The 288,358-nt window shown below is 37.5% G+C and overlaps 3 protein-coding genes across 4 annotated transcripts; all 3 read left to right on the top strand.

Moving 5' to 3' along the window:
- Positions 1-74,736: 74,736 nt before the first annotated feature.
- Positions 74,737-75,042, top strand: LOC131045084 (uncharacterized). Its single transcript, XM_057978604.2, has one exon. It carries the CDS (start codon positions 74,737-74,739, stop codon positions 75,040-75,042), a length of 306 nt encoding a protein of 101 aa, XP_057834587.2.
- Positions 75,043-75,369: 327 nt separating this feature from the next.
- On the top strand, positions 75,370-133,180 carry LOC131874050 (uncharacterized). The gene is made up of 3 exons (XM_059217266.1): positions 75,370-75,402; positions 111,736-113,178; positions 133,097-133,180. The coding sequence occupies exons 1-3, from the start codon at positions 75,370-75,372 to the stop codon at positions 133,178-133,180; spliced, it is 1,560 nt and encodes a 519-aa protein (XP_059073249.1).
- Positions 132,974-253,316, top strand: LOC131045088 (factor of DNA methylation 1). Of its 2 annotated transcripts, none has more exons than XM_057978611.2 (5): positions 132,974-133,133; positions 227,839-228,836; positions 251,739-251,920; positions 252,135-252,224; positions 252,394-253,316. In XM_057978611.2, exons 2-5 carry the CDS (start codon positions 227,912-227,914, stop codon positions 252,745-252,747), a joined length of 1,551 nt encoding a protein of 516 aa, XP_057834594.2. In that variant the 5' UTR covers positions 132,974-133,133; positions 227,839-227,911; the 3' UTR covers positions 252,748-253,316. The 2 variants fall into 2 exon arrangements, with proteins under 2 accessions (XP_057834594.2, XP_057834593.2); XM_057978610.2 differs by lacking the exon at positions 132,974-133,133 and adding an exon at positions 133,140-133,261.
- Positions 253,317-288,358: the final 35,042 nt, after the last annotated feature.

Raw genomic sequence — 288,358 nt, 5'->3', positions numbered from 1 at the left:
AAATTGATATACACAAATAAACTGTGATCGTGATCTCATCATCACGTGATTTATTATGTATATAAATTGTCAAAATGATATAATGAAAAACTTACCAATGGATGATAATCATGTCCACCTTCAATGTGACCATGCAGCCTACAATGTTTCTTCATTGTTTTGATTAGAAGTCTTCTAGTCTTTAACCCCTTACAAATTTTGCACAGACAATAACATTTTCCATCACCTTTTCTTTTCAAGTTAGACCACAATCTAGCAATTGTCTCCTTATTTTGTTGTTCGTTGATATTGTCTGACATGGTCTTTCTTCACATGCAAGAAAATAGAAATTATTGTCTGACATGGTCTTTCCCTCAGGAGCTGGTAGATCCTGCTTCCATACTTTAATTATATTTTCTCAAAGGACAATCCTAAAAATCCATGCATTTCAAACAACTTTTTACACCTTTGTTGGTTGTGGTGGCATCACAGAGAGTTTACATCAATAAATGAAGAACATGCCAATGCTTTTAATGCAGCAGTAGAAGTCTATCTCTTATTCAATATCTCTAGTGAAACCCCCATGATCCTTTGTTGGAGTAGAATTTGTTATATTCTAGAAAGGGTCTTGTCCTTTGTTGATGAATTATTCATCTACCTCAAGAAATAATTGTTCTTTTCTCCAACAAGAAGTGGAACTAAATGAAGATCTAGCACCATGAAATTAATCCTCAAAAGGATTACTATAGTTAGTTTTGGTAGATAATGATCTGGGTAAAATACTAATGTGGCTTTATGAAACATTATGTACTAGCTTAGCATACTCTAACAACTTTGGTGCGACATGCTACATCCAATTAAGTCTCCATCGGTATCTCTATTGTGTTTATGGATTGGGATTCAATGTACTCTTTTTATACACAGATTTTACTTTCAACTAAGGAGGTTTGTATGTACTTACTTGTCTTTCAATTGTATCCCTATTTCAAGAATTTCTTCTATCAACAAATCATTTGTTGTAAATTGTACAAGTGGAAGCTTGAACATGCCTTCCATGCTAGCCTTGTTGATACGTTCAACACCATCTTGTGCAACAAATCTTTAGAACTCCATTTTTCCAAATTGAAGAGTGAGTAGTAGGGACAATCTAGGACACTTACAGAGGTTTTGCAAGAGAGATAAATAGACCTAAATATTATGGCTTAATAATGATCAATAGGTAAACAAAGAAGAAACTCTCAATATCAAAATGACTTTCTCAATTGTCTTTACTAGAAATGGATAGATCTGCTAATAATGGCTTTATGACTGTATGTCAACTTTAGACTCAATCCAAGAAGAGCTATAACTAATATGCGATATCTAGATTTATGATCTCTATAATATAGCAATCCCATAATTATGTTTCCACGCATCTATACCACAACACAAACATCATGCTAGTGTTCAGCCATAGCAATTGATATCCTAATTATAGAATGTGAAATATGCACATAACTATGAATAAAGATTAAGAAAAACAAAGAAAGATGCTTATTGCAAACATAAATGACTAATGGACAAGAATTGAATTCATTGTAGATTGTTTTGAATATCAAATTCACTTATTTGTGTGCATTTAGTAACTCATGTACTTGTGGCCAACCATTTATCTCTTTCATAAATTAAACACTTATTAATAACATTAAATGGCTAAGTAATTATGTTTTAGTTGAAATTGAAAATAAAATATTTTATTTTAGGACAGCTCACACTATTACCCTATCATATTTTAGACTCTCAGTTTTGTTAGTAGTGGTTTGATGTCTTTGGAGCTGATCATTGCATTTCTTTAGTTACGTTTGCCAGCCTACTCCCAGCCTATGCCAAAATGGGAGCTTTGGAACAAGGTATGGACATCCATCGAAGCATAAAAGATAGAGGAATTTTGTCAGATGTAGTTACAACTGCACAAAATGGATTTGTTGAGAAGGCTTTAGAAACTTTCAAGCAAATGCAATCGGTAGCTATAAAGCCAAATTCCATGACCATTGCTACTATCCTCCCCGTCTGTGCCAAAATGGGAGATTTGGAACAGGGTATGGACATTCATCGAAGCATAAAGGATAGAGAAATTTTGTCAGATGTTGTAGTTGTAACTGCCTTGGTAGACATGTATGCAAAATGTGGAAGCATAGACAAGGCACGTGAACTATTTGATAGAATGCCTGAAAGAAATGTTGTCTCGTGGACTACAACGATTGTTGGATATGCACAAAATGGATTTGTCGAAAAGGCTTTAGACACTTTCAAGCAAATGAAATTGGAAGGCATAAAGCCAAATTCCACAACCTTTGCCAGCATCCTCCCTGCCTGTGCAAAAATGGGAGCTTTGGAACAGGGTATGGACATCCATCAAAGCATAACGGATAGAGGAATTTTGTTATGTGTTGTACTTGCAAATGCCTTGCTTTCATAAATGTAAAATGTGAAAGCATGGACAAGGCTCATGAATTGTTTGATACGATGCCGCAAAGAGATGTGATCTCATGTGAACAATCAACACGCGCGTATATGGGAGGAAGGGATTGCTAATACAAAATTGAACGCTCACTCCTCAATCACAGTTCTATGGTTTTACAAGATTAAACTAGGACAATTAACCACCACATGTATATTTTTTGCAACATGAAATTAAAAACTAGGGCAATTTGAATCTACCTCCTACGTGGGATTGCCTTCAACGCGGGTTTGATGTTCTTGGGGGTTGAAGTCGCCATGGACGCCTACACGAGATTGCAATTCATAAATGAATTCCACGCCTCTTTTTTTATTTTGTAATGGCCGTTGTCATCGGAATTATGACAAACTCGAGCACTTTTTTGAAAAAAAGAAAATTCTCATTGCTAATGCCTTCTTCGTCGAAACCAAATGGGTAATTGCCATCGGAATTACGACGAATGTGGGCATTTTTTCAAAAAAAAATCAAATTTGGCCACAATATACCTTCTCCGTCGAAAACCTCAGTTAGAAATCTAGTCCAAATGTATTAGTGGAGATTTATGCTCTGTTTGTTAGTCGAGTTTGGATCAGATTGCCTAAAGTGTATTGAATTGTAGATTTATATGGTTTCTTTATTATCATATGGTATTATCTCTATGTATTCATGTGTTTCTTTGAGCCTTATATGGTCCTATGTTGAGATATTGATTATAATATTATATGGATGCAATGACATTTTACATCTCTGTTGAGAGACTTATTTGAATCAAATTATGATGTTCTATTGTTGTTGATTCATTTTTCATCATATGCTTTGATTTGGGTTGAAGTAGGCATAGTGTCATAAGGGAGAGTGGCTCACCATGGGGGTCGGGATTCTAAGTGATTGCCATGATAACCCATTGGGGGAGTTGCTTAATAAGTGATAACCTTAATAGAAGAATTAGGGGGTTGGGTAGATAAACACATTAATCAAGATAATGTATTCCCCACTCATGGCTTGAGTGCTAGTTTAGGCTCAAGATGAGGTGGGAAGGCCTAGAAAGGCATTATCAACTACCTTGTCCTCTTGAAAGGTATGTTGGTTCTGCATGAGACTTGTATGGGGGTCAGGGGTCGAGAGAGGCTACCAAGATAACCCAAGATGAAGAAGAAGACCTCTGAAGACTTGCTAGGATAACCCATATCAATCTATGTGATGACACTCTCCCCTTGTGAGCACTAGTATCCAGCCCCCATGTTTGTATCCTCTGGTGGAGTATTCTTGTTATGAGATTCATCTATGTGTATCTTGTTTGTGACCTTACCCGGTGAAAGTGAGTTTAGACCCTGTATTGTTTATCCTTTGTTTGTTTTCTTGAGGGCCTCATGTCTATCTCCTAGCATGGGGAGGGGGGTGATCCTTTGAATTACACATGGTTGGGTGGTAGTTGCCTTCTTTCATTGGGGATTTTGAACTTGTGTGTGCATGGATTGGTTTCGTTCATTCTCCAGTTGCTTCTCTTGGATATGGTTAGCTCAATGAATTAGGTGGAGATTTCATCCACCTATCATTGTGTACTTATGTTTAAATAAGATGTGTAGACACCCAAATTTGTCCACTTAATTAAATGAATACTTAGTATTTATTTGATTATTTAACCATCGATCAACAATATTTAATTAATTCATCTTAACCCTCTTCTCCTATTAACTAAATAAATAATTCAATTTATTTGATTTAATTCACTTAAACCATATTCTGACTTTTAATTAAATAAATAAATCACATTTGTTTAATTAAATGCCCTCTCTCACATTTAAATAAATCAATGTTTATTTAAATCCCTAAAAACCTCACCCACTTGCACTTTCTAGAAAATGCAAGTTGCACCACTATTTTAAATAAGAAAATTATTTATTTAAAGTCATATTTATCCTTACCCACTTGAAACCTTTAATGGCTTCCCTTAAAGTCTTCAAACCTTTAAAGGTTTCCTTCTAGAGTCTTCTCAAGCCTTTAATGGCTTCCCTTAAAGTCTTTAAAACCTTTAATGGCTTCCTTCTAGAGTCTTCTTAAGCCTTTAATGGTTTCCCTCAAACTCTTCAAGCATTTAATGCTTTATCCCCCTTTCTCTCATTTAAATAAATTAATATTTATTTAAATAAAATCTAAAATTAACATTCACATTTAAATAAATTAATATTTATTTAAATATCTATCCAAATACAAATTGCACCATTTAATTGAAAAAAAATATTTTATTTTAATTGAAAATCCTAGAATTCCTCCCACTTGCATTCTCCTACAAAATCCACTTGCATGCCTAAAACCCTTCTAGATTCTTCTAATCACTTCCAATTTAGCCTAATCCTATCATAATCATTGTCACATTCCCAAATAAAAGGAAGTCACTTCTCAAAAACCTTCAAAGTCTTCAATAACCATTAAAGGCTTTATGTCTTGAAATGGTTAACCTCTAAAGTCTTCCAAACCATTAAAGGCTCTTACATAACCATTTATAGTTAACTCACCTTTGACATTTGGTTAGAGACTTTCCTCTAACTTAACCATCCTTTTGACTCATGGGTCTCTTCAAAGCATTTATTTCTTTGACTAAGGTAACCATTTAACACTTGCACATTCATTTATCCCTTGGATAAAAGAAATATCCATTAACCTAACCCTAACCCAACCTCCTAGGGTAACCATCATGTCCTGTCAAGCATTTAATGTTCCTTATCTCTCCTCTCAAGCCTCCTCATGGTGACACTTGTCAACATGGGATTGGGTTGAAAATCTCACATGGATTGAATATCTTTCAATCCTAACCCTTCATTTCCCCATTTCTTCTATAAATAGAACCCTTCTCCTCAAGCAAAGGAGAAAGCATTAGAGTATGTTTTCTATACTAGTATTAGCATAGAGCTTTCTCATAGCATCACTATCTACACTTGCAAGGCATTTGTTTATCGTATCCAACCATCTTGAACCTCCATATGGCATCTATGGCTAGTGCTAAAAGATGAGAGCTACAGTCATTTGGGACTTGGAGAAGGGTGAAATAAGGGAGAAGCATCAAAAGACATCATGGAAGTGTTGGAGTTGAGAAAATACAACACCACAGGAGCCCAAATGATCTCTGCAAGTTGAAAAACCTATTACAAGGAGAAGCAAGGAAGTAAATCACAGAAGAAAGAAATACACAGAAAATATGCTCAAAAAGAGAGAGCTCAATATTCAAAAAATGTAATGTAATAATCCTCCTTCTTGTTACAATCAAAAGAATGAACTCAACCTTTAATAGGTCAAGAAACCCTAAAAGGGAAAACCTAGGTTTGTACATAATAATAAAAGAATTAATTATTATGCACCTAAAGTTAGCTTAAGTGTAAAAGAGATAAAGGGAACTTAAATAATTAAACAAATATTGTTTAATTAATCAAGTAAATACCCGAATACTCTAACACCCCCCTTTAAGCTAGACTTGGGGAGAAGCTAAAACCTAGAACAGCTATTGAAAGCAATAAATATGGGTCCCAGCAATAAGGCCTAATCAGGTACCCAAATACAATGAAATCTCTATGAACTGGAGAAATAGAGAAAACCACATGGGAAAAACTCTACTCCAAAAAGAGATGGAAAACAACACCACTGAAGCATGAAGAACCTACAAACTCTGCCGAAGAATAACTGCTGATCTGAAAAAACCTCCACTGAAATAGAACATGACCAGGTAGAGAAGACTATAATCTGTATGAGTGCCCTCAAATGACACTACTCGAATCAGAAGGCAAACAAGGCAAACAACTGAAATCGAAGATACAGATGGCATGAAAAACACCAAAGCCTGAAGAGCTGATCAATCGAATAATGGAAGCATTAGAACCAACAGGACAAACCTCCCCATAATGCTAAAGAGGGAGAGGGACAAGAACACTGAAAAGAACAGCCAAGAAGAACTACATGATGAAGAACCAGGAACATCAAAGGTGCTAAGAAAAGTACATGGTGTCGTGGAAGGAACACTCACTTGACACACATCATGAAGTGAATGTTGTGGAAGGAACACTCACTGGACAAAGGAAGATGGCAAACAATAGGCAAACATCAACCCCCTCATGGCACTTTATAAGGAGTGCATGTACAACAAGACACACGATGTGCAAGATCCCAAGTAAACAATGCATTATGGCACTTTATCTCAGTGCATTTGCATAAGTACAATGCTACAATGATAAGAAGAATGGAAATAGAAACAAGAACCAAAATACAGACACCCTACTCAGAGAAGAGATCTCGGGACCTGAAACAACCAAGATATCCACCAGAGTGCTGAAAAGTAAAAAACTGAATAAAATATGCATGGAGCAGAATCTAGAAATAAAACTCATATGGCTAGAAATTACACAGCACACGCTTTCCAAAAATATAAACTTTTCAAAAAACGGAGGTCGAATGCTCATTCTATGGCTCCCGGAGTGCAAAAACAAGACCCCACTTTGACTAGAAAAAAACATAGTCAAACAGAAAAAATGGAAAAAATTACCAACATGACAAGGTCCGGCTCGGAACCAGCTTTTCGACGCCTATTCACTTTTGAAAAAATGACTCTGTATGCCCAAGATAGGACCAAAAAACCAAACCCCCATTCAAAACAAGAGGAAGGGGTAGTCTGGTGGCTTTGGCGAGCGGAGGTGGCCAGTGGGTGGCGCACAGGTGGCCGCCAGGTGGAGCTCCAGTGGTAAGGGGTTTGCAGCTGTGGCTAGGCGGTAGATTCTGGCAGGGCCAGAGGGAGGCCGACGGCGGCGGGGCTATAAGGAGGTCGGCGGCGGTAGAGTAGGGTCGGGCGGCAGGGGCCGCAGGGAGGCCGGCGACAACGGGACTGGGTCGGGCGGCGGTGGCCGCAGGGAGGCCGGTGGCGGCGAAGCATAATAATAAAAGAATTAATTATTATGTGCCTAAAGTTAGCTTAAGTGTAAAAGAGATAAAGGGAACTTAAATAATTAAACAAATATTGTTTAATTAATCAAGTAAATACTCGAATACTCTAGCAGGAAGCATCTGAGGGAGGCTCTTCTCCTTTCTTTTGTTTTGTTAAACTTTTCTCATGCTTTTGGAAATCTCTTTTGATATGTTTAGAATGGTTTTTAGTTCTTTGTTTTGGTTTCCTTGTTCCCATTTCCACAACATCATTTGGTGAGTCCGGTGTGAAACTCCTTGAAAATATAATAGTCATTTGAGCACTGGATGAATCAAACACTTTTGTAACCTCAAGGACATTTTTTTTAGGCTTGTGGGCCCACCATGTGCACTAACTTTTTGAATGTTTTAGTTACAGATTTTTTAATTTTTTTGTGTAGGTTTTGGAAGGAGTTGGTTTAAACCATTTTAATTTCTTTGGTTTAAAACAAATCTTTCTTGTTTTTCACAAAGGGATAAAAATAACTTGATATTTTCTATTTGGTGCAACTAAAACAAACTCAACTTTTCATTTGGTGCATAAAAAAGAACTTCATCTTTCTTGTTTTTCACAAAGGGATAAAAATAACTTCACATTTTCTATTTGGTGCAACTAAAACAAACTCAAGTTTTCATTTGGTGCATAAAAAGAACCTCACATTTACCTTTTTTCTACAAAGGCTACACAACTTTATCTTTGTTGACCAGGTTTGCTTTCCAAAATCTGTCAAGTGTCAAACATTTTAATGTCTTGGTTAAAAAGAACACTATATCTATTGGAGCAACATCTCCAAGTAACAAATAGATCACATTGTGATGATGAGTTAAAAAGAACAAGTGTATTTTGTATTTTGGCATGCTTGTGCAAATTTGTAAAGTGATTCCAATTCTAACACACACTATCCTCTCCCTTGGCTATCATGGTCCTAGGTGCAACTAACACTCTAAATTTTCAATTTTTAAGAGAGGCTTGCCAAGAGACACATCACTCTTGGGATGACCTTGAGCAATAAATCCTTTGAGCCGCTATAGAAATTAGGTGAGAGAAAAATTTAGCCTTGGTGTATCTGATCCTACAATGTAACTTGGCGAAAGGAAATATGGCCCCCACTGTGAGTTACAAGGCTCTTAAGCGAGTCACTACAGAATGAACTTACATATAAAGACATCAAACATTACTAGACACCTCTTATTTTAGAAGCCCACCCATTCTATTGATTGAGTATATTTATGAAAAGTTCAATGCAAGAGCATAGAAGGTTTTGCTCCCAAGATACTCACCATACATATTTCCTTGAGTAGAAACTGGACTTTCTGAAAGACTACTTGTAGCTTGATGAAAGTGGTGACTCCCCCATCATAGGGGCCATCTATCCATTATGCTCACACAAGACTTAGTATATCACATCTTTACCTGCCACGACAGGATATATAAGGTATGTAGTACCAATTGAATAAATATCAAGTTGTGGGCTGAAAATATCGCAACTCAACATTACCTTAGGGATAAAAAGTGTTTGAGTTGTCTTCATCTTGTTTCATACCAATATAAATTTGGGCCGAATTTAGACCTATGAACATACACGCATTATCAGGGTCAAAAAGTTCATGAATAGGTTTATTTAGACCCACACCTTTTGTGCCATTTTTGAAAAGGCAAGAATATGTGTTTGATGTGTTTTCTTGTCAAAGGATTCAAACAACTGAAACAAGTTACACCCCAAAAATGATCTCAACAAACAAAACAACATTCTTGAAAGAGCCATCAATGCTTCGTGTTAGGAAATCTCTCAAATATGCCAAGAAGTCAATTTATCGAAAAACCAAAAAGAATCAAAGTGAAAAGAAAACCCAAAAGAGAATAAGTTTCTTGTACAAAAACCATAAGTTGTTGTTGAAATATTGCACTTTCATTTACCAATATCATGATTTTACTGACAACTTTGAATTAGAACCACTTGCATCACAAGCTTTCTTTCAAAGAAGGGCTCTATCATATCATGATAATCACGGTCAACGCATTCCTCCATCATACATTCCATAGCCCACAATCACTTATTAGAGATTCCTAGGTGCACATAATCCTCCTACATTTTCTTCTATCTTTCTCAGTTCAAAATCATTTCCAAAATCAATCATCAAATTCATAGTCCCTTAGTTGAAATTTCAAGGTTCACACTCATTCCAAACGCATCACAAATTCATAACAATCTCAACACACCAAGGTTTTTTGTCCTTAGTTCTTTTAGGATATTGCTAATCACGACAAAACATACTTTCTATTGTGTCTCTACATCTAGGATCAATCATCCTAAGAGGCATTAATAAAAATATAGATAGGTTAAAACTAGCTTTTGGGTGCATCCTCTCATAACTAGGTGTCTTGTGCTTTGTAAAACATAAAACCTTGTTACACCTTATTTCACAATTATTTGAAACCAAGCGAGAAATCTCAAAAATAAACTTTGTTGATATACATTCTTTGGTAATAAGAGATCCCTCATCCATACACGTTTCAATGCATCTTCGTCACATTTTACCCAAACAAATTTTGGACCTATCAAAGGATCAACCACACACTTTTTCACCCACAAATGCATGCTTCAAACATAGTTAGGACTAGGTCTCAGAGTCATAGACAAACTCAAAATGAAATATAGGAAGAAGAAGAAGAGAACATTAACACCTTTTCCAGAAGAGGAGACCCAGATACCCCTACACAAGCACAAATAGAAGGCACACTTAACAAACCCAGATTTAATAGACTTTTTGAAGAAGTTCTCAAGGGAAGTGCTAATGCCCATTTTCTATAACTTTCTCAAGAAGGAGCCAAACTTCTTGCTGACTTTGATGTATTACAACTTAAGGATATACCAGAATAAGCCCAACATAGCCATTGAAAAGAACAAAATCATGGTGACAAGGGGGCAAGGAATCACATAATTGTGATGATAACTATCAACATGACAACATATTTAATGTGCCTCTTTCCCCAAAGTTTGGGAGCTCAACCATGCAATGGTTCTCATGCCTTCCCGGTGGGATCAAGACTTTTGAGGACCTCATACAAAATTTATCACTCATCATGCGCACAACATAGAACGAGATGTCTCCATGGCTGATCTATGCAATACAAAAAAAAAAGGCGAGTTATTTTCAACATTCTTACAAATATGGAGACATCTTTCTAGTAGAAATTCCTTTCCCATTCCAGAAGAGCAATTAGTTGAAATATTTATTTCAAACTTAAATGAGGAAATGAAATTTTACTTAGAAATATAATGTTCTGACAATTTCAAAGGCATCATAGTTCAAGGACTTAAAATAGAGAAAGCCCTTGTCAAAAAGGGACTTGTCAAAATATACAATGACAACAAGAAGGGTCTAAGACTAGCCTACAATAGTGACAAACCAAATTTTTGGGCTAAGAACAAAAATATTATTAACGATGGTGTTGTGGATGCACAAACTATCAAAATCGCCCAACCCATAGTCAAAATTATAGGGGTTTCAGATAATCGCAACAACCCCACTACCAATCAAGGTAATCCTCAAACCAGTCTAGGAAATCAACCTTCAAACACACATCAAGAAGAACTTAAAAACAGGTACCCGATCTACAAACCCAATCGCACCTACACACCCTTGGGAGAATCTCTTGAAGATATTTTACACCAGCTCATCTCTTGTGATCTTATCACATTACCTAAAACATTAAACTATGAACCACAAGTTAAACCTTCCTGGTGGAGAGATAATGAGTATTGTTAATTTCATAAAGCAAGAGGGCACAAAACAAACAATTGTCATCGATTAAAGGATATCATTCAAGACCTCATTGATCGCGGTGACATATAAGTGGATGGTCATAATGCAAAAACTTCCAATACTAATCATACCATGTTAAAAAATCCACTCCCATCATATGAGAAAGGAGGACCCTCCCATCAAGGTAAGAATCAAGATAACATGACAAATTATACATGCGCAACCTATACCTATACTGTCAATAATCTTTATGATGCCAATGAACAAGTTGCTACCATTACCATCAAAGGAAAAGCTCCCACATGCAATTTTGTTACCCATCGTAGCAAGCTTGTCTTACCAAGTGCACCATGAAGAGAGGCATTTGTGGGAACCCAAACATTATAACCTTGTGGACCAATTAGATAAGATGCCAACACTTATCTCCATACTAGAGCTTTTGCGTATATCACCCTCATATAAAACCATCTTAGATCAAGTTCTCCAAGAAGCGTCAGTTCCACTCGACCTCAATAGAAATCAATTTCAAGCCATGGTTGGTAGTCTCAAATCATCACCATGTCTCACTTTTGCAGAGAATGATGACGCATCCTTTCAACAATCGCATAACGCCCATCTCCACATTGAGGGATTCAAACATAAACAAAAAATCAAACGAGTCTTGATTGACAATGGAGTTGGCCTCAACATTTTTACATTACAGTTAATCACAACATTGGGATATGCAGAAGATGTAGTAGATGCCATAAAGAGGATCATAATCAAGGCCTATGATTATGCATAACGCTCCTCTAAAGGGTGTGTCACTCTTCCAGTCAGGGTAGGACCCATGGTGAATAATGTGGTTTGTCAAGTCCTAGATCTCCCTTTTCCATACAATCTCCTATTAGGCAAACCATGGATTCACATCATGCAAGAAGTACCATCTACTTACCGTAAATGCATAAAGTTTCCCTATAATAGAGTAGAGATTATTATCCTTGGTGATGCCAACCCATTCATTTTTTACAATAATATAAGGCATCAACTTGATATCACAGTCCCTCGAAAGAGAGAAGCCACTGCCTCATCATCTTACATTCACCCAACAAACCTCACTAGTCCATTGATCCCTACACCCAAACAATAAAAGATGAAAATGAAAGTACAAGATGAAGGCTCGGGAGAGTATAATATTAGTCAGCTTTTCTATGTTGGCCAACTATCCCTCTCACTTAGGACTTATGGAAAACCACAACAGTCACTCAAACCAAATGTTACACCCCATACTACTACACTTGATGGCTTCATCCCAAGTAGATCACAGGAGCAGGAAACTATTGATGAAGATTTGGGAGGATGGATCTATAAAGACCCTTCCGACACAACTAGACAATAGGTCAAGATCCCGATAGAGAGGTATGGTAAAGGTTTTACCCTAATGCAAAAGATGGGTTGTGATGACCATAATATATTGGGATTCCACAAGAAAGGTGTACAAGATCCATTGCAACCATTGTTACAACCACGAGATACAACTGGACTCGAATTCAACCCTAGTTTAGGTGGCTCTTCTAAGCTCAGGATTCCAAGTAAACATATGAGGACCACTTCTAAGATCACCCCTTATAGAAGTAGGACAATGTCTATTACAAATCAACCTACCAGGTCTAAATTTTCAAGTTACAAAAACACTTCTCAATTTATAGCAAGTAAGAAAAAGAGTTATGTTTCCCGCCAAACTATCACTCCTGGGATAAAACTCTTGTCTACTTCAGACACCCAAGCAACATCAACAACCACGTCAGATAAAACCCCTGCAGCAACTATTGATAAACCTTTCACATCAGTAGACATCCCTATAACATATAGTGACAGATTTCTACCAAGTGATTCTGAGATGGATTCTTCATTTTCACAATCATCTGATAGGGACACTTTTGAGGTTAAGAAAGTTGAAGGAGATGCATTTATTAAAAGATTTTGGGGCCCAATTGATGAGGATACTTCAATAACAGATAGGTCACCTCCCGAGCCTGATTACAAAGAGGATAGTACTAACGATGACCTTGGTTCCTCCATACTTATCATAACCAATGCATCCTATGAACTTAACCTGATCAATGAAGCAATTCTAGTTATTCACCCCAAACTCATTAAGTGGAACCAGCAAGATCATCCACACCTTGACACCTTCTAAAATGATGACGCGATCATAGACTTTCTTGAATTATGGGATGCCATACCAAGAGAGGATCACAAAGTTGGGTATGCTATTGAACTTAACAACACAACTTACTTTGGAGAGAATACCAAACCTTTCAGCCACAAAAATATTACAATCAAAACAAGATGCTCAAGTGAAAACCACACTGTGGCACTTGTGGAAATAAAAAGAGTAAAAACAAAGGACATATCCAATGGTGAAAACCTCTCCAGGACGCTTAAGGATGGAAGGTTTGACATTATCCCCTTTAGCACTAATCAGGAGAGATCATCTATTATCATAGAAGAAACAAAGGAAGTCAATCTGGGGGCACCGGAAAATCCACACATACTACATCTAGCAGAATCACTGACTCTAGCAAAAGATCTTGAGTTTATGAAATTCTTTCGCAAGAGACAAATCAATTTTCCGTGGTCCTATGCAGACATGCAAGGCCTCGATCTAGAACTAGTAATGCATCACTTAACAATAGCAGAAGGAGTCAAACTATTAAAACAAAATCTTAGAAAGATGCATCCTAAGATCACACTGTTAGTAAGCTAAACTCAAAAAGCTATTAGATGTGGGTTTCATAAGACCCATTGACTATGTAGAATGGATCTCCAACCTAGTACCAGTGGCAAAACCAACTAGGGGCATCTATATCTGTACATATTTTAGAGATCTCAACAAAGCATGTCCTAAGGATGACTTCCCTCTTCCAAATATTGATATGATCGTGGACCTCACAACTCGACATGCAATACTATCACTCATGGATGGCTTTTCAGGATACAACCAGATAAAGTTTGCTCCATAGGATCAACACAAAACAACTTTCACATGCCCATTGGGTACATATTATTGGAATGTAATGTCATTCGGTCTAAAGAAATCTAGCGCCACATATCAAAGGGCAATGACTACTATCTTCCATGATATGATGTATACATTGATGGAAGACTATGTGGATGATTTACTAGCTAAATCAATAACTAGAGAGGGTCACCTCTCTATACTGGTCCAAATATTCAACAAACTGGAGCAATATAATGTACACCTAAATACAAAGAAGTGTGTCTTTGGGGTAACCTCCGGGAATCTCCTAGGATACATTGTCTCAAAAAAAGGAATTGAGGTTGATCTCACAAAGGTCAAAGCAATTATGGAAATGCCACCTCATAGGAACATTAGTCAATTAAGAACATTACAAGGAAGGCTACAATCAATCTGGTTGTTCATTGCACAATCGGCCGACAAATATCATCCCTTCACACATTTGCTTCACAAGAATGTTTGTTTCAAATGGGAAGAGAATTGCCAGCAAGCATTCCAATAGTTAAAGGACTACCTAATGACACCACCATTACTACTGCCACCATCTCCAAATAGGCCTTTATTGTAATATATATCAGCTACAACTATGACCTTAGGCATCTTACTCACACAACATAATGCAAAAGGCAAAGAGTGTGTAGTATACTACATTTCTAGAACACTGGTAGGGTATGAACTCAATTATACCTCTATTGAATGAGCTTGTCTAGCAGTAATTTTGGTAGCCACCAAATTGAGGCACTACATGTTGACACACAAGATACAACTCATTTCCAATATAGATCCACTCAGGTATCTACTCAATAAAGAAACACTTACAGACCGTTTGGAAAAGTGGGTTATACTCGTCAGTGAATTTGACATAGAGTATGTGGGCCAAAAAATAAATTGAAGGGCAATTCATTGCAGATCAGTTGGTTGAAGCACCACTCATAGTAGACCATCCACTCATCTCAAATTTTCTAGATGAGTAAATCTTCACAGTCCTGCGAGCATGGAAATGGAAGTTATATTTTGATGTCTCATACACCAGACAAGGTTCAGGAGTTGGCATTCTCTTCATCACACCTCAAGGTGACAGCATTCCAAAATCATATCGGCTTACATTCCCGTGCACAAACAACATAGTAGAATATGAAGCGTTGATCACAGGACTACACATGGTCATGCAGTAGAACTTAAAAGAGCTATAGGTATATGGTGATTCGCAATTGGTAATCCAATAGGTCAATGATAAATACCAAACTAAGGATGATAAGCTCATGCCTTACAAGAAAATGGTTGATTTTCAACCCAAAAATAAGAATAATAACTCTAGTTAAAGTCTCAACCTGAAGTTTGGACATTCACTTTGTGAAGTTACTATCTCCATAGGTGGTGTTCATTTGATTTTCAACCCAGGGACGTAATACTTGAAATGGGTCTGCACTATAAATGCACTAAGTTCCTACGATAGCTACCCTGCAGTACTGCAACAACTATCTATGCGAGAAAGGTAAGCAAGAATACAGGAAAAACTCTGCATTAACATAAATTCATTCAAGAAATACTAGCTAAGTCTAATGATGCCAAACAAGAATTACTCTGTTTGATTTGGCTACAGGAATAGTCAATGGATCTGTTTCCAATGGCTGCAGGAATAGTCAATGCAAGAACATCTACTGCAGCTAAAGAAGAAAACTAATTTTAACAAAGGCATAGGAATAGTCACCAAGTGGGCCCCCTTGGATGAGTGCTTCTAGACTTCCAAAACAATTGTAAGTGCTCAGAATAACATATCTTTATTCATTGTTCCTCAAAAGTCATTACATGATTCAGAATCAAAAGAAACTCAAAACACTTGTAACTTTATTTCTAAAATCCTCTGCTTCATTTCTTCTCTTTTCTTTCTGACCTACGAAAATAGATAAAGACCCTTATTTAAAAGAAAAAAACTACTTCCTTCAACACAAATCACACCGATGAGAAGAGGCAGACAATTATTCAATAAAGAAAACAGTTGGAGTTAAGTCACTAATAATGTGGATCTAAACCGAACCACAGTCATAACATATCATGGCGGTATTTACAACACTAATGTCCACTTGAGTAAGACATCAGTAAGTATTGCATGCCTACTTTTCCTCTATTGTTCCTTATGCTTATCAATATTTCTGTTGATTCGATCTTTCAGTCGCCTCCTTGAATATCTCTTTCTATAATTGGCGTGACAGGAGACCTTTCACAACAACATCATTTTATTCCTACAATTCAAAAGAAAGAACATACAAGAACATACACATCTATTTTAATTAATCAAAACATCTATTAATTTCACACATGATATTGCCTAAGACAAACCGCATGGCAACATGAATGAATAACATGGCTACAGGAACAACTGACAATGACAAAACATGATTTAATAGGCTCAAATTAACATCTGAAATGCACATAGTCAACTTTTAATACATCATCACTATCCCATCATATAAATCAAAATATGAGAAAAAATTAAGAGTTATGGGGATAAAAATATGCTAATGTCTCAACTCATCATGCCCCCCAACTTAAGGTCTTGTTGATCCTCCAGCAAGAGGAAAATTCTTTATTCTAGCACTAACCCTTAAGTCACCAACGGTTCCTTGACTTGTTCCTCCTGAAGCTAAACTCCAATAAAACCCCTTCATATTTTCTAGTCTGGACCATCTAGCCTCTTCTATAACTACTTCATAGGGCTTATCTATAACCTTACATCCCAACAATGGCCACATAAGGATATGGGGCTAAAAGATCAAAGGTAACTAGTTATGGTTTTTCATCCTGCCCAGTTGGATATATTTAGGGGCTCTTTGTATAGCTGCTTGAAAATTTGGCAGTGAATGAGGTTCTCCATGTTTCAATTCCTCTGGCAAATTATTCCAACACTGAGTTAGGCAGTCAATTGTAGTTGTACTTACATTCTGAATTAAATGTTCATATTCTTGGAATATTTCTTCCCTCATTGGCAACACTTGATTCCTTACATATGGCCTTACCAATAGCTTCTGCCATTCATAATAAAGAACTCTTGGCTCTTTTTCTTCCTTCCTCAGTGGTAATGGACAATCAAATTCAATATTCTTGTGTGTTTTTTCTTGTGCTCCCATGCTGATCTCATTCTAAATCCATGACATTAAGGTTTTTATGTGGATATCACCAATGTATAGCAAGGGATTCCACTCACTGTCAGAAGTTACAGCATAGTTATGCAAGTAAAGTTCACGCAATAAATTTCTCACAGTTGCTAGGGAAGTTTGATAGGCATCATAAAATTCCTTAGGGGTTTCTAAAGAAGGGCTAAGGTCCCTGATAATACGATTTAATTTAAAATTTAAATACCGCTCCTTCAAATGCAGAGCATAAACTCTTGGTGGTGCCCTACATTGCATTAACTCAGGGACCATACTAGTGATTTCATCAACTTTGGCTTCTAATTATTCAATTTTATTATCCCTTTTTTCTATTTCCCTTTGTTTCTTTTCAATAATCCACTGTAATCTAGCCCTCTCTATCTCCCATTGCCTATAGAATGTTAATGCAATAGATAAATTAGTGAGAGATGATGGAGGTATAATAGTTGTTACCTTAGGATGTGGGATTTCTTCAACTGATTCCTCAAGTTTTACCGCCACATATGCCAGATTTGAAAGTCTATCAATATCATCCTCATGAATTTCAACCTCTCTTGGAATCTCTTATTTTGATGCTTCCACTGAAATAACCTTCATTGCATGACCTGTTGGACAAAATTTTTGGGTACTACTCTGAGTCCTTCTTGCATAAACCTTTGGAGTGGCTGCAGGAACGGTTTCTACCTGTGACTTTGTTGTAGGGGTATTTCTCTTTGGCCTATGCCTCTTGGCTACAGGGAAAACTTAAGTTGCCTACGGCTAAACCATAGGTTCATCGTCTTCATTAATTACTTCTAATTATTTCCCTTTTCTTTTAGAAGATGTCACTTATCTTTGAAAAGAAGTAGAGGGTTGCTCAATGTTTGTTTCAACAATCTCTTCCTCCATAATAGTCAAAGCTCCTTTGGCGATAAGAGATTCATTCCCTACAGAAATTATAGGAGAATAGGGTTCTCCCATATTCTCCTTTTCAACTGTTAACTCATCTGCAAAAGGAGCATCTTCAGCCCTAAACTACAGTATGTCTTCAAATACCCCCCATTCCATCTATGAAACATACCTAAGAGAATGTTCTACTAGCAATTTTATCAGACCATGATGGCTGATAGAATGATTTCCATTCTTTCGTCTTTCTTTGGCACTTGTAGAAATGAGGTGGTATAAAAAAATTGGAACATTCACCCTCCGGCCATGCCATAAATGACTAAGCAATTTGAAGTGGGTTGAATGTAAATTTGAATACCTCCCATCACAGGTAATATACTTCATTATAGACAAGGCCACCTAGGGCCAATCTGTTGGAAGAGATACCCTTCTGGTTCCTTGCTTGTCAACTATTAGAGGTACATTTGTGGGGCATGTAAATTCTTCTCTGGCGCTTCTAGCATCCTTTGATTTAGGAAACAATTCTCCCTCCTCGAGCAACCCCATAACCTCAGCTATTCGCTGCTCTGTAGCAATGACCATTAATCCTTTAACAGTATCCTCCCCTTGGTTGAATGAATGCATAAACTCAGAGGTAATTTCTTCATTATAATCTATTTTTTTCAGAAAGTAGACAATCCAACCATGTAGTCAGAAATAATGCTCACAAAGAGCATCCTATAGCAATGCATCATGGATTATTGGTTCATGGTGGATAGGATCTCCATCCATGTCTCACTCTGTTAATGTAACAATTTTTGCAGCTGAGAACAAACAACTGAAATACTCTTCAGATTGAAAAATATTTGATTGAAACTTCCTTACCTGCTTCAAGTTTTGGTGGCAGAATTCATTACTTTCTTATGCCAAAGAATATCTCATTAAAATAATGATGGCAAGCAATAAAATCAAGGTACCAAAAAGGACGAATAATTACTAATTTTGGAAATTAGACCATAAAACACCCACTCCAACTTATGTTGGCACGTGTCCACACATGCTGAAAGGATTTAGGGAAGTGTACGCAGATTTAGCAAAGGCAATAATCATAATGAAATCATAAATACCTAATTAAAAAAATAAAATATGTACATACCTGCAGTCGTGCGAAAAATAATGGTGAAATGAAATGATTTGACATGAATGAAATGACAGATAAAGAAATGAGATGGGATGACGTGGATGGAAAATTTATTTATGGAGAATAATATTTCCATAAGACATGGAAATATGATTATGAAATGATGCTTGGAGAATTATGAAGTGGCGGGTATGTTCTCTGCAGAGGCTACAGTAACCTTACCCCGAATACTTTCTTCTATTGCAGTAGGAACTTGCCCAGTTGCTGCAGGAACTTGGATTTGATCTTTCTTGGAAAATTGCTACAAGAACTACTCTTTGGTGGTAGGCTTATGATAAAGACACAATTTGTGACCATTTACTAGAAGATTAAACCGAACTGGGTCAATTATGGTCAAACGAATAGCTCCATTGTTGAAAACTTCCTCTATCTCATATGGCCCTAACCATCTGGTTTGTAGCTTTCCCATAGTATCTTTATATCTTGAGTCATATAACAATCCCCAGTCAACTACTTTGAACTTTTTCTCCATGATGTATTTATCATGCCACTTGGCTCTTTGTTTTTGAATCAGTTATGTATGTTGGACAACCATTTTTCTCCACTCATCCAAAGCATTCAATTGTTGAATACAGTCTCTTTGTGCTTCAGAAAGTGTCATATTTAATTGCAAAGCTATTCTTAGAGTTTTATGTTCAAACTCAATAGGCATCATTGTTACTTTTCCATACACCATCTCAAAAGTTGTAAAACCAATTGGTGTCTTCCAAATTGTTCTATATGTCCAAATTACTTCTGAAAGTCTGTGAGACCAATATTTTTTATGAACAACCATTGTCTTGGTAAGAATAGCCTCTAACTCCCTATTTGTGACCTCTACTTGTCCATTGTCTTGTGGATGATATGGGGTAGATTTTTTGTGCCTTATATTATATTCATTGACCAAGGCTACAATCAATGTAGAAGTAAATTGCGGTCCTTGGTCTGATACAATTTCCCTTGGTACTCCATATCTTGTAAATATTTCCTCATAAAGGAACTCAGCCACCTTATTATCTCTTGCATGTGTCATGGCTCGAGTTTCCACCCATTTGGTTACATAATCAATACATACCATAATATAAGATTTTCCATTAGAAGGGGGATCAATTGGACCAACAAAATCTAATCCCCGTTTATCAAATGGTGCAATTAACATTTGTGGGTATAATGGCATCTCATCAGATTTAGTAGGTCTCCCCATGCGCTGGCATCTGTCACATTTCCTTGTATACTATGTTGCATCTTTATATAATGTTGGCCAATAATAACTGGTGTTCAGTATTTTGAGTGTTGTTCTCTTAGCACCAAAATGTCCTCCACATGGCTCATCATGGCATGCATGCAAGATATCATATGTTTCATCTTCTCTTACACATCTTCTCATGACTTAGTCAGGTCTAGTATAAAACAAACAATTAGCAATCCATGAGAAGTTAAAGCTTTTCTCAACTAGCAACCTTCTTGTTGTAGGAGAGAAATGAATTGGCATTTTAGCAGCAGCTAAATAATTGGCAATATCAGCATACCAGGGAGTGTGGGCTTTTATAAGGAATAAATGTTCATCTAGAAAAGCATCATCTATGACTGTAGGATCTTCCTACAACTGAAGCCTTGAAAGATAATCTGCAACTACATTGGACTTTCCTGGTTTATCAATAACTATGATATCAAATTCCTACATCAACAGTAACCAGCTAGCTAATCTACCAGTAATTGAAGGCTTATTCATGAGATATCTAATTGCAGTATGATCATTGTGCACAAATATGGGATATCATGTTATATAGTGCTTGAATTTGTTGAGTGCATATATAACTGCTAACATTTCTTTTTTAGTGAGTGTGTAATTTAACTCAGGCCCCTGCAAGTTCTTGCTGATATAATATATTGCACTCTCCAAGTTATCAACCTTCTGTCATAAGACTGCTTCTATTGCACAATCAGATGCATCTGTATGAATTTGAAATGGCAAGGACTAGTTCAAACCTTTAAGAACTGGTGCTTGGTTCAAAGCTTGCTTGAGCTTTAAGAAAGCTTCATTGCATGAAGAAGTCCATTTAAATTCCATATCCTTGGTCAAAAGAGAATATAAGGGACTTGCAATTTTCCTGAAATCTTTGATAAACCTTCTATAATATCCAGCATGAGCAAGAAAACTTCTAGCATCTTTCTGCTTTACCGGTGCATTGATATTTTGAATAACTTTAATTTTTGTTGGGTCAACCTGTATTCCTTTTATAGAGATATGATGACCAAGGACTATACCTTCCTGCATCATCATGAAGCACTTTTAACTATTCAATGACAAATTATAGTCTTCACACCATTGTAAAACTTTCTTCAGGTTCTCTAATTCTTCCTCAAATTCTGAACCATAAGTTGTAAAATCATCCATATAAATTTCCATGTTGTCTTAGGAAATATTTCTGAAAATATGCTTATCACTGCTCTTTGAAAAGTAGCTGAAGCATTACATAATCCAAAAGGAAGAACATAATATGCATATGTTCCCTAAGGACAAGTAAATGTAGTCTTTTCTTGATCCCCTAGGACAATTTGAATCTAGTTGTAGCCACTGAATCCATCAAGAAATGAGAAGTATCTCTTGTTGGCCAAAGAGTCTAATACCTAATCCACAAATGGAAATGGAAAATGATATTTTTTGGTTGCTAAGTTCAAGGCTCTGTAATCAACACATACCCTCCATTTTCCTCCTTTCTTAGGAACTATTACCAAAGGTGATACCCATTGACTGTTAGAAATAGGATAGATAAATCTAGCATTCAACAACTTCTGCAATTCCTCCTTAACTATTTCTCTTAATGTAGGATTGATTCTTCTTTGTGACTATCTAAGTGGTCTACATTATTCTTTTATGTAGATACGGTGGGTACAAACTGTTGTATCAATTCCATGCATATCATTGTAATCCCATGCAAAAGCATTTATGACATTTGAGAAAATCCATAAGTGCCACTCTTTGAGCTTCCACAAGATTATTGTTGATATTCAAATATTTCTTTGAATCAACTTCTATTTTGATAGTAAGATCAATCTACACTATATCAGAAAAATGAGAAGTACAGACTTCCTGCGGCAACAGAGTATGCAATGTATCAGTGGCTGTAAGAAAGTCTAAGTCTGCAGTATTTGGTACTAACTCATGCAATTGTTGCTCTTGTCTTAACTCATTTGTCAGAATTTTATAAAGAATTGAGTCTTCATAATGAAATTGCATGAATGGTCCTCTATTAATCATCATAAGGTGATTGATAGATTCAACTCTTTCTTCAAATTCTTATCCCAAATTAGGCCAAATGGTCTGTTGTTGATCAAATTGGGGCAAAGCGGGAGAATACAAAGCTAATTTTTTGGTAAAGTTCCCATCTGAAATAGTCATATCCCTTGATCTACATCCAATATATGCATCATTCATAGCAAGCCAAGGCCTTCCCAAAATCACCGGATATCCTCCCAATGTGGCCTTTGGAGACATGATCATAAAGTCTATAGGGTATTCCCAAGAATCCAAATCAACAACCACATCTTCAATCATACCATCAGGTCGAAGTGTAGAACTATCAGCAAGCTGTAGGACTGTAGGTGTAGGTTTGAGACTAGTGATTTCAAGCTGCTGCATTATTTCCCTTGTCATAACATTAATGGTTGCCCCTAAAATGACCAAAAAATTCTTTATCTGAGTGCCATTAATGACTATATTCATAACAAGACTACCAGGATCAACATACTTAGGAATTGAAACTTTTCTTAGCATGATATCTGCCAGTTCATCCATTACATGCACTGTTTGTGGATCTTTCTTCTTTCTGCCAGGATTTTTTATACATGCTTCCCTAAGTGCCTTACTATATATAGGAACATCCTTTATTGCTTGTAACAAGGGGATTTTAACACATACATGTTTCAGTTGATCTATAATATCAAAACTTTTCTCCTATTCTATAAGAACCTCTTTTTCTTGTAACCTCTGGGGAAATGGGGTTAGTTGTTCTTTTAGAGGTATTGTGACTGTTGGACTAGAGATTTCTTGTTCTTTGGGTATTTCAGTTATAACTGGAGGGGATGGATTAGGCAGAGTTATCCTAGATCTGAGGTGAATATCACTTATAGATAAAGAATAAGTTGGGTATTGATTAGGATCAGCTGAATAAACTTGTTGTTGTTGCTGAGATTTACTATTGGGGTTCGACATTGGTTGAGTGGGAAACTATGTAGGTTTAGGGGGAACAGTAGTGGCTACAGAGGGAGGCATTATTGTAGGTGGTTGTGGCTATTGATTAGGCTGTTGATATCCAAAAGACTAATTAGTCCATGGTTGACTCCCCCTCCATTAAGGAGAAGGTTGCCAATTTCCTTGAAATTGCTGCCATTGTACCTGAGGTGGAGACCAATTTCCTTGTGGTTGCTGCCACTGTGGAGTTTGAATAGTAGAATCTTGGCCTTGGCCTTGAGGACCATACCAATTTGTATAGCTACCAAAATTTTGAGCATATGGAGATTGCCATTGATTATTTGGTGCATAAGAATTCCCACCATAACCAAAACAAGAAAGTGGATCTGGAGGCATACCTTGTCTTTGAAAATTTGGCCTTCTTTGAGAAACATAGAAAACTTGTTCATCATCACCTTGTATTGTCTTGAAGTCAAGAACCTCAAGATTTGCAACCAATTTACATCTGTAGTCCCTTTTCCTTTGTCTACAACAAGGGCAGAATTCTGCAAGAACTGCATCACCTTCCTCATGCTTCTTCTTAGCTGAGAGTGTATCCAATTGAGTAGCCATATTGTTTATGATATCCTCCTTAAAGTACTTCAACAAATGGCTAAATTTCATTCTAGAAACTCCAGTACTAGATGTTGATGAAGAAACTCCTGGCTTGAAACGCCTATTTTTTTTAGAAGCAGATCTGGAATAATTTTTACAAATTTTTCCTATGTCATTCCATGTGTATTTTGTAATGTCACCTCCTCCCATAAGATCCAAAGCATCAGTGCATTCATCACCAATTCCCCTTAAAAATACCATCTTGAGGGAATATTCATTTAAAGTACTATGCTTGGAATTTTTGACACTAAATAGAAACCTTTCCAAATAATCTTCAAGACTCTCATCTTCTTTCTGTGTCATTCTAAAAATGTCATCCCCATGGCGATCTGTGCCTCTAAAATAATCCTTGTACTTTGAAAGAAACAATTGTTTCATCTCTTCCCATGTAGTAATTGTGCTACTCCCCAAGCTCATAAACCATCTTAAAGATGATTCTTTCAAAGTGGCAGGAAATATTTTGAGTCTATGGGCATCTATAGTATAATCAAAACTCCTACAAAGAACATCAAACTCAAACATGAATGTGTCTGGGTCCTCTGTCACTAATCTATAGAATTTAAGGAGGGAAGAAGTCAAAATGTTCTTGAGATTAGTGTTATCATGTTGATCAGAGATAGGAAACTCAAATGTTGGATCCAAATGTGGGGGTGGATTATTTCCACCAGGAGGTGGATTTCCTTGCATTAGACTTGTAGGGGGGTGGTGCAGGAGCACCTAGTGAAGCTCATGAAGCACTTCATCAAATTTTGGTTTGAAATGGCCTATGTTGGTATCAATTGAATAATAGACTTGTTGTATGTCCAAAGTATGTGTTTAGTGTGTTTAAGTGTCCTTTGTGTCTTATTTTTGTTGTTTATTGAGTTTTTGGTCAATTTTTGACCTTTTATGCTTTGTAAGCCTAGAATGGGCAAAATATGGAAATATGGTCAAAAATCCTTATAAAGCCTTGATAGGAATTGAAACATGTTTTTATGGTCCTATAAAACCATTTCACATGGTAGAGTTAAGTCTATTTGTCTCACAAGTCAAAAATGCTCATTATACAAAAAATTGTTAATGTTGTCAAGCAACATTTTGATAATATTTGAAAAATTTGTAAAAACAATGCAAAAGGTGGTTATTGGTCTATACCTAGGCCTTATTTAGGTTGTGAGTGACTATTTAAATCCTTACACAACTTTTTATCAGGTTGGCATTCGAAGAAAAGAAGATTTCAATACAAAAACTCAAGATTTTGTCATTTTTCTCACACTTTTTGCTCCAAATGGTATAGCAATCCATACTTCCTGAGCATTTGGCCATACTATTTTCATTTGGGAAGTTTTTCCATGTTGTTTTGAATCTTTTTCACCTAGTTTTGTGTGCTGGTGTGATGTTTTAGCATTGTAGCAAAATTATTTTGTTTTACCCTATTCTCGGTTGAGTAAGGGTTTGGCTTCAATAACGGAAGCAACTTGATTTTCTTTGGCTCTTTCTCCATGGCCTCTGAGAGTCAAGTTTTTGTACATAGCCTTCTTGTACATACAAGTTTTTTTTATTGGCAATGGCAAAGAAAGTGGTTTTTGTTGCTAACTAGGCGAGCTCCTATAGCCCGGCTAGTGAACTTTCATGGTGAAAACAAAGTTGCTCTACAAACCCTTACCAAGTGAACCTTATTTTGGTTTCCCAAGGTAGAATATAGTTTTATTAGAGCTTGTAAGTCACATGGAAGAGTGTTCCAATGAATAATTAGTTGATAAATGCATTTTTAGTAGCCAAAGTATTGAAATATAATGGTTTTTTAGCACTTTTCCTCTTGAAACTTGGTTGCACATGAAGTGTTTGTATTTATGCTTGTAGGGAAGGAAGTTGGAAGGCTTCATAATGATTTTACAAACCTTATCAAGAGATTATGTGGTCTGAAGAAGTGTTTGGAATGGTGTTGGGGTGTTAGAAGACTTGAAACCCTTAAAAACCTTTATTTTTAGGCACATGTATAGGACAATCATTGTACGGCCCTGTTAGACCTCATAAAAAAAATGAAAAATATATCCATAAAGGGTATCTATAAATTCAAAGTTTTCATGAGGTGTTTTGGCAGTTTGTGAAGTTATAAGCTTTTTAGCAGTTTCGGAGGGCTAATTGGGGCTCTTTTCTTGTAGCCCTGTTTTGAGCTTTTCCTCAAATCGGGTAAGAAAACAAATTGAAAGACCATCAAACCAAGCTGAATTAAGCCTAAGAGGATGTTAGAAAAAAATTTAAACCTCCTGCAACTCTTGGTGTGTGATCTTGGTGTTTGGAGCAAAGAAGCAAAGTTTCACCTTTGTGAGACTTGAGAGCAAGTTTGAATGAAAACAAGAACTAACATGGTAGGAAGACCTCAGGGTTGGTTTGAAGCATAGATAAGGAAATACATCAAGGAACAATACCTAAATAAGTGACAAAACCTTCAGCAATTATCTTTGAGGGAATTTGCAATCCAAATTGATTAAAAACACACAATTTGAGCCAATTTTTGAGTATCTCCCTATCATAGTGGTATCAGAGAAAGATGTAAGTCTTGGGTATAAGTGAGTAGTTTCAAGATGGTGACCAATGTTGAGTTATCCAAGAAGGTAGAAGACCAAGAAGAGGAAAATACAGGACTAAGGGAAAGATTGGAGCAACTAGAGATAAAACTAGTTTCCGTAGAGGTTAGGACTGGAGAAGTGAGTGATAAGGTGGACGACAAGGGAAAATTGGTAGCAATAGAAGATGAGATCCCTATACCTGACCCTAGTCTTGAACAAGAACCTTTCTTGAAGGCCTTGAAGGCATTGAGTGGCAAAACCTTAGAAGGTGTAGCTCTTTTTAGTGGCAAGATGGATCCAAATTCAGTCATGGAGTGGATTGAAGGCCTCAAGAATCACTTTGAATGTGATGGGGTGACAGAGGCCCAGAAGGTGAAGGTATCTAAGTCTAGGTTGAGAGCGGTTTCCTTAACATGGTGGAAGTTCATTCAAACTGAGAGAGAAAAAGAAGGGAAACAACCTATAGCAACCTAGAAAGGAATGGTGTCTAAGGTCAAGGAAACTTACATACCAGATGATTATGAAATCCAACTCCATAAGAAGAGGCAGAATTTAAGACAAAGGGAGTTAGATGTGAGCAGCTATGTAGAGGAGTTTCAAAGATTATGTTTGAAGTGAAAGGTTGTGGAAGATTAGAACATAAAAGTTGCAAGATATCTCAATGGCTTGAGATGGAATATACAAGAAGAGTTGAGTTTGGTGTGTCCCAATACAGTGCAGAAGTGCTACCAACTAGCACTCAAAGTGGAAGAGAAAAGTAGGAAGCAGCAAGAACAAAGCAACAAAGGCAGAGGTAGGGGAAGAGAAGGTAGATGCCATAGAGGCAATTTTGATGGAAGAGGAGCTGATCAAAGGTCCCAAGGGGAGTCCAAACTTATAGAGCAAAGTGGGGATTATAATAGCAAGAGAATCTATAGAGGAAGGGGATCTAGTAACCCAGGTAGAGGTATATCTAGTGGACTAGGAAGAGGGTCCTACTTATCCACCATGAAGTGTTACAATTGCCAAAAGTTGGGTCATCCCGCCTATAGATGCACTGAGAAATATTCTTCATTTCAAGGAGGTGAAAGAAGAGTGACATATGTACAAGAATATGCTGCAAGCTATAAGACACAAGAAGTTAGCTTAGCTTTAGAAGATGGGGAAAGTTTAATGATGAGAAGAGTCTTGATTAAGGAGCCAAACAAAGAGGAACCAATTCAAAGAAGATCTTTATTTAGAATCAAGTGCAAGATCATGGATAAGGTTTGCAGAGTGGTGATAGATTCGGGGTCTACAGACAATATTGTGTCAAAGGAAGTAGAAAATAAACTTAAATTGGAGAGAGTTCCACATAGTAGTCCATATAAGGTCACTTGGCTCAACAAGGAGCAACATGTGGTGGTGAATGAACAAGCTTGGGTTGAGTTCACAATAGGGGGTTATAAGGATAAAATCTTGTGTGACATACTCCCAATGGATGTTTGCCACCTACTTCTGGGTAGGACATGGCAATTTGATAGGAAAGCCATTCATAATGGTGAGAAAAACTCTTTACTCTTTTCTAAAAGATGGAGTTACTTACAAAATTCAGTCCTTAAATGATGAAGGAGAGGGCAACAAATCCAAAAACCCAAATGCCTTGTTGGTGAGTGAAAAAGAGTTCATAAACACTCTTGAAGCGGGTGAAGGAGTGAAGTTTTCTCTCATAATGAAACCAAAGGAAGAAAAGAAAGAAAAGAAGGTTCAAATACCTCATGAAGTGCAGCAAATACTAGACAACTTTAAAGAAATCATAAGTGATGGAGCACCAACAACCCTACCACCTACTAGAGCCGTAAGCCATCAAATTGACTTCATTCCTGGAGCGTCATTCCTGCATAAGTCCTTGTATCGTACCTACAGTGTTAGCACCAAAGAAAGGAGGAACATGGAGACTATGCATAGATTCAAGAGCCATTAACAGAATCGCTATCAGATATAGATTCAATATCCCAAGGATTGAAGATTTGATGGATTGCTTGGGAGGTGCAAAGTTTTTCACAAAGATTGATCTCAAGAGTGGTTACCACCAGATCAGGATAAAAGAAGGTGATGAGTGGAAAACAACCTTCAAAACTAATGAACGACCTTATGAGTGGCTTGTTATTGTTGGAGTTGAGAAAATACAACACCACAGGAGCCCAAATGATCTCTGCAAGCTGAAAAACCTGTTACAAGGAGAAGCAAGGAAGCAAATCACAGAAGGAACAAAAACACAGGAAAAATATGCTCCAAAAGATGAGAGCTCAATAATCTCCAAAAATGTATTGTCAATAATAATCCTTCTTACAAAGAAAAGAATGAACTCAACCTTTAATAGGTCAAGAAACCCTAAAAGGGTAAACCTAGGTTTGCACATAATAATTAATAAAAGAATTAATAATTATGCATCTAAAGTTAGCTTAAGTGTAAAAGAGATAAAGGGAACTTAAATAATTAAACAAATATTGTTTAATTAATCAAGTAAATACCTGAATACTCTAACAAACCCCCCCCCCCCCCCCTTAAGCTAGACTTAGGGAGAAGCTAAAACCTAAAACAACTAATGAAAGCAATAAAGATGGGTCCTGACAACAAGGCCTAATCAGGTACCCAAATATAATAAAATCTCTATGAACTGGAGAAATAGAGAAAACCACATGGGAAAAAACTCTACTCCAAAAAGAGATTGAAAAGAACACCACTGAAGTATGAAGAACCTGCAAACTCTGTCGAAGAATAACTGCTGATCTGGATAACCTCCACTGAAATAGAACATGACCAGGTAGAGAAGACTGTAATCTGTATGAGTGCCCTCAAATGACACTACTCGAATCAGAAGGCAAACAAGGCAAACACTAATCTTGGAGATACAGATGGCATGAGAAACCAAGGCCTGAAGAGCTGATCAATTGAACCACAGAAGAATTAGAACCAATAGGACAAACCTCCCCATAATGTTGAAGAGGGAGAGGGACAGGTACACTGAAAAGAATGACCAACAAGAACTGCATGACGAAGAACCAGGAACATCAAAGGTGCTGAGAAAAGTACATGGTGTCATGGAAGGAACACTCACTTGACACACATCATGAGGTGAATATCGTGGAAGGAACACTCACTAGACAAAGGAAGATGGCAAACAATAGGAAAACATCAACCCCCTCATGGCACTTTATAAGGAGTGCATGTACAACAAGACACACGATGTGCAAGATCCCAAGTAAACAAAGCATGATGGCACTTTATCTCAGTCTGTTTGCATAATTACAATGCTACAATGATAAGAAGACTAGAAATAGAAACGAGAACCAAAAAAGAGACATCCTACCCGAGAAGAGATCCCAAGACCTGAAACAATCAAGATATCCACTAGAGTGCTGAAAAGAAAAAAACTAAATAAAGTATGCATGGAGCAAAATCTGGAAATAAAACTCATATGGCTAGAAAGTACATAGCACACGCTTTCCAAAAATATAAACTTTTCAAAAAATGGAGGTCGGATGCTCATTCTATGTCCCCTGGAGTGCAAAAAGGAGACCTCACTTTGACTGGAAAAAAACATAGTCAAACAGAAAAATTGAAAAAAATTACCAACATGACAAGGTCCGGCTTGGAACTATCTTTCCGATGCCTATTCATTTTTGAAAAAACGACTCCGTATGCCTAAGATATGACCCAAAAAACAAACCCCCCCCTGAAAGAGGCAAAAAAGGTAGTTTGGTGGCTGGACGGTGCTCCGGTGGTGGAGTGGTCACTGAGTGATGGAGCCAGGGTGGCCGGTGACCAGGCGGAGGTTCCCAACAGAGGATCAGCAGTGGCGGGGCTGCAGCGGCGACCGAGGTGGCGGGGAGGACGGGGGTCATCTGGCGAAGAGGACGCAACCATAGGGGAGCAGCGGTGGGCCAGGGACCAGCAAGCAGCGGGGAGTCCGGGGGCCAGCAGACGGCGGGAAGCAGCAGTGACTGAGGGAAGCACCAGTGGGGCTGAGAGAAGCACCAACGGTGGCCGGCGGCAAATCGAGGGACGCTCACGAGAGCTAGAAAATGGGGCCGGAAGGCAGCGCGGGGCTCGAGGGCAGGAAAAGGTTGCGGTAGCAACTTGCAGGGCCTACATGTTGGCAGGGGAGCCCATGGTACCTTGCGTACCGTGGGGATCCCCCCCCCCAAACTTTTGCCAAAACAAAAAAAAAAATTTAAACCCTATTCGCCTTTTTTTCTTTTGATTTTTTTGATAAAAAATCAAAATCTGGCCTGCATGTCGTAAAAAAGCAAAATATATTTTTTTTTTGAAATTTTTTTCTCTCAAACTGCATGTCAGGGCCGTATGACCTGGATCTGAGAAAAAAATGCTCCCAGAGGCTTAGGAACCAAAATAGTTCAAATTTTATATGACTATAGGGATTTTTAGGCCTTCTGAGCACGATGGTGAGGTCCGTTTAGGCCCAAAGTGCTCAGAAAAAAACTATCCCTAGGTACATAAAAAAAAATTTGAAACCCCAGATCTACTTCCAATGCAAAAATTCTCAAAACAAGAACAGATAGCTATAGATCTGAAGCTTTGATACCATGATGGAGTTGAGAAAATACAACACCATAGGAGCCCAAATGATCTCTGCAAGCTGAAAAACCTGTTACAAAGAGAAGAAAGGAAGCAAATCACAAAAGGAACAAAAACATAGGAAAAATATGCTCCAAAAGATGAGAGCTCAATAATCCCCAAAAATGTATTGTCAGTAATAATCCTTCTTACAAAGAAAAGAATGAACTCAACCTTTAATAGGTCAAGAAACCCTAAAAGGGTAAACCTAGGTTTGCACATAATAATTAATAAAAGAATTAATTATTATGCACCTAAAGTTAGCTTAAGTGTAAAAGAGATAAAGGGAACTTAAATAATTAAACAAATATTGTTTAATTAATCAAGTAAATACCCAAATACTCTAATAGTTATGTCATTTGGTCTCACTAATGCTCCTAGTACATTCATGAGACTCATGAATGAAGTGCTTAAAGAATTTATTGGTAAATTTGTTGTTGTATACTTAGATGATATCTTGATTTTCAATAGAATGAAAGATGAACATCTAAATCATCTTAAATTTGTATTGCAATAATTGTATGATGAGCAACTAAAAATAAACTTGGAGAAATGTGAGTTTATGAAGCAGGAACTAGTCTATCTTGATTTTGTAGTTTCAGGTGGAGACTTGAAAATGGACACATCAAAGGTGGAAGCCATCACCAATTGGCCTACACCAAGAACAACAAGTGAAGTGCGAAGCTTTCATGGTTTGGTACAGTTCTACAGGAAGTTTATAAGGGGATTCAGTGAGATTTGTGCACCTATGCTAGATACTATAAAGGTGGAGTCAAAACAAAGTTTCAGTGGACCAAGGAAGCTAATAAAGGGTTTGAACTCTTGAAACAAAAGGTAGCTACACAACCAGTACTCATTCTTCCTAGTTTTGATAAGTTGTTCACTATTGAATGTGATGCAAGTAACATTGCAGTTGGTGTTGTTTTGAGTCAAGATAATAGACCAGTGGCTTTCTTTAGTGAAAATCTCAATGATGCAAAAAAGAAGTATTCATCCTATGATCTTGAATTGTATGCTCTTGTCCAAGCTCTTCGAAAATGGAGGCACTATTTGTTGTCCAAAGAGTTTGTTGTTTACATAGATAATAAAGCTCTTAGTTTTTTTAATTCATAGGATAAGTTGAGTCATAGACATGTTAAATGGGTTGAGTACTTGCAATCATATACATTTTCCATTAAGCATAAGAAGGGACAATGTAATAAAGTAGCAGATGCTTTGAGTAGAAGGCTACTAATAGTGCAAGAAGTGCATATTCAGAGTATTGGAGTTGATTGCTTCAAGGATTTGTATCCAAATGATGAAGATTTTGTAGCCATTTACAAGATTTGTCAAGAATTTCAAAACCATTTTCATAGTGAATATGCTAACTTTACATTGCAAAATGGTTTATTGTTTAGAGGTGGACAATTGTGTGTTCCCAAAGGCTCAATGAGGGAAAATATGATCCAAGAGAAGCACAATGGGTGTTTGAGTGGTCATTTTGGTCTAAATAAGACATTGGAACTTGTGCAAAATTTCTACTATTGGCCAAGAATGCAAAGGGATATCAAGCGGTATGTTGAGCAGTTTATGATTTGTCAAAAGGCAAAAGGAACATCTACTAATGCTGGTCTTTATCAGCCATTACTCATTCCTACAAGGCCATGGGAGTGTGTGCGTATGGATTTTATGGCTGGTTTACCCAAAATAAAGCTTGGTTTTGATAGCATTTTTGTTGTTATTGATAGATTCAGTAAAATGGCACATTTTGTTCCTCACAAAACTACTCAAGATTCTAGTCACATTGCACATTTGTTTTTCAAAGAGGTTATTTGAATCCATGGTTTGCCTATTAGTATTGTTTCAGATAGAGATGTCAAATTCCCTGGACATTTTTGGAAAAATCTTTGGAAAAGATTGGGTACTAACTTGTCTTTTGGTTCAGCCTATCATCCCCAAATCGATGGCCAAATAGAGGTGGTCAATAGGTCACTTGGTAATCTCTTAAGGTATTTGACAAAAGAGTATGGACAGAGTTGGGATCAGATTCTTCACCAAGTAGAGTTTTCCTACAATGACAGTGTCAACGGGTCTACTGGCAAGAGTCCTTTTGAGATAGTGTATGGTATGCACCCAAGGGGTGTTATGGAGTTGAGAAACCTTGGTCATGTGTAGAAAATAAGTGGTCAAGTTGATGATGTAGCTCAGTCTATGAAGGGGGTTCATGATCAAGTAAAGCAAGCTCTCTAAGATGCCTCACAGAAGGTCAAAGCTCAAAATAGGGCTACAAGAAAAGAGCCCCAATTAGCTAAGTCCAATGCTGCCAAACATGAATTACTCTATTTGACTTGGCTACAGGAATAGTCAATGGATCTGTTTCCAATGGTTGTAGGAACAGTCAATGCAAGAACGTCTACTGCAGCTAAAGAAAAAAACTAATTTTGACAAAGGCACAAGAACACTCACCAAGTGGGCCCCCTTGAATGAGTGTTCTAGGCTTCCAAAACAATTCTAAGTGCTCAGAATAACATATCTTTACTCATTATTCCTCAAAAGTCATTACATGATTCAGAATCAAAAGAAACTCAAAACACTTGTAACTTTATTTCTAAAATCCTTTGCTCTGTTTCTTCTCTTTTCTTTCTAACCTACGAAAAGAGATAAATACCCTTATTTAAAACAAAACAACTACTTCCTTCAACGCTGATCACGCCAGTGAGAAGAGGCGGATAATTATTCAAGAAAGGAAACAACTGGAGTTAAGTCACTAATAATGTGGATCTAAACTGAACCACATTCATAACATATCATGGCGGTATTTACAACACTAATGCCCACTTGAGTAAGACATTAGTAAGTATTGTGCGCCTACTTTTCCTCTACCGTTCCTTATGCTCATCAACATTTCCATTGATTCGATCTTTCAGTCACCTCCTTGAATATCTCTTTCTGCAATTGGTGTGAAAAGAGAGCTTTCACAACAACATCATTTTATTCCTGAAATTCAAAAGAAAGAACATATACATCTATTTTAATTAATCAAAACATCTATTAATTTCACACATGACATTGCTTAAGACAATTCGCATGGCAACATGAATGAATAACATGGCTACAGGAACAACTGGCAATGACAAAACATGATTTAATAGGCTCGGGTTAACATCTGAAATGCACATAGTCAACTTTTAATACATCATCACTATCCCATCATATAAAGCAAAATATAAGAAAAACTTAAGAGTTTTGGGGATAAAAATATGCTAATGTCTGAACTCATCAGTTGATAGCTTCAAAGAACTATTCATAGATATCACTTTTGAGCAGATTCCTCGAGATCAGAACTGAGTTGGAGACACAATGGCTACAATAGCCCCTCTCCTTGATCTACCACAAAATTCAACGTGCTATGACTTCTTAGTTGAACATCTTTGGATCCTTGCTTATGATATCCTAAAATTTGAGATGGTATGTCAACTCATCGGTCTTGATTCCCCATGATATGGATAATTTCATGCTTACCTACGTAATCAAATCCTTCCACCTAACCAATCAAACAACCAACAAAATACCTTCATACACCAATCCGCTCGATACACCAGCATTGTTGAAACCCTATACCAACAAGGTCTCGATGGTACTCTCCTCTAATGTCTAGATCAAGGTGAGGTGACCACAACTTTAGAAGAAGTACATGAAGGTATCTATGGAGCCCATTCAAGTGGCCCTTCATTGGATAAAAAGATCATGCGGGCATGATACTATTGGTCCTCTATGGACAAAGACTCCTACTACTTTGTCATAAAGTGCAAGAAGTGCCAAGTTTACGGAGATCTGATACATGTCCCAATACAATAATTGCAACCCATCACAACACCATGGCCCTTTTGTGAGTGGGGACTTGACCTTGTGGGTAAAATCAATCCATCTTCATCCAACAATCACAAATTCATCATTATCATCACATAATACTTCACAAAGTGGATAAAAGTTGTTCTTCTTACCCAAGTCACCAGAAAGAAGATCGCCTTGTTCATCCTGATTTACATCATCTGTCGGTATGGTGTACCCATATTTATCATCATAGATAATGGAATTCCTTTCAAGAATCAAGATGTTCTTGAACTTTGTGAGAAGTTTCATATCCAACACCATTTCTCCACCCCATATCACCCACAAGGTAATGGTCAAGCAGAAGCCTCAAATAAAAACATATTGAGGATCCTCAAGAAGATAGTCAATTCTGTCGGTCATAAGTGGCATATTCATCTGAATCCTATACTATGGGCATATTGAACCACTATTTGAAACCCTACATGCGCAACCCCATACTCACTTGTATATGGAGTAGAGGCTATCTTGCCTATTCAGGTTGAATTACCATCTCTATGAGTTTCCTTGCACAATTTGATTATTGATGAAGAGTGTTGGGTCTCATGTCTTCAGAACTTGGAATTGCTTGATGAAAAGCGACAAGGTGTCTACAATCACCTAAAATCCTATCAGTAGTGCATGAGAAGAAGCTACAATCATAGGGTCAAACCTTGCACATTTGAGGTAGAAGATCTTGTTCTCAAAGAGAATCCTCGCAATCAACCAAATTAAGAACACCAAGGCAAATTTCAATCCAATTGGCTGGGTCCATATGTCATCATTGTAGTCTTTAGGTCTGGGGCATATCAGTTAGCAACTTCAGAAGGAGAACCACTGGCAGATCCAATCAATAGCATGTATCTCAAAAAGTTTCATACATAAGCTATGCAGAGCATCATGCTCATCAAATATCAGAAAATACCAAAAAAAATCCAGAAAAAGTCCTGAACAAAATACAAAAAAATAAAAAAAATCAAGAAAATAACAAAGAAAAATCATTCATCCAAATGGTGAAAACCACTAAGGTGGCACCTTAGGTAAGTATGGTGGTGAAAACCTGGTAAATAGGTGCCATTCATAAAGGCTATGTCTCAATTATCTTTCAGACTTGTTGCGATCACATCCATTGCATCCATTCATCCATCATTTATACCATGTCTTTTTATTGATCTACAATCAAGGTTATTGCATCATGTGTCCCATGTCATGTTTTCATACCAACACTTAATTGGGTGAAATGTTCTTAACCTAATGATGGGAGTGGATTCTCCATGCTTGTGATTCGTTGAGTTACTCATTCAAAACATCCTGAAATAATACCAAAAATATTCATAAAATCACAAAAAATACCAAAAATATTTGAAAAATGTCCTGAAGAAAACACAAAAAACATTCACAACATTCAAAAATCCAAAAACATGACAAAATCATCCAAAATAATAAAAAATATTGCAAAAAAATGTTCCTTGTACATAAACATCGCAAACGACACAAAACAACATTTTGAGCTACTCAAACAATGACAACCTATCAAATCAACCAACCAATCAAACATCTGAGCACAACCGTCTTAACAAGGATGCATCCTTCCTTACAAACAAGACATGGTAACATCTTTCTTTGACAAGAAAATTATGTTTGGCTGATAGGCACTTGGTCAATTTTTTTGCATTTATATCAAGTTCCTATGCTACTCTAGGATATCCATAAGTGATTAGAGTGGTCGAGATGTCATAGAGATGAATCAACCCTTTTCGGCATACATAAATTTTAGAGGATCGTGGTGCCACATCATGGTCCTAGATTTTTAGGATCTTTTTTGAGGCTCAGAACGTATTCAGCTTATACTTTTCAGATCCAAGTGCATGTGAAAATCTCACATCTGTAGCTCACTTTTTTTGCATGTTTTCCTTCATTTTTCAGCACTTTACCTATTTTGGCATTTCAAATTACAAAAGAGGAAAGTAAAACCAATTCAATTCATTATTCAGTCCTTATGTGATTTGTGACCGAATCTAGTGGATTCTCTTCCCTCTTTTGAATGTGAAGGTCCTAAATGAAATTTGATTTGGTGATTTCTCCCTTTTATGTTGCAAATTGCTAAATCAAATTTCCCTCTTTACATTTTGGTGAACTTGACGCCTTACACCTTTAATTTGTATTTATGTTCTCAGATTTCATTGTTTATGCAATTTAAAATTCAATTTTTCATTTACAAGTTTGATTTCCTAGCAAATTTTAAAACTTTAGAGGTTAATTTCACTAAAATCCTAATTTTTAATTTCAAAATTGAACTTGTGAATTGCATAATTTGGATTAATTGTTTAAGATCTAAGTACTCTTTCAATTTCAAAATTTAAATTTTCACTTGCAATTTCAAATTTTAATTTTAAAATTAATTGGTTAATTCAAAAATGCTAATTTTAATTTTATTATTTTTAAATTGATCTTGCGGGTTGTTTAAATCTTGAATTTATCATTTTAGAGTGGCTTCAAATTCAAATTTACAATCTTGGATCACATTTCAATTTCAAATTTAAATTTTAAAATTAAGTGGTTAATTAAAAGGACCCTAATTTTTTAATTTAAATTAACCTTGTGCATTTCCCAATTTTTTAATTTCTAAATTTCAATCCTAGATCTAATTTTAATTTTAAAATTAAGAGGTTCTTTTTACAAAGCTCTAATTTTAAATTTAAACTTTTATTGGGTAAATTCAAATCTTCTAGTGGGTAATTAAGAGGTTATTTTCAAAGACCTAATTTTAAATATAAATTTCCTAGGAGGTTGCATAATTTTTCAAAAATTAAAAATAAAAAAAATCACAAATCAATATGCTTATTTAATTAGATAATTATTTTTCTAAAATTTGGCATTAGTCAATTATTTTGCAAGTTTCAAATTTCAAATTATCATTTTTTTGAAAAGAAAGTCAATCAAATTTGTGAATCTTATCAATTTTCATAAATGAAGAGGTTTTGTTTATAAAATCCTAATTTTATTTGTGTGGATATGTTTAAATATTCATCATGGCAATCAATGGATTTGATTTATTTGCTATTCCACATATAATTACATTGCTTTTAATGTACATTTATTATAATCATGTGTTGGATAATGACTTCTTTCACTTCATGTTACTTCTTTTCTTTCATAGCACTTGGACATATTGTGTTTTAAGGATTTCCAAGTCGCTTCCTTTTCATCAATTAGATCTTAAAGCTTTCATGTATCATGTATGTTGTTTTATGGTGATGTTTTTGGCAAAATGTATTTCATGTGTAGATCACCTCAAAGATTTTGTAGATCCCAATCCTAGAGATGTTAATGGAAAATCTAACACTTGTACCTCTCCTAGGGTATCTAATGTGAATGATGAAAGAGATAATTCTCCTATCAATGATTTATCTAATGGAGATCAAGCATTTAAGAGAAACATGGCCTCATCTTCTTCTCATACACATACCCTTCGCAAGGGGGGCAAAATCAAAATATTGGTGTTTCCATCTCTCTAGATCCTCCTTATTCTCCTAGAGCCTATCTTAATCATCGAAATGTTTGTAGAGAACATGATTTCATGCATTTCATTCATGATCTCTCTCCCCACGTAACATTAAGAAAATATGAGGCCTTATATGATAAAGATCTTCCTTCCCAATCTACTAAAGAGGATATGCATGATGAAAGAAAGGAAAAACCTCCTCTATAAGATATTCCTTCTTCATCTACTAATCCTTTCATTCCTTCAAAACATCCTTACACTACAAATTTCAAATAAAATTATTATAATGTTCCTCCTCCTTATCAATTAAAGGATTCTTATAGGAGTGACTTTAACATAATATCAAAACAAGGTTTTAGAGGACGAGGACTTGGAAAATTTGAATAAGGAATTCGAGTCCCTATAAACCCTCCTACACAAATCACTACAGAAGGCCTAGGACATGATAAAAAATATCCTATGGATGACCTCCTCAGGATTCAAGACTTTAAAGATCATCTTGCAGGACAACAAGCCATTTGTTCTTATAAAAGTGCTTCTTCTTTAAAACATCCTTTTTGTTCATTTCATCAAATTCATGATCACCATAATGATGATTGTACTATTTTTAGAAATTCAATAAAAGAACTTATTGATAGTGGAAAAGTTAAAATCATTGATGACAATCCTTCTTCTTCTAAAAATAGCTCTTGTCCTCAATCTCAAAATAATAATCCTACACCTATTGATGATCAAGAAAAATTGGCACCTAGAATCTTTTGGAAATTGAAGTATGACAAGAATGTTGTTTTACCCTTTGTGAAATTTATCACTAAGCATAAACAAGGAAGTGGATATTGTCTTTTTCATTATGGTGGTTCTCATTCTCTTGGAATGTGTAAATAATTTAAGGAATTTCTTCAATAACAATATGATCGTGCTCATATATGTCTTTCAACAAATCTTGCTCTCTTTCTTGGTGAAAAAGTAGTGCCTTAGCACTCATTTCCTCTTCATGTTGCTCCTCACCCTATGACACATGTACTTAACTTAATTTAGGGATCTTTTTCATTAGAGGTGGTGCTTTTTCAATTTCAAATATTTTGGGGTAGCAACATGCTTATCTCTTATTGCTTATCTTAAGTTTTACCATCTCCTTTATGGATTGCATTGTTCATAACTTGATATCCTTTTTTGGATAGAATTTTCCTTCATGCCAGTACATATGCGTCCCTTGTTAGGACCTATTATTTGTTCAAAATGGTATGTCTCTTATGAATAATATTTTCTAAGGAAATGTGTGATTCATCCCCCTAATCTATCATTGTCCTCTTGCTTGGAGGTGGGGGGGGGGCAAAGATAGCTTCTTCCCTTTCTCTCTTTCTATCTAAAATATCACAATTCCCTTGGGGGCTTGTATTTTTCATATGTTATATCCTCTCTTGCATGAAAATACATCTCTATTATGACTAATCGCTCCATACAAGAATTTGTGATCTGTCTTTTCTCTCTCTTTGAAAAAAATTACCTCTTCTTTAGAGTTACATTTTACATATAGTAATGTCATTTATTGTATCAGATATTTATTTATGTGATTACATTGTACATTTTCTTATGTTTTATCTCTCTTTAGAATATGTGTAGTTCTTCTCATTGTCCTTACACTTGGGGGGAAATTATTTCTATCTTAATCACTCCTATCCCTCTCTAAGGATCTACTTTTATTTTTTTGAGTGGTGTTTGTTTCATGATTTGGTGTCATTTCCTTGTGTCAAATTGTTGTTTTCTCAATGATTCTCTCTTATGCAAGAGGTGTAATTCCTTGGCTACAACCTCTTTTTCACTTGGCAATGTATACCTACCATAAATTTATCCCCTCTCATTGGTTCAAAAGTATGTCATCCTTCATCAAGAATCTCTTTCACCTAGCAATAGGGGGAAGGCATGCATTCTTGTTACCTTTCCTTTCTTGTGGTAGAAGATTTTATATTTGTACAAGAAACTCCTCTTGGAGGTAGGTATCTTTTGAGAAAAGATCTCTTCTCCTCCAAGGATCTCCTTTACACTTGTTACAAGATATCTTTTTTTCAACTATCTTACCCTTTCTTATAAGAGTACTCCCTCTTTACCTTAGATTTATGACATTGTTGCATAAAGGATATCTCCTTGGTGTTGAAGTTTGGTATCCTTTTGTATAGATTCCTTAAGACATCAACATAGGGCTATGTTGACATCTTAAGGAGGTGGGGCACCCATATCGCTCCCTTTGTACCATATTGTACTAAAATTTGTATATCATTTTTGCATGTCTTAAATGGGTATTCATTCTCGAAACTAGAGGAAGCAAAATCTTATATGAGATGCTTCATGCCCAAAGCCAGATGCAAAATTTGATATATGTCTTAAACGGGGGTACATATCACAGAAACTAGAGAAAAAATCTCACACGAGATGTCCTTGAAAATAGGAATGTATCCATTTCAATCAAGATTACATATTATCGAAACTAGAGAAAAACTCTTAAATGAGATGATCCCAAAATTACACATTCGCCCCTTGGCATTAACACACACATTTACACACACTGTCACCCCTTGGCATTCACATTTACATTACATATCTTAAATAGGTTGAAGCACACTCAAAACCAAAGGAGACAAACTCTTATATGGGGTTCTATACACTTGAAACCGGGCATCACTTGCACACATGTATGATGATGAGTGGAACTAGTAGAATAGGGCTAGACTATTCCTACTCTCCTCCCTAACATAGATCACCTAGATGCAAACATCTAGAAGTGAGGTATCTATGTTCTCCTCTTTTTCATCATTCTTCTTATGGATCACTTGGATAAACACATCTAGCGTGTATTCATGTTCTCTCTCTTCTTCCTCTCATGAACTTATAGCTTTTCTATTGATATTTCATGGACGATGCTTGCTTTGCTCTTTCTTGTGATCACTTATGTTTGTGAGATGTCATTTTTCAAGAATGATATTAGTTGTTGAGACATTTTGATATTGAGGTCTCTTTGGCTAGCTGACTTTAGGTCTTGTTTTGGTCTTTAGCTTTTCTTGTGTGTCTCTTTGTATCTTTGCCTTTGTTTTCCTTTTTATTTGTCTTGTTCTTTGTGTTCCCTTGCATATGTTTGAGTAAGTTAAGATCCTAAGATTGGGGACTTGGTTCCTTAAAATTAGCGATGTCTTATACTCCTTATAATCTTGCTCCGCATTCCTCCTCTCTATCTCTCCTTCTTCTACTTTACTGTGAGTATTTGCATAAGCTCATACTCCCACTAAAGTGGGGGCTAAATGTAGCATTCTAAAATTGTACCCCTTTGCAATTTTGACCATATTTGGGGCCCTCACCTTAGTGTTTGTGTCTTCATGCTTGATCAGGACCCCTTTATTATTCTACCATGAAATAAATGTCATATTATCACATTCCACCTTGCATTGCACCTTAACCCTGGCCCAAATATGGGGTAGGACAAGGGCATGGCGCCTTCGTCCTCACTAGGACCATGACACCATGCCATGGTCCACCCTATTTGGAGCCCATTTCATACCCTTTTTGCCATCTCAAATTTGAGCGATAAATATTGCTTCATGTTGGCCTATGTCAAAAAATTAACGACAAACATGTATATAAGGAGGTCTTCCCCTCTCATTTGGATAATAAGAAGAGAATGCATTTATGATAGGTGAAATTGGAAGTACAAGCAATCAAGCATTGAAGTATTCATCATCAAGGATTTCTAGAGGTCTTCAAGGCTGCATAATATTCATTTATCCATTATGGAGCAACATTACATCAATCATTTGCAAGCATGTGTGTGTTATGGTTTTGTCATGTTTATTTCATTTCCTACAATATGTGTGACTACATTCAAGAAGCAAAGCATCATTATCAGTAATTATAGATCTGAGGTATACCTTTCCATCATTTATTTCAAGTATTTGTAATATTTCATTCAAGGTTGATTCCAAACCAAGGTTTGAATTAGGAAAACCCATATTCTCAACCTTCTTCCCCTTCTTTTTGTGTGCGGGAAATAGGTATGGAGTTGTACTCTTCTGAATAAGTTTTATTCATAGAGATGAATCAACCCTTTTTGGCATATGAAAAGTGCGAAGGAATTTGGTGCTGCATCATGGTCCCAAATTTTTTGGAGCATTTTCCAGGTTCAAATCTGATTTAGCTTATACTGTTAAGATCAAGGTGTACGTGAAAATCCCGCATCTATAGCTCACTTTTTTTTGCATATTTTCTTTCATTTTTCAACACTTTTCATATTTTAACATTTTAACTTACAAAAGAGTAATGGAAAACCAATTCAATCCATTTAGTATTCAGTCCTTATCTGATTTGTGACAGAATCTAGTGGATTTCCTTCCCTCTTTTGAATGTGAAGGTCCTAAGTGAAAATTGATTTGGTGATTTCTCCCTTCTATGTTACAAATCACTAAATCAAATTTCTTGCTTTACATATTCAAAGCAAAAACATATTTCTAATCATTAGGTGAATACCTTTCAGGTGGTTGTTTATGTCTTGTAGACCTTCAAACAAGCTTTTTTCCCGTCTTATGAATATTCAAAGCTAGATGAGCTCTCCTCAACTTTTTGTCTATCTCTGATTTTTTATTCAACTTTACTAGGTGTAGAAGGATGTTGAATAAAATCTTCCTATTTAGTTTATTATGGTTGCAATACAATAAAAGAAGAGCTATTTTCTCTAAAAATAACACTTCTACTATGTATCACCTTCTACCAAACAAGGTCCCAAAGCTTATATCCTTTCACGCCATAATTATATCCAATGAATATACATTTCTAATCCTTATTTTGCAACTTTGTTTACTTTTCCCTTGATAGATGTGTTGGCAGTGGGCCAATGTCCCTCATGGGGATTCGTGACATGGTTTAACAACCTCTTGTGGATTCTATAAGTCTAGTGCTTGTATCAAGCATTGAAAGGTCGATCTTTTGGTGCAACAACAACCCTAGCTTGTAACAAGTGGTATCAGAGCTTGGTCACAGGTTCGAATCACGCAGGCCATGATGAGTGACACTGGGAGGGGGATTGTTAGCAGTGGACTAGCGTCCCTCGTGGGGATTCACGACATGGTTTAACAACCTCCTGTGGATTATATAAGTCTAGTGGTTGTATCGGGCATTGATAGGTCAATCTTTTGGTGCAACGACAACCCTAGCTTGTAACAAGATATGCATATGTCATACAAAAGAAACTCTAGGATGTCCCAATGAAGGCTTATGGCCTGGTCATAGCTGTATAGGGATTTTATCAACAAGAGTTGATGTAGGAGACCTATTAAAGAGGTAGCAAGCAATGGCAACAACTTCAACCCAAAATATATGTTCTATACTAATACCACTCAACATACTCCTAGCATTCCCCATCAACATCTTATTCATCCTTTCTGTAACCCCATTCTACTATGGAGAATGTGGAGTTTTCTTCTTTCTATGAATGCCATGTCAATTTTTTTAGAATCTATTAAAATCATTAGAGAAAAATCCACCATCATTATCAATCCTCATAGGTTTTATTTTCTTTCTGATCTGCAACTCAACCATTGCTTTAAATCATTTAAATCATTTAAATCAATTGAAAACTTTATATTTATTCTTTAGAAAATATACCCATGTCTAGCTACTATAATCATCAAAAAAATAAAACATAATATGTGGATTTTGTAATGCGAGGAAATTCTATAGGACCAAACACACTATAATCAATAGCATCCAACACAGCAAATGATTTATGAGAACTTGAGTAAAACTGAACATGGTTTTGTTTTTCATAAATTCAATTTCATAGAAATTAAAATCAAGATTACAATCATTCAAACCTTCAACAAGGTTTTAATTTTATAAAAGTCCTTAGACCCTTTTTCCAATGTAGTCAATTCTTTGGTGCCATAAAATAGTCTTATTTGCATGTAACTTTTATTCAAAAAAAAAATCGTCAGGTACCCAAAATCTATGACCATTTACAGAAGCTGAAACCTTTGCCTCTTCTAATTAAATATTCATAGATTTACTTTTCATAAAATTACTATTACACTCAACAGTGTATACATCCAACTTATAATACAACGCTCCAAATATGACACCTCTAGTAATCACCATAACACCTTTTATTATTTTGTATTTTACATTAAAAAAGACTACTTGCACACTCACATCTATTAGTTTTCTCATAGACAACAGATTTTGAGCTAGACCAAGGATATGCAACACACCATTAATCCTTTTTATTCTACTATCAATAAATATGATTCTAACTTTATCATGGTCAACAATATCTAAATGAGAATCATTAATAAAGCACACCTTAGCTCCATTAAATTTTTCATATTTAGAAAACCAATCTCTATTAGAGGTCATATGAGAAGATGCACTTGAGTCAAAAACCAGGCATCATTACCTACATGAGTAGTCAAAGTTGCAATGAATGCATCACCATTTTTCTTCTTGAACTCAAATCAAAATCAAATTTATTCATTGTATTTCTTAAGGAAGTGTTTAGGCTTACTACAATTCCAACAAATAAATTTGGACTTTCTAGGAGATTTGGATCTTTCTTTAGACTTGGATTTATTTTTCTTCTTATTCTTCTTACCATTTTCCTTATTTATTCAATAAACACTTAGGGCCCCCTTGGCATTTATGGTTACCTTCCTCCTCATCTCTTCAAAAAGTAAAGAATCCACCACACCTTCAATATTCAAAATAATATAATTACTACCAATGGCCATAATAAGAGAATCTTGTGAATCAGGTTAAGAACAAAGCAAGATCTAGCATTTTTCATCATCCATCTTCAAACCAACAGATGCCAATTAAGCCACTGATATATTGAATCCTTCTAGGTGGTTTGTAATTCATCCACCCTCTTTCATTCTCAAGGAATACAATTTCTTCCTCAAGAAAATAATGTTCACTAAAGATTTTGCTTGACACGTCTCGCCAAGTTTATAGAGTCTACCAAGCACAATTTAATTACACCCTTGACTTTATGGTCCATAACTTTATACTAAGAAATTATGGTAGGATCTATAGGTTTGAAGATCTTCTCATCAATAGCATCCCACAAATCTGAATCTATTAATAGATCCCCCATATTTAGCTTCCACATCTCAAAATTATTTCTAAAAAAGTGTTTCACCTATATTCTCCTTGATGCTCTTCCCATCAAAAAAATTATTCAACAAGATCATAAGGTATCTTTTGCATAAGTTCCCACTCAAATCTAGATTAGTTCAAAAAAACTAACAACCCACAACTCAAACCAAAGGTGATCAACCTCTTATACTACTTGAAAGGAAGTTAAGGTGGCAGAACAAATTCATACACTAATCTTGAGAAATAACACAAATAGCATTTGTTGACTAGAAAATAGGCTACAAAAAACAATTCGGAGAAATAAGGGTGTAATTTGATAGCAAAGTTTTACAATAGATAGCTTAGGAAATAGATTAGTTTATAAAGCGATCGTCTAAGGCTTTTGTCCCTAATAGGAGATATAAGTATGGATAGGATATCTAGTCACTAAGTGACCAAGTAACTAGAAAAGAGGAATAGAATAGAGAAGTAGAGATAGAACATAAAGGACTATATGGAATGTATATTATATGTTAAGATATTATTATAAAGAGATGTGTTTTATTATCCCCATTATGTGTATGGTGATTTATTTCTTATTATATGCGTAGGATAGATCCAAAATACTTCTAACTGCCACCTCAACATGACCGAATTTAAACTGAAAGACTACAACTAGCAAAAATTCTTTGGGAATAAAACTCTTCTTTGTTTCCTTCTATTGGGACCCTGATTAGGCTATGTTAGGGTATTGCCAAGAATAAAATATTCAAAAATCAAGAAGTATTATATCAAAAGAAGAACAATCCTAGAATGTAGATAAAATAGTAAAAACTCTATCTTTTTTATGTCTACCTTGTGAGAGGGGGTCAAGCACCAAGAGGATGAAGGATGGAAAGGAGGAAAGATTCCATAAAAGCATGAAAAGATGTGACTGTCGAGAAAACCAATAGATAATTATCATGGGATGCAATATAGGAGTAATGAAAGACCATACCATAGACACCCATTGAAAAAGAGATAAAAAAAGTTCAAGAGAGATCAAGAAGGAAACAAAAACAAGGAGAATAGACACAATGGCTATCCCTAACGAAGAGGAAAGAATATTGTGACAAACAATGGAAAGAGAGGAAAGAAAAAGAAGAAGAGAAGAGAAGAGCATAACAATAAGGGTGCTACTGAGTGCACCAATGTGGTTTCTACCAAAGTAAGAAGAAAGAGAGAACAAAGATGAAAACAAAAATAAGATACTTCAGAAGATCTAGACTTAGAACTTGATGAGATGCAAGAAATGGTAATTGAGGTTCAGGCATCGATTAAAGGATTTGACAAAAGGAGGTTTTTTTTAAAGTGGTAAACCACTTATATATATTAATATAATAAGGATTACAAAAACCGATTCAAAGAGCATACCAGAAGGAAAGAACCAACAAGAAAACCTTTGGTTATAGCTCGATATGAATTACAAATGTTATTAAGATACAAATATATCTCAAAAATTTAATCATAAAACTATCACCTATCTAAGCTAGACATTGGCCGAAATCATAATACAAACAACAAGACCATATCAGCAGGAGTCATCTCGATGTTTACTATTCCAGGGCCAAAACAACTCGACCAACATTTATTGGCCAAGTCACATCGATGTACAACCAATTGGGTTCATCAGTCACACAACATCCATCAAAGTTAGAATCTGGAAGTTGTCCCGAAACATCATGTCACCCCGATGACCCCGACTCCACAAGTTCATCGGCTAGACTCTCACCGAACAAAACCCCATTGTCCAAACAATTAAAGTCAGACTCACATTCAATAGTTCATTCCAAAGATCAATGTCACCTCGAAGCTTCTATGTACTCAAATCATCGCCATGAGTTACACTAATAGCATTTCCAAAATTGCTCAAATAACATTGACCTGACTTACACCAAAGCAATCCCCATCGACCTAACTCTCCATATTACTAAGAATCTTACAGAGAGCCCGAGACACACCAAAGACTTCCAATATTGGTCAAAGTCACACTAATGGATAGCCAACACAACCTCATCGACAAGACTCCCACCGATAAGACTATTCTGACCCATCATCGGCAGACATACTCGGTCGATAGAATATATATCAATAACCCAAGTTATCCCAATAGTAAGATCTATTCGATCATCAACCAAAGTCACAGATCACACAGATAAAAGATAGTTCAAGATTACTATGCATGTTGACTAGAGTCACATCGATCAAGTCACCGAAGGGGACTTCTCCAACACTACTCATATTGGCTAGACATCTCAGGGGTCTCACCAATATTACTCTCTTAGAGATTCAAACCAATAAGGTTAGGACTCCCAATCTTACAGATTCCACAAATAGTACCCTCTGGCCAAACATTGGCTAGAGTCATCTTGACCACACACCATTAGCCAGAGACCCCAACTCGGTATGAGTCTTACCAAGGTTCAGTTTCATCCCAATAACACCCTCTAGCCACTCATCACCCAGAGTCACCCTGACCACACATCACCCCAACTCAGTATGAGTCTTGCGGAGGTCTAGTTTCAGCCCGATAGCCCTCTCTGGCCAGTCATCAACTAGAGTCACCCCAACCACACACCATCGGCCAGAGACACTATGTCGGTGAAACACCTATCAATATCCCAAGTCACCCAAAGATAATTATAAGCTACTCATCAGCCAGAGTTTGACCGATAGGATAGATTACATATATAGCACCTTTTGTCCAAACATCGACCAGAGTCACCTTGACCACACACCATTGGCCAGAGACCCCAACTCAGTATGAGTCTTTTCAAGGTCCAGTTTCATCCCAATATCACCCTCTAGCCACTCATCGACCAAAGTCACCCCGACCACACACCATCGACCAGAGACCCCAACTCGGCATGAGTCTTGTCGAGGTCCAGTTTTAGCTTGATAGCACCCTCTGGCCAGTCATCGACCAAAGTCACCTCGACCACACACCATCAGCTAGAGACACTATGTCGGTGAAACACTTACCAACATCCTAATTCACCCCAAAGATGATTCTAAGCTCCACATCAGACAGAGTCTGACCGATATGATCACAGAAAAAACTTCTAAGAGAATTTCCCAAATTGGTTAGTCTCATTGAACCAACTACCTAGAGAACTTAGAAGATAAAACTGAAAGCTCACAATAAAATCATCTTTTCATTTGAATTAGCCATTGATTATCCAATAACTCCTTTACTCTATCATGGACTAAGATCAAGGTTTGTTAACTGTCATGCATGTTGTGTATAGTATCTATCTTGGCTATGGATTCACTTAGGAATGCTACTTTCACTGCAAAAATACCCTTTATTTTTATATCTAAAGACTCTTTTAACTACATCCTAATGATCTCTACCAAAATTAGACATATAACTCGAAAGAACTTTGATTGTTTGGGCAATGTTTGTTGTAATATAGATCATGACATACATCAAACTTCTAATTGCAATCTGGTAAGGTACTTTGCTCACATCTTCCATCTCTAATGGGGATGTAGGACAATACAAAATAGATAACTGTGTTCCAATTATAAAAGAAAAATATAATGGTCTACAATTCTACATGTTGTACCTATGTAAAACTGAGTTCACATACTTACTTTGGCCTAGCATAACTTTCTATTCACTGTATCTCTTCTAATTTCCATCACAAAAATGTGGTTAGTTGCACCAAGGTCTTTCATTTCAAATTTTGTAATAATTTAAGACTTTAATTTTGAAATAACTCCTTTCCCTTTACCAATGAATAACATATCATCAATATATAATGGAATGCATAGGAAATGATCACCATCAGATTTATAATAAACATAACAATCTAATTTAGAATGCTCAAATTCCAAACTCAACACATATGCATCAAATTTATGGTGAGGCCATATTAATATTTCATTAATTTACAAACCAAATTACTTTTACCTTTTACCATATAGTGCTCTATCTATGAGGCCATGCTAGTATTTCATTAATTTTCACACCCATTTTCTCAAACTCTAAATCGTAAGCCACAATAATTGAATTGCAAAAATGTAATGGAGGTAAATTTTTCAATAGGAGAAAATATCTCACCGTAATAAACATCCCAACCTGAGAGTAGACTTACATAACCAACCTTGCTTTATACTTCTCAATACCACTAGCTAAACAATCCAAGTATCATTTTTTTAAAGTTGTAATTTTTTCATCTTTAGCAATCATCCAAGATTATACAGTATTCATACCTAATGTCTCTTCTACAAATATAAGTTCATAAATGTTAGTATTCAAAGGAAAAATACATCTCTAGTCATTAGGTGAATGCCTTTTAGGTGGTTGCCTATGTCTTGTAGACCTTTGAAAAAGTTGAGTTAGAGGTTCTTCATCATCTTCTAAAGATTTAGAGCTAAATGATCTCTCCTCAACCTATTGTCTATCTAGGGATCTCAATTTAACTCTATTGAGTGTAGAAGGAATTTGAATCCTATTTAATTTGTTCTAGCTATAATTTAACATAAGGAGAGTTAGTTTCTCTAAACATAACATTTTTACTATGTATCACCTTCTATACAATAGGGTCCCAAAGCTTGTATCCTTTCAAACCATAGTTATATCCAATGAATATATATGTCATAGCTTTGTTCTCCAACTTTGTTCATTTTCCCTTCAATACGTGTGTATATAACTCACAACCAAAAACTCTCATATATCTTAATGAAGGCTTAATACTACAACCATAATCCGATGAATCCTCAAAGAGATTGGACCATTTCATACATCAAGAGTAACACAATAGAAGCAACAACAACACATTGAAAAATTATAGAATCATATTTCCGCACCATCATATTTTCATTATAGATCATCTGGTAATCAACTGGTTACATGCAGGCTAACAAGTCAGAATACAATCCATCTAGATCTTTGAGAGACCTCTGAATTATCAATCCCATAACTAGGAACTCATAAACCTCTCACTGCCTCCAAGGATCTCATATAACCATATTTATACCCTCTGGAACATATCTGGGTCGTCTACGAAATATTACATTTATCAAGATAGAAAAATGAAATGTGTAAATAGGCCGACCCCAAGAATGAAAGGAAATTACTCCGGAGAAGAACAAACAAGGAGCATGGATCAACAGGAAAGTTGGCCAAGGACTTAGGATCATTGAGAAAGACCCCAAATAGATCCACATGCCAAGAGACTGCTCTGCATGAGAAGAAATCAACAATAAGCCATTAAGCTCAAAAACTACTTCGGGAACCAGAAGATTCAAACCGGAAGCAGTGTCTCTCTAGAAAAGAATCCAAATAGATGAACAATCTATAATTAAGCATAAGAACAAACCTATATCCCGAAAATTTGATCTGCAATGAAAAGCAACCAGCTACCCGAAGAACATCGAAACTAAAACACCGAACTTGAACAAAACAAAACTGAAAGGAAATATTTTTTATTGATGCAAGATTGCTCATTGACCGGGGATGCTCCTGCATCACTTATGACCTAATGATGCCTCAATAGGCATCTTATCATGTAGGAGACTTGTTAACCAAGTAGAAACAAGTGGCAACAAATTCATCCTTAAACATTTGTTTTTAGACCAACACCACTCAACATATTCCTAGACTTCCTCATTAGTGTCTTGTTCATCTTTCCTACAAATCTATTCTATTATGGAGAATATGGAGTTGTATTCTATCTATGAATTCTAAAATGTTTATAGAATATATCAAAAACATTAGAGAAAAATTAACTACCTGTAGCGTCATAAATTGTACGCACTTGCTAGGGTGGTACAATTTCACACTTAGTTTAGCACCCGCCTTGGCGCATTTTGCATTTTGCATTGCATTTCCCTTTAGCACTTAATTAATTAAATTAATTAGGTCTAGGGTTCTATTTTATCATTTCATCATCATTAAGTTGGGCCCTTTTCATTAAAGTGTGCCCCTTTCATTTTATTCTTCCAATACATCATTTAATCAAAAACCCTAATTAGGTCCTATTTTGAACTTGGGGGCTTGATTTCGGGGTCAAAACATCTCGAAATCACCTGTAACTTCGGGATTCTCTCTAAAATCATCATATCCGACAGTCCTAAAAATTTGGTGAAAAGTTGTCGGGACCATGGCGCCCGGAGTGCAACATGGTCCCGGACATTTTTCCCGAAATTTTAGGAGCGCGATCCAATCATAAAATAAAGCTTAACCCCAAGAAATTGGCGAGAGATTCAATCTCTAGGTCGGCCAAAAGTCGAAATTAAGACCTAGGGTTTCATACATAAGAGCTCTCTTTCTTCATTTGAAGGGATCCGATTTTGGTTTTCAGGACCTCATATGCAGCGAAAGAGCAGATCTTTGAAGACTTCAACAACATTCAACATCCTTCTATCAAGCATTTATCAATTTCATTCATCCATTTAGGGCTTTGAAGACATTGAAGAACAATAGGAGATTACCGACTGAAGATTGGCTTGTACTCCTCCCTTAAGGGTTGGGTATGATTTCATGTTGTTTTCATGTCTTTGCATAAGCTTCAATATATCCTTTATTCATGCTTTAGATCACTTTGCATCTTGATTTAGAGCATTTACATTATCATTTACAAGCAATTAGGGTTTACTTTCTAGGTTGCTCTAGTTTGCTTACTTGCATTTTAGATCTTGCACACACACAAGGTCTACACACACATTACTTTTACAATACAACTTGGCTATTCGTGGAGGTGGAAATCACCGAAGCGGGGGTTTGACTAAGGCAAAACCCTATATAGCCGCCCAAAACACCTTTTTCAAATATAAGTGCAGGTTTCATGATTCGGACGACGCCGCAAGTTGCAGATCCGAAAGAAGCAGACGGAGACGAGACCACACACCAAGTTTCAGAGCAGAAGACCAGGACAGGGGCATGGGGCGCCCTGGTCCAGCCAGGACAGGGGCACTGGGCGCCCTGGTCCTTGGGACAGGGGCGCTGGGTGCCCTGGTCCTCCTGACAGACAGCATTTTCAGCATTTTTGACAGCTTTTTCCAGAGTGCAAAACAACAGTTTCTGGAGCAGTTTCAGGGGCAGAATCAGGACAGTGGCGCCCGCGCCCCCGTCCCGAACATTTCCACTCAGATTTTGACTCCGGGTACGCATTTGCATTCTTGTCTTGTCCTTGTGTTTACAGCTTTCCATTATTTAAGTTCAATTCTGCAAATCTTGTTATTAGTTCATACTTGCACTTTGGGGTTTGGGATTGAACTTGCATCATTTTATCTTTCAATTACAACAAAGGAATAGAAATCCTAATAGGTAGCCCGTGGCTCTCTCTTCCACAAAAAGAAGTAGCCAATTGTGTGATACCTCTAGGCTCTTTCGTATTCCACAAGTGTGTGGTTGAAAGTGAGATTAGGGCATGTTTGCTTAGTGTCACTTTTTCTCCTACACACTACCATAATCAGTCCTCAAACATTTTATTTTCTTTGCTATCTACAACTCAACCATTGGTTTAATTTTTTTTATATCAACTAAAAACTTTATATTTATTCTTTAGCGAATATACATGTGTCAATCTGCTATAGTCATCAATAAATGAAACATAATACGTGGATTTTATAATGGAAGGGACATCTATAGGACCAAACACATTAGAATGAATAAATCCAACAGACCACATGATTTATGAGAACTCAAATAAAATTGAATGTGACAAGTAGGAGGTATTTTCCATAGCAAATCAAATTATGATATTGTTATTAGGGTCTAATTGTGTATTTTTTGAGTCAAACTCATTGAACCATGTTTCATGACTAGTGGTTCACAAGATCCCATCTCTCATGAGAATGAATGGTTCACTTAGCACTCATTGCATCCAGGTGATGCTCACATGGGTGAAGCATTGGGACTTCCCAGGAGGTCACCCATCCCAGTACTACTCCAAATCAAGCACGCTTAACCACAAAGTTCTCTCCAAGGTCAAACCCACTTTGCTTGCAACCCCATTTGCAAAACTTTCAGCAAGTTTTGTGTCTTATGAACCATTCATTATAGATCCCCTTTAGCTCATCAAGTTCATAAAGTTAAATGTGTTTTGTTTTTTAGAAATGCAATGCTAACAAAAATTAAAATAACCTTCAACAATGTTTTTACTTTTCAATGTCCTTTGATCCTTTTCTCCAATATGGTCATGTCTCTAGTTCCATAACATAGTCTTATATTTAGGTAACTTTGATTCAAAAGAAAAAACACCCTCATGTACCCAAAAGCCATGGCCATCTACCTAAGTTGAAACCTTCACCTATTCCAGTGAAGTATTCACAAATTTTCTTTTCACTGAAGCACTATTACACTCAATAATGTATGTATCCAACTCACATAGTGTGCCAAATCTGACACCTCTAACAATCACCATAGTACCTCTGATCATTTTGCATCCTTTATTATAAAATACTACCTCCACACCTACATCTATTAGTTTTCTCATAGATAATGAATTTCAAGCTATACCAAGGATATGCAACAAACTGGTTAATGCTTTTTATTCTACCATGATGAAACTTGATTCTTACTTTACCATGAAAAATGATATCTAAATGAGAATCATCCATCAAGTACACCTTACCTCCATCATTTATCATATTTTATAAAACCAATCTCCACTAAAGGTCATATGAAAAGATGCTCCTAAGTCAATTAACCATGCATCATTATATACACTAGTGACCAAAGTTACAATGAACACATCACCATCTTCCTTCTTAGAGTCAAAATCGAAATCAAATTTCTTCTTTTTCTTCTTCTTTACACTCCTTATGGTAGTGTCCAGGTTTATCGCAATTTCAACAAATAAGTTTGGTATTTCTAGGATATTTGGGTCTTCACCTTAGACTTTGATTTATTTCATTTCTCATTTTTATTTCTTTTTTCCTTAGGCCTTCCATGAACACTTATGGCCTCCTTGCCATTGATGGATACATTCCTCCTCATGTCTTTAGAAAGCAAAGAATCCACCACATCTTAGTCTTCAATTATCAAAAGTACTACTGATAGAAGAAACCCACAAATTAGGCAAATAACAAAGCAATATCTAACGTTTCTCCTCATCATCCATCTTGAAACCAATAGATGCCAATTGAGACACCAAATATTGAATTCTTTTATGTAGTCTGTAACTCATCCACCCTTTTCCATTCTCAAGGAATACAATTTATTCCTCAATAAAATCTCGATCACTAAAGATTTTGCTTGATACATGTCTTGTAGGCACCTAAAAATGTCTTATTAATTGCACACTAATTATTCGTCCTAATTAATTAAGTAATTATTTAATTAAGTTAATTATTCTTCCAAACTGACTCAATCATCACATTCAACATTTCTAATTATCGAATTTCTATTCTTTAATTAATTAATCATTTAACCCTCTTCCAAATATTAATTAAATATTAATTATTTAATTAATTATGGTTAATTTCCTTAATTAAATAATAAAATCTTTATTATTTAATTAATCTTATTTCTAATGTTTAAATAATTTTATTTAAATTAACTAATTATTCCTCCAATTCTCCAAATGTAGATTTCAATTAATTTCATCTAATTCTAAATCATCAAATTCACATTTCACCAAATCTGAATTTTAATGAATTTCAGTAAAATCTCATGTGCATTTCAATATTCGAAAACCCAAATTAAAATACAAATTGAAAATGAAAATCAAATTCAACTCCATTTTCCTACAACACATGTTGAAAATCATAATTGATTGATCAAATCAGTTAACTAATTAGTTAACTAAGTTAACTCCTCAATCATCCCTTTCACTCTAAATCACCTTTTCTGACTGATCAATCAATCCACTTATCTCTCCAATCCATTCAGTAATCTCCTCAATCTATTCAGTTCACTATCCAATGTATCTAGTTGACTACAATCAATCTGAGTTAACAAATCAATCAAATTTGTTAACTGATCAATCTAAATTAGTTCACTCCCAATCAAGACTTGAGTTCAAAATCCCTCCCCATCTCTCATGAAAATCTATATAAACAACATCAATTTCTAAAATCAAGCTAGATCACACTCTTCAAAATATTTTCATCTTATGTAGGAATCCCAGTGCAATATTTGAGAGCCACCATACACGCGATTTGGAGAAGAACAATGGAAGCACAAATCTGGAATAGGGAGTTTGAATTTGTTTAAATCTTTCGATTCTAACATTTATTCTATTGCTTTATGTTTTAAATCAACTTGATTAGTTAAGGATCTGTGGTCATCCTTATTCCCTAATTAGCTTATTAAATTTAATGATTTCAAGCATGGAAATAATGGTGAAATTGACGTGAAACTTACAGCTACTGATATGTCTTTCCTAATTTTTGTGATTTGCAGGGTCGTACAAAACAGAAACATGGAATGTGCACTTGCTACCACAGAAATTCGCAATTTCACATATCAATGTGCAATTGATATCATCCTAATTCACATTTGCTATTAGATTAATTCACAATTGCTTTAACTAATGCTTAATTATACATATGACCCAAAATTCTAATTTTTTTTGTCGTTTTGGCTTTAATGTATTTGCGATATTAACCCATCAAACTTTTTCAATTCTGGAAAATTTATCTTTTTGTGTATGAAATATCTGTAAGCCCATAGCAAGAAGGGTAATTTTCAAAATTTCAGGTGCCAAGAACAGAAGAGAGCATAGAATACAACAAAGAACCTATCAACGCCTTTTAAAAGCATAAGGAAACTTCGAGAACTAGAAGAAGAAGAAGCCATAGCCCAATACCACAACACTATACACTGATTCCTTGACAATTTTGACTTTTATGACGATATTGAAGTAGTGGCCCGCATCATTTGGAGTGATTTACTTGTGAATTGACCTCTCTCTTATGTCTATTTTTTTCTATCGAAGCCAATTTTTCAAGTTCAGTAAATGATTCGGAATTGCCTAGTCAGAAATTCACAATTGCCTAATAAGAAATTTGCAATTTCCAAGTTAATAGTTCACAATTGTCCTTATATCAGTTCACAATTGCTCAGTAGTTAATTCACAATTACTGGGAAAAATCAAAATATTTATGTCTTGTTTTCTCAGTCTCTTCCATCAATAATCAACTCTGTTTCTACAAACAGAGGTCAAATTTGTAACCAAGAGGAAAAATTAGGTTGGAAATCCCACCATATGCTAACATTTTTTTGATTTTCTTATAGGGGTAGCTTAGATAATCTTTCTTTTGGTGCTCTTAAAAAGAACAAACAAACAATCTTCTTTTTATTACCTTACCATTGCTATGATAGATAAAAAGAACACCATGTTTTTATGGAGCAACATCTCCATCTAAACAAAAAAAAATTGTGATGAAGGTTTAAAAAGAACTGTTTTCTATGTTTTCAAGGTGGTAGGCATATGCTCTCCCCTTAACTGGGTGACCAAAAATCCAGACCCACTTCTTTCATGCTTTCTGTCAATTCTGCATTAGGATTAAAACTTTAGAAGGCCTGCCTCCTGAGTAGCCCATAAAATCAAGTGAAAGGGAACAACCTAGGTGGTAACGGCTAATGCAAAGTATTCCAAACCACTATAAAATAAATGTGTTTGGAATGAAAATTGTAAGAAGCAGGTGATACATATTGTCATAATGACGTTATGCCTCCCTCAATGCCTATATGGTATGAGAAAACTTGAAGAGCGTAACCTCTTTAGACTAGGAGACCTTCTTAATAGAGCGTAACATGCTGCTGATTATGACCACCTAACTAGAAGTCTGATTAAATACCTTAGGATCTAGAGGCAAAATTGAGTCAATGACCAAACACTATGGTATCATAGTGCAGGAGTGGAGAAGAATCTACCCCCAAGTACTCACCATATATCTCCCAGGATAATGAGCCAATAGAGGAGAAATCTTCTTTGGTTTAATTTCTAGACAAACACAAAAAAAATGGGTGTACCCTAGGGTGTGATAGGGTTGTTTGAGCTGAAAGAGTATCAAGTTGTGGGCTATGATATCATTTGTGACCTTTTGACCTTAGGAGAGTCTACTTGATGTGCTATCGAATGACCAAAAATTTACTGAAAATAAAATGAGGTTTTGAAAAATATCTCAACATCCACAAGGGTTTGAAAAAATGCTTTAAAAAGTGCTCTCTTTTGGTTATGTTATTTTACATTTTTTTGCTACTATGTCTTTTTCTACATTTCACCAAGATCAAACATTTCAAAAAATACCAAAAACAAAGGGGAATATCAACCAAGTTTTGTCAAAAAACATCAACAAGAATCCCAAAGAAAAATTCAAGTGTCAACATCAACATCAAAATCTAAATAAAAAATTGCAACATCCAAGAAATGGAGAAAATTGTACTTTCAATGATCTTAGGTCCTAGGCATTTAGTCCATACATGGTATGTTTAGTATCCTCATAAAATCCTTGCATAAGTCCTTGCTTCATGTAGAAATAACTTCAATCTTTGTCAAAGATTGCATCTATTTAATCATTGCATTGTCATCATCTAAGTTCATCTTAGGATCCACCTTGGTCTTTTGTATCATAATAGAGTGTATTAGATTCCACATTTACCATCTTAGTTTCAAATTCAACAATTGCATAAGTCTGCATTTTGATTCATCACTCAATAGAAGTCTTAAGAGCATATCCTTTGCATGGGTTTAAAAGGAGACAGTGATTTTCCATTCGAACAACCCAATCTTGGACTAGACACTAATCAATTAGAGATAATTGATAGTTTGAATAATCTTGCTTGGGAAGTAAGAATTGATCTTCCCCAATATGAAAAATTCAAAGCTGTCATAGATAACAAAATTCAAAAATATGTCTGCCTTGATACAAAATTGATAGTTCTGATACTAAATATGATTAGTACAGATGCCAAGCTAACAATATGAGAGGGGGGGGGGGGTGAATCATTCAAACTTAATCTTCAATAAAAACAACAGATTCAACCTCGGTAACATATATATTAGTCATATATCCAAAACTGTCAAACATGCAAACTCAAAAGCATATGAACAATATAAACCTTATAACACCAGATTTAACGTGGAAACCCAAATAGGGAAAAACCACTGTGGGATTTCGGACCCACTAAGAAATATACTCTTCTAGAGTATGCTCGGTTAAAAGCAAATTCTATTAAAGATTACAAACACATTGCTAGATGTGACCCAGTTAAGGGATTTCCCTCAGATCTGTTAGGATATTCACTTTGTTAGAAGTGACCTTGTCAAAGGATTTCAAACACTCAATAAGAATGTCACCTTGCTAGAGGATTTTACAAATAAGACTGTTAAGTCCACTCGGTTAAGGGATTTTCTGCTACTTCTCAAAATAACAGTAATAAAAAATATGTCTGCAACTTCACATCTAAAAATGCTGAAGTAGATTCTTATTCGCTCAATACAATCAATTCATAGGACTTATCTTGTCCCTCTGCTGGGCTCTATACTCTGTTATCAAAACAGGTCTTCAAGCTTCTATGCTCGGTAATCACTATGTAGCATCCCTGTGCATACACTTTCCTGCATACATTGTTTATCAACGGTTTCCTATTTATAAACAATCTTCCAACCGCTTAATCTCCTTGATCACATTTCCCATGATCAATCATAGCCATCAGATCTTCAATCTTGTCCAGGTTTAATGTATCCTTCAATCTGAAAATGTTTTACCCCACCTTGGAACTTGCATTTTCACCTTGGAACTTATGTTAGGGTATTGCGGTTCAATCTGAGTTGTAGATCTTCCTACCGATCTTTCTTTACCATAGATTCTTTAACAATCTTCATACACGACTTACCAATCATATAATCCGCTCCAGCTCATCAACTTCCTTCATTAAATATCACATGTAAACATTTAATGCATTCTGTTATAGCTCGGTTGTAACTTGGTGAATAATAACTTCACTCAATAGACATTCCGCCTTCATTAACCGATAGCGATAACCTTAGGATTACCGACTAGGTTCCTTAGGGTTTACCGACTAGGTTCCTTAGGGTTTATCGACTAGGTTCTTTGCTTGATAACATAGTATAGTATTAACCTTTACATTTTACAATATATGTATGATGTTAAAACAATCTAAAACATCATGATCTCATCATTATCTGACTCAGTAGTAGTTGCCCATTGAATACCTTATCCATCCCTTTATTCATCATATTCTTTCCTGTGTCTTTTACCGACTTCTTTATAATCTTCATATCATACTTCTCAAGATATGGCAACATCATACTGAATTTGAAAATCAATTTCTTGACATCAATGACAAAATAATAATATCAAGATAGTAAAACATCTTTAATCGGTTATGTCCATGATCATCAACAACCTTCTCAATATCCTTATTGAAATGCCAACAATCTCTCATTGTAATTGGAATGCCAACCTTCTTCTTGTCTGTTATAATGCAATATTGCCAACAAAAACTAGCAAAAGAAATCAAGGAACAAAGAGAACAAGAAGAATTTTGACAATTTGTCAAAAAACTTATGGCAGACATCCCTCATCATTAATATTAGTAGAGTGTCATCATTCATAGATTGCATACATAATTAAGTCATAAGTCTTGTATCCATCTTAATCTACCATTTAGAGGGTAATAGTGAGTCATAGAGAGTCAAGATCACTTTTTACATTGATGCCATTAACAAGATCCCAAAAAGCTAAGATGGATCCAAACAACGACTCCTTGGTTAATCCCACTTGGAATATGGATTTATCTACAAACCAACAATCACAAGGTAGAAGACCTACAATGCTACCAATAAACAACAATATGATGCTTTCCATAGATGAAATTGAACATAATCTAATAGAAGAGGAATTGGAGGCATCCCAACAAGATCCAACGTTTCTTATGGTTTTGAATGCACTCATCCATAATGATAGAGATCGATATCTCGCACTTTTATTTCAAAATGGGGCCAAGTTGCCTCTGGGTGTGGAAATGGTCACAATCTTTCCGCCAAGGGTAATGTTGACCAAAACTATGAATCAAGCTCCTAGTGTGGCCCAAACTCAAGCTACAACAACTTCATCTCTATCAACAATGGCATCTTCAAGCACTAGTCTCACATCGCAAACCACACCAATTGTTACAATGAGAAGCATCTTGAATACTTCAACCCAAGCTGCGACAACCATGGCTCAAAACACTACTTCTGTAAGTGAATCTCAACCTAGAATATTAGTTACCATTGGATCCAAGTACAATGGTCAGAATGTGAACCAAGGATCAACAAGAATGAATAGCTCAATCTAGCCAAGTGTCAACACACAATTTGTATATTTTACACCACCTAGTGGAATCTAAGGCACACCATTATATGGTCAGTCAACATTTCAAGAAAAGCTCCAAGGAACTCAAACACTATTCTATTTGTGATAAATGCTTATAGAGTCAGCACACCCTTGACCCAAATAGAGATCTTGTCTCAAGTGGAAAATCTTCAAAAGCAGATGACCAACATGCAAACAGTTAATGACAAGAAGAGCTATACTATGGAGTATCTTCATCGCTATTCTTTTGAAAGGACTTTGTACATGCCACCTTTTTCACCATATTTTGAGAATGCAAGATTCTACAAGTATAGAGGGAAAGGTGATCCTAGGGGTCATGTCAAATAATTCTTCACACCATGTATAGAAATGGCCCAATGATGGGATGGGGTTTGGGATAGACTAGCCTAGTCTATGCTCTTGGATCCTTCCCTTGGATAACCTGGTGTTATCTTCACACCCTAGGGTCTCTAGGATTTCCCTTGCTTGAGGAATCCCCTGACCTTTCCCAATCCACCCACCAATGAGTTGCAATGCTGCACCTAAGGTCTCACCTACTCATGAGACTCAAAACCCCTTACTATGGCTAATAAGGGCTTGGCTTGTCCTACTACTTACTAGGTCCTAGCAAGTTTAGGACAGGTCTTAAACCATGTTTTACATCCATCCATGTGCCCCCAAGAAGTTGCAAGCTTTCAACCCCTTACCAATTTCACTGTTCAGTGTTTTTGCCTACAAAATAGGGCTACAAGGATTTTGACCAATTAGGCCTCCTACCCGGTCAATTTAGGGCTCCCTCTCACAAATGATGCACAAACTACCCAAACCCCCAAAATGGACTACCATTCATTTGGCAAGGGCTCAAGGATTTCTTTGGTTTTGGGCCTCCAAGTGGCCGTACAGTGCCTTGGGCGAATTTTGGGGTTTTTAAGGGTTTTATGAGGGTTTTTATGCCCTGCCTGGGTCACAGTGTATGTTTTGTATTTTAGCCACCTTGTCTAGATTTGTGGAGGCTCCTCCTTCACACAAATTATGCCTCACTCACCCCTCTACAACTCCTCCAAAGGGTTCCTTCTTCTCTGTCCTTCCTTGCTCTCCCAGACCTCTGCAACTTGACCCTTCCTAGACAGGCACTATCCAGTCTCGCCTAGGAGTGGGTCCTTATATGGCCTCCTTGCATTTTCAAGGGCCCTTCTTGCATTGAACTATAGTATAGGGTCTATACTCTCATTCCCCATGGTTTCATGGTGTTTCCACAATGGGGAATGGATTTATGAGCCCATTTATTCAAACCAGTCCAAAATTGGACAGAGAGAATGCAAATTACAAACTTTTTACCAACACACCTCACTTACAAACCAAAACCTGATCTAATTGCTCAAAATTAAATTTAACACACCATACAAGAAACTCCACATAATTTTGCATGAAAATCAACCCATTAATGATCTTTCTTTACTCCATTTGTGTCGACTGGCAACAAAAATTGCAGTCACAGTCAGTTAGTTTGCTTGGGTCGTACAACATCTGACATCCAACCCATTAACTTAGGGTTTGAAACTACTTATACTACCCTCTCCTCATTCTATGTTCCCATATTAGGGTTGTCTACGCCAAACTAAGAATTTTGGCCTCTAGGTGTAAAAGTTGCTTGACAACTTTTAAAAGTTGTCATGCGACTTTTGAGCAACTTTCTCAATGTTGCTTTTCTTGACCCCTAGACCCACATTGGACCAACCTAAGGACACTACCATGCTATGAAGGAACCCTAAACACCTCAAAGGCACACATACCCTCTATTTTCAAGAAAACCTCAATCTTGACTTATGACCCTAAGACCTCAACTAGGACCTTAACTATGACCAATGAGCACATGGCTCTTTATTTTATATACAATGGCTTCATAAAGAAGCAAGAACACAAAAAAAACAAATGGTGGGAGCCCTTTGAAGGGTGCTCCTACACCATACTCCCCCTCTGCAACAAGCTAAGGAATTAGAGGAGTGAGAAGAGCTAGATCAATGCCAAGCTTCTTGAACTTGCTTTCCTCCACCCAAGTTGCTTCAGATACAGGTTGGCCTGCCCATTTCATCAAGTGCTCCATGTAGACCTAGTGTCTAGTAGACTTCTTTACTCTTGACTCCAAAACCTCCTCTGCTATAGGCTGCTTCACTTGTGGTAAGGCATTCACATCCAAGTCTTGTAGTACCTTGGCTTGGTTCTCAGTCTGCCCTTCTATCTCACCCCTGTACATGATCATATCAACAACATTGAAGACTGGTGAAATGGCTAAGTCTGAAGGAACTTCAACCTTATAGGCATTCTCACCATATTTTGCCAGAATTCTACAAGGCCCTACCCTCTTCATTTGCAGTTTGGTAGGCTTACCACTTTGCATTCTAGCTTTGCTCAAATGGACCATCACAAAGTCACCCACCTTGAACTGAACCTCTCTCCTTTTCTCATCTATTTTTGCTTTCATTTTTTGAGTAGACTCAAGGATGGCTTTCTTGACTTGCTCTTGGACTTCCTTGATGGTTTGAGTGAAGTCCTCTGCTCATCCACTCTTCATCTCCAAAGTACCAAGGTCTCTCAACTCACATACTCCCCTTGGTTGTCTGCCCTACACAACCTCAAAAGGGCTTCTACCAATGGTCCTATTCACACTGTCATTATATGCATACTCTGCTTGAGGAATGATTAGGTCCCATGTCTGCCCATATTCCTTAGTTAAACACCTCAACAAGTTGCCTAACACCCTATTGATAACTTCAGTTTGACCACCAGTTTGAGGATGGTAAGCTGAGCTAAATGACAAGTTAGTTCCTAGTCTCCTCCATAATGTTTGCCAAAAATGGCCCATGAACTTGCTGTCCCTGTCTGAAACAATGCTTAAAGGGAATCCATGAATTCTAACAATCTCCTAATAGAAGAGATGTGCAACATAGCTAGCATCATGTGTAGTTCTACATGGAATGAAATGGCTCATCTTGGAAAATCTATCTACTACCACATAGATTCTGTCCATACCTGTCTTTGTCTTGGGAAGTCCTACTACAAATTCCATGCTTATACATTCCCAAGGCCTATTTGGGACCGGTAATGGTTGATAGAGACCAGCATTGCTTGATCCTCCTTTTGCTCTTTGGCATACACCACATTGCTCCACATACCTCTTCACATCTCTTGGCAACTTTGGCCAATAGTAGTACCTTTGTACTAAATCCAAGGTTTTGTTGACTCCAAAGTGTCCACTTAAACTACCATTGTGTTTCTCTTGGATGAGGTTTTCCCTCATGGATCCTCTTGGCACACACAACTAATTACCCTTGAACAAGAGTTCATTTTGGAGAGTGTAATCTGCATACTCACCATGGAAATGGTTCTCAAACTCCTTACAAACCTTGTAAGCTGATGAGAAGTCTTCATCTCCTTCATAGAGGTCCTTGAAACCTTCTATTCCCATGCTCTACAACTGTAGTTCTTGAACTGTCAACAACATCCTGCTTAAAGCATCTACCACCTTGTTGAGTTGCCCCTTCTTATGCTTGATGGTGAAGGTGAAGGATTGGAGGTATTCCATCCATTTCAAATGCCTGTTGCTAAGCTTCTCTTGAGTGTTAATGTAACTCAATGCCTGGTTGTCTGTGAACACCACAAATTCCTTTGGAAGTAGGTAATGCCTCCACTTCTTTAGAGACTGCACTAATGCATACAACTCTAGGTCATAGGTTGAGTACTTCTTCTTTGTTTCATTGAGCTTCTCACTAAAAAATGCCACAGGTCTTCCCTCTTGACTCAATACACCCCCTGCTACAATTCCACTTGCATCACACTCCAATGTGAATAGCTTATCAAAAGTAGGTAGGAGAAGGATAGGTTTTGTGGCTACTTCTTGCTTCAATAATTGAAATGCTTTGTCAACCTACTTAGTCCATTTAAACTTAGTTTTAAGGCCTCCTTTTATGGTGTCAAGGACTAGTGCACATATGCCACTGAAGTTCCTCACAAACTTTCTATAGAATTGGGCTAATCCATGGAAACTCCTAACTTTAGTCCCTATTCTAGGTGCAGGCCAATTTAAGATTGCCTCCACTTTGCTTGGATCCATCTTCAAGGTTCCCTTAGACACCACAAATCCTAAGTAGACCAGCTCTTGCTTCAAGAAGTCACACTTCTCTAGGTTGATGGATAACTTCTCCTCATGCAACCTCTCTAAGAATAACCTCAAATGCTCAAGGAGTTCCTCTTTGGTTCTGCTATAGATGAGAATGTCATCTAGGTACACCACCACAAACCTGCCTGTGAAATATTTTAACACCTCATTTATCAACCTCATGAAGGTGCTTGGAGCATTGGTGAGTCCAAATGGCATCACAAGCCATTCATACAATCCTTCTGTGGTCTTGAAAGCAGTCTTCCACTCATCTCCCTCCTTGATTCTAATCTGGTGATAACCACTTTTAAGGTCCAACTTGGTAAAATACATAGCACCTCCTAAACAGTCCATCAAATCCTCTATTCTAGGAATAGGAAACCTATACCTTATGGTGATCCTATTGATTTCCCTTGAATCAGTGCAAAGTCTCCACTTGGCTCCCTTCTTTGATGCTAGCACTACCGGGACTGCACATGGGCTGATGCTCTTCTTAATCAGTCCTTGTTCCAATAACTCCTGCACTTGCCTTGCTACCTCCTTGTTTTGATCAGGTGTGAGCTTGTATGCAGCTTTGTTAGGTAGGGATTCTACGGGAACAAAGTCTATTTGATGGCTTATAGACCTTCTTGGTGGGAGTGTTGCAGGTGCTCCATCACTCACTATGTCCTTATACTCTTGCAACATTTGCTTCACCTCCTTGGGTACCTCTGCCTGCAACTTGTCTTCCTCCTCTTTGGGCTTCACAAAGATGGCACACTTCACTATCTCCTCCTCATGTAGCAAGTTTAAGAACTCTTTACTAGTAGCCAATAAGACACTAGGTGTTCTTGAAGTTCCCCTTTCATTCTCTGTCAAAGACTGAATCTTAAAGGTCTTGTTGTCCTTCTTGAATGAAATGGAGTTCCCCTCTCTATCATAGATCAGCTTCCTATCAAATTGACAGGGTCTACTTAGTAATAGGTGACAGGCATCCATAGGTAACACATCACAAAGGATCTTATCCTTGTATCCTCCAATAGAAAACTCTACCCAAGTCTGTTCATTGACAAGCACACTCTGCTCATGATTCAACCATGTCACCTTATATGGGTTAGTGTGGGGTATCCTTGTGAGTTTCAACTTCTTGGTTGCCTCCTCTGATATTATGTTATCAGTTGAACCTGAATCAACTATCACCTTGCAAACTTTACCAAGGATCTTGCATCTCACCCTAAACAATGCTCTCCTATGTTTAGGTTCATTCTTGACTGGCTATCTTATCAAGACCCTATTGAACATCAGATTTTCTCCAGTCTCTGATTCAATATGGTCCACTTCAATTGTCTTGCTGCTTGATGTGTCTTCATGTGCATAAGCAACCCTCTTTCCACTGTTTGATGATGTAGGCTTGTCAGGCATCTATATGTCGGGTGTCCCAATTGTCCATAGTTGTAGCACTTCATAGTTGCAAAGTAGGAGTTACCCCTGCCGGTACCTCTACCCCTACTTGGTCCACCTTGTTCACCTCTTCCTCTAGAATGGCCCCCTCTGAGATTGGTTTCATTGCTATGTTCAGTCAACTTGGCTTCTCCTTGGTTCCTCTGCTCATTTGCCTTGCTTTGGTAACCACCTCGGTGATTCATTTGTTCTCTACCTCTACCTTTACCCCTGTTATTAGAGTCTCCTTTCCTTTTGTTCCTCTCTTCTACCTTGATAGCAAGTTGATGACATTTTTGAATAGTAGTAGGAGTCCATAGGCTTATCTCCTCTTGAATGTTCCACTTTAGGCCGCTTAGATACCTAGCCACCTTAATAGATTCATCTTCTTGGAGATCTAAGACACAGTTTTTGAAATTCTTCGGTGTAGGAGGTCACATCAAGGTCTTTTTTCTTCAAACCCTGTCTCTTCTTATGAAGTTGGACTTCATAATCCTCTGGTAAGTAGTTCTCTTTGATCTTACTCACCATGGCCTTCCAATTGGCAATAGGTAGCTTTGCCATGCTAACTCTTTCTTCTTGTAGGTACTTCCACCATGTTAAATTTGCTCCCCTTAATCTTGATTTGGCAACCTTAACCTTTTGAGCCTCTATCACTCCCTCACACTCAAAGTGGTTTTCCATGCCCTCAATCCATTCCATGACGGTATCAATGTCCATCCTTCCACTGAAATGTCGCAATCCTTCAAAAGCTTTGGTTTTCAAAGCCTTAATAGCCTTCACAAATGGTTCTTCATTAAACAAGGGATCTGGTTTAGGTATAATGTCATCTATGTCTATAGTTTTCTTGCCTTTATCCTTGGTGTCTTCTCCCCAAGGTCCTTGTGTCCTCTGATCCACCACTTCCTACAGATTATCCCTTATCTCGCTCATATCTTCTTCAAGGAGGCTATTCTTCTCATTCTTCTCTTCTACCTCCGTAGCCAGCTCTGCATTAGTGACCATTGTGCTTTCCCCTACTAATTCACCAGTATATAGAGACATACACAGTCCAACAAACCTTTAACCTGCTCTGATACCAATCTGATGGGATGGGGTTTGGGATAGACTAGCCTAGTCTATGCTCTTGGATCCTTCCCTTGGATCACCTAGTGTTCTCTTCACACCCTAAGGTCTCTAGGACTTCCCTTGCTTGAGGAATCCCCTGACCTTGCCCAATCCACCCACCAATGAGTTGCAGTGCTACACCTAAGGTCTCACCTACTCATGAGACTCAAAACCCCTAACTATGCTTAATAAGGGATTGGATTTTCCTACTACTTCCTAGGTCCTAGAAAGGTTAGGATAGGTCTTAAACCATATTTTACATCCATCCATGTGCCCCCAAGAAGTTGCAAACTTTCAACCCCTTACCGATTTCATTGTTCAGTGTTTTTGCCTACAAAATAGGGCTACAAGGATTTTGACCAATTAGGTCTCCTACCCGGTCCTTTTAGGGCTCCCTCTCACAGACGATGAACAAACTACCCAAAATCCCAAAATGTACTACCATTCACTTAGCAAGGGCTCAAGTATTTCTCTAGTTTTGGGGCTCCAAGTGGCCGTACAGTGCCTTCGGCGAATTTTGGGGTTTTTAAGGGTTTTATGAGGGTTTTTATGCCCTACCTGGGTCACAGTGTATGTTTTGTGTTTTAGCCACCTTGTCTGGATTGGTGGAGGCTCCTCCTTCACACTAATGATGCCTCACTCACCCCTCTACAACTCCTCCAAAGGGTGCCTTCTTCTCTGTCCTTCCTTGCTCTCCAAGACCTCTGCAACTTGACCCTTCCTACTCGGGCACTGTCCAGTCTCACCTAGGAGTGGGTCCTTATATGGACTCCTTGCATTTTCAAGGGCCCTAATTGCATTGAACTATAGTACAGGGTCTATACTCTCATTCCCCATGGTTTCATGGTGATTCCACAATGGGGAATGGAGTTATGAGCCCATTTATTCAAACCAATCCAAAACTGGACAGAGAGAATGCAAATTACAAACTTTTTACAAACACACCTCACTTACAAACCAAAACCTGATCTAATTGCTCAAAATTAAATTTAACACACCATACAAGACACTCCACATAGTTTTGCATGAAAATCAATACATTAATGATCTTTCTTTACTCCATTTGTGTCAACTGGCAACAAAAATTGCAGTCACAGTCAGTTAGTTTGCTTGGGCCATACAACATCTGACATCCAACCCATTAACTTAGGGTTTGAAACTACTTATACTACCCTCTCCTTGGTCTATGTGCCCATATTAGGGTTGTCCACGCCAAACTAAGAATTTTGGCCTCTAGGTGTAAAAGTTGCTTGACAACTTTTAAAAGTTGTCATGCAACTTTTGCAACTTTTGAGCAACTTTCTCAATGTTGCTTTTCTTGACTCCTAGACCCACATTGGACCAACCTAAGGACACTACCATGCCATGAAGGACCCCTAAACACCTCAAAGGCACACATACCCTCTATTTTCAAGAAAATCTCAATCTTGACTTATGACCCTAAGACCTCAACTCGGACCTTAACTATGACCAATGAGAACATGGCTCTTTATTTTATATACAATGGCTTCATAAAGAAGAAAGAACACAAACAAAACAAATGGTGGGAGCCCTTTGAAGGGTGCTCCTGCACCACCCAAGAAGACACATACTTAATGCACCTCTTCCCCAAAATTCTTGGAGGGATGAAATTAGAATGGTTGTCACATTTACCATCGATGAATGCTTCATGGGGTGAGTTGGCTAAGCTATTCATCAAAAATTTTTCATTCAACATAGACAATCCAATTACCCTAATGGATTTATGTGCAACTATACAAAGGGAAGGTGAAGAATTTGCTACATTCTTACAAAGATGGAGAGCTCTATACCGCATATGTCTCGGTCATATTCCCAAAGTTGAACAAGGTGACAATTTTTCTGAGAACCTTGTTCCTCAAGTAAAATATCCATTGCAAATGCAATGTATAATCACTTTCAAAGGAATCATAGAAAAAGCCATAAAGTGTGAGAAGGAATTGTTAGAACAAGGAATACTAAAACATTACAAAGATAATGGGCCAGCCATGAATACAAGCACTGAAAAGCCAAAGTTTTGGTCTAAGAACAAGAATGTTACAAATGATGGGGTTGTGGATGCCCGTGTTGTTAATAGAGCTCAACCCACAATATCATTACAAGGGCCAAACAATTTTCCTACAAAAAATGTGAATTAGTCACGAGCAAATAATGCAACTTCAACCAACACCAATACAGTGCAATCTAATGCAGTTAGACCACCAAGAAATATGGCACCAAGAAGAAATCTCCCACCTATTGATGTTTCTTTAAAGAAGTTGATAAAAACAAACATGATCACCTTTCTAGAAGAAAGACCTTATGAACTAGGTCCATTCAAACTGGCTTGGTGGAATGACAATGATTTATGTGACTTTCATCGTTCCAAAGGACACAAAAAATCTAGCTATTACAAGCTCAAAAATCTCATCAAGTACCTCATAGATCAAGGTGATATAATAATATATACAGATAAAGGATCAACAAACCAAGTGCATATCATATACAAAGATCCTTTTGTGAAGCATAATCAAGGACAAGCCTCTACATCAAAAGGACAAGACAATACAACCAACTACACCAAGGTTGCATATGCTTATACAATCAATGCAATTAGTGAAGGGGATGCAATGGTAGCAACCATCTCCATCAACCCTAGAAAAAAAGATTGTGCAGTGGTAACCCACATATCCAAAGTCACATTGCAAGGAGTACCTCCTGAAGCACCTCATCAAACCAGCAACTTTAATTTTGTGGATCAGCTAAAGAATACTCTCACTCAAATCTCACCCTTTGAGTTACTCAGAAATTCACCAATTCATAGAGAAATTCTGGACAAAGTATTGCAAGATTCAATAGTATCCAGAGACATGGATGCAAGTGTATTACAAGAAATGGTGGGTGTATGCGGGAAAAGCGGGTCGATGAAACTTAAAATGTGAAAAATAAAGCTCAAAGAGGCTTTCTCACACACCCACAGGACTTCTTGGTGCAAGTTATGGAGTCATGAAGAATGACTCAACTTCCCAAGGTTGGTTCCATGGTTCTCTCTCTCACAAGGTCCCTCAAGCCAATGCCTTTGCTCTCAGATCATTGAGAAAAGTGACTTAGGGATGACTAATGCAAGAACGAGGGATGCTTTTGATTGATTTTAACATGAATTCATCCTATCTATGCATGATTCTACAAATGCAATAAACTAGATTATAAGATGACAAGATTAGTAGCAATACTATCCTAACATGATATACTAGTTTATGAGTTAAGCTAATGATAAAGGAAATAGTCTAAAATGCTTATTAGATTAATTCCTATTGCAAAGAGAGACTAGATGTATTGATAAAATTGAGCATAAATGAGATACTAAAATCTTGCATGGATGGGTCCTCAAAATGAAGGAAGGAGAGCTCTATTTATAGTGAAAATAGGGCAATGGATGGTCGAGATTGAAAGAGTTAATCAAGGGTCAAGATTGAAAATTGTTAATCCATGTTTACAATTTTCACCAATGAAATGGTGACAATTGTCAACATAAGGCTGGTTGAGAGGAAAGATAGGAAGCATTAAATGCTTGAGAAGACATGATGGATACCTTAGGAGGTAAGGGTTAAGGTTAGGTTAGGGTTATCCAATGGATAAAGCTTTTACCCAAGGGGTAAACTCTTGTGCAAAGGTTAAAGGAATAAACATGGTCAAAGCAATAAATGCTTGATGAGACCCTTGGGTTAGATGGAGGTTGAGTTAGGTAAAAAGTCTCTAACCATGCCACTAAGGGTTAGTTAACCATTAATGGTTTGAAGACTTTGGGGATAAATTTGTAAGAGTCCTTCCAAATATGGGGGCATTCAACAAGTTAGCTTGTTGAATGGATAAAGGCTTTAATGCATTTTGAAGACTTTACTCCAAATTTGAGAAGTGACCTCCTCAAATTTAGGGAAAGGGGATAATGAATAGGATTAGGGTTAATTGATTAGGATTAGATGGATTCGAGAAGAAATTAGGAATAGGGTTTAGGAGGCAAGTGGGAGATGTAGGAAAATGCAAGTGGGTGAGGAATAATAGGATTAATTAAAATAAATTGCTTTATTTCAATTTGGTTGCAATTTGGGAAATTGAATAAATTAGATTTATTCAATTTGGGGTAGACTATTAATTAAATGTAAATTTAATTAAAAGTAGAGAGAAAAGGGTTTAACTAAATAAAATGATTTATTCAATTAAATGATGTAAAAGGCTCTAGTGAATTTAACTAAATAATTTGAATAATTTACTTAATTAAATAGAGGAATGTGGGTGATTTAGTTAAATTAGATTTTAACTAAAATAGAGGAATGAACATAAAATATTCCTTTAGGAATATGGTCATTTTTATATGTCTACATTTTGCCCCTCTTTGAAGTGATGTGTGTGCACATGTTGATTCAAAGAAAATGATGTGTCGTTTTGATTTTTTATGTCGTGCCTTAGATTTTATAAACGATGCCTCAGATTTGATTAAATGATATTGATAATGCCCCCTTAGGAGATGAATCATTTTTTTTTTTGAAAGTTTGATTTGATTTGGAGAAATTTAATGGAATTTTAAATTTTGGTCTATGTTGAATGCGATAAATTGATTCATCTCCTGATAATTATGTTTGGTCGGATTGTACGAGACACCACGAGCAATTTTCATGTTCCTCCAAGTAACCCTTGTTTTGATTTACCCTATAAAAGGGAAAAAGTTATTCCTTTTTGTCTCATTTGTGCTTGTTGACTTTGGAGAAAGTGACACTTAGAGAGAATTCAGCATGTCGATTTTGTATTCTTCTCATCGATTCGAGCACGTGCGGAGATATCGGAGGCCTACCGCGTATGGAGCACCAGTGAGTCAACCCTTTTGACCCCTTTTTGATTTTTTATTTTGTCATGCGGATTTTACGTTTTAGCGTGTCGGGGTCAAAGCCTAGCGCATACGATAAATTTTGTAGCGCGTAGGATTTAATGAATTTAGGTAGCGTTTGAAAGATTTAGGGTAGCACATAGGTAGACTAGGTTAGCGCATCAGGTGCACATAGTAGCACGGAGAGTAAAATGGGTAGCACATAGGAGATACTTCGCACATAGGGTGTCCAGGAGGTCGCATGGCTAGGTCCAGATAGCACATAGGTATGACCTAGCGCATAGGGCTAGATACGTAGTGCGAGAGCAGGATAGAATAGCGCATAGGGTAGTTTTAGCACTTGGGGTAGGTTAGGTGGCACTTTGGAAGAAAATGGTAGTGCATAGGTTCTAGCTAGCGCATAGGGTAGATTGGGTAGCGCGTGGAGAGGACAGGTTAGCGCATGATAAACAGTTTAGCACGTAGACAAGATGGTTTAGTGCATAGGGAAAAAATTTTGGTATAGTGTGATTTGGGAATGAAGAAAATTTGTAGGTTGGTGCCAGTTCTGTTGGGATAAGTGCAATCTGTCAATCTTCCTGTCTGCTGTCATTGTTTATCGAATATGAGTTCCGATATAACTTGATTTGATTTGCGATTTTTCAAGTTGATATAGATTTGATGTGATTTTGATATGATGTTTTTGATATGAATTGTGGAGCTTGAGTTGTTTTACAAGCTACACTGATTGTGGAACTTAAGTTGTTTTACAAGTTGATATGGATGTGAAACTTGAGTTGTGGTACAAGTTGATATGATTTGATGGATTGTATGATGTGGAACTTGATTTTAAATTGTTCAAAGTTTTCAAGTTTTTGAGATGAATTTGATTTTGATATCCATGTGTTGATGAGGAAACCGATATTGGACTTGCTTTGCTTTTTGACAGGAGCGTCTTGGAGTGGTTCAGTCGTGTCAACAATTTTTGAGACAGTGGTCCTTGATACCATGATTGACACAGGCAGATAGAGACATTATTGAGAGGTGTGGCTTGACCTCATTGTTAGATATGCCTAGGTTTATCATAAACCGAGGTTTATTGACATCATTGGCTAAGAGGTGGCATAGTGATACAAACACCTTCCATTTGGCGACAGGCGAGATGATAGTGACACCTAAGGATTGTTACCGGATTCTACGGATTCATGTGGCAGGTTCATTGCTACCTTATGAGCAGACTGAGGAGGAGGGGACTGAGGCACTTCGTCGAATTTTGCGAGATGATACCATTTGTGGGTATGAGATCCCGTGGCAGGAGTTCTTGGATTTAGATTATGCTCCTCTACCATCAGTTTTGGTAGGTTTTATAGGTGGGTTCTTATGTCCCAACCGTAAGTCAAAGGGACTAGTAGTGGGGTGGGGATTGGTTCTGGAGGATATGGTGACATAGGGTTGCCGATTTGCATGGGGGTCGGCTATGCTGGCTCACTTATACAGGGATTTACACTAGGTGGTATACTTGGGTTACGGTAGTTTATCAGCTGGAGTGACACTGCTACGGGTATGGGCATGGGAGCATATTCCCATAGCTAGGCCATTAGTGGACAGAGATAGGCCTGTTGGGTGTGCGTATGCATACGGATACAGAGGGATAGTTGTCCAACGTAAGCTAGGAAAACTAGAGCACTGGAGGAGAGTGTTGGATGATATTGATACAGTCGTCTGGCGACCATATATAGGTTGTGAGGTATAGGCAGAGGATGGGATGGAGATTCCCTATGTTTATATGACCAAACACTTGACAGGGTGGATGCCCATTGTGATTGAGAGGTTTTTGCATAGCCAAGTGTTGTGGCAATATGGTCGTCAGTAGGAGATTCCACAGGGAGCATGTTTGTATGCTTGACGGAGACAAGACATTCCAGATTGGGGACCTACAATTGATAGCATGATGGCAGTGGAGGAGTTCTTTCATTTAGCCAGCCAGATTTGGGATTATGCCCCTGAGATAGTGGATGCAGGGATGACTGACGAGTTTGCAACATTCTTTGTAGTGCGTGCAGTGGCTCGGATATTAGATCCAGCAGAGATGATTCCCTCTTTTGACGATGATGAAGATGATCAGCGAGGAGAGGCTGGTGAGGAGATAGAGGATGGAGGTGGTGGCGGAGGAGGTGATGATGGAGGAGGTGGTGATAGAGGAGGTGGTCGAGGTCGGCAAGGGGAGAGGATGAGATTGGATCGAGGGAGACTCGATTGGGGGAGGAGAGGAGAGAGAGGTGGTGATGGTGGTGATAGGGGGATACGGGCAGAGAGAGTTGTGCGGTGAGCTGTGATGGATAGAGGGAGAGGAGGTTTGGCTATCAGAGTTGGGGGTGAGGAGAGGGTTGGAGAGGTGGTAGCGGCAGTGGGAGGGTATGAGGATTTCAGATGACCGGCTCGGAGGAGGACGTCGGATGTTTTACCTGCACCAGCACCGAGGACAAGTAGAGGGACAGGGGGTACCCCTTCACAAGTAACTCTGTAGATGCGGATTCCGACACATGCAGAGGATGCGCAGATTAGATCGTTGCAGTTGTCAGTGCAGCATTTGCAGACACAGTTGTTGGCGCATCAGCATCAGATTACTCAGTTGACCATAGAGTGTGATACTTAGATGGAGCGGCAGGGTCAAGCAGAGGAGCTCACGGTGAGTGTGCAGAGAGCGACAACAGTTGGTCCGATGAGAGACACCTTGAGAGAGTTGGCTTTGAGAGCCAAGGAGGTGGAGTATTACCGACGTCATTATGAGGATGCAGTGCCTAGGGAGTGCCAAGTGCAAAGTTTTACACAGTCGAGATCTATTCGATCTCGAGAGACTAGGTCGAGGACAGAGAGAATAGGTGTGACAGGCCCTCCTAGACATGATCCTGGAGATCCAGGTGTTGGGTCATCTACAACAAGACCGTCACCTTCAGGAGATAGTCATACCTAAGAGACGTTGTCTCCATTGTATTTTGATCATTTTGTTGTATTTGGTACAGACATGACATATTTTGTACATTGATCATTTTTTTAGATATATATATATGACACCATTTTCTTTGATCTTCATGTGATGTGTTATGAATTATGCTTTCTATATGCTTTTGATTATTCTATGATGATGCAATGCTTAGATAGATGTATGTGATGTGATATGTGATGAATATGATGTGATAATGCAGGATGTTGTGAGATGTATCTTGGAAATGAGATGTATGATAATGATATGTTGTGAGATGTATCATGAAAATGAGATGTATGATAATGATATGCTATGAGATGTATCTTGAAAATGAGATGTATGATAATGATATGTTGTGAGATGTATCTTTAAAATGAGATGTATGATAATGATATGCAACTAATTGTAAAATGATATGCAACTAATGTTTTTGAGCATCCTCATTCTGCATTTATATCCATGTATAGCCACGTGTTGTTTGCTTTCTTTGTATGTTCATCATTGAGCATTGATTTGTTTTGGGATATGTTGAAAATTTATACAAGCATAATGGTATAATTGAACTATAATGACCTAAGAAAAATTTACATGATTTTTGATTTTGCAAGATAGCACAAGCATCAAGGTATAATTGAACCAGGATGACTTGAGTGCGGATTGTGTAGAAAAAGACAAGATTAAGTCATTTATATGCATAAAGTGGATTCATGTCTTCAATGATGTGAATCACATCTCAAGACAAGTATTTACATAGTATAGATGATCGCCTCACAGACAGAAAACTAGGAAAATATTGGAGTCCCCATGACGTTCTCTAGCTTTGAAGCATTGTTGAGAAGATATAGAGGATCCAAAAAAAGTTCAAGTGCAAAAATAGTTAAAACTTTATGCCAGATGCAACATTTGATACTTCAGAAAATCATCCATCATATTTTGTGAATCTTGTTAAGTGATCAATGTTTTGCTTTGCAATCATGTTGTTTTGCTGAATATGATGTTCTGAGTTTGCGACTAGTTTTGACGGCTTGTTTGTGCTACAAGTTTTGATCAATGTTGCCCCCAGCCAAGTGTACATCTCAATATGGATATGTACAGTGATTACCAAACCATGGTGAGATGCGGTGAAAGGATACGCGTATAAACCAGGATAGTGACTACGCTAAGTATGGCCTGGATGGATATTGTGATAGAACTGTCAGGCGATGGTTAATAGTGATTGACTGTGGATATAATGGTATGGATATAGATAGAGGAGATATCCTCTCATAAATAGCGCCTGTTGCCAGGTTTTCACTAGTTGCTTTGATTGTACCTTTTTATTTGCTTTTTCTTGATTTTTTTTTTTGAATTTTTTTTTTTTATATTTTTTATTTTTCTGTGCATTTAGACTACTCAAGTGTAGTATTTCTTCATATGGATGTTGTTAGTTGGTTCGTCAAGCACATATCCTTCTGAAGTTGTTAGCTGATAAGTGCCTGATCCATAGGCTAATATGATGACATAGGGACCTAACCAGTTAGGTTCAAACTTCCCTTTCTTTTCCCAATCTTGCTGATTTCTATGGTTTTCTTTGAGTACTAGGTCTCCAATTTTAAAAATTCTGGGAATGACCTTATGGTTGTAGCTCCTGCACATGCGTTGCTGATATGCTTTGAGATGAGTGTAGGCACATTGGCATCATTCATCTAGAAGTTCAAGCTCTTGTAGTCGGTTAACTCGATACTCTTCATCTGGGATTAAGCCTTTCAAAGAGACTCTGAGAGATGGAATTTTGACCTCCAAGGGTAAAATTGCTTCTGATCCATATACTAATGAATATGGTGTAGCGCCTATAGGTATGCGGATGCTAGTTCTATATGCCTAAAGTGTTGGATTGAGTTGTATATGCCAATCTTTGCCTACATCATTCACTATTTTCTTTAGGATTTTCAATATTGTTTTGTTGGATGCTTCTACCTGACCATTCCCCTATGGGTAGTAAGGTGTAGAAAAACGATGTTGGATTTTGAAATTTTGACATAGTTCTCGTACATCTTGGTTTTTGAAAGGTCATCCATTATCTGTGATGATGGAACTTAGAATGCCATATCTGTAGATTAGATAGTTAAGGATAAAAGAGGCAATTTGTTTCCTAGTCACTATGGTCATGGGGACTGCTTCAATCCATTTGGTAAAGTATTTCATTGTAGTTATAATGAACTTGTGTCCATTTGAAGATGAAGGATGAATTTTGCCAACTAAGTCTAGTCCCCACTGGCAAAAGGGTCAGGATGTTGTGAATGGTTGTAGATCCTGTGCTGGTGCATGTATAAGATTGCCATGGATTTGGCATTTAGGACACTTCTTGGCAAAGTGGTAAGAATATTTTTCCATTGTTGGCCAATAATATCCCATTCTTAGAAGTTTTTTAGCAAGAGTAGTACCACTTGAATTTGTGCCACAGATACCTTCGTGAAGCTCATGTAAAGCGGAGTCAGATTCATTATGATCAAGGCAATGAAGAAGAGTACCATCTAGACCTCAACGGTACAAAGTATCAGCGGTAAGAGTATAACGAGCGGCTTGTCGGATAAAGTTACATTTTGGTTTCGAGATAAGTCAATGGGTAGGATATTGTTTTTAAGATAATCGTATATCGGTCCATATAACGGAGAGTTGGAACTAGTCAAGGCATAGATAACATGGGATTCAGAGTGGTCATAGGCTGGGGAGAATAGTTGCTCTACCAGAAACTCGTAACGACTCTGTTGCTCTGGGATTTGTAGTAGTGAAGTGATAGTAGCCATTGCATTGACTGCTTTGTTATCCAACCTTGGTATTTGTTCGAAGTTGATGTGTACAAAATATTGTTTGAAATCATCCACCATTCACTTGTAGGGTAGCAGCTTGTCGTCCTTTGTCTGATAGTCATTATTGATTTGATTGATGACTAGTTGTGAATCTCCGTAGACTTTTAACTCTGTTATTCTGCATTCTACGGTCATTTTGATGCCTATAACCAATGCCTCATATTCAGCAATGTTATTTGTGCATGGAAACATAAGCCTATATGCTCTTGGTATAGTGTATCCTTCAAGGGTGACGAACAGAATGCCAGCACCCGAGCCATGTTGCATGTAGGATCCATCAAAATATAAGGTTCATTGTGTGGTGGAGATAGCAAGAACATCCCTGTCTGGAAACTCGATCTTTAAAGTTTTTTTTCCAGGTAGTGGTGCTTCAACCAGTTGATCTGCAATTGCTTGTCCTTTGATAGCTCGTCACTCTGTGTAGTGGATATCAAATTCACTGAGGATCATGACCCACTTAGCCAATCTGCCTGTAAGAGCTGCTTTATTGAGTAAATATTTGAGAGGATCAATTTTTGCAATGAGCTTTATTGTGTGAGCTAGCATGTAGTGCTGGAATTTTTGAGAGGCAAATACCACTATTAGACAAGCTTTCTCAATGAACATATAGTTGAATTCATATCCATTCAATGTCCTGTTGATGTAGTATATAGCTCATTCCTTGCCTTTTTGATCCTCTTGTGCTAACAATGCTCCCAGTGATATGTCTGTTGTTGAAATGTAGAGAATGAGTGGCTTCCCTACTATTGGTGGTACTAGAACTGGTGGGTTCATTAGATATTGCTTGATTTGATAGAATGATTCAACACATTTGGCTTCCCATCTGAACGGCACATTTTTATGTAGTAGATGATTGAATGGGAGACTTTTATCTGCTAATTGAGTGATGAATCACCTGATTGATTGGAGTCGTCCTTATAGAGATCTAAGCTAGCTGATATTCTTTGGTGGTGGCATCTCCATAATGGCTTGTACCTTTGCTGGATCCACTTCAATACCTTTAGCTGAAACTATGTAGCCTAGTAACTTGCATGATGTAACCCTGAAGACACACTTCTTAGGGTTGAGCTTGACTTATAATTTTTCTAATCTATAAAAAATATTTTCTAAGATGCTTAGATGTTCTGCTCTGGTGAAGGATTTAGCTAGTAAATCATCCACATAGTCTTCCATGAAGGTATGCATCATGTCATGAAAGATTGTCGTCATTGCTCGTTGATAAGTCGCTCATGCATTCTTTAAGCCAAAAGGAATGACATTCCAATAGTACGTTCCCCACGGACAGGTAAACGTTGTTCTATCTTGATCCTCTGGGGCTATCTTGATTTGATTATAGCTTGAAAAACCATCCATTTGTGATAGCATTGCATGGCCTGCTATGAGGTCTACAATTATGTCAATACTGGGCAAAGGAAAGTCATCCTTTGGACAGGCTTTGTTGACATCTCTAAAATCAATGCATATTCTGATACTGCCATCTGTTTTTGATACTGGTACAATGTTGGAGATCCATTCAGTATAGTCGATGGGTCGGATGAATCCGACATCTAATAGTTTCTTTAGTTCAACTTTGACCATGAGTGCTACCTGTGGATTCATCTTTCTTAGTTTTTGCTTGACTGGTTTAGCTCCTTGAGCAATAGATAAATGATGCATGATTAATTGTGGATCAATCCCAAGCATATCGGCATATGACCAAGCAAAGTTGATTTGTTTTTTTTCAAAAAATTTAATAAATTCTGATCTTTCTTCCTCTATTAGAGATTCTGCAAGGTGTATAGTTTTGGTTGCTTTTGTAGTACCAATATTGACTGATTGAGTGGGCTCAATCAATATGGGTGATCGCTCATGATAATGCTCAGGAAGAGTGGCAAGTCTCCCATCTTTAGGTCCCTTAAAAAGGTTTTCACCCTTAGATGCGTCCTTTATTTTTACTTTTGAGTGATCTATTGTTGCCATTGACTGGTTTTCAGTAATAGATCTTTTATTTTGCTCATTTTTGTGACTGGGAGACGTGGCACTCCCCTGGTTGTAGACATCGTTACTTTGTATCTCAGAGGTATCATCCCAGATTCTATCTGTGTTGTGAACTGGTATGTTGTAGGGTGAGAACAGGTTTTTGATGATTGATACCAGTTGGATAGTTTTCTCTAACTCTATGTTAGATCCTGCTTCTACTTTTTGCATTTGTTCATATATTGTCTCTGCTCAAGGAGGAATGATACAATCAAAAGGTGATTCCTCTTTGTCGGATATTAGTTCTTGAATATGATGTACCTCTGCACAAGCTGTTGCCTTCTTTGGAATGATGGGCTTCTCTTGATGGTTCTTTTGTTCTTGATGTTCACGTTCATTACGTATGTTCTCTACTGACTCAAATAGTGCCTCCTGCCAGGAGTCTTCCTTGTACTTCTTCTTTGCTTTCCACTGAGGTTTTTAATATTTGCATGGTGCCCTTTTTGGTAGTAGAGTGAGTTCGAAGCCCAATCCCTTTTTGTCTTTACTGAATTGTGAAGGAGGACCCAATGGTTTTGTGACACCTTCTTGACATTTACCAATAGGTCCTATGCCATTGTATCCCATTTGCTACATGATTAAGTAGCCTTTTCCATACAAGTGTGTTGGTATAGCTACTTCCACAGTAGCTGCTCTGTCTTCTTCCTCATCTTTGTATAGCCAACTAAGGATGTCCTTTTCCTAGGATTCATATGCTAGAGTGCCGAGTTGGATAAATGTACCATCAAACTTGGTGATGGGTTGAGTTGCTTGATGTGTTGATGTTGTAGGTAATCCATAAGATCTAGGTGATGTTGGCAAGTTAGCCAAACACATGGGTTCCAAAGAGTATTCTCCCATGCCTTGTTCTTTGATTTTCATTTTCTCCTTGAAATCCATAGACAATAATGTAGACTTTTCTTTTTGAAGATCTAGTACTGAGGAATTATGTTTCTCTCTATTATACGGAACCAGGTTGTCTTGCGCTGCCCCCATAGCATTACAATGCTGAAATGGATTATGATCAGCTGATATAGAAACCTCCTACCCATCGTAGGGGAATTTAACACACTGGTGATATGTGGAGGGTACTTCTTGCATGTCATGTATCCAAGGTCAACCCAATAAGATGTTATATGTGAGGTCTATGTCTAAGACCTGACACATAGTATCCTTTTGTATCGGTCCTACCTGAATTGGCAACAACATTGTTCCTTTAGATGATCTTTCCTCATCATCATATGCCTTTATGGTGATCTTTTTGCGTGGATCAATAGAATCCTTAGAGAATCCTAATGCACAGATAAGTTTTAAGGTACAAATATTAAGTCCAACTCCTCCATCTATTAATACTCATTTAACTCAGTGTTTATAGACCATGACTTGAAATATGGAGTGGAGTATTATGTGGATGGCTCAATGAGATATTATCATGCTCAGAAAAAGTGAGGTTATGAGGCCCTGTCATATGAGCCACCATGGTTTGGAATTTGTCAGCATCCAGATCTTGAGGTACATTTGTTTCCAATACTGCTTGTTCCAAGATGTCCTTGTGTTTTGGTGAAAGTTTTAGCAACTCAAGTATATATATTTGAGCAGGAGTTTTGCACAGTTGACTAACTAGATCATATTGAATTTTGGGTATGGTGTTTGTTGTTGACATATGTCCCTTCAAGACATATTTTTGAGCTCTGGTTGTTACGTTGATGAATTCATGTTCACAAATGTCTTTGATTGTGATAACGTTGACTTGATTGTCCTCAACTAATATGTGATTGATGGTGTTATTGTAGATGTGATTGATACGAGCTCCACGTGTATCATTTGAGGTTGAAGCTACATCCTTGTTATAGTTTGGAAGAGGATTCTTGAAAGCTCTGTGGTCACCATTTGTTTTAACACCATCGACCATTAAATCACCTCTATCAATCATGTCCTAAACAATGTTTTTCAGCCTCATGCAATCATTTGTTTGATGACCTTTGTTGCGATGAAAATCACAAAAGTGTGAGTCATTCCACCAGGGTGGTTTGATTTGTGGTTCGAAGTTGCTGATTGTAGGTAAAGAGATAATTTTGTTTGCCAGGAGTTCTTTGAATGCTGACTCCAGTGATTTCCCTAGTGGTGTGTAAATACATTTTGGAAAGTTGTTTGTGTTACCTCGTGAGTTTGGATTAGGTCCTCGATTGGTGTTATTGTTTTGGGTATTATTGGTGTTGTTTGTGTTGGGTTGATCTTGACTGGTATTCAGTGCATAAGTGTTAGTACCTGGGTTAGCACTTTTGGGATTCTTTGTAGCTTGAGGATTACCTGATAATGCGAGCATGAGCTGCTTTGATTTTGGATCATTTGATTCATTTCCTCTTTCATTTCCGTTGTTTTTGTTTCTAGTCCAGAATCTGGATTTGTCTAAGTTGTTGTTGTTTTGGTTGTTGTAATTGGATGAACTTGTTCCTTCTTTGAAAAATTTCAACGTTCCTTTCTTGACACATGCTTCTTCTACTTGGATGACATTCTCAATCAATTTAGCAAAAGATGGTATGCATTGGAGTTTGAGTTTGTAACTCATCTCACTATTCAAGTTATTGATGAAAATTTCCATCTTTTCCTTTTCGAGTACATCATGAGGATATCTCGAAACCATACACCACCAACGTTGAAGGAATAACATGAATGTTTCATTGTTTTCTGTTTGGTGTTACAGATGTCTAGCGTGGTGATAGCATGTTGAATGTTAAAGGAATATTGGGTTATGAATTTGTTGACTAGTTCACCAAATGATCTGATGAGAGGTGTGATTTTGGATAACCATTCCATTGTTTGCCCTCCCAAGCTTCTTGGGAATAACCTCATTAAATATGTATCATCATGAGTAAATTCAAGACTCATTGTACAAAATTCTTGAGCGTGATCACGGGGATCGCTTTTTCCATCATACTTGTCAAATTTGGGAACGTCTGAGTTTGGAGGAAAAGGTACCATATTCAATCTTCTGTCAAACGGGTAAGGAAAAATTTCAGTTAATGAATACCATACTGTTGTCCCTTATTGCATGTCTTGCATTTGTCTTTGTAACATTTGCATTTGTTGAGTAAGAGCAATCAAAGGTGCATTATTTTGCCGAGGGAACAATTCTTCCCTTGCATTAATTCTAGGCTGAAATGGGGTATGGAACAGTACGTTTTGTTCGGGGATGTGTTGCTTCGGGATGCCTTGCTCAGGCAAGTTCTATTTTGGTATATTTTGTTCGGGAATATCTTGCTCATGGTCACGTGCCTCTTCTTCTCATTGCCATTCTTGATATTCGTGATGTCGAGATCCTGTTCTAAAAATATCTGTGTCCAAGTCTTCTGAAAGTTTAACTCCTTTGCTTGTGAGCATGAGTAAATATTTTTCCTTGTCATTTTCCATGAGTCTTTCCACAAGTTTTTGAAATGAAGCGCTTTCTTGACATTCTTGAATAAGTTCTTCAGAAATTTTGGCGTCCTCTAGATTTGGATGCTCGAAAGGATTTGATAATCTTCGATTCATGCTAGATTCTAATTGCATTTCACTTTGTTTGTTTCGTTGAGAGCAAGTGATACTGGGCATCTAGTAAAAGCTTTCTGTGACAAAAGGAATGAACTCTTCTTCAATGTTTTGTTCAGGGGTTGGTGGTTCGACTCAGGGTATGTTGTAAGTGATGCACTCTTCGGGAAAGAATGTCAGATTGATCTTCCCTCCATGATTTATTTGTTGGCTGAATGTGGACTTCTAACAGAATGCTCTACTCCTTAATGGTTCCTTGTCAAATTCATTTGTTTTGTTTTAAAGATATAATCGTATATGACGAAGGAATGTTCGATGAGATTTGAAGAGTTGACGATTGATGTATAAAAATTTATTTCTTTTGGCAAGTTTCGAAGAAATTGGTTGTTGTTTCTTCAACTTAGTGTGATGATAAATATTCTTTCTTCTCAGAATATGAGGATTAGTCATGCACAAGCGATCAATGGTTTTCTTTGATTTGTTTTTGGATTTAGTTTAGCTTGTTTTGGAAACTCAAGTTTTATTTTATTAAAGTGAAGGTTTAGATGCCCCCTCATGATAAAGTGTGTCAAATGATATGGACTACAAGCTTTCCTGATATGGAAACTTGATTTGACAACTTGGAGTTTTAAACAAGTGTGTTTTTGGGATAGAAATCTGTTTGATTTAAAGGACCTGTTTGCCACTTGTGATGATGTTTCCCGATCTTGATAAGAGAGATATGTTTATCTTGTGACTAGTTTTAGATTTGAGAAAACTTTGCTTGATGGAAACTTGCCTGTAGATATAGCTTTTGATACTCTGTTTTTGGTTTTTCTGCTTGATGAAGTTCAGGCTAATGAAGGAAATTTTTCGAAATTGTTCTCAAAATTTTCAGAATTGACCTTTTTTTTGTCCCCTATTTTTCTAGTTTTGGCTATGCGCTAAAACAAAGACGTGATGTGCTACAGAACATTCTCAAAGCACTAATGAAAAGACCCCATGCACTAAGTTGATGCTTCAACACGCTAACTGGTTAAAACTGTTTTACCTTGCTTCCGCTTTTGTTCAAAAGGTCATGCGCTAATGTGAACCTTTTATGCGTTAACAGTTAAACCCTACATGCTAAAGTTTGGCTCCCACGCGCTAAGCTATTTTCAAGACAGGCCAATTGCAACTGTTGGTTTTTAGATCTTGGTGAAGCACTACTGTTAAGGCTTTACGCGCTAAAGATAAGGTTTAATGCGCTAAAATATGGTCGCCATGCACTAAGATGTTGCTCTTACGTGCTAAACTGCCTTGAAATATATTGACTTGGTTGTTTTTCTACAATTTTGGAATTTTGTCTTGAGTTTTTAGTGTTGATAGATGATTTTCTGAAGTAACAAATGAAAGCACGACATCAAAGAGACAACCATTTTGCTTAATCTAAACAGTAAGTGTATGTTCTATGACAATGTGTTTAAATCCCCAATATTTCAATAGGTTTAGATACAACATTCATTCTAATCAGACTCTTTATTCAAGGGTCATAAGCAATATCATAGCCCACTAGTCTCGATACTCCGTCAGCTCAAACAGTCATGTCACCCCCAGGGGGCGCCCATTTTTTGCCTTTTGCCAGAAATTAACCCAAAGTGAATTGCTTCACAATTGAGTAGTTATCTTGGGAGATATATGGTGAGCGATCTTGGGGGCGGATTCTTCCCCACCCTTGCACTATGATATTATAAATGTCTGGTTACTGGCTCGGCTCAAAGTTTCTATGCTAAGGTTCGTAATCAAGCTTCATGTTCGGCCGTCAGTGATAAACTCCCTCAAGAGGCTTCCCAATCTTTAGAACAAAGGCTTTACGTATCTCAAGGATACTGGAGGAAGGCTAATCGCTGTGCGCAACCATTGAAAGGGACTTTCGTCACCTTCCACTTTTGATTATAGTGGGTTGGAACACTTGGCTTCATAGTCATTTCTCGCTTAGGTCATTCCCTTCACACTGGCCAAAGATTGGCTTTAAGAGTTTTTCAACCCCTCAGGAAGTAAGGCCTGCTAAAGGATTTATTGCTTGAAATACTGAAAGCGTAAGAGTGGTTTGACTTTTTGGTCACCCAGTTAAGGGGAGAGCATATACCTTCCACTTTTGAGACAAAGCACACAAGTTCTTTTTAGCCTTTCAAAGCAGTTATTTGCTAACTCTATATGGAGATGTTGCTCCATAAAAACATGGTGCTTATTTTATTCTTTCAAGACAATGATTTTCTGATCTATTGAAAAGGACCCTGGTCAACAAAATAAATGCGATGCTTGGCCAACAAAAGAAATCGATTGAAAAGGGAAGATCTTCCCTCTTTAGTTGTAAATGACTTTTGGACATGTGTGATTCTTTCCTTTGCAACAAAAAAATGGATCCTTTTATGCACCAAAGGATGGTGAAGTTCTTTTTAAGCCCTTTTTTATTGCAAAAAATGGAAAATTGACTTGTTCCTTTTAAAACCCAATTGAAGATTTTGTTTTCCTAGGAAAAGCAAAAAAAGTTGTTTTTGTGGTTCTTTTTATAGCCTAAACAAGGTGAGTACAATTTTACCCCATAAGAATTAAACGACCTTAAATTTTAACTAACTTAACTAAGTTAGTAAAAACCTAAATTATTGTAACTCTAAAAGTAAAACTATGCTCCTCCCTACAAGAAAATGTTAAGGAGCCTACAAAATACCAACCAAAACAGTTAGAAAAAAATAGGCTCTTGTGGACTTCAACAAGTCTATTTTTAGGCTCGGTTACAATTTTAGTTTTTTCCTCTATCTGTGATGTGCTACAGAACAGACTGTACATGTTACAGGATGACTGTGATGCGCTATCGGACAAACCCGATGCGCTGAACTATTTTTTCAATGCGCTACCTGACAGGCCCAATGCGATGAATTGTGTTTCAAATGCGCTACTCTATTTTTCTCCCATTTCAAGACCTACAGGAAAGTGTTAGAAATATGATGCGCTAAGATATGGTCCACACGCGCTAGGGAATGGGTCCCACGTGCTAAACAGTGAGCTAGATGCACTGGAAGATTAACCAAATGCGCTAAGGGATGTCCCCTACGCGCTGATTCATGTTTCCCGCGTACCTGCAAAAGTGATTATTTTTAAAAACCGATTTGATTAATGGGGTAGAGCCCCATGGTGAGCGCCAGAAATGTATGCAGGAAAAGTGGGTCGATGAAACTTAAAATGTGAAAAATAAAGCTCAAAGAGGCTTGCTCACACACCCACATGACTTCTTGGTGCAAGTTATGGAGTCATGAAGAATGACTCAACTTCCCAAGGTTGGTTCCATGGTTCTCTATCTCACAAGGTCCCTCAAGCCAATGCCTTCGCTTTTAGATCATTGAGCAAAGTGACTTAGGGATGACTAATGCAAGAACGAGGGATGCTTTTGATTGATATTAATATGAATGCATCCTATCTATGCATGATTCTACAAATGCAATAAACTAGATTATAAGATGACAAGATTAGTAGCAATACTATCCTAACATGATATACTAGTTTATGAGTTAAGCTAATGATAAAGGAAATAGTCTAAAATGCTTATTAGATTAATTACTATTGCAAAGAGAGACTAGATGTATTGATAAATTTGAGCATAAATGAGATACTAAAAGCTTGCATGGATGGATCCTCAAAATGAAGGAAGGAGAGCTCTATTTATAGTGAAAATAGGGCAATGGATGGTCGAGATTGAAAGAGTTAATCAAGGGTCAAGATTGAAAGTTGTCAATCCATGTTTACAATTTTCACCAATGAAATGGTGACAATTGTCAACATAAGTCTGGTTGAGAGGAGAGGTAGGAAGCATTAAATGCTTGAGAAGACATGATGGTTACCTTATGAGGTAAGGGTTAAGGTTAGGTTAGGGTTATCCAATGGATAAAGCTTTTACCCAAGGGGTAAACTCTTGTGCAAAGGTTAAAGGAATAACCATGGTCAAAGAAATAAATGCTTGATGAGACCCTTGGGTTAGATGGAGGTTAAGTTAGGCAAAAAGTCTCTAACCATGCCACTAAGGGTTAGTTAACCATTAATGGTTTGAAGAGTTTGGGGACAAATTTGTAGGAGTCCTTCCAAATTTGGGGGCATTGAACAAGTTATCTTATTGAATGGATAAAGGCTTTAATGCATTTTGAAGACTTTACTCCAAATTTGAGAAGTGACCTCCTCAAATTTAGGGAAAGGGGATAATGAATAGGATTAGGGTTAATTGATTAGGATTATATGGATTCTAGAAGAAATTAGGAATAGGGTTTAGGAGGCAAGTGGGAGATGTAGGAAAATGCAAGTGGGTGAGGAATAATAGGATAAATTAAAATAAATTGCTTTATTTCAATTTGGTTGCAATTTGGGAAATTGAATAAATTAGATTTATTCAATTTGGGGTAGACTATTAATTAAATGTAAATTTAATTAAAAGTAGAGAGAAAAGGGTTTAACTAAATAAAATGATTTATTCAATTAAATGATGTAAAAGGCTCTAGTGAATTTAACTAAATAATTTGAATAATTTCCTTAATTAAATAGAGGAATGTGGGTGATTTAGTTAAATTAGATTTTAACTAAAATAGAGGAATGAACATAAAATATTCATTTAGGAATATGGTCATTTTTATATGTCTACAGTGGGGTACTATGACCTCTTCATCCAGGGTGGCCTTCACAAAGAGAGACATCCCCACAGATAGAATCAGGCACAATGATCCTATACATCTAGAAGGCTATGTTCATAACAAGAGAATAAGAAGACTGCTCATAGATGGACGGGCAGGACTGAATATATGTACCCTTAAGTTGATCAATGAATTGGGTTACTCCAATTTTCACAAAGACCAAACTAAGAAGATTAACATCAAGGCCTATGATGATGAAGAACATCCTTCTGAAGGATTGGTCACATTACCAGTACAAATTGGACCAGTTACTATAGATAGCAAATTCCAAGTGTTGGACAAAAAATTAGGTTACAACATGCTATTAGGATGCCCATGGATATATGCCATGTAGGTGGTGCCTTCTACTTTTCATCAATGCATCAAATTCCCAGTCAATGGAGTAGAAATAACTGTGCATGGGGATCCTAACCCCTTTCAACATTGCAGTACCTTAAGAGAAAGCACATACAATAAAGTTCCAATTAATCAAGCAACACCTCTTATTACACAAATGGACTCATTAACAATAACATAAGCACATAAAGGTACACCTGTGACACCTTCTTTACAAATTAAAGATGTTAGGTGTGGGGAATATTCCATCTCTAGTACATCAAATGTCAAGCAATTATCTTTTTCTCCTAGATCTTTTGGGAAGCCTTAGACTACTTTAAAATAAAATAAAGGAAAGGATATAGTCAGATACTCAAATTCACACTCATTCATTAGATGGGGAGACTTACATGAAGAATGCTTAGAGGAAGATGTTAATCACTGGTTATATAAAGAAGAAGATGACTTGACAATAGCTAGATTATCCTTAGATCAATATGGCAATGGTTTTAAAATGCTACAGAAACATGGGTATGATGGAACCACGTGATTAGGACTATAGAAACAAGGAAGAATAGAACCTGTTTTAACTCAGAAGAACTCGAAGAATCAAGGGTTAGGGTATAAACATGTCACAAAGAAAACAAAGGCAAGACAATGAACACTAAACATATTGAATAAGCCAAGACTAGCATTAGAGTATATACCACAAAATCAGTCATCAATGTGAGTATTCCATCCTTCATCTCATAGAAGAGAGAAAGAAACAACATACCCTAGTATGAAATCAGATGGTTTTATGTCAAACATATTTTTACAAGAAACTAATGTGAAATCACCTAACAATATGGTACTTGAAATAGTTCCACAAGCAAATGTGGTAATAGAAGTTGGGTTACCACTTGCAAATGAGCCTAATCCTTGGATTCTATCAATAATTTCACCAAGGGAAGAAAACCTAGCTCTACCAAATGAGTCAAATGAAGAAAGACTAGAACGTCTTATACCAGGCTTAAGAAGGGTCTCCACCACACAAAGGAGATCCATAAGTCAAGAAAAAATTCCATTACCACCAACTGAAGAACAAGATGAGATAAGTGACACAACATCAGATAATGGAACATATATAGAAAGTATGATAGATTCTCACAATTATGAATTTATATGTATTCAAGATAGTATCCCACAAATAATAGACATGACATATGACAACCAACCACTCCTTGATGATGATATTGTCTATGAGGATGTTCAGGACAACTAGGTTTGCATGATGTTAGAAAATTCTCTAGTAGACGAAAACAAAGATTTACCCCTTATACATTCACATCTAATTGATTGGGGTTAAGAGGACTCACCAAATCTGGACTAGTTCGAGAATGATGAAGCTATTGCAGAATTCCTTGGTATTAGAGAAGGGTTTACCTATGGTGATCATAAGGCATGATTTGCAATAGACTTGGATAGAACAACATACTGTGGAGAGGCTAGATCATCCTCAAATCCATATGAATCAGAAGAGAGAGAAAAAATGACTAGAGGAAGATTGGATGACCTTCCCATTAATAAAGAACAATCAACACTCCTTATGGAGGAAATGAAAGAAGTCAACATTGGAGATGCTAAAAATATACATAGAATTCATCTAGAAAAATCTCTAAATCCTATAGAGAAAGAGAACTTCATCCAATTCTTTAAGCAAAGACCCATCAACTTTTCATGGTCTTATGCAGATATGCTAGGGTTGGACCCCGAGTTGGTATTACATCACTTACCTCTATAACCAAGAATAAATCCATACAAGCAGAAGTTAAGAAAAATGCATCCTCATATAGTCTTACTAGTCAAGATCAAATTGCAGATTCTATTAGATGTGAGTTTCATTAGACTTATCGATTATGCAGAGTGGATTTCCAATTTAGTCCCAGTGACTAAACATTTTAGGGGCGTCCAGATCTATATAGATTTCAAGGGTCTTGACAAGGCTTGTCCTAAAGATGATTTCTCTCTCTCAAATATCGAAATGATTTTAGATCTTACAACAGGGAATGAAATGTTATCACTTATGGATGGTTTTTCTAGTTACAATCAAATAAGAATAGCACCAAAAGACCAAGCTAAGACAACATTCACATGTCCTTGGGTACCTACTGTTGGAATGTGATGCCTTTTGGTCTAAAAAATGTAGGAGAAACATATTAAAGGGCTATGACCACATTGTTTCATGGCATGATACATGATATCATGAAAGATTATGTTGACGATATCCTAGCAAAATCTCAAACTAGAGAAAATAATTTAAAGGTCAACAAAAATATTCGATAGATTGGAACAATACAAGGTAAAATTAAATCCAAATAAGTATGTGTTTGGTGTAATGGTAGGAAATTTTTTGGGTTTCATAGTATCAAACAAAGGAATAGAGGTAGATCCTACAAAGGTGAAAGCCATCTTAGATATATCAACACTCAAATAACTCACAAGTCTACAAGATTGGCTTCAATCCATCAGGAGTTTCATAGCACAGTTAGCAGATAAGTGCCACCCATCTCAACACCTTTTAAAGAAAGGTGTTACATTCAAATGGTCAAAACAATGTCGAGATGTATTTCAAGCTTTGAAAGACTATATATTGGCCACACCATTTTTGGTATCACCAATTCATGGAAGACCATTACTATTGTATATATCAACAACCAACTCATCTTTGGGTGCTCTTTTAGCACAACATGATGATCAAGGGAAGGAACGATTTGTCTACTACATTAGTAGAACCCTTGTAGGATATGAATTGAATTTCACTAATATTGAGTGTGCATGCGTTGCATTGGTATTTTCTTCCCAAAAGTTAAGACACTATATGATTAGTCAAAAGATCCAGCTCATCGCAAAATTTGATCCACTCAAGTACCTTTTAAGTAGATCTGCACTAACCAAAAGGTTAGCCAAATGGGTAATGATCCTTAGTGAATTCAACATTGAATATGTTGATAGAAAGGACATCAAAGGGCAAATTATAGTAGACCAATTGGCAAAAGCACCAATGCTAGACCACAATCCTATATTGATAGACTTTCCAGATGAGTCTATCTTTACAATCACAACATCCAATGAGTGCAAATTATTCTTTGACGGATCAAACACAAACCATGGAGCAGGAGTGAGAATTATTTTTATCACACCTCAAGGTGACTCTAATCCCAAGTCATTTAGAATAAGCTTCTCATGCACAAATAACATATCTGAGTATGAAGCCTTGGTCATAGGACTTCAAACAACAATACAATAGAAAAATAAAGACCTGCAAGTATATGGTGACTCCCAGGTCATTATAAATGAGGTAAATGATGATTATGAATCCAAAGATGACAATTTGACACCTTAAAAATAGTTGGTAGAAGAATTAAAGCCATATTTCACCAACATCATATTCGAGCAAATCTCTAGAGTACAAAATCGAGCTACTAATACAATGGAAACTGTGGGATCTCTCCTTGACATGCCAAACAATGGAGCTCAGTTTGAGTTTGTAGTGGAATAGTTGATGGTACCTTCATATGAAATACCAACTTCAGAATATGTTTGTATAATAGTGGGACCTGAATATCCTTGGTAGCAAGAGATATATGCATATTTACATGATCAATATATGCCACCTAACCTTTTATCTAATCAAAGAAATACTTTCATAAGGCGGACGTCTAGATACACACTCATTGCTGATACACTGTACAAAGAAGCTTGGATACAACTTTACTTAGATGTCTCAATACTAATGAATCACAACTAGCTTTACAAGAAGTTCACAATGGAATTTGTGGCACCCATGTCAATGGCCCAACTCTAGCTTAAAAACTGTTGAGAATAGGCTATTATTGGCCAACAATGGAGAAACATGCATACAAATATTTGCAAAGGTACAAACAATGTCAGATCCATGGAGACCTAATCCATACACTAGCACAAGATCTTCAACAAATAACATCACCATGGCCATTCTCACAATGGGGACTTTATTTGGTAGGGAAAATCAACCCTACTTCATCCAATGAACACAAGTTCATTCTCACCGCCACAAAATATTTCACTAAATGGGTTGAGGTAATCCCTATGACTTATACTATAGGCAAGCAAATAGCTAAGTTTATTTTGAACTATATTATCTGCCGATATGGAATACTAATGAGCATTGTAACAAATAATGGTAGACCTTTCAAAAACCATGAAGTAAAAAACTTTGCGATCAATTCCATATTTAGAAATTCTTTGCAACTTCGTACTATCCTCATATCAATGGTCAGGCAGAGGCAACAAACAAAACAATCCTGAAAATCCTGAAAAAAGTTATCAATGAAGCAGGTTGAGATTGGCACATACAACTCAATCTCTCTCTATGGGCTTACAGAATAGGTGTATGCACAACAAGAAGTGCCCCACCATACTCTTTGGTATATGGTAAAAAAACCATTTTTCTTATTGAAGTAGAATTACCATCACTGAGGATCTGTTTTAAGAATATCATATACGATGAAGATCACAGAGTTGCAAGGTTTCAAGAGTTGGAACTCTTGGATGAAAAGAGACAGATGATCCTATATCACCTACAAGGTTATCAGAATATACAAGGTTATCAGAATAGAATGGGAAAAATCTACAATAAAAGGGTGAGACCATGCCACTTTGAAGTGGGAGACCTTGTCCTAAAAGAAAACCAGAGGAACTTAGCAGAGCGAGAAAAGCTAGGAAAATTTGAACCTGACTAGAAAGGACCTTTCATTATCACAAAAGTAGTTGGAAATGGTGCTTATCATTTAACAACAATGGAAGGAGATTCACTACCATATCCCATGAACAACATACACCAAAGATATTACATCTAATGACTGGGTTAATTTAGCATTACTTTCCACATTTGCATATCATTTTTCCTTAAACGCATTGCATCTCATATAGTTTATTTCCTAACTGCATTGCATTCACAATCTTCATAACATTTAATCTTTGCTTGTTCATTTAGTTGCATCAATAAAATAAGGGGATTGTCTAAATCATTCACTTGTCTGCATTGAAAGAAGAGAAGGTGGTCTTGTATCCTAGATACTTGTTCATGAAGTCTATAGGAGTTCTTTAGTCATTTATCTTCTACTTCACCTTGTGATTAAGCTTTATCCATGGTTGTGTAGAGGTTTAATTATTAAGACTTGTTACCCGACATCTATCAATTGCTATATCTCACAAATTAATTACATTCTCTAAGTCATTATAGATACCTAGTTTGTCATGTGGCTAGTGAAAAAATCCAATATTCTGCTTCAGTGCCATTGTAATCGTCATACCAAAGTAGGTTTCATTACTTACAAACCAAGGCAAGAAAATAAAAAGAAAAAATATTATGCCAAATATCCATCTCAAGGCAAAATGAGCAAAGATATATAACTAAAATATCATACAAAAATGTGCAATAGAGCTTGACGAAGGGAACATGTGAATAACTCCATCAGGGATATGGACACCTGCTAGCAATGGAGCAATATTCAAGAGATTACAGTGTATAATCTCATTGGAGCCCTAAAACCTTGCTGGAAGTGAGGCTCTATCCAGGTTGCTTTTGAAGTTAGAATAACTTGCATAACTAACCACATAGGATTCCAAGGGTCTATAATGGTTATAAGGGTGGGAATAAACTCAAATGCACACATGTTGGCAAAATAAAATCAAATTCTCAAGAATTAATGGAGAAGTTTTCCGCGCCTCCATTCATAAATCTTGGTTACATAGTGTGTTAGGTTGGATGGTCTAAAGTCTTCTGAGAGTGAATTGAACTCCTATCTCTAAAACATTTCACACCTTAATCCAATTAGTGCATTTCAGAATGAAAGACACACACAATCATCCTAGTTTGAATAGGGATTGCATCTTCATCATGCATCTTGTATTAGCATAACTCATATCGAAACTTCATTGTCTCTGTATGCATTGCCTAGATCATCATGTCATAATAGGTCTACACACTAGGGGCATAACTGAAAAATCCAAAAAAATATTGAAAGACGTAATAAATCCTAAAAATCAGAAAAGATCCTGAACAAATACAGAAAATATAAAAAACTTAAACATCAAAAAATCCAACAAAATTAACCAAAATCATTTGAAAATGATCTACAAAACCCTAAACATCATAAAACTCAAAAAACAAACTAAAAATCGAAAACAATCAAAACTTGCAATAACGTGTCTTGTGAGAAACAAATACCCTAGCAGATATCCAACAAATACTTCACATGAAGTTAAACAAAGGATATAACTATCTTATCAAACATCTGCAACCAAACTAATGAAGTCTTATCAATTGTCAATATCCATATCAACGCGATCATTATCTTGTCTTAAACATAAGAGGATACACTCGAAATCAAACAGATCAATCTTAAACAAGGTCCACAACTTTCTGAAACCATACATTTTCAACCATCACATCAAACAAATCAAAGCAAAGGCACAATGATTTTAGCCGCTAAGTTTTGTCTAATTTAGTATTTATCTTTTATCAATTGGTGAAGATCATGTTTCTATGCTACTCAAGGATGTCCAAAAAGTGACTAGAGGAGCTATGATGAGCATGATCCTTTTCTTTGTTTGTTGTTTGTGGTGTGAACCAATGAAGTTCTAGGGTAATTTCTCTAGTGGGTGTCTGTGATAGGAGCATTCAACTTGTGAATGCTACACATAACTCGACCCCTAGCATAATTCCAAGAATGGAGAATTCATTCCTTGTCTGCTACGTGTTTGTTTCTTGCAATGAGAATATCTATACATATTGGTTCCTTATACCTTGGTGTAATAAGCTTCATTGTTACATAATAAGACTCAATGATGATAATGTATTGCATTATAAATAAAGGCAAAGAAGAGTACTCGTCACTATCATTCATATCATACCATGTCAGTTCTTTACATCAAGTTGACATGGTTGATTCTTCATTTGTAACCTATCTCTTCATCATCTTTTCCAAATTTATCTTTCTTACTAACACTTTTTCCAAGTCAAAAGGTACAATCCACAAGGTATTCGGGCATAACAAAACTATTCATATAGGTTGCATATCCTTTTAAGTAAATAATAAATTGGTTATTCATGTTACTTAGATTCACTTGTATTATCACCTACCTAAAATGCATCTTCACGACGGATTTCATTACAATAGATTCATTTAGGAAAAAATCATATCATGTAAAATTCATTTTAGATTCATTATCATATTAATCTATGTCAAAAGCATTAGTTGCATAATCATATCATCAGATTACATAAAATAAAATTCACATAGATTCATAGAATGTATCACACACATAAAACATCATATAGACCACATCATATAGAATCATACACCATAAAAATAACACAAGGCATGTAAGACGTTGTCAAAATGCATATCATATATATCTCAAAAAAGTGGTAGAATACATCAAATCAAGTACAACACAAAGTGTCTCAATCACACTGCCCATATGTCTAGGTGCATCCTATCTACTTGATTCTATCTCAGATGTCTTGACAATGCCCTAGGTGGACCCATGACCCTAGTTGTACTAGTATCACGACTAGTAGACCTGCTAGATCTTCTACTCAAGATATATCTCCTATAACTCAGAGCTCTTTATACCTCTAGTGTGACGTCCTCGTACTCACAACCCTAGTACATACACTCCTAAGCTAGCTAAATTAGTCTCTCATCTCTCGACCCTATAGCAGGATCAAGGTACTGCTCCTATTCATCCTGGATCAATCTATATTTATGCATGACCACATCTCTCTCCTATTGGAGATGATCCCTCTCCTCCTGCAGAGGATCCATCTCTCCCGTAATCTGATCCCTCTCTACCTCCAAGGAACCATATGCTCTTTGGAAGTTTTCCCTATCATCCATCTATCGCTATCTCAAAGTGGCAACTAGATCCTCCAAGCTCCTAATCCGATCCATCAAAACCTGCTCATCCTCACCCTCCTCATCTCCTCCTCCCTCTGTGGCTAACATATCTCCAACCTGGGGCATCTCAATAGCCTGCCCACCACCATCCTCACCATCACCCCCTTCACCGCTAGATGAATCTGATAAATAATCATCACTCTTGCTAACATCTCGGTCGGAGTTGCTCCTACACTTGGCATCTCCACCGATATCTACATCCTCCTGCTTTGCCTTTGTTGCCACTACTACTGAAATCAATCCAATCTGACCTCCATCTCATCCTCCACCATCCCACCCTCTACCACCTCTCCCTCTCCCTCTCCCTCTTGCTCTCCCTCCTGGAGATTTACTATACCAAATCTATTGTGCTAAAATAGGAACTATTGGATCCATCAATGGCACTGGCATGTACTAAAACCACTAGGCATCATATTGTAGAGTCACACCTGGATCTGAAACCTCGACTGAACAACCCCACTGAAAAGGGCGAAGAGAATCAAATTATACTATAGCAACATGAGGTTGTACACAATCCCTCCAATCCCTGATCTCTCGAGTAATCCAAGTGAAGTGAGTTGTCATGTATGGAACACCCCATACCTCCCCAAATTGACAAAGTACCCAACCAGGAAGATGGATATCAATAACCTTGTGCTGCCAACATCTCAACCAATGAGATGTCATTGTTGTCTATAATAAGGTAAATATTGAGCGTCATCGACCCAACCATGATAATCAAGATAGGTCTCCAAGAGACATACTGCAAGATATCTATATGATGTCTCCAATATAGGGTGTTCCCTGAACCCCTATCTTTGCTACCAACTTTATATTTATACGCATATGGTTGCTCATCAACAAGATCAACATGAATCATTAGCCAAAAGATATCCATATGCTCCCAAGCCCATACCTGGAGCAAATTGAGGCCGCAACCAATAGATTTCTGCTCCAAGTATACAATGCCATGCATCTAATAATATAAAGTGGCTACTAAAAAATGACCCCAAGTGAAAACATGTCTTTCAATGATCATATCTTGGATGAATCTACCCCATCCGATAGGGAAACCATGCGTCCATTTATCAAGAACTAGTTTGCCAACAAAAACAAAGTACAAAATGGCAGTTAGGTCATCATAATCAAGACCATCCCATGGAATCTCATATTGACCCCGTATACATAAGTGCTCCTTTGAGAACTCAAACAAATCACATAGTCTGATAACACCATCATCACGATCGAATGTAACTCGGGTGCCATAAATAAGAATATGTAGAATGAACCACACATCCTCCAATGTGACTGATGCCTCACCAATAGGTAGATGGAAGGAACAAGTCTTGAAATGCCACCGCTCAACTAAAGCAGTGATCATGCCCCTATTGGCTGTAACCTATGGCAAGTGCAATATGTGATATAAGCCCAAGTGTTTGATCAAAGCAATCGCCTCATCAAGAAGTTCATACCGATGCTTGAGACCATCTAGCCTCATCTGTCTACCAACTAGGATGGGATAATGTGCCTACAAGATGAAATACATAAAAATATCAAATACTATATTCACATGACAAAAATCAAATCATATATTTTAGAAAAATCACAAAAACAACAAGTGCGAATCAGATATAATGGAGATAGTCAAGTGCAAATCAGTTAAAGAAAATGTGCATCAATAAAGTCAATTGCACATCATTTATGTCATATGCGCACTACTAAAAGCAAATGTAAATTATTAAGAGTAATTGTGAATTACTAAAATCAATTACGCATTAATACACTCAATTGTGAACTACATAATCAACTCCGAATTACTAAAAGCAATTGTGTACAAATTGATAGGCAATTGTGCAATAATTATTATTTTTACTCTGACATCATCGTTAATTTTTTTAGGAAAACAAGCAAAAACGAGCAAAGTTTTTGAAAAATATACCATGCCTCTAGTGTCGGGTGGTCTTTGATATGACCTAACTCAATCAGAAAGGTGCAACCTCACTCTGTGACCCACCATCATGCTCCAAAGTCACATGAATGCACTGAAATCACTAAGAGCTGTACAAAATCAAATGAATGCAAATGAGCTAATTAGAAAGCCTAATCACTATTTATAGCTCAAAATTATGATTTTTACCACTTCGACGCTCGTGATCCCCTTGAACTTCAATGCACTTGTAGCATAGTCAAATAGACTCGAAATCGCATGAAACTTCACACGATTGCTCACTAGCACGGTATCGAAAAAATAGTCTCAATTTCAAAAAAAATTGACCACTATTTCTAAGGGGGCATATTTACACTTTAAGCGTCACCGGGGCAATACTGGGGCAATTTTTTTTGTTTTCTTTGAAACAACGTCATCTCCATATTGTGTCAATTAGGGGAAAATGTAGATACCTAAAAATCTCTCATTAATCATACACTAATTATTCGTCCTAATTAATTAAGTAATTCTTTAATTATTTAATTAAGTTAATTATTCTTCTAAGTTGACTCAATCATCACATTCAACATTTCTAATTATCGAATTTCTATTCTTTAATTAATTAATCATTTAACCCTCTTCCAAATCTTAATTATTTAATTAATTACGATTAATTTCCTTAATTAAATAATCTTTACTATTTAATTAATCTTATTTCTAATGTTTAAATAATTTCATTAAATTATTTAAATTAATTAATTATTCCTCCAATTCCCCAAATGTGGATTTCAATTAATTTCACCTAATTCTAAATCATCAAATTCACATTTCACCATATCTAAATTTCAATGAATTTTAGCAAAGTCTCATGTGCATTTCAATATTCGAAAACCCAAATCCAAATGCAAATTGAAAATGAAAATCAAATTCAACTCCATTTTTCTACATCACATGTTGAAAGTCATATCTGATTGATCAAGTCAGTTAGCTAATTAGTTAACTCAGATAACTCCTCAATCACCCCTTTCCACTCTAAATCACCTTTTCTGATTGATCAATCAATCCACTTATCTCTCCAATCCATTCAATCATCTCCTCAATCTATCCAGTCAACTGGCTAATCTATTTAGTTCACTATCCAATCTATCTAGTTGACGACTCAATCAATCGAAGTTAACAAATCAATCAACTCTATTAACTGATCAATCTAAATCAATTCACTCCCAATCAGGACTTGAGTTCAAAATTCCTCCCCATCTCTCATGAAAATCTATATAAAAAACATCAATTTCTCAAATCAAGCTAGATCACACTCTTCAAAACAATTGTCATCTTATGCAGGAATCCTAGTGCAATATTTGAGAGCCACCATACATGTAATTTGGAGAAGAACAATGGAAGCGCAAATCTTGAATAGGGAGTTTGAATTTGTTTAAATCTTTCAATTCTAGCATCTATTTTATTCCTTTATGTTATAAATCAGCTTGATTAGTTAAGGTTTTGTGATCATCCTTATTCCCTAATTAGCTTATTAAATTTAATGATTTCAAGCATGGAAACACATCTCACCAGTTTTTCCCATACTTATTTGTAGAGGACTTCTTCATAGATATTGATTAAAATAGAGTATGCCAAAAACAACCTAATTAGACCCTTGGCTTTATGGTCCACAACATCAACTAAGCAGTTGTAGCAGGATCTATAGGTCTGAATACCTTCTCATCAATAAAATCCCACAAATCTAAATATATTAATATATCCTCCATCTTTAGTTTCCACATCTCAAAATTACTTCATAAAATTTCTCCACCTCTATTCTCCCTAACAAACTTGTCATTTTAAAATTTTTGCAACAAGATCACAAAGTATCCCCTACACTAGATCCTACTCAAATCTATATTAGTTCAAAAGATCCAAAAACGGTCTACAACTAAAACCAAAGGTGACCAAACTTTGATACCGTTTAAAAGGAAGATAAGGTAACAAAACAACTTCCTACACTGATATTTAGAGGGGGGTAATGAATTTTTTTAAAGATCTTTATAACAATTACATAAACTAACAAAAAATGAAACATAAAATTCATTACATAACACAATGATTTATGTGGGAAAAACCCTTTTGGGAGAGAAAACCCACACTCTGAAAGTCATCCAATATATTAATTCTAAAATTATTGTAAACACTAAAAAATGGTCAACACCTATGCCTCCTTTTTTTTAACATATCATGCACATAGTGCCTCTTAGATTTGATTAATTAATTAAACCCCCTTTTACTAACAATTCTTCTAAGTCCTAAATAAATAAATTTAATAATTTATTTATTTATCCCCTTTGTCCATTAATTAAATAAATTTATTTTATTTAATTAACTAATTCATAAATATGAGCAATAAATTAATAAATCATTTCTATTAATTTATCATATTTATCTTCCTCCAAAATAAAGATAATTAATAAATTTTATTTATTAATTCATCTTTATTTCTCGATTTTCTTAATCTTTTATTCTTCCATTTTATGCTCTTATATGGAGATATTTAATAAATTTTTTAATTATTAAATCTTCTCTTAAAATCCTCCTAATTTTCGAATTTGGAAACTAGTATCTTTCCTTGATTTTCAAAAGTCAATCTTTTTGGCAATATCTCATTAATCTTAATTTTAAATTTCAAAATGAGGTATGCATCTCCAAAAATCTTCCTGATATTTTCAACTTGCTAATTTGGTATTTATGAGAAGATAATTAAAGATTTTATTATTTATTTTCATAATATCTTCTCATTTGCTTTCTTCTATCTTCACCCTTTCCTGAATGGCAGCTCTGTTGTGCACTCAATCTTGTCCATTGATTATTTTCAGTCTCAAATCAATCTTGGTCATCTAATCAATCCTAATTTTTCTATAAATTGAACCCTTTTCTTAATTTCAAACCACGCTTCTAGTATCCTTATGCTGCAATTTTCATCTTGTCATCTTGCTTGCTTTCATACTTTGCTCTTGCACTTGTAGGTGAGATCCACAAACAAGCCATTTGGAGGAGAAAGAAGGACAATGGAGGTCAATTGAAGGAGACATTGGTGATGATTTTCATTTCTTTTTGATGTCTTATTTTTAATTATTCTATTGATTATAATAGTATTTTATTTCATTGCAATTTAGCTTTGTGGTTGGCTAATTTAATTATTTTGATGCTTATTTCCATTTTCCTAATTACATTTTCTAGTGAACCTGGTGTGAACATGCAAAATCTATCAATTCTATGTTGCATGCAAATTTTAGGTATTGGTATATTTTTGCATGCAGGTTTTTTAAACTAATTTGTTGTTGCATGCAGGTTTTGTGAACTAATCTATTGTTGCATGTAGTTTTTTTACACTAATCCATTATTGCATGCAAGTTTTTTGAACTAATTGGTTGTTACATGCAGGTTTCACTTGAGTATATATTATTGCATGTGGGTTTTATGGAGTTTAAACAATGATTCATGCAAGATTTTCTTAACATGCAATGAAAAATAAATAAATTCACATAGCCTAATTAGGAGGTTTTAATGAGCAACAATTTTTCACATAGCCTAATTAGGAGGTTTTAATGAACAACAATTCTTTACATAGTCTAATTAGGAGGTTTTAATGAACAATAATTTACCATATAGCCTAATTAGGAGGTCAATCAACAACAATCTCTCACTACAATCTACTAAGGGTTTCAAAATGAATCATCACATAGTCTAATTAAGGGACCAGATGAACCCCACAATCTTCATCTATCTTTCTAAGTAGGGGTACAAATTGGACATTTTATTGATGATTTGTGCAGCATACATGGGCATTCGTGGGAAAAATATTTCACTGAAACTACTAATTGATTTGGTGTAGGATGCAGTCAAAGAATTTAATCAAAGCCCTATGTTTGTGATTTTTAAAAGTAGTTGCACACTTTGATTTTCTAAGTTTAATGAACACCATGTTTGCCATGTTTGATTTTGTTTCGTTTGTGTGTTTTTACCCTTAGAAGTGGGTCTGTCTCCCAATTTGCCTGGCATTTCGCACATGCATTAGTGAGAGGGAACAACCCTAAGTGGTGACAAGGTTGAAGATGAACCTCCTCCCAACCAATCTAAATAATTGTGGATGCAGTGAAATTTGTAGACAATTAGTGTTAGAATGGCGTAGCGACGATTAAATTCATCAGATCTACGTCCACCTGAACGGATGCCTTGACTTAAAAAACCTTTGTGCTTAGAATCCAAAAACCTTCTCATTGGTATAAGAGATCGGGCATTTGATGTCGTCTCACACTTTTACGGCTATTAGTAGAGATACAAAGTTTGCCATGGGGAGTTTCCATGAGAACTGATGCTTGGCTACCCCGGAGAAGTGAGTGTCGTGGAGGGGAGCCAGTGGGGTCAAAAATCTAAGTATTCACTTTGAGTAGATGTAGTTGGGAAACCAAGTGATATCCAATGACTATTGTCCTTTCCAACCATAGGATTTGTTTTTTAAGATGCATGATTATCTTAGGTCAAAGTCAAACAAACATCTTGTCTTCTATTCTTGTAAAAGGTTGAATTAAAAATGATTGTCACAAGTGGTCCTAAACAACCTTGTTTTCAAAGTTCAAACAAAATTCGACAAGTCAAAAACAAGTTTCAATTGTCCAAACAAATTTCAAACAATTTTTTGTCCAAGTATTCATCCAACAATTTGAAAAGATTTTATAAACATGGCTTTTCAAAACATTGGACAACCTAGTTTCAATATTCATGTCACTTAAGGCTAGGCTTTGCATAGTCCAAACTTTGGTCTTAGGACATAATCATTACTCTTCATTTTAATCCATTTTATTTGTAGTGTCCTCATTTTGCACTTAGGTTTAAAATCATTTGCCTAAGTCTTCATTGCATTATCATCATCCCAAAATTAAGTCTTGGCTTAGGTTGCACTTTGCATTTCCAAAGTCATTGGTCCTCACATATCCATATCACATTGGCTTTATCATTGCATAGTCCAAACCCTAGTCTTGTCTTAGCTTGATCTTGTCATATCATTTCATATCCCCAAGTCATAACACATCTTGACATCATTTTCATATCATATTTTGAGTTAATATCCCTAGTTCATTGTCATTATCATTGTTCTTTTGCATAATATTCTCAAAAATTTGTTTTGCCAAACTTGAAAATTCAAAACTTTAGATTAAACCCTAAGTCATTGTTAGGGAGTCTTGACCTTGTCCAACATTTTTCCTTTTGTCATCAACATCATTTTGTCAAACCTATCTTAGTATCCAAGCATATAGGTGAGACATTGTCATTTTGTTCTTTGTCCTCTTAATGTCTTGACTTCATTTCAGTTTCCTAAGGGTCACATCTTTAGTTTTCCATTCTAAGAGTTTGTCCAAACCTTAAAAAAAAACAAAAAACATAGATTGCATTTGTTTCCTAGATTGCATGATCATTCCCTAAGACTGCATTTAGTTGCATACCATTATCACTCCAAAAATTCAAAGGGTACAAAAACATTTAGTTGCATTGTCAATCACCTAGGTTGCATTAGTTGCATACACCATTCCTAAATTCAAAAATCTCAAAAACATTGCATAGTGACATGTCTATTAAAGCAAGGTTCCAAGCTCCTATGATGCACCAAAGTTTGACATATCAACTGATGATTGGTGCAATTAATAACACAATGCAATCGACGTTTGATCCAATGAAATCACAATTCTATCCAACCCAACAACAAAGCAGCATTGATCAAAAATTTTATTGATGAAACAAGTGTCGAGATTCGACAACTAGAGGAAAAACTAGCTCGAGAAAAAGAGATCTTGGAACAAAAAGTGAAAAACCATGAAAATATTAGGTCCCAAACATCCAAACTTTTTTAAAAATTTCAAGGTCCAAATCCAAATATTGAGCCCGTTGATGTAAAATCTCTCATTGAAGGATTAGATATACCAACTCTCCTCACACAAATAGAAATGATGAAACAATTTCAAGCAAAGATCACAAATTTTAACCATGTTCCAAATCAAGTTTCATTCAACCACATCCCGAGTCAAACCTCATTTGATCAAACTCAATTCAATCAAACTTTGGATCAACAACCAATCATCCAACAACAACCAATCATCCAACCAACACAACATATCCAACATTTTGAACTAACACAACCAATAGTATAGCATATCCAATATTTTCAATCAACACAACCAATCATCCAACATAGACAATCAATGGTCCAACATATTCAATCAACACAATCAATGGAATAATTTTAATAATATGCTCAAACAAATACACAATATCAACAAATGGTTCAACCAACTATCAAGTATCAATACAAAGTTCAGTCAAAAAATAAATATCAACAACTACAATGATAAATTCAAAACCAAAAGTTGCAACTCATGCCAAACCAAAACCAATACACCTTCAAACAAGTCCAAAATTCAAACCTAACCATGTCAAAACCTCACAAGGATTCAAATGCATCTCCAAAGGAAGGTGGCTTTATTAGACAAATCTTAAAGAGAGTCCTAAGTGATTTCATGAGAAAGATCAAAATTGTGTACCTATATCTAGAAATGGCTCATCCCCCCATAAACAAATTGACTCTCCAGTGGCATCTATCCCTACACCTTTCAAAGTTTCACAAGAACCTTCCATAACACCCTCGTCACACAATACACCCAAGGATGAAATTTCCCAAGGGCTATCCATAATTGATTTCCAAGATAATCCAATTCATGATGCACATCCTTGCCCTGCTTTAGAAATGCTAGACCCAATTCCACCATACGCTTCATTACCTATTGAACTTGTTTCAGAGGATTCTATTCAAACTCCCTCTCCTTCATGTCAAATCATTGATTCCTTGTCATAATGCCCCACACATGTTCAAAGTCCAAACCCATGTTAAGTGAATAATTTAGAGCATGAAGAAATGAGTCCTAAAACAAATCAAGATCAAGATCCTGAAACCTTATCACCCCATCCAATTTATGACTAGGATCCCATCTTCCTAGACATTCATGATAATCCCCCTATTCATGTCCATTCTATCCAAGAACACACCACTCTTTCAAATCCAATTGGCATTCCACATCCCGAGAAAGGTCAAGATATCTCCTCCATCCTTTTTGATGATCCCATTGAAATCCAAGAGCTAAGAACCTTTAAAGAGGAATATAATGATCTTCCTCCTTGTCAAGATCAAAGTATCATTCCAAATTCACGTCCACCACAAGACCCCATCATTCCTTTAAATCCTTCACAAGATCCCTTTGTTCCTCCATTTCCATGTCCTAATCCTACATATCCACTCCAAGATCTTATTTCTTTTGATGATCCCATTATCCCCCCCCACATCTATCTCATGAAGAGATCATCATTGATCCTGATCCCCCCCATGAAGCTAACATTTTGGAGCAAGATGTTCATGAATCGTCCACTTTGGTCCAGTCCAATCTACCTCATGATCTCATTATTTCTCTCATGTTATTTCCACCTGATAATGGACTCATGTCTTCTTCCCAAAGCAAAGAGTATCCTACAAGTCAAGATATTCATAAAGGCAAAGGGGTAGACCTCCACAAGCAAGAACCCCTTCATGTTAAAGAAAATATTAATGGTCATGGCCACAGTGACATTCCTCAAGATGTTGGTACCCCTTCTAAATCCAACACCCCTCCAAAATCCAAACATGTCCCTTCCCCTTCATCCCTTCCATCCATCTTAGGTCCTTATATTCCTTCATCCTCTAGTCAAGGTCAGCATAAACACACATTTTAGAGCATCTTCCATCTATCAAAAATACCTCCATATCATTCCTATCCATCCATACATTCCTTTGCCCCTCCAAGAAATTTGGATGTCAATCATCAAAGTCATAAGTCCAACAATCCACATGTATTCAAGGATCAACATATCCAGTCTAATCGACATGTCAAAACAAAGAAAAATATGATCCAAAAAGAAAAAGAAATGTCCAAAAGGCCACAAAGGTCCACTAAGAAAAATAAAGAAAAGTCAAAATATATATGGGTTCCTAAATCTCTCGTGCAAGCTATGCATTCCAAAGAACAACAAAAGCATGAAAAATCTAAAACAATGTGGGTTCCTAAGCGGCTCCTTGAAGCACAAAAAAAAAAAATTCAACCTGGCATCCAAAATTTCTATTCATCCATCCAAACCTTTCAAAACTTTTCCTTCATCATCTCCTTCATCCATTTTGGGTCCTTATGTCCCAAAATCTCTAGCTATTCCTTCATCAAAAACTCCATATCCAAAATCCACTCTTCATCTATCAATCCATCACCCCTCAAGGTGTGTGCCAATGTTGATCTTGCTTTTATTTCCATCCACTCAATCCCAATTCTTCCAATACCCTATCCATTATCCAATGCATATTTTCCATCCTTCCATCACTTTAGTCCAATCCTTTGCATAAATACTTGCCTTAGTTTCATCTCATTTCCCATGTCCTTATCCTGCCAATGTCTTTGAGCATACTTTTAAAGGTCATGGTCTTTTTTTTCAAGGCTAATATCCAAACAACAAGATGCTTGAGTCCTTCTTCCATCTCCTATCATCTGTCCATTTTCTGCTAAAAAGTCAAAAAAAAAATAAAATCATTTCGTCCTCTGGTGAAAACCTAGCAAACAAGTGCCTTGGGCAAGTACCATGATGAAAACCTGGCAAACAACCATCATTTATAATCCATGAACTTCTTGCATACCATACATGGGGGCACATTTCATTTACGCTATCATATCCTAGCGTCCTTCATTATCCTATTATCCTATCACACCCCTGTCGTACCCTTCGTGTCCTATTGTACCCCTATCATACCCTCGTGCACATATCCCCTTTTCCACCTTTGATCTTGACAAAGATGAGGATCTTCATGAGCATCATGCTTCCTATTTGCATCTTTTAGTCTATCATAACTTTTGGTCATTTATCCATTGTCTTATTACAACTTTTCATCCATATTCCATTGGCTTATCACGACCTTTCATCCATATTCCTTGGCCTATCGTAACCTTCTATCCCTATCCCTTATCCATTCTTGGTCTTGCTTATCCTATCCATATCTTATCACTATCCATACACTCTTTTTCATTCCTTGATCTTGATCTGACATAAGGACACAAAATTTAAACATGGTTCCAAAAACCTCTTGACATGTCCCTCATGCCATGACATTGCCTTACATTGTCATATCCAGTTCCTTATCCCATAATGTGATAGCCCTTGGACATTGAATATGTTTTGTCTCCATAATAAATGGCCTTTGTCTTCCCTCTATCCACTTCAACAATCTTATTTATCGATTCCTCATATTCCTTGCCTTGCTAGACACTAGGGGCAAAATCCATAAAATTCATAAAAATGTCTTGAAAAAAAGTCAAAAACATTCAAAAAATGTCCTGAAATAATCCAAAAACATTAAAAAATGTCCTGAAATAATCCAAAAACATTCATAAAAATGTTTTGAAATAACTCAAAAACATTCATAAAAAATCTTAAACAAAACACAAAAAAAATAAAATTGAAAAACCCAAAAAATTAAAAAACTTTAAAAATCCAAAAACAATCACTCATTTCATTTCGCCAATAAATTGTCCCCTTTGTACATATAAAAACATTTGAGCGGATGTCAAATAGATGACATATTAAACATTGTGCTTAACAAATCATGTATTAACAGATGAACTGTTCAACTAGCCAAACATTCAAACTGGTCAGCTTGTCTTATCAACCAACCAACTCCAACATTACCATTCTTTTGTCAACATTATCATGGGTCTTATATAGGGTGTGGTATACTTGAAACCAAATTGTGTCCTGTCTTAGATGGGGCACTGCATTCCCTGAAACTAGACAACATGATCGTCCTATCATCAAATAAACGTTATGACTTTTGACAACAAGATCAAAATGGTGCTTGACTTGTTTGTATTTGTGAATCTTATTTTTCATTGATTTATCTTCAATCATGTTCCTATGTTACTCGATGATGTCACTAAGTGATTTAGAGTGGTCGGGATGTCTCATAGTCATTTTTGCTTTTTTTCTATTTATGGGGTGTTTCATAACATTATGGGGCAAGTATGTCTTAGTATTTTTGAACCATTTCTTGTCTACAATTTGTCTTATTTACGCAAAGGGATTGCATTATTGCCCTAGCCTTCATTGCCATGGTGTGCCGCAACTGTTTTGCCATATCAAATGAAGGATCTCACCTACTATTTGCATTTGTGAAAGAAAGATTTCATCACACTAATCATTCTTCACTTCTCATTTGCATTTCTTTTTGCTAACATTTTTTTCTTTCTATCTCATCAATCCTTCTATCTATTCATCAAGTCAATCATTATCATGCTATCTATTCTCTTTAATCAATTGAAATTTTCTTCATTTGATATCAATCACCCCTTGTCTACAATCAATTAACATTCTTCACTTTTGTCTAACCATTCTTCTCTTCTTCGAGAGATCATATATTTCTTTCATACATAAACAATCTCTCAAGGGGGCATCCTACCTCCATTCCTTAGTTTGTTGGGGCATGATCATTTTTTCAGTTTTCTTTGAAATAATGCTCAAAATCGCATTGTCTCAAAGAGGGGCAAAATGTAGACACTAAAAAATGGTTAACACCTATGTCTCCTTTTTTTTTTAACATATCCTGCACATAGTGCCTCTTAGGTCTAATTAATTAATTAAACCCCCTTTTACTAACAATTCTTCTAAGTCCTAAATATATAAATTTAATAATTTATTTATTTGTTCCCTTTGTCCACTAATTAAATAAATTTATTGTATTTAATTAACTAATTCATAAATATGAGCAAATTTTAGCGAAAATGTGTGAAAATTGGCAAGGAAGGCATCAAGTGATTTTCTCATCCTGATTTCCTCTGAGGAAATCACCAGATCTTGTCTACCGATAGTGGTTTTTCGAGCGGACGAAATATGTGCTCAATTATGGCATCCCAAGGATTAGGGCTCCCCTACCTCGGGAGAAGACGGAATGGCAAGTGGTGAAACCTAGGAGGGCTTGCAGGGCAGCCATGATAAACCCTCCAAGGGCTACAAATGGCAGGGAATGCGGCCAAGGTAATTCTAGGCCGACCACTTCCAATAGGTTCAATCAGTTGCAAAATCTTGAGGAAGGTTATTTAAAACCAGATCCCCAGGCTAGCCTTTCTTCAAAAAATAATGGAAGAAGCAGAATTAAAAATCCCAGAAGGCTGGTTGAAACTCAATCCACACTTAAGGCTTCTTTTAGCAAGGGCAAGGAAACTTTGTTGCCTCCTAAACCCTCAAAGGCGGTATCGGGTTCAATCAGGGACCCTAACTCAGACATGGCTAATGTTTTAGAGATTAATGAGAATCTAGTTAAGCAGATTCAATAATCTTGCAAGGCCTTCAAATTTTTTACGAGATGGCAGGGTCTTGGAATTTCATCGGAGGCTATTGCAGATTGGTTCTTGTCATCTTTCAATTGGATAGTAAGTATAGCTATCCTATTGGAAGGTTTTTTGTATATTGATTGTGGTAATTCAAAACACAAGGAGGAACTCTTAACAGGTAAATCTCCAACTTTCAAAGGTTTTGATTTTTGTTTTTTAGATTGGATTCCAGATTTTAACCCTAATCATATGCAATCTCTAAATATAGATAGACTGGTATTGATACCTAACCTACCAATCGAATTAATGGACATTAAAATTATTAGGAAAATTGGTAATCACATTGGCAAATTTGTAGAAATCAATGATAAATAAGGGAAGTATGCGAACTGTGTGATGATAATTAATATGGACATTATTGTTAAAACCTTAAAACCTATTGAGATTAAATTAGGGGTGTCATCCTTCCTTATCTATCCTAAATTCTACAAAGGGATTCTCAATCTAGACCCTGCATTGACTCCAGTTATGCCTCCTTCTCAATTAAGATCTAGTAGGTTCCCTGGGTCAACATTAGTTTCAATCTAGAAAAGGGAGGTTTTGTGGTGTAGGAAAGCCCTTTGCCATCTAGGCATATTGAGGAAACTAAGGATGTTGAGGATATTGAAGAAGGTGAATTTATCATTAACAAGGGACAGGAAGACTGGACGATCCCTTCCTCTCCTAGCCTCCGGGTAGAGCCCTTGTTGGATTCACCAGGAGTAACTGTTGAGCCGGAGACTCCCCTTGTCTCGAAGGATGATCCTCACCCTGCATCTATAGATTAGAAGAGTGGTGAATTGGATGCCATCCCTCTTCCCTCTGATCAAACTATAAGAGTGGAGGACTGTAGCAACTCCAAAGGCTCTCCCTTTAGGAAAACTTTCTCTACTAATGAGGAGAGGATAGTTCAGGATGAGGATCCTACCCACAAAGAGGAAGAAGTCAATTGCATTATTAACTATCTTTGTGACTCAATCACTGAGGAAATCATGAATAAAATGTTGGATGAAATAATTGACAAGGAAGAAATTGATCTTCAAAAAAATTATTAGGTAAATAAATTCTAGCCTTCTCCCCTCCACTGGTGGTCTCAGATATAGAAGAACTTCTAGATTTGAGTAATAAGGAAAATGAAACTTTAGGTATTGAGCTTTGGGTTGTTCATAAATCTACCCCTGACTGTGCTAAGCTCTTCAAAAAGACGGGTAGGAAATCCCTATCAGAGCTTCGAGCTAATGATGGCTCTACGAAAGGTCAGGTAAAACTCACGGACATGTTTTATGCTAGGAAGGGGAAGGGCCTTCCCAAGGACTCATGAAGATCGTTTCATGGAATGTTAGGGGCTTAAATGCCCCTAACAAGCAAAGGCTAGTCAAACGATGTCTATCCTCTTTTAGCCCTAAATTAGTTTTGCTTCAAGAGACTAAATTAGGAGATGCAGAATTAGCTTCCTTTGGTAATCGTTTAGGCTTTAGGAAGATTACAGGAACCCCAAGTATTGGGGCCTCCAGAGGTCTAGCTATTATCTGGGATCCTCATAGTATCCTTCTTTCTCCCCTAGTATCTAATCTTAATTGGATGAGTGGGAGGGTAACTTGTCTCAAGAACAATCTAGACTTTGTCATTGTAAATATGTATGGGCCAATCCTTAATGATGATAAAAAAAGAGTCTGGGAGGAAATTAAGAATTTCACGAGCACCCTTAGTCAGGTATGTTTTATAGGTGGGGATTTTAATGCAATTCTGCATCAACATGAGAAGCAGGGAGGCTCAAGCAATAATGCTTGGGCTTCTCTGGACTTTGCTGATTGGATCCATAGGAGTGGTATGCTAGAGATCAATATGGTCAAGGATGCCTTTACTTGGAATAACTGGAGGTTAGGATTTAGCAACATTGCAGAGAAAATGGATAGGTTCTTTGTTTTGGGAAGCCTTATCAACTTTCCCTTCACCCTGGAAGCCTCAATTTTACCTTTTTCAAGATCAGATCACTTTCCCATTTCACTAGACATTCAGAGGGAAGCTAGCCCAAAGAGATGTCCTTTTAAGTTTGAGAATATTTGGCTTAAGGATGATCACATATTGGAGCTCCTAAAAGAGTGGTGGAATGGGGCCATGGTCTTAGGGTCTGAGAATTTTAAGGTTGTTAACAAACTTAAGATTATCAAGAAGAGTCTCATTCAATGGAATAGGGAGCACTTTAGTGATATCTTCGATAAGAAAGCTCAGGTGGAAGTTGAGTTGGCAAAAGTTAATAAGCAAGTGATGAGATATGGGATGGATGAGACTTTATTTCTCAAAGAGAAGAAACTTATGGCGGACCATGAATCTATTCTTGCCAAAGAAGAATTTTTCTGGAAACAAAAATCTAGAGAGACTTGGCTGGAGGTGGGTGATAAGAATACCAAATTTTTTCACAATAGTGTAAGGATGAGAAGAGTTAGAAACCATATCTCTAGAATTAAGGTTAGTAATGGCTCTGAGGTGGTTAATCCTATAATCATTGCGAAAGAGGTTGTTGATTTCTTTTCCCTTATCCTAAACTCAGATTGGAGCCCTCACAACTTAGACCAAGACATGTTTATCAAGAGCATCCCTAGGCTTTTGAACAAGGAACATTTTGATGTTCTAAATGCCAAATTTTCTCTAGCAGAAGTTGAAGCTGCTCTTAAGCAGATGAGCCCAGATAATTCCCTTGGGCTGGATGGCTTTCCTACTAGCTTCTTCCAAGTATGTTGGCCCTTTCTCGGTGAGGAAGTTACAACATCTCTAGAAGTAATGAGAAAGTCAGGTAACATCCTCAAAGAAATCAACAACACCTTTTTGGCCCTTATCCCTAAAAATGATAAATCATAGTGTTTTTATGAATTCTGACCTATAGCCCTCTGCAATACTATTTATAAACTTCTCACCAAAACTTTAGCTAATAGCCTTCAGAAACTCCTCCCTCTACTGATCAGTGAGGAACAACCAGGTTTTGTCCCTGCGAGATCTATTTATGATGGGGTCATTATAGCTCAAGAGGCTATCCACTCTGTCCAAAAAAATGGGAACCCTAGTATGCTCTTAAAGTTAGATAATAGTAAAGCTTATGATAAGGTGAACTGGAGATTTCTATGTAGATGCTTAGAAGCTTTTGTCTTTGCAGCTACATAGATCAATCTGATTTTTGAATGTATATCTATGCCTAAATTTTGTATTCTGATCAATGGTACCCCTGAAGGTTTTTTTAGCTCTTCTAGAGGTTTGAGGTAGGGTGATCCCCTCTCCCCTTTTCTCTTTATTATTATGGTTGAAGCATTGGGTAGATCGATCTCCAGAGCTAGGGAGGCTAGCCAGTTGACGGGGATTAGAATTACTAGTAACCTAGATTCTATAACGCACCAACAATTTGTTGATGACACTATGCTATATGGGTGTATCAATCTAAGTGAGGCCCAGGATTTCAAGCTTATCTTGGATTCATACTCTAAGGCCTCTGGTCAGGGAATCAATCCAGCTAAGTCTGCAGTCTTATTTTTTAATACTCAAGCTAGTGTTCAAACTAGCATATGTGATATTCTAAATTTTAATCTAGGCAGCCTCCCTTATAAATATCTTGGACTGCCCTCGGATAAGGGCTCAGGGTCTTCTAATTTGTGGGATGGATGAGTTGATAAGATAAAAAATAGGATAGCAACCTAGAAAGGTAGGTGGCTATCCTCTGCGGGTAGAGCTACATTGGTTAAATCGGTTCTAGCAGCTATGCCTATCTATCAGCTATCATGTTTTAGCCTGCCTCGGTCTAAAAAGGGAGCATTAAATAAACATCTTAGATCTTTCTTTTGGAAAGGGACGAAAGCGAAGAAACGTATCTCCCTGATGGCCTGGGATAAGATTTGTAGGCCCAAGTCTGTGAGGGGTATGGGTATTAAGGATATTAAAGTTCAGAGCAAGGCGTTAGGAGCTAAATTAGTATGGAAAATGTTTAGGCCTCCTCATCTAAAATGGGCCCAAATCCTCTTTCATAAGTATCTCCAAGGTAGACACCATATGAGCCTCTTTAGAGATCCCTCACCGCCGAGAGGCTCCCATATTTGGAACTTCATGATGGATTGTAGGAATATCATCTCGAACAAATTGACTTGGAATCTGGGTAAGGGTGATAAAGCCCTCTTCTGGTCAGACTCTTGGGGGGGTTTTCCAATCCTTCAACATCAGGATAATTTGGAGTCTTCTATAGCATTGCTTGTATCTATTTGGGGTAGGTATGTCAAGGACTATATCTCGCCCTTAGAGGGTGACTTAGCTATGGGCAGGTCTTGGAGATCCCTTGATCAGGTAAATATCCCAGCTAGGGAAAAACTACTGCTTCGAGATATTCTTGAGAAAAGGATGGTCATTTTCAATTTAGGGTCAGATTCTATGGTTTGGGATGGTTCAAAATCGGGGGAATATTCTTCTAAAGATGGATATAATGTCCTCCTTAATCAGTATCTCTCCTTGGCCACCATGGTCTCAATAGCCTTGTGTTGGGATAAGATGTGTCTACCTAAGGCTGAGGTCTTCTCTTGGTTATCCCTCCAGGGAAAGATTCTCACAACAGATAAATTTTAAAAGATGGGCTATGAAGGTCCTAGTAGATGTCCTTTGTGTGAAGGGGCGGATGAAGATACAGATCATATCCTTCTAAACTGCAACTATGCATCTAAATGTTGGTTATGGTTGTGCAATAAATTAGGATGGTCCTCTACCTTTCCTTACTCCATTCTTAGAATGTTTCAAGCTTGGCCAACCCTTTTTATGAATTCCCTTTATGGAGGATTGTGGATCTTATCTCCCTCTCTGGTTATCTGGGAACTTTGGAAGGAATGCAATAGGAGGCTCTTTAAGGAATAGAAGATGGATTGGTCCCTTTTAGTAAATAAAATAGAAGCTTCAATAGTAGAGCTTTTAAATAGCAGAATCTCTAAATTCCCCAACATCCTCTCAGAAATGACCTATTGGGATGTGAAGATGAGAGGGAGATGGTTTGGTTTGAGGATCCCTCTCTTCATTGGTATTGGTAGCTCCAAAAATCAAGAGTTGAGGAATGCTTGTAAGTGGATAGCCCCTAAAAGGGGTTGGTTTAAGTTAAACTTTGATGGAGCATCACGTGGTAATCCAGGTACTGCAGGTATTCGATGTTGTCTGCATGATGAAGTAGGAAAGGAATTGGCCAGGACAGCTAAACCCATAGGGCTTGCGTCTAACAATAGGGCTGAAAGTTTAGCCCTCATTGAAGGTCTCCTTCTCTACCAAAACAGAGGCATCTACAAATTGGCTATTGAAGGAGACTCGGGAATTATCATTAATGGCCTCAGAAAGGTTCCATTCGTGATTGGAAGCTTAATGCTCTTTGTCTCCTAAAAAAATTCAAGAAATTAAATTTCAACCATATCTATCGAGAAGGAAATTCTAGAGCGGATGCACTAGCTAATGTCGCAGCTGATGGTCAGTTTATAAGTTAATAAAATAATCCTTTCTCAGATTATTGCCTCAAGCCTTATAAGATTTTATGACTTTTAGTATGCAGATGTATATAGGGATATGCATATCTATATAGACATGCATTCATAAATATCATTACTACTGAAATATATATGCATGGATATATAGGTATTAATGTTTATATAGACATTGTACACTAAAAGGAATAAAAGATTATGAGTCTCTTTAGAGTCCGCCTTATCTTCTTTTCTAGCCTTTTAGTAACAATCTAGATTATTTTTTCTTAAGCATTAGCCAAATTTTAGAGGAAGTTGCATCCTTTTTTTGGATGTCCTTTGTCAGTAATTCCCCTTGATTAGTACCAATTTGACGGTATTTTAGTAATGATGATGTGACTCCCCTTCTGTGATTGAAAGAAAATTATCTATTACTTGTTTGCATTGAGGTGGTGGTAATTATTACTGTAGACACTCAAAATTGTCATGTCTAATTAAATAAATATTTTATTTATTTAATTATCTAAGCCTAATTCTTCTATTAATTAAATAAATCTTTATTTATTTAATTAATTCATTTATCCTCTTCTAGCCTTATTTCTCATTTAAATAAATACATTTATTTATTTAAATTATCCTTTTCCTAAATTAAATAAATATTTTTATTTATTTAATTATCTTACTTCTTCTATTAATTAAATAAATCTTTATTTATTTAATTAATTCATTAGCTTTTTCTACACATGACACATGTCATTTATCTCTTAATTCATACACTACCTACCCCTTTCATTATTTTGGTATTTCTTCTACCTACCCTCTAATCCTAGCCGACCTCTCTTTTTACACCTCTCAATCTTAACCCTCCATTTCTTATTGTGTCTTCTATTTAAGAAGATGCTCTCTTCATTGTCAAACCCTAATGACTAATCGACAATTTGGGAGTACTTGGCTACACTACGATCCTACTTGCAACCACATTCCGTTCTTTGTTGAGCTCTTGTGCATATAAAAATCTGAGAGCAAATATATCAAGCAAGATCAATGGAGATAGGAAGAATGGAGATCAAAACCCTATTGGACATGTGATGGTATAATCTTTGTGATTTCATTTGATTTGCATTGTCTTAGGTAATCTTCATATGTTATGGTGGATCTTTGTTGATTGTTAGGCTAGGGTTTGGTGGTTGAATTCATTTAGCCTTTCAATATTGTTATTATTGTTATCCATTTTCACCATACACATTTTGGCACGCCCGGTGGGACTCTTATCCCTTTGCATTTAACATTTTTATTGCAGATTTGGCATTTTTGAAGTTGCAGATCGGACAATTTTTTACGACATTTTAGGTTTTTTCCGCGTCTGCGAGCGTTCGGATCGCGTTTTTGTGTTTCAGAAGCGTCTGCAATATCGTGAATCGCGTCTGTGTTTTTGCCAATTTTTGTTTTGCAGGTTTCTGAAAGGTGCGTCTGTGATTCCAAACCGCGTCTGCACTGCATCAGATCGCGTCTGCGTCATTTAACAGCGTATGTGACCTCTGATCGCGTCTGTGAATCACATAATAGCGTCTGTGTCATATAGACGCGTCTGTGTCTAGTATAGCAGCGTCTGTGCTTTTTGTTTAGCAATTTTAATTTTTCTTTGATTCGGGTTTTCGGATTTTGTACTTAGGGTTTCAGATCTGGATTATTTTCGGCTAACCCTTGTAGATCTAGCTAACCAAGTTTGTGCAGCTTGCTTTGAAGGCAAAATACGTTTTTGTTGAAGGCCCCTTTTCACAAAGTCTTTTTGGGTTTTCTAAAATTTACCTAACTTGTGTGCTTGCAGGAAGGGGTGATCATTTGAAACAACCCAAACTACTAACAATTTTGTTGCAGGGCCTTGGCAAGGGTTTTTGGATTTTTATTGTGTGCCTTGTTTTCATAGACTAGCAAACACTTCAATTGGTGCACTAAAATTGAATCATTGTCTTTTGTGTCTTGAGCAATAGGCTCTTTTTGTTCAATCTTTAGAGGGCCTGTCTTCCTGTGTGGTCATTAGGACTACTAGTGAGAAGAGAACGACCCAAGTGGTAGCGAGGAAAACCCACCTCATCCAAACCACTATAATCAAATGTATTCATGGTGAAAACTATGAATAACGTGTGCTGATTAGTTCATACCGACACTATGTCTCCCCATAAACCCGTTTGATCAAATTTATTTGATCATTTGTAGGGCGTAACCCCTACCGGCTGGGAGCCTTCTGTATTTACAGAGCTGAAAGTGCCGCATGTATGGCCACACGAGCGGATGCCCTTACTAGCACCTTTTTGTTTTAGAAGCCCAAATCCTTCTAGTTGTTGAGGAAGGAGGTCGGACCTCTGGTAGCGGCCCACACACATACGGTTCTTAGTAGAGATACAAAGTTCGCCATGGGGAGTTTTCATGGGGACTGATGCTTGGCTGACCCAAGAAGTGAGTGCCGAGGGTGGAGCCAGTGAGGTCAAGCATCTAAGTATCCGCTCTGAATAGCGTAGCCTCGGGGGTAAAACCCTATGTGGGATCAACAACTATTGTCTTGGCCAGCCATAAGAATTGTGCTTGACTTATGTTAAACATTCAAACAATCAAGACCAAACAGCAAAACATTGTGTCTTTTGTGTCTTCAAGTGTATGCAAAACAATTTTACATCAAACAACACACTTTTCTTGGAGTCATTGTCAGTCTAAACACTTGCAAACATTGAGTCCTCATCAACATTGTGTCCTCTTGTCACGAAAAATAGTCAAACATTCAGATTTGGTCACAACCAACAACTTCACAAATTGGAAAAATTTTACAGTCCAGCAAACAAAAGAAAATCAATTTCGGTATACTTGAGCTTCCCAGGTTGTCTCTTCAGGTTTCATCTAGCATTCAACCTGTCTTTGGGTCTCACATAGTCCATCATTGCTTTACATCTCTCATTACATTCATACTTGTTAGAACTTGAGTCAAAAGGTCACTTGCTTGTCCTCATCATACTTTGTCAACACACTACATACTACTACACTTTGCTAAGTGGTCCCTCATCAAGGTTTCTTACCTTTGGCTCTCATTTGGTCTTACTTAGAGTCAAGGTCAGCTTACCTCATCAAGAGAAACTATCCTCTCTTTGGAAGTCACACCTACTCTACTACTTACATACTTGGTCTTACACTTTGGACATTGCAAGTACACCTCAAGATTCATTTACACTCCATACAACTCTTGGTCTTCCATACTCTTGTCATTTTTCATCTAGTCTCTCACATATTGGTCAAACACCTAGTTCATGGTTGAAACCCGCCTTCAAAAATCTAGGAGAATAGCTAAAGAAGCTCAAGAATCCGTAAACATGAGTTCTTATGAGTATGACAATGATCTATTCTACAATCCTAAGCACACTACATTACCAGACATGAATGTTTATAGACATAATCCAAATGTGGAAAACGCAGACACTACAAACAACAATGCTACGCACAATGACAATGTTGACAATTCTTCAATACTATCAGCAGACATAGAAGAATCCATAATGAATCCTCAATTCAATAGATTGGTTGAAGAGATAATGAGGAGAGATCGTCAATACTTTTTATACAATTACTTAGATCATTAAGACCGCTTCAATTGCATTCTGACCATCCGATCTCGTTCATCTACCTGTATCTTGCATTCCTCTATGGCAAGATGAGCTGTATATATCGATTCATTAACACTCCTGTTCTATTTAAGTTCATTTGGTCGGGGTCTTGGTTATCTTTCATTTAGCTCTGATGGATACCCCGCTAAGACTTCTAGGGCTCAAACGACAGATGGCCTTTGTAGGGGAAATCAAAGAGGAGAAATTGAAGGGTATTCTGGTTCATCTAAATCCCTTGGTTATCGGAGCTATTATGAAAACCTTGGGGAGGAATTATATTTTAAATGAGGATCGGACCAGAGCTAATCCAGACATCGCAACGATGTTCTTGGTTGTAGCTATGCATCTTGAGAAAGATAGGAATGTAGTGGTGAAACTTTGCAAAAGGGTCTTTAAGAAGGAATTACTGGGTGAATTAGAGCGGGTGGTGGTCAACATTGATGAAGAGCTCATAGCTCCAAAGCCTCAGGGTTACGATATCCTTATCAGGATGACTAATTCGGTGCCGCGATACCCTATTCTGACTATAGAAGATCCCTTGTCTTTTGAAGCCTATAGCCCAATCAGGAGCAAGAATTTTTCCTTCCTTTTATGGCTCTTGTAGGTTAAAAAGCCTTTGCGCAACAAATGGTTTTATAAATTATCTCAAAGTAGAGAATATTATAGTGATTCTGGATGAGGTGACAATTCCTCCCTCCCCTACCTCCCCCTCTACAGATTTGCTTGCTAGCTTGGGAACCATGGCTCCTCAGGAGCGAGGAAGGAAAGGATGAGGCTTCTATCACAGGAAGACACTTTTTCATGCTTCTGGTTCCTTTCTTGTCTATAATATGTATCTAGTATGCTCCCTTTCTTGTGGAGCTATCTATTAATAGACACTCTTTAAACTATAGGGATGTCCCCTCTCCCGGGTCTTGTCGTAATTCTAGACTTGGTTAATGGTTTTGGGGTTTAGTTTAGTGCTCTTTCTCGGATAACTGTTATTAACACCTCTGTCTAAACTTTCATCAAGTTATGTACTCAGATCTCAACTTATTTTAATATTCTCAATTACTCAGATATTTTATATATATACATATATATAAATATATATACATATATATATATATACATATATATATATACATATATATATATATATATACATGTATATATATATGTATATATATGTATATATATATACACACACACACATATATATATATATATACATATACATATATTTATATATTTATATAAATATTTTCATATTTTTATATTTATGTATAGAAATTTCATTATATCTATATATATAATCAGTTTCAAACATATTTTACTTTCTGTATATATATACTATATAGGTAAGTATACATATTATATATATATGTATGTTTATATACATATATAGGTATATATATTTACTTATGTTGTATATATATACATTCTCTCCTCATTTTCCATAAAGCTTGTATTTATCAACTTTCTTCAGTAGGCTTCTTATGATCAATTCTTTATCTATGATTATTAAGGCTGATGTTTCACTCCTTCATAGTTTTGGAAAAAAAATTCAAACCAATTTGTGCTAAAATGTAAACTTACTATAAATAGTGATCTTATGTAAATGCATAGTTGAGACACCATTTTTCTAACGTCAAATGGTCTTTGAAGGTTATATTAACCTTTATGAGGTTTTGTGGTAGGAGATTCTAGACAAAATTTAATGCACCAAACAATCTCGCTATTAGTTTAGATATGACACTCATTATTTATTCAACATTTTATTTCATGAATGAATTTTGCATTACCTTGACTCTGTTGGCCATTTGGTGGAATTGATTATGTGTTGCATTGATGCCAACACTAGTTGTTTGGATGCTTTACTGACACCCTTCTGGTCCTGGTAGGATGAGTGGTTTTTGGTTAACTTGGATCCGGCATGATCTGGTAGACTTCGATATAGTCTGGTGATGGAATTGGCTTGTTCATTATACTTATGCTCATATTTGGTCAGTTGGTTTTGGTCTAGAGATGGATGCTATTCTGCTTGCTTAGAAGATTGGTCTCTGGTTCCGACAAGGGTTTCACCGGCAGAGCTTTTGATGAAGATCTTTGTTGTATTTCATAAGTGGTGTTGGTGTAGCTTTTGATGGTGTTTCAGGATGCTATTAGTGATCATGTTCAAAACTTGGTAGTTGGAGATCATTGTTGAAGAGTGTGGACCTATACTTGGTCCCGATTGATCTAGGTTATGGACCGGTTTTAATGTAGCGCGTGGACATGACCTATTGATGTATTTTCAGGATGTTTTGGATATTATTTATTTGTTTGGCCTCAGGCCGATATGGTTTGTAATTATGTAATTGTTTTATTATCTGATGGCCGGCCTAATTGTTTATGGTCTAGGGTTTTATATAAATAGATGTAAGATCTCATTGTAGATCATCATGGTTGTTGTAAAAGGTCATGGTCAAGGAATGTAATGTACGGATAATGTAATATCATTCGGGAATAGGAGTTGGTCAATCATTGGAGATCGAATTGGGTTTATGTAAGAGTATTTAGTCCTCTGGTATTGAGCTTAACCAGAACTGTACTCAGGCATAGGAGATGTTATCTTTTGCATTTCAACGCTTCTCTGGATTATAGTCTAGATTTATATGTAGTCAGTGAGACTCCTTTTTATGATGAGCAATGTGCTCTAGGCTGTTGGCCTTCCTACATGTGCAGGCCCCTCAATTGTAATTCACATACTTACTACAAAAGTATTATCTAACTGTGGGTATGCTTCCCATCGTGGTTTTTCCCTTTACCAGGTTTTCCACGTACAAATATTAGTGTTATGTGGATGGCTTTTATTCTATGATTGTTGATTATACTTAATTGGTTTAACTATTATTCCGGTATTAATGTTTTGGGTTCCGGTACTAAATTTTAAATTTCTAATGGTTCCTGTAATTTGTGACAATTGATTCACCCCCGTCTCAGTTGTCTTCTGGTTATCTAAACTGTCTAACAATTGGTATCAGAGCTTTGGTCCTCTCTGCAAAAAGCTTAACCGCTTGAGGAATATCCTATGGCGACTAACATTTCAAGTTCATCCAGTTCTTCTAGAGCTATCTTTCGAAGGGATATTCTGAGGCTTGATTGAACAAATTACACAGTATGGAAGATTTAGATGGAGACTCATATGGGGTGTCTTGGCAAGGATATTTGGGAGATCAAACAGAATGGTGTCACACCCTATAATCTAGGATCTGGAAATCCTTCTCTGGCAAACCTGGACAAGGAGCTTGAGAATGATTGTAGAGCAAGAGAATCCCTCTTGTGTGCACTTTCTAATCAAAAAATAATGGGATTAACTGACAAATCATCTGGAACGGCTAAATGGGATAAGTTGGAGACTTTTAATGAAGGTGACCCTACAGTGAAAAGTCCTAAACTTGATGCTTACCGGGTGAGATATGAAAACCTGAAGATGAAAGAAGATGAAAGGATTACTACATCCATGGAAAGGGTAAATGAGATTTTTATAAGAATTCAATGTTATGGTGGAATTCTGAGTGAAGATGAAATTGTTTCTAAAGTCCTGAGAGCCCTACCACCGACTTACAAAATGAAGGCTACTGCTATCAATGAGTTGAGAATAATGGCTAATACATCTGTCAACATAAATACTTTGGTTGGGAAACTATCAGCTTTTAAGCTTGAAGAATTTGGCCCTTTTGGAGCTGTGAAGACTGAACTTGCTTTTCATGCATCTACATCTACAATCAGTAAGAAAGACTGGAAAGATTTATATGCAAAGGAATTAGAAAATATGAAAAGAGAAGATGTTGAGTTTGAGCAACTTGAAGCACTATTTTCTATAAGAGTACCTAAAAGACCGATAGGAAGTAAGTATGAAGGAAAAACACCTTTTAAATGTTTTGCATGTAATAAGATTGGTCATTTTGCATCTAGATGTCCTGAAAGGATTTCAAGATTTAAAGAAAAAGTTAGAAGATCATTTAAACCTAACCCTGGATATCATAATAAGTATAAGTACAAGAAAAAAAAAGACAAATTATGCTACATAGAGGATGAGGAAGGCATTATTGATTCAGATGATGACCCGACAGAAGAATCTACTAGTGGATCCGACAATGGGAAGGAATGGGTGTTCCTGTCTATCAAGGAAGATGATCCAACACTAGAAGAGAATGTACCTGAAGAGAAGGCACTTGCTGCTAAAATTGAAGACAAGGATGAATGGGTAATTGATAGTGGTTGTTCACATCAAATGACTGGAGATAAAGGTAAGTTTCTCTCTTTGCAAGAAATTGATGGTGGTCTAGTCAGATTTGGAGATAACAAAACATGTATGATCAAAGGAAAAGGAACTATATCATTGGATGGTAAGAACAATATTGACAATGTTTATTGTGTTGAAGGTTTGAGGCATAATATTTTGAGTGTAGGACAATTGGTAGACAAGGGATTTCAATTACAGTTCAAGGATGGAAAATGCAAAATCATTAAAAGATCTGGGTTGGAGATTGCAACCAGTACTCAAACAAAAGGTAATATATTTCATTTGAACTCCGGTGAGAAGATATGTTTGATTACACAGATTGATGAAAGTTGGATATGGAATAACAGGTCGTGTCATATAAATTTTGATTGCATTGTAAAGATCAATTCAAATAAGGCAGTTAGGGATATACCTAAGATTATGAAGCCCTATAATCCGATATGTAAAGAATGTCAAATGGGTAAATAGGTCAGAACCTCTTTTAGGAGTATACAAGATAAATAAAATGATATTCTTGATCTTATTGATACTAATTTGTGTGGCCCTGCTAGAGTTAAAAGTTTTCATGGTGATAGATATTTCATGCTAATCATTGATGATTATTCTAGAATGATGTGGGTTACTTTTTTTAGAGAAAAATTTGAAGCATTTGAAAAGTTTAAATCTTTAAGGCTAAAGTGGAAACTGAGACAGGATTGAAGATTAAATGTTTGAGATAAAATCATGGTGGTGAATTCACATTCGGTGAGTTTAATAACTTTTGTGACAAGCATGGTATAAGAAGACAATTTTTCTGCTCCCCAGACACCTGAACAGAATGGAGTTGTGGAAAGGAAGAACAAAACTATCTTGAATGTTGCTAGAACAATGATGATGGAAGCCACTCTACCTCGTATCTACTAGAGAGAAGTAGTGATTACATCGGTTTATACATTCAATAGAGTACATATCAAAGGAGAAATCGGTAAGACACCTTATGAATTATGGTTTGGCAATACACCTACAGTTAAGTATTTCAGAATTTTTGGTAGCAAATGTTATATCAGGAGAGATGATACTATTGGAAAATTTGATCCTAGATATGATGAAGGCATATTTCTTGGTTATTCTAATGAAAGCAAATAATATAGATGTTATAACAAGAGATTGCATAGAATTGTGGAGAGTGCTAATGTCAAAGTAGATGAGCTTAACAAAAGTCAAATAAGAGATTATGAGAAGGAACCGACAGTGGAAATGATTATATCTAAATCGGTAGCACCTTTACTAGAACAAAGAGTTGAACCAGTTACTCCGACAGCATCAGAGAATTCTACAGTAACTGAAGAACATGGAAGAGGAACATAAAGTAAAAAATTCCTAGGTATGTGAGATTGAATCATTCAAAAGATCAAACATTGGGGATAAGAGCAACAAAGTGATGACAAGAAGAAGACTAGCAATTAATGAGGTATATTTAATTTCACAAGTTGAACAGGCATTAGTAATTGAAGCATGTAAAGATGAATATTGGTTGAAAGCTATGGAAGAAGAATTATATCATATTGAGAAAAATAACACATGGACCTTGGTTCCCTGACCTAAAAATAAAAATGTTATTGGAACTAAATGGGTTTTTAGGAATAAATTGAATGAGGATGGTCAAGTTATAAGGAATAAGGCTAGATTGGTTTGTAAAGGATATTCTCAGAAGGAAGGAATTGATTATGGAGAGACTTTTGCACTTGTAGCTAGGATTGAAGCTATAAAATTATTTCTTAGCCTATGCTGCTTATAAAAAATACAAGGTTTATCAGATGGATGTTAAATGTGCATTTTTGAATGGGGATTTTGATGAGGAAGTTTATATTGAGAAACTTGATGGTTTTTCACTATCAGATGATACATATATGGTTTGCAGGTTAAGGAAAGCTTGATATGGATTGAAACAAGCACCTAGACCTTGGTATGCAAGGTTGGATGAATATCTTTTGAAGCTTGGTTTTACTAAGGGCAGTGCTGACAATAATTTATATTATAAAATCATTGATGATGATATACTGATTATTGAAGTATTTGTTGATGATTATTTTTGGAGGTGAAGATAAGTTATGCATAAAATTTTCTAAGAATATGGAGAAAGAATTTGAGATGTCTATGATTGGTGACATGAAATTTTTCTTAGGTTTGCAGATTACTCAGACTGACAAAGGTATTTTCATCTGTCAAACTAAATATGCTAAGGAATTGTTGAAGAAATTTGGTATGAGAGATTCTAAACTAGTAAGTACTCCTATGGTTACAAGTGAGAAATTGACAAGAAAAGATGTTTCTACACTGATAAATCCTACAAGATACAAATCTATGATTGGAGGTCTGCTTTATTTAACTCATACTAGGTCTGACATTATGAATGTTGTCTGTATTGTTTCAAGCTGTATTGTTTCAAGATTTCAGAGTGATCCTAGAGAAAATCATGAGATGGCAGTGAAATGGAGTTTTAGATGTTGTGGTACCCTAAGGATGATAACTTTACTTTATGTGCATATACATAAGTTGACTAGGCTGGAGATATTGATGACCAAAAAAGTACTTCTGGTGGAGCTTTATTTCTTGGAAAGAAGCTGGTTTCATGGATCATCAAGAAATAGTCATGTATTTCTTTATCTATTGCTGAAGCTGAGTATGTTGTTGCTGCTACTATCTATAAACAAGTTTTATGGATGAAGCAAATGTTGAAAGATATAAAGGTGGATTGTAATGCACTGGTAGTCATTCACTGTGATAACAATGTTGCTATTGATATATCAAAGAATCTGGTATTTCTTTCTAAAATAAAGCACATATCTATCAAGTATAATTTTTTGAAGGAGAAGGTGGAAGCAAATGAAGTTAGATTGGTTTATGTAAACACTAAAGAGAAGATTGCAGATATTTTCACTAAACCTTTGTCCAAGGAATCATTTGAGTACCTAAGAGACAGATTGGGAGTTTTTGCCCCTCCGGTAGAGACTTGATTGATGTGGTTCGACATTAGTACCACATGCATTATCAGAGATACTATCCATTCTGACACTAATGTGGGATGCTACTGCTCAGGGGGAGTAGTCAGCTTTGTGATTCAGAGGCTTATGTTTTTGCTTTGATAGTTTTGTCATATTTCTGGCGTTGATGTCAAAGAGAGAGTGATATTGATGTGAAAAAGAAAGTGAAAATGGGAGTGATGTTGATTTTTAGAACTATCTATGGGAGATTGTTGGTTGTCTTCCACAAGGGGAGACTTGTTTGGCATTTCTTGGTACTTAGATGTTTTTCACATCTAGTGTTGCCATCAATGCCAAAGGGGGATATTGTTGGCCATTTGGTGGAATTGATTATGAGTTGAATTGATGTTTTGTCATTGATGCCAACACTAGCTGTTTGGATGCTTTACCGACACCCTTCTAGTCCTAGTAGGATGAGTGGTTTTTGGTTAACTTGGATTCGATATGATCTAGTAGATTCCGATATAATTTGGTGATAGAATTGGCTTGTTCATTATACTTATGCTCATATTTGGTCAGTTGGTTTTGGTCTAGAGATTAGATGCTATTTTGCTTGCATAGAAGATTGCTTAGAGATCTTTGTTGTATTGCACAAGTGGTGTTGGTGCAACTTTTGATGGAGTTTCAGGATGTTGTTGGTGATCATGTTCGTGACTTGGCGGTTGGAGATCATTGCTAAAGCGTGTGGACCTATACTTGGTCCTGGTTGATCTAGGTTATGGACCGATTTTAATGTAACGTGTGGACATGACCTATTGATGTATTTTCGGGATGTCTTGGATATTATTTATTTGTTTGGCCTTAGGCTGACATGGTTTGTAATTATGTAATTGGTTTATTATCTAATGACCGATCTGATTGTTTATGGTCTAGGGTTTTGTATAAATAGATGTAAGATCTCATTGTAGATCATCATGGTTGTTGAAAAAGGTCATGGTCAAGGAATGTAATGTGCGAATAATGTAATATCATTTAGGCAGAGGAGTTCATCAATCATTGGAGATCAAATTGGGTTTATGTAAGAGGATTTAGTCCTCCAGTATTGAGCTTAACCAGAATTGTATTTAGACATATGAGATGATATCTTTTGCATTTCAACACTTCTCCAGATTGTAGTATGTATTTATATGTAGTTAGTGAGACTCCTTTTTGTGATGAGCAATGCGCTCTAGGCTGTTGGCCTTCATGCATGTGTAGGCCCCTCAATTTTAATTCACATACTTCTTGCATAAGTATTATTTGATTGTGGGTAGGCTTCCCACCATGGTTTTTCCCTTTACCGGGTTTTCCACATACAAATATTGGTGTTGTGTGGATGGCTTTTATTCTGTGTTTGTTGATTATACTTAATTGGTTTAACTGCTATTCTGGTATTAATGTTTTGGGTTTCGGTATTAAAGTTTAAATTGCTAATGGTTCCTGTAATATGTGACAACTGATTCACCCCCCCTCTTAGTTGTATTCCAGTTATCTGAACTGTCTAACAGACTCTACACTATGTTGCATCTAAATTTACGATGTACAAGAATGAGTATAAATACAAGCATAAATTCTACATTTCAATGTAAACTTTGCATGGAGCAATTTTTTTTCATATGTTAATTATTTCATTCCATTATAGATGCAACCTTGAGAATTCATAAGCTAAAACTTCATAGACCATCTTTTAGAGTATAATATTGAATATTATATTGTTATTGATATCAAATAAGTCAATGCGAGTTAAATGCAATTATACATGGATTATCTATATACTCCTCTTGATTTCAGGCATCCAGAAGCTACTACAATTTTAGATACTTTTGACATAACATATTTGAGCATTTGAGTTCGGGAAGGATAGTGGCAAGATATGTGGATAGCTCTCTTGTAGATTATTAATAATATCAACATACATCTAATCTAGTTACTTAAGGTGATCCAACAATGTTTGTGATATGCTTTTGAGGTCTATTAATCAAACACTATGTATATGCTGGAAACTTATTTTATATTGCATCCTATTTAGTGATAGTTTATGGCTTGCGGATTAGAGGTAAAATTAAGTTGAGTATGAAGTATCAGATCCTAAAATTGTAGAAGTTAAGCTTCAATAAACAATAAGATAGAAGTAACAAAATGTTCTTTGTGTAAGTTCATAAATTGTAATGATGTTCTAGATGAATGTGTTAGATGCATTGCACCATACACTAGTTAGATGAAGCATGTGTATGTTCATTGGGGCTAGTAGAGTATGTGTTGGATAACACATAGTGTACTCTTGGAGTAACACAAGGGCTTTAGGACTTAGTTGACTGCACATTTGACTAACAAATCTACATGTGGCTAACTTGCAAATAGTTTTGAATATGTCATAGATTGACCTTAAGTGATAATTGTTTTTTGAAATGCATATATATATTTATATATATTGATTAGATTCATTCCAATATGGTTGTTGTGTGCAAGTATGTGGGTGATGATGTTGAATGAGTAGCATGATACCTATGGCAAAATTTGTGCAAGATATCTACTTAATTATTGTTTACGATTTCATTTGAAGATCTTATGCGTAGAGTGAAAATGTTTTAAAGTTAATTTGATCAGGTAGTAGTTGAAGTATTCAGTCTTGAAAGTATGCATTATATATTTTTTGTATATCTTGATTGAGATTACTGTCTCATATGCTAAGTTAGTGCTCAGATCTTGGACTAAGGGATTAGTGTTTGTTGTAGATTTGTGCCTACAACTGTAATTGAGCATTGGTGTCTCTAGTAGGTTGGTGCCCACTTCACATTGTAAGTTCTTTATTATATCTTTTTTGAGGTTGGATTTGGGTAGTAGATCCAATTAGCTATTCTCACTAGGGTTTTCTATTGCGGATTCCCATGTAAATTTGGTGTTCATTTGTATGGATGTGTGTTTATGTTCTTCATTTGATAAATTGCTTGATTATAAGGAAAGATTAGTTAATGTCACTAAAGATGATTTGAGCTTGAGGTGAGTTGTGAAGTTTGGAGAAGTTGCTAATAATAATTAATGTTGAATTGATTTTAGAATTGGCATATACCAAGTCACTCCACCCTCACTATATTTGTATACTTAACATGTAAAAATAAAACAAATTTTCAGTGGGATTTTGAAAGATGCCAGCTATAATTTCACATAAACTGATTTCCTTTTCTGATCTCGACTTCTCTAATTAGCGGTGTGTATTTTGAGTTTTTTAATGGGTTTTAGGAGTTTTTTTTTTGCTTTTTAGGGGTTTTTTGCTTGAAGTTTGATAACAAGAATGGCAAATAGATGCAAAACAAGAAGGAATGGCAACTGAAATTGAAATTCAATGATGTCTGATTTATTCACATCAAATTTGTAAACATTTTACAAAAATCAGATTTAGAAACATCAGGAGCCAAGTCAGACTACCAAGGATCCAAAGCTTGTTTAAAGAGCTCCTTATTTGACAGGGGTGGAATGGATGCTGTCAGGAAGGTCTCTACAAAGTACTAACCTCTCCAATAGGCTTTATTATATTAGGAAATAATTATCAAAACAAATTATATGAAGAATCTGCACACCCAAAAGGATTTCTTGTCAGGCGACGGGTACAAGCCCCTGAATTTACTACACCTTTCCCAAAGAAATGTTCATATTGTCCACACAAGCGTATATTTGGTTGGAGTGACGATTGGAATGCTTCTATCTTTTTATTGACAATGAATTATGAGCCAAAAGAATGGATCAAAACCCTTGGGAATATTTTTTGTGATCTCCAGGCAAAGATGATGGTACAACTAAGCTTGGAGAGGTATGACCTGCAATAAATATCACCGTAACTATTGGAAGTTGGCTGCAAATTGCCCATAACTGATGTATCAGACCCACCAATGCTCACAAGGATGGATTTCTGCTATCTACAACCCTTATTGGTTGAATTCTTGACATTTGATGTTGTCGTGGTGATGCTGGGAGTGTGGGGTATCGTCCACACCTTCAACAAATGGAGGGTTTTTATCCTCTTATGGACCGTGCAAAACAAAAAATAATCATAAAATAATGAAGTCAAGATGCTTCCCAAATGAATCGACTTCTTTCTTATGCTCTTCAACCCTCATCAAACCTCACATGACATCAATTAAAGATTCCAAAGAATCTTTTTTCCTCCAATATAGTGCCCATCCTTGAGGGTGGATTCATCATGGTAAAAACCACCGTCTTTTAAGTTATAAAAGTCTCCTAGGGAAGAGTGCAAGGTAACTTTTAAAAACAAAGTTACTTATTCCAAGATAAAGTAACTTATAAAGTAACTTTTTATTAACTTTTTCCAAATTTAGAAAAAGTTACTCTATACCATAATATTATAAAGTTATGAATAGCTCACCAAAGCAAAATTTGACTAAGTATTGGTCCCTTTTGGCTAACCAATCATCCCCTACACTGTGAATTTGCCTGCGAAGATGGTTGATAGGCAAATCTATGCATCTGGATAGCAACTAAGGAAGTGGGGACATTACAAATTTTCTCCATCCATTGACATCATCACCTGTTAGGGAATTCAATTCATCAAAACAATGAAAATTTGAGAATGTCCTATTTCTTGCAAATAGCCCAATGTAAAATAGTTAAAGAAAAATAAAATCTTTACAAGATTACCTGATTTTGGTGTCCAAGACTTTAGCCTTTTGCTTGCAATTTCTTATATAAATTTTAATATTTTTTTTATACATTGTTACTTACATTTTAGAGAACAAGCAAAGACATATTAAAAAGAACAAATATTATCATATTTTGACCTTGAACCTAACATGATATTTTGTAGGAAAGAAGGATCAATCATGTAATTAATTTAATTCTATTGTATTATTAGTTATGAATATTTGCTAATAAATAAATTTATATGATTATTTTTAATTAATTTATATCTAAGGTATTCAGGATCTACAATTGATGAGCATTTTTAGTCATGCAAGACAACTGAAGCAATCTTAATCATTTATGGCTACAAAGTGCATTGAGTTGTCATTGGTCAATGTGTCATTGTGATTATAACAAATATTCCTACAACCAACAATTTGATGCAAACTATTATCATATAGATACATCTCTCCTCCATCATAACCATAGTAGAAATATAGTTGCTCTTTTGAAGAGTCCTATGATATGAGAAACATGAGTTTATTAAATAAATACCTCTCTCCTTTAGCTCTATCTCCTTATATCTCTATGGTCCATATTTCTATATCTCTCTTTCTATCCCCTAGCTCTATCTCCTTACCCCACCTCTCTCCTTCCCCCTATTGACCTCATGTATTGCATAAACATATGAAAATAACCAATTAACTAATTTTTTTTCCTTCTAATTGACCTTCCATAACCTTCCATACCTACTTGACATACCCATTTTACACCAAAATAAGATTGCTAGTAAGTAATCCCATACTAATATAATTAACTTTAGAATATTCTTAAAGTTTGATTCTTGATTGTATGCATATCTTTTGAGTGTCCACCCTAAAGTTACGAGGACCCACATCTATAAATTACTACATCAAAATCATTATATTAAGAATACTTTAATATATAATAATAAACATTTATTCAATATTTTAGAACAAAATTAATAGAGAGGAATTACAAACCGTATGTCAATCATTTCCATTCATGTTAAAACAATGTAAATATTTAATAATTGCCGTAAATGAATTACGGAACGAAACATAGTCGGGCATGAGTGTAAGAGTGCAATAAATTACCTCCCGGGTAAACTTTTTTTTGGAGTCAGTTCGTTCTAAGCACAAATAACTAAATTTCGATGTTCGGGATGCAGCACACACTCAAAAGTAAGAAAAAATAAATTGAAGTAAAATAAATTGAAGTGAAAAAACTTAAGGGGGTAAACTTTCTCTAAGCATTATCTATGTACCCTTTCTTTAATTAACTAGAATTATGAGTCTGTTGAATTCCATTTGTGCCATCCAACGGGGCAGGGCAACTGTTGTTCAGTACCATGAATATCCAGCCGTCGGATTCCGTTCCTTTACCACGTCTTTTCATTCGTACATTTCCAAGGTAAATTTGTCAATATGCCATTCTATTTCCAACACTGCCACTGCCACATGTAACGAACCGGCTGTAGTCAGTCATTCGGACTGTATTACCGGCGGTCAGGGGGATCTTCTCCGTTATACATGCCACGACAATTCGTTTCCGTGTGTGATGATTATGGACACTGGGTGACGAGCTGGTTGTTGTTTTCTGCAGCTGAAGGCTTTGCTGGTTAGGTTTGGCTTTGAAATAGGTACTCATTTGGCAGAATTCGTAGCTTTCAGAGCAATTTTCTTGTAAAATTTCTGCATTATTTGCTTACTTTTCTGTTAAATTAATAGACATGATTGAGACAATGTAGGAGCTTCAGTTCCAACTCTGGTGAATTTTACATAAATTTTGCTTTCATTTTGTTTGTCTTCTAACTTTTTGGCTGTGCTTTGTTTGCTTGTTAAATTTAGCTAGATAGTAGTGTTAACGTAATTTTTATAAAAATTTTTGGGGGAGGTTTTTGGAGCAATATTTTCTTTATTTTGTTTATGATGATTTCTTAACTGCAAACTGAAATCTTCTGTTCTTCATAATTTTTGTTCTAAGTTGAGCTGGAATTCTGGGCTAGTAGATGGCAATTTTGTCATAGCTGACGTTTATGGAAGGATTTTAGTTATCGTTTTGTCTTCCTTTTTTGTTTGTGAAGGGGTTTAACTATATATCCTTGCTATGTTTTTCACAAAGATGTTTTACTTATCTAACTAAAAATTTTCTTAGGAACTTCAAATTTTTTGCGGGGTTTTGGAAGTATTATAGTTTATTTACGCATTTTCTTGTTTTATAACATTTTAACTGTACACTAAAATGCAGCTATTCTTACGAGGTTTACTGTAAGTTAGTTGAATATTTATTTTGACGGTAATTCTGTGTCGAATTGTTCAGGTTTTGGAAAAAAATCGTGTAGTTTCCGTTTTCAATTTACGTACACCTAGTCTTAACTGCAAACCTGTGCTCTGTTTCTATGTAACCACCACTGTCTCTACTTTCTCTAAATTTAGGTGGCATACGCTTCCGAGATTAGTATTATACTATGGATTATTAATTTTTTTTTTATTAATGCTTGCCTATTTGGAGTCTTGAACTGCTTTTCCTTGGTTCATTTGCTATACTTTGCTGTTAAATCCTTTGTAATGAGCATGTTCGTGGTATTTTCTTTGAAATGTATCTCTATATATGATTTAAGGCATTCGGTTGGGGTGTTTTTGACAACACTAGTATAATTAAATTTTCCAACAATGTAGGAGATGGTAAAGCTGTTCAGGTTTTTGTAGAACATTTATATTCAATGACTGCATTATAGTTGCAGTGGGGTTTGAACGTTGTTTGCTTGTCGATGTATGTTAATTATACTTACATTTATATTATGCTAAAGAATTAGAAGGTTTTTGAATTCGATCTTATTTGGTTTTCTGGGTAAATCAGCTGAGAGAAAGTTTTGACAATGTAGGACCGTATGAAATTTTCAAGGTTGTGGAAAAATTGTGTTAATTCTGATTTAGTTTTCTTTAAGACAAATTTTGATTTCAAATCTATGTTTTTCTTTCCAGATGCCATAATTTTTTACTACTAAATTTATTTGAAATATTTTTGTAGACATCGTTGAATATGTCTAATTTGTTAAGGGTAAATTTGTTTAGGGATTTGAAGAATATTTATATTTAACGATTGCATTTTATTTGCTATGGGGTGTGAACTATGCTTGCTTGTCTGTGCCTGTGCCTGTTAATTATAACTACATTTATAATGTGCTCAAGTACTACAAGGTTTTAAAATTTCAATTTGACTTTACTTAGTTTTAGGTAAATAAGCTAAGATAAGGTATTAACAATGTAGGAACATGTAATTTTCATTTTCTTTATGCCAAGTTTTGATTTTAAATCTGCACTTTCTTTTCCAAATGCAATAATTGTTTTCTAGTAAATTTAACTAGAATATCTAGTAGAGACTGTATTTTATGTCTATTTCGTAAAGTTTTTGAAAAATCTCAGATAAGTGACTGCATTTATATTCTGCACTCTTTGAATTGTGTTTGCTCAATATTGACACTTCATTTTTCTTTTATTTTTCTGAAATTTTAACTTCACAAATAGTGTTAGAATGAAATTAAGGGTTTCTTGACCGATTTAGTTGATGTAATTCTGTGTACACTGTAGGAGATGGCTTTTGAAGAATTTAAGTATGAAGCTTGCATTTTATCCTCTCCATTAAATTTGAATCATGTTTTCTTGGTTTGCCTGTTGGTTTTTCCTCCTAAATTCTTTTTCAAGTGCATATTCATTTTATTTTTGTTTTTTGACAAGTTAAAGTAAATGTATTAAAAACAGAGGGGACAAGTCCAAAAATTACAATAGATGACATGTGACTAAAGCTAAACATGTTGAGAAGGGAGACAACTATCTTCTAAAACAACCCCCAGAAATAGTAAGCCTGAATGCAGGAATTATGGATATAAAAAGTATGTGAGAGACAAAGATAACTTTCCAAAAAAGTTAACTTAAACCTAGCACGTAGTAATTGCTGAGGCCAAACATACATGTCTAGAGGTATGCAGTCTGTCCATATACATTTGTATTGTGTGCACATATTAAAAATTAATGGATGCATGGAAAACAAAGCACACATGCATGAAAAAGAAATGTGTGCATGTAGAGAGCATGCTTGAATGAGGAGAAGTCTGATTGACATCCCTATGATACAAATTAGTTTCCTGTTGAAAAGATCCAAGCAATAACTCTTTAGGAGCTGCTGAAGTGGAGGATTCATGTGGGGGGAGTTAAGTAACCTTAAAAATTCCGAGAAAACAACTTAATTGATCATCTATGGATTTTGTGGTACTTGTCAAGACATCTTCCAGTTGAGACTGGTGCCTAGCGACAACATTAGCTAGAGTCGTTCTTTGTAAGGCTGCATTCCTACTGGGACGACTTGCCTTATTGTTGCCAACAAATCCTTTTCTCTTATTGGGAATTGAATGCACAATACCATTTTCTTTGAACTAATTCCAAAAAATTCTAGGGATTCTAGATATTCCTTACTCTTATCGTACATCATTCCCCTAGTAATAGGAGAATGAGAAAGAAATAGAAATTTCCTATTAATACTCTTTTTAGGGCTTTGGAATGCAAAAGGATCGACAAGGTCCTCCAAATTTTTTTCTAGATCCCCCTTTTAATTATAAATACTAGTATTTTTGGATTATTCATTCCTTCATTCAAAGGATGTTAGGTTTCTTTTACTATGCCATTAATTTGATTAGTTTGATTGATCTCCGTGGCCTTACTGTAGTAGATCCATGGTTCTTGTTTTCATTTTTTTGTTTCATCTTGTGCTAGGTGGAATGCTTTGTATCCTTAATCCATTCAACTTTCTTTTTATCATTTTGGGTCTTCTTTTGAAAATGGGACATTCATGAGTGAGAATGAGATTATTGTATTTGTGGCATCTCTTGAATCTAAAGGGAGAACTTTAATAAGGTAGGGCTTGAGAGCATTCAAAATCCCAACTTTTAGTTTTATAATTTATTGGAGAGGTGAGGTTAGATCAAGTTCTCCACAGATATAAGCATAAATTGAGAGGGTCTTCTCCATGATAAGTTGAGAAATATTGATGAGCAACCTCAAAGATTCGACAATCATCTCAAAAACATAAGGAGACTAGAAATCTTGGGGGGTGTCTTACATATGTATCCAACGAGGGTCCATAGAAGGAATTTCCTTTGAAGAATTCAATTCCATGTGCTAGTGCTTCTTAAGTAGTCCTACATTTCTGAAGAAATAAGGCCCATTGCTAAAAACCCATTCTTGCAAATTCATTTGTAAAATTGTTTACATTTACCAAAGTTCAAATTCTTCATTAGTCTACTAATAATTTCTGGTCCAAAGATAAAGCTCTTCTAAAGAAAGTTGCGATCCGAAGAAATAACAAATCAAATTCCTCCCATGGAATGTGGAGACTTTTTTTGAAGTTCTCCACATCTAGATTAATAAGTGGATTCTAAGGGTTACATGCAAGTACTCGATCCATTGCTTTCTTGATCCATCTTCATTTTTCCTATTGCTACTATCACAACATCAATTTCCTTCTATCTAAAGAAAAGTTGGGAGCTGAAGAAATTCAAATAACAGATCAAACTTCTACCTTGGAATGTGGAGACATAATATTTGAAGTTCTCCACATCTAGATTAATAAGAGGATTCTAAGGGTCAGCATGCAAGAATTTGATCCATTGCTTGCCTGATCGATCTTCATTTTTCTTATTGCTACTATCACAACGTCAATTTCTTCTCTTGAATCAAAGACCTAGATTGAGCTACTGTGTCCCTAAATGAATGGGAGGGGAGGTGGCCTCTCCCCCTTCCATGAGCCATTGGTGGTGGAACTAGAGATCAAAATCCCAAAAATTTGTGAAAGACATTAAAGGAAAACGAAACAAAAAAAATACGTATCCCAAAAAATTGTGAAAGACATTAAAGGGAAAAGAAAAACACGGAACCCTAATAGAGCTCATTATCCTTGACACTCACTAAAGCATCCAAATTGATATAAAATAATTTTACAAACTAGTACATACTCATATCTATTTCCTAAATTTTAGCTACATCTGTAGTGTGCAAACAAAATTTTAGGTTTTTTTCCTTCATCATCCAATATATAATTCAAATAACATAGGAGCTTCATGTTTTGTTTAAGGTTTTTTAACATCTTAATTAATGTCTGCGTTTTGTTCTGGCCTATCTTGAACTCTCATTGCTTGGTGAGTCTATTTCATTTTTTTCTCAAAATCCATTTTAGAGGACATGTTGTGTTCATTTTCTTAGAATATAGCCGCATTTATAGTATGCATACAAATTTTTAGTTAGTTTGTTTAGTTCAATAGCTGAAATCTCTTTCAAATAGTGTGGGAGATTGAAAATCTGTTGAGTCTCTTTTGAAGAATTTTAGTAATATGCTTGTGCTGTATTGGTCAGTTTTGAAGTGAGTTTGCCTTGAGTATCTGTGTTTTGCTGTTGAAGCCTTTTCTTATAGGAATTGCATTATTCAAGCCTTTTCTTACAGTGAAGTTGAGAACATATTCTTAAACCTTTTTCATAAATTCTAGTTGTATTTATGGTATGCAATTAACTTTATTTTCTAAAGTTTAAAACATTAGAAGAATTGCTGTTAATTATATGCATTATACTTTCTGTTGGTTTTGAACTGTGCTTGCCTGATGCATGTGTTTTTCTCTGCTCTTAAAACATTTTTAAGAACTCTTGTGAAGCCTATCTTTTTGTCCCTAGGCTTTCCTGGTCTTATAGGACAAAAGCTTTTTTGTAATATCTTCTGCACAGTGCAAAATTTTCCTTAATCAAAGGAAAATAAAACTGTTTAAGCACATAACTGTAGTCTTCATTATAGTTGCTATGAGGATCAATTTTGAGGGGCTTTAACTTTAGTAACTGAAATGCATTTTTGTACAATTAAGGAGATGCCAAGTTTGTTAAGATTTTTAGAAGATCTCAACTGAGTGGATTTTATGAATGGTTTTGAACCGTGTTTGTGGACTATCTACTGCATTTTCATTTTTGGAGCATTTTTTTTAACGTACTTATGGTCTTTCTTTTTAAACCTTATTTTATTTACAATGTAAGATGGATTATGAAGTTTCAAGTTATCAGCTAACATTTTTTTGACAGTATATTAGATATTAATTTTGCTCATTTTTTGAAGAATCTCACTTGAATGACATCAGTATAATGGATTGTGGAAACTTGAAATCTGACATCACTATATTTTTTACAGGTTTTGAAATGTTTTAACTGATGTATTTGTGCTTTCTGTGGAAGTCATTTCTTGAACAAGTTAACGATCTTTTTTGTTAAATCCTGGCTGGATTTATTGTATGAGGTTGAATTTTGAGGTTTTTCTTATGACTGAAATCATTCACGGATAGTATATGGATTGAAGATAAAAATATCCAATGAAACAACGAAGCACGATAACCTTATGATAACAGTTACTAGAGTCTACAGGTTTTAATCTAGAAACCAGAAATTTTAGTGCTGTCTTATTTGAAGGATGATTCAAATCGACAGATATTTGGAATGCAATTAGTGTTCTTAAGTTGCTGGAACTGGAATGATATTGTAGTTGTATGAAACAAAAATGGATAATTTATAATTATATAATGTATTATTTATAGAGCTCAGATAAACTATGCACAATCTTATAGCTGAAACATCCACCCTGCTGATCTTTGCACCAACAAATCTTCTCATCAACTAACTATAACTCACCAACCCTCATCTCAAACTCTTGTACTACAATTGGATTGAAGCCTACGAAAAGGAATATCGGAGGTACCCTTTATTGCTGTCATATATTAGCTTTTTTGAAATAGGTGAAGATGCAACGAATGTTAGGACAAAATTGCAACATAGCATATTGATATTTATGTAATTGCCATGACACATGCAAACACCACATTTGCAATTATTTCTCACCTCGAATGTTTATTCTTGATAGGGCTATTCATGACTAGTCTTATACTTGGCTTGAAACTTCTCCAACTGTTCCCACACTTTAAGATGGATTTGTTTAAGCCTTTTGATTTGTTTTGTGCCCTTTAGTCACCTTTGCATCTTGCTCTTTTCCTTATTTTTGCCATCCTAGTGCAGAAAAATTCAAAAGGTAAGATTTATCAATGGATGGATGAAATGGCTTATTATAAGAATGTTGCTTGTATGCCAAAGATTAATATCACATTCTTTATGCTCATTTCTCATAGCATTTTATCATTTGAATTGATGTTCTACTTACAACTTTTGTTTGAGAAAGGAAAGCTACACATCCGTTCAACTTGGTCTCAATTGCTCCACAAGATGGTCCAAAGCTTCACCAAAACACTTGAATCTCTATCTGAAATAATAGAATTATGCAAACAAAAATGCATCCAAATGTCCTTTTTATTGTTTTCTAGTAAGGAGTGAGAAAAGAAAACAATCCATTTTGAATCTATATGCAACAAAATATTATACAAATAGCTCTTTGAATTAGTTCCTCAATTAGCTCTTCAAGTTAGCTCCTTGAGGAACTTAACAGATTATACAATTGTATACATTTCTTTGTTACAAATTTGGTACTTAACTATAGCTTTATAGAGCACTTTAAAACATAGATACCAGGAAATAGGGGAAAGTTTTGGTAGGGAGATGGGAATAGGTATCGATACACCATTTTCAAAAATGGTTGTTGAAGTGCACTTGGAGTTATATACACACATAGACACACATGTATATACACACGTGCATGCTCGTCCGCGCATGCATGCACACACACACATATACATATATATACATATACATATACACGCACACACACACATGTAGGGGAAAAAGTGAACCACTTCGACAAGTAGGTGTACACCTATTAGGGACTCACTAATCAACCTCTCTGCTTGGGATGCGGTATGAAGTGTAGAATTGTTAGGTACCCCTTAGATGACACTGAACGTGTCATAGAGGCCCTCTAATGTGACCCAGTAACACTTTGTATGAGGACGCACACACGGGTATAAGACAATAGCGCGACGCGCTGGCGTCTTGTGCGGACAGAGTCACAAAGTCCGTACAGAGAACAATCTATGATAGAAATGTGCCCAAATAATAGAAACTAAACAAAATAGTGATGCGAAAAGCAAATACGACTATCTATTAAGTAATGAAAAAAGAAGAGGGAATGAGATCCATGCTTGAAGTCTCTAGTTAGCTCCCCAAATCTACTTAGCAATCTACACACATGACGAATAGATACGAAATGTTGTTGCTGTGATTTAGAGGCCTGCCACAACCAGAACCTTGTTTTGGTGTTTCCACCTCCACGGACAACCAAGACAGATAGATGGAATAACAGATAAAAGATACAACAACAATATCTTAACAAGTATGCTAGGGAGATAACAAAAGATAGAGGAAGAAGGAGGCTTCCCTTCCACACCCAAAGCGAGAAGCTTGTTGGATGAAGAAGAAGAACAAGCTAGTTTTCCTCAAAGCATGACAATGGTAGCAATATGCGAGAGACAAGGACACAATGAGAGAGAGAGCTTCGAAATGAGACAATGAGCAAGTGTAAATCCAATAGAACTCCGAGGAGAGTTAGAGAAGCAACCAAAGAGATCAAATGAGCAACCAAAAAGACAAAATGAGCTCCAAAAGGGAAGATAACCATGCCGGGACGAAAACGGACGTCAGTGGTCACAGAGAGGGGTTGTAGGCATCTTCTAGGTGCATGTGTAATGCTCAAACGACCACCTTTAGACTATCAAATTCGTGGGATGCTAACGCAGCGCACGAACGTCTCTATGACACGCTAGTGTCTATGAGTCAAATAGTCAGCCGGTCGGAAAAGGACAAGGCGGAGGCTAATAGGGCAAGTGAGATGGACAAAAGAACAAGGCGATGAAGAAGATCTCCAATCAGTGTAAAGTGGAGGCGCTTATGCAGCGTAGAATTATACAAGGTGTAATTTTCGACACTACATTTTGTCCTCACTTTAGCGAGCATATTATTATCCAGATGCGAGCTAAAGTAGAGATTATCGAGATATGAAGGGGAAGAAGAATCCTCTACCCGTGCAGAGATGCCCCAAGGGAAGAGTCCTGAATCTTTGAAAGATGTTGTTGGGTTGTTCCGTCAAAACATGTTAGCAGCAGACAATCATGTTAGATGGAAAAGCAAATAACACAATACGACAGACCCTGAGATAATAGATAACGATAAAAAGATAAATAGATTTTGTTGGTATGTGTAGGAAGTTATTCTAGATAGCCATACAATAGGGTGACCTTAGATCACAAGATAAAAAAGATTTTGCTTGTATGGGTAGCAAGTTATGCTAGATAGCCATATGATAGGGCGACCTTAGATAGAGTGGATTGGCCCCCACAAAAGGCAATACGATCTAGGTAGCAAGATATGCTAGATAGTCGTATGATAGGGCAACCGTAGATAGAGTGGATTGGCCCCCACAAAAGGCGATAAGATCTAGTGGTTTGGCCTCCACCAAGGCAAACGAGATAATAGATCAAGTGGTTTGGCCCTCATTGAAGGCAAACGAAATAATGCAAAATGTAGATATGATGATGCAAAAATGCAAAAAATATAGAGATATGAAAGCATGGAAGGCCCTCCCTTAGAATGGTATGTGTGAAACACATCATTTTAAGGAGAAGGGATGTTGTGTCACGTCAACATAATGAGATGTCCGTGGAATGCTACCTTGGAACAAATGACACATAGCACCCACAACATTAACAAAAACATGAAGGCACATGGAAATCTGCTGATTCAGCATCAGAACCCATAGCAATAAAATGAGATGATATGTAGGTGCATATGGGTGTTTCATCATGGTACCAAACTTTATGGATCGTATGAAGAAAGCATGTGAAAACAAAGAGAAAAGAAAAATTGGGTCAACATGGAAGAGAGCCTAAATGCTCCCAACACTTCACATTGCACTCGATATCGAAAAATCAATATACGACAAATGGAAGAAGGGCGATTAACAATTAGAAGAATATCACGACAGAAAATCTGTGATGTTCCCATTAGTGACTTAGAACATAAACACATAATGAATAGTTATGTGATCAAGGGTGTCAATCTTGATCAATTTAAGTAGTTAGGAATTAACAAGTGTACATAGTACCAATATTCGGTTGTATATCTATTGTAAGTAACACACATTGAGGAGATCATCTTATTCCCACAAGGCATAAAGACTTGCAAGTATCCAAGGTGTAAAAAGTTGATCTTCCATTTAAAGGAGGGTTAATGAGCATGCAACACAAAATTCACTATTGAATTAGACATACTCATACGATTGATAGTATACAGAAACATAGATGCTTCAATCAAACCATTTGTCAGATCGGACCATAAATAATCTTCAAATATAGTACGTAAGAGTATCGACCAGGTAAAGAGACTAAAGAACATTGATTAGTCAAAGAAATAACCATTAATTGGGAGAAATGCGATCTATATAAATCTTGGAGTAATATGATTCAAGAGAGTAATGATAGCAGCGATTAAGTCACTTAGCAAATAGTAATGAAAAGATGTTATCAAGGTATTAATCATTATTTATGAAAGGAGACGATTAAGGAAGGGAGACACCCCGTCACATCCAAAGAATATAACTGTTCGAGTTTGTAGATACATAATGGGGATTGATGCCATTCTCCCAAGAGCATCAGATACCTTTAATTCTTATTTCATCCTTTGTGAATTCACTCTTATTGAGCAAGAAGCCCTTGGCTTTTGGACACACATTTACCAGTGAAATATGTCAGACACAGCACCTATAGTTCTTATTTATTGTAAACATTATTGTTACATTTTCAATAATCTTTACATCCATTAATATCTAAAATAGCAATCCAAACAGAGATCCCAGCACATTATAGCATACTATCCATTGCCAAATCAGAGAAGACTAGCCTCTAGATCATCTTTGTATAATTGTACCGGTTTATATTGGATATAGCAGTGATTTCTATTTAGAAATTGTTATTGAAATAATATTAATATCATTTCCATATTCTCAATTTAAGGATTTTTAGGAAAGAACTTTGTGATTGGATTCCCTATTCCCCGACTTAGCCAAAAAGGGACATTACAAGATCCCATGTTTCCAAGCACCTACGAAGTGACTTGGGTCCTTCAAGAGAGCACATAATACAAAAAGATAGGTAACCTCTCGTTTCCAAGTACCAATGGGGTGACTTGGGTCCTTTGGGAGGGAACAAACATATAAAGCAAGCATAGGGGAACACAGATAGGCATGCTCTAAGCTACAAGATAAAGAAAAAGAGGTACCATCCTACAGGTCATACACCAACTGGTCATCATCCTCCCAAACTTGATCATATGGGGAGGGAGGTCGAGGCCAAGGGGGACAACTGCGAGGCCAGTGCCGAGCACAACACTAGCAGTAAGAGCTAAGGACGAGGCAACTTCCACATTTTTGTTCAAGAGCCCCTAAGAGGAGAGAGTTAACGATTGCATAAAGATTGTCGATAGTGCCGAGATATCCTCTAAAGACTCAAACAAACACCTCTCATTAGCAGAGGCGGGTGATTTAGCCCGAGGCGACGAAATAGGAGCCGCACTGCTGACCTCCGAAAGAGGGGTAGAAGCAAACTATGGAGAAGGCGGAACGTCCTCAACAAAACACATAGATACAAACAATGAAACTGAACAGAAATAGGTAAAGAAACAGAAATTGAAGGTGTCGGAGCCGATTTCCGGTGGTGAAACTTGGGCATGGGGCTTTGCTTGAACTTTCACTTTGGCTTTTGTAGATGTGAAAGCATCTAGTCAATCATAGTGAGTTTGAGTGCCCCAGGAAAACTCTAATGCAGAGGCGGCTGCGAAGCAAGTGGAGCAGATAGGGCTACATTGGGCAGTACTTGTGTATGAAGCATATCCACAGGCTAGGAAAATGGACGAACATCTGGCAAGGAGGTATTCAAAGGAGGCTCCAAGGAAGGGGTGATGAAGACTTGTACTGGTTTAGGGCGAGGCTCGTTAATAGTCCCTGGAGCGGGCAACAATAGGACAGAGGATGAAGCAGGAGCAAGGTTAGCAGGCTCGAAAGCAGGCATAGAAGTGGCAGGGACAGACAACTTGGCTCACTCATATTCCTCGAAGTGGCCTCACACTCATGGGCCATCATGTGCTAATGACGGTTGCGCTCACATGCTCGTTGATTACGACGTAAATGGGGTCTAGGAACAAAAACTTGGGGAGGCTTAGCAGCATCGTGCTCCATGGGAGAACCGGCGAGGGAGGAATCCCAATTGATGAAAGCAGGAGGTATAGTTGATATAGGTCTCACGTCCAGAGCTACGAGCGTCCTTCATTTTACTTGAGCAATTAGAGGAACAGGGGCACCCTAGATTGTGATGTGGGAGCCAATGGAGATGAGCAAACATGAAGTGAACGCCTATTCTTAGCATACTAGGCAGGACGAGGGATATCAACAAGGATGGGAAGCTCAAAGGGAGGTCGGGATGAGGACCGTGGCAACACGGATGCCTTTCCTTTGTCTATATTAGGTATGTGGCAACACGAATGCCTTTCCTTTGTTTGTATCAAGGACGGACGTGGGAACAAAAGGAACCACTTGAGGTTGTGTGGTCTTAGGTTGGCGAGGAGGTATACCCTAGGAACAAGTTTAACCTTAGGCCTTGATGAGGAAGGGGCAAGAGATACAACCCCCTCCAACACAAGAATAAATGAAGCGAAAACTGGTGCAAGAGGAGGTAAAGACATTGCAACACGAATGCCTTTCCTTTGTTTGTATCAAGTACGGACGTGGGAACAAAAGGAACCACTTGAGGTTGTGTGGTCCTAGGTTGGCGAGGAGGTATACCCTAGCAACAGGTTTAACCTCAGGCCTTGATGAGGAAGGGGCAAGAGATACAACCCGCTCCAACACAAGAATAAACGAAGCGAAAACTGGTGCAAGAGGAGGTAAAGACATTGCAGGTCGTGCCGATGAAGAAGCCAACTCCCTCGTCTTATATTTGTAATATTCTTTATTATAGTAGATCTCCATGGGAAGTCAAGGGCCCTACCAGAGAAAGCCAAAAATGATTTAATGAAAAATCTGCATGGGCAATCGGTGGCTGAAAGCTAGTGTCTTGGATAGTGTGTACAATGCCCTCGTGAGGAAACTTCAGACATTTATGCACAACCGATGGGATTTCTTCCATGGCGATCAACCAGGGAATACCTAGTTTAACTTGGAACATATTCGACACAGGGATAACAACTAAAGTGGTAGAAACTGCTTTGGGTCCCATAAGGATCGTCAAAGTGGTACTTTCTAAAGGAGGGATGGGAAGTCCATCATATGTGCGAACGAAGGCTTGACACTCACCATATCTTGCCCTATGCTAGCCATTGATGAACAAGGCTTCCTCTGTGATAACATCAACTCAGCATGTGGGGTCCACCATCACACTAGTAATGTAGTTATTGATTTTAGTTGGGATATATAATGGAGCGGGCTCCCCATTATAAGGAGGGTCCAAAGGTGTGAATGATATTTCTTTGTTACATTACATCTTCTGGCTAGGGGGCGAGATAGGAGTGATAGTGACCATGTTGACGAAGGGGCCATCACCCAACTTGGAGTCTGATGATGCAAAAATGAAGTTAGATGAATGAGGTGGAAAAGGATTAGTGTAAATCTGTAATTCATTGTTCATCTTACCCATAGACTTATTAGCCTTTTGTTTTACGTTGGGTTCACCAAAATGTAGAGGGGGAAAAAGTGAACCACTCGGACAGGCGAGTGAACACCTATTAGGGACTTATTAATCAATCTCTCCACTCGGGATGTGGTACAAAGTGTAGAAGTATTAGGTACCCCTTAGATGATACTGAATGTGTCACAAAGGCCTTTTAATGTGACCCAGTGACACTTTGTCTGAGGATGCATGCACAGTTCTAAGACGACATAGCAGCATGTTGGTGTCTTGTGCGAACAGAGTCACATAGGCCATAAAGAAGACGACCTGTGACAGAAACGTGCCCAAATAGAAACTAAACAAAATAATGACGTGAAAAGCAAATACGACTATCTATTAAGTAATGAAAAAGAACGAGGGAAGTGATGTAATCTCACAATTGGTCCACGCTTGCAGTCTCCAGTGAGCTCCCCAAATCTACTCGGCAACTTGCACACATGACGAACGAAGATGAAATGTTGTGGCTGTGATTTAGAGGCTTGCCACAGTCATACCCCTGTTTCAATGTTTCCACCTCCACAGACAACCAAGATAGATAGATGAAATAACAGATAAAAGATGCAACAACAATATCTTAACAAGTATGCTATGGAGATAATAGCAGATGGAGAAAGAAGAAGACTCCCCTTCCACACCCAAAGCGAGAAGCTTGCCGAATGAAGAAGAACAACAAGCTGGTTTTCCTCAAAGAATGACATATGCAAGAGCCAAAGGACACAATTATAGAGAGATCTTTGAAATGAGACAATGAGCAAGTGGAGATCCAATAGAACTCCAAGGAGAGAGTTAGAGAAGCAACCAGAAGAGACATAAGAGCTCCAAAAGGGAAGATAAATATGTTGGGACGAAAATGGACATTGGTGGTCGTGGAGAGGCATTATAGGCATCTTCCAGGTGTAGGTATAATGCTCAAACGACCACCTTCAGACTGTCAGATTCGTGGGACGCTAGCACAATGCGCGAATGTCTCCGTGGTGTGCTAGTATCTACGAGTCAAATAGTCAGCCATGTTAGATAAGGACAAGGCGGAGGTTGACAGGGCATGTGAGATGGACAAAAGGACAAGGCGATGAAGATCTCTAATTAGCGTAAAGCAGAGGTGCTTATGTAGCATAGAATTATACGAGGTTTAATTTTTGAGACTACAATCTATATATACAAGTGTGTGTGTGTAGGTGCATATGTGTACATGTATATGCATATATATGTATTTCAATGGGGTTGTGCTTAAATGACAAGGCCGTAAGGTTATTATGATGGAGATCCATGTTCAAATCCCCAAAGTGTCAATCTTAAGTTGGAATCCCAAGTGGTGGCTCTTGAACTTCATTTTTGGCTTCTATGTTGTATAAGTTTATTAAGTGATTTCTAAGTTTAATATGAAGGGGAGGAGGTTCCCCTTTGATCTCTATTGGTGTGGAGCCATTGAAATATATGTCAACCAAAGCAAATATTACTATTATCATAAATAACTATATATATATATGTATACATCACTATTATTATTAATAACTATGTATATGTATATGTATATAGTATATGAGATAATAACTATGTATATGTATATGTATCTGTTCTATGTATATGTATCTGTGTTGGGTAGAGAAGATTCTTTGTTGACATGTTGAAGTAGATTGTTAATCAGTGGGAGTGGATACATGCTTTTGGGGTTAATTGTCTTGAAAGATGTACAATCTTTATTCATTATTCAAGAGCAATTCATTTGAACCATGAAAATGTGTGACTAAAAAGGTGATGTGCTTGGGTGTATGACTCGTTGCTCCAACGCTTCTTGAAGTTGTTTCTTTAATTGATCACTCCCCAAAAGAGATTGCCTCTACAAAAATTTGAGCAGTAGTTGAGTCATGCTCTACTTCCCTCTTTAGTGGTAAGCCTATGGGATCTTGAAAGTTCCCTATATGGGTGTAAGTCATGATGCAACTTCCAACACTTCATGTTAGAATGCTTATCTCTTAAAAAAAGACTACAATGGTTGTTTGCATCCTTACAAAATTCAAATTTGTTTCAACCTTCTTAGCTTGTGGCTTATTTGTATTTTAGGATTTATTTTGTCAATCTTGTTGTATCTTAGGCTGACTTGTTGATTTATTTTGCTTAGATTATTCATCAACACATAGGTTCTTCTTATCTTTAGCCCAGTATGCTTGTGCACATACTTCGCCAAGATCTTGAGGATGTTTGTAGATTATTCTTTTCCTTATGCATGGGTGTAGTCCCTTATGCAATTGTTCATCATATTAGACCATGCACATTGACATGTTTTTTTAGGGGATTCTATGGTGTGATCTTAAACACTTAAACTTTTATTGTGTTTTTAGGGGATTCTATGGTGTGATCTTAAACACTTAAACTTTTATTGTGTTGTAACCCAATGGGATAGAAATTCTTCTAAAATAATTGTTGAACACTTTCTATTTTGAAAATCCCTACTTATCTTTTGAGTAGTTAGATAGTCTCCCCCATCAAATCGAGAGCATGATCCTTTATTTTGAGGTGTGTAAAAGAAAACTTGTGTGTCACATTGCCTTCATGAAAACTGAAATAGACCTTCTTTTGTTAGTCCATTTATTATCAATTTGAGTGTGTAGTTTTCCTTAAAAATCATTGTTATCTAGTTTTTTTCTCAAATTTAAAAGGAGTTCAAATTAGATTCCTTTATCGTAGCTCTACCTTTGTCTATCTTGAACACATATCCATCCATGTATTTGTTAATGGTGGTTTTAGCCTAACTAAGTGTTGACGTGTATTTTGTACACAATCATACACAGAATAAAATACCCAAAGGTACCTTATCCTCTCTTGAATAAAGTCTCTGATTGCTGAAGATGTCGCAAAAAGGATCAATCAGGGTGACTCCAATGTTCTTTTATGTAGGGTCTCTACGTGTGGATAAGCACCAGTGGTCGTTGTGATTGCTGTGTCATCAAGGGGACTTACGTATCCGAATTGCAGGAACAAGATTTTCCTAATACTAATGAATTCCAAAAAAAAGATCAAAAGAGTAAGGCTTGCAAGAGCTAAATTCTAATCTAATCCTAAGAATGACCCAACGTGGACTAATCTTGGCAAGATTCTACCAACTTCAGTATCGCCAAGGAATTACAACTTTACTGAAACTGATGCGATCTTCTAAGGTGAATAATGATTTTTCAAATCATCAAGAATCATAGGTACTACCATGAAGGTACATATCAATGACTCAATGATGAATGAAGGTTTTTTGCAATCCAAATATTTCCAGTCGACCACACAAGGCGTCCTTACACTCAGTAAGAAGCTAGTGGTTTGGAGTATGAATCTCACCAAAGATCTAGCCCTACACTCGGTCCTTCAAATTTAAATACTACTTTGACTGAGAATGATTCAAGAAAGTAAACAACCATGAAGATAACCACAAGAATTGCAATAAAACACCATAACTTCAATATTTTATTGATCTCAAAGCCATCATGAACAACAATTGTTTGAAATTCCTTCTTCAAAGCTCAATCTTGCTACAAAATAACTTGCTTCTCAAAACTCTAACTATTTCTTATTGCCCTCTCTGAATTCTATATCTATTTATCTATATAAAAATGAATGAGGGTATAAATAGCATCCTCAATTACAATGAACGGTCCAGATCAAAAGAAGATCAATGGCCAAGATTATGACACCTAAACCCTAATTAGGGTTTATTACAAATAGCCCCCTTTTTATTGAACAATATTAAATGCATAGCCAAAATATTAAATTTGGCACAAAATCCTAGGAGACATAGACCAATGAAAATTAAGGTGCCACATCATCTATAACAACCTTTCTTCTAGAATCTTATTTCCTTTCCAATGCTCTTTCTTAGCATATGCAATGAATCTAGACACGATTCCTTCGATCTCAGCAATTGGAATCTCGGGAAGATTCCTCATTCGTTCTTCCAAGTGGATGACCTGATCAAAAGCCTTGAGAAGAGCAGCGTCCCATCCAGGTTCAAGTTCCTTGATTTTCTCAATCAAGAGCATGGTAGCAAACATATGATCCCGTTGCTCATCTGTAATAACATTCTCATCTTTGCAAAAGATGACCTTGACTCTATCTTCTAATTCTTGCAAATCCACATCTGTCTCAACTGCAATCCTCCTGCCAAGAATAGTACATAATACTTCAAACACTTTGTCCTGGATCGGATGGATAATCTCTTCAACTTGATTGCATTTGTTACTGATGTCCTCAAAAAGGACTTCCTTCATCTGGAGTAAAGTTGACCATTGAAGTAAACTATGAGGTCCTCCATCCATTATCTTTTCTTGTGCTAGGACCTTCCTTGATGTTTGTCTGATTACTTGCAGGACAGGAATGATAACATCCTTAGTATGAGCAAAAGCAACTACAGTTATCACTAGGTTGTGGATGATCTCAAGAACCTGAATAGCCCGATGAATAGTCTGCATCATTCTTGTTGCAAATTCAATAGCAACTGTATGGGATTTGTCAATCCAAGAACTCATAAGTTGGACCAAACTCCTGACTCTCTCTGCCTCACCAATTGATTCAAAGGGAAGTGCCTGCGCAGGAGATATTGCTGGATCCGGACGCCTCAAAGGCTGATTGAGATGGCTAAAGTAGCCTCTCCAAGCACTAACCTCTCGCTCAAGCTTTCTATTCTTTTCCATTTCTTCTCTAAGCTTGTCCTTAAGTGCCTCAAATGAATCAGTGGCATCATCCAATGTCTGCTCGGCTATGAGTGGACCAAGCTCAAATGTCTCTACATCATATTCTTCTGCAAGGATTTCACCTTCATACTTGTCCACTGCTGGTGTAGCTATCTGTAACTTCCTGGATCCTGTCTCATCTCTGATCATCTTGGACATCTTAGTAGCTTTCCTCTTTTCTGTCACTTCCTGAGAATTTCCAACAAGGCTCTCTAAATCAATCACATTATCTTCGTCCTCAATCACAATCACCCTTGTTAGTCTCTCCTTCAACCAATCTGGAATGGCAGATCTTGTTTCTCTAACTTGTATCTCCTTAGGCAATGTTTCTTCTTCTCTGAGAGGAGATGTCGCTTCGTCATCATTCTTGTCTTCATGTAACTCATTAACTTGACTTGACGAACGTTGAGGTGCCTGTCCTTCTCCCTGTTTATCGTTCTGTACCATTGATTCCATAGATTCTTCCATTTCAAGTGTCCTCTTCTCTTGTCGAGAAGATGTGCCGGATGAACGATCTCGATTGGCCTCTTGCTTCTTCTTGGAGGATTCTCTTTTTTCAGGTCTCTCTTTCCTCTTCGATCCTCTAGGATGAGGATTGCCTTCACTTACGCTTCGAAGGTTGCCTTCGCTTGTGTTTCTGGGATTAGGATTACCTTCACTCACACTTGCTCCTCCTTCGCCTGGCCTTTCCTCCAAAGTAAAAGTCATAGATATGCCCTACTCTCTTAACTTTTGATGTTGCACATCAACCCATCTGCGAGTACAAGACAAAACTGGAGCCATCAAGGTATCTAGATCCAAAATTTCAGGTTCATTCCAATCTAGCCTCACTGCTTTGCTTTCTTGGTCATAAGATGATTAGAGATGTCTGCCACTGTCTTGAGCTTGGTCGGCCACTCTATAAATTTTGCATTTCCTGATGAAGTCTAAAGGCAATCTAGAATGCATCTTTCTTTTTACTTCAAGATCATCTGAGAGATTCATCACAAAATCCTCTATTTGAGGTTCATGTTTGTATTTCCTTCCGACTGTCTCTTCTATATACCCATAAGGATCGAAACTCTCTCTCATGGCAAAGAATGAAAATGAATATAAAGCTAACTCCTTTTCTGCATCATCCATGGCTAGAGCATTAGGACATACCTCAACTGAATTTCCTAGTATGATAGGAACAGGAACTCCATTTCCATGTCTGTGTCTGAATGCTTTCGCATAAGCTGCCAACTGTCTAGTTACCTCAAGTAACACAATTCTGTCTGTCGGATATCTCGGCAACATATAGGGAGGTGTAGGGCATCCATGAACTCTGATATATGTAAACTTCTGAAATTGGATGAACCAAGCACCGTACCTCTTTACAAGCTCTTGTGCATCTTGAGATAGCCGATTGTGAATCCCGCCTTGCAATGTCCTAGTGATGTTCATCGTGAAGGTATCATTGACTAGCTTGTAGTCACTTCCTGGCGGATGATGCAAATGAACATAGGAATCACAAACTCCGACTTCCCCGGGCCCTCTTCCGATCACTCCTCTGTGAGGCAGTCCTGCATATTCAAAACTCCTGATCAAGGCATACATGATGTATGAACTCATGTAGAAAGACTTGGTAGCCTTCAGTCTTCTTAACTGCACGTCCAAGCAATGGCTAATCATTCTAGCCCAGTGAATTGTTCCTTTTCCTTGAACTATCACTTGGATGAAGTAGAACATCCATTTCTCAAAATAGAAGGCTTGAGGAGCTCCTGTGACTCGGTTGAGTAATGTTATCAAATCTCTGTACTCCTCCTGGAAGTCAATCCTATGTGGTGTGTTCGGAATCTTGCTCAGGCGAGGACGACTCTTGAGTAACCAATTCTTGTTGATGATGCTCAAGCAAGTGTCTGGATCATCTTCGTACATGGACCTGGCTCCTTCTAAGCTTTTATAAATCATATCTTTATGTTCTGGCAGGTGAAGAGCTTCACTGATAGCCTCCTCTGAAAGATAAGCCAAAGTGTTTCCTTCCTTGGACACGATCGATCTGGACTGTGGATCATAATGGCGAGCACACTCGATCATCAACTCATGGCACTGGATTGCTGGAGGGAAGCCGACCGCCTTGATAATGCCACTTTCAATTATTCTTCTCGCGATAGGTGATGGCTTGCCAATGTAAGGGACCTCTTGAAACTTCTTCATACTGAAGTTTCCCAAGTTGGTATCTCAAATGTTGCTCCATTTAGACACGATCTTGGTCTCCAATTCTTCGTTCTCCTGATCTTCCTTCATGAGGGCTGGACGACTGGTAGATGCTCCTGCCTTTGGGGTCGCCATCGTGACACCTACACAACATTTCATAATGAGTAATAGATTTTGCAATAGAGAAATATAGACTAGATTAAAGATAGAATTTAGGAAACTTCATGATAAGTCTTTGAGTTATCATTTCCTAAATATGATTGAGCTACTGGAAATTCAAAATTTCAAAATTCAAAATTCAAGACTGAGACTAGGACGATTAAAATTCAAAATTTGAACAAGGGAACTTCGCCATAACTCACTTTGAGAGCTAACTCTAACAAAAGGATGCAAAATTAGGAAATTCGCCTAGGCAAAATGAAGATTGAAGTCTTCAACGTGAGCTTCCTCTAGCAAATGCGTCTCCTTTATTAACTTCACCACCTTGAGGGCAAATTCGCTCCACCATAAACAAAGTTCGCACTCCTCTTGATGAGATCTCGCACTTCCCTATTCGCCTCTCCAAATCGCATATGAACAATGATTGAATGATGGTTAAAACATGCTCACATACCTTCATTATATAGGCGCTCACCTCTTTGCAATCCCTATAGGCCGACTTGGAAATAAGGCAAATAATAACAAAATTTAAATAAAAAGAGGAGGCCGACTTTTGTAAAAACATTTAAAATAAAACCCAAGTGCTCTCTTTTTATTTAATTTAATAATTAATTAATTTTAATGCCTTTGTATTTAATAATTTCAATTTTTAAAAAGGCTAAATTAATCATTAAATGCCTCATGCGCTATTTTTAAATGCTAATTCAATTAAATATTTCAAGTTTTATCGATTTTTAGCATTTAATGCATTTCGAAAATATTGGCGCCTAATCATGGGAGGATTTTGGAATATTAACAATATTGCTCTGGTCCCTGGGAGAGGGAGAGGAGCGAACTTTGTGTTTGAGCTCAAAATTGTTGACTTTCGATGTTAACCCCTTGTTCATCATTTTCCTAAAGACATTTTCGATCTTGCATGGCCTTGCCTTGACGTGGTCTAGGAAGGAAATGATTGTTTCAATGAATATCGCCCTGGTCCTCCAGTGAAGGACAGGAGCGAACTTTTGTTCCTTGTGCTAATCCTTGATCATATCAACTTTCAATTGCTTTCAAAATGTAAAATAGTGTCTCTTACTCCTTCTTGAACGTTTGAAACGGAAGCGACACCTCAAAATTGGACACACTTGCATATTTCGCTCTAGTCCCTTGGAGAGGGACAGGAGCGCCTTAGTCATTTCTCATCACTTTTCGTGGTCTTTGTAACCTTGCTTTCCTTCGAAGCACCTTCCAACATCTTCGCCACCTTGTGCCTTGGCTTGGATCCGACCAAACTTGGAAGGGACAACTTGATAATCTATATTTCGCCCTAGTCCCTGGCAGAGGGACAGGAGCGATTTTACCTCTATAGGCTAAGTCATTCATTACCAACGTTTAAAACTATCTTCAATGGATTCATTATGCTCCCCTTCACTCATCTCCAACATGAAACTTGTTCTAACTTTGTGGGAAATTTGCTTCATGAGGAAATCGCTCTGGTCCCTTGGAGAGGGACAGGAGCGCCTAGGACAAAATATGTTTCACTTTGCGTCTTGCAACCTTCAAAATTATCTTCAATGGAACGACTACGCCTTCTTTTATTTGCCTCAAACTAAAAACTTTCTTCCTCTTCGCCAAAAACTTGTCCTCTAAGAAAATCGCTCTGGTCCCTTGGAGAGGGATAGGAGCGCCTTGGGCAATTTCATCAAGTTCTCGAGTTATTTACAACTTCGTTCCTTTTGAGGCATTCCAAACATCTTTACCATCCTGCCCTTTGGCCTGGACTTAACCAAATTCGGAAGGGAATGCTAGATAATGTATATTTCGCCCTGGTCCTTGACTGAAGGACAGGAGTGATTTTGTATTTATTAGCTCAATTGTGTTTCGCCAACTTTCAAAATTCATCTTTGACGGATTGGTTGGGTCGCCCTTCATTCATCTCTAGCTTGAAATTCGCTTTCCCTTGGTCCAAAACTTGTCCTTTGAGAAAATCGCTCTGGTCCCTTGGAGAGGGACAGGAGCTATCTTTAAAATTCGCCCTGGTCCCTGACAAAGGGACAGGAGCGAACTTGACTTTTTGGGTAAATTTTCTCTTTCGGGATCCATTCAAGTTATATTCAATAGGCAAAATGCACCTTCCTTGATCTCTTCCACATTGCGAAATCATTCAATCCTGCAAGAATAAGGCAAACTTGGTGTTCGAGCTCCGGTTCTTCAGTGAGGGACAGGAGCGATTTTGTCATTTTAGCATATTTCCTTGCTTGCAAATTACTTCAAACTATATTCAATGGACAAAAGATGTCCTCCTTGATCTCTTCCAATCCAAAAAATCGTCTTGGTCCTGCAAAGACAGTGCAATTTTGAGAAACAAGCTCCGGTCCTTCAGTGAGGGACAGGAGCGATTTTTGCCCTTAAGGCCAAATGTTCAACTTTCATTGCAAATGACTAAGTCTGGATGCTCCATTAGGTTGATTTCATCTCTTATTCCATCCTTGATGCCTTAATTTTGATCAACTAAGACCAAAAATGGTCTAAGTAGGCCATTTCGCCCTGGTCCCTGGCTGAGGGACAGGAGCGATTTAACCTTAAACCTTGAAACTTGCCATTTTTGAGTCTCAAAATCTTCAAAAACCCCCTATTTATGTTCAACTGCATCTCCTGGCAACCCTGCACAAGACAAATGAAACAAGTTAATAACCAAGATGCATAAAATACCAATTTCGCCCTGGTCCTTGACTAAAGGACAGGAGCGATTTTACCCCTATAGGCCAAAATATCAAGAATTTAGGCTTTCAGTCACTTCACAAGGCATTACTAGGTCATCTCCAAGGCCAGGGGTCAATTATCAAACTTTCCAAAATTTGGTCAAAAATCACCCGAACAAAATCTTATAATTCCATCATTAACACTTAGGCAAAATTTGAACTTGCTTTCAAAATCCTGACTGGACCCAGACGAACACACCTGACATCCTGACAGACTCGCCTTATTTCAAAATTGCAATCCACACGAGAATGCTCAATAATCTTCCAAAAATGACTGGACTTCGGCTTGAAAATATCAAAATGGAAACCCTAAGGCTTAACCCTAGTCCAGACGACTTGCTCACTTACCCAAAACCCTAAAAGCAGAGAGAAGAACAGGCAAAACCGAGCAAAAAAGAGGGGGTCCCCATTTCAATGGGGCGATGTGTGAAATGGTCACAACACTAAGTTGAATAGATCACTCTACCCTTGAAAAACTGTAGATCTAGTTCTAAGGTTCTTTTTTAGTCAAGTCTTGACTATGTTGGAAAAACTAAGTGTTCTATGTGATTGTCCACAAGGGGCCTTTGTTGTTAATCTTGCAACAAAAAAAAAGATCAAAAGACAAATAAGATTAGAGAGAAAATATAATAGGTGAGCAGATAATGACAAATCACACTCCGTTTCTCAGATTTGGACATTTAGACAGGTTCCACGAAACCAACAATGTTGTTGGTTGAAAATTTTGTACACTTGGGGAAATATACAAAATTGTGGTTTTGTTAGTTCCCCCCTGCAACTTTCCGTTTTTGAATACTCATACTTGTGGGTTGCTGTATTGTGCCTTCAATTCTGTCGGTCTTTTGTTCTTCTCCGTACTTGAACCGTTGAACTCTGTCTAAAGTAAAGCTCAATGCGTTCACGGTTCAAAGCGCTTTCAAAGAGTCATTAGCGGTCTTTGTCCTCGCGAAAGCAAGCGTTCTATTGTCATCCGTTTGCACTTTGAACCCGTGAACCAAGTTGGTTCAAGGTTCAAAATGTCTTTTGTAAGCCACGACAATGTGTTATTGTATAACGAGCGGATGTCTGCATGTTTGAAGTTAGTTTCCGTACTTGAACTTTGAACCAATTTTTAAAGCGGTTCAAAAGGTTCATGCGGTTCACTTGGTTCAAGCGGTCTGCTTTATAAATCTTTGTCGTCGCTCATTCTTGGTAATGTTGTATGCCGCTTGTTCCCCGTTGTACTTCTTTAATGAATTGAACTGTTGAACTCTTTGTGAAATGGTTCAAGGTTCAAGAGTTCACTTCTAAGGCTCTTGATGATAATGAAAGTGGCGCGGACCTGTTTGTATTCGCCATCGGGAGGACTGCTTCCATGTTACACCAACAGCCCGGTGACAAAGCACAACTGGATAACGGAGCATCAGATGAAGGGATTTCTTGTTATCCTGACACTCGATAGGAAAAATGCAAGTGGAAGACATAGTTATCGAACTTCGGGAGTGTCGTGTAGATGTTACGCCGAAACCCGATAGGAAGTGCGGAGCGCGAGAAGTTGCTATCGACCATCGGAAAACAGCATTTGATGTTACCCCGATGACACGATAGAAAAAGAGCCAGTAGGGGAGCCGGTTATCGGGTATCGGTGAAGATTTGTTTCGGTTACTCCGATCATCTGATGGAAGGCACGAACTTTGCAAGTCGGTTATCGGGCATCGGAAGCTAGGTTCTGGGGCTATGTCGATGACCCGATATGAAAAGTGCTGAATTGTTTTTCGTTTAACTTGTTAGTTGCAGAATTAGTTTTAAATGTTGGTTTCTCTGATTTTGTGGGGCGGAAACTGATGGCGTTCCGTGTTTCCCACATAACCGTTAGCCAGGTTGTGGCTATAAGATGAGATTTCTGAGACTTTAGAAAGGTCCGAAAAACTGCGATTTTTCGCACAGTAGATGATATTCATTTTAGTTTTTCCATGAATTGATGCAAACTGGAATGGTTGATTATCAATAAAGTGTTATGATATGCAGTCTTTGAATCTGAGTGTTTGAAGATTAGTAATATTTCTTGAGGAGTTTGCTATGAGCATGATAGCATTTTATGATCAGTTATTTCTGTGTTTTCTTCAATTCATGTTATCGTTACTTGTTAGTCGATTCATTGTGGATTGAGTTGTGCTAATCCACCTTGTCCTGTGAGGCATGAGAGAGAATTGATTAGACATCAATACTGTTGTGTATTTGCTATGCTTTGGATTTATACAGTGAGCATGTTTGTGAATTAGAGTCTGTGAACTCTCACTAGATGTTCAGAAGATTTTCTTTGTTTTCAGTTTGAAGACATTCATTTGTGTTGATGGATGAATGTTAAAGCCTTTTAACGCTTTCTGGTAAAAAGTGTCAGCATATATAATAAATTCATTGCAAATCATATGAGGAGTTGCCCTCTAATGCAGAGGTTGAATTTTAATTAATTCATCCAGCTGTTGGTAATTTGTTTCTTTTCACAAAAGGGCGAATCAGAGTCATCTTTTGTTTTTATTAAAATTTCAGAAAAGAGACAAATCTGGTTGTTAAAAGATTTTTGGTGACTCTGCTGGGGAGTTGAATCATAAGACCGGTTGCCTAGTTGCAAGATTGGAGTCAAAGAGATAAACTAGGTCGCAAAGAAAGGAGGGGATAGTTGATTCTGTTTTTAAAGAATTGCAAAACCTAAATTTTCAACCCACTTTTTCACCTCAAAGAAGAGCAAGAAGTAGGCCTCCTTCCCTGCCCCCATCATCTCTTGTGTCCTCAGTTTGTCAAGCTCTGACCTTGCATGGTATTACTTTACCAAATATAATCAACCCAACTTTGCTCAATATAATCTTTCCAATGACAGTAAATAATCCGTGGGGAGTTGTAGTGGGACCTTTGAATCTTGCAGCAAATAACAATCTTCCTAAAGGGGCGAGGGATGTATTACCCAAGTTTAGTGGAGATAGTAAAATTTCATTTGATGAACATTTGAATGCCTTTAATGTGGCCTGTGGGATATTAGCCGTGCAACATGAGGATGTAGCTGTGAGATTGTTTGTTCAAACACTAGTTGATGGTGTAGTTGACTGGTTCTACCACTTGCCACATGGTGTAATAACGTGGGATGATATTAAAACTCGGTTCAAAAACAGATATAGGACTGCAGAGGATGATCATACCTTGTTAGTCCAGTTAACTCAAATGAAGAAAGAAATACATGAACCAATGAGAGAATTTGTGGCCAAATACAACAAATTAATTCAGAAGATTCCTATTGCCAAAAGACCAAATGATGAGAACCAAAAGACCTTCTTTCTGAATGCAATGCCCCCAGATATAGGTTTTCATCTTAGAAGAAGTCCCGTAGCAGATTTGACCGTGGCACAGAACGGAGCAATAAGAGGATGACTTAATAATTGCTGGAAAATAGAGGAAAGATGTACAAACTCCCAACATGCAACCATCCACATCCTGAGGCCCCGTGATACAATGCCTTATGAATGATGTAATTGCTCTTAAAAGACAATTACCAAAGGCTAATCCAACATACCAACAACCCTATCAAGATATTGGGAGAAGGCAGTTTAATCAGCCCAATTCAGGTAGGTTACCCCAATTACCTGCAACTCAACCAAGATTAGCCATTGAAGCCACACCTGGACAAACAAGTATGTGTGTATTTCATTTGACAATTGACCATGATGGACCTATTTGTCCTGACATGCAAAGGTATTTGCAAATGGAAGCTACCAAAGATACTTTAGGGGAGATGACAGTAGAAGAGAGAGCTTCTGGAGTGCCTGGCGACTCTTGAACTTACTTCCTTGAATATGATTCAGATTCTGAACGAGGAGGTGATATATTGGTTACTTTGGAGGACCCCTCTTGTGCTATTTTGACGAGTAATCAGAAGGCAACTAAGACACCGTTTAGAATGGTTTCTTCTGTCGACTCAGCCCATGAAAAAGAGAAGTCAACTCAAAAGACTCTTGAAGATCCTAAGTCTTCCGATGTTAAAATTCTTCCAAGAGGTTCTTCTCCTTCTACTTCCCTGTCTTCTTCATTTGATATTGTTGAATTCTGTAAAGCTTCTACTATTCAGATATCTCCTGCAGAATATTTGAGATTAAATCCAAAGGAGTTAGATAAGTTGGTTAAATATGTTAGGGATGGGAGTCGGGAATACACCAATGACCAAAACCTTGTTTTAGAAAGTTTTGTGAGTACTAAATTACCTTTTCATGATTATAGTTCACAAGAAGAATCCAGTTTTGCTCAGGGAATTTTAGGTGAACCTTCTCAAGCTTGTGAAGACAAACCCAATCCTTTCTATGTCTCACTACTTCTCAATGGTCATAAACTGAGCAACTGTATTATTGATTTAGGTGCCTCTGATAATATTATGCCCTCATCTGTAGCTAAAGCTTTAGGGTTAACTTTCACTAAAACTTTTGGCAGATGTTATTCTATGGACTCAAAACAAATTCCTCTATTAGGACAAATTAAGGATGCTCAAGTAGTTCTTGCCGCTCACCCGAGCAAAAGAGTTAAGTTGACTATTCTGATAGCTGACATCCCAGCTAGCTATGGCATGTTGTTAAGTCGTACTTTCTGTAAAGATTTAGGAGGTGAAATTAAAATGGATTGGTCTCAAGCCACAATCCCTGTTGGAAAACAACAAGTCATTCTGCAACCTGAACCAAAGTCTAAATTCACTGTTTTCCTTTCTGATGATCCAAGAGCTCAAATTTTGTATCATGAATGTCAGTTTGGAAACTACATGATTTTGTCCGATAATGAGGTGAGGGGAGATCCATCACAGCCCAAGAACGAAGAAAATGATGAAGAGGAGAGGCATAAAGATGAAGCTCAAGTAGTCTTTATTCCCAGTTGCTTTCTCAATGCTCCAGATGATGACTTTCTTTGTGGCGAAGACATTCCTATTGTTCCATTACCAGTCAATGGAGATGATAGTTGCATTGATGATGTCAATGTTTTAGTAACTTCTGAGCAACCTTTCATTACCATGACCAATGGAGAAGCAACCACAAGTGGAACTTTGCAAATATCTTCTTTTCATTCAGAAATGTAGACATTAACTTTCGAAGATATTGATGAACTTCCAGATCAGCCCCAAATGATTGAAGATGAGTCATTGAGTGTCCAGTCTTTATCATGCATGCAACCTGAGTATGAAATTTTCAGATTTCATGAAGAGTTTCATATAGAAGAATCCTCGAGTCAAGAGAATATGGAAGGCTATATGGATTTTGTTGAGAAATCTGAAAGTGAAATTTATGTAGGTGAATCAACCTCGGTGGAAGTACAATTTATGACTTATGAAGAATTCAAAGTTCATAGCAATCCACTTTTTGAATTTTTGGATCACGAAGACTCACCTATATCAAAGGATAGCTTTGGGAATTGTGCCCATAGTGAAGCAAGAAATGAGGCAATGGATGATCTAATGAAGGAAGCCAAAGAAGTTAACTCTTTATAATGCTTGTATCCCAGATCGGTGCTTGAGGGATTCGAATGTTGATTTCTCCTTCGATGAAAGTGTGTACCTCAATCCTTTGTTTTCAAATGAATGCTTTTCTATGGAAGCTAACATTCAAGAACGTGATTGGATGGTTGTGCCTACACAAGTTTCTTCACATCACAAGTTATATGAAGGATGTCCGATTCGTGGGTTAATGTCTTCCGATCCAAATCATCAAAAGGATCTTCAGATGGAGAAAGTTGATATGCTTAACATGATTCCAGAACATATGATCAATATCACAGAAAGTCTTACCCAAGTGGTACCCAAATTATTCAGGAGAGTCCACAGATTTATGATGAGAGATGGTTGTTTGGTACATTGGACAAGGATTTTTATCATGTTATACATGTTGATCTTGCCAACCTACTGAGCTTATAGGTGTCACATGGATGCACACCATTTTTCTGCAAAGGTGCCTATTTCTCTCAGCCTGTGAATGGTTTTGTATGACGATACTGGAGAAGTTTGAGGTGAGCTTTGCCTACCATGTACATACTCTAGTTAGAAGTTTTGGTTGTGTTATGTCCCATTTTTGGTTTGTGTCTGGCCTCCCCAATAAGTCTCTCTTGTTCTCTCCTCTTTTTGGTGACTCTGTTGCTCAATGAATAATGCACTCATCAGTGAAGAGATCTTGGATTCATTCTGCGTCCTTTGCAGTCCTTGTCCCCAGTCAGAGCCGATGTTAGTTCCCCCTACAACTTTCCTTTTTTGAATACTCATACTTGCGGGTTGCTGTATTGTGCCTTCATTTTTGTCGCTCTTTTGTTCTTCTCCGTACTTGAACCGTTGAACTCTGTCTAAAGTAAAGTTCAATGCGTTCACGGTTCAAAGCGCTTTCAAAGAGTCATTAGTGGTCTTTGTTCTATTGTCATCCGTTTGCACTTTGAACCCATGAACCAAGTTGGTTCAAGGTTCAAAATGTCTTTTGTAAGCCGCGGCAATGTGTTCTTGTATAGCGAGCGGATGTCTGCATGTTTGAAGTTAGTTTCCGTACTTGAACTTTGAACTAATTTTTAAAGCGGTTCAAAAGGTTCAAGTGGTCTCTTTATAAATCTTTGTCGTCGCTCATTCCCGGTAATGTTGTATGCCGCTTGTTCCTTGTTGTACTTCTTTAATGAATTGAACTGTTGAACTCTTTGTGCAATGGTTCAAGGTTCAAGAGTTCACTTCTAAGGCTCTTGATGATAATGAAAGTGGCATGGACCTGTTTGTATCGGCCATCAGGAGGATTGCTTCCGTGTTACGCCAACTGCCCGATGACAAAGCACAATTGGATAACGGAGCATCGGATGAAGGGATTTCTTGTTATCCCGACACTCGATAGGAAAAATGCAAGTGGAAGACATAGTCATCGGACTTCGGGAGTGCCGTGTAGATGTTATGCCGAAACTCGATCGGAAGTGCGGAGCACGAGAAGTTGCTATCGGCCATCAGAAAACAGCATTTGATGTTACCCTGATGGCACGATAGAAAAACGGCCAGCAGGGGAGCTGGTTATCGGGTATTGGTGAAGATTTGTTTCGGTTACTCTGATCATTCGATGGAAGGCGCGAACTTTGCAAGCCGGTTATCGGGCATTAGAAGCCAGGTTCTGGGGCTATGCCGATGACCCGATATGAAAAGTGCTGAATTGTTTTTCGTTTAACTTGTTAGTTGCAGAATTAGTTTTAAATGTTGGTTTCTTTGATTTTGTGGGGCGAAAACTGATGGCTTTCCATGTTTCCTATATAACCGTTAGCCAGGTTGTGGCTATAAGATGAGATTTTTGAGACTTTAGAAAGGTCCGAAAAATTGTGATTTTTCGCATAGTAGATGATATTCATTTTAGTTTTTCCATGAATTGTTGCAAACTGGAATGGTTAATTATCAATAAAGTGTTATGATATGCAGCCTTTGAATTTGTGTGTTTGAAGATTAGTAGTATTTCTTGAGGAGTTTGCTATGAGCATGATAGCATTTTATGATCAGTTATTTATGTGTTTTCTTCAATTCATGTTATCGTTACTTGTTAGCAGATTCATTGGGGATTGAGTTGTGCTAATCCCCCTCATCCTGCGAGGCATGAGAGAGAATTGATTAGACATCAATACTGTTGTGTATTTGCTATGCTTTGGATTTATACAGTGAGCATGTTTGTGAATCAGAGTCTGTGAACTCTCACTAGATGTTCAGAAGATTTTCTCTGTTTTCAGTTTGAAGACATTCATTTGTGTTGATGGATGAATGTTAAAGCCTTTTAACGCTTTCTGGTAGAAAGTGTCAGCATATATAATAAATTCATTGCAAATCATATGAGGAGTTGCCCTCTAATGCAGAGCTGGAATTTTAATTAATTCATTCAATTGTTGGTAATTTGTTTCTTTTCACAAAAGGGCGAATCAGAGTCATCTTTTGCTTTTATTAAGATTTCAGAAAAGAGACAAATCTATTTCCTAACAGGTTTCAACCACAGTGTATGAGTAAAGCTCTCCTAATTAAGGGAAGGCTCCCCCTATCTAACTACAACTAAAAAAAAAAAATAGGATGAGAGAACAGTCTTTCTTCTTCTTTCAAGAAAGGCAATATCCTTGTCTCTTCACAGAAAAGTGATAGCGATTTGATATAAAACAGCAGTAACAACTTTCAAAATGAAATGAGAGAAAGGAAATGAAGTTTCCTGAAAGCTCAAAGACTTCTGTAACTTCCTTTGGGACGGGACATCAATATCAAGCTCAAAGTCTTGATTATGTGAAGTCCTATCTACCCTTTTCTATACTAATTTTATTAAGAAGAAATTATAACAGCACAAAGACTGAAATATCTTATTCTTTCTACGCAAGACAGCAAGAACAAGTGTGAGCTCAAAGACTCACAGCTATTTCTCATAAAATCTACTTACTTCTAAACTCTGTTAAGAACAAGTGTAAGCACAAAGTCTTACAACTTTTTCCCAATAAAACTTCTACTTTAACTAAATTAATCTTCAATACTTGTAGCTCAAAGACTGCAAATTAGATTCGATTAAGCTCTCAAAAGAACACTTGCAAGAAAGGTAATATGGAACATAAACTCAAGAATGTAGCACAAAGACTCAAAGCTTGAGCAATTTTCTTCTATTCCTTTCAATTCTTCAATTTACACATAAAAGCTCAAAGACTTCTTTTGCTGCAAATTTGGCAAAGTTTTTGCTTGCTTTCAAAAAGATAAAGATTACAATAGACCCCTCAAGTATTTATAGAAGAGGAGCCTTGAGAAAAAGGTGGGAGGATCCTAACTAACTTGAGAGATTCTCTCAACCACCAAGACTTGTTCAATAACTAACTAAGACTTATTCCAACTACAGTCCTAACCGAACTCAACTTGTAGTTGCCTTACATGTAATTACAAAAGTGCAAGTAAAGACAACTTGCAATTTACAAAAGGCTTTTACATGTAACTTGTCAAAAGAAAAACTACAACTAAAAGATTACAAATCTGGAAAAATACAACTAAGTGTTGAAAAACACTTAAGCTGCAGTATGTGAAGACATGAATCCTTCGAACTTCTCGATGATCATTCGTAGCTCAGTGAGATTCGGTTCGTGGGTGTTCTTGGCAATAACCATGGTCTTCACAATGGTATCATGACATCGAAAAAGCATAGAGTCGTTCTTCTCCAAGGTGGACTAGATTTCGTGCCAAAAGGTTTGATGTTTCATCAAAGCCTGAATTGAAGTAGCTGAGAATTGTTCACTTCTCCATTCATCATGAATCCTCATCTGTAGATCTGCAAGAACTTCTTCTTCTGGTATCAGCTCTCCATTCTGACTCATTATGTTGCAAGAAGCCTTCTCACAATGGGAAACAATACCTTGAAATAATTCATCCCACAATCTCATTGCATCATCAATCTCCTCGATGAGGGATTTGAGAACAACGGCTTTATTCTCTAGAAGTTCTTCAAATTCCAAGTGCATGACCCTGGAAGAAATAATGGCATGCTCTTGAAGAACACTCAACTGTTGTTGGGGCATGGTGCGCCAAATTGTCAAACTATCTTCAATCCTTTCCAAATTCTGTCTGAAAGTGTCGGAGGTATGATTCAATTTCTCTTCAATGGCCTCCAACTTAGACATCATTTGAAAAATGTTTTTCAGCACTTGTGCACATAGATCATGAAGTTGATCCACCCAAGAATCCAATGCTTGTACTTTCTAGGCAACTCTCTCAACTCCACGAATCAGTTCTTGGGAACCGAAAGAACGTGTAGGATTACTCCCTTAACTAGCAGGTTATGTAATTTTATGAATAGCTGCAACAAGTTGCCGGTTCTCCTCTTCTAGCTTGTCTCTCTTTGTTAGAAGTTTGTCATACCGCTGTACTAGTGAGGCTACAGATTGCTGGGCATCGTGTTTGACCACTTCATGCGCTTGTTTGCCCAATTATATCCTTGTAACCTTGTAATCAGCCGCTTGCATTTCCTCACGTGGCTTATCTGCAAGGGGCTCAACAATTTCTGCCACTTTCATCTTATTGCTATCAATAGTCACTCTTGAGATTGTCTTGGCCGTTTTAGCAGCCTTGGGCCTAGACTGTTTGAGTTGCTGATAGTCAAAGACATCAGGGAAGATTTCTTGCTTCTTTCTCTTTGGGGTAAAAGAACTAAGCCATGGAGGTTAAACGGCTAGTTCTCCTCTAGTAGCTGCTGAAGGCGAAGGAGAAGTAGTTTCTATTTGAACAGTCGTGGTCACGCTGGGAGAAGTATCTGTTTGGATGGCGACCATGGTTTGCTTAGTAACCAATGGGCATGAAGATTGTCTCATAAATTCTTCAAAGCCAGAAGTAGAGGTATCAATCTCTGACAACTAGATACATGCAAGAGTATCCTTAGGAATTTCCAGCAAACCCTCTTGTTGATGATCAGGAGGCGGCTCAACTGCTGAAATAGGAACTACATTTTGAGGAGACTCTTCCACTATTATGTCAGGAGGAGAAAGAGGCGTCTCAATGGAAACTAAGGAAGGAATCTCATGAGGTGAGTTCGAAGCTAGAGACTTAGGAGCATCATCAGATTGCTGTCCTTCTTCTGGATTATCATGATTGATCACATGAACATGAAACTAGGACTTTTCCTTTCCACGAACTGTCGCCTCCTCAGGAGGAAGCACTACAGCTTGACTAACCCGCAATTTGATCCTGGTGCTAGAAGATGATGCACCTTCCTTGTTGTCAATCTGAATCTCAGACTTACATCCAAGAGGCCCCGTAGAGTCATCTTCTTTCCCAAATTTGATCTTGATGAGTCTAACACCATTACCTTTGAGCCAAGTGTCGACGTCAGCCAAGATAGGCTGAAATATTTCAAGAATGGACGTGCATTCTTTATGCGACCATTGGATTAAAGGAAGTGGAGCTTCGTCAACCCTTCGTGAAATATATTCAGGAGCAAGTACATGCCCATCATCAATCATCCCTTGTGGAATATCCACCAAGTTCAAATCAATAAGTTGCTCAACAGTAAGCCTGCAGTAATCCATCTTGAGAATCTCCACTTCTGTACGGAGATCTACCCAGATATCCTCAATACGATGCATGTGTATCAAGGATTTCTTGATTTTTTCCTTCAAACCCTGGTAATCAAAATCTGCCCTAGACTTAAACCTTTTGAGTTTAATCTCTTGCATCTCAGTCTCCATAGCTTTGGCTTTGATGGATGTGACAAGAGAATACCGGCCAATTTTCAATGGGTTTGTTGTAGAAATCCCCATTCTGACCTTATGTTTGACAGACTGATGAGCGTGCACAGCCATGCTTTGTCTTCCCAACTCCATAAGAATGATCTTATCAGTTGGGTATCTAGGGAGCATGTATGGCTGCCCACTATAGCATCTGACTCTCATATAGGTAAAGGTCGGGAATTGAAGAAACAAGCACCCATACTCATTCACTCTTTCACATGCCTCATCTGACACCCTTCTATTCTTTAGAGTCTTGTCAAACTGGCACATGAAGTAGCCAAAGAATGCGTCTTGAACTCTTCTGAAATGCAATCTGTTGGGTCTCAAAGGCAGCTGATCATAATATTCCCATATAGGTATAAGCGAGCGATCACCCTTGGTAGAAAGACCAGGGAAATGTCTGAGTGACTGCCAAATACACTAAGAATGAATTCAAGTAGAAAGTCATGGTGGTAGGGACTGCTGCAAGTTGCTCGCATAAGGCATTGCTGATAATCTCTCCCCATGATATATGATGGGATTGCCTTATGAACACGGTGAACTATTACATCCAAGGTTCGAAAACATTGGAGTGTTCAAAACCCATCATCCTGCTGAGGAGAGTTATGATGTCTCCAATTTCCCACTTAAAGTCACAACGGTACAACTTAGCCCACCTTGAGAAGGCGGTTCGTGGCTCATGAATCCACGTGTTAATATGACATTTGCAGTCCTTTTCCCTCTTGACATAGTACTTGGCTGCACTATCCTTTGAAATTTCCATATAAACAGGTGTTGGTGGTGTTCTGAAGACTTTATCAATTGTATTTGCATCAAGGCGGATTATTGCTTCGCCATCATCATTTTTAATGGTTCTTGTCTCTTTGTCAAAGCGATGGGTGCAAGAGAGAACAAATTCCGGTTCTAGGGCAGCTATTGGAAAAGAGGATGTGTGATGGATGTGGCTGTCTGATAGCTGCTGCATATTACTATCCTGCGGATCCTCCACTCTCTTGACAAATTTTGACATGTCCACATGCCCTATCTCTCGTATCTTTTATGTGATCCAAATGAGAGGAAACTTGCGAAGGTGAAACTTCATTCTGGTACTTGTCATATTTATACTTCATCTTCTTCGGAATTGTAGATGAAGGCAAATCTGGCATTGAAAGACAACCTGGTATACTGCAATGAAGACTTAAAAGTGTTAAGGCGACATCATAATCAGCTGCAACTAACATTTTTCCTTCTTCGAATGGGAAGAACTCCAACCCTTGCGCTTCATGATTTTGTGAGAGAAAGATGGGAAATAAATGGGAATGGTGGAAATTTGACTTTGACCAATTTCGGATCTTGGGGAAAGTTTTACAAGTATACAAGTTGGGAAGAGTGCACATGCAATCCGATTTTTAAAATCCGAATGCAAGTATACTTGTAAAACGGAAAATGGAGAAATGAGTGAAAAATGAGAATTAGATTTGCGGGAAATGACGTGAACGGAAAGTACGGATATATGCGATATGGATGGGTAAAAATGGGAAGATTTTGGGAATGTCACTTCCAAGAAAATGGTAAGAACTTTGGACATCCAATCCGGTTCTAAAAACCCGATTTTGGAAGGATGGGTATTTTTCATCTTTACAACTTGGAATTTTGACAAAAGATGGTTAAATTCTTGTAACCATAAGGGAAGAACAATGATTTTCATCCAACTTGTAATCGGGATTTAAAATCCCGAATACAAGTAAAGAGGGAAAATGGGGAAGAACAATGCAATTCAAAAACTGCTTTGCAAAGGGGAAAATCTCTCTCACAAAACTGATTTTTGGGGCAAAATAAATATATACACAAATTTACAACTAGAAAGGAAAAACAAGAAGACAAGAAAACAAGAAAATGAAACAAAGAAAGAAAAGAAATCATACCTTGCTTCAAACTGAAAATGCCTCTTCAAAAATATGATCAATCTTTGAAAGAAGAAAGGAGAACTCTTAAATAGAGATTAAACCGTATTTCAAAACCCTTGCCACGTTTTACCAAAACGCCTTGGGCAGCAAAACGTGGCACCAAATGCAAATCAAATGGCACAAGAAGTGGTCTAATCTTCCTCCAACTTCAATGCCTAGGTGAAAGAGGGCAAAACGATTTAGGAGGTTGCAACTTTGTGAAGTTTGAATCCACCAAAACGTGGGTCTTAGGAATCACGTGGTAAACTGTTTAGCAGAAAATCAGCAAACAAGAACACCAAATGGTGTGAAAGATGTTTGCAAATGCATAAAAGTAGGGAAGAATCCCAAACGCCTTGCATCTCCCAACAAATCTCCACAAAAAATGCTTCCAATTTGCAACAAAAACGCCTTCCTTTAGCTGGTCGAGTTTTTTGGAAAAAGAATGCAAGTTTAATTTTCATGCAATAGAGAAAATCAGGTTTTAATTCCCATATAGCAAGTTTAAAAAGTCACTTTTCCTTCAACAAGGCAAAATTGGGTTTTGGAAATACAATTACAAGTTTAAAATTCCCAAATTTGCACTTTATGAAGAAAATCGGGTTTTGGAAATGCAATTACAAGTTTAAAATTGTCACTTTATTTCATTTCGAAGCAAAATCGGGTTTTGGAGAGAGATGTGCAAGTTACAAATTACTTGTAAAGGGAAAATAAAATCCTTACAACAAGTTTTAATAACTTAACACATGTAATAGGGGTTTAAAATCCCTATTACAAGCAAAAGACATTAAAATAGGGGTTTTAGAAAAGAATTACAAGTTATTTATAAATATGCAATTTAAAATTAACTTGTAACTTATCCAAAAAAATCCCCTTTATGACTCAAAAAGCCAAACAACATCAAGAGGGAAATAAAAAGTAAGTTACAAGTGCTTTTTTCAATAAAGTGCACTTGTAATTAGCCAAAAATTTCCCTACAAAGACCAAAACAAATGAAATCATTAAAACTTGCATTTCAAGGAAAATTTCCCACCTGCAGTCAGGGAGAAAAAACTCGAAATTGAAGGAATGACATAGCAAACGAACCCAGAATACGACGAAATTCGAAATGTAGTTCAAGGATGGACTGAGGATTAAGTCAATCCAAGGATTAGGTGAAATTATGCCTCGGGAATCGTGCCAGAGTAATTTATTTATTTATTTTGACAAAAATTTCATGTAATGGTCCTTCATTTTTGAAAACAAAAATGAGGACAACAAATGTAATGATTAGTAGTTCACACAATCATCCACAATATTGATGCAAGCATATAAGGAAAACATGAAACCAGATATTTGAAGTTAATGCGATTGAATCATGATATTTCATGTGCAGATCTGATACTCAACTTTATGAAACCACAAAAATTAGATCTCATCAATTTAATCAACTTAAAGAAATAAAATGAAATAAATCATCACCAAGATCGCATCCAAGAAAATTGATGTAGGTTACTCTCCTAACACAAAGTAGTTCACAAAAACAACAAAAAAATTGCAGGAAACATGCAAGACATGATTCTTGCTTTCTATTGATTTTCCTAAAATGAAAATACAATGCTTCCTTGAAATTACAATGTTCTCAACCTCATAGGTTTTGATGTGTGTTTTGTGACCACACCAACACAGAATAAAGTTTCCAATTGTCACTCTATCATCTCTTGATCAAAATCATGTGTATGTAAGATTGTAGGAAGATCATACAATGACTCCAAGGTTCCAATTGTGTACTAGCAACTTTACGATGGACATAGACTCGTTTGGTTGATGTTGCTGGTAATCCAAGGGGAATTACGCACACTCGAAGAAGACAAACAAATTTGTGATTTTCAAGGAGGCTTTGCGGATGATTTGGCAGTGAAATAACTCTTTTTGGGACTTTTCAATAAAAGATAATGTAGAAAGTAAAATAGGAAGGGGTTTAGAAAGTCTAATCTAAATCTAAGAATTTAATAGACAACAAAGCTTAGGCAAGATCGACCACACTTTACTTCGCCACTGTCAAACAACTACATAAAGGAGGGGCAATCTTTAGAGGTTGCGCTTGTTAGATTTTGAACCATCAACGAACACCATCAAAGAACAATGTTCATCCAATAATCTAAGTTAAGAATGCACATGCAAAGGCTCAGTCCAACCTTACAGTGGACATAGAAATCATCTATCAACAAAAGGTATGAGCATATGATCTCACCACAAAGCAATGCAATCTATCTCATTCATCTAAATACTTTAAGCAAATCTAAACTAAGTGAGGAAGATGAAACCATGCAAGTTTTGAAACAACACAAGTGAACACCAAAAGCCAATGTATCACTATTATTACTTCAGAAACTTATTGCAACAATCTCATACAATTCTCCCTATATTACAAATGAAGGGGTGAATCCCTTTTATAGGCCTCCAAGAAGGAAATGGACAATCCAAATTACAATCCAATCAATGGCTAAGATTTAACATGCAAAACCCTAATTAGGGTTTGACCAAAGATTCCCAAATATGACGCCAAGTAGTGGGGAGAGCCATTAATGAGGAATCTCACCCACTACACATTAATTGCTCCTTGCTCTCAAAAAGGACATCCATAATGCAATAAATGCTCATCACTTCTCAAATCGGCCATCATGCATTAAATGAGCCACTACTTCCTTGAATATGGGAGTCGTCATGCAATAAATCAGCCACCACCTAGTCAAAATGTCCACCAACAATAAATGCGTCGTCGTGCCCTCATGCAATCAATAGATTCTCATCCAAAATTGGATGACCATTATTCCGTTCATTTATAGCGAATGCGACGAACTTGGTCATGACGACTTCCAACTCCCCAATTGAAACATTTGGCATAGTCTCCAGTTTGAATTCTAGCATTGAGGTGTTCTCTTCATACTTGGAGAAAAACCTCTCCCATCTTGATGCCGCTTGAGTCCTTCGCATCATGCTGGAGAACAAGGAAACATTTTCCATATGTTCCTTGGAGAAGGATTCCACAAAGAACTTGTGCAACCTATTCTTTAGATGGTCAATAGTCATCTCTTTGTCAGTCAACCTTCTTGCAAACGATGCTTCAATTGCATTGAGGACCTCTTCTTGAACCTTTCCGATTGACTCTTTCAATGATGCTAACTCCTTGCCGAACCTTTCAAAGAATTCATTCCCAGTGTAGACTGCATAAAACCATTGAGGCAAGTCATATATTTCATTTTCTTGGATGACCTTCCCATCAATCAAAGTCTACCTAGGACTTCCCATTAGTGCCTTCAAGAGTGGAATTGTTAGGTCCTGATAAATATGTGCATCTTCCCATGAATTGTCCGCAGGCTCAAGCCTATTTAGGATACAAAGAATTCTCCTGTGGAAGTGAGCTAAGTCTTCAATAAATTTACTAGCTGAAGTGAAGACGTCCCCTATCCATTGCTTAGAACATTGAGCTCTTCTCCTTATTTCTTCAATGCCATCAATGGATTCCTTGGGAAGAGAAGAGGGATGAACAAAGGATTGATCTTATTCTCTAAGTGGATGCCTTAAGCGTCGCAGGTCTTCACAAAAGGCTTTGTTCTCGCTCTAACTTCTTATTCTTCTCTTCCATCCTTTTCATCTGCTTCTTTAGTGCTAAGGAAGATTCATCAAAGTCTTCCACCACCTGTGCTTTGGAAGCACACCCTAAGTCGACTCTGTGATCTCATATTCATCAAGTGAAATCTCATTCACGTCTTTGTCAACTTTGGGCACAGCTAGGTGTAATGTCCTAGATCCTGACTCATCCCTTGTGATCTTGGAGAACTTCTTTGCTGTCTTTTTCTCAGGTGGCTTATCTATCTTGCTTAGAAGTTCCTCCAGTTCCTGCATAGGGTCAATTTCTTCCTCCGGATCTCTGCTCATTCTTTCCCTTAGCCAATCCGGAGCGACTGTTGGCTGATCTTGAACTTCTAGTTGTGCCTGTTCCTGTGTAACTTCCTCAAAAGTTCCCAAGTCTCCAAGATTTGTTTCCATGAAACAAACTTGATCCTGTTGTTCTAGATTAGGAGGAAGTTCCTGTCCTTGACTCCTCTATTGAACAGGTCTATGGGAAGAACTAATGTTGAGAATATCTTGTGCCTGCATAGTGTCAAGATCATCCTCTTGCGACTGTTTTCTTGCAGCTCCTTCTGAGAACATTTCAACTTCATGCACATTGGAAGAGCTAGTGGGTGACTGTGCTTCTTCTATCCTTGGCCTCTTCTGCTGTGGCTCTTTCGCTTGAATTTCCTTTCTCTTCTTCACTTGTGAATTCCCAGGAATGTTTTTCTCTTTCCTACGCTTTGATCTTTCCTGCAAAATTTCCTCTTCCCTGGCTTGGGCTCTTGATGACCCTTCCGTTGCCTCACTATGAGAGTCCAGGTTTCCCATCAACCGGTAAGTCAGGCGAGCATTTTTGGCCTTTAACTTTGTGATGTGCTGATCAACCTAGTACCTAGTGAATTTCAGGACTGGCCTACTTAGGACACTTAAATCATCAACTTCTGGCTCTGACCAATCTGGAGCCTAGATAGGCCTATCCTTATCCTTTAATATTCTGGTTGAACAATATTTTCATCCTCTTCAACTTGATGTGGCACCTGTATAACTTCATAAAGTCTTATCAGATTGAGAGGCAATCTAGAAAACATCTCTTCTCCTGACTCCAAAATCATCTTTGGCGTTGGCCCAATGATCTTCTAGTTGGACCTTGTGCTTGTGTTTTACTCCAGCAACCATCCTGATCTTATTGTATGGATCAAAGAATGCCCTTGTAGTATGAAATGTCAAGTGATAGAATAACAATTCATCTACTGACTTTTCTGCTGCCGTTAATGTCAGATACATTTCTGTGTAATCTCCTATGACAATTGGGAACTCAAGTGACAATTTCTTCTTCTTCTGGATTTTGTCATAGGTGGTCAACTGTCTGGTAGCCTTTAGCAGGGGCATCTTGTTTGTTGGATATCTTGGTAGCTTATACAGTTGATCAGAGAACCCTTGAACCTGGATGTAAGTGAATTTTGGAAATTGGATATACCAGGCTTCGTAGTTCTTTACTAACTTTCTAGCATCTTGCGACAATCTTGTATTAAGTCCTCCTTTCAATGATCTGGTGATGTGCATTGTGAATGTTTCACTCGCTTCCTTGAAATAAGTAGTATTCTATAGGTGCAACCGCAGATAGCATTCATAAACTTTCAGTTGTCCTAGGCCACATCCCATGTGTTAGCATTGCATCATGTGTTGTCATTGATGTCAAATCCTTAGGTCCGGATTAAGTCCGGATGTGGTATGATGTGGTAGGAGTGTTCAATTTAGGCATGTTGTGCAGTTGAAGGTTTCTCGGTTTCATCGGATGCGTTTGGTATCTCCGAATATGTTTTTCTATATTATCTTTGGGTCCGGCGTGATCCGAAGCTCGAGGCCTTAGACCAGATATTGAGGATGTATAGTGTGCGGATATATTTTAGGTTTGACTTTGGTATTGAATGTAGCATGTTGATTTATTCGAGGAGCGGTGTGATATGGCTCACTTTTCATTCCTTACCACCACTGGAATGTTTAGTGGAGACCTATTTTGGGTCCTTGTCTCAGCTGACATTGAGAACTATGATTTCCAGAGACAATATATATAGGAGTTTGATTTGATGTTTTCATACATGGCTTTTTGTTTTGAAGACATGCGAGATTGAAGGAATCCAGTGATTGCGTGAGATATTTACTGGAAGGAGATCCGACAGTATAGACTGTGTTTTCTTGTGGCGGATTCTTTTGTCTTTCTTTCTTCTTGGGTAGTGAGCCTTTCAGGGCAGTGAACCCATCTGTATTTGACAGCAAGCCTTTCAAGGCAAGTGAGCCCATCAGCAATGAGCACATTGGCAGTGAGCCACCAATTGTAAAAATCACCTTAATCGGTGTTCGTATATTGAGAATTAGCATTCTCCGTGGTTTTTCCCTTGTTGGGTTTTCCATGTAAATTCTGGTGTTTCTTGTGTCTAATCTAAATTTTGCATGCGTTTCCTAATTCTGTTAATTCTGCTCAATATTCCGAATCTGTGCATTAAAGTTAAAATTGATAAAATTGCTGTCAACTAATTCACCCCCCCCCCCTCCCCCCTCTTAGTTGCTCGGATACTCATATTCAACACCATGGGTCCTTTTCCTAGCAATCCATTGAATTTGCCCATTGTAGCCAGTGAATAGACAACGTATGAGCTCATGTAGAAAGATTGAGCTTGCTTTAAATTCTTTAGCTGCTGGTCCAAGTTGTGGCTGATTATCTTTGCTCAATCTATCACGCTTTTGCCTTCAATTACTTCGCTAATGAAGAAAAACATCCAAGGTTCAAACATGAAGGCCTGCAGACATCCCATGATTCTGCTCACCATCAGCACAAGATCGACATACTCTTGTTTAAAGTCCATGCTGCTGATCTTCTTGGGCAACTTGGAAATATGTGGCTTTGGCTTCTGCCTCCATAATTTGTTAACTATTCTAGGACATCTCTTGAAGCCAGCATCATACATCATCGTTGCTCTTTCCTTCCTCCTATTCGCCATGGATTGGTATATAGGAATTCCAAAAGTCTCTCCAATTTCTTCAGTTGTCAAGTTGGCTAGGAGTTTTCCATTTGGTGCTAGAATTGCCCTTCTTTCAACATTCGAATGTTTTGCACACTTCATAATCAGCTCCGAGCACTGGATGGCTGGAGGGAAACTGACAACTGCAACGATCCCACTCTTGACAATCTTTGTGGCAATGGATGACGGAGCACACATCTAGTTGTTCCATAAACTCTCTTCCTAAATTTTCCCAGCCGAAAAGTTCCCAAGTTGGTGTCATTGACCTCTTTCCACTTCGAAATCTTTGATTCCGAAAGAAATCCTCTTTGTTCATTCTTGATTTGTGCTTGCTAGGAGGTGTTTGCAGCCTTGCTGGATTCTGCCATTCCAGCAAAATAAAATAATAAACATTAGATTCATAATAAAGAAATTCAATATTAATACAGTCACATGGATAGTAAATGCATGAATATGGTGTACTAAAAAATCCGCAGTTCCTAATGGAATAGGTAACAAAGCCACTTTGGCACCTACTGCTACCAAATCGCCGCCTCCCCAGGTTAAGCTGGTGCTTGCTGTTGCATCAGGAGGTGTCAAACTGGGTGCTAAAGCATGAGTGTTTTGTACCCATTGAGCAAAGATAGGTTGTAATTGTATGGCAGTATCTGAAAACATATCTTTAGGACGTCCTAAAGCACTCATAGTATCATTATGAATATATAGACCAAAACTATGGAAACCTAAGAAAATACATGCCCAGTTGAGGTGTGATACGATTGCATCACGATGTCTCAGAACACGGTCTAAAAGATTGTTGTATTGAGTAGTCGGATCATAGTCTCTTACCATAAAAATAGCTGCATGTGCAGCAGCGCCAACTATGAGAAATCCACCAATCCACATATGGTGCGTGAACAGAGACGGTTGGGTACCATAGTCAGTAGCTAGATATGGATAGGGAGGCATAGAATACATATGGTGAGCTACGACAATAGTTAAAGACCCTAACATAGCTAGGTTAAGAGCTAATTGAGCGTGCCATGAAGTAGTTAAGATCTCGTAAAGACCTTTATGTCCTTCCCCTGTAAATGGACCTCTATGAGCTTCCAAAATATCCTTGAGGTTATGACCAATAACCCAATTGGTTCTATACATATGACCAGCGATTAGAAAAAGAACTGCAATAGCCAAATGGTGGTGTGCAGAGGAAGGAATTCCATGCTGCGATCCCAAACTTAGAATAAAATAAAACCTCGAAGAACGAGAACTTCTAGAAAATAATAAAAACTTTGCTTTTGACTTTTCTCCAGTTCTCTCTAGCTTCCAATTTCTCCAAAAACCATTGTGAGAAATGAATTCCAAATTGTCGTTTAAATAAAAGTCTCCCACTAAGCTGCTAAGTTGGTGAGGGGTTAAAATTGGCAATTGGATTAATTTTCTTTAATCACGCGTCATGTTTCCTTCGACAACTCGCCATGCAAGTGAACCTCACCATCATTTTGAGTTAAAAAGTGGAAACATATAAATTTTCGAGTTGTGTTATAAATACGGAATATTCCCTTTGCATGTTGCCAACTCATTTATCATGAAAATCTTTCCATTCAGAGTGCATAAAGATATTTTGAAAGATTTTCCCGTCTTGGAAGAATTTTAACAATTTTGTCCACTTTTGAAGGAATCCTGTACATTTGGAATTCTAGGAGAGAGAAAATATTTCTAGAGAGATTTTTGTCTTGAAGGAAAATTTCTCGTGTTCTCGTTCACACCTTGCCCTGAAGGAATATTTCCCTGTCAACTGACCATTTTTCCATATCTTATGAATTTTGTCTTGTCCGGAGTTTTGGAGAGCGAAAATCTTTCTACTTAGCCAATTTTTCCGTGCCTTGAAATTCTTCACCTTGGCGTATTTCTGAGGAGAGGAAGGAATTTTTTGTGAGGATGAAAGATCCTCCTTAACATGTTTTCCACGCTCTCTCTCCAACCTTGGGCATGATTTGGAAAATTTAGTAAATTCCTCCATGTAATGATTTCCACGTTCTATTCTATCCCTGAAGCACATTTTGAACATGATGGAGAATTTGACTTGAGAGAAACAATTCCTCTATATGCTTTTGGCGCCCATGCACCCTTCCTAAGCGCATTTCCAGTGAAGGAAGGAATTTTGATTTGGAGGAGAATTCCTCCTTGACCCCATTTTGGTGCCTTGTCTCTTCCTGGAGTGCATTTTGACCCTGATGGAGGAACTTAGGCTTGGGAGGAAAATTCCTCCATGACCTCATTCTAACGCCCTCTATCCCTTTAGAGCGCATTTCTTCATGGAGGATTGAACTTTGGAAAAATTGAGTTTTACTCCTTGACCTCATTTTAGTGCCCAAGTCTAGCTTGGAGCACATTTCTCATATGGAGGAGGAAATTTGGAATTTTGAACTTTTCCTTCATGACCTTGAATTTTGAGCTCATCATCTGGACTTGAATGCCATTTTTGAATTGAGGAAGATTTCTCACTGAAGGAACACTTTCCTGCCTTAGGATAGATTTTTCATGCTTTTTCATTTCAGGAAAGAATTCCAGACTTAGGCAGTTACTGCCTGTAATGTCCCCATTTTGCGAGCATCAGAGTTTGTAAGAATTAGCCTATCATTTGACCCTCGTAGGCTAATAATTATTGATAGAGGGCCTCGTGTGGCAGTTACTTGGTGATTAGAGACATTACTCTTCAGCTGGATTCAGGTTTTGGCCTTTGCACAGGTTTTTTGACTCAGATTGGCACACTTACTATTTATAGTAAGTTACTATTTTGGGAGAGTCAGGGTTCCTATTAATAGAAAGACACTTGAGCAGAGCTTATTGGCAGTGTCAACCTTGATTGGGCCTTTGTAGCTATTTCTAGACTCAGTTCCACATACTTACTATTTATAGTAAGTCACTATTCAGGGCTTCTATTTTTAGACAGGCATCCAATCACATGGAGAACAGGGAGAGTCGACTCCTGGCTCAGACGGTTTAGCAATCAGACAAGTACATCAAGAGATATTAAAGTTTAAGTGACTTAAGTGATTTATTTAATATTTTAATATTATTATAAAGTTCTAAAGTAACTTTATAATAATAAAGTCACTTTAATATAATAAAGTGCGTTAAGTGAATAATTTAATGTGGGAATAAATCTTTTATCCCACATTGGCCAGGAAGGTGTTTGAGCTCTCTTAAGGAAAGAATAAAAGGAAAGGCAAGAGTTCATTCTCAGCATCCAGTTGATGAATAATATTTTGATTGATTTTTATTGTGGAGCCTAGGGCTTTCGCAATTTTCTTCTTTGATCATAGGAAACGAAAACTTCCTATTGATAGCAATTTTGAAGGTGTGAAATAACACCTGAATTATTGCAGTTGTGGGAAAGAATACTTCAGTTCTTTCATTTGTGCAAATTGGTGAAGTTTTCTACAAGGGTTTGAAGTTTATTGTTGGAGAACATTTATAATTGGTTGTGAATCATCCTTCTTTGGCACATGGAGTTATATCATTCTTGTTGGGAGAGATTATCAACAAATTATTCAAGGTTTTAAGAGCAGATTGCAAGTTTGTTCTTGCTGCTACAGTGCGCGTGAACAGTGCCGTGAACAGTGCGCTACAGTGCCATGAACAGTGCGCGTGAACAATGCTGCGCTACAGTATTTTGCTTGATTCCGATTGCAACTTTCATCTCCATCATTAAGCATCACTATTATCAGGTTCCTCTTGCAACTATTAGTAGCTAGTATTGAAATATTAGGCATATAATTTTGCTGTTGTAAGTGATAACGTAGAATCAGATTTGGCATTGATGTAGTCTTTTTGTAAGCCAATTAGTCTTGGCAAATCCATAGCAGCATTGTACTTAGGAATGAATTCAATAAAGAAGATATATGTTGCATACCATTTGTTTGACGAAATGTCCTTTTAATAGCATATATGATCAGCATAATAGTTGCATGCCAGTTGTTTGTCGAAATGTCAGTTGGCTGTAGGTATGCATTCCATATCTAGTTTTCATGTATATGCATTAAAAATACCAAAAAGAACTGCACACGCATACTAGTTCATTGTAAGAGGTATTGTCAACATCATTGGTGAACTTCCTAAATTTCTTGGCAACTTTCAATGTGTATCAAACAATCTGAAATACAAAAATCAGAATAGAGAAAGACAGCATACAAAGTGTTTGACAGTATTCCTTGAGCCAAAATCAGTCAGTTTGGGCAAGGGATATTACACTGCCTGCTTTTTCAACTTTCAGAATTTGGAACTTGGATTTTCAGGAATGCTCTGCCATCAGTTTCTTGCCCCATTGCTTGAGATAGACCTGCCAAAAATAGACTTACTTAAAATAGTAAGTTCTTCCAAACATCAAATTAGGGCAAATTGGGATAGGGTGATACTTACCAAAAATAGGCTTACTAAAAATACACTGTTAAAAATAGTAAGTTTCTTTAAACACAAAATTAGGCCAATCTGGGACACAATGAAACTTGCTAAAAATAGTAAGTACTCAAAATTCTCTCAAATTTCACTGGTAGCTTCCTTGAAAGGTTCCGACTTCATTGCTTCATTCAAATTTTTCAAAACCCTAAGAAACTGACCTCAAATCTAAGTTTGAAGGGTAAAAACCCTAAAATATACAAAACAAGCTCCAAACTTAGTTAAATCACTCAAAACACTTACAGGCTTGATCAGAATTCACCAAAACACTTGCAGACATGGGGAGATTGAAGGGACTGCTGCTAGAAGACCCAAAACACCCCAACCAAAAGACCATGTGAACCAAAAATGTATGGGGTTCCCATTTCAAATGTGGTGATGTGTGATTAGGTCACAACAATAGGTAACACATAAATCTGAAATCTGATATAAAATCAGCAACATATGCAAGAGAGAACTACAAGGAAGTCTTCCAACTTCAAATCTGATTGTGCTCTTTGAATTAGCTTCTCAAGCTTCAACCTACCAAATCTTCAATTGCTAACTCGAAGTCAAGCTCCCAATTTTGATTGATAAGGGTTCACAATTTTGACATTTTGCTAATCAAGATTAATTTTCTGTAGAGTTTGGAACCTATGTTTTGGTTTTGTTCATTATTCCAGCTTGCACATGTTTGAAAAACCGTCTATTTCCTAAGGTTGTTTGACTTGGGACATCACAGTGGTATTAGAGCTCCGACTTTGCTAGTTTGTGTGGAAGGAGTTAATTTTTGGATGTAGATCTTGTCTTGATGGATGGTAGTGAAAATAAATTTAGATATTATCAAAGAGAAAAAAGAAAGGAAGGAGAAGTTATGGGTGACTGAGAGGAGAGAAGAAATGAATTTGTAGGAAACTATTCATCAAAGTTAGAGGAATTTAAAGGGGATTCCTCAATTCCATGAGAGAGTCTATGTTAGGGAGAGTATAGGTCTTACAGGAAATTAAATAAGAATTTGAGTTCCTCGAGACCAATTTAGAATATTGTATAAGGAAATAATTCAGCCAATAATAGGGCTTCAGTGACAACCTCTCCTCTAAAGATCTTTTGTGTCAAATTTCTATGAAGGGAGGAGGATCAACTAGAAGAGGAACAGCAGTCTCATCCTCACATTATAAATGATATTGACAGATATCATGAGGAATATAATGCTCTAAGTCCAGCAGTTTGTGATGATTTGTTTTTGTGAATCCAATAATTCAAGGATGAAGAGTGGGGCTGAGAGAGGAAGAGGAATGCAGCAGAAGCCAAAGAAAATGTTCTTGAAGAAAGAATAATAGTCAGAACTAGAGCTACAAGAAATTATGTAGGAATAGACCTTTGTGTAGAAATTGTGAAGGAATAGACCTTTGTGTAGGAACAAAAGAGATCTAACATGTAAGAGGAAGGTAAAGATCTTTGGTTAGAAGAAGTTTCTTTATTAACTTTTGATGATTGCATATGTTAACAAAATTATTGATGAAATCTAGGAGGAAAAGACATCACTTGCTGGATGTTAAGAGCCCAAGATGGTGGAAGATGTGCCAAATCATGAACTATCCATCGATCTTCCAAAGATAGAGTCATTACCATACATGATTGACTTTTTGAGTAGCTATGAAGATGACCAAGCAATCGAGGGAAATATTTTTGTTAATTCTAACTTGAGAATTTTGAGTCATAAGGATGGAAGCGTTGCGTTGAGGATAAGTCAACAATTTCTATTATGGCAAAAAGAGTGAGCACTTGGATTATAGCCCAAGGTATGAAAAAGATGGTCATATTTGGTTTATCACTCCATACTATGTAATTATAAGATTCTTGTCATCATGGAAAGTATTGTAAAAGGGGTGATGGGATGAAGGATACAACTTGCAACACATAGCATATAGTTTCTTTGATCTTAGTTCAAAATTGTTTTTGCATATGGGATTTAAGTGATCTTTTCAAGTACAAAATGGATAAAGGATTTGATGAGATCAATGTCATTATTTATAGTAAATTTTTCACCTCATGCATTTGAATAGAAGGAAAGTGTTGATGTGTATTTTATGACACCTCAAACACATAATAAAGTATTAAATACTCTATCCTCACTTGAACAAAATCTTTCCAATTGCTAAGCTAAGTGATCACTTGAGATAACTCCAAGGTTTATACTGTCAGGTCTTGACGTTTGGATAGTCTCAATGGTTGATGTGATTGCTGGTAATTTAAGGGGACTTACCTAGTTGTTCTTAGGAGATAATCACTCAAAGCAAGGAAATGCCCTATGAGTCTAATTTTGAATGATCTTCAATGAAGTGCTTTTCTTACGACTACTATTGACATAAAAAAAAAGTGAAAAGGGAATTGGGTTTTGAGAAAGATCCTAATCTAATCTAAAAATGCAAGAGACGATGAATGATTTAGTGAAACTCAACCATGCTTTGTTTCACCATGCAATGAACAACTAGGCAAAGCCGGTGCGATCTTCTAAGGAAAGCAAATAATATTCAAATCACCACCAACAATCATCAATACCATTAAAGGCATGCATATTAATGAGTGAGTAGTAATTGAAGTTAAGCTTATTTTAAGAGTTCAAACCAACCATGCACTACAACTTATAATCAACAAATTGTAAATGGAATGAATATAAGAGTTTCACCATAAATCATCCACAATAACTTCCATTTAACTAAAATACATAAGCAAAATCTGAATTTGAGTTGACAAGATAGAAAACCATGCAAATACTCCAAGATAGCATATAAAATCACCAAACTTCAATTTCTTATATTAATTTGGCAGCACTATAGCAACAATTCTCCAAAGTCTAGTTACAAGACTTCGACTCCCCTCGGACTCGGCAAGCTGATTTTTGACTTGGACTTGGACTCGGTGCCCAAACTCGGCCGAGACTCGACAAATTGAAAAACCCAAGAAATTCAAAGATTTTTAATGATTTTAAGCTTCTTTCATGCATTTTTTAATAAATAAACATTAAAGACACAATAATATGATCAAATAGAAGCACATACACAAGTTTACATTGATCACATAAGTATAAATGCAAATTTTAGGCTTGTGCTGAAAGAAATAAGCTAAACTAAATAACACATTAGAAATATAGATAGTGTCAAATGTCTACAAAATTCATGGAATACGAAATCCATGTCATCAAAAGTTCAAAACATATATCAAGTTCAACATAAAAGCTAGAGCCTAGAAGGCCCAAAGGAGTCAATATCAGTGATCATTGATCACTCGACCCCGCAACCATCCTACGTGGGCACCTAAGATAGGTCCTGGAACATTCTACAGCCATGATATCTGCCTGTCTTAGGCTCAGGCTCAGGCTCAGGCTCAGTGACATCAACATCCTCATCCACTGTTGTTATATGGAGCCTAATCAGACTTGGAGGTTAAATTTTCCCCACTTTTATCGGTGCAGTTTCCCCCCAAATTATTCAACAGGGGTTTGGGGGCAGCACCCTGTTGGCGTGTTTTTTATGACAACGTCTAACATAGAATAAAGTTGCCTAATGGTCACTTCACTCTCTATTGATCAAAGTGTGATTGCATGCTAAGATTGCAAGAAGTTTAAACAATCGACTCCAAGGTTCCTTTATGCTACGGACGTGACTTAGTTGGCCGATGTGATTGCTGGTAATCTAAGGGGCCTTACGTTTGCATCATTCTTTCACTTCTTTGTTGTGGCTGGAACTCCATCATTGGATATGGCAATTCTGCGATGCTACTACTTCGAACGGACTAAAATGAACTGAAAGTAACAAGGGAAAGGGTTTAGAAGGATCTAAATCTATTCTTAAGGGCAGTGATAACAATGAATAGTGCTTTGGTGGACAAATTCCAAATAAACCAAGCTCTGCTTCGCCAAGATCAACTACAACTCCACAAGAATCGGTGCAATCTTCTGGGGATGCTAGAGGATTTTCAAATCGAGAAAGTACATTTGAATACCCAAAAATGACGCAATCCAAACGACTATCCACAATCGAACTTAGCACAAATTTAGGGGGCTCAGACTAACTTTACACTGCAACTTACAATTAGCAAGATGCAAAAAGTATGAATTTTGGAAATTCGTCAGACATCATTACATTCTCCATTGAAATCAAAGCACTTAACTATTTCTAATCTAAGTGAGGAAGGTGAAACCATGCAAGCTTTGAAAAAATAATTTAAGTGGACACCATCAGAGAACAATGTTTCACTGTTATTATCTCAAAACTTAACGCAACAATTTCATACAAGGCTCCCCCCTTTACAAATGAGGGGGGTCACCCCTTTATATAGGCCTTATGCTATGATAACATGCAAAACCCTAATTAGGGTTTTCCCTAAAAGATTCTCCACTCAAGATGCAACAAGGTGGGAATCTCCAATTAATAACCCATCATGCCCATATACAATTAATTCCATCCCATTACAATTAATTACATTCCTGCCAAAAATGGCATCCATTGTGCATTGAATGCGCCATCATCCATCAAGCTCGCCCAATAAATCATAAATGCAATAAATGAATCCATGGAAAATCGCCCCATGATGCCATAAATGCACCATCATCTCCTGAACGTGACGACTGCATGCAAAAAAAGAATCTGCCATAATGCCTTAAATGTGACGGCTACATGCAAAAGATGCTCCATTAATTCTTCATGCGTTGACCCGGCTGCCACTTGACGAGAAACCCTTGGAGAGAGAAAACTTTATCTGGGAAGAATTTTCTTGAGATTTTGAATTTTCCTTGCCAAGGAGATCTTTCATCAATTCTGCACGTCCTATTTTTTAGGAAAATTTTCAAATTAGGATTCTAGGTTCTAGGAGAGAAATTCTCCCACGAATCCAAATCTGAAAGAATTTTGAAATTTGGATGTGATTTGATGCCCAAAAATGGATTTTTCAAAATTTTTCTCGAGGGGAATTTTCTCGTTCTATTCATCTTCGATTCCTTCCTTGCCTTTGAATTTTCATCTTCTTCCTTGGGCGGAATTTTCATGTCATGGAGGAATTTCATCTTGGAAGGAAAATTTCTTCCTTACCTTCATTTGCTGCCCATTCCTTTCCCAGAGTGCATTTTCTCCATGGTGAAGGAATTTTGATGTGGAGGAAAAATTCCTCCTTAACCTCATTTTGACCTTGATTCTACTTTACCCCTTGAGGAAGGAATTCCGTCATGCCTTAGCCAAATTTCACATTTCCCAAGAATTTTGTCTTGAAGGAATGAATTTCCAACACTTAGTCAATTTTCACTTTCCTGGAATTCTGTCCCGAAGGAAGGAATTTCCAACACTTGGTCAATTTTTCTACATTCTTGGAATTTCTTCTTCTTGGATGCAATTCTTCCTCGAGGAAGGAATTTTTTTGAATTTTGATTTTTTCTTCCTGAACCTTGATTTTTATGTCTTGTTTCCAACCTTGGGCACATTTTGGAACTGGAGAAGAAATTTTGGAAATTTGTTCCTTAAGGAATTTTTGTGCTCTTTGAATTCATCATGTTTGCAGGGAGCTTTTTGACCAACTTTTGACATCTCCTATTTTTTAAGAACTTTCTTAAAATTGAGGTCCTGGGTCCAGGAGATAGAAAATTCTCCTACGAATCCGAATTTGCAAATATTTTGAAATTCAGACGAGATTTGGTGTCTAAAAATGGATTTTTTAAAATTTCTTCCGAGGGGATTTTCTGCTTTTTCAATCCATTCCCAACCTTCAATTTCCTCCTTGACCCTTGGATTTTCATGCCTTCGACAAATTTTTCAGTTTTCCACTTTAGGCAGTGAATTTCGTATGTCTTGGAATTTCATCATTTCCTTGATTCTCTTTGACTTAGCCATTTCAACATTCTTCCTTGGCCAGGGCGCAATCCCTCAAGGAGGAAGGAATTCATGATTTTTTTACATTTTCCATGTATACTTCATTTTGGTGCCCCTTCACAGTGCTTGGGCGGATTTTGACCATGAAGGAGGAATTCACACTTTTTCCATTCCTCCCTGACATGCCATTTTGGTGCCCTCCTTCTGTAAAGTTCCCTGTTGGGGATTGGATTATTTGGCGTTCAAGTCCTACAAACACATTAGTATACAAACAATATGAAAGATAATTAAATATATATATTTATTTGTGCGATTATACAAGAAAGAATGCTATACGTTATTCTACATATTTAACAAATAATGTTAACTAATTTATTGTTATCTATAAAAAAGGATACAATACTCAGTTGGACCTTACCTAGATTGACCCAACCCTCTATTGAGAAATGTTTCTCAGTTAGGAGCAACCTAGGATGTCGTCCTCCTAAGGTCTCTATTTGGGATCTCTATTAATGAGTGAAATCATTAATGTTCTCAAAGCTTGGCAGAGATCCCACCCCTGCTCAAGCTTCTCTATCTCTAACATATGCATATGGTTAACCTCTACAATATATATATATTGTCTCTAAGAGATTCCCTATGAATCTCTCTCTGGATTCCTCTGTAATGTCCCCTACTTGGTTCAAGACAGTTTTAACCGTAATTAATCGATTTCCAATATATTTATAACTTAACTAAATCGATTAAGAGACAAAACTACCTCTTCCTAAATGGCTCTTATTCTGTCCTAGGTTATACTTCCTTAACTATCAAGAAGGTTTTAGGAAGGGGATCTTCTTATCTTCCTGAAAGAAATAGCAGAGTTCATACAGTTTGAATCTCTGGCTGATCGTATTGGTGACAGAATGTAGGCTTCCCGTGTTACTTTCTTTTCCCCCTTTTCCCACAATTGCTGGGGTATTTATCCCATCCATCGTGGATGGAGAGTTGTGCACTTCCAGCCACGTCTATTGGTGGCAGCAACCCCTTGGAAAGGTCGCTGCCCTCCCTTAACCTGCATCATGACCTTTCGGAAAAATAATAATAACAATCGCACCCCTTTCAATGATCGCTTAACATTCATTAATCATTTAGTTAGTATCCAATATAATTCGCAATACTTGATCGGTCAATTAGTTATTATAATGCCACTGAAAGAATACAATCAACTCCCTTCTATAAGTATTATATAAAAAATTATATATATATGGACTGTGATCTAACAACAGTTCTGATCTGGATTGATTGATGGTGATGTTAGTGGATGTTTTGATTCCTTTCCTTTATATCTCTCAATTTGAGGGAGAGGTCACACCTCTTCATCATGTATGCCCTTTGGCAAGAGACACGCTCCTTCACCATTAGCACTCTTTGAAAGAGTGCAACTCTTCATTATTTCTGCCCTTTGAAAGGGACACAACCTCTCATAATCAGATCTGCACTTATTATTTAAATCAGATCTGCACTTCTCATTTCCAAATTATCCCCCCTCTCAAATGAGGTTCTCTTCTCCCTTTTATACCCCATTGTTGAGGGAGTCACAACTTTTCCTTTCATGTCTTTTGACTTTTCATTAACTTTATTAATTTTTAATTAATCATATTTAATTATATTATTTTATATTTTAATTTAATTTAAAATATTTTAATTTTATTATTAAATTTTATTTCAAAATGGGGACATTACACCTTCATTCCTAGGTGGCATTTTGACTTGGTCAAGGATTCATCAAATTTCCATGCATTCCAAGGAGACTCCATTTTAGCGGCCTCACCTGGCTTTGGGTGGATTTTGACCATGAAGGAGGAATTCACACTTTTTCCATTTCTTCATGCACAGCTCATTTTGGCGCCCTTGTCTCATGACAAAATTTCTTCATAGGGGAGGAATTCATGATTTAGAAGATTTTCCTTCACTACCCCTCTTTAGCGCCCTCCCTGGGTGTTGGGCGGATTTTTGATGGTGAGGAGGAATTCACTATTTTTCCTTCCTTCTGTGACACTTCAAATTTGGTGCCCTCCTGAGTGCTTGGGCAGATTTTGGCCATGAAGGAGGAATCTTTGATTTTTATCCTTTCTCCATGAATATGTCATTTTGGCGCCCTCCTCCGGCTTTGGGCGGAATTTTGGCTTGAGGAAGGAATTTATGATTTTTTGGCTTCTTCATGACCACTCTTCCATATATGGATTTGATGTGATTTCTCGGACTTAGACAAATTTCTCGAGCTTTCCACTTCAAGGGTTGGGCTTTCAACACTTAGCCATTTTGACTAACTCTATCTGCTTTTCAAACCTTCCGGATTTAGAAGTAATCATGAATGCTTGATCTTCATTGCCTACTTGAATGGTCTTGTCAGAAATAAACTTTCCAAAAATAGAAACTTTCAAAACGTCAGCGTTAGACCCCAAAACAGGACACAGGAATGACTTACCATAAATAGAAAATTACTAATAATAGTAAGTTTGATTTTTGGCCAAATGAAGACATTCCGGGACACTATAAAATCCCTAAAAAAATAGGAACTTTCTAAAAATAGAAAGTTGCTCCGTTTTCGCTCAAATTTTACTGGGAGGCTCCTTGAAGGGTCTTGATTCTAGTTCCATGTTAATTTTTTCCAAAAACCTAGTAGAAACCCCTAAAATCTAGGACTAAAGGCAGAAACCCTAAAATTGATGAAACAGGCCCTAGACTTCACCAAAATCACTCAAACGAGAAGCGGACTTAATCAATTTGACCCCCAAACACTCGCAAAGAAGAGAGACTCCTACAAAAAGACCCCAAAAACGAAAGCCAAAAGACAGGGAGGGCCTAAAAAGTAGGGGGTCCCCATTTGCAATGGGGCAATGTGTGAAAACATCACAACACACCCTTTGCGGGGTCTAGGGGTAGCGCCCTTGGTGCACTCCCTGTCGCAGTACAAGATGGGGTCAAGGGGCAGCGCCCCCGAAAGCTCAAACAACTTTTATTTTATTCCTCTGTTTAATCTTTATCTAAATTTAATTGATATTTTCTGCATGATAACAAGTTCCTATTTTTTTAGGAAAATTGATTTTTTTTTGCTTTTTGCTTTTTGGAAAAGTTTAATTTTTGGCTTTTTGGGGCCAATCAAGGAACTTGCTTTTTTGTCTTGCACTTTTCTAAAAATAGAAAGTTGTTTTGCTTTTTCCGGGATCATGGGTAGTTTCTTATTTAGAAGAAGTGTCAAGCTAAGGAGAGTTCATTGTCGGGAATTTTAACAAAAAATCACAAGAAAAATGGTTAAATATGGACTGTCAACCAAGAATCATTAGTTCCAGGCAAAGTTTGCTTGGACATGGAAGAAAATTCCTGATTCCAAGTGAAGTCTGCCTTGGACATGGAAGAAACTCTTGTTTCCAAGAAAAGTCCGCTCCAACCATGGAAAAATTCCTATTTCCAAGCAAAGTCCGCTCCAACCATGGAAAAATTCTTGTTCCCTAGTGAAGTCTGCTCCAACCATGGAAAAATTCTTGTTTCCAATCAAAGTCCCCTCCAACCATGGAAAAATTCTTGTTTCCAAGCAAAGTCCACCCTCTTAGCAAGAAAATTCCTTGTTTCACATGAAGTCCGCCCTAGCATTCAAGGGAATTCCTCAAACAAGCATGAAGTTTGCCCTCTTAGCAAGAAAATTCCTTTTTTCACATGAAGTCCGCCCTTCCTAGCATAGGAATTCCTTGTTCAGTAGCAAGTCCACCCAAGGTGATGATGAGGAAAATTTTGGCTAAGTGTTGATGGATTGAGAGAAATTCCTCAAACAAGTGGAAAGTCCTCCCAAGGTGGATAAAGAAAATTCGCTAAGTGTTAATAAATGTGAAATTTAAATCAAGACATGAAGTTAGCAAGCAAGAGAAGGTTTGACTTGGTGTTCAAAACAAGGTTAGATTCATTTCCAAAAACTCAAAAAGTTAAACTAAGAGTTCGCCTTATTTATTAGCATGAGCATTGGCATTTCATTTTCTCACAAATCGCTTCTAAATGCTGAAAGTTGAAGCTTAGGAAACAATTTTTTTTAAAATTTCAAAGTAAATTGCAGGTGCAAGACAACTTCTAGGACAATTCCAGGCCAATTTCTACACTTGGAGACAAAGTTGAAAGCAATTCCTTAAAGAAATTCAAGGAATTTCAACAAAATACTCAAAAGTTTACTTAGGATTGAAGGCATATTTTCATTCAGAATTCCAATTTCTTTCAGACTTCAAGACAACTTTTAGTCATAATTTCTATTTGTCCAGACTTGTAGATGGACTTTTCATTTCAGATTCTTCAAATTTTATCTAGGATCATGTTGCTTTTTACACTTTATGCAGATTTGGAAGCAAGAAAGTTTCATAATCAAACTTAACTTCACAATTTCAAAAGTTCTAAGTCTGATTTTGTCCAGAATTCCACTAAGTCTGATTTTAGTTACAATTTCATAATCAGACTTAATTTCAATTTCCAAAATTTAACTGAGTCTGATTTTTAGTTACAATTACAATTTCTAGAATTTCTTAAGTTCATTCAGAATTATGCTTTGAAATTCCATCAAACTTTGCACTCCAGGTTGGACACAAACATCAAACCTCCTATTTTTTAACTTAGAAATTTTCATGTTTTTTAGGTGGTAGATGTTGACTCAAGGAGGGATTTCTAGGAAAGTGTAGAGATGAAGTTCAATAACAAAGGACCACAATTGGAGTCCAAGATTGTGACAAAATGGAAGAAGGTTGAAGATACCAACCTTGGTCATGTGGACCTCGAAGACTTCAAGAAAAGAAGGCAAAGAAATATTCCTTAATCCATAAAGATGGCACATGATCTCGTTTAGTACAGGTGGCCATTTCAAAGGTTGACAAAACAAAATAGGACATCACTCCTGAACATTACGAGTTAATGACTTTGGACTTAGGTCTTTCTACAAAGGAGCAGGAAGTCCAGCAATTATATGATTTTGGCACATGGTATCACGCCTTGGTGGCTAGAGGAAAAGTCTTGGAAAAGATGAAGATTGATGGTGCCAGGATAGAAGAAACAATCAAATCAGTCCAAGACAAGGTCTTCGTCACAGTGCAAGAACCCTTCACGGCTCTAACTGCTGTACAAAATTTGTTTGTTTTGTTTGTTTACTTGTTTGCAATTTTTTTTGGTATTTTTGATGAGGGTTTTGCATAAAAAGAAATACATACAACAGAAAAGAAACTTCCGAAATTCGAAACTAATTATATTTCGGTAATAGATGACATTCTTTATTCATTCTTCTTCAATACACAACACAAGATTGTTTACATCAAGATAACATACCATTTTATTGATAAAACCTCTTTGAAACCCTTGCTGGCCGAAAAAGCAATAGGAAGAAGGCTTTGTAACTCCACCTTCCAGCTATGAAATTCCCAAATGATGATGCTGTATTGTCCTCCAATCCTTGGCGCCTCCTCTGATTTTTAATTAAATTTTCTAAAGCTCTTAACCCCAAAATCGTACTATATGAAGGTGTAAGGGTACGGCTGGTAGTGAACAGCCAAAAAAACAATAAGTATGTGTTGACGTGTCTAGAGTTGCGGAACTTACAACTTCATCCGGCCAACGTAGAATAGAAATACTAAGAATTCTATCCTCTCTTGAGATAAGGAAATCCCTAATGCTGTGTGAATTCGATCAATGGGGATGACCTCAATGTTTTGGGTGTTAGGTCTTGACTGCAGGATAGCTTAGTAGTTTGATGTGTTTTGCTGGAAACACAAAGGCGACTTATGGTTAGACGGAATTGGTTTCGATCGGGTTCCCTAAAGTTTAACAGTTCTATATCATCTGATTTTGTCTATGATTGATGCTATTTCAGCTTGACTAGAGGGTTTCTTTAATGAAAAAGGAAAACGGAGACAGATAAAGAGTGAATAAGAACAACTAACTAATTCTAACTAAGACAACATATTTCAACACAGAGACAAAATTCTCAAAAATTAGTAGAAATTACTTTGCCAACTAATTAGCACGACTAGGTAAAAACCAGTGCAATCATCTAAGGATTTCAAATTTACAAGTTTATTAGATATGAACGATAGATTCTTACACCTATTTATCCAAATCTAACAACCGAACTTAGCACAAAAGGGGGTTCAGACTAACCATGCGGAGGAAACAATAATCAACTATTTCCTAATGGTATTAACTAAGATTTTCCATCAAATATATGCCTAAATAACTGTCTGAAATTAAATACAGCTGCAGAAATATGAAATAAATGGAGAAGAGGACCATGCACTCACAGTAGAACTAACACAGTTTTAACTTCCATTAAATCCTGTATGTATTTTGCCAGAGTTTCTACAACAATCTTTGTTTTTTTTTGATTACAAAGAGGAACTAATTCCTTTATATAGATTTCCAAAAACGGATGAATGGCCAAGATTTAAACTTAAACAAGTGGACCAGATTCATCCTATATCAAAACTGCCCATACCCATAAATGGGAGGCAAAATATCAGCAACAACAAAAGGAGAAGCAATAACTACCAAAAAGATAATTAACTACCCCAAAAAGCTGCTCCAAAAGTGCACATGCACGGAACTCAAAATTTACAACTGTTTTGGTAGTTAGAAATGAACTTTATGCTTAAAAAGTGCTTTATAAGATTTTAAAAGAAACTTGCACTTTATGAAAGCACTTTCTCCTTTTCTGCAGTAGACCCTTTTTCCAAAAATTCATCCTCGTCGTGCAAATACTTCTTCTAGAGGTCCCGACCTGCTGCACGCTTTGCCCGAACATATTCTTGAAATTTGATGCATAACTGGAACAACACCGCACTTGGAGGCATAGGAGGATGGCGTATTTTATATTGCATACCCTCCAAGTGGCGATCTACATGCTTTAACCCATCCTTCTAGTCGGACCGATGAGCCTCAAAACTCAATATGTCCGAATGTAACCCACTGGCAAACTATAGGTCCTCCATAGAGTATGCGACCTTATCAATTCTCAATCTATCCTCCCAATCTGGTTGTACTTGATCATCAGACAAATTATTTTTCCAACCCAGAACCATTGATCGGAGGATCTTTCCACCAAGATCCCTCATGTTTTTCAAGATTTCCTCGCATTCCTCCTGCTCTTTATTAATGTTGTCTTTTGTTTCATTCTTCATGCTGGCGGTCCAGTACCATTCTTTAAAAATGCTGATGTCATAAGGATCCAGGATGGCGGACAATGTGGGAATCTGCGTGGGTCCAAAAAAGAGCCCTCATGAGGGGAAGAATTGTACCAACCACCTCATGAACCCTAAAACATTCCCTTTTCACCTTGAACTATTTGACTAGAATGGTCTCTTAGTGGTGGGCCATTTCCTTTACATCTTTAATGATATGCTCTCCCTTTTCCTTAATGTCTCGGATCCATTCCTTGATAGCTTTGGCGGTATCACGTACTCCTTCAAACTCTGTTGTAGTCCTTTGTGCCAATGCCAACGGGGGAACATGGGATTCAGGGGCATGTTGCAATGGTTTTAGCAAGTGATCAATAAATCCCTCAACTTGCTCAGCATGAACTCGATACATGTTTCTCTCAGCAGCCATTTCATCAAGTTGCCTAAGCATATTCTGCACGGAGTCCTTGAACTCTTCCCTTTCTTGCTCTTTGGTGGCTCGCCCTATCGGGATGGTTGCAATGCTATAATCGGCCAATGCAATTTGATCTGCTGGCTTATTGACAGGTAGGGTAGCAATATGGATGGTGGGGTTCCTCTACTCATCCTTGGTAATCCGGGAGTAGTTCTTGGGCTTTTTCTTTCCTTTGGACTTTGTTTCCCCTATGCGAGAGAAGATATCCTCCAAGTTGATAGGTGGCTTGATGGTTTCCTTCCGCTGTGCATGAGCAACTAGCCAATCTTGTGGGATGGTCTGCCCGGATGTTATGGCCAAATTCCCACTCTGCTCTTTAGAGGTTTTAGCTGGCTCACTGCCCATCTGCAATTGATCTGTCATAGAAGGAACAGATGCAGTATCTAGCCCTTTACTTATAGCTAAGTTCTCCCCTACCTCACTGAACAACTGTCGGGTATCCCCTTGTGATGGTTGCTCTTTAGTTTTGTCGGGCTCGTGGGTCTCATCCCCCTTTCGTTCTCCTTCGACGGTGGTGTCATCTTTGCCGGCACTATTCAGTTGTAATTCATGTCGACTCCCTTGTGTGAGTTCATGATTACCAGCCTCTTGATTAGGTGGAATTTCTCCCTCCTCAACTTGATTTCCAGGTTCATTAGAACCAATGATCCCAACCTCTGCATCTAGCTCACCTTGTGTTGGAGGATTATTAGCCTCAAATGCATCAACATCGCTCTGGGAGGGCGGAGAATGTATATAGTCAAGCTCGACTACGTTATCCTTCGATCTGGGGTCTTTGGATTACGAACTGACTTCTGGCCTTCTAATAGGGATTTTTTCCCTTCTAGTTCTTTTTGATGCCCGAGTCCCTTTATTAGCTCTGGCTTTCTTCCTCTTCTTTCCAGGTTTCTCAACCTCTTCTTTCGGTGCACTTGAGGTTCCCTCATCTTTCGAAGATTGGGAATCGAGACTGCCCATCATATGGTATGTAAATTGAATTCTTTCATGGGTTAGTCTCTCAATCTGCTGGGATAACCAGTGATCGGTATATCTTCCTGGGGCTACCATAACTGCCTCAAAATCAGTAATCGGATCCTGAGATCAATCAATGCCCGACAAGAGGTACTTTACTGCCCAATTGCCAGAATCTGTCACTCGATGTGGGACCCAACGGTACTCATAAAGCCGCATCTACTGGACACTTAGCCTGGAATACTCACGCCTTCGGACCTCATAGTCATCGGAACAATTTCTCTATTAGTCCTCAATTGATGCCTTTGCTCTGTAGCGCCTGCCATAGGCTCTTTTTGCCAAATTGTCATGATCGAAACATTTCCTTGGGAAATGTTCCTATAGGCCATAAGATGCTAATTCAGCAAGTGACTCATCAGCTTGTACTGAATTCTTGAAATGCTCATTGAGGGCACCCAAAATCATAAGGAAGGTGAATCGGGATTGTTTCTTATCTCTGAGTAAGCTGCTCGTTGGATGTGCCTGCCTTGCAACTTCCATAAGGACTATTTTGTCTATGGGATAGCATGGAAGTCGGAATGGAGCTCCCTCAAAGCCGGCTATCCTATTATAGGTGAACCTAGGGAATTGAATAAACCAGGCGCCATACTTCGGTACCAAAATGGTAGCCTGCTCTGAGAGCCTTATATGCAATCCCCCTTGCATCAACCTGACTAGGTGCATTGTAAAGGCGTCATTGACACGCTCATATTGACCAATTGCATAAATAGTGTTGTTCTTTTCTCTTTGAGCTATGTCATAGTAATGTAGTTGAGGATAGCAGTCGTACACCTTTACCTGATTGGGACCGTTCCCGATTTCACCCTTCTTGATTAATCCTGTCAGTGGTTGGTGTCGAGCAAACATGTAAATCAGGTAGGAGGTCATGGTGAAGTACTTCTTTTTCTCGAGCTCGACCAGCTGTGTATGGATATTATCACTGATGATCTGAGCCCAGTCAAACTTGGACTTCCCAGCAAAGACCTGCTCTGTAAAGTAGAACATCCACTCTTCAAAAAAGTTAGACTGAGGGAGTCCCATAACCCGGTTGAGTAAGGTGACCATGTCACCATGCTCATTATGAAAGTTGCTTGTGGGGGTCTTTTTACTGATCCTAATACTCGGAGGTCTTCTCTCCTTATACCATTCTTCATTTATCAATGTCCTGCATTTAGTAAGGTTCATGTCGTAAGCAACTTGTGCTTCATCCATGGTTGTAGCAATGAGATTATCAAGAAATGGGATGTCAAATGCATCCCCAATGGCCTCAGGTGTGAAGTTAGCTAGCATCATATTTTCTAGAAGCACTAATCTAGTCTTCGGCTGATAATGTCGGGCAGCCTCAACTACTAGCTCATAATTCTGCACGGATGGAGGGAAACCTGCTGCCTGAGTGAAACCACTTTCCAACATCCGCTTAGGCTTGCCATATGCGTTAGGAGAATATACTTGGTCTCTAAAGTCCTGAATGTCTATGTGGACCAAATCAGTATCACCTATGTTCTCCCATATGCTCTGGACTTTTGACTCCCTCACTCCTCTTTGGTACTGGTACTTCATCTTCTCGCCTTTGCGGAGAATGTCAGATTTAGAGACCCGAGATGTTCTGGTTGCACCTGGCGTCTTTGAGAATTCTACTGCAAATTTAGGCATTTATCCTGCACAATCGGACGCAGATTACGAGATGAGATGAAGGAAACAAATAGGTTAGTCAAAATAGAGGATGATGTTAGCACATAAGGATCAATGGGAAGAAAGTATGATGCTTTAGTAAAAGAGCCTGATTAATTTGGAAGTGAAATGCTATGAAATAGGGAATTAAGCTCTTTGTTTAAAATCTGCTACTTGGATGCGGTTCAAGGCTCGGGTGTTTAATGATGGCCAATTTTCATACTTGGAGAATAGTTTTGCCTAAGTTCAGTTTTTTCACAATGTTCAAAATTTCCGTAAGTCTGAATTTTCGCTTTGCCTTTACGCTATGTTTAACGCTTTGCTCGGTACCTTTCAAAAGAAAATTGTAATCTACAAAATTTCACCTGATTAATTCTCCATTAAGCGTTTAAGCATAGTGACTAATCTTGCATTTATTTAAATGATTTTAAAGGAGACAAAACGAGTCATACTTGGCGAATAAGGGGGGTTTATCTTGCAATCTCTCCAAACTTTGGGTTTAGAAAAGCTTTGTGCAAACTTGGCTTGCAAGGCCCTTTTGCAAACTTTGAAAACGCCTTTCCTTTCCGTTCTTCTTAACTTATGCTTTCGCTCAAGAGGGCTTTTGAAAAAAAATGTTTAATAGCTCTGCGATTTTGGATGCTGGGCGATTTTTGGGGCTGAGGAGACAAATGCAAACCCATAAAATTCCTCACCCACAGCTCACGCGATTCTTTGATTGCCCACTTTTCGGGCTGAAGGAAATAAATGTAAATCCTAAGACACCGCCTAGGCTTTATTTCGCGACTTCCACTCCCTTGTCATTTTCGCCCTTTGATTTTTGGCTTATCGGGATGGAATTCGGGTTTCTTGGTATTCACATGATTTTAGCTTATTGGGATTTCACGACCTCAGGAGGAAATGCACAAGTTTTCCGCAGATGGTTTCCAACACCCCTTTCTTCTCTAACGCATTCGATATTTTCGATTTTCGGCCTTTAACCTTATTTCGCGATTTGGACTTTCCTAATCTTTGGCATACATGATGATTTTGGCAGTTTGGGTGGATTTCGGCTCACTTGGGCTTTATGCGTGATTTTACCTTTCACCTCTCCCCATTTTCGGCCCATTGTGCGACTTTGAAAAGTTTTAACATTTTTCATTTTACTTGCTTTTTGCGAAAATCGGCCCAAAAGGCCGTTTTGAAAAGTTTTTCAACTTAGACATTTTTCCCTCTATCTGGCAAAAATCGGCTCACAAGGCCATTTTGCAAGGTTTTTAACTTAGACGTTTTTCCCTCTATCTGGTGAAAATTGGCCCACAAGGCCGTTTTGCAAGGTTTTTAACTCAAACGTTTTTCCCTCTATTTGGCGAAAATCGGCCCACAAGGCCATTTTGCAAGGTTTTTAACTTAGACTTTTTTCCTTCTATCTGGTGAAAATCGGTCCACAAGGCCATTTTGCAAGGTTTTAACTTAGACGTTTATCCCTCTATCTGGGGAAAATCGGCCCACAAGGCCATTTTGCAAGGTTTTTGCATTTTCGGCTTGAAAGGCACTTTTGCAAACCTTTAAGAAAAAGAGGCCCTCTTCTTGGATTGGTTTTGGGTATTCAAAATGCAAAACTCTCCGCGCAGAACTCCCAGGCCATGCGACTTAAAATCCAAACACGCCCTTTCTTTTAACGACCACAAAGTTTATTGCTTCACCACTTCCTGGATCGCAACAAAAAAAGAGACAATGGACAAAAATCAAAATTCGAAACTCAGCAGGACGAAGGCTGAAAATTAAAGAGGGGGACCCTGTCGGCGACAAGGAGTGTGTGCAACACACAACAATACGGCCCTCTACAATCAACAATTAAATCTTTTATTCAGTCAATGCAATCTGCTCAAACATCTGTCCTTAATCTGACAATAAATTTTGAAATTTATTCTTCCAATCAGCCCAATAATGACTCCTGAATGAAGCCAACTCCACAAGCAATATCAGGTGAGTATTTCAGACTCTCTGACTGCTGTTACAATGAAGATGCTACACTCTCCAATGCCGACAAGCTTAGAACTCTGTAGAAACCCTTGGTTTCTCACAAACCCCTATGCTCCAGAGAAGAAATTATCAAATCAACAACATAATCATCCTTGTACGATTTTCACATGAATATATTCTCTTTTCCCAAGGAGGTCGAAATTCCTTGAAAAAGCTCCTTTGTGCAATTTTGGCATAATAATATAACTTGTAATTTTCATTTAATAATTCAATAGTTGGTGCAATAATAATTCCATTCAATTTAATTGTTCAACTGGCCCCAAGTTATGATACCATGACCCTTAAGTTATAATATAAAATTATATTATAACCAGAGTTACTCGGGGACGCGTCCCCGACCTGAAAACCCCTGTCCCCGTCTCGGGGACGTTTCGGGGACTTGGGGACGGCCAGGGGACGTTTCCCCCCGTCCCCAAATTGCCCTGTTTTTTAAGGGGACGTCCCCGAAAAGGGGGGACGCCTGCCCTAGCTCTGGGGGACGTCCATACGTCTTGAGGACAAATGGGACGTCCCCAATCCGTCCCGGGGACGGCCAGACGTCCCCCATTCTAAGGCCCTTAAAAAATATTAAAAAAATTTAAAAAGTTGTATTTTTAATTTTTTATTTAAATTTTCTAATAAAGGCCCCTTATTAATTCAAATTGTTATTAAAAATTAAAAAAATTAAAAGATAACATTAATTAAATTTTAAATTTATTAATTTACTTCATAATTTATTAAAGAATAAGTTTTTTTAGAAAAATAACACCCAACGCCTTTATTAAAGAATAAGTTTTTTTGGCCTCGCGGGGCGCTGCCCCTTGACCCCACCTTGGGGGCGCTGCCCCCAAACCCCCATTGAAAAATATGGGGGGAAACTGCGTCGATAGAAGTAGGGAAAATTTAACCTCCGAGTCTATTGATATGCATATTGACAATGTGAATGAATTGAAATTCTGATTTATGAATGCATAATTGCATATTGTCTATTGAGTATTAACAATGTTGTATGTTCAAAATTTACATTCTAAAATGTTTTCAACTTTTCATAGTATCATACACATGCTATATCCATGTTTTATTGTTTTCATATGAATATAATGTATGTATACATGCTTTATCCATGTTTTCATATGAACATTTAGAATTTTGAAATTTTCCTATATATTTTAAATTTCCTATATTTTATATAGCCGTCCCCTTTGCCGTCCCCCGCCGTCCCCAAATTTGGCAAAAAAAATTGCTGTCCCGGAAATGCGTCCCGCCGTCCCCGTCCCGCCATCCCCATCCCGGAAACTCGGGCTAACTTTGATTATAACTTAATAATATAAGCTAAAAAATCATTAATGTTTATTTAAACTAAATAAACATTAATATCTCCATTATTACTCAACATTTTTGAACACCGTCTGAACTGGGAACTGACATGATGAATTTGCATACGACCATACTCCTTTACTAAAAATAGTAGGGGTCCATCTCTAACATCTCTAACTTACTGTAAATAGTAAGTAATTCATATGGAGTCGTGTAAACCTCAAACGAACACCAATCCTGCATAGCTCTGACCACTGAAGAAGTTGCATCCCTCAAGGGACCCTCTATCCAACCTCATTAGCCTACGAGGGTCTATGATAGGCCAATCTACACAGCTGACTGATGTCAACTAGAAGGGGACATCATAGTCCGCCCTCCCTGAAATTGCTTGTCCTCAAGCAATCTCAACTCTGGATGCTGTAATATATCCTCACTCTCCCAAGTAGCATCCTCAACGGGCAAGTTCTTCCATTTGATCTGATATTCCTTGATGACCCGTCTCCTCAACTATCTCTCCCTAACATCCAGGATAGCCTCAAGTACTAAAACCAATTTCCCCTCATCATCTAGGGGTGGTAGAACTGCAGAAGGTACCAGAAGATGTCCCAACGCCTTTTTGAGGCGAGACACGTGCAAAACATAATGCACTCCGTTGTCTGCCCGTAACTTATGCTCATAAGACACCTCACCAACTCATCTGATAATCCTGAAAGGACCATAGTATCATGGCTTAAGCTTCTCTGCTCCACTCTTTTTGAGAGTGGACTTACGGTAGGGCTGTAGCATCAGAGACACCATATCTCTTACCTCAAATGAACGCTCAGTCCTCTTCTAGTCTGCATACTGCTTTTGTTGATTTTGTGCCTTGGCGATATTCTCCTTGAGAGCCTTTACAATGCCCTGGCTCTCCTGCAACAAATCACCAGCACTAGGCACTCTATTGTCACTCAGCAGTAAATCTAGAAAACTGGGCACCTCATTACCCATACAAAGCCAGAAACGGTGTCATCTTAATAGACATGTGATGAGTGGTATCATAACAATACTCACAGAGGTAAATCCACTTCACCCAAGCCTTATGTTGCCTTGCATTATAGTTTTTGAGGTATCCCTCCACCCATTTATTCACTATCTCTGTGTGTCCATCTGTCTACGGGTGGTAGTTGGTGCTCGGAGTAAGCTTGGTCCCACACAATTTGAATAACTCCTGCCAGAAGTGGCTCATGAATTGACTATCTCTGTCACTGACAATATTCTGAGGTGACCCATGTAGCCTAAATACCTCTCGAAAGAACAACTCTGCTACCTTTGTAGCTATGCATGTTGTGGTAATCAGGAAAAAATGGGCATATTTTGTTAGCCGATCAACAACTACATATATACAATCCCTCCCTTGGGCTTTCGGCTAGCCCGTGATGAAATCCATAGATAAGCATTCCCACTTCTTATCAGGAATAGGAAGTGATTGAAGTAGCCTTGCAGGGTAAGTTTTCTCTTGTTTATTATGATGACAAATAGGGCACTCTCTAACATATCTAAGAACATCCGCCTTGAGCCCTTTCCAAGTAAAGCGCTCACGTACCTGCTTGTATGTTTTGAAATATCCCGGATGTCCTGCCATCGACTCATCATGAAAGAACCTCATTACCTTGCTCTTCATCTCAGATCTCGGGGTCAAATAAATTCTACTTTTGTAAATGATCAACTCATTTACAACTATATACTTGCTATCTGCTATAGACCCCTCAACACTTCCTGCAACCCAAGTGTCTTTGGCATACTTTGCCACAATCATATGCTGCCAATCCTCTGAAATTTGGACCATAGAGCTCAAATGTGGACGACGAGATAACGCATTAGCAACTACATTCTAAGTCCATTTGACATAAGACATGTCAAAGTCATATGCCTGCAATTTACTCACCCACTTCTGTTGGCGATCATTCAGGTCTCGCTGTCCTAGGAAATGCCTCAGACCGTTATGATCGGTTTTAATACAAAATTTGCTGCCCACAAGGTACTGTCTGAACTTGGCTTATGCATGCATAATGGCCAACATCTCCTTATCGTATATGCTGTAACTCCTCTCTGGTCCTCTGAGTTTCTTGCTTTCATAAGCAATCGGGTGCTTATCCTGCATAAGCACAACACCAATACCCTCACCATAAGCATCACACTGAAGCTCAAATGGCTTTGTGAAATTAGGAAGAGCAAGACTGGGGCATGTAGTCATCAACTCCTTGAACCTCATAAAACACTCCCATGCCTCAGGAGTCCTCAAAAATGCACCTTTTTTCATCAAGTCCGTCAAAGGTGTAGCATGACGTGAATAACCACTAACAAACTGGCGATAGAAGCCGCATCGACCCAAGAATCCACGTAGCTGAGTAAGGTTTGTAGGAGTAGGCCCATCAACAATAGAGTGGATCTTCTCAGGATCCATTCGCACACCCTCTGCACTGATAATATGGCCTAAGTTCGCAAATCACACTTGGATTCCTTGGCATACAAAGACTCCCTCTCCAAAATCCCCAAGATTGTATCCAAGTGTGCAGATGTTCCTCCCATGTTCTGCTATAAACCAAGATATCATCAAAGAAGAATAGCACAAATATCGGTGCATTGGTTAGCCCAAATGGCATAACCACAAACTCATAGTGCCCACAATAACATCTAAATGTTGTCTTCTCTATATCCTGCTCCACAATAACATCTAAATGTTGTCTTCTCTATATCCTGCTCCCTAACACGGATCTGGTGATAGCTTAATCTCAAATCTATCTTTGAGAAATAATAGGTGCCATGCAACTCATCAATTAACTCATCTATCCGCGGTATGGGGTACCTGTTTTTGATGGTCCTCTTATTTAGGACCCTGTAATCAATGCACATCCGCAAAGTACCATCTTTTTTCTTCACAAGAACAACTGAGGAAGCAAAAGGTGACTTACTCGGCCTGATATGTCCCATAGCGAGCATCTCCTGGATGCTTTTCTCAATTTCATCCTTCAATCACTTTGGGTGCTAGTAAGGGGTGATCATCACAGGTTTGGCTCCCTCGAGATCTATAATATGCTCTATGCCTCTGTCAGGTGGTCTACCAGGTGGAATGTCACTGAAAACCTTGTGATGTTTAACTCTCAACTCCTGGATATCTAGATGATACTCTGTTTTCAGCTGCCCTTGCTGTGTAGGCATCAACATACACTCAGTCGACCACTCCACCATGTCATGCCGCAAGAGTCTCTCCATCCTCCCGAGTGTAATCATCCTGAAGCTACTGTCTTTGATGGCTTTCAGTACATGTGTCTTCCCATCCACAGTGAAAGACATATCCATCTCATGTAGGTCAAGTGTGAACGTGCCTATCTCATGCAGCCACCGCATACCCAACACCAAATCAGTGTCTCCCATAGTCGCCACATAAAAATCAGTTTTGAACTCATAGTTGTTCACACGCAATGGGAGTTCAGTAATCATCCTATTACACTTAAGAGTGTAACCATCTGCAACTCGAACCCAAATTCCCTCAAACTCCTCGGTTCGGATGCCATGTCTCTCCACAAGCCTGGCATCGATGAAGTTATGTGTGGCACATGTATCTAACAAAGTAATCACCTTCTGACCAGCCAATACACCACGCATTTTGAAAGAGCCTTCTTGTTGAATACTAGTAAGGAGTGTTTCCTTAAGTTTGTCATCTTCATGAACATTCATTTTCTCAAGTTTTCCAGTCTCTTTTGCATCATTTTCACTCTCTAATTCTTCTTGATCAGCTTGCTGGTCTGAATTTTCAGATTCTGAGCCCTCACAATAAGTCCACATAACTCTATTTGTTTTCCCTTTTGGCCTCAAGGGACAATCATGGTTTGCATCATAGGGTCCTTTGCAGTAGAAACATAATTTCTTCTTTCTTAGATCATTTAATGTCTCCCTATCCAAAGGTGCAGCTGCTGATTTCCCTTTTTGATCTTTGTTATAATCTGATTTTTCTTTGTTCTTAGAGAAAGATTTGTTATCTTTGAAAGAAGAGGATCCTTTAGATGAAAACTTGTTTAGTGAAGCTGCAAGTTCCATGCTCCTTGCTTTCTTCATGGCTGTTTGGAGTGTAGGTGGATCAAAAGCCTTAACCCAACCCTTCAAAGGTTCCAAAAGTCCTTCAACAAACAACACTACCAACCGCTTATTTGAAATGTTGGTAACCAAACAAGACAACTTCTGAAACTCTCCAATGTATGCCTCCAAACTCCCCACCTATCTAAGCTGTGCAAGGTCCTTGAAATAGGATTTTGGATCTTTTTTATCAAATCTCTCCACCAACAAATCAGCAAACTCCTGGTAGGGGGTGATCTCATCATGCTGTAAGGTGATCAACCCATTGTGCCACCACTCGTGAGCAACTCCATCAAGATGCAATGTGGCATATTTTATTGCATCTCCCTCTATCATAGACCTCAAAGTGAAGTAGGTGTCCATCTTATGTATCCATGACCGTGCTGTGACTGTCCCACTCCCATCAAAGAAAGGTAAAGTGAGATTGCTAGTAGCAAACTCTAAATCCCTGTGCTGATTTCTAGGCCTTTTGTCTTACCTAGCTCTGGCAGTCTCTCTTTTGCCTCATATAGTGATCAAAGTTCATACGTTCTCTGACATCAGGAGGTAGCAAACTCCCACTCATCATGCACCGTCATAACATTGTCTACGAACTCAACTTCCCCATCTCCTCTTCCTTCTTCTTTTGGTTCATCTCTCAAGAAGGTAGGTTTTGTAGGTCGATCGACAGTGCGGGTAGCTGCTCGATGTTCTTTGGGAGTCCCAACTGCACTCCTGTTATCTTCAGGTTCTTGATTCTGCCTTCTTCTGTTATTTACCTGTTCCAAGTTCTGCCTTTGGGGATTTGCCAACTGTTTAATGGCTGCTGTAAGTTGCTGAAGTGTATCAACTATCAGTTGTTGTCCATCCTGTAATCCTCTCATGGTTGCCCTCACTTCTGCAGCCTCATCACATGGTGAATTGTTCTCTCTTCTATCACCCATGGTGTCTTGTCCATGAGTTTTTCCTACCCCGAGGGCATGGTGCAGGGGCACTTAGCAATTTTTGTTGAGTTTGTTTCCAGGATGTTGGAATCATGTTTTTAGTTTTGTAATAAGGCCAAGAGGCCATAAAGTGTGTACTCAAATGATTGTAAGGGCCCTAAGAGTCTTTGTTTGGCCAATGTTGGCTTGTGAGCTCTTAAGGGTGCCAAGTAGAGCACTTAATAGGATAAGTTGTTTTTGGGTTAATGTAGGTTGATTGATGTTGTTTTGAAGTTGTTAAGGTCATATGAGTCAGTTGAAAATGACCAAGTTTGGATTTGAGCAAAGTTGCTCACCTATACAACAATTTGCAAAATTTGCAAAAGTTGCTCATAGCAACTTTGCAACATTTTCATACTCCAACGGTTAGTTGGTTGACACAATCAGTTGTGAGCGTTTGTAACTACTCGAAGGCCAGTATAAGGCTAGGAAAAACCGATGTTAATCAATTGTTGAAGGTTGTTGAAGATTTGAAGCAAATAAACAAGTTTTGGTTTCCCATTTGTGTGTGTTCTTCCGAGTTCTTGTTGTTCTTGCAAGTTTATACAGCCTGTACGGATTGAGAATCCCGCAGCTGGGTCATGGATTGTTAGGCTGGTGTTTTACCTTCATCTTGTTTTTGATTTGGAGTCTTGAAGTGCTGTAGGTTGTAAATAATCTTCATTTTGTTGCAGGCAGGTTCAAAAGCCCTAAAACCAGGGTTTTGAGAGCAAAATGGCTCCAACCTAATGTTCCATGGTGGATTACCACTCTGAAACCTTGTGGAATGTTAGGTTGCAATGTATTTTATGTTTTCTTTTTGGTTTTGAGTCAGGGGAAGCCAAATTAGAGATTCGCCACGTTGAGTTGGCAAGCGTTAGGAATCATGGATAATAGGCCCTAATTGGGTGAGTCCGGTGGGTGAAGGAGAAGTATTATTGGTTTGGAATTCCATATGGAAGCGTAGGCCCCAAACTATCATCAATTCACATAAGCAATCAGACCGGTGAAGGAGTTCTGAACAATCCCTACTTTTAAAGCCTAGAAAGGGGTAATCAGGCCTAGTTAATTGGTAAAGGGTTAGATATGTTAGTGACAAAAACCACCTCCGGTTTTGAGATATTGTATGTAAACCCCAAAAGGGTGTCTGGAAAGTAAAAGGGTTCATAGGGTTGTTCAGGAAGTTCAACCGGTGAATGCAAAATACCTCGCTAGCTGGGCTACTAGAACCGGTTAGGCCTAAAAGTGCAGTTTGTTTGTAAAACACCAAACCGGAAGTGTCAAAAGCTCATGAGAAAGGAGTAGGGCTGGGAATCCATCCAAAAACATCCATCCTCATGTGTGTAGTGAGGGGAATGAAGATCCTGTGGTAGAGGGGTTGAACTCTTAGGTTGAGTGTGAAAGAGTGTGAAAACAAGGTCTCCGAAGCAAGAAAATGGAACTCACAAAACAACAAGAGCTTATCCTAGCCTAAGGACCTTGGAAGGTTAGAGAGGGTAAAGTCTTGCAGACCTTTTGGAGGGTGTGAGGTGTAGAATCATTGGATGGTTCTTTTGTAGCTTGGAGAAGATACCTAGACAAAGTAGCACAAACTGGTGAGAGACAATCCACTCTACATCAGCAATACATGCAACAAAAAAGAAATTTCTGAAATTCGAAACTAATTATATTTCGGTAATAGATGACATTCTTTATTCATTCTTCTTCAATACATAGCACAAGATTGTTTACATCAAGATAACGTACCATTTTATAGATAAAACCTCTTTGAAACCCTTGCTGGCCGAAAAAGCAACAGGAAGAAGGCTCTGTAACTCCACCTTCCAGCTATGAAATTCCCAAATGATGATGTCGTATTGTCCTCCAATCCTTGGCGCCTCCTTTGATTTTTAATATTTTTTTTGAAGCTCTTAACCCCAAAATCGTACCATATGAAGGTGTAAGGGTATGTGATGCAGGAGCATTGGAGTAGTTCAAACCGGCATTCGGATTTGTTCCCAGTGAGACATCGATCTCGGTATTGGCCCGGTATTGGTGTGTTCTTACCCATTGGTTTTGCAGTGTATGGAGCAAAGATGAATCGGGTTGCGAGTGGTTTCCGTAACTTGCGGATCGTTGAGCGATGTTGTTCTGGACCTTGTCCGATGTTTCCGGAGGACCGCATGAAGTTTTATGCATTTGAAGATGTTCTTGGTGATTTGGGCCAACATGTTATCGTTTACACGTTTCATCATGAAACGGTTGGTCTTTGGCCGACTTGATCGAGTTATTATCGCTTGCGGATGGCATAAAGGGAAAGTTTAGAGATTCATTTTGCAGGACAGAGATCGGAGGAAGAAGAGATCGAGCGAAGATGTAGTTTTCAGAGAGATTCTGGTCTTGGGGGACTGAAGTCCGGAAGGACTGAGGTCCAGATTAGTGCAGAACAATGTAGACTGTTACCAGAGGCCTATTTGTTGAGCAGAAGATCTGCGGATCTTAGATTTGTGTTGTATGGATTGTTTTGTAATCCTCGGCTGTGGTCCAGCATGTGTAGTCGTTGAAGGCATATGTAATTCATTAAATGGTTGTAATGATTGATTTATGTTGTGTTACCAGTTATATCATGTGTTACTTCTACCAGTTAGGTTGCTCTTTATCTGTTTACCGGTTAGATCTTATGTTGTGTTACCGGTTGCCGGTATCTTGCATGGTGTTTTGTGTTATAGGTTGCAGCGCGGGGATGTCCTTCATTGGATCTCCCTACCTTGACTGCATCAGTACGGCTGGCAGTGAACAACCAAAAAAACAAAGTATGGTCCTCTACAATCAGCAATTAAATCTTTTATTTAGTCAATGCAATCTGCTCAAACATCCATCCTTAGTTTGACAATAAATTCTGAAATTTATTCCTCCAATCAGCCCAATAAACTCTTGAATGAAGCCAACTCCACAAGCAATATTAGGCGAGTATTTCACACCCTTTGCTTGCTCTACTACAATGAAGATGCTATGCTCTCCAATGCCGACAAGCTTAGAACTCTGCAAAAACCCTTGGTTTCTCACAAACCCCAATGCTCCGGAGAAGAAATTATCAAATCAACAACAACATAATCATCCTTGTACGATTTTCACATGAATATATGTTCTCTTTTCCCAAGGAGGTCGAAATTCCTTGAAAAAGCTTTTTTGTGCAATTTTGGCATAATAATATAACTTGTAATTTTCATTTAATAATTCAATAGTTGGTGCAATAATAATTCCATTCAATTTAATTGTTCAACTGGCCCCAACTGATGATACTATGACCCTTCCTTAAGTTATTATATAAAATTATATGATAACTTAATAATATAAGCTCAAAAACCATTAATGTTTATTTAAACTAAATAAACATTAATATCTCCATTATTACTCAACATTTTTTAACGCCGTCTGAACTGGGAGCTGACATGATGAATCTGCATACGAACATACTCCTTTACTAAAGATAGCAAGGGTCCATCTCTAACATCTCTAACTTACTATAAATAGTAAGTAATGCATACGGAGTCATGTAGACCTCAAACAAACACCAATCCTGCATAGCTCTGACCACTGAAGAAGCTGCATCCCTCAAGGGACCCTCTATCCAACCTCATTAGCCTACGACGGTCTATGATAGACCAATCTACATAGCTGATTGATGTCAGCTAGAAGGGGATATCACACACAGTCTCTGATGTGCTTGAGCAGGAAATAGTTCAAGACATGGAAATGGATGTAGAGGACCTGAAAACCAAAGTTCAGAACAACTTCTTCACTTCTACAAATCCAATCCAGAAGCAACATTTTAGCAAGGCACCCTCATTTCTATTCATTTAGGATGGTTTTCAAAAACTGGAAATAGATTGGATAGCCACTTTTTCCACATGTGAAGATGAGATGGACTTGATGGAATACACAATTGACATTTTGCCGTGTGTCCTAATGGAAGAGCTTGACACCATAGTGATCAGGTTCATTGAATTTGCTGCCAAAAAAAGGATAAGGGACACCCACTTCTAGAAGAAAGATGGATTTAATAGTCGTTGATTTCTCGTTCGTCCGTTTTGGATAACTATTGTAGCTTGCCCTAATTAGGATTTAATGTTTTAATCTTGGCCATTGATCCTAGCCCTTTATTTATTATGTACTCCTATTTAAGGCTCCTCCCTCTCATTTGTAAATGGAGAGATTTTGGAGAAATTGTAGTGATACTTCTTAAGTAATATTTATAATTTATTGTTCAATATGTTGGTGAATCTTTGTCCACTTTTGCAAGTTAGCATGGTTTGTCGGCTCTAATTAGAATAGATTTAATTTCCAAGTTGATAGATTAAATGAAGGATTGATAAAATTATTTAATGTGGAGTTGATGTGTTCATGCTTTTTATAATTGGATGATTTTCAATTATTTTGCAAAGTTAGCTTGAACAAGTAAATAAAAACTTAAATCTATTACTATATTCATTGTTCAATATGTTGGTGAATATAAGTGATATGAAAATCCTTTTTGAATTCCTTAGAAGATAGCACCGTTCTTGTGTAGTTGAATTTGGCGAAACAAGAATTGGTATAAATTCCACTTTGGCAATTTCTGGCTCTAGAGTTCATAGGATTAGCTTAAGATTTGAATCATCTTCCTAAACCCTCACCCTTTTTTCCTTTTTTCAAGTCTTAGTAGAAGTAGGATTGGGAAGAGCATATTGCAAAATCATTCCAAGAGAGAAAGTTACGAGTATTGGCAACTAGTAGAACCCTTAGATTTATTGACTCCTCGAACAATTATGTAAGTCCCCCTTGAGATCACCATCAAATCACAATGACCCAACTGAGACTATCCATATGCATTTGGGAACCTTGGAGTCGTCTTTGTGATCTCAGAGTTCAGCTGTTTAGCACATAGAAGATTTTGATCAAGAGAGAATAGGATATCTCTGGGTATTTTATTCTGTGTCGAATGTGCATAAAAATGACACCAAGACCCCAGTTGCTTTTTGGTAGTAGTTATTCCACTTGATAGGTATAGGATCTATGCTCTTGGCATTACAACATGATTTATAATGTTGATATGATGATACTTGAGCATCCGAATTACATGGATCTCATTTTAGTTTTGGTAGGAGCCATTTCACTTGACAAATAGGATTAAAACTCTATGAACATCACAACATGATTAATAGTATTGGCATAGTGAAACTTGAGCATCTCTAGGTTTGCATTTGGGAAGAATAGATTGTCATTTCATCTATTTAGGATTAGATCCACACAAAAGACATTTGGCCTATCCGTTTTCATGTAGTCTAAAAGATAGAGCAAGGGAAATCAAAATAATATTTTAAGTGTGTTCAATCACTTTATATTAATTTAAGTCCTTTTTACTATTTAGAAAATGCTTTTTACACTTTATTGAAAATCTGATAGAATAGAGGGCCTGAAGTAAAGTGCCTATAAAAGAGAAGTCAAGGTTCCCATCAAAGCACATCCAATTTTGTTATTTTACTATTCCTTCCAATATGGAGTTTCAAGCATTCAAAGAAAAAAAATCTTTGGTGTGGGAGACTGTAATATTCCCCTTAATTTTTTTTTGGTTTTTAGCAATAAGAATTACAAAGCAAACACCATAACCCATTAAGGTTAGAGAAATAATGCATACAACTGAAAGCAACCCTCCACTTTCTGATCACCGAGAGCCCAACCTGGGAGGGTGAGAGCATACAGTGCTGAGGGGATCGTTAGCACAATAAACCAAACTGAAATTACAATGCATGGGCGGCAAGCCAGCCTCTTCTGCTTACCCAGCAGGTTAGAAACTGAACTCTTGGCGGTAAACCAGCCAAGGAAAATAACAAGAAACTAAAACTCAATCACTCTACCGCGTATTTCAGCGGGAGGACATTACATTAAGCTATCACTCTACCGCATATTTCAGCGGGAGGACAATGCATAAAACTTAACACTCGACCACTTATTCAGTGGGAGGACTGAGTACATAAACTGAATTACAAAGCAAGAAGGCGGCTAAGCCAGCCTCTTCCACTTATGCAGTGGGCAAGCAACACATCAAAAATGGTTTGTAGTACTACTACTTAACCTTACAATATAGAAATTAGAGAGATTGAATAGAGAAGTAATGCTGTCCAAATTGATAAATATTCCCAAGCAAGTGCTAACTCCCCAAAAGCCCCTCAACATGAAATTATGAAATTCTATGAGCAATGACACGTAGACTAGCAACTTCAAGAAACTATGACATACTCATATCTCTCTCCAAACTTACCCAAATCTCTCCAAATCACTCCCAAATCAACTAATCTACTCACACTCCTAAATGCACACCCAAACATTAACTTCTGGAAATCTATAATTTTTGACAGCAAGCTGGAAACGCACAACCAGCAACACCAAGACACTAAAATGCATAAAACTCTCTCACAACTCGCCCAAATCACTCCAAACCAAACCCAATCTGCTAATATATCAATAATGACCAAGAACAACCAACAAACTGACCACCAAACATCCCATTCAATTCAACTTGCTTCCAAATGCCCACACAGAGAAAAACGCCAAAGCTGGAAATTTTGATTTGCAATATAAAAATGAATACTCAAAGATTAGTGCTGGAAACTTACAAATACCATCGCCTGGGACATAGAATCACAAAGAGTCGATACCCAGAAGCAACAAGCGATCACACAGAGACTTATGAATGAAAGTATGCTTCAGCCATGACTTTCCCAGCAACCTGGAAACACACTGAAACTCGAACTACAACAGAACCAGAAATCCCACACTACAACAAACTCACAAAGATCACTGAGAGAACATGGAAAACAGCTAGGTACTGTCTTGCAAGTACGAAACTGCACTTAGCTAGGAAGGCTCACTTCAGAGCTCAGATTTCTATTGCCAATCCAGCAGCATAATGATGCAATTTTCAAGATAACCAAAATGAGAGCCCAAGGCTCTTATTTATAACTTCTTGCTCCACCAAATTCAAATGCAAATGCACACAAATACACCCCAAATTACATGTCGCTTCATTACACTCCAAGGCGCCCAACACGTTTGAATTTTATTAAACATGTCCCCTCAAAATGGCATCCACCTATTCCCAACTCCCTAGGCAAAGTTCGAACTTTTGCTAGATGAAAAACTTGCAATATTAAAACAATATAAACATGACATGTTTAATTATTCTCAACGCCACCTGACTAGGGTAAATAATAATATTAATAGCAGATATTTATCCTTTTCCCTAAGTCACCCAAAACACAATTAATCAGTAATAAAATAATTAAATATTAAACCTTAGGATAAGGAAATAATATTTAATTCAATAACTTATAACTTCTGTATTGATTAACATCAAAATCAAGGATGAAGTTGTGCGACGAAGACCACTGAACTGTGCTGAATCAAGATCCTGTCCTAGACTGCTAAAAATAGAAACGCTCAATACTGCCACTTACTAAAAACAGTAAGTCATGAAATACTTCTCCAATAATCATGATCTTCGCACCCAGAGGAAGAGCTTGGAAAGCTCAGTAAGATAGCATCATCCAAACAACCAAACCCTAACTTACTAAAAATAGTAAGTTCACACTTCACCAAGAAATCCAATTCATGTTATGCTACCTTGGAGCTCATGAAAAACCTAGAAGGAAACCATAGACATGTTTGAAGAATCCCCTCCTGATAAACCCTAGAAAGCTTGTGCAGAACTCCACAAAAGTTGGAAACCCTAATTCTCCTTTCCACAGCCTACAGGTCTTTGGAATAGGCCAATGGACCACTGAAAGCACATCATTGAGAAGGGGACATTACGATCCGCCCTCCCTAAAATTGCTTGTCCTCATGCAACTGTAAGGCTTGATGCAGTAAAATCTCTTCATTTTCCCACGTAGCATCCTCTGTTGGCAAATTTTTGCACTTGATCAAGTATTCCTTGATCACCGTTCTCCTCAGAGATCGCACCCTGAAATCAAGGATAGCTTCAGGAATCAAAACTAACTCTCGCTCCTCATCAAGCGGAGGTTACTCTGCTGAAGCAACAATATTATGTCCAAGAGCCTTCTTAAGGCGAGACACATGAAATACATTATGAATCCTGCTGCTTGCCGGAAGTTCCAATTCATAGGCCACTTCTCCAATCCTCGCGTTGACTTTGAAAGGCCCAAAAAAACGTGGCTTCATTTTCTCAACTCCACTCTTCTTGAGAGTAGACTGTCTGTAGGGTTGGAGCCTCAAACAAACCATGTCGCCTCCCTCAAAGGTGTGCTCAATTCGATGCTGATCAGCATACAACTTCTGCTGATTCTATGCATGCTGGAGTTTGTCCCTCAAGGACCTCAAAATATCCTGACTCTGTTGCATCATATCCTTCGCTTGAGGGGTTCTGCTATCACCAAATATCAAGTCAGTGAAGCTAGGAGCTTCATAACCATATAGGGCCATGAATGGTGACATCCAGATGGACATGTGATAGGAGTTGTAGCAATAATCCCCTAGGTGAAGCCATCTCACCCAAGTATTCTGCTGCTCCGAGACAGAGTTTCTAAGATATCCTTCCAACCACTTATTCACTATCTCAGTCTGCCCATCAGTTTGTGGGTGATAACTTGTGCTCGGGGTGAGCACAGTACCACATAATCTGAAAATCTCTTGCCAAAAAGCACTTAGGAACTTGCTGTCCCTATCACTCACAATGTTCTTTGTCAATCCATGTAACCTGAACACCTCTCGAAAGAACACTTAAGCAACTTGATCTATTGTAAATGAGCTGGTGATGGCGAAAAAGTGAGCAAACTTAGTCTATCCACCACCACATATATACAATCCTTCCCCTGAGCCCGTGGCAACCTAGTGATGAAGTCCATGGATACACTTTCCCATTTTTGACTGGGAATGGGCAAAGGTTGTAACCAACCAACTGGCAGAGTGTGGTCATCTTTGTTTCTCTGACATGTATGACACTCCTTAATGTACCTCAAGACATCATTTTTCAGCCCCTTCCAAGAAAACCTCTCTCGGATCTGCCTGTAAGTCTTGAAGTAACCTTGGTGACCAGCAAGGGGAATGTCATGGAAAGTCTTCAAAATCTTCTCCTTCAACTTAGATTCGGCCACAATGAAGATCCTTCCCTTGTATAGAATCAACCCCTCAACCAATTTGTACTTTTCATCATGAAAAGTACCCTCTATGATGCTGGTTGCAAACTGATTTTTAGCATAATCAACAGGCAACCACTCCCTCCAATCAGCAATAAACTCGCACAGTGAGCTCAAGTGGGGCCTTCTGGATAAAGCATCAACCACAATGTTATTCTTTCCTTTGACATACTCAATATCAAAGTCGTAAGCCTATAGCTTACTCACCCACTTCTGTTGCCTTTCATTCAAGTCGTTTTGGTGCATGAAGTGTTTAAGACTGTTATGATCAGTCTTAACAACGAACTTACTCCCCCCAAGATACTGCTTGAACTTCTCAAGGGCATGCATTATGGCAAGCATCTCCTTGTCATATATTGAATATAGCCTTTTAGGTCCTCTCAACTTCCTACTTTCAAAGACTATAGGATGCTTGTCTTGCATAAGGACTGCACCAACACCTTCTCCTAATGCATCACACTGCAGTTCAAAAGGCTTGTTGAAATCAGGTAGAGCCAAAACAGGGTAGGAGCTCATGATCCCCTTAAATTGATCAAATACTGTTTGTGCCTTTTTTGACCACTCAAAAGCTCCTTTCCTTTTAAGATCTGTGAGGGGGGTAGCCAACTAAGAGTATCCCTTCACAAACCTTTGATAAAAACCATAAAGACCCAAGAATCCCTTTAAGTGTGTTATGTTCTCAGGAGGAGGCCAATCAATGATAGCTCTAATCTTTTCACGGTCTACCTTCACACCTCCTACACCAATAATGTGACCAAGGTAGAGCAATTCTTTCATTCCAAATTCACATTTGGACTCCTTTGCAAATAGGGACTCGAATTCCAGTATGCTCAACACTTCATCCAAGTGTTGTAAGTGCTCCTTCCAAGACTTCTTGAATATGATTATGTCATCAAAGAATATGAGCACCAACTTCCTCAACTGTTTCTGGAAGATTTTGTTCATGCATGACTGGAATGTGGCAGGGGTGTTAGTCAAGTCAAAGGGCATGACTAGGAACTCAAAATGCCCAAAGTGGCATTTGAAAGCAGTCTTCTCCACATCTGAAGCTCTCATCCTAATCTGATGATACCCCAATCTGAGATCCATCTTTGAGAAGAGCACTGCACCATGTAGCTCATCAATTCTTGGGATAGGATACCGATTCTTAATAGTTTTCTGATTCAAGGCCTGGTAGTCCACACACATGTGCATGGTCCCATCCTTATTTTTTACCAAGACCATAGCCGAAGCAAATGGGCTCTTGCTTGGCTGTATGTAAACCATATCAAGCACTCCTGGATTGGTTTCTTGATCTAATCCTTTTGCTTCTTGGGGTAGCGGTAAGGAGTAATCATTACCGGTTTTGCTCCTCCTTCCAACTCAATGATATGCTCAGTCCCTCTTTCAGGAGGTCTTCTAGGAGGAGTATTTTCAAATACCTTACTCCTCTTGGTGTTCAAAGCTTGAATGTCTTCGGGATAGCTTCGTTTCTCTTCCGATGATTTGGAAGGCATGACCTTGATCTTAGGAGATCTATCAAGTGGTGGTTTTCCAAAGACCTTACTTTTTTCTGTAATCAATGCTTGAATGTCTGCAGAGTAGTTGCCCTTGTCTTCCAAAGGATTTGATGGTCATGGTGGATCAGCCTCTCCATCCTCTTCTATGAAACAACTCTAAGTCCTCCGTTTGACATTCCTCTCAATACCACCTTCCCATCAGACATGAATTTCAGCTCCATGGTTTGCAAATTTAATGTGATCCCATCAAGAGATCTCAGCCATTAAATCCCAAGGACTGCATCATCAGTCCCTCCAATGCTAACCACAAAAAAATCATCTCGAATCTCATGGTTTCCCAACTTCAGAGACATGTTGGAAATCATTCGGTTGCAAGATATAGTGGAGCCATCAACTACCATGACTTTGAAGCCTTCTACTTCCTCTGCCACTAGCCCCCTCTTTGCAACAACTCTCTCATCAATGAAATTATGAGTTGCTCCTGTGTCAATAAGAGCAATGACACGATGCTCTCCTATCACACCCCGAACTCTAAAGGACTCATTCTTGTGAATGCTCGAGAGTTGAGCAACCACTCCTCTGTCTTCAGACTCAGTTTCAGGCCCTTCAAGAGCCTCTTCATACTCGCTGCCCTCAATTTCAGTCTGTTGTTCTGACATTTCAGAATCTGATCCATCAACAGAATAGCACTCCATTTGATAGAAATTTCCCTTCCCATGACACTTATGTCCTTGGGCCCAAGGTTCTCTACAAGAGTAGCAAAGATTCTTCCTCCGGAGCTCTTGACAGAGTTCATCATCCATTCGCGAAGGAAACTTCTTGGTCTGATTTGTAAACTTCCTCTTATCCTTTCTGAAAGGGAAAGGCTTGAACTGAAATTTGTTCTTTGGGGCAGCCAACTCCATGCTTTGAGCCTTTTTGATTGCATCAGCCAAGTTGAGCGGGTCAAAGGCTTTTACCCAACTTTTCAACGGTTCTTCAAGTCCCTCAATAAATAGGACCACTAACCTCTTCTCCAAGATGCTACTAACCATAACTGAAAGGCTTTGAAACTCAGTTATGAAAGTGTCCAAAGAACCTTGCTGTTTGAGTTGAGCAAGTTCTCTAAATTTCACCTCCGGGTCTTTGTTATCAAACCTTTCAATGAGTTTGTTGGTGAAATCAGCATATGTGGTGATCAAGTTATGACACAAGGGTGACCAACCCATGGTACCACCATTCGTGGGCAACACCATGCAAGTGCAAAGTGGCGATCTTGATGGCATCTTCTTCAAGCATAGGCCTCAAGGACAAATAATTGTCCAACTTCTACACCCACGCTCTAGTTGTGCTCTTATTGCTTCCCTCAAAATGTGCTAGACTCACCCTTCCAAGAGCTTGTTGATAATCTCTTGGGACAAAAAATTTGTTGTCATTCCTCCTTCCTCGCTTCATTTTCTGATTCATGCACTGATCCAAGGTGAGGATATCTCGGATCTTTGCAGGGAGAGAAGCAAACTCCATATAGTTGCTCCTTATCTCATCAGCTGTAGGTATCTCAATTTCAGCTTGTTGTGCTTCTCTTGGTAGGAAGACGGGCTACAGAGGTCTTGGAACTGTACCTCCACTGTTGCTCCCATTATTACTCCCATTTCCATTTCCTCCAGGAGCATTAGAAGTGCTAGCCTCCGGTCCATTGTTGGGTTGATTAGGGGTCCCAACAACATTCTGGTTAAGTTTGGCCAACAATTGAGACATCATATCCATCATGGCATTAAACTATCTCTTAGCCTTTTTGTCAAGTGCCTCATTCTGTTTTGCAACCTTCTCTGCCATTGAATCTACTGAATCTACAAAATCCACTTCCTTCCCTCTATTTCTCAATACCTTTGAAAAGGTATCTTCTACCAGCACTAAAGGAATTTGAAATTGTTGCCTCTTATGTTCTCTGTTGTAGTAACGGATGTCTCTGTCACTCATGGAGAACTCTGACCACTCTCAAATTCACAAGTTGGCAGGAAAACCAGCTCTGATACCACTGTAATATTCCCCTTAATTTTTTTGGTTTCTAGCGATAAGAATTACAAAGCAAACACCATAACCTGTTAAGGTTAGAGAAATAATGCATACAACTGAAAGCAACCCTCCACTTTCTGATCACCGAGAGCCCAACCTGGGAGGGTGAGAGCATACAGTGCTGAGGGGATCGTTAGCACCTGTTGACGTGTATTTTGTACACGATCATACACAGAATAAAATACCCAAAGGCATCTTATCCTCTCTTGAATAAAGTCTCTAACTGCTGAAGATTCGCATGAAGGATCAGTTAGGATGACTCCAATGTTCTTTTGGTAGGGTCTCTACGTGTGGATAAGCTCTTCGTGGTGTGATGTGATTTGCTGGAATCACAAGGGGACTTACACTTGATGATTGAACTTCCGATCTGCTTTGCTGGAACACAGGCTCTTACTGGCTTAGATTTGAAAAAATGGAAAAAGGATGAGGGCGAAGAGAAGATCTAATCCTAATACTAAGAATGTAGGAGCAATGATTTGATTTTTTGATGAAACTCTAACTAGGTCTTGTTTTGACATCAATGGACCATCTCCACAAGGCTAGTGCGATCTTCTAAGGGAAGCTTTATGATGTTCAAATCATCACCGCAAGCATAGACACCATCAAGTTGATGCATATCAATGAAGAAGCGACAAATTGAAATTGAGCTTAAGCTGAATGATTCCAGTTGACTACACAAGGCAAGTCTGCAATCAACAAACTGCTAGTAGTATGGATATACGAATTCCACCATCAATCAATCACATTTCCTCCATTCATCTAATCATCTACCATCTAAGATTGACGACTCAACAAGAAACCATGCAAATTGCAAGAAACGACACACTTCACCATTACTTCAATGAAAATGGAGTTTGTTTACAATCAATGGCAACAATTTCTTGCCTTATCCTCCTATTCTACTCTAATTACTATTCTAATCACCTTCTAACTACTCTCTATCTACTAACTGCTTTCTATTATTTACAACTCTCTCTCTAATTATTGCTAATTCCTTTTACAAATGAAATGCCTGGGCTTATATAGTGCCCACAATACAATTTGATGGCTTAGATCAATTCAAGATCAATGGCCAAGATTCAACAATGAAAACCCTAATTAGGGTTTGTTACAACCATTACATAACATTTAATGCTTGACCAATGATAAAATTGTATTGCTTGGACACATGTCCCCTCTAGAAAAATCGACCAATGGATAGCCGGAGTAGGTACATCGGAGTTTGTGCCACCTTCCATGAGTTAAGTACATTGAATCTGGACATGCCGAGGTGGACCTCACTGACTGGAGGAGTGATGACTAGGATGCCACCTCATCTGACACTTGTAGCTTGCTAGATATTCAATTTGATGTCGTTGAGAGGCTATCTTTAATTAACTCTTGTCCTAACTCCTTTTGTCCTTGATGTGCAGGATGATGATGTACCTCGCCTTGGAACGCTGGATTGAGAGAGGTCGCCCCTGTCCTGGCTTGATCGTCCCGGCGAAGACCGTCCTTGATCCGGCTTGATTTTCCTTGATGAGATCTCCATTTGATGCCTACACAACATTTCAAAATTAGAAACATGATTTTGCAATGAATAACTAGATTAGAGATTAAATTTAGGAAACTTCATAATAAGTCCTTGAGTTATTATTTCCTAAAAAAGGATTGAGCTATTACAATTCAAAATTCAAAATTCAAAATTTGAAGGCTATGACGATCAACAATCAAAATCAAAACAATAAATCCATATCGCCATACCTCACTTGAGAGCTAACTCTAGAATGCAAAACAAGGAATTTGCCTAGGCAAAATTAATGTTTGAAGCCTTTTCCACGTGATCTTCAAGCGAACGTCCTTCCTATCAACTTCGTCACCCTTGGGGTCTTTGATGTGATCTTCAATATCCTTGGCAAGTTCGCCTAACTTGAAACTTCAAGTTCGTACTCCCTTGCTTGGGATGAAATTCGCTCCTCTAACACACAATTCGCGCTACTCCTTTGTCTTCTTCAAATCGCACTTGATTGTAGATGGTAAAAAATGATGATGAAAAAATGAAAATTTTCACCTCCTTTATAGGCGCTTACACCACCCACTATCATATAGGCCGACTTTTGTAAAAATAAAGCAATTTTAAACGATTTTTAATAAATAACAAGGGCCGACCTTCATAAAACAATAAAATACCAAGTGCTCCCTTTGATTTTTTTATTAAATTAATAATTAATTATTAAATGCCTTCGTTTATAAATTAATAAATTCGATTTTCTTACAAGACAAAATAATTAATTAATACCAAGCGCAAATTTTAAATGCCATTTTAATTGGATTTTCAAACTTATCGAATTTTCTAGCATTTAAATAAATTCAAAAATGTGTTTGAGCGCCAAAATTGGAGAATTGGGAAGAGTACAAACCTCATCGCCCTGGTCCCTGACTGAGGGACAGGAGCGATCCATCAACTTGGTCTCGATCTTTGCATTTTTTACGTCCAAAATCTTCATCTCCACGTTGAATTTGCCATTTTCGCTAGGATTTTCGAACTTGAGTGTCTTGCTTGTGTGAACAAATGTCTCTTATAACCATTATCGCCCTGGTCCCTTGGAGAGGGACAGGAGCGATCTTCATGTTTTCACTTGAAATTCTCCGTTCTTGATATCAACTTCTCCTTTATTTTCTTTCAAACAACGCTTTGAACCCTTTGCAAGTTTGTTTTATCATGATCTTCGAAGGAAAATAAGTGCTTTGGCAAATATCGCCCTGGTCCCTTGGTGAGGGACAGGAGCGATCCTAGTGTTTTCTCCTTAATCTTGCATCTTTGATTTCAAATTTCCATCATAAGGTGAATAATAACATTGTTTCTTCACTCCACGCTTGTTCCACTTGATTTTTACAAGGCATTTAGACGTTGGAAGGATCATCGCCCTTGTCCCTTGGAGAGGGACAGGGGCGATCTTGAAGCTATAGCCAAAACGCGTTATCTTTCAACCTTGGTTCCTCGTTCATTGCCTCTTAAAGGACGTCCTTGATCTTGCGTGAACTTGCCTTGACATGCATTTGAAGGAAAATGAAGGTTTTAATAAAAATCGCCCTGGTCCCTTGAAGAGGGACAGGAGCGATATAGTCTCTTTGTTCAATTTGATGATCGTTTAACGTTTGAAGCCTTTGAATATCATCATCTAACCATGCCTTGGACCTTTTACCTCCTTGCAAAACCTTAACCTCACGTGATTTTTGAGAGATTTAGCCAATATGATTAATATCGCTCTGGTCCCTTCTTGAGGGACAGGAGCGAACTTCAAGATTTTGAGCTTGTCATTGTTTTTACCAACTTGCAATTACCTTCAACGCGTAAAATGAAGTCCTTTGATCCTTCTTAGTCGCTTGATGTGTGATAAACTTTCAAAATTTATGCCTTTATGGAAATCTTGCTCTGGTCCCTTCCTGAGGGACAGGAGCGAACTGGGATATTTTAGTGCAAATCTTTCAATGTTGGCGACCTTTGATGCTTTATGCTTGATTGAAACACCTCGAAACGTCCTTGCCACCTTGTTCTTTGTCTTGGAGTGTCTTGAATTTGGAGGAACGGCAATATAATCATCATATCGCCCTGGTCCCTTGGAGAGGGACAGGAGCGATATTGGTCCTGTAGGCTTCATTTCATCTTATCTCCTTCAAAATTTATCTTCAATGGTCTCGTAATGTACCTTTTCACCCATCCATGCCTTGAGACCCTTTCAAACTTGGCAAGAAAATCATCTAAGACAAAAATCGCTCTGGTCCCTGCCTGAGGGACAGGAGCGAACTTGGGCATTTAGGTCCCTTGTTGACGTTTGGTAATCTTCAATTTGTCTTCAACGGGTTCGATTCACCTCCTTTCTTGCCTTCAAACATAAAACTTACTTGATTTTTGCCTGAATTTTGCCTTATGAAGAACTTCGCTCTGGTCCCTGGGAGAGGGACGGGAGCTACAATAGACTTCGCCCTGGTCCCTGACTGAGGGACAGGAGCGATTTTTGCATTTTGGTTCATTTTTCTTCACGACGACACTTCAAGTTATATACATTTGGTAAAATGCATCTCTTTGGACTTCTTCAAATCATCAAGTCGTTAAAATCCTGCGAGGACAAAGCAATGTCAGACTTTAAGCTCCGGTCCTTCACTGAGGGACAGGAGCGAAATTTGCTCTCTAGGCCAAATCGTTACAATTTTCATCAAAAAAAGTCTTGGCTAAGGAAGATATCATCTTACTTAATGCTATGAATAAAAGTTAATGTCCAAAAAAGGTCTAAAATTGTGCATATAAAGAAAATCGCTCTGGTCCTTCAGTGAGGGACAGGAGCGAATTTGACCTTCTAGGCAAAAACTTCATCATTTCATTGTTTTTGATCAAGTCTGGATGCTCTATCATGCTCATTTCGTCCTTCACCATGCCTTTGATGTCTCAATTTGTCCAAACAAGGTCAGGAATGACTCCACTAAGCTTTTTCGCTCTGGACCCTTGGTGAGGGACACGAGCGATTCGCCTTGGACCCTTGGAGAGGGTCTGGAGCGCTTTTCGCTCTGGACCGTTGGAGAAGGATAGGAGCGAAATTTGACTTTTGAGACTCTCTATCAGGACAATTTTATGGAATATAACATTTAAGTATAAGTGACTTTAAGTTATATTCCATATATACTTTCAGGATGTTTGAGAGTGGTTTCAGACCTCCAGGAGTTATATTGCAAAATCTAGTTTTTGGAGGTTTTTTCAGTTTCCAGACTTAGTCAAATTCAGGATCAGGACATTCCAGACTTAGCCAAATTTCAGGATCAGGACCTCACTCAAGCCGGACTTGCTACCCTATTGATCACCTGGGCGACACTCAAAATGCAAAGGCTAACTAACAAAACCCTAAAAGACCTAAAAAGACAAACCCTAAAAAGCAAAAAAGCAAGGGTCCCCATTTGCAATGGGGCGATGTGTGAAAACGTCACAACAACACCATAAACCAAACTGAAATTACAATGCACGAGCGACAAGCCAGCCCCTTCTGCTTATCCAGCAGGATAAAAACTGAACTCTTGGCGGTAAACCAGCCAAGGAAAATAACAAGAAACTAAAACTCAATCACTCTACCATGTATTTCAGCGGGAGGACATTACATTAAGCTATCACTCTACCGCATATTTCAGCGGGAGGACGATGCATAAAACTTATCACTCGACCACTTATTCAGTGGGAGGACTGAGTACATAAATTGAATTACAAAGCAAGAAGGCGGCTAAGCCAGCCTCTTCCAGTTATGCAGTGGGCAAGCAACACATCAGAAATGGTTAGTAGTACTACTACTTAACCTTACAATATAGAAATTAGAGAGATTCAATAAAGATGTAATGCTGTCCAAGCTAATAAATATTCCCAAGCAAGTGCTAACTCCCCAAAAGCCCTTCAACATGAAATTATGAAATTCTAGGAGCAATGACACGCAGACCAACAACTTCAAGAAGCTATGACATATTCATATCTCTCTCCAAACTCACCCAAATCTCTCCAAATCACTCCCAAATCAACTAATCTACTCACACTCCTAAATGCACACCCAAACACTAACTTCCAGAAATTTGTAATTTTTGATAGCAAGCTGGAAACGCACAACCAGCAACACCAAGACACTAAAATGCATAAAACTCTCTCACAACTCGCCCAAATCATTCCAAACCAAACCCAAATTGGTAATATATCAATAATGACCAAGAACAACCAACAAACTGACCACCAAATAGCCCATTCAACTCAACTTGCTTCCAAATTCCCACACAGAGAAAAACGCTAAAGCTGGAAATTTCGGTTTGCAATATAAAAATGAATACTCAGGGATTAGTGCTGGAAACTTACAAATACCGTTGCCTGGGACATAGAAAATCAAAGAGCCAATACCCAGAAGCAGCAGGCGATCACACGAAGACTTATGAATGAAAGTATGCTTCAGCCTTGACTTTCCCAGCAGCCTGGAAACACACTGAAACTCGAACTACTGAAGAACCAGCAATCCCACACTTCAACAAACTCACAAAGATTACTGAGAGAACATAGAAAATAGCTAGGTACTGTCCTGCAAGTACGAAACTGCACTTAGCTAGGAAGGCTCACTTCAAAGCTCAAATTTCTATTGCCAATCCGGCAGCATAACGATGCAATTTTCAAGTAACCAAAATGAGAGCCCAAGGCTCTTATTTATAACTTCTTGCTCCACGAAATTCAAATGCAAATGCACACAAATACACCCCAAATTACATGTCGCTTCATTACACTCCTAGGCACCCAACACATTTGAATTTTATTAAACATGTCCCCTCGAAATTGCGTCCACTTATTCCCAACTCCCTAGGCAAAGTTCGAACTTTTGCTAGGTGAACAACTTGCAATATTAAAACAATATAACAATGACATGTTTAATCATTCTCAACGCCACCTGACTAGGGGAAATAATAATATTAGTAGCAGATATTTATCCTTTTCCCTAAGTCACCCAAAACACAATTAATCAGTAATAAAATAATTAAATATTAAACCTTAGGATAAGGAAATAATATTTAATTCAATAACTTATAACTCCGGTATTGATTAACATCAAAATCAAGGATGAAGTTGTGCGACGAAGACCATTGAACTATGCTGAATCAAGACCCCGTCCGAGACTACTAAAAATAGAAATGCTCAATATTGCCACTTACTAAAAATAGTAAGTCATGAAATACTTCTCCAAAAATCATGATCTGTGCACCTAGAGGAAGAGCTTGGAATGCTCTGTAAGACAACATCATCCAAACAACCAAACCCTAACTTACTAAAATAGTAAGTTCACACTTCATCAAGAAATCCAATGCATGTTATGCTACTCCGGAGCTCATGAAAAACCCAGAAGGAAACCATAGACAGGACTGAAGAATTCCCTCTTGATAAACCCTAGAAAGCTCGTGCAGAACTCCAAAATTCTCCTTTCCACATAGCCTACAGGTCTTTGGAATAGGCCAATGGACCACTGAAAGCACATCATTGAGAAGGGGACATTACAGAGACTTAGAAGATAAAAGCCCTCTTAGTGTCCATATTTGAAGCTGAGGATGAAAACCTGCTTGTCCATTAGAGGTGGTTACACATGGGAATCAATATTGTGTTGAATTGTGAGAGATTGAGGTTTTGAAGTCTTTTTCAGTTTGCTGTAGTGTTGCTCTAGTGCTGCTACGATACATGTGTTGATTATTTAATCATTGGCTGTTATTTGTTGTTTACTTGTTTCCAATAATTCATGTTTTCAGCCATTATGATGGCTAAGCCTAACATTTGATCATTGTTTTCAACCATATTTAGTGTTGTGCATATGGTTTGGATTATTTTGTTGTTGTTGTGAGTTATTTCAGTTACTGGATTTGTTGTTTTCATGATTTCCAACCTTCAGTTTTACTCTTAATGCTGCCATACAACTGTTTGTTATTGATTTGACAAGGGCTTGAGGCTAAGTTGCTAATTCACAATTTTCTTTTTGGGACTGGGTCAATGTTGGGATCATTTGTAGAAATATATATATATATATATATAAAAAAACCATCATAAAATTTAATGTTATTAAAACACAATGTTTCATAGGGATGCATGCCCCCCCCCAAAAAAAAATTGTGTCCCCTATAGAGGGACGTTTTAAAGACTTGGGGACTTGGGGGAAATGTCCCCCCATAGCACCACCACTTATGCCACCTCCACCATCTCTATTGGGGATGCGGCCGAGTCATTTTCTATATGGCACATGCCATTACAGACCCCAAAGATAGGCCCTTGGTTCCCCGGTCCCAAAAACCTCCCTCTGCGTCTCTCGTCCTTAATCAGGAAATGTTGTGGAACTATGTGAAAACATAAATATTTATTGCTCAAACTTAGAGTTCAATATTAAAATAACAATATCAAGTTCAACAATCAATTTTCAACATCATATGGATTTTCCTATGTACCTTGGGGATGTGTCCCTTGGGAGTTTCTAGGTGTACTCGCCCTAGAGACATCTTGTAGCCATCCCCATTTAATTTTTTTTTCCTTAAACGTCTTGGGATAGGGAGGGATAGGGAGGGGATGGGCAAAGGATGGTTGATCATCCCCTAAGCTATAGAGGTCTTTTCAATTAAAAAAATCCAAATTTAAAAAAAGATTGATTTATTATTTTTTTGGTCCCCCACACCATTCTTAACCTTAAAACAACAAAAAATGCTTCCTTATCTCATTTTAACTCATTTTTTCAAGCCAAATAGTTTTGTAGCCATGTTGGAGCCAAAAAAGTAACTAAAGTTTGAGCAAGGTTTGAAGGTATAGTGGGAATAGCATTGATGAGAAGTTAGGAGTGAGGTAGCAAAAGAAGTAAAATAGGTAAGTGAATCTTCCATTTGTTTTTTCTTTCAAAATGATTTTAAGGAAAGAGATGTATGATATATTTTTTTTCTTTCTAATTTGTGTTTGCACTTGCATATTGTTTCACAAAATAAAACAATGTGAGCAACAACAGTGAGAGTTGTGAGCATGATGAGATGGAAGAAAGAAATGAAAATCAAAATTTGAGAGTTTCAAGCTCACTTGGGGGTGTTATGGGTGAAAGGGGATAGCTACAAAATCTATTTGTGTTCTTCCAAAGTTTTAAAACCTTATACAAAAGGCTCTTAATCCCATAAAACCTTTCTCCAATTAGTTACGACCCTAGAAAAAGACAAAAACAAACATTTGGGGTGTAGTAGATTTTGGTTGTGACACATTTGCAAAATAAACTTTTTTAGAGGGAGCTACACAAGAGTATATTCTTATTTCTAATCTGTTGGTCTTTATAGGACGTGGGGTGAAGGTGTGTCTAGAGATAATGGAGTATGAGAAGGTAGAGTTTCATAGATTGCATATGGAGGTGCAATCAATGTCTACATGTGTGCCAATGCCAACATAGTCCAGATAATCAGCTATGCAGATGCCCTATATGGTTGGTAGTGGTAGTTGTAGCAGTGATTTTTCTACAAGAGGGCAGAAAAAGACTCTTAGCTTGTGAGAAGATGGGGACAGTTGTAGGTTTGTTCAATATGTAGGCATGAGACGTGGTAGAGTCTTCGAGTGCCAAATTTTTCCATGCCAATGCCTTTCCATTCCATGTTGCATATTCTCCTTAAAACACAATTTTAAAGATGTAGCTTTTGTTGGCCCTTCATGCAACACCCTTGAGAACATAAACTATTGACTGCCCTCCCTGACAAAGAATATTCCAAGGTGAGTTTGGGGATGGAGTGCATGAGATTACTACTTGCCAATGTGCAATCTAGAGGTTCATGAATAATACACTCTCTGTTAGATATATCTAAATATCCCGAAGGAAAATGTACTCCAAAAATTTCTGCTACAGTTGTTAGGCATTTAAGATGGATTCCATTTTGCATATTTTTGTGAATTTCATCCTCGTGCAATCAATTCATTCTATTTCTTGTGCCTGTAGGAATTTCAAGTTGTATTGCCTACATTGTGCTCGATATTATTCATACAAATTTCATGTCAATTCTATCATAAGTTGTTTGTGGTTGTAAAGTTCTACATAGTCCTTGAAGCAATCTAATTATTTCACTTGATTTTGTGCTTCTGTTTTCTACAATTTAGTATAATTAATATCTAATCACAACTAGGACTCTGTTATTTGGTTTGAAAAACAGTTCAAATGAAAGGAAAGATAGGAAGTACATTAGATCTCAATTTCCATTAAGGGATGATAGAGCATCAAGAAATGTTAAATCTAGCTATGTGGGTCAAAGTCTAAAACACATGCAAAAAAGACCCAGGGAACTAAAACAGCCACATTTTTTAGTTCTCAAATGTAATCACATTTTTCAATATTTCAAAATTTTCAAAAAGATTTCTGTCCATGGGGGACTCTCTAAGTTATTAATTATCCACATGGAGTCTAGTTTGTTTTTTTTGGGGGGGGTTTGAAAAACAGTTCAAATGCAACAAATAAAAAATAGGGAATACATCAATGCTCAATCAACACAAACAAATGCTAGAGTTTTAAAACAGAGCAGAACTGGATAAGAGTTACGGCAGCAAGTTTTAATCCACAAAACCATACCGTAGTTGAGCACTTCCATTCACAAAAAATAACAAAACTAGCCACACTTCAATCTAAAGATTGTCAGATTGTTGAATATTGCAAAAAGTTCAAAAAATATATTATTGATGGATGACTGTTAATTGTTATTGATTCTCATTTATCTAGCTTTCTTCTTGTATAGTTTTGGATATGACAATTAGTATCAGAAATAATTCATAAGCCCACTCTTTTGTATTGTGAATATCAAAATTTGCAGGACTTGTGGAGCACCTAATAGGGCCTAGAAATTGGCATCATTCTGCTTTATTCTGAACTGGGTTAGTGTTGCAATGGATTTGTCCAGTGAAAGTGACGGTGATATTAGTGAATCTGAGATTAAAGAATATGAAGAAAAATCATATGAGGATCTAGTGAAGGGAAATCATATCATAAAGAATATGGATGGGACTTTGAGATGTCCATTCTGTAGAGGGAAGAAAAAACAGGATTACAGATACAATGACCTGCTTCAACATGCAAGTGGTGTGGGTGCTGGAAAAAGGGAAGCAGAAACTACCGGGTGCCATAAAGCACTTGAGAAGTTCCTAAAAAATATGCTTGCAACTTCTGCTGAGCCACAAAAACAAAGGACTGTGCATTTGGAGCAGGAAGCTCCACTCAGACCAAATGAAGAAGAACTCATTGTTTGGCCCTGGATGGGCATTATTGTGAATATCCGTAGGATATTCAAAGAGGGAAAGTACATTGGTCCTGGTAATGGTGAGCTGAAGGATAGATTTTCTGGATTCTATCCAGCACAGGTTTGCGCAATGTGGACTTATGAAGGTCATCAGGGCAAGGCTGTTCTTGAGTTTAATAAAGACTGGCAAGGGTACAATGATGCCCTATCATTTGAAAGATCCTTCATTAAAAACCATCGAAGCCGAAAGGAGTATTATGAGCATGAACGAGATCCTGGGAACGACTTATATGGATGGGTTGCACGAGCTGAGGACTATAATTCTGGAGGTCCAGTTGGCAAACATCTCCGCTTGAAAGGGGATCTTAAGACTGTGGCACAGATCAACAATGAAGATTTGCGAAAAAAGAATAAGCTTGTGGAAGACTTGCATAATACAATACAAGAAAAGAATAAGCACCTAGTGACATCAAAAGAGAAACTTTCACAGATGGAATATCTCATTGCAATGACAGAAACAGCACGTTTAAAGGCAGAAGATGAGAAACAGAAACTTGAGGATTCTCATAGAGAAGGTAAGGTAAATGAATAAATATCATAATATTTTAACACACTGAGCTTCAGATTTCAATCGACTCAGTAAACTGTAAAGGTGAGTAAAGTTCATTATGTACGACTATGAATATGCAGCTGGATTATTTTTATTTTTAGATTAAACGTTTTCCAATTTTTATTCAAGTTTGAATAATAGTCAATGCATACCAGTTTTTGCCTACAGAGGTCTATAGGCATCATGATCTTATTGAGTTGTATCCCGTTCCTATATTTTTCTTGGATTAAAGTTATCTCCTCCCTACGTAACCATTGACTTGCATGCCCTGTCTGACATATTAACCAAATCTAAAAGGCATGTCAAAATCAGCAGTTCAAGTGGCAAAAACAAACAATAGTAAATGTAATAGTTACTATTAAATCAGCAGCTAATTATTCTCAATTATGTTTTCTAGAGATCATAGTTACCAGGTTCGAAATCTCGTTCATTCAGGAGGTCACAATTTTTTGGTAAAATTTCTATAGCTAACAATTGAAAAATCAAGGCTGAATTGGACAAGTTTCTCTGGTATAAAAAACTCTGGACCAAACTGGATTTGAATCAAATATGGTTGGATTTGATGACCATGCTGGAGATAATTCACTATGATTTTAGCAAGTCATACGAGTTTTCACCATTGAACTCAACTCTATTTTTTGATGATTTTCAGAGAGAAGCACGAGCATACCTGTATGTATATTTTTCATCTCAGACAATGACTCTTGGCAGTATAGGAAAGCATGCAAACAATGGCCAGATCTACCTACCATATGATATGGTTGACAGTAGAATGCAACTGTTAGTGGAATGTACTTGAAGGTATAAATAATTGTTTGCTTTCCTTGTAAAAACCATGGAACAAAATTAATGAGGACTTTGCAAGAGGAGGTTAGAATGTGCTTCAAGGTCAAATATCTGTGTCTGGATGATCTAGATTCATGTCTAGAGTTTAAAAAAATATAAACAGTTAATATAGATAGCTGTGTTTTGAAAATGCAGTGCATGCTTTTCCCACAAATTGAGACATTATTTTGAATTTTCCTAGTCACAGTACAATTATTGTTATATTCTCAATATGAAGAACAATGGTTTTTGAAGTCAAATGCTACTATATGCCTGGATATTTCCCCTAAATCGCATTATGAATGTTGTTCCAAAAGAATCCAGTTCCACCACTATGTACCTCTAGTGGCATCACTTGGTTTTCCTTGCTTCCTCTCTATCAAATCCCCTGCCAGCTACTGAATGTAAAAATATTAAACAATGACATGTAATTCTCTTATCACTTCCAACTGCCAAAAACTGCAAATGAATGAGGATCGAGAAATCACTTCCCAAGGTTTGTTTTCACAGTTTGCATAGAGAACTTTTTTTTTGATTGATAAATGTGATCAAAGGGGACACACCTACCACATAGATTCTTAAAATTACAATATCAGTTGGCACCATGTAGGAGATACTATATCCTTGTGCCGTAATATGCATCAAAGTTGGCACAAATTCACAACTGCCATAGATAATACAAAATTTTGAGCTGCATTTAAACGGAGTATTGGCACTTTCTTAACTACTTACATATACTTGTAATAAAAAACATCTTACTGGTTATCATTCATCCTTCATGTTCTTCATCCACATCTTGCTTTAGGGGTCTAACAAGGCAAATGTCGAGTCCACTTTCATTGCCATCCTGAATCTTGTGGCAGCCTTAAGAAAACCAATGCAACATGTAGCCTGGTGGCATATAAGCTCAACATTCATTCCGAGCTCCTAGATCACGAAATGGACCATTGAAGGGTGGGTTGACTTGGGGCCATACTCTCTTGCTTGGTTGCACGTTGAGACCCACAACCACATGCTGCAGAAAATTACACGTCCCCCAATGTTATCAAGGCCAAAGTCCAAACTAGAGCACTGTCATTCTTTTGACGTCTTTAGTTTCCTCCCTTGCTTCCAACAACATAACCATAAACATCAACGTGACGCAGTATTTCCTTGCCATATTGACGTGTATTGTCCAAAACTGGTTGTATGTTATGTACGACTTGTTGATGTGTTTTTTATGCACCTCAAACGCAGAATAAAATACCAAGGTATTCTATTCTCTCTTGAACAAAGAAACCTTATATGCTGAATGATGTTATCAAACAAGGAAAATCCAAGGTTGTCATATCCCCTCCTTGATCGTTATATATATATATATCTTAAATAAAGTGATTATTATTAATTAATATGATAATTATGAAATCAAATATTATTTGAAATGATTAAATATCTATTTATTAAATAATTTTTTTTTAAATAATATATTTATTAATATTTATTATTAATGTGATGAACTTTATAGTGTAGTTTTATCTTATAATATTACATCTTAATTTTCTATATTTCTTCCATTATCGAAGAGACAAGTCGTAAGGAAAGAGACTACAGTATGTTAAGGATTATGTCCGGAAGGGAAGCACGAATATGAAAAAAAGATAACTATGATATCGAAGGTAGCGATGCATATTTTGGCACTAATCTAGCAATGAGTGGCGAAAACGATATTGGTGTTATTTAGTATTAGTTATCCATTAAGTTTGAGAAGTACTGGATGGATGGTATGAAAGATTTAGCAATCCTTCTTGTCCTATATCGATCCATAGTCTCCAAGGAAGTGCTAAGACAATCAACAAAACACATCAAATAATTACGGACAAAGAATTGAACTATATGGTCTCCCTATTATTAACAACTCAGGTGTCATCAAAGAAATGTTGAAAATCAGCGATCAGCACCAATATCATCCAACAATTATACATCGACATTATATATATATATATATATATATGTATATCATCAAGCAAATTCCGATTAAATAAGTTTAAATAGGATGATGTTATCAAACAAATATCAATTAAGACACGTAAGACATAGTCAGCAATTAATAACTTATAGTTATGATTAGACTATAACAAATATTTATGAAGAAGTATGTTTAAGGGAAATGATATTAAGTAAATTAACTAATAATATTTAGAGGAGGACCTGGCTGTTAGAGAAAACCATTCCATTGAAAAGATAGTACTCTTGGCACTGGAACTATTAAATACGTATTTAGAGAGGGAAGATAGTGTATCGGGAACCAGGAAAGGGATTGAGATATATAATCTGTGCTCATTAAAATGAAATTATTATCGATCAGTTCAGATCAGAACTGTTATTTAGTTACAGGCAGAACATCCTTGTTCCTAGTGGTATGCATGGTGATGTGCTTAATATGTATGCTTAGTATATGAAGCCCGATAATGTCTTTATACAGAATTTTAACAATAATATTAACAGTCTAAAATATGTATTATAGTAACACATAGTTTCATGACAGTGGCAGACCATATCTGACATGCATCAGATCTGTCTGCCATTACCAGCCACTAAATATATTCATAACTAATAATGTTTTTTGCATTGTTAGTATTAATAATAGGTTATTAGCAAATATATAAATTATTGGTAACATTATTTAATTCATATATATATATATATATATATATACTCAAATCACAATAAGGAATAATATAAGGGTTATAAATATGGATACTGATATAATAACAGATATTAATACAATAAATATAATTAATGTAATATCTTTTAGAAACTGCTCTATAATAATATATAATAATTCATAAAACTAGTAATTTAATAAATATGTAAATGATTTATAAATGAATCGGAATAAGATTAAATTATCTAGTATGGTAAATTAGCAAGTACTTGATAGACTAAAGAAAGAATGTCCCAGATTTATTTTCATGTTAAGATAGCCTCGACTTTTAATCAAGTTAGTTTAAGCCATAAGTACTTTGAAATAGATTAATTATGGTTAAAATAGTCCAAATCCTAGTAGGGGACATTACATACAATGCAAACTATGCAATATATAATACCCGAAGGGGTGCGACCAACTGCCACGTCCAACTGCCCTTTGGGAAGACTAACTGACTGCCATAACCCATAATTACTGATGACAACATAACATAATGATTATTCCCGACAACAAATGCTTCGATAGACTCAATGAAATTGATGTGATTTTGTTGGAATCACAAGGGGACTTACGTTTTGCTTGAACTCTATTAGAAATTTAGAACATAGACTCTAAACTAACTTTTGGAAAATAAAGACAAGAGAGGCAAAGGGTTTAGAAAGACTACGCTACTCTTAAGATCAATGATGATGATGAATGTTACTTAGACAAATTCCTTTAAACCAAGGTTTGCTTTGCCATGATGACAACAACCACACAAACTTGTTGCAATCTTCTAAGGAAATGGAAGATTTTCACATTGAGAATACATCATCCAAATACCCAATGTTGGTGCAACTTGAACAACTATCCACAATCGAACTTAGCACAATTAGGTTTAGGCTAACTTTACACTGTAGCTTACAACTAGCAAACTACAAAAATATGAACCAAGGAACTCATCACAATATCTTCATAAGCATCCCCCATGATCAATGAACTCTAATTAAGTTTGAGAAGTAACGAGAAACCGTGCAAATGTAGAAACAACACAAAGATCCACCATAACTTCAATGAAATCAAGTATTTATTTCTACAAGTGTTGGCGATGATTTCTTCTTTCCTCCTCCTACTCTACTACTACTTGCTTCCTAATTATGAACTTCTAACCATTAACCTTTACAAATGAGAGATTTGAGCCTTATATAAAGATCTCATTACATTTCAACGGCTTAAATTGATTCTCATATCAACTGCCAAGATCTAACAATAAAACCCTAATTAGGTTTTTTTACTGTAAACTTCCTTGTATCCAATGAAATTATGATGGACACATGTCCTTCCTTGAATGTTTAACCAATGAGAAAATAGGTTAGGTATGTGAAACAATATTTGATGAAGTGCCATGTGTCACTTGCTCCGACTTGAATGGGTCAAGTACATTGAACTTGGACATGTTGATGTAGAAGTAACTTGATTGGGTTGAATGTGAATAGGATGCCACCTCAGCTAGCTTGTAGATCACTATGAAGAAATGTTTGTGCTTGAGCAATATCTCTTGATACTCAACATTTCCAAGTCCGGTCTGATGATGATGGGGGCATATTCACAAATTGCATCATCTCAGTGATCAAGTTTCTAACTTTGATTAACTCTTCTAAAACTATCTCTTGATCGTATTTGTCCTTCAATCCTCTAACTTGGGAATTCCGTCCTTGAGATGCATTTCATCCTAATGATTCTTGTGTTGTTCTTGAACATTCTGACTTCATAATGCGTAGGCCTTCATCTTCCATCACATGACGCCTCTTAGCATGTAGATTATGTAGTTCTCGACCTTTGAAATTATTTACCTTGGACTTGAATTCCTTGGCATAGAGCACCCTCCTCGAATGTTCATCCTCCGTCTTGAGCTTAGATTCTTCTAGTTATCCTTTGAAACTTTTTGCATCCTCTTTCTCGAATGTCCTGAATTTATCTTCCTTGAAGTTGTGATGATGTTAACTCATCTTGGAATGTAGAAAAAATCCTTGTCTTGAATGTGTGGAACATGTCTTTGATGCTTTCTCCTTCTTGCAATGTGATTGAACCCCCTTGTATTGACCTTGATTTCTATGATGTGAGTCTTCATGTTGAACTTGGGATCGAAAATTTCAAGATTGTGATATTGCATCCCTTCTTACATCTGTGCACTTGCGCTTTTATCCTTTGTAGTGTGATGTTTATCTTGATGTTGATCTTGAATTCCACATTGATGAGTCTTTCGGTGTATTGTATCCTCATTTCATCCTTTTGTCCTTGCAATAAAACTTGGCAGGAAAACACTTTGGAATCAAGGAAAATATAATAATAATAGAATGAACCCCATCTCCTAAATGAAAATAAGAGTTGCTCACACCCTCAAATTATAATGGGTTAGTTGACATCATCATTAAATAAAAGTTATTAGGTTTCCATAATTCCTCCATAGCTAAATCATGGCCAAGTCGTTCCACCTTTTTTATTGGAAGAGGAGACCTCTCTAATGCATAAGGGCTAACTATACCTTTTGTACATATCATAGAGCTAAGATACCAAGCCATGGTTTTTGATACCCAAACATCATTTGTTTTAGCTTTGAGGCATTCTCCCACATTCACATCAAGACAACCACAACTATAATGACTCTACAAGTTCATCCAAGGTTGGAGTAGATTTTGGAAAGCCAAACATTCCAAGCGTTAGATTAGATAGGCTTGATGACAATGGGATGTCTTCCATTGGCTCAAAATTTATAAAGGGGACATATTAATACGGAGGTGAGTTCATAGTCATCTGATGCAGATTTAGCTTCAAGGTGAAGCATACTAAGGGAGAAGAGATGGTCAAGTTTAAGAACAACCCTTAAGAACAACCCTTGACTTGGAGCAATCCCCTAAACCCTCTGCTACGGACTTGGGTCATAGGGGCATCCTTCGCCCGAGGACTACATATGTACTTGCTTCCAAATGGGATCAAAGTCACACATAATTTTCACAAGGTCTCTCAAAAGATATGCACATAAATTTCTATAACTAGAGTTTTATTAATGATTCCCTCCAATTAATAATGCTTAACAATAGGTATGAAAACATGAGTAAGCTCACAATTTAGAAACTTGTATTACAACACTTCCCTATTAGGATATCAAGGTCTTGAATTAAACTCCACCCAATATTATTCATAATTGAATTTGAACATTCCAAAATCTCCTATAGATTCATCTCATTGACATAGGGGCTAGGTTCATTGCTCAACAAGAAATTAACTTTGTTCACACAAGCACAGTAGGTTAAATGAAGAGTTAGATTAATGCCTAGCAAACCCTGTCATGTTTTCCAAAGATATGAGATGCTAAAAGTATTGATGCCAACTCAAATGATTATTATCTTATCATACCATGATGACACTAATAAATCACGAGATTGAGTTAATAAACATATATTGAACTCAATGGACATTTTACCCACTTGTGACATCAAGACTTTCTATTGAAAGTCAAGTTCCACTATCACTCTATTTCATACCAACAATTACCAACGTTACTAGAATTCATTAGAGGACATCCTTTTAAATAGAAAATGAACCACACCAACCTCACCACGACAAAATCTACCTAACTTTGAAGGACTTACAATGTAATTACCATCTTTCTTTAAGCATGATTAATGGCGGGGTCATACTTAAAACAATTGCCAACCTTCTTGCTAGTAGTTCATCATAGGGTAATGTACACCCAATAATACAAATAGTAGTAATACTCTTAGCCTTTTGATTTCATTTATGCTTATACTAACACTACATATATATCTATCACATGCCTCATAGATATTGAATACCTTACCTTGTGATTTAAGTACTTGATACATAGCATTGGCTATAACCATGTGTGATGTCCCTGTATTGATCTTCGTATTGGTTCAATTCCGGATCCGAGTATTATTATGGCCCCAAATTAGCAGCTCACTTACCGTGGCTAGCAGACCAAATCGAAGTCACAATAACGAGTTCCTAACCTCGACTGAGCACGGATTAGCAAAATGGGATCATCATCAGGAGCAGGTCGTGGATTCTTGATGCAGCCATAATCGGTAAAAACCCTCAAAAGAGTCAACCGGCTTATGCAGCAAGAGAGACACAACGAAAGCAATAAGAAAACATAACAAATTCACATAAATAGATCAAATTACAGCCTTAGAACTTCCAGCAATCATCCAACAATCTTCATATTATCAGCAAAGAACATCCGGTAGTTAACTAGTTACATGCAGGCTTCAAGCCAGATACAATCCAACCGGGACTCTAAGAATCAACTGGATTACAACATTCAAATCTCAATCCTTATTCTCAGTTCTACTTCCTCTACCCCTACAAATGATTACATAACATCATATTTATACCCACCGGAACATATCTAGGTCGGCCCTAAGATTTAAGAAATCTTTCCGAAAGATAACAACCAAGTGATGCGGTTCAGCAGGAAGGCCGGCCACACGCCAAAGAACATCAAACAAGACCCAAGATGGATCCACATGCCAAGAATCGCGCTGGTAATGAAGGAAAACCAACTGGTAAGCACAAGAACTGTCCTAGGAATCCAGAAACAGCCAATTGGAAGCGATAACTGACCGGAGAAGTGTAAAAGTTATTGCAATTTCCAATTTAATAAACAAGTTATATGCTAGATAGTGTATTTCTGATTTTTGGTATTATTATTATGACAATAATATTATCGTCTTTCTTTTCTGCAAGTCTGAAGGAAGAACATGTATTGATTTCAATATCTTCCTTTTCTTTTGAATGATGTATATATAACAAGGCAGCCACGATCAAGTGGCACCTTGATCGGACATGTCTTTTAGACATGTCCGACCAAGATGTCACTTGGTCGTGACTGTCTACTGATTCACTTCGGTGTTTATGATAACTAATCGATGCCATTTGTATATGTTAACAGATCGATATAAACACAACCGAAATGAATCGGTGTCAAAGCAAATGATAATGGATTATAAACACACCTGATAATGAATCAGTGTCAAGGCAAACAATAACAATAACTGATAGCATTATATGCTATCGGGTTAATACCCCGATAGTATATTAATGCCGATTCATTAATGAATCGACATTAATATGCTATCGGGTTACTAGCCCGATAGCATTTAGATCGACGCTTAACTGTGTTAAGCAGGTCGTCGATCTTAATCCATTTTATCCAATATCAATATCATAATCAAGATCAAAGGTTACAGTCTGATAAACATATTCAGTTCGGAAAGTATAAATCAGATAATCTAATAGTATAGATGAGTAGACCAAAACAGAATAGAGGAGATTAACGAGTTAGGAAAATCTTATCTTGCAGAAGCTACTAATGCATTAACACTCCCTCTTAGCTTTGGAAGATAGATAAAGTAACCTGCATCACATTTCTTTTTCCATAATGTCAGTCTCTAAGAATATGTATCATCTATACATATGATATGAAGTATCATCAGAACATAATATACAAATATAAAACATCACTCTAAGCATGTGACATAGAGTATTGCCTGATCATGTGATATAAAAGATTTATCATTTCATTATGACAAGATATCACCTAAACACGTGATATCAGTATTGCCTAAACACGCAATACTAAGGATAAACATATGAGGATGGTTAGATTCTCATCTTATTGAGGTTGTGATATGTTGACAAACATTTTATACAAATATTTTATCACAACACCATCATGGCACATCCATGACATATCAAAAATCCAATCATGATAACTGGTTTAGAGAATCATAAGATTGTCACCTTATGATGTCTACATACCAGTGTTCATAATCTGAGAGATCGTCACCTCTTAGATATGAACACAGGAGGTGAAACCCAAACTGTCCCAACATGACAAAAGAAGTTTACACATTAAACATCTTATTTACAAAGCAGATTACCGTTCTATCATACCTAAACCTTTTCTGAAGTGATCAACCTTCACTCTGGAAAGTGGTTTGGTCAGAATATCTGCAGTCTGATCTCCAGTGCTAACATATTCCAATTTGATCACATTTTTGTCTACCATGTCTTGCACATAATGGTATGGAATCTCAATATGCTTGGATCTGTCATGAAATACTGGATTTATAGAAAGTTTTATGCAGCTTTGGTTATCACAATGGATGACAGTGGGTTTCATAGGTTCACCAAATAGTCCCACAAGCAACTTCCTAAGCCATACTGCTTCTCGAGCAGCCATGGAAGCTGCAATGTACTCGGCCTCGGTGAAACTCTGAGCTACAGAAGACTGTTTTCTGCTGATCCAAGATATCATGGCTGATCCTAAACTGAAGCAACACCCTGAAGTGCTTTTCCTGTTAGTCACACTCCCAACCCAATCTGAGTCTGTAAATCCGTGTAGGTCTAGATTGACTTTCTCATAGTTGAGACCAAGGTTTAGAGTACCTTGTAAGTATCTCATAATGTGTTTCACTGCAATCAAGTGAATTTCCTTAGGCTCACACATAAACTGACTTAAGGCATTGACAGCATAACAGATATCTGGCCTTGTATTCACCAGATACATCAGGGACCCAATCATCTGTCTGTAGAGTGTAGGATCAGTGGATTGTGACTTTGCTGCTGCTTCCCTAAGTTTATGTAAATTTGTTTCCATGGGAGATGTCATAGGTCTGCAGTTATGCATTTCGAATCTCTTCAAAATGTCCAAGGTATACTTTCCTTGGTTTAGTATAATATTGTCAGAATTCTGCCATACTTCTAATCCTAGGAAGTAATGAAGGAGTCCTAAGTCCTTCATATCAAATTCTTTGGATAGATCATTCTTGCATTGATCTATAAGATGATCATTTCCTGTGATTAATAAGTCATCAACATATAAAATCAACATTAGCATATCATCTTTATTTCTTTTGTAGTAGAGATTAGGATCTGCATCATTTTTATAGAAGCCTAGTCTTGAGAGATAGATGTCAATTCTTTCATACCAGGCCCTGGGGGCCTTTTTAAGCCCATAGAGAGCTTTCTTGAGTCTGCACACATGAGACTGCATCATAAATTTCAAACCCTTCAGGTTGCTCTAGGTAGACTTCTCCTGAGATCTCACCATTTAGAAATGTTGTCTTAACATCCATTTGGTGTACCTTCCATCCTTTTGCTGCTGCAATGGCTAATACAACTTTCATTGATGTATACCTGGCAACGGGTGCAAAGGTTTCTTCATAGTCTATTCCCTCCCTTTGTGAGAATCCTCTGGCTACAAATCTGGCCTTGTGTTTCTCAATACTGCTGTTTGCAGCATGTTTGATTTTGAATAACCATTTAGATGAAACCACAGATTTCTTGGTTGGCCTAGGAACAATCTCCCAAATATCATTTTTCATAATGGATTGATACTCTTCAGACATGGCATCCTTCCATACTTGATGTTTAAGTGCATCTGATACATTGTTTGGTTCAGTTTTAGAAAGATTATTCATAAGAGCAACATAGCTAGTGAATTTATTAGGTCTTTTGCTTTCCCTGAAGGTTCCTGAAGGAGCAACAAACTTCTGAGCTTTTGCTACAGTCTTGGTGGCCCATAGAGGTATTTTCTTGAGGTTTTCTTTAGGTGGATTTGAAGTTTCACCTATGGTTTCCTCAAGATTCTCCCTCTGAAGCTCAGGAGTGGGGTCTTCTTCTATGTTAGAAGTGGGGATATAAATTTCAAGCTCTATTGTACTTAGGGCTCTTTTGAAGGCTAAGTCTTCTTCAAAGATTACATCCCTACTAAGTTCAATATTTCTCTGACCATGTATATATATTCTATAGGCTTTGGATGTTTCGCTATATCCTACAAGTATTCCCCTTTTTCCAGAAGGTTCTAGTTTTAGTCTTTTCTCTTTAGGTACATGTATATAGACAGGACACCCAAATATCCTAAGGTGGCTGATATCTGGCTTTAGTTTGGTAAATACTTCCTCAGGAGTTTTATCTTCAAGATGTGAGTGAGGACATCTGTTTTGGATATACACAGCAGTGTTAGTTGCTTCTGCCCAAAGATTGATATTTAGATTCTGATCAAGAATCATGGCTTTGGCAGCTTCTACAATTGTCCTATTTTTCCTCTCAGCTACCCCATTTTGTTGAGGATTATAAGGTATTGTTAGCTCCCTCTTAATCCCTGAGTTTTTATAAAAATCTCTAAATAATTCTGATGTGTATTCCCCCCCATTATCAGTTCTTAGGGTTTTGATTTTATTACCCGAGTAGTTTTCTGTCAGTGATTTAAACTCTTCAAACCTACTAAGGATCTCTTCTAATTCTTTACATTTCAGAAAGTAGATCCAAGTTTTCCTAGAGTAGTCATCAACAAATATTACATAATACAAACATCCTCCTAGAGAAGGAGTGGACATAGGTCCACATACATCAGAATGAACTAATTCTAATACTTTGCTTGTTTTCCTAGTACTATTATGGAAGGCACCCTTGATATTTTTACCTAGGGCACATCCCTTGCATGCCTCTGAATGATATTGCTGCAACTTAGGTAAACCTGTGACAAGGTTTCCCATAGATGACAAAGCTCTATAATTCAGGTGACCTAGTCTTCTATGCCAGACCTCATTTGCATTTGTTGCTTCGTGAATCAGGGCTAGGTTGGGCTTTGTGCGCAACTCATACAAATAGCCTTGTCTTTGACCAATGACTTTAGCTTTCTTGATGGAAGAATTTTTCGGCCAAGCCAACACCTTGTTCTCCATGAAGGTTACTCTGTATTCGTTATCTTCTAGGGCTAATATGGAGACTAGATTTCTCTTGATGCCGGGGACATACAATACTCCTTTGAGTTGCAATGATATACCTGTCTTCAGTTTGATGGTGCAGGAACCAATTCCTCTAACTGGATGTGAGGAATCATCTCCGATTGTTACTTCCTCTTCATTATCCTCTGTCATGGACTCTAGCACTTCTCTAAACCCTGTAATGTGTCTGGATGAACCACTGTCGATCACCCAGGAGTTAGACTTATTTGATGCATGGCTTGTAAGTGCTGAGTAGAGGACATAGTTCTGGGAGTTATCATCTCTTTTAGATTTTCCTGCTCTGGCAAATGTGGCTTGATTGGCTCTCTCTGGACATTTTGCAACAAAGTGCCCGAACTTATCGCACCTATAGCATTGAATATGTGATAGGTCTCTCTTTGAAGTGTTCTTGCCTTGATGACTCTTCCTTTTCCTAAATTGCTTCTTCTTAGTTGTCTTATTTGTGTTAGTATTTAGGACTTGAAGGTCTTCATCTATGTTCTTTTGTTTTACTCCCATCTTGTTCAATCTTGATTCTTCTTGGAGACAATCGTCCCTTAATCTTTCAAACTTAGGATATTTGGACTTTGCACTGATGCCTTGGACGAATGTACTCCATCCACTAGGCAACCCATCTAGAGCAATGAGTGTTAACTCTTTGCTTTTGATCTCGTAATCCAGAGTTGCTAGTTCATCTCTTAGAGTTGATATCCGCATAAAGCAGGCGTTGATTGTCTCCCCCTTGTTCATGGTGATATGATTTATTTCTCGTTTTAATGCCAGAGTTCGACTTACATTCGATGTCTCAAATGTGCTTTCAAGTGCTTTGAACATTTTATAGGCTGTCTGATGTTTTCTTATGATGGGCATTATGTTTTTCTTTTTTTTTTAAGCTATGCCTGGTAAACTTTTTAACGTGACCGGTGACGCTGGCATGATACGCTCTCTGGCTCCACGTGAACGCTTTTGACCTGGAGCTATGAACCAGTGAGGCCACAAACGGGGGACCTCATCCCCACACTTCACTTGTTCAAATCCGTGAGCACAATGACCCAGCAAAGGCACAAGGCCTTGCGAGCACAGTGGCCCAGCAGGGATTTGAACCTTGGTGGCCGCTTCACCAACAAAGTGTTTTAACCGCGTGTTGACGTGTATTTTGTACACTATCAAACACAGAATAAAATACCTAAAGGTACCTTATCCTCTCTTGAGTAAAGCCTCCGAATGCTGAAGATGTCGCGAAAAGGATCAATCAGGATGACTTCAAGGTTCTTGTATGTAGGGTCTCTACGTGTGGATAAGCTCTTTGTGGTATGATGTGATTTGCTGGAATCACAAGGGGACTTACACTTGATGCCTGAACTTCTGATCTGCTTTGAATATTGCTGGAACACAGGATCTTACTAGCTTAGACTTGAAAAAAAAATGGAAAAAAAGATGAGGGCGAGGAAGGGATCTAATCCTAACACTAAGAATGTAGAAGCGCTTCTGTCCCTCTCCAAGGGACCAGAGCGGAGTTATCAAAATTCATTATTTTTTGCCTTATTTTAGCAAATCGCACTAGATGCCAAGTTCGCCAAAAAACTTCGAAATATTTTTAAAAATTCTAATTAAATTGGCATTTAATGAAAATCGCATAGCATTTAATAATTAATTTTGAGCCTTGGAAAATCGTTTTTTTTTAATTAATTGAGGCATTTCGAAATTAATTATTATTAATTTAAAATTTAAAAGAAGAGCGCTTGAGGTATCATTTTTTATTGCTTAATTAAGTCGGCCTCTTCCTTTTTTTTATTTATTTTTTTAGCTTATTTTCATCAAGTCGGCCTATGGGGAGGTGAAATGGTGAGCGCTCTATATATTTGGGGTGTGTTTTTCATTATTCAAATCATTCACTCATTGTTTCAAGTGCGATTTGGAGAAGTAAGGAAGGAGGTGCGAAATCTAGCTTGTGTGGAGCAAATTTCTACCAAGTGTGGAGACTAAGGAAGGCGAAATTCATCTTGAAAGCTATTGGAGAGGCGAATTTCTAGCTAGATTGGAGGATAATTTCCAGATTTTTTGAAGACATTTGAAGGCGAATTTCCAGATTTTTGAAGGCTAGAGGTGGTGGAGTTGATGCTTGTGAAGACTAAAGGGGGCGCATTTTGCTAAAGGGAGTCTTGATCTACATTTTGCCTAGCGAATTCTCCTATTTTTGCATCATTTTTTTTAGAATTAATTCCCAAGTGGAGGTATGGCGTAATCACCTTGGCACCATTTTTTTGAAGATTTAAATTTTGCTTTGAAAATCCTAAATTAGGAAATGATAACTCAAGATTTATCATGAAGTTTCCTAATTAAAATCTTGAATCTTCCTTTTAAAGTTTAATTTTTAGATTTCAAGATATATTATTAATTGTGAAATGTTGTGTAGGTATCAAGATGGCGACTCCAAGCTTGAAAGATCTACAAGTCGGAAGACTCTCCTCAAGGAAAATCAAGCCAGATCAAGGACGATCAAGCAAGGACAAGGACGACCTTCTTCGATCCAGCCTAGCATCAACAAGGACGACATTCTTTGGACTAACGTCATCAAGGGTGACCTCCTTCGATCCAGCCTAGCATCGACAAGGACGGCCTTCTTTGGACTAACGTCATCAAGGGCGACTTCTCCAATCCAGTATTCCAAGGCGAGGTACATCAATCATCCTGCACATCAAGGACACAAGAAGTTAGAACAAGGGTTCGTTGAAGAAGCAAATAGTTCCAGATGAATTAATTAAAGCTAGCTTCTCAACAACATCAAGTTGAATATTTACCAAGTTACAAGTGTCAGACGAGGTGGCATCCTAGTCATCACTTCTCCAGTCAGTGTGGTCCACCTTAGCATTTCCAGATTCAATGTACCTAACTCATGGAAGGTGGCACAAACTCCGATTTACCTACCCCGGCTATCCATTGGTGGAATTTTCTAGAGAGGACATGTGTCCAAGCAATACAATTTTATCATTGGTCAAGCATTAAATGTTATGTAATGGTTGTAACAAACCCTAATTAGGGTTTTCATTGTTGAATCTTGGCCACTGATCTCGAATTGATCTAAGCCATCGAATTGTATTGAGGGCACTATATAAGCCCTGGCATTTCATTTTGTAAAGGGGAATAATTAGAATAGTTAGGAATAGTTGGATGCAGTTAGAAGATAGAGAGAGAATAGCAATTAGAGTAGAGTAGAGAGAGAAGGCAAAGATTGTTGCCAAGATGTTGTTGTAAAAGACTTGTAACTTCATTGAAGAAATGGTGAAATTTATGGGTCGATTCGACAATTTGCATGGTCTTTATACTTCTCATATTTGATTTCATGTTATTAGATGAGTGGAAGAAATGTGCTTGATTGATGGTGGAATTCGTACATCCATACTACTAGCAGTTTGTTGATTGCAGACTTGCCTTGCATAGTCAACTGGAATCGTTCAGCTTAAGCTTAACTTCAATTGTCGCTTCTTCATTGATATGCATCAACCTGATGGTGTCTATGCCTGTAGTGATGATTTGAACATCATAAAGCTTTCCTTCGAAGATCGCACTAACCTTGTGGAGATGGTCCTGTGATGTCAAAACAAGACTTAGTTAGAATTTCATCAAAGATCATTCATTGCTCTTACATTCTTAGTGTTAGGATTAGATCCTTTCCTTGCCCTCATCTTTTTTCCTTTTTTTCAAGTCAAAGCTAGTAAGATCCTGTGTTCCAGCAATATTCAAAGCAGATCAGAAGTTCAGGCATCAAGTGTAAGTCCCCTTGTGATTCCAGCAAATCACATCATACCACAGAGAGCTTATCCACACGTAGAGATCCTACAACGAAGAACCTTGGAGTCATCCTGATTGATCCTTTTTCGCGATATCTTCAGCAATCAGAGGCTTTACTCAAGAGAGGATAAGGTACCTTTAGGTATTTTATTCTGTGTTTGATAGTGTACAAAATACACGTCAACACCGCGACACCACATGTCCGAAGACATGATGGGCATTATGTTGTTTCTCATCCCATCAACTATTATTTTGATGGCTTTTTCATTTCCTTCAATCCATGCGGTTTTGTTAGGTTCATTTTCAGGTTGATCATTTTTAGTTTGAACAAATGAATCTACTTTGTTCTCTTTTAAGATCATCTGGATTCTGAACTTCCAGGCTGAAAGATCATCGCCACCTCCGAGTCTGTCTTCAAATCTGATAGCGCTGGCCATTGGGGAAATGTGATGTAGTATATAACCTTGTTCTTAAATTATTCACAAAATTGAATAGCCTCAAGTTCAATCAACTTGGCTCTGATACCATGTAAAAGTTATTGCAATTTCCAATTTAATAAACAAGTTATATGCTAGATAGTGTATTTCTGATTTTTGGTATTATTATTATGACAATAATATTATCGTCTTTCTTTTCTGCAGGTCTGAAGGAAGAACATGTATCGATTTCAATATCTTCCTTTTCTTTTGAATGATGTATATATAACAAGGCAGCCACGATCAAGTGGCACCTTGATCGGACATGTCTTTTAGACATGTCCGACCAAGATATCACTTGGTCGTGACTGTCTACCGATTCACTTCGGTGTTTATGATAACGAATCGGTGCCATTTGTATATGTTAACAGATCGATATAAACACAACCGAAATGAATCGGTGTCAAAGCAAATGATAATGGATTATTAACACACCCGATAATGAATTGGTGTCAAGGCAAACAAGAACAATAACTAATAGCATTATATGCTATCGGGTTAATACCCCGATAGTATATTAATGCCGATTCATTAATGAATCGACATTAATATGCTATCGGGTTACTAGCCTGATAGCATTTAGATAGACGCTTAACTGTGTTAAGCAGGTCGTCGATCTTAATCCATTTTATCCAATATCAATATCATAATCAAGATCAAAGGTTACAGTCTGATAAACATATTCAGTTTGGAAAGCATAAATCAGGTAATCTAATAGTATAGATGAGTAGACCAAAACAGAATAGAGGAGATTAATGAGTTAGGAAAATCTTATCTTGCAGAAGCTACTAATGCATTAACAAGAAGAACCCAAATGAACTAGAAATCTGGATTCAACCACATGAAACTGCTAGGAACTGGAAACAAGACCTGCCACGAAGAACAAGCATCTACCGGTACATACCGGTAAGAATACTGAAACTACACAAGAACTAAACAAGAACGAAACTGAAAGGAAATGTTTTTGGTTGATGCAAGATTGCTCATCGACCAGTGATGCTCCTGCATCAATTCTCTTTACAGTAGACAGCGCATCATGTATATCGTGAATTCTATTCACAAGGGACAACACACCATGTATAGATCGTTCCATTTCATTCAACATATAATCATTAGCACCTCTTAGATAAATTATCTAAGTCTTCCTCACAGTGATTAAGGATAACTAATCCTAACCAAGATAATTAAGAGGAATAATCTGATATTGGAAGGATGCGTTGGTTTCCAAAGGGGTACACCCCATGTAGCCGGTCACATCTCTACTGAGAAGACACCTCCCTACCAATCTCATGGAGGGATATAAAGAAGAACATGCTAGCATAGAACAGAAGGGAGGAAGAAAGGTGGAGAGGTTGGAGAAAATAAGATACGCTGTCAAAAGGAGAAACTAAACCCAGACTATACCCAAAAGGAAGAAGGATCAGATTCAGAAATATCTATATCAGAATACTATCCATTCTCTGTATACGTATTCTGTGTATTAAGGATATATTTCAGTCTCAGAACATAAATATATATATCAGAGGACTAGCCTATTCTCTGTATACGTATTCTGTGTATTAAGGATATATTTTCAATCTGACATAAATATATATATTAATATATCAGAAGATTAGCATATTCTTTGTATAAATATTCTGTGTATTGGGGATACAATTTCAGACTCAGAACAATAATATATCTCAGAGAATTACCCTCTTCATTGAATACATATTCGGTGTATCAGAGATTCATTTTTCAGTTCCAGAACATTAATACGTAACAGGGGACTACCTGATCCATTCGTATACCTACATTGAATATAAAAATATATTTATTCTCAGAAATTCTCATAATAAGTTTATACCAGAATTCATAACAGTCCATTCTGGAACTCTTTTTCTTTTCTATTTAACTGTCATCAATCAGTCAAGGAAGGGAGGCTCTACTGGGGACATTACACCATGGCAATATCACGACTTCTCGCTCTATTCTATAGTGACCTGCTAAATTTCACTGGAAGAGAACTACTTAGCCAAAGAAAATATGATTTTAGTTGTTAAACACCTAACTATATTCAAGCATTTAACTTGTACAGATCCAGAGATGCAATCTTTTGTTGCCTACATCCGCATGATATATTCCGCAAGGACTCCTATCATTGTTAGATAGTATCCTTGAGAGGTTAGGGTCAAGATGGTGATCCAAAATACAACTATAAATTATTTTACCTGAATAAATCCATTCAACCAAATGAAGATGGCATGTTACTAAGAATGCAGATCCTTTACTAACTCTACTTCAGAAAGTCAATGCCCTCATGTTCAGATTGAGTGATTAGTTTAGCTGCAGCGGCATGCCTGTGGTTGATCACTACATATGTTCCACACTAAATTATTAACAATAGATTTACATGTACTTGCAACATTTTTAAGGAGTAGAGACCTATACAATTATAATGTTCAATTTATAGAATTTCTACTTGACATTCACACCCATTAACATATTAATGTTCACATGCACAAGGATACATGTATTCCACAACTTATCCTAGTGAAAATATGAGTATCATTGTTCAAATATATACAATATTATTATATTCATTACACCTACCACAGTCTTTCATAGTTTTCGTCACAGACAAAGCATGGTATTCTTTGTTATGCTTCTTACACAGTAATTTATATGTGACTACTACATACAATCCCCACATAGGGTTACGCTTATTAGCACCTAAATAAAATGAAATAGAAAATACTTATCTGACTGAGTAGGCACATAATCAAATTTAGCAGCATAATTCAAGGGCACAGACTTTGACAAAAAGCCTCGGAAGAATGTAAAACTCTAGAGAAGATGTTGAAGACAATTTCCACTGTACGTGATGGTATTAGCTTAGAGATTCCATGCATGATGTGGAGGATGTTTCTCATGTAGATGTAAGTGCTCTAGCTCATGTCTTACTCCAACATTTTGACCAATACCAAAGAACCATGCCCAAAGAAGGAACAGAAAGGCCACAAGTCAATCTACAAAACAGGTGTTCACAGTCATCACTGGAATAATACGACTTGGCTTGGAAATAGGCTGAGTATGGCTGCAATAACCAAGACATGGATGCGTCGGACACTAGACTTAAGAAATAGCAGTGAGGATTTCATGGCAGTTCTAGCTCCAGATTGCCTATTGTGACTACACCCATGCTCCCTTTTTGTTATTCCATATGCAGAGCCACTATATGGATAACACAAGAGTTGCTGCAATGCCAAGGAAGCCAAAGAATGGGGCTCTCTCATCGCCTGTGAACAAATGGTCATTTATTCCTCGTTTTGCCCCTCCAGACATGCTACTATTGCACCTTTCATATTAGAAAACAGCCCCAAAAGGTGCCACGAATCTCTTCTGCTCCATTCCCTTCTTCCTTCTCTGCAAAATTACTCTATTGCTTATGCTTTGATGCCTGTTTGAAGCTCTCATTGTGGCGGAGGCAGGAGGACACTGTCAAGGGTTGTGGAGTTTGGATTTTTACTTCCCAACTACATCGTTTGACATCCACAGCTTCCCACCATTTCTTTTTTATGTCCAACCTGAAGATTGGATAGGAAGGGAAAGGAAATCCATGCTTCTTAATGGCTTGACAGCTTCCCTTTTCAATCGCCCATCCCTGGTCAGTGCAGATTGCAGGTTGTCCAACTCATGCTTCATTAAATTGAAATCTTTTATCAAATTATTTATTTCATTGACCACATGATATCCAATGTGAGATGGGTCTTCTAGGGGATGTGACATCTACTATTATAACTACCACACTAATGACAATGCAATAAGCTCATTAATGAGCTGCAACAATTACAACAACCTTATTTAATGACCTGCACCTAACCACCTAATTTATTACAGGCAAGCGTAAACATACCAATGTTACCCCGAGTTTCCGGGACGGGGACGGCGGGGGACGGCGGGACGCGTTTCCAGGACGGCAAATTTTTTTGCCAAATTTGGGGACGGCGGGGGACGGCAAAGGGGACGGCTATTAAAATATAGGAAATATTTAAAATATATAGGAAAATTTCAAAATTCTAAATGTTCATATGAAAACATGGATAAAGCATGCATACATACATTATATTCATATGAAAACAATAAAACATGGAAATGGCATGTGTATGATACTATGAAAAGTTGAAGACATTTTAGAATGTAAATTCTGAACATACAACATTGTTAATACTCAATAGACAATATGCAATTATGCATTCATAAATCAGAATTTCAATTCATTCACATTGTCAATATGCATATCATAATAGATATTAAAGAAATAACATACAAAATGTCAAAACAAAGAGGTTAAATTTTCCCTACTTCTATTGACGCGGTTTCCCCCCATATTTTTCAACGGGGGTTTGGGGGCAGCGCCCCCAAGGTGGGGTCAAGGGGCATCGCCCCTTGCGGGGTCAAGGGGCAGCGCCCCTTGCGCACTCCCTGTCGCGATACAGGGCGGGGTCGAGGGGCAGCGCCCCGCGAGGCCAAAAAAACTTATTCTTTCATAAAGGTGTTGGGTGTTATTTTTCTATTAACTCGCCGAGTTTGGCGATTTTTGGGTGATTTTCTAATCTCTGTGTCAAAATGCCCAAAGGCTACACTGCTGCCATATAGTTTCATTGTCAAAATTATGAATTAAATTAATGTTATCTTTTAATTTTTTTATTTTTACTAACAATTTGAATTAATAAGGGGCCTATATTAGAAAATTTTAAAAAAAATTTGAAAATACAACTTTTTTTAGTTTTTTAATATTTTTTAATGGCCTTAGATAAGGGGGACGTCTAGCCGTCCCCGGGACGGATTGGGGACGTCCCAGCCGTCCCCAGCCGTCCCCGGGACGTACGGACGTCCCCCAAGGCTAGGGCAGGCGTCCCCCCGTTTCGGGGACGTCCCCTAAAAATATAGGGCAATTTGGGGACGGGGGGAAACGTCCCCTGGCCGTCCCCAAGTCCCCGAAACGTCCCCGAGACGGGGACGGGGGTTTTCAGGTCGGGGACGCGTCCCCGGGTAACTCTGAAACATACACTTTATTTCATTATTGTTTTAATACATCCTTATATATTCCAATATGATCAAATCAACATGGTCGAAATAGTTTTCTGTCTTCTTTTATTTTGTGTATCTTGATTCAAAAGTTTTAATTTATTGAAAGTAGCTCATTGTCTATTCAAGTTGGAGATAAAATCTAGCTGCTTTTACCTAGATACCAAAAAAAGTAAATATCATTGGAAGCTCGTTTCTATACAGGTCGCTGTGGCATTAAAGGTTTATTGAACTGAATACTTACCAGTGTGACTTTGTGGGGATACACTTCTTGACATGGGACAAGGACCGCTAGGAGTAAGCAAATAACAAAGTCCTTGTTCATTAGAGAAGATGAATGAAATAGATTTTAATGAATGTTTTAAATTATAGTTTCCTTATTAGGAATAGTACTTGTTATTTCAATATAATGGAGGGGGTACTGATGATTACTGTATTGCTAGTACCATTGTGGCAAATATTATGCTCTTATAGTGTGGTGTATTATATCTAGTAATGATAATTTATTTTAAGCATTTTTTGTTATTAACTACCACAAATATTTATGTTTATTGAAATGTAGTTCCTTTGAAGATTGTACTAGATGCACATGATGGTAGTTGTTTGAGTGTCCTTTTCTAGAAAGTATTCAGTTTCTTCTTAGGTGCAAAGATATTTCATAGTTAATGAATTAGCTTTTTGGTATTTTTCTAGCATATTTATCTACTTTAATCAAAGCCCCAAAGTAAAAGCTGTGAGGATAAAAATGAAAACTCCTACCTTGCATTGTAAGGCCCCTTTATAAGACCAGGAAGAAAAGAAAATCCCTTTATTTGTATAAGAATATGAAATTTCAGGAATTCATAAATACAAATAACAACGATAATCACAACATCACTATCTGCTAGACTACAAATAAAGCATACAGCAGGTATATAAGTATACTCTTAGGATGCATCTGTGAAGTGGCTTATCTATGATATTTTGTTGAGGTAAGCAAGCTATCACTTTCTATTTTTGACTTGAGGAAGTAATCTTCATTGCTAGTTTGCACATACTGAAATAAGAAATGATGTCTAATTAATTAGATGAATCCTAAAAATTATATCTTCACATGTTAAAGATGTTTCTGACAACATTTTATTTCTCAAGTATAGTTTTGTATACCCCTTGGCATTAGCTGCTTCATATCATCACCTATTGCAAACGAAGAAGGTTTGCTAAAATGTTTCGTTTTCTCATAGAGTTAAGAAGGGTAGAGCAAGACATGCAAACCCAACGTAACAATGACATTGCGGAACGCTTGAAGCTAAGCAAGGAATTGGAGCGTCAAATCAATGAAAGTGAGGAAAGGCGTAAAGAATTAGAACAGCGAGAAGCTCAGAATGAGTCTGAAAAGAAAAAATTGGAGGAGGAGAAAAAAAGGGTTTGTGTGAACAGTTGTACTGCATTTACTATTTCTAATATTTCTACTTTAATGGATATGGGTGATGGAGGATTAATCATTCACTGCATGATGCATAAAACTATGTCATCATGCTTTCTTTTTCTATGTATTTTCAAGCTTACATCTGGAAAGAGGATTTGAAAAGGGCCACTGAAATTATTCTATCATGCTTCTTTTATGTATGTCTTTTCAGGTCTACAGTCGCAGAGAAAATTTGCAGAGGGCCAATGCACTACAGAGGACACAAGAGGAGAAGCAGAGGCTTCTTATTGAAAAACATGAGGTTGTGACCATCTTCTAGAAGGCAGTCTGGAGTTTAGTTTGTTTGGTGAAAAAATCATTAATTGATGAATTTATTCAGGCATTGCTCAAGTTCATGGATGTTCCCAATTAATTTACATATAGAAGGGATCATAATTTTTGTTTATTTTTTGCAATATAATGTTATGCAGAAACAAAAAAGGGACTTGTCTATCGAGCTTCACCAACAAGCAAAAAAGTTAGCAGATAGACAAAAATTGGAATCAGAGATTGAACGTCTTGAGTCACTGATAGAAACAATTAAAGTAAAAGATGGGAGCAGTTTGGATCATTTTAAAAAGATAGAAGATTTACAAAATGATCTAAAGGACAAGAATGATGAAATGGAAAGTTTGCAAGACATGAATCAACAGCTGATGAACAAAGAACGCCAAGCAAATGATGAACTGCAAGAAGCTAGAAAAACTGTTATTCAGGTACCAAGTTTAACACAATGCCCAATATCAAAATTGGTTATGGTCTTTTCTATATATTTACATTCTTAGTTTTGCTACAAATGTTCCATGTATTTTCTTTCAATGAAAATGTACATTGAGTTTGTTGTTATGGAGTGTGGATTGTATTTTGCAGTTTAGAATTTGGTTCTACTGAAAGATGTGAGATATCACAACTGGTCAAATGGGGAGCAAGAGTTAATGGAATTAGATTGTAAGTTAGTGATTAGTATGGTTAATTTGTATTTTTTCAGTTAAAGAGACTTTTCCGGCCAACCTGTCTTAAGCCCCATTTTTTGAGGGTCGGGGGAGTTGCATTTCCTTGAAGATGGAATTGCCACTGATTGGGGAGAGTTACTGAGGTCTATTAAAGGCTATTTTTAGTAGTAATTTTGTTGTTTACAATCTACCTTTTAACTACACTCACGAGGAGAGTTTTTGCTGTGATATCTGGGGAATAGATTTAGTAAGACAGGAATGCAAGTGGCTGTCTAGAAGGGCCATAGGCATACTAATCCTGTATATGCTACATTTGTAGATTCAGAAGGTAGCAGTTGTCATTTTGACAGTGTACTTATTAGTTTGATTAAATGTTCTGTGAAATCAGCACACAATTGTCTTAGTTGATATATTGCTGCTCTATTCTGTTATATTTTGTAATTGGTCTCTTTCAGAGGTGAAAAATTTATAGAATATTTAATGCAGTATTTTATTGATAAATGTGTTAATTCTTTACTGTAAAGAGTGAAGTGAAGCATTCTGGTTTGTCACCCTTTTTTAATTTAATTTCAGATAATCATTATGGCTAATTTGACTGTCTTCTATGCATTATCTACTTTCTTGCAAGCCATAGATGGTGACCTTTGTTTGGCATGGTCTAGCACAAGTGGAATGGAGATGTAAGACACAATTATGTCATAGGAATGTGTAATGGTGCTCACTGGTGTGATGGTGTTCTGAAGAAGATGCTTCTAATGTCTAATCTTGATGTTAATGTTGCCAAATATGTGTGGGCTTGTATAGCTTGTGTCACAGACACAAGAAAGAAACATGGCTTGTATACTCCATTGTCAGCACTGACAAAATCTGTGGGAGTAAATATCCATGGAATTTATCTTACATTTGTAGAAATTTGTCGAAAGATAGCCTCAATGCTAGATATTGCAAAACTTTATTTCTATCATATAAGGGTTCACTCTGGTTCCTAATCTTCTCGAGATATTGCAAAGACACTAGATTTTTGAGTAATTGTTTGAGAATCATTTGGTCTTAAGATGGTTACAAAGTTAACATGGCTAAATGGAAGTGTTTAACCAAATGATAATGCATCAACATTTACAAATATCAATGGACATGGATTGGAAGAGTCTGCCTTACATATTTAAAACAACAATAGACTTTTGCATAACTGTAGACAATACCACCTTATAAGCTAAGTTGCCGGTACGGGTACGGGTACGTGGGTACGGTACGCTGGTACGACATTTTTTTTAGGGGGGGCCTGGGTACGTATGGGTACGTCCGTACAAAAAAATGTAAAAATCATAAATATATATATATATATATACACTCTAATAAGTAGAAACAAAAATTAAATTTAGAATCCCACATATCATCCATATGCTAAACAAAACTTGGAACTATCATATATGATTCATATTGATATAACTATAAGTCTATAATAAAATTATAAACTTTGAATGTTATGATAGATATCGAATTCATTGTTCACTGGCTCAACCGTTCAACAATAAAATGACACAACTAATAATCAGCTATAGCATCATATGGGTCACTAGGAAGATCAAGATCAACATCATCATTGACATTAGATGATGTAGGTAGAGTACTGGAACCACATGCAGCCTCACTGCCACTTGCACTAGCAGCACATTGGCTATCAGACTCCCCAGAAAGTAAAGATTGTGTGGCAGCTGAAAAATCCAAATCAGTTCGCACTGGATCTACATCCCAAAACTTTGTGCTCCCATCCTTATACTCATTTTGTTTATGAGTAAGAAGGCGCAAGTTTGAATGCACATAAACGAGCTCTTCTGCCTTACTTGCTGCCAGTCGGTTGCGTTTCACTGAGTGGATGAAGGAGTATGTGCTCAGATGAAGAGGAACTAGCAACCTATTGAATAATTGACACAAAGTGAGAGGGTGACAATTATAAAATAGTAAAAAATCTAAATTTAGAGAGCAATAAAAATTAAGAAACTTACTTGCGATAAAACTTTGATTGCAAGAGTTTGAAGGTTTGGTGATGTATGGCCATTGAGGTACCACCAAGCATGAGAATCCTTTTTATACTTGTCACGGAGAGCGGAGACACTTTGACCATTGGAGGCTACAAAATCAGCAAACTCACTTGTCATTAAATCCTCCATTTCAGAATCTGGGAAGAGTTTAGTAAGTGCTGTCCTACACCCTTCACTGACTTCTGAATCTCTATATGGTGGTACCCTTGATAGCTTAGCAAGCATTTCATCACTATAAAATTTGGGAGTCAATGCAAATGCAAGAAGATGTAGTGGGGTGGTCATTTTGTTCCACTGCTCAACACAAATTGATTGAACCTCTTTGAAGAAAGTTTCTTCGGGATCTTGCTCTTTTGCATTGATGATGGCTTTCATTTTCTCAATCATCGAGTCAATGCCATCATATACCTCTCCCAAACATGGGTGATCCATGTCAGTATAACGGATCATACTCATGATGGGCTCAGTGAAACTCAAAAGATATTCCACTCGATCCCACCAAGTGTCATCTAGGATCATGCGCCTTACATTTGCTGCCCTTTCAGTATTGGATTGCCTCCATAGGGACCAACTTTGACTAATTACCATGCTAGCAAGTGGCTGTCGCACCTTCACAAGTCGCCTCAAGACGATTGTGTTGGATGCAAATCGGGTCTCGGCAACCTATTCAAAAATTAAAAATAAAAATTAGAATACAAAGAAGACATGATAAAAAAATAAAAATTAAGTAACCATCAAAGTGAAATGTAGATTTTAAAAATTGAAGTGTTTCAATTACCTTTAGCAACTCCAACTGTGAAAATGATCTGAAAATGGCCTGTGACATGTTATGGTTTGTGATGAACATTTGGATCTCTTCAGCCTCAACATAAATTTGTTTGATCCAATCTATTTTCCTGCCTATCTTTTGTAGATGAGGTTGAGAGAGTGGACAGCACAAGGTGTCCAAAATATGTGTTCAAACCGTGTCTCAATCAACATACCTGCAGCTCTACAATTCTTTGCATTGTCCGTTATTACTTGGACAACATTTTGAGGTCCCACATCCTGAATGCATTGTATAAGGATGTTAGCAATAAATTGTGCATCCTTCACCTGTCCCTCACAATCCACAGCTTTCAGAAACATTGCCCCTTTAGGGCACACTGCAATTACATTAATTAATGGCCGATTTTTGGTATCCTTCCATCCATCTGAAATGATGGACACCCCTGTTTGTTTCCATGAATTTCTAATGGGAGCCAATGCATTGTCTATGTTTTTTACCTCCTTTGCTAGTAAGGTGCTACGCACCTTCTCATAACCTGGCCCTGTGTACCCTTGTGGAGCCTCATTTACCTTTTTCAACATATCCTGCCAATATGGTGATCGTACCACATTAAATGACAAACCGTTTGCATATAGACATCTTCCAACGGATTGATTTGCAATCTCTCTAGCATCATTCTTAAATGCTCTCTCTAATGGTCCCCTGCTTCTCTTCACAATAACAGGTTCTTCACTAATTGGGTCCAAGAATGGGTGGCTCTCTACCACGATATTAGGAAAATCGCTATAAGATGGAGAAGTAGGGGGCCTCTTTGATTTACTTCCTCTTCCTGTCAACAAAGGATGGTTTGAGGCACGACCAACTCTTGCATCTGCTTCCTCTTGCTCTCTAATATATCCTGCTATTTCTTGAGGTGACATCCCATTTCCATTCTTTCCTAGACATGGTTTGATTCCTTGTTGGGGAATGGCACAAAAATGGGCTTTGACACGACTGTAGGAGCTAGTTTTTTTCGTACTACAGAAGTTGCATATCCATAAAAATGTTCCACCACCTTTTACTTGGTCTATTATTTTGACATATTTCCATAAAGGTGAATTTGGGTCAGTTTTGAAAGTCCGTTGAGGAGTAGAGCTAGTAGTCGTTGCCATTATGATTTCTACAACAAATTAAAAAATAATTATTAATATTTAATAAATTAATAGTAAACAATAGATTCTAAATGTTAAATTAAAATATATAAAATTAAATTTAATAATTTATTTAAAATGAAAGTAATTAAATTTAAATTTTTAATTACAAAATTTAATATGGACTATAGTTTGTTAAATTGTTTGTTAAATGAAAACAAACTAACTATTAAAAATATAATTTTTTATTTTTAAATAATAATAACTATTTTGCTAGTTATTATTATTTAAAAATAAAAAATTATATTTTTAATAGTTAGTTTGTTTTCATTTAACAAACAATTTAACAAACTATAGTCCATATTAAATTTTGTAATTAAAAATTTAAATTTAATTACTTTCATTTTAAATAAATTATTAAATTTAATTTTATATAAACTATTAAATAAACTATAATAAAATTTAACAAACTAATAAATTTTTTAAAAATTTATAATAAAATTTAATTATTTAAAAACCTATGATAATAATTAAAAAAAAAACCTGCAGGAAGCCTGAAAAAATGGAGGATGCGCCGGAAAGACTGGGGGTTGGTCGTCGGCCGTCGCCCTCCTACTCTGGCACCTCCCGTCTCGCCTCCTCTGTGCCATCGTCGCGCCTCCGTCCCACCTCCGTGCCGTCGTCGCGCCTCCTCTCACCTCCATCGTCGCGCCTCTATGCCATCGCGCCTCCTCTCACCTCTCACTTGCGTTTTTCGGTTTCACGTTTTTTAACATTTAGCTTTGCTTTAGGGTTTAAAACGTGAAAAGACATATGAAGAAACCCTCGAAATTTGTGACTGATGCGGATTCGTCATAAAAACCCTATGAAATCGCCACGTCTACACTAGATGCGTCTAGAATCGTGACTCCAAAAACGGATACGTTTCAGGGGGCAAAAATCAGTACCCTGTCCGAATCCACAGGGATTCCGAGGCGAATCCGAATCCGATACGTATCGTATCCGGATTTGGGGGCAAAACCTGAAGTACCGGTAACTTAGCTTATAAGGTATGGTTTGAGGTTTAAGTCTGTCTTTTCTTGAAAAGGGAAAAAGAGTTTATATATTATATCAAAAACAGAAACTTATAGTTAAAGTATGTCTACTGAAAGGCTCTACAGTTATTGCCTTCCAAAATCTAATAACAATAAACAAACGTGTTCTTAGGAAACCTAAGTAGCACAATAGCTGGTAATCATGAATACAAGTTCTAGTAAAATAATTGTAACTGCAGTGATTGAACACAGTTGGAAACTTTCATTAAGAGATATCAAAGAAAGATTTCGTAGCCATACATTAGTCAGCAAGGGCATCTGTTGACGTGGCTAAAGTCGGATTTCAACTCCTTCCGGTCAACACAGAATAGAATCTATTAGCAATCCCATTCTCTCTTGCATAAGGAAGTTCTAGTGCTACTAAAACGATCACTGTGAAACAACCTCAAGGTTCATTTCGTTAGTTCTTGACAGTGGGATAGCTAAGAGGTTCATGTGTCTTGCTGGTAGACACAAAGGGGGACTTACGTTAGTGGACAAACTTGGCTCTCAAAGGTTTGGTAAAATTCCCCTAGACTTCTACAAGCCAGATTTCATCAGATTTGGCATTAAATTTGATGCTACCATGATGGTTTACTTTCAGATTATAAAAAAAGTAAAAAAAAAAGGAAAGGGGGAAGAGAGATACTAACTAATTCTATCTAAAAATAAGGGAAAACCAGTCCCTTCAAATAGATTTTCAAAAACTGAATGAATGGCCCAGATTAAACCATACAAGTGGCCCATATTCATCCTAAAAGGCATGACTGCCCATACTTGGTAAATAAGAAACATACCTGCCTACCAACTACCAACTAGCTACCATAAAGCTGTTCCTATAAAGTGCATTGCACACAGCACAAAACCTGAAGAGTGTACTTGGGTAGTTGGGGAGAAATAACTAACCTTGGGAATGCACTTTTTACCATCCCAAGATAGTTTTCCCCTTTTACAATAAAAAGTTATTTTCTCCATCCAAGTACTTATTCTAGATATCCCGGCTTGCTGCACACTCTGCCTAAACATGCTCTTGAAACCTTATGCAGATAGCCCTTATTTCTGGTCCAGGGGGCGCAGCCAAGCAGTTGATTTGTAACATGGTTTAACTAACCTTGGGAATGCACTTTTTACCATCCCAAGATAGTTTTCCCCTTTTACAATAAAAAGTTATTTTCTCCATCCAAGTACTTATTCTAGATATCCCGGCTTGCTGCACACTCTGCCTAAACATGCTCTTGAAACCTTATGCAGATAGCCCTTATTTCTGGTCCAGAGGGCATAGCCAAGCAGTTGATTTGTAACATGGTTTCCTCATAGTGATTTGTTACCCTTTGCAGCTCCAACTCCTAATCTTCTTTGTTGGTCTCATACTCTTGCATTGTTGAATGCAGTTCGCTGGCCACTATCATATCATTCCTAGTGTACGGAGCCCCTTCATCCCTTTTTAGTTAGTCTTTCCAACATAATTTCAGCTTGTTGCATTCCATCTTAGGCCTCCAATCGCCAACCAACCTCTGCAGGAGCTGTGTACAGTTAGTCCCAATACGTGTTAAGGTGCTCTTACAGTCCTCCCATCCATCATCAAAGAGGTCCATGTGGTCCCTCTTTCACCACATAGTTCGGTACTAGTTTGCGAAGGTGTTGAATTCATGGATTTCAATGATCTGTCGGCCCGTGGGGAGTTTGGGGAATGTCCAAAATAAAGCCGTCATAAGTGGAAGTGAGTTATTAATATTTTGCAATAACATGTTCTAATCTTTGAAAAGTGAATGATAATGCATAATCAACCTTGAGTATCCTGTCATGTCCCCTCCTTGATCATTATATATGTAACAATAAATATAATATTTATTAAGACAACTAAAATGGAAGGAATCTGAACATAGACAGCGTCCAAGATAATCAAAAACGATTAATGAACATTGGATCGACATCCAAATTAATACGTTTCCACAATAACATTAAGGATTAATTAGAGTCAATGGCACTAAACTAAAGGAGCGATTTATCTTGTGAAAATTATGTAATGCCCCATCCCTGAACTAAGATGGGATCGTCAATGGTAATGATATTTCAAAGGACGAATATGATCATACTCCGCTAAGGCGTGAATCAAAAGTGATGTGAAGAATGATTGAATTAGTTTAAATTAAAGATTTAAACTATTATTAGAAACAAGAATACAATGATCGGTTATATTAACTATGGGCCATAAAGCCAATATATGGATGATGCGCTATCACTTCATGAAATTAGTGATTTATCGGTTGAAGGACAAAGGCCTCAGCAAAGATAACCCACGTGGAATCTGCATACACTCTCACTCCCAAAAGAAAGAAGTAATATAGTTAAGGCATTCAAAAATATATTACTATGCTAAGAAAATTGTCTTATTTATAAGACTACTCAATTTTCTGAGTTTTAGATCAAAAGATTGAATTGAGTATTAATCGACTTAGACTGTCAGCAATAATAAAGAAACGTTTATCTATCATTGATACATACACTAGAGAATACACAACGCTCCATATGCAATAAGTAAAGCCCGGGTTTTTGTTAAGGACCGATTTCATCAAGTTAATATACAGCGATCCCTATATAAGATAACAATGCAGCGATATGATTAAGGGTACATAAGCGGTTTATGTTTATATTAGTAGATGTGTCATTAATTATTGAGGGGGTAGGATTACTCCCAAACAACAAGAAGTTGTTAAAGGGCAAAGGACTGTATGAGGAGACACCACTCTTGAGAGGGCTGTAACCATAAGAAGGGACATAACCCTCCACTACAAATTGAAGACTATACAAGGAAGAAATTTATTTAGATATCAAGGGGGGGAGGATAAGGAGGTCTGCTGCATGGAACAGGTCTGGAAGCTACAGCTGCAGGTTATGACAGGTAAGTAATGAATGAATACTTCATTTTATATGTTAATAAATATAAATAATGAACATTTTATTATATACGTTAATGAATATAATTAATGCTTATTTAATGTATATATTAATGAATATAAGTAAGTAATATTTTAATATATATATTAATGAATATAAGTAAGTAATATTTTAATATATATATTAATGAATGAATAATTTAATATATATGTTAATGAATGTAATTAATGCATATTCAATATATATGTTAATGAATATTTTAAGTAATATTTTAATATATATATTTATGAATGAATAATTTAATATATATGTTAATGAATGTAATTAATTCATATTTAATAGCTATGTTAATGAATATTTTAATATATATATATTAATGAATGGTTTTTAAATATGAAGTAATATGTGTAAACATATGTTAATGAATATGTGAAAATATATGTTAATGAATATGTGAAAATATATGTTAATGAATACATATTAATGAATAGTTAGGAATATACGTTAATAAATAAATGTGAATATATGATAATGGATGTTTCCTGAATATACGTTATGGAATACATGTTAAGTTAGGAACATGTAAATGTAGATTATGAAGTGGAAAATAGTAATAAATTGTAAAATGTATTATAAATGTGATTGTATGATGGAGGCTATAGGGAGGAAACTCCCTTAGCCTAATGGAGGGATTATGATAATCCCTGGTAGGCAGTATATACTGAATATCTATATGCATATATGTATGGCTTGGTTGACAAAGTTCATCCAAGAAGAGACGGATCTGGCCGGTCCTCTCTGGTAGACTTGGATGATGAGATGCATCATCCGAGGCAAGGAATTGACATATGGTCTTCCTTGGATGGCTTGGGTGTAAGTAGTTACATCCAAGACAGGAATCGAATTAACCTTTGATTTCCTGAATGGCTTGGGTGTAAGAAATTACATCCAAGACAGGAATCGAATTCACCTTCGATTTTTTGGATGGCTTGAAACCAAGATGGGTTCCAAGAAGGTGAGCTTCACAGCCACCTAAGGACATATCTCCGTATGGCATTCGTATCCTTTTTATGAGATAAGAATTATGATTAGTGTTAATTAAGTACTTTAAAGTTAAATTGCAAGTTAGATTATTTATATATATGTATATTTGTTGTATTCTAACAATCTGTTTTGCAGGATAGTGATCCCTAACTAGTAGGGACATTAAATATCCCCACATGTGTAATATATATTTTTGGACATGTGCTAATTAGTTGACAAGCTAGGTGTATGGTAAGAAAATAAAAATCTAGTAGAACATAAGACTGAGATCCACTTTTATACCAACATTGGAATACGAAATCACATAGAGGAGTGATTGTATTTGACTAACTCTTGTAAAAGAGAGTCAAATAACACTTCTAGGGTTTCTATTCCTTCGTTGCTATGGAAAATGAATGAACTATGGAGATGTGTTGAAGTAATGCAAATGGCTAATGTATGAAAAAAGTAGACACTTAAGTTGTTGTAATGGCTGACAAATAATCAGAAATGTTGTATGAAAGATACCCGCTTATGAAACAAGAAGAGTTTTAATAAAAATCTCAGTGTTATCAAATCATTCACAGAGAATACTAAGCAAACATTTCCAATGAATTTCCAGTTCATATATTTAAATCTTCAAATCATCAGTTTATACAGTAAGTAGAACCATGACCAAACAATATCATAACCCTGGAAGTCAATGATTCCTCTCTTCAATTTGTAACTCATAAATTAAGCATTGGCAACATACTAATTTTTCTAGAAATGAAGATTTTCAGTCGGCAATGGTAGAAAACGATGTTTCCAAATAGGCTTGCATTCCCAGGCGCAAGCATTAGCTACAAACACGACTACAGCCTGCTTGCTATCGTGGTTTGGTTCCAAGTCTAGCCTGAGTTGTTCCACCGTCTATAGTTATTGTGGATCATCAGATGTCATATTGTCCTTATTTGAATTGTACGGCCTCCTGGTATCCCCAACTGGGAGACTTCAAAAGGTGTTATCAGCTGTAGAACCCACACAATCCTTCCAAGAGCCTGTGTTATCTCCTTCACACTCCATTTGTCCACATACAATCTTGCTACTTGTTGTGACCTTTTCACACATCGCCCCATTGCTAACGGGGACCCCCTCTTTGCCAGCTTTCTGTGTTGTTAGGTTAGGGTTTTGGCTTCTTGGTGGGCAATTTTTGTGTTTCCCGTGCTCGAGTCTCGGAGTTTTGATTATGCCTAGTGTCGTCTAGGGTTTTTGAAGTTATAGGATCAAGTTGCAAAAGATGATATTTTAATGAACCTAAGTTTTTGCTAAGTGTCGACCTATTTGAGCGTTAATGTGTTTTTAAACACGCGCATCAATTGATTTTAAAGTGCCAAGATATTCACAAACCTTTTGGAGTTGTTTTCTCGCTCCTAAGGTAATATTTAAGTTGGTTTCGCACTTTATTCCAATATTTTCCTAGCATTTCGCTCATATTTTTGGAAAATTAGCCTAAGTCCAGTTAAATTTAAAGTCGCTGAGTGATTTTGAGTGGTTAAAATGATAAAATCCTAAGGGAAATTCATATTCCAAGGGTTAAAGGGTCAAAATCCATGCTAGAGGTGTTTTTCCCCTCACATTCTAGACTACCTAACCCATTCCACCACTCAAAATCCATACTACACATGGGTTTCCCCTGGAATCCATACTGGCCACTAATTTCCCCCATTGTTTATCCAGACTGCCATCGAATTTCCCCTGGAGGTGCTAAATTTTGGCTAAGTGTCAGGATTTATCCAGACTGCCATCAATTTTCCACCAGGAGTGCGGACTGGAGTGCGGACTAAAATGCGGACAACATTAAGGATAATTCCATGCCTGGGTCAATTTTCCACCAGGATTTTTGTGACAACTAAGTAAGGATTTTTGTCTGGATTTTTATCCAGATGGATTGAATTTCCCTTGAGAGCATTTTTGTAAGGATTTTTGTCCGGATTTTTATCTAGACAAGGATCGATTTTCCACTGGGAACATTATGAAGAGTTTTGAGTCCGGATTTTCATCCAGACTGAGGTCGAATTTCCACCAGGGAGGTATTTTTCCAAGTTAAGTGAGTTTTGAGTGTGGATTTTTGTCCAGACACATCGAATTTCCCATGGGGATGATTTTTTTGCAAATTGAGTGCATTTTTGTCTAGATTTTTGTCCAAACTCACATCGAATTTCCCCTGGGAGGGTTTTTGTGTGCATTTTGATGAAATTGAGCATGGATTTTTGTCCAAGCATGGGTCGAATTTCCCCTATGGGGCAAATTTTGACACTTAAGTGATTTTCAAAGGGATTTTTCAATCCCAACCTATAGCGATTTTCCCCTGGAGGCTTTATTTTGGATTTAATTTGCAATATTTTAATAAATAAGCCCCATTTTGATTGCTTTTAAATAATTATTAATGATTATTTAAAATTTAAAAGCAAAATTTAATAACTTGCAATAATCATTAAATGTTTGAACCTTCTAGAAGCAAGTTAAGGTTTCACCAAGCAAGTATTTATACAAGTTTTTTATCCCATATTGCTTGTGTGGTGAAAGTGAAAGATGAAAGCAAGTATATGAGAGGGACTTCAACATTATTTTATTATTATTTCTGCTAGGTGTCTCCATGAAAGCGATTTTTCTCCAAGTTGGGCGAATTTTTAGCAAGGCGTTTTTGTGAAGTGTGGGATTGAGGATTTATTTTCCTCCATTTTTTCAAGCTTGCTGATTTATTCCTCTTGGCTGCCATTAAAGACCAGTTTCAAATTTTCGATTTTGCTAAGTTTGGCGACTTTCCAAATTTAGCATTTTTTGGTGAAAGTTGGCATTTTCATGATTGGAGACTTGGGCTATTTTTCCTCCACCATTTTTGCTTGTTGTTCAGATATTCATTGTTGCAGATTAAGGCTGCCATTGACATCAATCTTCAGATTTTTAAATTCAGCGCTAGACTTGGAAAAATTTCGATTTTGCTTGGGAGGTGTTTTGGTACCATATTTTGATGATTCTCATGCATGTTTGGTGGTTGCCATTTCTTCCAGCCTGCTGATTCGCTTCAGATCTGAGGTTTGCTTCAGATTTTGACCTCCATTAATGGCTGCCATTAATTTTGCTTAAGTTTTTATTGCCCAGCCAATTCCAACTTAAACATTTAGCATTTGGAGGTGTTTTATGGAGTTTTCTGTGCACATTTTAGACCATTTTATCGCTGTTGCAGGTCTGAAACTCCATTGTTGGGTGGTTGTCCTTAGAAATTTTCATTTCCAGCCACCGAACCAATTTTGGCGAATTTGTTTGGGGCTGTTTCCTTAGCAATTTTTCATCATTTTCAGGGATTTAAACCACTTTGCAAGGTGCTAGTAAGTCTGAAGTATCCAATTTTCAGACTTGTCCTCAGAAAACTAATTTTTACCAGCCATATTTACGTTCCAGAAAATGATTGTTTTCATCAATAAAACTGATTTTTATTGATTTTATGCACATTTTGAAGATTACAACATGTTTTAAAAGTCTGATTTTTTAGGTTGTCTTTAGAATTTTTGACCTCCATTGTTGACTGTGGAAGGTGTCTTAAGACATTCATTGTGTGAAAACACAACCTTTCACACCCTTCCTTAGTCATCACTCATTCGGTATACTCCTTTGCATTTTTGCTTGCATATTTTCTAAGCATAAGGAGGTATAAATGAATTTTATGGAAGGCTTCCATGCCTTAGCTTAGTGTTGTCACACTCTGAACGTAATTGCTAAAACTTACCAAGTGTATGGATTATTTTCCTAAATCCATGCTCTAATTAGCTAAATCTTTAGAAAGTCAGGAATTTTATTACAAGTATTATTTATTTTCTTGGGTCTAACTTCGAGCTTCGTACAGGTGTGATGTCAAAGTCAGGATACAAGGAAAGGAAAGAGTTGCTGAAGACTGGATTTTATCCAGAGTTTAAGATTTCATCCAGATGGAAGGAGATCACAAATACAAACATGCATTTCCTGGACTTCGACCAGATGTAGCGTCGGATGTTTGGAGTCAGAGATCAGGTTCCTTCTCTAGCATATGCGAATATTATGAAGAGTGGCATTTTCCATGCCGCTGGGTTTCCACAATCCATACAGTGCAGTGAGTTGATCTTGGAGTGTGCCCGATGTTATGATCCGCTCACAAGAATGATTAAGAGTCCCAAGGGCGTTGTCATCGCCTACCTTGTTGAGGATGCCATTGCTGAGGTGTTCGGAATTCCCCGCGGAACTGACACGAAGGATGTAACCAAGGAGGATTATGCAGATAGATACACGAAGAAGATGGGTGTATGTAAAAATTCAATTAACAAAGAGTGGATGATTGAGCCTAGGTCGCATCATTCCAAGGCTCCCATGACACTTATGTGCATAGATTTTAAGGAGAAATATAGTGATTTGATATTCCTACTCAACAGAGTGATGGGAATGCCGCAGGAAGCAATATTTCATGGATGGATGTTCTACCTTATCCAGGATTGTCTTAGAGGAACACTAGTGAATTGGTCCAAGATTATAAGTGACAATCTGGATTTCCAGCTGAGGAATGTAGAGCGGTCCAAGTCATTCGCCGTGACTTCTTACCTGGTGTACCTGCTTGCATGATTTGTTTCATACAGAGGATTAATATGCAAAGGTGAAGTCGGGAATGGGCAAGGACAGTTTAAGAGTTATGAATGTGTTAGTGAACAGATTTGTCCCTTTTTTTAAAATGATCAATTTTGAACTTTGTTGCCTTCTTTTAGGGACAAGTGCTCCACTAAACAATTGGGTAAGTGTTGTATAAATCACTTCCCTCTGAATTTTTCATAGGTACAACTCCCTATCTTAGTTATTCAAGGAATGCTTTAAACTATTTAATTTGAATAGTAGCTTTTAACTCGAAAGCATGTAAGGCTGCCTACTTCATTCTTGGATGAGAGGCCGATATTTCACACATGTTTCCTATAGAAGAAAGCAATTTTTCCTATCTTTTCAATATATGAGATGACAGCAACTGAAACAAAGTTCAGTACACCATTTCCACAGGTTTAATAAAGTATGAACAGATTTAAGAAACTAAATCTGTCCTCAAACATGAATCTTCTCTAGAAGTAAACAAACACTCAAAGGAAGGAATATTAGAAGAATAATAATTTTCTGTAATGGAAAGATCCTTACTGTTATTTGATTAGATAAACATATGCAAAGACATGTATCTACACAGATTCAAAACACACAGATTTTCCTTCTCCCAAGAACAACATGATCATTCTATATATATATTCTTATGCAACAAAGGCACGAAAATACATGTATAAATCTTTTCCCATTCTAGATTTAGCAGTCTGATTCCTCCTTCTACAAACAGAAAATACATAAACAGAGGGAAAAACCAAAAATTGGTCACAAAATCTAACCCCCATACTATCTATCTTTCCTTAATTTATAGTTTTAGAACAGGGGAGGTCTCCCTGAAAATTCGACCTCCCCCGTAAACAGTTATGAAACCAACAAGAAGTATTTTGGGACAGATGTCCCGAAGTCTTTGCATAACCATGAGAAATTACAAGAATAAAGGGAACCGGGCCTGAATCAATGCATTATGCAACTTTTCCATCATCATCATCCTCTCCGCTTTCGCGGGCGTCGTGGGCGGATGTGAGTTCTTGAACTCGAACTTTCATCGCGTTGAGCTTCGCCTTCGCCGCCTCCTTATTCCACCGGTGCTTCACCATCTTTTCGGAATGTTTAGGCAGTTGATCATTTCCCATGAAAGTCATAGATTCAATCCTAGCTACCCTGGTTATATCTTCCGGAGTGAAATTACCCTTGGCCTTGATCTTCTCCATGTTCATTGGGAAAGACCTGATTGCATCCTGTGTGCTCAACCCGCAAATTCCAAACTGCCAATCATGGTCAGGGTTAACCACCTTGTTATCATTAACTATGTTGCACTGGAGATCCTGGAGTTCGTAAACAGAGGTCTTTGCATCGGTGATCACAGACTTGAAGGTAAGCACTTGCCACATTATGGTTTTCTTCAGCACAAAAAGCTGACATTCATCCGCCACCAGCTTGATTCAGTGTTCTGTCAAAAACCTGGTAACTCCATATTCTTCTATTTTGGCAAACAAAGGCAAGATATTCTGCCATTTGTGCTCTTCCTCCCACGACACGAGCTCATTTTGAACTTCGGCAATAAGGCCCTGTATTTCATTGCATAGCCTCCGGGAGTTGGTAATGTACTTTTCGCCGTCCTTGATTATTCCCTCAATCCATTTCTCCACAGCTTCAACAATACTCTTGGCTTGTCGAACTTGGCTCATTAGCTTTTTATTTTCCGGCGAAGTTGGGTCGAAGTTCTCTTTAGCATGAGATATTGGGAGTGCCTCAAGGCAACCAATACTATCGATGAACTGGGCCAGAACGTTTATGTGTCGCTTTAGTTCTCTCTTTTCTCGCCCATCCTTCTCCGACCTAGTGAGCATTTTCTTTGCTGATACCTGGAAGAAATGATTGTCTGTGTCTCTACTCATGTTTCCCAATTCCACCTTTGTGATCTCGAAATCATCGAGGCTAGCCTCCTTGTTTTCATCCTTGGGTTTATACGAGGCGATTTCAGCAACCCATTTTCCAGTTCCCTCATCATTGTCCAGGCGAGCGGCAGTCTTGAACCTTTTCGACTTTGGATTCTTCTCTGTGTATTTAACAACCATTTCCTGAATCGGAATAGTCACGGGAAGAAAACTCTGTTTTTTGTTCACCGAGGTGGTCAACCACTTAGGAGTTGCACTGGAACCAGTGGTTCCTTCGATCATCTTGGAAGGTGGCGTCATAGCCACAGTCATCGTATGAGAATCCAGGGCACTAGCAACATCGCCATCCATGTCTTCAATTTCAAATATTTGGGCATCGAGAATAGTATCTTTCACCTCTGTATCCTTTGCTTGATCCATCTTTCTTTGAGCGGCACTTCGGGACTGGGTATGCTGAGGAGTACAAAAATCCAAAGTTGAATTAGACCTATGTCTAAGCTGGGGCGACTTGTTATCCTTACCTGCACGAACAGACATAGAAGCATTGTTAGAAAGACGCTTTGGTGAAGGTAGAGGATCCTTATTACTTCTCGCAAAATTAGACTTAACCCCTGATTTCATTGCTTTCTTATTGGCCACCCACGCCGCGGTCCTTTCCAAAACTCCTTTGGTCATTAATTGTATATCATCATTCTCTTCCTCATCCCAGTTAATTGGAGGCATTTCAGCTTCTACACGCGCTAAGTACCCTGGTTCGAATAGCTCTAGATAATCCTCTTCGAGCCCCTTAGTATCCAACTTTATCTGCAATGAAACAACTTGTTCTAACACCAATCTCATGTTTCCCCTTTTGAATATTTCAAGTTCATCTGTACAATCTTCCCAGAAATCCTCTAACTGTGGCATGGGAAGGTATGGCATTAGACCAAGACTTCGGGAAAATCCCTTATTATCAAAACCTTTCCTTTCAGGATACAGGGAAAAATTGAGATTCCTGAGGTCTGCTCCTATACTGAAAGCGTCAGAAATTGAAGTGCAGGACAACACGCCCAATTGAATGGGAAAATGACCTTCCCATTTGTCCCTGGGCTGTGCCTTTTTAATTACAGAGGTTAGTTGCCTGCATATCTCCGCTAGAACAAAGCAATTTGAACAGAAGTGAGGGAGCTGGAAGGGCTCCTCTTCAAAGCGGCCTACCTGTATGTAACAGAAGCATGGAAACTGGGTATAAAAACTACCAAACCTCTTTATCAAAGTCTGTGCATCTTCGGAGATTCTTTTGGCTTTCATATTCTTCAATTCATGACACAAATCACCCAGAAAAGCATTGTGCACCCTTCTGAAATCCTGTAAAGCTTTATCCTTTTGCAGCATGGGATAGAACTCATATACGGGAACATCCTCCTCAGTGAGCTGTTTCGGTATTCCAACCAACTCCTTAACACAAGCCAAACAATACAAGAGATATGAAGACATAAAGAAGTTCTGTTTGAACTGTTTAGCCAAACTCAGTTGTTCTCTCATTGAATGAGCAATCAATTCAGCCCAATCCAAATATTGCTTCCCTTCTAAAACCAGTTGCACGTAGCAATAAATCCAGTCGTCGAAGCTATAAGCTTCAGCGGATCCTCTGGCTCAGTGCAACAAAAGCATTACGTCATGAATGTGAGGCAACATGTGATTCTTATTAGGATTCTTGGGTAACCTGGAACCAGCTCTTTTAGGAACCTTCAACCATAATTTTGCTACATTGTTACGGTGTTCGGTTTTTTCTACGTTGAACTCGGTGATTGACTAAGCAAGAGAAAAGTTGGAGAACTGGTAATCAGGTATCTTGAAGACTGAGGAAATTACTTCACGATTTATGGCAAGAAGGGTTTCACCATTGTCTTTCCTAATGGTTTTCGACACTGGGTCGTATCTAGCAATACATTCGCGAATCAATTCTTGGCAAGGAATGGCTGGGGGAAAAGCTGCGGCTTCTAAGAGATCGCTACTCAAAATCTCCACACCAAAAGACTTGTCAATTCCCTTGAACACCCTCTCTTTCAACACCTCAAGGTTTTCCCCTTTTAGGTCAGTATCGCTAACTATGGGTTCAATGGATGCCAGGGTAAAAACGTTCCCAAACAAATGTAGTGTGGACTTCATAATTTTAAACAATAAGCCTAAATCGGTTACAGAAAAACTTTTTGTAAGAGAGAAAATGCAAGCAAAAACCACTGGAGAGGACAAGAAAAAGACTCACCTTCACAGTTGAACAACCGGACGACGGCTAACAGCAAACAAGACTCCTATCCAGGAAAAACAAAGACATAGCAGCGAGGAACAAATGCGGAGCACTAACAATCCTTCATACTTTATTAGTGAAGGCAATGATACGGAAACATTGAATGCAATAATTCCAATTTTCAGTCCGAGTGTGTTGAGTTTGTGGATTAGACATCGCACGCATGCATTGAATGCATGGCGGCATTTTTGAAGTAACCGCCAGTTCCCGAAATGATTACTTACTTTGAAAAACCAAGGATTGACGTCACTTAAGACATGGTTCTGCCTCCTCATATTTGGCAATGAATGCACCATCAAATCATTAAAACCCGCGGGACCCACCAACTTCGAACACATATGAACATCCTGAGCAGACTTCATGGGCGTTCAAGTAGTTCAAGATGTACGCCGCGCTCAAGGAGAATTTTGTTGAGAAAACAAATAATATCAAGCTGCTGACCACTTGTGCTATATTGAACATGTTGAACATGTTTGAACCTCTTGAACTTAGTTCAATGAGTTCAAAACCCGGAGAGAAATAAAGTAACACATTACTGAACAAGAAACTTTTAGAGAGCCGCTGCAAGACACTTAGAGAAAATATTAGTATGGAAAACCTCCCTGAACACCTAGGAACCTATGGAACCTAAATGAACCTGTTGAACCCGGTTCAAAATGGTTAAACGTGTTCACAAAGTTCAACCAATTATCTAAACTTGATTTTAATGATTGAAAAAGGATTTACAGACGTACTAAGGACTTGAACCGAGGTATCATAAGAAAGATTAGGACTCCAACTGAAAATCTTAAAGGATGACTCACTCTTATCATGAGGAATAAATGACGCAGTAACATTGGCTCTGACTGGGGATTGTATTTTACAAAGGAAAATGCAAAAAACTCTCAAACTCTGGTTTCGCATGACCAAAAACAAAAAGGGGAAAGGGTGACTCGCAACTAAGAACAGCTAAGCTACTATATACAAAACTCTCGATCACAGGACTTACAATTTGTAGAGCTTGAGATCTTGCCCGTTGTAGGTATAGGGCATAATCGTTCCATCGGCGTAGCTAAGTCTGAAAGCATTTTGTCCCACCGCTTCACAGATCTTGAAAGGACTTTTCCACAACGAATCAAACTTGCCGTGAGCTCCCTTTGGCTCTTTCCTTTTATCCCATAACAACACCTCATCTCCTGTTAGGAAACCTCTTGGCCGAGCTCTCATGTCAAAAATCCTCTTCACTCGGCTCTGATGCTCCGAGATTCTATCCACCAGCAACTCCCTCCCCTCTTCCAACTTCGTCAGGTACATAATTCTTTTCTCCAAAGCATTCTGAAAGAAAGAATCTTCCGATACTGTCTGCAGCTTGGCTGCTGATAATTCCAAAGGTAAAGAAAGTTTTGCTCCGACCCCATACACAAGCTCAAAAGGTGCCATTCCAATGGCCCTCTTGGGCGTGGTCCTATCTGCCCACAAAGCCTCATATACCTTCTTATGCCAATTTCGAGCACTTTCGTCAACCAACTTTTTCATGATGACTATCAGGTTCTTGTTACTGGACTCTGCCAGTCCATTACCCTATGGAAAGTAATCAGAGGAATGCGAGAGGGTAGTCTGATGCTCATAGCAAAACATAGTCAACTCCTTAGAAGAGAAATATGATGCGTTATCCGCAACAATCTTTTGGGGAACCCCAAAACGGACTAGGATGTAATCCTTGAGAAAAATACACACAACCTCTGAGTTTGCCTTTTTAGTGGGAATGGCTTCTACCCACTTGGTAAAGTAGTCAGTTGCTGTCAAAATGTACATATGACCAGCACTGGAATGAGGGTTTATTGGTCCTATAAAATCAATGCCCCACTGGTTGAAAGGTTCATCTACTACCACAGGCCTTAAAGGCAGGGCCGCCAAATGCGGCTTCCCGGAAAAGAGTTGGCATTTCTCACACTCTTTAACATAAATATATGCATCCCTAAACATGCCTGGCCAATAAAAACAATTCCTCAGAATTTTGAAAGCAGTAACATACGATGAGAAGTGTCCCCCACAGGCTTCACCATGGTAGATCTCCAGGAGTTTTTGCTGTTGAGGTTTATCTACACACCTTAAGTATGTTCCATCTAAACCTTTTTTGTACAAAACATCCCGCCAAATTACATACTTAGCAACTTTTAACTTAAGATTCCTTTGTTCTTTTGCTGACAAATGACTTGGGCAGCTACCATAAGTCAAATAATAGGCCACATCACAGAACCAGGTATCCTGCAATCCAACAAAAAGAGTTAATGGTAATTCGGCTTCTGTTTCCACCTCATTTTCTACTATCAACCTGCATAAGCCTTGTCCTTTGACTGTCTTCGTAGGGCGAATATCTAAATCATATTCTTGAATTTTTGTTACCCAAGTTGCTCTCTTATTTAGTCCAACCTCTTGCTGAGTTAAAATGCTTTTCACTGCGGAATCTGGGACAAAAACTGAAGAGTGGGAGTGCAGAATATAGTACCGAAACTGTTTCACAGCTTTAACTACGACATAGGCGTGTTTCTCCAAGAGTGAGTACTTAAGCTCATGCTTCTTGAGCGGGATACTCATGAACGCTATAGGTGCTTCGGCCCCAGATTCATCCAACTGTAACAATATTCCAGACATTGTATGCTCTGATGCATAACAATACAAAATGAAGTCCTTTGTGAAATCCGGGTCAATGAGAGTAGGCACATTTGCAACTGAACCCTTGATTTTTTCGAAAGCTTCTTTGGCCTCTTCAGTCCATTTGAAAGGATGTTGTTTGCTTAACACGCTGATGATGTGTTTTGTGGTTTCTGCAAACTCCGGAACGAATCTCCTTAAGAAATTCACTTGACCAAAGAACGACCTTACTCCAGTCCGGTTGTAAGGTAAACTGAGACGTTGAATTGCATTAACTCTCTCAGGATCGATCTTGACTCCTCCCTTTGAAACAATATGTCCTAGCAATTTGCCCTCCGTGACACAGAAAACTGATTTCTTTGGGTTCAGGGAGATTCCGTGCTCTCGACAACGTTGCAAACCTACACTTAGATCCCTAAGATGGTTCTTCCTTTCTTTCGAAAATACCGTGAGATCATCGAGGTAAACAACAATAATTCTATCTCCAAAATCCTTAAAAGAGGAATCCATAGCTCTTTGAAAGGTGGCTTCGGCATTTATTAAACCAAAAGGCATACGGTTATATGCGAATGTTCCCCACGGAGTGATGAATGCCGTCTTGTGTTGTTCATGCTCTGCAACACTAATCTGATTGTAACTAGAAAAACCGTCTAATATCGACATCATCTCTGACACGGATACCGTCTGCAGAATGTGATCCATATTGGGTAAAGCGTAGTTGTCCTTCAGACTTGCTTGATTCAGATTACGGAAATCAACACAAATAGGAATCTCCCCATTCTTCTTCCTTACGGGCACAATGTTGGCTACCCAGGTAGAATGATGAATTGGATATATGATTCTGGCCTTAAGCATTTTATCAACCTCTTTAAAAATTGCATCCGCCATTATGGGGTTGAAATTCCTCAATTTTTGCCCGAAAGGAGAGACGTCTGGCTTCAACGGAATCTGATGCTGAAAATGCCCCCCTCTAAACTCCTTCAGGTCATCGTAGGACCAAGCGAAGACATCAATGTATTTTTTTAGCAGTGTGCCAAGTGCTCGCTTCTCCTCCGTAGAACAACACTTGCCAATTGTTACCTCTTTTGGGTTGGACTCATCGCCCAAATTTATTTTCTTGCAACTTCCTTTCCCGTCATCCTTGGGAACTTTCTTGCCTATGAATGCATCATCTCTGGTGAAAAACCTTTCCAGAGTCACTAGCCCTTTCGGAATTTTGTTGCCTTTGAGCTGAATAAAACTATTTGTAGGATCAACATTTGGGTCTGAACTAAACTCCTTGCAGGCATTTTCAGAACCTTCAAAATATGATTGGGAGAATGACTGAACACATTCTAGGAAATCTTTGATCTGTGCATCCGCATCAAACACTTGCCAATGATTTACATTATCAGGGACACTAGGCCTATAAATCATTTCAATCCTATATGAATTATCCTTAGAGTTTGGATGCGGTAATAAAAGTGAAGCTGAAACGGCCAACGAATCTGCCCTACTGTTTTGTTCCCTCGGAATGGCTTCAATTGAGAAAGCATCAAAGAATTCTAACTCATCCCAAACCCTATTTCTATAATGTCTCAATCTGTCATTCTTAACTGTATAAACATTTCTCACCTGTCTGACAATCAACTCTGCATCACCTTTAACTTTGAGTAATTTGATACCTTTACATTTGGCCTCATTTAATCCTAATAATAATGCCTCGTACTCTGCAGTATTATTAGTATTCTTAAAATCCAACTTGAAAGAAAACGGGAAAATATTACCAGTGGGTGACAGCAAAACTACCCCCGCTCCAGAGCTGGAGTTGGTGCAGCTTCCATCAAATTCCATCTGCCACAACCCGCCAAGTTCGTCAACAGCTTCTTCCGGTTCCCTTTCACTAGGTGCAAGAATGAGATAGTTTCCAAACTCGCATTCTTGAAACAAAATTTGGGCTTTGGGGTTGTTCGAAGGAAAAACAGTGTACTTATTTTTAGGCTCGGGTTCAAGCTTGATTCTCTGTTTTCCAAGGGGAATAATGGCTTCAGACCAGTCCATTTTGATTTCACCTCCAAGATCCTTGCAAAAAGTTCTACTCAAAAGCATTCCGTAACTCGCGGGAATATCAGCAACCAGGATAGTTAATCTTACTCTTTTATCAGGGCATGCTGCTAACACTGCTTGGATGTCTTTTACCTGTCCAATGAGAGGAACCTGTTTCCCATCCATCGAAAAGCATCTCCCAAATGTTTTCGTGAGGGTCAAACCTAGAGACTTAGCCACAGGTGAAGGCATTATGTTGTCTGATGCTCCTGAATCTATTATGCAATTGCTAAGCTTCTGACCATTCAAGAGAAGGGATATGTAGAAAGGTTCAGGTTTCGGAATCTCAACCTCAAGCCCATTTTTAGCATCATGAAAAGCACAGGGATCAGCCAAGTTAGCTAATGAGCACGGGATAGATAAAGATTTTTCAGCAGCAGTTAAATCACTATTCTCCACACATCCGTGTACCAGGGACTCCGAAGAAGAATCTCCCTTAACATATTTGACCAGTTTATCTAGTTCTTTTGGGTTAAGTTTCAAATACTCAGTAGTAGGAAGTTGAAAAGTAGAAGCTTTACAGAACTCAATGATGTCAAAGGAGGAGGAAGAGGAAGGACTATTGTTATCCTCATGGTTCTTTTGCAAAATCCTAACTTCAGGGATCTTTGAAAGGCTATTACTTGGGAGATCTTTACCTTTGAAATTGCTTCCAGAAGGATTCACAAAAGAAGAAGCCTGGGAAGTTCGTTGATTCCTTGTTAGAATCGCACATGCAAGACCTTCAAGGGTCTTCAAGATGTTACTACCTTTTTCTGAATCTGACTCATATTTGAGGTAGAATGTTCCAGAGTCGCCAGGCACCTCTTGAATTTTTTCTGCTTCAGTGAACTCACCTAATTCATCTTTTGTGTTTTGCATCTGAACATGTCTTATCATATCGAGACAAGAACCCCCATCGTGATCTGTGGTAAGATGGAATGAACACATGACACCTTTATCAGGAGGTGCCTCTATTTGTAATCTTTGTGGAATAGCAGGTAATTGCAACGGTCGTCCATAATTATACTGATTTGGAGTTTTCCTGCTTATATCCTGATAAGGCTGTGGATAAGAACTTCTAGGCTTGGGTATCTGCCTCTTCAGAGCAATCATATCATTGACAAGCCGTTGAACAACTGGGTCAGTAGAAGAGGTAGATGCCTGAGGTTGGCCCTGAGGGGTTTGTACATCTTTCCTCCATTTTCCGGCTGTTATCAGATCATCTTCAAGCTGTATGGCTTCATTTTGTGCAGTCTCCAAATCAGCCGGCCTACTTCTTCTAAGGTGAAAATCCACGTCAGGTGGCATGGAATTTATGAAGAAACATTGTTGATTATCCGCTGTTGGTCTTTTGGCTTGAGGAATTTTGTGGATAATCTTATTATACCTGGCTACATAGTCCCTCATTGGCTCATGAATTTCCTTTTTCATTTGTGTGAGTTGAGCCAGTAGCAAATGTTCATCATCAACACTTTTGAACCTTTTCTCAAAAGCGGTTTTCATTGTTTGCTAGTCAGTTATGGATCCTGCTCGCAGATGGCTGAACCAATCTGCTGCCCCCTCAGTGAGAGTTTGGGCAAAAAGCCTAACAGCCACATCCTCATATTGGATGGCCAAAATTCTAGTGGCCACATTAAAAGAATTCAAGTGCTCTTCAACCAAGACTTTTCCGTCTCCATTATATTTAAGTAAAACATCCCTCGGCCCTTTTGGAAGTGGATTATGAGCTGCGAGAGCAAGAGGTCCAACAGCAGCACCCCATGGTTGGGCCATAATGAACATAGGATAAATGGTTACAAGGGGAGGGGCTTGAACTCCAGTAAGCGTTAGTGCTTGCCAAGGGTTTGAAGAAGAAGGTATAGGAGTAACTTTGACAGGAGAGGAAGGTCTGCTCTTAGCTTTTCTTTTGGGAGTAAAGTTTGTGGCGAATGACAACCCTTGCAATTCTTTAAAACAATTATCAACTATTCCTTCTCTCCTTTGCGCTCTGGTATATGGATGAGAATCCAGTGTTATCACCCTTAGGAATCCTAAGCTCTTTCAAGCAAATCTCAATCTCAACGGTTTTCCTGAATTATAGAACTGTGTCTTTGACAAAACGAACTCTGTGAAATTTTGCTGATTATAGGCTCAATTTTGTTATGTCTATGGCATACCAGTCTACTGAATGTTTGGTTTTTTTTTCTTTGTTTAACTCTCCCCAGCAGAGTCGCCAAAAATCTGTTAGTGAACAGATTTGTCCCTTTTTTTAAAATGATCAATTTTGAACTCTGTCGCCTTCTTTTAGGGACAAGTGCTCCACTAAACAATTGGGTAAGTGTTGTATAAATCACTTCCCTCTAAATTTTTCATAGGTACAGCTCCCTATCTTAGTTATTCAAGGAATGCTTTAAACTATTTAATTTGAATAGTAGCTTTTAACTCGAAAGCATGTAAGGCTGCCTACTTCATTCTTGGATGAGAGGCCGATATTTCACACATGTTTCCTAAAGAAGAAAGCAATTTTTCCTATCTTTTCAATATATGAGATGACAGCCACTGAAACAAAGTTCAGTACACCATTTCCACAGGTTTAATAAAGAATGAACAGATTTAAGAAACTAAATCTGTCCTCAAACATGAATCTTCTCTAGAAGTAAACAAACACTCAAAGGAAGGAATATCAGAAGAATAATAATTTTCTGTAATGGAAAGATCCTTACTGTTATTTGATTAGATAAACATATGCAAAGACATGTATCTACACAGATTCAAAACACAGATTTTCCTTCTCCCAAGAACAGCATGATCATTCTATATATATATTCTTATGCAACAAAGGCACGAAAATACATGTATAAATCTTTTCCCATTCTAGATTTAGCAGTCTGATTCCTCCTTCTACAAACAGAAAATACATAAAACAGAGGGAAAAACCAAAAATTGGTCACAAAATCTAACCCCCATACTATCTATCTTTCCTTAATTTATAGTTTTAGAACAGGGGAGGTCTCCCTGAAAACTCGAACTCCCCCGTAAACAGTTATGAAACCTACAAGAAGTATTTTGGGACAGATGTCCCGAAGTCTTTGCATAACCATGAGAAATTACAAGAATAAAGGGAACCGGGCCTAAATCAATGCATTATGCCACTTTTCCATCATCATCATCCTCTCCGCTTTCGCAGGCATCGTGGGCGGTTGTGATTTCTTGAACAATGGTATGGTTCGGAACTTTCATCGCGTTGAGCTTCGCCTTTGCCGCCTCCTTATTCCACCGGTGCTTCACCATCTTTTCAGAATGTTTCGGCAGTTGATCATTTCCAATGAAAGTCATAGACTCAATCCTAGCCACCCTGGTTATATCTTCCGGAATGAAATTACCCTTGGCCTTGATCTTCTCCATGTTCATCCGGAAAGACCTGATTGCATCCTGTGTGCTCAACCCGCAAATTCCCAATTGCCAATCATGGTCAAGGTTAACCACCTTGTTATCATTAACTATGCTGCACTGGAGATCCTGGAGTTCGTAAACAGAGGTCTTTGCATCGGTGATCACAGATTTGAAGGTAAGCATTCGCCACATTATGGTTTTCTTCAGCACAAAAAGCTGACATTCATCGGCCACCAGCTTGATTGAGTGTTCTGTCAAAAACTTGGTAACTCCATATTCTTCTATTTTGGCAAACAAAGACAAGATATTCTGCCATTTGTGCTCCTCCTTCTCCCACGACACAAGCTGATTTTGAACTTCCGCAATAAGGCCCTGTATTTCATCGCATAGCCTCTGGGAGTCGGTAATGTACTTTTCACCGTCCTTGATTATTCCCTCAATCCATTTCTCCACAGCGTCAGCAATACTCTTGGCCCGTTGAACTTGGCTCATTAGCTTTTTATTTTCCGGCGAAGTTGGGTCGAAGTTCTCTTTAGCATGAGATATTGGGAGTGCCCCAAGGCAACCAATACTATCGATGAACTGGGCCAGAACGTTTATGTGTCGCTTTAGTTCTCTCTTTTCTCACCCATCCTTCTCCGACCTAGTGAGCATTTTCTTTGCCGATACCTGGAAGAAATGATTGTCTGTGTCTCTACTCATGTTTCCCAATTCCACCTTTGTGATCTCGAAATCATCGAGGCTAGCCTCCTTGTTTTCATCCTTGGGTTTATACGAGGCGATTTCAGCAACCCATTTTCCAGTTCCCTCATCATTGTCCAGGCGAGCGACAGTCTTCAACCTTTTCGGCTTTGGATTCTTCTCTGTGTATTTAACGACCATTTCCTGAATCGGAATAGTCACGGGAAGAAAACTCCGTTTTTTGTTCACCGAGGTGGTCAACCACTTACGAGTTGCACTGGAACCAGTGGTTCCTTCGATCATTTTGGAAGGTGGCGTCATAGCCACAGTCACCGTATGAGAATCCAGGGCACTAGCAACATCGCCGTCCAAGTCTTCAATTTCAAATATCTAGGCATCGAGAATGGTATCTTTCACCCCTGTATCCTTTGCCTGATCCATCTTTCTTTGAGCGGCACTTCGGGACTGGGTATGCCGAGGAGTACAAAAATCCAAAGTTGAATTAGACCTATGTCTAAGCTGGGGCGACTTGTTATCCTTACCTGCACGAACAGGCATAGAAGCATTGTTAGAAAGGCGCTTTGGTGAAGGTAGAGGATCCTTATTACTTCTCGCAGAATTAGACTTAACCCCTGATTTCATTGCTTTCTTATTGGCCACCCATGCCGTGGTACTTTCCAAAACTCCTTTGGTCCTTAATTGTATATCATCATTCTCTTCCTCATCCCAGTTAATTGGAAGCATTTCAGCTTCTGCACAGGCTAAGTACCTTGGTTCGAATAGCTCTAGATAATCCTCTTCGAGCCCCTTATTATCCAACTTTATCTGCAATGAAACAACTTGTTCTAACACCAATCTCATGTTTCCCCTTTTGAATATTTCAAGTTCATCTGTACAATCTTCCCAGAAATCCTCTAACTGTGGCATGGGAAGGTATGGCATTAGACCAAGACTTCGGGAAAATCCCTTATTATCAAAACCTTTCCTTTCAGGATACAGGGAAAAATTGAGATTCCTGAGGTCTGCTCCTATACTGAAAGCGTCAGAAATTGAAGTGCAGGACAACACGCCCAATTGAATGGGAAAATGACCTTCCCATTTGTCCCTGGGCTGTGCCTTTTTAATTACAGAGGTTAGTTGCCTGCATATCTCCGCTAGAACAAAGCAATTTGAACAGAAGTGAGGGAGCTTGAAGGGCTCCTCTTCAAAGCGGCCTACCTGTATGTAACAGAAGCATGGAAACTGGGTATAAAAACTACCAAACCTCTTTATCAAAGTCTGTGCATCTTCGGAGATTCTTTTGGCTTTCATATTCTTCAATTCATGACACAAATCACCCAGAAAAGCATTGTGCACCCTTCTGAAATCCTGTAAAGCTTTATCCTTTTGCAGCATGGGATAGAACTCATATACGGGAACATCCTCCTCAGTGAGCTGTTTCGGTATTCCAACCAACTCCTTAACACAAGCCAAACAATACAAGAGATATGAAGACATAAAGAAGTTCTGTTTGAACTGTTTAGCCAAACTCAGTTGTTCTCTCATTGAATGAGCAATCAATTCAGCCCAATCCAAATATTGCTTCCCTTCTAAAACCAGTTGCACGTAGCAATAAATCCAGTCGTCGAAGCTATAAGCTTCAGCGGATCCTCTGGCTCAGTGCAACAAAAGCATTACGTCATGAATGTGAGGCAACATGTGATTCTTATTAGGATTCTTGGGTAACCTGGAACCAGCTCTTTTAGGAACCTTCAACCATAATTTTGCTACATTGTTACGGTGTTCGGTTTTTTCTACGTTGAACTCGGTGATTGACTAAGCAAGAGAAAAGTTGGAGAACTGGTAATCAGGTATCTTGAAGACTGAGGAAATTACTTCACGATTTATGGCAAGAAGGGTTTCACCATTGTCTTTCCTAATGGTTTTCGACACTGGGTCGTATCTAGCAATACATTCGCGAATCAATTCTTGGCAAGGAATGGCTGGGCGAAAAGCTGCGGCTTCTAAGAGATCGCTACTCAAAATCTCCACACCAAAAGACTTGTCAATTCCCTTGAACACCCTCTCTTTCAACACCTCAAGGTTTTCCCCTTTTAGGTCAGTATCGCTAACTATGGGTTCAGTGGATGCCAGGGTAAAAACGTTCCCAAACAAATGTAGTGTGGACTTCATAATTTTAAACAATAAGCCTAAATCGGTTACAGAAAAACTTTTTGTAAGAGAGAAAATGCAAGCAAAAACCACTGGAGAGGACAAGAAAAAGACTCACCTTCACAGTTGAACAACCGGACGACGGCTAACAGCAAACAAGACTCCTATCCAGGAAAAACAAAGACATAGCAGCGAGGAACAAATGCGGAGCACTAACAATCCTTCATACTTTATTAGTGAAGGCAATGATACGGAAACATTGAATGCAATAATTCCAATTTTCAGTCCGAGTGTGTTGAGTTTGTGGATTAGACATCGCACGCATGCATTGAATGCATGGCGGCATTTTTGAAGTAACCGCCAGTTCCCGAAATGATTACTTACTTTGAAAAACCAAGGATTGACGTCACTTAAGACATGGTTCTGCCTCCTCATATTTGGCAATGAATGCACCATCAAATCATTAAAACCCGTGGGACCCACCAACTTCGAACACATATGAACATCCTGAGCAGACTTCATGGGCGTTCAAGTAGTTCAAGATGTACGCCGCGCTCAAGGAGAATTTTGCCGAGAAAACAAATAATATCAAGCTGCTGACCACTTGTGCTATATTGAACATGTTGAACATGTTTGAACCTCTTGAACTTAGTTCAATGAGTTCAAAACCCGGAGAGAAATAAAGTAACATATCACCGAACAAGAAACTTTTAGAGAGCCGTTGCAAGACACTTAGAGAAAATATTGTATGCGGGAAAAGCGGGTCGATAGAACTCAATATGTGAAAAACGGAGCTCTATGGAGCCTTGCTCACACACTCACAAGACTTCTTGGTGCAAGCTATAGAGTAATGAAGTATCACTCAGCTAAATAGAGAAATGAACATAAAATATTCATTCAGGAATATGGTCATTTTTATACGTCTACAAATATTAGTATGGAAAACCTCCCTGAACACCTAGGAACCTATGGAACCTAAATGAACCTGTTGAACCTGGTTCAAAATGGTTCAACGTGTTCACAAAGTTCAACCAATTATCTAAACTTGACTTTAATGATTGGACAAGGATTTACAGACGTACTAAGGACTTGAACCGAGGTATCATAAGAAAGATTAGGACTCCAACTGAAAATCTTAAAGGATGACTCACTCTTATCATGAGGAATAAATTACGCAGTAACAGAATGCTACCCCCAGCTGAGCATGCACAAAATTGAGGACTACAAAAGAGTGAATGATGCATTCACTATGTACATTACACGAATGCTGCAGGGCGGAATCCACAGAAGATTGTCCAAGGAGGCAATAGAGTTAATAGAGAAATATGGATCGTGGTATATACAATTCCCCACTGTCACATACTTGAGGATTCATGGGTTTCAATTCGAACCCTACAGACTTCCTAGGTATCCTACCGATAGAATGATATTGTTGTAAGTGTTGAGACAGCTTCTAGAGTTCGATGTTATCCAAAGAGTGAAGCACAGAACAGGAATGACATTCCCTATTTTAGTTGGGAAGACGTCGGAGGTTTGCCAATCCGCCATAGTTGCAAGCACTGCAGGTGAGGAGCTCTCATTCTACAAATTTGCTACGTACAAGAAAAGAGAAAGATTTGATCCATACAAGAAGGTCGGAAGGATCAGGGGAGAGAAGTTCACTCATAAGATTGACATAGAAGATTATTGGGCTAACCTGATGGACGAGCAAGCAGTGAAGAGAAGGATGTGGTCCAGAATGTCAGTAAATTTCATGAGGAAGTGTGGACTTTTCCTCATTCTTGATCAGGTACTAGATGATAGAGATCATACACATCCACAATATGAGAATGAAATGAGGAAGGCAATCCTATTGCCAAATTGGTCAGAGTCAGAAGAAATTGACTTGAGTATATTGATGAGAGAGGTTTTGAATTTCTCCTGCCTATGGGTAGATATACAGATGAATAAGTTAGTTGACATGGGTGTTCCCTTCACTTATGAAAGGATGAAGCCGAAAGAATCTACTTCCGAGGATGATCAGAGGACTGTCAGTGATGTCAGGATTCATGCAGATGAGGAGAGTCAAGCTCCTAAGAGAAGGAAGAACATGCTAGGAGAAGTCAAAGCCAGAGGGAAGAAGATTGAGGATGTGAAGAAGAAACAAAAGACTATCATTCCTCCACTTATCATTCCTTTACCCCCTCCCAATGTCTCATCAATTGAAGTGATTGAAGTAACAGAACAGAATAAGGAGACTCAACAGTGTTCCAACACAGTGATACTACCAGAGAATACTCAAGAATTTCATGCCACAACGACATTTGCACCTCCTGATGAGAATGATGACCAGCCGGGATCCTCTACTGTCCTTTTGGAAGTTAGTTTGGGAAATGATGTATATGATTGGACCAGGAATAATCCTGATGATAATGATGAAGTTATCTCGGCATTGAAAGGACTTGATCGAGAAATATGTCTCGATGATGGTATGGAGATGACCGCTATTCCTGAATGGTTGAAGAAGAGTATGGAGAAAAGTAAACAGATGATAGAGGTACAACCTATTCATAATATTAATGACTACCTAGCTAGGAGTGCTAAGGAGAAGGAGCCCAAGAGAGCGGAGATTTTGTCGCACATAGCTAGAGATGAGACAGGAATGCGGATTGTGCAGATTGCTGTTCCTATTGCAGGCGTGACAACGGATATTGCTACTCCTATGGATTTCCAGATCACTTCAGTCGCCCTTGGTCATGCATCCACAGAGCAGGAATTTCAGGAGATTGGTGACAACCTCCAAGCAATCAATGCAAGGTTAAGTAGAGCAGTTGAGGAGAATGAAAGATACAGAGAAGAAAATATTAGACTCAGAGAATATATTGCAGGGACAAGGCATGAGAATCCCACCCTTATTTCCCCTATTGCAGTTGACCATGGAATACATTCACACTGCGAGGTAGCAAGAGGTACACACTCGGAGGTGGAAAAGTGGATTGAAAGTGCAAGAAAATAGGCAGATGATTTCCTTATTCAGTTTGTCCATGCATATGATAAGACAACATCACTCGTATTCAGAATCCAGTATTTGGGGGGAGTTTGGGAAGAATTCCGGCCTATCCAAGAGAAGACTATTCCACGCCTCCTAGCATTGAAGAAGGTTCCTAATTCCACCTTGGTCAGCGAGAACATTGTGCACAGTGGAGACAAATACGATTTCCATGGCTGGTATTGTGCATTAGCCTTGAAGAAATCAGCTTATGAGAACGCCCAATTGAGTTGTATGGAGATGGAAGGATTAATTCAGGACATTCAGATGAAGATCCTTGCCTCGATTGAGGAATTATTGGGCGTTGATGTTAGTGATGCTAATGGTTTACACTTAGCTGAATTAAGAGACAAGATGAAATTCATGTATTTTTGCTAGTTGGACTCTTTGTAGAAGTGTCAGATTGATGACTTGGTCTATTTGTTGATTCATGTTCATAATTTGTAGAAGCTTATGCCAGAATGGGATAACACTTTGAATGCTTGCTCGGATTCACTGGACGTGATTGATTTACAGCAGGATACCTTGCCTAGCATTTCCATGGAGGAGTTAGATTCAGTATTGGCTAGATTCTTGGAGTATGCAAGGAGAGAGAGAGATGCAGGGAGGAATCTTCTAGAAGATTCCCTATATGATGATTAGGTATCTTTTCATTGGGCCTTATGTTGGTGGCGCCATTTTTAATGTAACCCTAATTAGGGCAATTCTAGGGTTTTGTTGGTATGATCTCGGTCGTTGATCTTAGATCAATCTGGGCCATCCATTTTGTAAGAGACTATATATATGCCCCTTTGTCTCTCATTTGTAAGGGAGAGTTTTTGTAGAATTGTTGGTATATGCTACTGCTATTTGAATCCTAATCATTGTTCAATTGTTGGTGATTTTGCTCTTCAAATGTTGTATTTGCATTCATGGTTCTCAATTCCTTCAAGTTAGATTAGAATTTAGATTAGAATTTATTTTCATGTATGTTAGATTGAGTGGAAGATTCGTTGAATTTATTCGTGTGGAATCCTTAATCCATACCACTAGCCTCTTTCCGTTGGTAAGTGCGCCTTGTGTGGTCAATTGGAATTTGAGTAAGCATAACTTCAACTATTACGCGTCTGTTGACAAGCATCAACTTGGATGGTGTCTATGTTTGATGGTAATAGTCTGAAAATCTTGAAGTATACCTTAGATGATTGCACTAAGTTTGTGTCAATACCTGATTGTGAGACCTTGCCTGGTTTGATTCCATCAAATCCATTCATCATTTCCTACATTCTTAGGTTAAGAATAGATTTCTTGAACCCTATTCTTTTTCCCCCTTTTTTAGTAAGAAGTAAATCCAGAGCCTTATTGATAAATCTTAAGTTGTCAGCACACCTATTCCACATCATTCATGATAATCCAAACATTTGCGTAAGTCCTCAAGTGAAACACAGCAACTCACATCAACCACTGAACTTACCCACTCGTCAAGACCTGACATGTAGAAACCTTGGAATCATTTTAGTTGATCTCATTCTTAGCATCTGAGGTGATTTGGTTCAAGAGAGGGTAAATTACTTTGGTAATTTATTTTGTATTGTTATGTGCTTAAAAAACACATCAACACAACACAAACAACTGCGGTTATACACAAATCTTCAATGATCAATATCACCATACATTAGTGCCGTAGCAATAAGGAGGAAGCAATTATAAATTTGAGCTTTGAGGATGTTTCCATTTATTATTCCATAAAGCATAGGAGGATGATTTAATTATTTTCACGACAAAACATATATTTGCAACCTTAACTATAATTCCACCCAAGTCTAATATGACTCTGCAATCAATAGAGCCTCTATGTCATGAGGCAAATATAAATCATGTGCACTGATTCATACATTCAATTGCCGAAAATGAAGTTTACATAGAACTTGACCAATATAATAATATTGAACATTCGGCATTGAACTTCAATAGTCAGAGTAAAATATTCTTTTACCTCCCGATAGATATACATTACCTCAGATCTGCAAACATCTTGTATTTCTGCAATATACCCTTACAAATTTGTCTCCAAAGGAGACTTCACAAATTTGGCACAGATGTAGACTCTATTTGAATCCACCCTTAGGAACTAGGGTTTCGTCCAACCTTTCTCAAACTTCTGAAGGTTTTCGTCTCCAAGAAGTATAAACCGTTTATCAAATTGAGCCTCCCCAAAACATCATCATGAACCTCCTTATAAAGATCTCGAGGAAGTATCTAGAAGAGAGGTCGACTTTTTGGAGAAATATTTTAATAGTGACAAAATATAATAATATTTTATTGTTTTATTGTTAACTAATTAAATTAATTAATATTAAGTAGTCATTTGAATATTTTATTTATTTTTTTGACAACTTTATAAAAATCAATTTAATTAAATGTCACTTAAAAATTGGGGACATTACATTGTAACAGACACAAAACAGAGCATGAAATCTGATTGTGTACCTATGATTGAAATGTGTTGTTGATCTGGTAGGACCAGGGTGCTAGAATGCTTTGGTTTTCTTAGGTTGAGCTGCTATTAGTAAATCTACAACCTGAAGCTATCTGGAAGCCACCTATGAAATATGATGCAGAATTCTAAGGAATGGGGCAACCTAGCGCTCTGGTCTTGGGATAGGGGTGACCTAGAGCCTTGGTCTCAAAAAATCAAGTCCAAATTTCGGGAACAAGTCTGTACCAAGCTACTGATGTTGCCCGAGGTCTTCGGGCTCCATCGGGTACCTGTAGTTGCACACAAGAGGAAGGAAAGGGGGGGTTGTGGATAGGGATTTGCCTTGGGTCAAAACCCAGGTTTGGAATTAACCCTAATTGAAATAGAAATTGAACTTGAATCGAATTGGAAAGCTTGCCTTTTGAGGGCAAGACTAGATCTAGAATTGAAATGCTTAAATGTAGATGATTATACCCAGGCTTGCAAAACTCGGCGAGCAATTCAAAAACTCGCGAGTAATCGCGATCCATAATGCCGCGCGAGTTAATCGCGGAAATACTCAGGCCGATTTTTTTATATACTCACCGCGATTTTTTTGGCAAATAATTGCCGTTAATGGCCAAAACCCGCCCGAAACGCGGCACAAAATGCGAGAAAAACGCGACTTAAGTCGCAGGCAAAAAAAAACCGAAGTCTTTATTCCATTTCGCGGCTCGCGCGACTCCGGAAGGCAAAAAACGCCACGCGATTTGCATAGGGTTTGCATTTGCACGCACGACCAGGTATCTTTTTGTATTGTTTTATTTCGAATACACAGTCATTTTGACTGTGTAATACACAGTCATTTGAAATGACTGTGTATTACACAGTCAAAATGACTGTATTGTTTGCATTTGCACGCACGACCAGGTATCTTTTTGTATTGTTTTATTTCGAATACACAGTCATTTTGACTGTGTAATACACAGTCATTTGAAATGACTGTGTATTACACAATCAAAATGACTGTATTGTTTGCATTTGCACGCACGACCAGGTATCTTTTTGTATTGTTTTATTTCGAATGACTAAGACTGTGTAATACACAGTCATTTGAAAATGACTGTGTATTACACAGTCTTAGTCATTTCAAATGACTGTGTATTACACAGTCACAGTCATTTCAAATGACTGTGTAATACACAATCATTAGTAATTACAATTTACAGTCATTTCAAATGACTGTGTATTACACAGTCATCAGTCATTTGAAATGACTGTGTAATACACAGTCATTTCAAAA

Source organism: Cryptomeria japonica, chromosome 3 (genome assembly GCF_030272615.1).
Source record: "Cryptomeria japonica chromosome 3, Sugi_1.0, whole genome shotgun sequence".
NCBI lineage: Eukaryota > Viridiplantae > Streptophyta > Pinopsida > Cupressales > Cupressaceae > Cryptomeria > Cryptomeria japonica.
This window is presented reverse-complemented; position numbering and strand designations above follow the sequence as displayed.

Bases quoted from the DNA above. Each gene is read 5' to 3' on its own strand.
- LOC131045084 (XM_057978604.2), top strand. From the start codon at position 74,737: ATGACTGACGAGTTTGCAACATTCTTTGTAGTGCGTGCAGTGGCTCGG.
- LOC131874050 (XM_059217266.1), top strand. From the start codon at position 75,370: ATGGAGCGGCAGGGTCAAGCAGAGGAGCTCACG. The intron at 75,403-111,735 runs GTGAGTGTGCAG...GTTTTATGCTAG, and splicing joins GTCAAGCAGAGGAGCTCACG to GAAGGGGAAGGGCCTTCCCA. The intron at 113,179-133,096 runs GTATGTTGGCCC...TGTTTTCTGCAG, and splicing joins TTCCTACTAGCTTCTTCCAA to CTGAAGGCTTTGCTGGTTAG.
- LOC131045088 (XM_057978611.2), top strand. From the start codon at position 227,912: ATGGATTTGTCCAGTGAAAGTGACGGTGATATTAGTGAATCTGAGATT. The intron at 228,837-251,738 runs GTAAGGTAAATG...GTTTTCTCATAG, and splicing joins TGAGGATTCTCATAGAGAAG to AGTTAAGAAGGGTAGAGCAA. The intron at 251,921-252,134 runs GTTTGTGTGAAC...ATGTCTTTTCAG, and splicing joins TGGAGGAGGAGAAAAAAAGG to GTCTACAGTCGCAGAGAAAA.